At 44.5% G+C, this 267,375-nt stretch overlaps 21 protein-coding genes and 1 long non-coding RNA gene across 38 annotated transcripts; 8 read left to right on the forward strand and 14 right to left on the reverse strand.

Moving 5' to 3' along the window:
* The first annotated feature begins 780 nt into the window (after nt 1-780).
* On the forward strand, nt 781-5,724 carry cnih1 (cornichon family member 1). The gene is made up of 5 exons (XM_028395786.1): nt 781-929; nt 1,671-1,739; nt 3,732-3,844; nt 3,934-4,077; nt 4,445-5,724. The coding sequence occupies exons 1-5, from the start codon at nt 849-851 to the stop codon at nt 4,470-4,472; spliced, it is 435 nt and encodes a 144-aa protein (XP_028251587.1). The 5' UTR covers nt 781-848; the 3' UTR covers nt 4,473-5,724.
* A 90-nt stretch (nt 5,725-5,814) lies between these two features.
* On the reverse strand, nt 5,815-8,371 carry cdkn3 (cyclin dependent kinase inhibitor 3). The gene is made up of 8 exons (XM_028395780.1): nt 8,329-8,371; nt 7,825-7,906; nt 7,656-7,711; nt 7,530-7,574; nt 7,097-7,319; nt 6,290-6,321; nt 6,108-6,211; nt 5,815-6,025 (listed from the first exon to the last, which is right to left on the reverse strand). Exons 2-8 carry the CDS (start codon nt 7,902-7,904, stop codon nt 5,936-5,938), a joined length of 630 nt encoding a protein of 209 aa, XP_028251581.1. The 5' UTR covers nt 7,905-7,906; nt 8,329-8,371; the 3' UTR covers nt 5,815-5,935.
* Nucleotides 8,372-15,686: 7,315 nt separating this feature from the next.
* Nucleotides 15,687-39,917, reverse strand: sos2 (son of sevenless homolog 2 (Drosophila)). Its single transcript, XM_028395736.1, has 23 exons — nt 39,834-39,917; nt 30,253-30,378; nt 30,041-30,172; nt 29,737-29,901; nt 29,444-29,650; nt 27,503-27,646; nt 27,289-27,399; nt 22,563-22,661; nt 22,346-22,473; nt 21,503-22,158; nt 21,332-21,413; nt 21,128-21,250; nt 20,360-20,472; nt 19,980-20,202; nt 19,757-19,876; nt 19,511-19,673; nt 19,022-19,139; nt 18,726-18,898; nt 18,519-18,635; nt 18,171-18,435; nt 18,036-18,077; nt 17,833-17,933; nt 15,687-17,755 (listed from the first exon to the last, which is right to left on the reverse strand). Exons 1-23 carry the CDS (start codon nt 39,915-39,917, stop codon nt 17,249-17,251), a joined length of 3,999 nt encoding a protein of 1,332 aa, XP_028251537.1. The 3' UTR covers nt 15,687-17,248.
* Nucleotides 39,918-40,979: 1,062 nt separating this feature from the next.
* Nucleotides 40,980-45,006, reverse strand: l2hgdh (L-2-hydroxyglutarate dehydrogenase). Its single transcript, XM_028395764.1, has 10 exons — nt 44,915-45,006; nt 43,889-44,004; nt 43,353-43,504; nt 43,139-43,270; nt 42,893-43,055; nt 42,782-42,816; nt 42,535-42,702; nt 42,214-42,371; nt 42,006-42,137; nt 40,980-41,922 (listed from the first exon to the last, which is right to left on the reverse strand). Exons 1-10 carry the CDS (start codon nt 45,004-45,006, stop codon nt 41,727-41,729), a joined length of 1,344 nt encoding a protein of 447 aa, XP_028251565.1. The 3' UTR covers nt 40,980-41,726.
* Nucleotides 45,007-45,171: 165 nt separating this feature from the next.
* dmac2l (distal membrane arm assembly component 2 like) lies at nt 45,172-47,531 on the forward strand. Its single transcript, XM_028395782.1, has 5 exons — nt 45,172-45,273; nt 45,384-45,487; nt 45,995-46,203; nt 46,824-46,995; nt 47,072-47,531. Exons 2-5 carry the CDS (start codon nt 45,393-45,395, stop codon nt 47,184-47,186), a joined length of 591 nt encoding a protein of 196 aa, XP_028251583.1. The 5' UTR covers nt 45,172-45,273; nt 45,384-45,392; the 3' UTR covers nt 47,187-47,531.
* A 16-nt stretch (nt 47,532-47,547) lies between these two features.
* Nucleotides 47,548-53,118, reverse strand: cdkl1 (cyclin dependent kinase like 1 (CDC2 related kinase)). The gene is made up of 10 exons (XM_028395772.1): nt 53,020-53,118; nt 52,299-52,521; nt 51,379-51,500; nt 49,995-50,067; nt 49,665-49,755; nt 49,057-49,257; nt 48,750-48,832; nt 48,609-48,665; nt 48,334-48,495; nt 47,548-47,977 (listed from the first exon to the last, which is right to left on the reverse strand). The coding sequence occupies exons 2-10, from the start codon at nt 52,464-52,466 to the stop codon at nt 47,876-47,878; spliced, it is 1,059 nt and encodes a 352-aa protein (XP_028251573.1). The 5' UTR covers nt 52,467-52,521; nt 53,020-53,118; the 3' UTR covers nt 47,548-47,875.
* A 794-nt stretch (nt 53,119-53,912) lies between these two features.
* Nucleotides 53,913-75,121, reverse strand: map4k5 (mitogen-activated protein kinase kinase kinase kinase 5). 4 transcript variants are annotated; one of them, XM_028395742.1, is made up of 35 exons: nt 74,718-75,121; nt 74,139-74,375; nt 71,276-71,333; nt 68,626-68,716; nt 67,854-67,918; nt 67,711-67,766; nt 67,583-67,630; nt 66,954-66,996; nt 66,786-66,858; nt 66,306-66,437; nt 66,090-66,152; nt 65,927-66,008; nt 65,373-65,489; nt 64,788-64,866; nt 64,193-64,264; nt 63,199-63,257; nt 63,016-63,083; nt 62,164-62,208; nt 62,042-62,084; nt 61,755-61,965; nt 61,476-61,561; nt 61,144-61,185; nt 60,835-60,919; nt 60,675-60,754; nt 59,285-59,345; nt 58,805-58,807; nt 58,484-58,598; nt 58,273-58,331; nt 58,087-58,190; nt 57,831-58,008; nt 57,682-57,750; nt 57,470-57,562; nt 57,300-57,370; nt 55,719-55,774; nt 53,913-54,674 (listed from the first exon to the last, which is right to left on the reverse strand). In XM_028395742.1, exons 2-35 carry the CDS (start codon nt 74,244-74,246, stop codon nt 54,587-54,589), a joined length of 2,703 nt encoding a protein of 900 aa, XP_028251543.1. In that variant the 5' UTR covers nt 74,247-74,375; nt 74,718-75,121; the 3' UTR covers nt 53,913-54,586. The 4 variants fall into 4 exon arrangements, with proteins under 4 accessions (XP_028251543.1, XP_028251545.1, XP_028251544.1 ...); XM_028395744.1 differs by lacking the exon at nt 64,193-64,264; XM_028395743.1 differs by lacking the exon at nt 58,805-58,807.
* A 657-nt stretch (nt 75,122-75,778) lies between these two features.
* atl1 (atlastin GTPase 1) lies at nt 75,779-82,658 on the forward strand. Of its 4 annotated transcripts, none has more exons than XM_028395759.1 (14): nt 75,779-75,952; nt 77,776-78,026; nt 78,100-78,234; nt 78,436-78,540; nt 79,020-79,070; nt 79,146-79,202; nt 79,283-79,375; nt 79,450-79,588; nt 80,124-80,251; nt 80,328-80,384; nt 80,466-80,537; nt 80,615-81,046; nt 81,322-81,336; nt 81,531-82,658. In XM_028395759.1, the coding sequence occupies exons 1-14, from the start codon at nt 75,913-75,915 to the stop codon at nt 81,642-81,644; spliced, it is 1,689 nt and encodes a 562-aa protein (XP_028251560.1). In that variant the 5' UTR covers nt 75,779-75,912; the 3' UTR covers nt 81,645-82,658. The 4 variants fall into 4 exon arrangements, with proteins under 4 accessions (XP_028251560.1, XP_028251562.1, XP_028251563.1 ...); XM_028395761.1 differs by having other exon boundaries at nt 75,779-75,946; XM_028395762.1 differs by lacking the exon at nt 81,322-81,336.
* Nucleotides 82,214-89,416, reverse strand: sav1 (salvador family WW domain containing protein 1). Of its 3 annotated transcripts, none has more exons than XR_003669470.1 (6): nt 89,086-89,416; nt 87,881-88,369; nt 85,373-85,643; nt 85,123-85,278; nt 84,507-84,784; nt 82,214-82,233 (listed from the first exon to the last, which is right to left on the reverse strand). XR_003669470.1 is itself a non-coding variant. In XM_028395769.1 (6 exons), the coding sequence occupies exons 1-5, from the start codon at nt 89,177-89,179 to the stop codon at nt 84,571-84,573; spliced, it is 1,224 nt and encodes a 407-aa protein (XP_028251570.1). In that variant the 5' UTR covers nt 89,180-89,416; the 3' UTR covers nt 83,397-84,522; nt 84,563-84,570. The 3 variants fall into 3 exon arrangements, 2 of the variants coding, with proteins under 2 accessions (XP_028251570.1, XP_028251569.1); XM_028395769.1 differs by lacking the exon at nt 82,214-82,233 and having other exon boundaries at nt 83,397-84,522; nt 84,563-84,784; XM_028395768.1 differs by lacking the exon at nt 82,214-82,233 and having other exon boundaries at nt 83,397-84,784.
* A 312-nt stretch (nt 89,417-89,728) lies between these two features.
* Nucleotides 89,729-108,132, reverse strand: nin (ninein (GSK3B interacting protein)). Of its 3 annotated transcripts, XM_028395732.1 has the most exons (28): nt 107,842-108,132; nt 105,359-105,571; nt 104,592-104,685; nt 103,945-104,117; nt 102,173-102,218; nt 101,919-102,094; nt 101,687-101,833; nt 101,368-101,529; nt 101,141-101,277; nt 100,873-101,013; nt 100,511-100,685; nt 100,304-100,414; nt 100,107-100,196; nt 99,893-100,028; nt 99,676-99,797; nt 98,468-99,591; nt 95,623-95,718; nt 95,476-95,545; nt 95,248-95,394; nt 95,052-95,168; nt 94,789-94,902; nt 94,553-94,699; nt 94,291-94,470; nt 94,075-94,209; nt 93,892-93,993; nt 93,704-93,799; nt 91,232-91,345; nt 89,729-90,406 (listed from the first exon to the last, which is right to left on the reverse strand). In XM_028395732.1, the coding sequence occupies exons 2-28, from the start codon at nt 105,548-105,550 to the stop codon at nt 90,200-90,202; spliced, it is 4,551 nt and encodes a 1,516-aa protein (XP_028251533.1). In that variant the 5' UTR covers nt 105,551-105,571; nt 107,842-108,132; the 3' UTR covers nt 89,729-90,199. The 3 variants fall into 3 exon arrangements, with proteins under 3 accessions (XP_028251533.1, XP_028251534.1, XP_028251536.1); XM_028395733.1 differs by lacking the exon at nt 95,052-95,168; XM_028395735.1 differs by lacking the exons at nt 89,729-90,406; nt 91,232-91,345 and adding an exon at nt 92,081-92,405.
* Nucleotides 96,767-120,633, reverse strand: pygl (phosphorylase, glycogen, liver). 2 transcript variants are annotated; one of them, XM_028395754.1, is made up of 21 exons: nt 120,391-120,633; nt 119,985-120,086; nt 119,819-119,897; nt 119,559-119,662; nt 119,001-119,132; nt 118,816-118,927; nt 118,093-118,175; nt 117,870-118,007; nt 117,675-117,767; nt 117,415-117,561; nt 116,944-117,107; nt 116,509-116,623; nt 116,303-116,404; nt 115,925-116,072; nt 114,884-114,942; nt 114,665-114,806; nt 114,377-114,584; nt 114,172-114,306; nt 114,035-114,101; nt 113,736-113,945; nt 96,767-96,780 (listed from the first exon to the last, which is right to left on the reverse strand). In XM_028395754.1, the coding sequence occupies exons 1-20, from the start codon at nt 120,631-120,633 to the stop codon at nt 113,757-113,759; spliced, it is 2,562 nt and encodes an 853-aa protein (XP_028251555.1). In that variant the 3' UTR covers nt 96,767-96,780; nt 113,736-113,756. The 2 variants fall into 2 exon arrangements, with proteins under 2 accessions (XP_028251555.1, XP_028251554.1); XM_028395753.1 differs by lacking the exon at nt 96,767-96,780 and having other exon boundaries at nt 113,521-113,945.
* Nucleotides 110,218-113,530, forward strand: LOC114427607 (monoacylglycerol lipase ABHD12-like). Its single transcript, XM_028395773.1, has 13 exons — nt 110,218-110,271; nt 110,464-110,653; nt 111,392-111,494; nt 111,713-111,832; nt 112,017-112,047; nt 112,117-112,162; nt 112,243-112,372; nt 112,445-112,482; nt 112,614-112,693; nt 112,868-112,950; nt 113,021-113,099; nt 113,178-113,311; nt 113,403-113,530. Exons 2-13 carry the CDS (start codon nt 110,551-110,553, stop codon nt 113,428-113,430), a joined length of 975 nt encoding a protein of 324 aa, XP_028251574.1. The 5' UTR covers nt 110,218-110,271; nt 110,464-110,550; the 3' UTR covers nt 113,431-113,530.
* A 2,296-nt stretch (nt 120,634-122,929) lies between the features above and the next one.
* Nucleotides 122,930-148,941, reverse strand: trim9 (tripartite motif containing 9). Of its 3 annotated transcripts, XM_028395952.1 has the most exons (11): nt 147,998-148,941; nt 138,743-138,838; nt 138,177-138,299; nt 132,505-132,615; nt 131,386-131,539; nt 130,895-131,040; nt 128,767-128,905; nt 127,144-127,182; nt 125,807-126,110; nt 125,564-125,726; nt 122,930-124,162 (listed from the first exon to the last, which is right to left on the reverse strand). In XM_028395952.1, the coding sequence occupies exons 1-11, from the start codon at nt 148,838-148,840 to the stop codon at nt 124,085-124,087; spliced, it is 2,196 nt and encodes a 731-aa protein (XP_028251753.1). In that variant the 5' UTR covers nt 148,841-148,941; the 3' UTR covers nt 122,930-124,084. The 3 variants fall into 3 exon arrangements, with proteins under 3 accessions (XP_028251753.1, XP_028251754.1, XP_028251755.1); XM_028395953.1 differs by lacking the exon at nt 127,144-127,182; XM_028395954.1 differs by lacking the exon at nt 127,144-127,182 and having other exon boundaries at nt 130,895-131,126; nt 131,358-131,539.
* Nucleotides 148,942-163,377: 14,436 nt separating this feature from the next.
* tmx1 (thioredoxin-related transmembrane protein 1) lies at nt 163,378-166,461 on the forward strand. The gene is made up of 8 exons (XM_028395955.1): nt 163,378-163,583; nt 163,916-164,031; nt 164,365-164,410; nt 164,605-164,733; nt 164,987-165,032; nt 165,462-165,563; nt 165,668-165,734; nt 165,817-166,461. The coding sequence occupies exons 1-8, from the start codon at nt 163,387-163,389 to the stop codon at nt 166,038-166,040; spliced, it is 927 nt and encodes a 308-aa protein (XP_028251756.1). The 5' UTR covers nt 163,378-163,386; the 3' UTR covers nt 166,041-166,461.
* A 29,559-nt stretch (nt 166,462-196,020) lies between these two features.
* On the forward strand, nt 196,021-215,670 carry frmd6 (FERM domain containing 6). The gene is made up of 14 exons (XM_028395479.1): nt 196,021-196,170; nt 204,231-204,545; nt 204,761-204,851; nt 206,409-206,488; nt 206,812-206,888; nt 206,977-207,163; nt 208,589-208,744; nt 208,831-208,896; nt 209,014-209,082; nt 211,716-211,890; nt 211,971-212,276; nt 212,362-212,493; nt 212,581-212,672; nt 212,787-215,670. Exons 2-14 carry the CDS (start codon nt 204,447-204,449, stop codon nt 213,075-213,077), a joined length of 1,821 nt encoding a protein of 606 aa, XP_028251280.1. The 5' UTR covers nt 196,021-196,170; nt 204,231-204,446; the 3' UTR covers nt 213,078-215,670.
* Nucleotides 215,671-219,344: 3,674 nt separating this feature from the next.
* LOC114427262 (guanine nucleotide-binding protein G(I)/G(S)/G(O) subunit gamma-2) lies at nt 219,345-230,454 on the forward strand. 3 transcript variants are annotated; one of them, XM_028395187.1, is made up of 4 exons: nt 219,345-219,559; nt 225,841-225,917; nt 228,996-229,114; nt 229,564-230,454. In XM_028395187.1, exons 3-4 carry the CDS (start codon nt 229,028-229,030, stop codon nt 229,690-229,692), a joined length of 216 nt encoding a protein of 71 aa, XP_028250988.1. In that variant the 5' UTR covers nt 219,345-219,559; nt 225,841-225,917; nt 228,996-229,027; the 3' UTR covers nt 229,693-230,454. The 3 variants fall into 3 exon arrangements, with proteins under 3 accessions (XP_028250988.1, XP_028250989.1, XP_028250990.1); XM_028395188.1 differs by having other exon boundaries at nt 229,000-229,114; XM_028395189.1 differs by lacking the exon at nt 225,841-225,917 and having other exon boundaries at nt 229,000-229,114.
* On the reverse strand, nt 229,651-231,378 carry LOC114427264 (uncharacterized). The gene is made up of 3 exons (XR_003669451.1): nt 231,345-231,378; nt 231,118-231,191; nt 229,651-229,722 (listed from the first exon to the last, which is right to left on the reverse strand). It is a non-coding gene; the product is annotated as an uncharacterized LOC114427264 (long non-coding RNA).
* dusp23b (dual specificity phosphatase 23b) lies at nt 231,113-232,974 on the forward strand. 2 transcript variants are annotated; one of them, XM_028395186.1, is made up of 4 exons: nt 231,113-231,200; nt 231,286-231,326; nt 232,076-232,355; nt 232,668-232,974. In XM_028395186.1, the coding sequence occupies exons 3-4, from the start codon at nt 232,086-232,088 to the stop codon at nt 232,851-232,853; spliced, it is 456 nt and encodes a 151-aa protein (XP_028250987.1). In that variant the 5' UTR covers nt 231,113-231,200; nt 231,286-231,326; nt 232,076-232,085; the 3' UTR covers nt 232,854-232,974. The 2 variants fall into 2 exon arrangements, with proteins under 2 accessions (XP_028250987.1, XP_028250986.1); XM_028395185.1 differs by lacking the exons at nt 231,113-231,200; nt 231,286-231,326 and adding an exon at nt 231,370-231,608.
* A 157-nt stretch (nt 232,975-233,131) lies between these two features.
* Nucleotides 233,132-239,984, reverse strand: LOC114427826 (afadin). The gene is given in 24 exon segments (XM_075353391.1): nt 233,132-233,225; nt 233,453-233,504; nt 233,621-233,678; nt 233,761-234,639; nt 234,746-234,880; nt 235,180-235,268; nt 235,418-235,576; nt 235,654-235,772; nt 236,066-236,139; nt 236,229-236,294; nt 236,384-236,470; nt 236,550-236,641; nt 236,730-236,928; nt 237,239-237,382; nt 237,846-238,117; nt 238,194-238,288; nt 238,378-238,523; nt 238,611-238,807; nt 238,909-238,944; nt 239,021-239,109; nt 239,197-239,315; nt 239,402-239,508; nt 239,593-239,785; nt 239,913-239,984. Coding segments are annotated over 23 exon segments (3,480 nt in total). The 5' UTR covers nt 239,765-239,785; nt 239,913-239,984.
* A 4,049-nt stretch (nt 239,985-244,033) lies between these two features.
* On the reverse strand, nt 244,034-246,078 carry LOC114427827 (uncharacterized). The gene is made up of 9 exons (XM_028396032.1): nt 245,967-246,078; nt 245,693-245,786; nt 245,557-245,610; nt 245,340-245,385; nt 245,112-245,242; nt 244,917-245,031; nt 244,490-244,612; nt 244,273-244,410; nt 244,034-244,141 (listed from the first exon to the last, which is right to left on the reverse strand). Exons 1-9 carry the CDS (start codon nt 246,076-246,078, stop codon nt 244,034-244,036), a joined length of 921 nt encoding a protein of 306 aa, XP_028251833.1.
* A 323-nt stretch (nt 246,079-246,401) lies between these two features.
* On the reverse strand, nt 246,402-251,310 carry txlnbb (taxilin beta b). Its single transcript, XM_028395180.1, has 10 exons — nt 251,067-251,310; nt 249,832-250,073; nt 249,426-249,517; nt 249,147-249,317; nt 248,040-248,234; nt 247,642-247,761; nt 247,483-247,557; nt 247,300-247,392; nt 247,049-247,144; nt 246,402-246,972 (listed from the first exon to the last, which is right to left on the reverse strand). The coding sequence occupies exons 2-10, from the start codon at nt 250,064-250,066 to the stop codon at nt 246,490-246,492; spliced, it is 1,560 nt and encodes a 519-aa protein (XP_028250981.1). The 5' UTR covers nt 250,067-250,073; nt 251,067-251,310; the 3' UTR covers nt 246,402-246,489.
* A 1,191-nt stretch (nt 251,311-252,501) lies between these two features.
* hivep2b (HIVEP zinc finger 2b) lies at nt 252,502-263,518 on the reverse strand. Its single transcript, XM_028395178.1, has 7 exons — nt 263,337-263,518; nt 257,465-261,363; nt 256,816-256,973; nt 256,499-256,674; nt 256,316-256,414; nt 255,450-256,237; nt 252,502-255,000 (listed from the first exon to the last, which is right to left on the reverse strand). Exons 2-7 carry the CDS (start codon nt 261,257-261,259, stop codon nt 254,590-254,592), a joined length of 5,427 nt encoding a protein of 1,808 aa, XP_028250979.1. The 5' UTR covers nt 261,260-261,363; nt 263,337-263,518; the 3' UTR covers nt 252,502-254,589.
* Between the last annotated feature and the right edge of the window lie 3,857 nt (nt 263,519-267,375).

Here is a 267,375-nt window from a genome sequence, read left to right on the forward strand (position 1 = left end):
TGTGAAGTTCATCTACAAATGATGTAGACTTAGATTTTGGGCAACCCTCAGCCTAACAAATGACTTTTTTTAAATGCAAAACTAAGTTTATAACAGGCCTGATAGTTCAGAGGATCTGTAATAAGTTTGAACCTGCACAGAAGGAGGAGCCTTTGCTGAACAACTAATTCTGCATCATAAAGAACGAGAAAAGGGCATTTCCTGAAGAAAATGCAAGTTTGATTGCTGCAGCTGAAGCGTTGCTTTGAACGCTGATGTGAAGGATTGCTCTGACTTGCTGGAGAATCAGAGCAATTCAGAGCTCTGTATGCCTCTGTGTGTCAGCCTGTCACCATGGTAACAGCAGAGGAGACCTCAAAAACCACTCCAACTTCGAGAGCCTGGCGTGCGGAAACGATTCGGAATTAGAAAATTCTGAATACAAGTTTGATAGAGCAGCATCTGATGAGCGTTTTTAAGACTAAATGGAGTCTGTAGCTTTAAATTTGTAGGAGGAGATACATTTGGCAGATGACACCAAAATTGCTTAATATTTGAAAAACTATATTTTTTTTTAAAAAAACTTGCAGTGCAGTTTTCCCCACATCACTGTATCAAGTTGTTTCGTTATATTATTTAGACAGCAGAACCCTCAAAGTGCTCAAAAACAGTCAAGAAATGTTTGAACCTGGGATCACAACATACAGAAACAGCCCAGAAGATGGCGGTAATGCTCTAAAAGAGGATGTAACTTACCCGGGACTCACTGCAGAAGAAGACGCGCTGACAAATCTGCACTGGGTTGGGAAGCTGCCTGCATCATCCGCCGACCACCGAGCCAGGAACCGACCTGCAGAACCGGAGAAAAAATGGCGTTCACATTCGCGGCCTTTTGTTACATGCTAGCTCTGCTGCTCACGGCGGCGCTTATCTTCTTCGCTATCTGGCATGTAAGTACACATTTGGGGGGCACGGTCGGCAAACCTGCCCGACCGTGGCGGAAAAAAGTGGGTGAAAGAGCGGCGAAGGCTGGCTTAACCACACAGCTAACGCTAGGCCAGCCTGGCAGCCACAACCCCGGAACGCTTTCCGGGGCTAGCTCCATCGAAACTGTGCTAAGAATGAATGGCACACACCCTGCTGCTAGCTAGGACCAAAAGTGTCCCTGTAAACAACAACACTGGCACTGTTTATCCGCATTCTTATTGAACCCCTTCGTTATTTTACTCGTTTCATTTAAGATGTGATTATAGAAAATATATAGTCGTCAATACAGTGTTGCGCTAACAGCTAGCAAGCTAGTTAGCAGGCTAAGCTAACGGTTAGCTGTCATATGTTTGTCACACTTCTGCTTTTTACTGTGTAAATATTAGTTTAAGAGATTTGCTGTATGTAATATGTAGAATAAACTTTAACAGTATAACAGTTATTAAAATATAATGAGCCTTTTTGTTGCCAACACGAGATAAACAACAGAAAGTGTTAGGTAACATGCTGAAATGGCGAAGTATGAATCTGTAAATCCAGACTCAATGTACGATCTAATAATGATGAAAAGTAATAATTCAAAATTAATATTTGTTTAGTTTTTATCGTCAGTGGCACACGGGTTTTAATAAGAATAATAGTGGGTTGGTAACAGGCTCTGATGAACTGATGCAGATCTATAACCATTCATCTTGTTCCTCCAGATAATAGCATTTGATGAGCTGAAGACTGATTACAAGAATCCTATAGATCAGTGTAACACTTTAAATCCGGTAAGTGCCCCCTCCTCTCCCTGCCTCACATCAGTTCCTCGCCTCGGTGACTGCATGTAGATTTGCTCTGTTGAGAGATTCTTTATTTCAGTGTAACTTTTTTCCGCCTAGCGTCTTTTTCTCTTATCATTTGTCTGCACTGTTATGCTAAATATACCTGCCTGTTATGAATTCAGTGATCTTGTCAGCTGTCAAAAAACCTCTAACGCCCTTTTTTTGTTGTTTTTTTTCCTAATCTGCTTTTATTTTTGTTTACACCTTACTTTTTTTGTTAATGGCAAAAAGACAGTTGAAAAGGTCAAAAAGATAAAAAGAGTCAAAATTGCATTGAAGGTTTGTACCAATCTTTAAAAATGCCCGCTTAGTTCAACTCAGTCTGCAGTCTTGTCATTTTGCACGGGGAAGTGTTTGCAAATGTCTTTTCAGTTAACTAATCTGAGGGTTGATCTTGGGATTAGACCACCTGCCACCTGTGCTCCAGGGTCTTCTCTGCTGTGTTGTAGCCGTTTTTAATCCTATTTTTTTTGGGACCATTCTGAGGTGGAACATTGCAGTTATTCTCTCTTCTGTTGGTGCCGTTAGGGCTGTGTCAGAGCTGTGCTCCTCATTAGAAACATGAATACAACATGAAATGGTGGGACTTTAATATTCTCTTCTTATTGATTATAGAATCAAGTATAGCTGTTAACTGAAAAGACTTGCAAATGCTCAAAACATGCATGATCTTTATTACAACCTACCCTTTGTTTGCATATAATCTTACAGTGAAACTCAGTCAGGCCATTTGTCTTTCAGACACACTGTCTTGACGAGGCTTTCACATGTGTGTGGTGATAATCTGACAGGTAGATGATTGGTACAGGCTGCTTTCTGATTGATAATGTTACTTGTTTTATTTTTCGCGGACGTTGCAGTTTGAGTTAACATTTCTAGGCTTCTGTATATGAGCGCAGTGTTGGCTCTGATGTGCATCACCTGTGGTTCCTAACAGATGGCTGCAGAATCCCAACACTCTCCAGCTCAGCAATATTCCTGACCGCTGATTGGTTAACGATTTCACTAGTAGGAGGAGTTATTTTAGTCAGAACTCCAGTCCAGATCCTGATCTGCAGTTCTGAGCGTGGCCAGTCTTTATTTATCTTTCTGCTCAGCTGGCACCTGTTTTTGTGCTGTGATCCATTGTTTTGTATTTGGCAGCACAGTGCAGGACTTCAGCACATTATATATATATTTATATATAGTCCTCCCTGTCCCTGCACCTTCCTCCTCCCACACGCCCCTCACCTTTCCATCTGTGGGCTGTCGGTTGCCTCCCCCCCGCCCTTCCGGCCTCTGCTCTTTTTGAATGCATGGCTTCCATGTGGTGCCTCCATCTGCCCCTTCTGAACCTGAGGCAGGCTGCTGCATCAACACCGCTCACAGCATGGCCTCCTCTCCGGTGTTGTCCAGAATGTTTGTGGGGAAGTGGGATGGTCTGTGGTCTGCACACACAAAGAGTTGATGTTAAAGAAGCAAGCTGTCGATGGGGTTCCCCCCTTTTACTGCACCTGTGGTCTGACCCCATAATGCATGATGAAATAACCAGGGTGGGAAATTAACCCTTATCTGTCCACCTGCAACAACAGATTTGGCTGCATGCTCTTTGACTGTATCTGCTTCACGATATCTTATATTGATGCATACAACTTGTAAAGTTATGGCCTCACCTGCATTTTTTTCTGTGGAGCTGACGGCAGTTTATAGATGTCGGTCTCCTTTAACAGCTCAAAAAATGACGCTCTGCCTTTAAGGAGCTGTAGCGTCACAGTCCTGTGTCCCCCCGGCTAGCTCTCTTTAGCTTTTTAAGTCACTGCATCTGTTCCACTCCACACTGTAGTAAACAAACATGTGCGGACAGTTTAAACACTCATACAACATCTGATTATGAGAGAGGAGGAGAGAGATTAAACAGGTAAAATGCAAGCTGTTGATGTTTTCTTTACCTCCTTTCAGTTGGTCCTCCCGGAGTATCTCATCCATTTCTTCTTCTGCGTGATGTTCTTCTGTGCTGCTGAGTGGCTCACCCTCTGTCTCAACCTACCACTGCTGGCTTATCACGTCTGGAGGTCTGTATACGACACGTAGAGCTGTTGATAACCAAATACAACAAGTCCCTTTTGTATTAAATGACTTGTTTTTTTTGTTTGTGCTGCAGGTATATGAGCAGACCTGTGATGAGCTGTCCGGGACTCTACGACCCGACGACCATCATGAACGCAGACATCCTGGCGTACTGTCAAAAAGAGGGCTGGTGCAAATTGGCTTTTTACCTCCTGTCGTTCTTCTACTATCTCTACGGGTACGTTCTTACAAAACATCTTTTTACACATCTACACTCAAGTTCTTAACACACAACAGTTTATTTTGTTTAAATCTTTTGTCCACAAACGACATAACTAGTTCTGACATAGAAATGTACAGCCTGTAATCTCCAGAAACTACACACAACCTATAATTTTGTGATTATTATTCAGTATATTTCCTTTGGATGAGCGAGCCGTTTCCAGACTAACACCACCTACTGGTCTAGAGAGTGATTCTTTCCCATTTAAGTGCAGAAGTGACACTAGCTGGCTGTATTCTATGTCTAAATGCCACCTTTAAACAGGCTTGTGACATTTAATGTGTTAAATGACCCTTAACCCTGTCCCTCCTCCTCCTCACAGGATGATCTATGTGCTGGTGAGCTCTTAAACAGTGAAGGAGAAGGACCTGCATGTACAGTAGACGACCAGACACTATGACTTTAGTTCTGGAACACTGGGCCTGCTGGAGACCACCATGCAGCAGCAACAAGACGGCATTTTCAAGTGGACGAACTCTCGACCTCCAACACACACACAGTCATTTCAGACACATTTAGGCTCTGTTAAGATGATATCTCGGCCGCAGCGTTCCTTCCATAGCGCTATAGGAAAACATTTTATGAAATCATGGACAAACCTGAATGGATGAGTTTATTTTCGTCCTTTTTTATTTTTAATGGTGTGATTTTTGATGCTTGGGATTTAAATAAAAGATTTTTTCATCAAGGTTCCCAACTGTTGAGTGTTTACAGACTAGGTAGACACATGTATCTGTGAGAATCCTACGCTGCGTGCTGAACTGCATTAGCTTTTTTTTTTTGTGAATTAGATTCTGGGCTGTAACGGCTAGTTGACACCGGCCATGTGACTCATCACCATCCCTGGAACAAGTTAAAACCAGACTTCTGTTCTTGCCCATGGATGCTGAACACTTTGGGGACTTGAATGAACATTGAAGGCTCGAAGCGCAGGGGGCTATTATCACTTAGTGGAACATGTTGCACAAGGACAATCACAGTCTGGTTGTCAGGATGTGTGGACTCCATACTTCAGACGTATCTTACATGTTATCCCTGTTGAACCCTTCTGGCAATATTTGGTTTAAGTGTAGGCTGCCATGTGTGTGTGACCCGTGTTTCTGTTAGAACCACCCCCCCCCCCCGGCGTTACCTAAAAGGTAAACTCAACAGTACGTTAAGAAGCAACAACACTTCATCTGCTTTCTGCATTAGAGCTTGGATGGGGAACAGCTGATGTGCCATACTGTTGAATGTACCTTTTCTTTTTGTGTGTTAAATTTCAACACCAAATATTTCATGTTGTTAGAAAATCTCCACTGTTTGTTTTATTTATACGATGTTTTTAATTTGAGGAATTCTCCAGAATATCAAGCACTCCTTGCAGTGTCGCTCATTTCCAGGATCAGAACCTGGAAAGTGCTGTTTTATTTTCTCTAGAGGCCATTAGACAGAATTTCCCATTAGAGTATTTATTGCCATTTCCAACATGTAAATTTATCAGGGAAAAAGATTATCATTGTCGCTTAATAATAAATGCAGTTTTTATGTATTAGATCCCCATAATGTCACATCTAGGAAATGATTTATTTGAATCTAAATAAAGTTATCCCACTCTGTTAATATGGACCGCAGTGTTGTTTTGATGCAGAATTAACTAAATATCCTGTAGCAGTACTGCAAACATCAATAACACAGAAGCAGAATCTCCTCCAGTTTCCACTTTTTTTAATTTTTCGATTCTGAGGATGACAGCAAGCAATATATTACAGTATTCTTTTTAAAGTGCAGCTCTTGAAGAATACAATTTATCTCACACACAATCAGAAGAGCATCACCGAGACACTGAGCGCTCTGTGGAAGCTTCCCTGCTTTCTTGGTAAGCTGTGTACTTTTCCCGAAACTCATGCAGAAAGTTGTATTGCTATAGAAATATGTAAAACATGTTGATAAGTTAAAAAAAAATCAGCATTGAAACAAAGGGAAGGAGAAGAGTTCAGTCTTACCTTCACTGTTTGTATTGCTCCTCCTCCTCTGTGCTCCCGCAGGATTTCGATGGCTTTGTTGGGCGTCATCGTTAAAGAGAGATGAAGCAGGAGACAGGCGGCGACTGAATGGCGGAGAACAGCCGTGTGTTATAGCAATGGAAGAGGGGTTCCACATCAAGGTAAAAAGAGAATATTCTTACTTAGTCCAGATCGTCCCAGGCCTCCGTAGCAGCTGAAGAGGGGAGAAAAAAACCCATCAAATACAGAGCAAACTGTTCTGCTGTATAATGAGAGGTGTCCTATGGATAGCTGGAAGTAGATGTCTCTGTGGAGAGAGGCCACCTGCTTCAAAATCTAAAGACTTCAAATATTTAAAAAATATCATTTCTGGATCTATGTTTAACCTTTAATGGGCCTAGTGAAGTTTTGAATATAGCACTGCTTTTCTCATTTATATATTTATTACTGTAAAACTTTAAATAATAGCCGAGTCCCGAACTGAACATGGTCCCGTTTACAGGCCCAGTCCGGTTATGGATTTGGACATATAAAGGCCGGGCTCAATTATAAGCCGGGTCCGGTTTTCTCATAAGGTAAGGGGCAAATGGAGACACATAAACACTGCTAAAGAAATGTACGATGATCTTTAGCTTTTTCGCAAGAATAATTAAAGGCCTGTCCCAAATATAAGCAGTGACAATTTTGCGATTTAGGCAATCATTTGAAGTTTTTATGGTACACATGAGGCGAGTCCAGGACAACCAGTTTCTTCTTGTTTGTTGAGCAGCTTTATCAGCTTGCTTGGAGGTTTAAGAGCCTCTCAGGCGACATTCAGCAGCAGCAGCAAAATCTCTGCTGACGTATGATTTTATAGACCCAAACACTGTTTTATAAACCTTCTGTGTATCTGTGTTTACAGGGCGCCTCTTCAAAATAAAAGCTCATGAGATACAAATTGAAGACATGGTTTCATTTCTATGTAGACCTCATTCTGAAACTGTACTCACTGGATCACTGTCCTCCTGTTGTTCTCAAGGCTGACCTGCAGCTCCTCCAGAATCTGGCAGCACTGCTCCAGTTTAGGGACGTCCCCGTCTGGAAAAGGCGTGTGGTGAACCTTTAAGCCTCGCTGCTCGTAGACCTCCAGCAGGGAGGGGACTCTGTACTTGTTAAGTTCTCCTCTTGTGCAGAAAACAAACACGTCCTGCACGCCCTGGTTCTGGAGCTCTTCTGTGGACAAAAAGGAAAGTCAAGATCTTTAAAATGTTTTTAAAAGTGCAGCTTTTATCTTCACAATAGCTTCACTACATAGACCGTAGGTAGAAGCCCGCTACATGTACATGGTCTGAATGCTAAAACACAGGCAGCAAAATCAGATTCTGGAACCTAAACGTTTGTTACAATATTTCTTAGCTGAATGGATATTCACAGGTGTCTTACCGATGTCTCTTTGCAGATTCCTGCGGATATCTTTGTATTTGCAACCTAAAGGGAGGAGAAATAAAGATTAATTCAAAGAGATACTTTAAAACATAACAAAAAAAAGCAGATATACTGTGAGTTTACCTGGTAGTGCACAAATCCCAAGAAACTGTGAACACTCTACTATAGTCAGAGGCAACCTACACCGACAATCAACATAAGATATTAATATATTAGCACAACTCTGGATTGAAAACATAGTAATCTATATCCAAACATTTAGACGCCCAGAAGAAAAGAACAGAAAACTCACCAGGAGATGTGTAACGGAGTCGTCTGCTCCTCTCCAACACCCTCATCCTCAGATGAGGAATCAAACTCACTCGTCCTCATTTCTACAGCCGACAATGAAGCCTTAGTAAATTCAGTCCTTGGTGCCACAAACATGCATTTTTCCTCTCCATTATACACTTTCTAAGCAACATTATAGTCACATTAGAGGTCAGTAACTGACATTACATTACTGTGCCTGTAAATGTAAAGTTACAGAAAACTTCATCAGGTTAATAATAAACATGATTTAAGCCGAGTAAAAGCATTCATGTCCATACTAACTACAGCCCAGGCTAGCTAATGTTAGCTAGCAAGCTAATGACAAAACAAGAAAGAAAGGAGATGAGAATTAAACAGTTACCTAACCGTCACCTGAACAAAACAAACAAGTGTTTAGCTTTTTTTTTTTTTTTTTAAACGAAAAAAACATATACACGTTCTAAACACTCAGTATATTCGTGTGCTTCGGTTGTTTTTTCCTTACCAGCCACGCTCTCTGCTCCGGTCGTTTGTTTTGACAGCTCCGTCAGCGGCTGCGGCGATTTGAAAAATCCAGGAAGCCAGCAGCCAATCAGATTCAAGAACGTCAGAACGCGTAGCCCCGGCAATTTACAATATAAAACAGAAAACCGCTCGATTTACGCAGCGGGGTGATCAAGGCGGGCGGAGACAACCCGGTTTTCTGGGGTTACGTTACGTCCCTGGAAATAAAAAAAAATCCCCAAATAAGAATCCAACGTTTTTTCTCTAGCGCAATGACAGAAATTGTGTATTTAATGATCAATATGACGTTTAAAAGAATCATACATTAGCCGGATTGGACCTGCTGAAAAATGAAACACCCCAATACAATTAAATAAACACAGTAGATTGTCCATAAATAAATATATATACATAAATATGTGTCTGAAAACTGTATAATTATAAATACAGTATTGTGTAGTTTATTGCATTAATATGTTCCATTTAAAAGAATAAGATCTTTTACACACACACACACACACACCGCTCAATGCTTCCTTTAACACACTCAGCCTGATTCCCCTGTAAATCACAGGACTGCTCACAGAGCGTCACGCAGGACATCTGCTGTCAGCACAGAGCAGCACACACGAGCCCTCAGCGCGCACACACACACACACACACACACACACACACACACCGCAAATGACTCCAACCAAGTTCTGCCACAGCGGAGGAGAAGCTGTGCACTCTGATGCTTTTTTAAGGATTCACTGCGTCTTTTTAATGTTTGGAGAAGTTGTATTGAGGAGATTTAACTGAGGTGAGTTTGTTTTACATTAATTGCTTCAGCAGGCAGGTTAATGCAGGTTTATGCAGGTTTTATGTACGTTTTTAGTGTGTTGTGTGAGCGTCCATTTATATTTTAATGTACTATAAGATGCTTTTAAGTAGGAAGAATATAAATAAAGACTTGCAATAAAAACATATTCCATTAAATTATAATTAACATGAGAGTTGTGATAAATGATTATATTGATTTTATCGGGTTTATTTGTAGTGTAAAACATGATTTCTGTTTTCTGCTGATCTCTGCCTGTCCTTCTGTCAGCAGACTTATAAGGAGGGATCTTGGCTCCTGCAGCCATTTCCCCTGCAGGGCTGAGCTCTTTGGCTGGCTCGCTACTTCCTTAGCAGAGGGGCTGCTGGCAGGGGCAACATCTGAGCAGGTACTACAAACAAACAAGTGCATCCCTCAGGTTCAAAATGTTAATCAACGTCTTTGGAAAAACACTGATTATAGAATTTGTCTTATACTTGTGTTAATTTCTGCTGATGTTCTCTGGTTTGTCATCACTTTGGTCTTCTCTTCACAGTCTAGCAGCTCGCTGACTGCTGAAATGATCAGAGCGGCTTCATGGGCTGCACAGTTTGTGCACATTAATTGCCGAGTGTTTGCCAACAGGCTTGTTTGTGTCTCTCTTCGCACAGGTCATGAAGCCCCAAGAGGCAGAGATAGTCACTGAGATCTCAAAGGTACCTCCTCTCATTAGTCAGCCTTATTAAAGAGACAGATCACGTTAGATTCTGAGGTTCTTCTTCTGTATGTGTCTATCCCTTCAGCTACAATGCATGGTGTCGGAGCTGAAAACTGGCTTCACCAGTGCCCTGCTGGAACTCAGTCAGATCCAACATGGAGACACGTACCTGAGGGAGGAGATGGAGGAGAACAGGAGGAGCTGTCAGAAAAAGGCTCTGCGGCTGGAGGCTCTGGTGGAGGCGCTGAGGGTCAGACTGAAAAACAACACAACACAGCAACAGGTTTCTAAACAGCATTTCACAAACAACTAAACACGTTGTCAACCTACAGGAAGAACTGGGTGTGATGAGGTGTCAGGTTGTTCAGATGTACAGCAACAGAAACAGACCCCAACAAGATGGGAAGAGCTCCACGTCCAAAGAAAGAGAAAGGTAAACACATGTAGACATATGGCCCTATGATTTCCGCCATCACAGAATTGCGGAATTGGCCGATTAAAAGGGAATTTACATTTTAACGCGGAATTTGACATAATTTGACTGTAGTGCCATTTTCATGCATAAGAGGAACGTATGTCTGGGGAAAACTGCACAGAGGGAAGCTAATCCGGGTGGCACAAGAAGCCCCTCCCACAGACTGAGCCCCTCCCCTTTCGAAATACCATAACCATGGCGAAGTGGCTGCGTACAGCTCTGCCTTCGTCACCGAAAAAAACTGCGAAACTCTGCGCCCCTCAGTACAGAGCCGAGCATTGTTCTGTGAACTGTTGTTTTACAGATTCTGTCAACACTCCGTTGGAGTTTAAGATTAAGATTAAGATTTGTCCCACAGTGGGGAAATTACGTTACTGCAACCACAGACACAGTAGAATTAAAAGTAGGACAAGATAAAAAAATAATATACAGTATGAAGTAAAACTACCGATAAAGATACAGGAGAATTAAAATAAGAACATATAACATATTAACAGATGTTGCACAGATGAGGTGAGTAGGTAGGAAACCTGTAGAGAGGGCAGCTCACAGGGACTAACTACAGCTGGAATCACTTGTTTAAGTTCCCCTTGAAGAAGTTTCAAATGTTTGGCTGTTTTATAATAAGTCAACTAAAGTTTCATCGCCTGCTGCTTGTTTTTGATACTGTAAGTTACCATATTGAGGAAAACGTCACCTCAATAAATTTAAGTTCAATTCAATTTAGTCATTTACATTAAAAACGCTTCTGGTAGTGAAATAAGGTCAAAAAATGGGATTCCCAAAAACTATACTCTGAAAAACTGATGTCCCCAAAATTAAAAATGGAAAAAATGGAATTTGGGAAAAAAATAAAATGGATTTTATAGGGCCCTATAGACACCACAACACTCACACTGCCTTCTAGACACTTAAACTGCAAACTGTGCTTCCAATTACACCACAGGATGTACCTCGAGAAGTCCACTGTACAGATGTATATTTGGAGGTTAAAGTACAATAAACAGGTGGTAATAATACAGTAAAGAGACGTGTAGTTAACTGTGTGCTGTCCTGCAGCAGTGATCCAGCAGAGCCAGCCAGCGGCAGGAGTAAGTGTGACTGTTCATGTGCTCCACCTGCCTGTCTGTCCAGAGGGAAGCTGCTGCTTCACTGCTTCCTGCAGGGACTTAAAGCCGGGCTGAGCGAAGGCACAGGTCAGCGCTCGCATCACTGTGGGAAAATCACACACATCCGTCATAATTAGGACAGAAACAGTCAATTCAGCTCATTTTTACAGATGCACGGCATCAGGTGGCGATGCAGCTCCTGCATTCTGAATGGGAGTACGTGTCGACTTTGAACCAGCTCTACGACAAATACAGAACGCCGCCGGCACACCAGATGACCGTGGAGCCATAGTGAGTGCACTGACAAACTAGTAAACACAGAATCAGAGAAGTTTCTGCTGCTTTTAAATGATTATTTTCATTTTACAGTCAGACCTATGTGAAGTTTGTGGAGCAGCTGTTACAGCGACACCTGCTGTTCAGAAACACGCTGCAGGAGCGTCTCTCTGCTGAACACTGGAAGTCGCTGGTGGGTGACATCCTGGTGCAGCTCATTGGGCAAAATGACGTGAGTACTGTGCTCTTCTCATTTCACTTCATAATGCTGACGGGCTGCTGACATTTCTCCTGAACTGGGTCGTCCAGACGACTTTTTCAGATATGTATCTTGGATACACGACTACCCTGGCATCATTCATCTCACTTGAGTTCAACAGACTGAATCATCCTGAGAACAGTCAAAACATGCAGGTAAGTGATCCAGAATTACTCGGATAAATGTTCCTAAAACAGCAGATTTGCAGATGGAAGCTTTTTGTCTGGTTTACAGAGTGGACAGATGCAGAGGGAGGAAATGAAACTGCTCTCCTTCCTGTTGGCGCCTGTAGCTCGAATACACAGTTACCTGAGTCACATTCAGGTGAGTCCACAGATATTTAGAAACACTTTGCGTAAAAACAGACAACTTACAGATGGATTATGATTTCCATCTTTAGAATCTGCTGCAGTGGACGGGGAAAGAGCATCCTGACTGCAGCCTCTTGCTGGGCACTGAGCGAGCGCTGAGGAGCATCTTGTCTCGTTGTCATGTGATCCTGGAGGAGGACGTCAGATGGGAAGACAGAGAAGGAGTCGCTCAAAGGTCAGACCAAACTTCTTTCTCATTTTTCTCCACACTTCTGACACATTTTTGTGTTGTCTCAAACTCTTAGAGCCCAACATATAAGTGTATATTAACATGTATATTTCTTGCAAAAACAGCAGCGGCTCTGATGCTGCAGCATCTTCTGCAAACTGTTGCACAAAGAGCCAGCAGACCAGAGAGGAGGCAAACACTGCTGCTCAAAGGTGAGTGTCTCCCTCTGCTGGCTTTAAATAGCACAGCAGGAAAAAGTGACAGTCTTTTTACTCTTCTTCCAACAGAGATTGTCAGGCCAACCTCACCAACGGGGTGGACGGCTGCCACTCAATGCGTCTGGAGTGCTTGTCTTGCAGCCCAGTGAGAAGGAAGGGATGTATGAGAGACTGGACCGCCCAGAACCAAACAGCCCATGACTGCGGACACGCATATTGCTCCCTCCTCACCCCGGACACTGCGGGATGGGGAGAGAACAGTGACTCAGGCCAGGGAACCTACAGCCATCCAACAGGGAAGAGCACCAATGAGCTGGAGGTGCCTCACACAAACCACAACCTTGAGGACTGCGAGACAGACCCTGATGACACCTCTGCCTTCGACTACTCCTCCGTCACCTCTTGCAGTCCTGACGGCACCTTGCGCAGAGACACGATAGGCAGCAACAGCGGAGAGGATGAGGAAGAGGACAGCCAGGTGCCGGTGCTGTTAAAGCCATCATACAACCACCAGCAGCAGCAGCCCAAAGAGGCCAAAGAGAGGACAGTGTGTCTGAGGTGGCAGATTCCCAGACTGACCCCTCACCCTCCACTGAGGAAAGCTGCAGGGCCATACGTGGACGGGCCGACACCATGTCTCGTCAGCTCCTATGGGAAGAGGTTGGTCAGTGTCAGGAAAGGGTCCCCCCCTCTGCATCCGAAAAGTGCCTTCAGGCCCATCTGGGATGATCCATCCAAGCAGGTATTCATCACACACTGGGCGCCCACACAAAAGCCAAACAGCCCACAGTACAATCACATGTGGAGCAAAAACAAATCCACTGATGACAGTGTCACTTTCTCTTGATACCAAAAGCTGCTTGACCCCATGTTCCTCTCATTAATTACTCCACGTGCCAGGTGGATTCAGCTCCAGAGAAGGACAACAGACAAGGCTTCATACCGATTCAAGCTCCAGTGAGGCAGAACTTTCAGAATTTCAACCCAAGCAGAGAAAATCCGAGGTAAGAGCCAACTTTCAGACAGGATGATGTTCCAACATGCCCACAGATACTCGAATCTACATTAGATGTGATCAATGAGTTGACCTTTACCTCCGTGTCCTCAGGCAGGGCCTGGCTCAGCAGCGAGGGACCCACGCAGCCGTAAACGGCGGAGGATTGTGGGACGACAGCGAGGACAGCGAGGGGCCCTGCAGCACCGTCTGACCTCCGCTGTTACAGTCTGGATGGGTTTCCCCCAAAGGCCATGACACACATGAAGTGCATGAATCGCCAAAAGGGACTCAAAGGGGAAATGTTTTTCATTTCATGTGAAGCCAATCCTTGTAGAAGCACGGCAGCCATCTTTGTTTCAGGAAACACTTGGGAAAAGTTAAAGAAGAGGCGGCGGTCAAACCGAATACCGAAACTAATAAAAACATTAGTAGCATGAATCCGATTTTTTTGTAGGTTCAAATACATTTTAAACTAGAGCTTCGTTGGTATTTAATGAGATAAGACGCATAGCGAAACTTTCGCAATCACACTAATTAGCTAGGTATTTAGTCAAATATATAGCTACTACAGCTAACCGCCTATTAGCTTAGCAAAAAAAATAAAAAATAAATAGCTTACCTGGCTTTGTAAAATAATAACAAGTCACTTACCAGCCCCTGTAATGTTCACTACGCAAAATAATTCTTAGTTTTCGTTATTATTATTTTTTTTAAAGGTCAAGGACCAATTTGTCGTATTATTTTTAGACAGGCACTACCAACTTAACTTCCGGGATGGTCCGCTGGTTGCCTAGCAACTGATCAGAAACTCTTCTTAGCTCCTTTTGCTACCGCTGTCCAACGCCAGGCTACGTGTTTCTCACTTTTTCATATATTTATAATTTCCGCACACCACTTTTATGCTAACTTTGCCAGAAAGTGACTAAAACTTATTTTTTCATCCTATAGGTTCATTTCTGTCACCTGTAACGTAGAGAATAATGTGAATTTGTAGTAAAACAATAAAAAAAACAAGTAAAATGAGTAGTTCAGTACAAAATAAGACTGGGTGATTTATTAATCTCATCAAGACCATTAATACAAAGCAGTTAAAAGGCCACATACCATCAAATAAACTGACTGCTGGATCAAGCTGTTACAGTGCCACCAGGAGGAAAACCAATCTCTTACTGTTACTGTCAGACTTGGAGTTTAAAAATAACAACACAATATCTTAGCAAAAATTAACCCCACCAATACTGACATAGGAGGCTTGGGAAATGGACGGGGCATACATGAGCTAAGACACAGTGAAGTGCTGTCACTACAACTGCTGACACAAATCGCCAAAAAGCCCCTTTCATTACTAGTAGTTTGCTCCGTGTCATCAGAGCAAAACAAGGAGACAAAGGTTTGTTTACTCGTGGTGGACGAACATCCTCAGGCATTTGTGTCGTTTTACAAACATCAGACCCAGCAAAGCAAGAGGAGGGGATTAAAAAGCGAGGTGGTAGACTCGTGTTTTTTTTTCTGCCCTGATCCATGTAGAAAGTGAGTTTAACAGTTGCATAGGACCACTGCATTTACAAACATGACCTATAACAACTGTGGCTCTTCAACAGTACAGCCTAAAGTGCACAAAGTGTGTTTCTCAGAAAAAACAACATGTCCAATTCTTCACTATGCTCCAATGCAACTGAATATATGTCTGTATATATTCAACTGCAACTTTAATACAATTCCAACCTCTTGTTTAATGAGTGTAAGCATTAAAAAGTCTTTGAAAAGGCAATTAGTAGGATGTACAAAGTGAAGCACACATCTAAGTAAGTGCTTGGCATATTGAACTTGTATATTTCATTGCTTTAAAACACCTAAGGGGGCAGGGAAGAAAAAAATGGCTTTCCTCAGTTAATACTCCCAGTGTTTCAACTGGAGATTGTCTGTAAGTAAGTTAGTGACAGGGACCAGTTTTTTCTTGTTTTGTTATTTTTTTTTTTATCCGACTGTAGCAGCATTGGATTATTAGGCAATATTTGACTGAACAGATGCGGATGAGAGTACAATACAACAGGGAAAAAACTTGTCACTTTATACAAATTATTTAGTTAGTGTATACAAGTTATATATACACAGTATCCACAAACATGTACAATTTCATAGTGTATAGCTTTGTTCTAAACATTACATAGGCAACTTTATTTTTTAGCATTTTAGACACCGTTTGCTTATTTCTGTAAAGTAGAAAAAAACAAAATAAAAGGCACATCTGAGCATGATGCATGGATTATTTCAGTCTTTCCAAAGTGAAACAAAAAAAATGTTTCAAGCAGAAAACAAAAAGAAAGAACGAAGGGTTAAAAGTTCCTCTTTTTTTTTTCCTCGGTATTTGGAGCAGCCACTGGGGGGAGCTGACCCAGCTTTGGTGGGAGGATGCGTGCTTCCAGTGCTAACTTTTAATACCAACGAAGAAGAGTTTGAGAGGCAAGAATGAGGGTGGGTGGCTTTTAGAGAGGGGCACAGTGTCAGACAGCAGCGCACGTCCATAAGGGGGGGGGGGGGTTGGTTAAGACATCAGCTTTCATAGAGTAGTCCTTATCTTGGACCTGGATCCTGGTGCTCTTTGATACCGTGGCAGACCTTTTTTAATAGTCTAATCACAACCTGCTGACTTTTGCCCAAACGTCATGTGCAAATGGAGTGTTCCTGACTGGATCCTGGGGTCAGAGGTCACCACTTTTTTTTCCTTTTTTCTTTTTAAAGGCAACGTTTTGTGGCTGCGGAGAGGCCTGTCTTCAGACAAAAAAAAGGAAAAAAGGACAGTTTGTCTCACGTCAATACAGTCACAGTGTACAGTTGAGATACAAGGTGGGGGTGGTGGGTGGGGATTCAGTGTTGCCTCCGTTGTGTGTTTCTCTTACTGTCACTGTCACATTTGTTTTTGTTTTTAAAAAAGAAAATCCCTTATCCCCCTGCATAAAATAAGACTTTGGCAACTGTTTGTTTTTAGTTAGTAGGAAAAAAAAACAAGTCAGTGGAAATGTCTGCTGCTCACGCACACCGTGAAGGAGCTATGTTGATCGTTGAGGAGAAGATAAAAATCCATGAACTGCAGCAGGACTCCAGATGATGTCAATGCCCAAAAGAAACAAAGCATGACAGTTGAGGCTACAAAGTCCAAGCCCCCCCCCTCTCACATTCATCCCACCCTGAATGATGGAGGCGTGGGGCAAGTTAAGTGTGTGAGGGGTGAGAACTTTCATCAGGAGCAGATGCTCCTGCTTCTGAACAGACACAAACACTGGTTTGTGGTTTATTAGCTGGCACGCCGGTGTGTGGGTTTCTCATTGGCACAGAGGGTATGATGGAGGCGGAGCTACTGATCCCCTGAGAGGCACAGCGGGGGCGATTGATGCAGAGGAGGGTGGGTGGAGTTAAGAGTGTGGGAGCAGTTATTCTTTCAGATCAGTAGCTTTGAGTCATACTGTGTCGTAGTTTCAGGTGACAGTTTGAAGTTTGCATTCTCATAGGAAAGAAACAACAGCGCAGACTCACTGGCTGCTGTTGGTGTTCTCCACCAATGAGAGGCCTTGTAGTGGAGGCTGCAGCGGCTCCCTTTTGTATGTCTTTGGTGGGAGTTTTGGGAGTTGTGGGCTGGAGTTGTGGCGCGGAGGGACAGGCGGAGCGGTGATGGAAACAGGTAGAGGGCAGAGGCTGTTCTGACTGGCGCTGAGTGGGCAGCTACGCCGAGGGATACGCGGGGACGGCGTGCTAGGTGGCGTGTTGGGGGAACTCGGGGAGCTATTGAAGTCCCAGTGGTAACGGCCCACAGGGGAAGGCTGCAGGTTGAGGGGGTAGTTAATGAAGATCTCAGGGGGCCGGTGGGGCACCGGGGGAGGCGTGTCTGGCAGAGGGTCACGGGGTGGTGGAGGAGGAGGGCTGGGCAGGGGTCCATCGATGGGCGGGCCGTTGTAGACTAGTGGCCGAGGCTGGTTCCTGGGGAGAGGTGGAGGCAGCCGAGGAGGGATGGCCGGAGGGCTGTCAGACCTGGAGCTCAGCTAAGACACAGAGATCAGAGATGTGTCAGAATGTTTCCAGAATTTCTGCGTGTGATAATGGTGGGAACTGCTCTTACTTTAGCTTCAGACAGGGCGTCTTTCCTCCGAGGTGGCAGAGGAGGTGGCTTGAGCTCCTCTCCAAGCTGGTGGAGGCTGCCACAAGACACAGACTGGAACTCTGTGGAAAAACACAAGACAGTGGATGAAAAGTCAAAAATGTGCCTCATTGTAAAATTGCAGTAAAACGGACATCAACACAACACAGAGAAAAAACACTTACTTGAAGGTGGCAGCAGAACTGGAGCAAATATGGAGTTGCTTCCTGTAAAAAGTCAAAGATGCAAAAGATTACAACATCATTTCTCAACAAACAAATGTGGCTTTTGTAGGAAATAAATAAGATCCATTTACTCACCGCCGTAGGAGCTGCTGAGGTCGTGCTCCGTAAAGACTGAGCTGAGGTCGGAGGAAGCTGACTGCGGAGGGGTGGGTGTGTTTGGAGAGGTGGGCACAGAGGCTGACACCAGTGTTTCCGGCTCAGTCTCAGCAATACTCCGGAAGGTGATCTTATGCGGGGGCTCTCTCTCCAGGGGGACGGGGTGGGCCCTCAGGGTGCCAGAGGTAGACGTTCGCACAGGCCGGATCCCCGGTGATTTTAGAGTGTACATGGTCTTCCTGGGCTGCAGGGTGGTAAGAGGAAAGGAAGTGATTAGCATCATGGAGGCCTATTACCACACATTATCATGACCGTCTGAACACTTACGAATCGGGGGGGCTGCCTGCAGTTCCGTGGCTCGATGTCCAGAGACATTTTGAACAGGTAGTCAACAAACTCCTTCTCTGTCATGTTACCCATGGGGTTCAGGTTCTCGAAGAACTTCTGTGGAAGGAAAGTCACATTTTTAATGCAGGATTTGTGTCATGTATTTGAGACATTAAAAGAACAGGGACTGCAGGAAGGAGGCCTCACCCTGATGTCTTGCTCCACCTTCAGGCAGTAAGGCTGGTTCTGGTACTGCTGGATCTCTCCTGTGATTTCAGCCACTTTCCTCCTCTTGCTGAAGTTGATTAGCTCCTTGCCATGGCGTTTGAGGAAGTCAGGGTTTCCTTCCTCCGTCTTCAGGATGTTAGTTAAATAGATACCTGCCATGGGGAAAAGTTAGAAGACAATAAATAAAATCACTTTAGCGTTGTGTGACGGTGACTCACAAGAAGAAAGGATCAGTGTCCTTGTCTATTCCTACTCGTATACAGCAGAAGACTTACCAAAGAAAGGCACACAGGGTGGGTTTATTGACTTGAGTTTAGCCAAGTATTTCTTGAAATGGTCCTGGCTCAGCTCCACAGCTTCTTCCAGGATTCTCTTTTTCCTCTCTGGTATTGCCTGCAGAGGAGGAGGAACAGATTACAGTCTGATCATTTTTCAAATTTAAATGCTCAAAATGAGGAAAACACACAGGTAACAACAGTTCAAGGCAGCCAAAAACAAGTGTTTGACAACGTATATAAGTTCAATATCTATGTGAGAATTCTACCCTTACAATTAAATCAGAATTATGGCATTATACTATTAAAAAGCCCCTGGATTCAGAATAGTACCTGCCTACATTTCCCAAAATGCAGCTGGACCCAAATGATGATGAACAAGTATTTGTGTATGTAGTATGATTTTTTAGACCTTATAAACTTCAGTGATAGTACAGATGAAAACTCGACCCAACTTTTCCTAACAGTAGTCTCTGTAGCCTGACTCACCTCGAAGGTGTGGTCGAGCCTGTAGACTGGGACAGAGTTGATGGCACTGACCACCTCCAGCACGCCGTTGAAGTTATTGAGCTCCTGAAAAACCTGCAAGATCTCTATGACCCGAGATAACACAGCCACCCTCTCCTCCATGTTCATGGTCTCTACAATACACCTGAAACACAAACAAAGGTTGATTTTAATTTCACAGAAAGGAAGAAGAAAGATGGGCTTATTTCCTGGATGAAGGTGACTCACTTCTCAAACCACAGCGTGAGGTTGGTGGTGTGTCGGATCATGCGGAGCAGGTTTGGAGAGTTCTTCTCCTTGTCCTCTTTGGTCCAAACGCTGCCGACGAGCTCAGACGGTCGAACAGCTCTGAAGAAGACAATCTTATTATTTCACGTGAATGTATCAAGATCACTACACCTAGACTTCTGATTCTGACCCGCTCCTCTTCCTCGCTCTGTCACCAGCTTACCTGTAGAGCTCAGACTCAAGCAGCGTCAGCTGACGGGCGATCTCTATGGGGTGAAGGGTCATGAGGTCAAAGGCGTCTATTTGGCCAGCTCTGCAGATGTGCCACTCGATGGGAGGAGGCGAGCTCCCGAAGGTGATGTTGTGGCTGACACCATTTGACTGAGTTTGCAGCTTTCTCCTGATGATCTTATTGATGGACTCCACCCACTTACGCATGGACTTGCCTGAAGAGGAAACACACAATATGTCACGCAAAGACACACTTTTAACATCATTCTATGAAAGTTACTCAGGTATAAAGACACAGGGGAAGAACTGGAAGCTTCAGCTTAAGAAGGGATGAGAGGAAAACATCTATTATTTTATACATCAGCAACTGACCTCGTAGTTGAATTTTGCTGGTGATGTATTCCTCTAATCGACTCCTCAGCTCTGGATCATTCTCAAAGTCGTAGAAATGATGTTCGACCCACTGACGGAAAACATTGAGAACCCTGTGAAACAGAAACAGAGCTAGGATCAAATCTACAACCGTCACATTTTTTAGTGTTTGACGTTCAAAATATCAGATTATGCATATTAAAAACAACGAGTTCAGAGACATTTATGGTCAGGGATTTGGTTGGTAGATTGTGTGTAAAAATAGAAACAGCAGAAATACTTTGTCATGTCTGAAACGGTACGATCACCTACTCTAAGTGTCCTGGTTTCAAAATAAACAGCAGAAGTAACAACAACCCACTCATGATTTCTTAAAGGATTTTATTACTGCCACTCGTCACCCTGTCTGATACAAAGAAGGTCTCAGTTTTTAATGGCGCTTACAAGATTTGTCTCGACTCTGTTACTCCTTATAAGGACTCGGAGTGTAACACAAAAGTAATCATTTGGCTCAGTGAAAACATTCAGGCCTTAACAGGAGAGTGTAAAGAGCGATATCTGTTAAAAGGCCTTGTTAGGAAGCAAAAACAAAGAGGTTACAATGACTATTTCCCACAAACTTAGAGCCTGAGAAATATTTGTAGCTGTGTTTGAGTGTAAGGTGGATTTCTATCTTCACAGAGTTCAATATAAAAAGTTGCTCAGCTCAGTTTGAGATCCTAAAACGATGATACATGTATGTTCTTTGTCATTAAGAATACCTCATACCTGAGTTGGACCGGCTGCACGTACTCCTTTCGAAACCTCTGGAGCTCAGCCGCCAGTGGCTGATCGCCGTTCCAAAGAGCCTGCTGGTCCTCCTCAGTCGGTTCTGGCTCAGGAATCTCAATCCTGAGAAAATGAAAGATAAGCAATACATTTAAGAATCGCATAAACATAAACACAGCCTACAGCTGTTACAGTGATCAGTACCTGTCTATCAGCAGGGTGAGAAGCTCCTGTGGTTTGCAGAATGATCGGTATGTGGTGAGAAATGTGCGCACGAAGTTGGGGTCTGGAAGCCAAACAGATTAGATCGTGAACACAGAATGAAATAAACCTGAAATCCTTCTTTCCACGGGTGAACGTCTTGTAGCAGCTTACCAGCATACATATGGTAGGTGAGCCTCTCTATGAGCTTGACGACCGTGCCGGCCTTAATAATGGGGATGCCTGTTTTGCTCTGCACCTTGTCCTCAAACACTATGTTCTCCTCAGAGTCCTGCACGGCGAAACGATAAACCTCCGGGGAGGGCAGTCTTAATGGGTGTGCCTGTTCCTCGTGCTGCAGCACTGTGTCCAACATGCGGTCCAAAGTAGAGCGGTACTGCAGAGTCACCAGTCCTGCCATCCATGATGCCTTCTCCTCTGCTGTCCGTGCGCAGAAAACTGCACAGTTTTCATCCTTGCCTATCAGTTCAAAGGCGTGCCGCAGCTCTGCCGAGTCCTCGCGGTCCACGATGCGGATCTTCCTCAGCACAAACTTTTCCTTTAGGCGATACTCCGCCCCGCTGCCTGACCCTGGAAGCCGTGAACTCTGATTTGCCTTGCAGCTGATCATCAGGCCGTCAAACAGGAAGTTGTGTCTCTCATGTTTGGCGCCCGCTCGTAAAAGCGGCCCCTCTAGGATGAACTCGCTGCAGCACTGACCGATGTCTTTTCCCTCCCAGCCATCAATGCTCTTCTGGATCTCGTTCATACGCTTGATGGCTAATTGTTTGCTACGAACCTGCCTGCTGTACAGGCGGTACATGGGCTCACTGTGAAGGAGGAGCAGAGATTAACATGGACATATTAAACTAAAATATCACAGAATAGATTCATGTAGCGAGGAGGAGAGAAGAAGAAGGAGAAAAAGACAGGGAGAGGAGAAGAAGGAAAGGAAGGAGATGATGGTTGAGCGGGGGAAGATAGAGAACGAGGAAGAGGAAGGAAATGATGACGTACCCGGGTTTTCGGCGAGGCTGGTGCTTGGCATAGATGCGCTCCACGCTACTCTGAAGGTTCAGCAGAGCTGTGATGGCCTGTTTCAGACATTCTCTGTCATCCTCGTCTTCACTGCGCTCCTGAAGTTGCTGTCGAAGCAAATCCATCCTATTTTAGCCATGTTGCTGTACTACAGCTTTCATTTATTGCTGTCATGTTTCCATGTATAAGAGCATACCTGCAGCAGCTCAAAGTAGTGCATACAGTGGTACACTGGGACCATCATCAGCTGGGGGAGGACGTACTGAACGGCTTCTTTAAAGCCCTCTGCAACTGACTGGAAACACAAAGACACACAAGTGACAACTGTTAGTGATGAGGACATTATGAGTAAATATGGAGGCACCAAGCCGGGAAAAATGTGTCAAAGACACATTACAGTACTAAAAATACCCCACGTAATATACAAGATAAAAATAAACTTTCATTTTCATTTCCAAGTAAGTATTCTATTTTCCACTCATCTAAACTTCCAAGAAAGTTGTTACGGTGGATGCAGACGTGTTCAAACATGTTTACAGCCCTAGATTTATGGCTCTACTTGCAGCTATTGTACAACTATTTTTAGATATATTAACATGTGATTATAAATGACAACAAAAAAAGAACCAAACTCACAAGACCAAGACAGTTAAAATGTGCCTATTTTAGTCTATAACTAGATCAGACAAGAAAGAGGCCACAGAGTTGACGAGCAGACGAGAGAAAGAGGCAGTTCAGATCAAAGAAAGGCAACAGGGTAACCGGAGAGAGAAGGGGGCGTCATGGTATCCATTTAAATCTCCTGTTCCCCCGATAGACGACTCGGAATCAATATGCTAGTACTCAGACTCCACAGCAGTGGCCACACTGTCTGTGTGGAGGGAAGAAGCCCGAGAGGAGAGGAGAGGAGAGGAGAGGAGAGGAGAGGAGAGGAGAGGAGAGGAGAGGAGAGGAGAGGAGACGAGAGGAGGGGAGGAGAGGAGAGGAGAGGAGAGGAGAGGAGAGGAGGAGAGGAGAGGAGAGGAGAGGAGAGGAGAGGAGAGGAGGAGAGGAGAGGAGGAGAGGAGAGGAGAGGAGAGGAGAGGAGAGGAGAGGAGAGGAGAGGAGAGGAGAGGAGAGGAGAGGAGAGGAGAGGAGGAGAGGAGGTTTTTGGTTTTCAAAGTCCTTTTAATGACCACTTACCAAAACTAACAAAATTTCAACATGTGAGTAAAGAACAAATACAAAAATTTTCAGGGTACACAATCAATCCTGACCAACACAAATGAAACAACTCTCAAATCATAACTTAAAGGTTAACTCCCCGTTTTCTGCCACAGCACACAGTACCCCTCCCATAGTCCATACATGTACGAAGTCCTGCAGCTTGTCTAGTGTTTTGTGAAAGGTGTACTCCACCCGAAGGCGAGATTTTAGCAGTCCTTCAAAAACTGGCACTACATCCACACACCCAGAATCCTGGGTTTTGTTCCTGCGTGTCAGCCAGATAGCCAACTTTGCACACCCAGATACAAAATTCACCAATGTACACACAGATTTCAACAATGCCTGATATTTTGGGCCAAAAATAAATAAATCAAAAGAAAACCTCATCTCAAACCCCCGAAACAGCCTTTTCACCAACTCAAAGAGTGGTCCTAGCCTGGGACACTCTACAAACAAATGTGCGAGAGTTTCAGTTTGCATGCAAAAGACACACTCTAATCCCACCCCAGGGTCCATGTGCGCTCTGTATCTGTTCGTAGCTATTGCACCATGTATAACCCTCCATTGGAGATCTGCTGTTCGCTTCTCAATGGGCGGCTTATACAGGGACCGCCAGCTGCCCTTCGGGGAAGCATCTGGGCCAAAGAACTCAGTCCACCTCGACTCCCTGACTTCCGAGAGGGACTGGAGATGGAGAACTTTCACACAGGTTGTGTACAGATCCTTTTTCCCTGCATCCTTGAACTTGTCCAGGTGTGGTGTTTTAAAAGACAGCAACCGACCCCCCCTCCTCCCGCCACTCCCCCACTGCAGGAGAAACAGACAGAGCAGGGAAGCCATACTCACTGCCTTTGCTCCATTGCTCACACAGGGTAGAGTCTCTTACAAAAAGTCTTAAAGGGGGTGGAAAAGCCTCACAGACCTCCACCACCACCCTGTTGAACAGACGAACAGAGGTGAGTTTACTCCTCTCTCTCAGAACGTCCACCGGTAAAGCAGTCAGCTTCATTAAATGACCAACTTTAGTGCAACCGGCACTTCTGAGGTTAGCCCGCAGGCTAGCAGATTCCAGGGATAAAGTCTTTAAAAAAGCACTGCAAAACAGTGGCTCTTCAAAAACCCACATGCCCGGAGTCTCACTTCTTGCACGTTGAAATTTAAAAATCCTCCAGGACTGCAGTACAGAGCTGTAGAATGGTGTAAGTCCAGATAAGTCAAGAACCTCGCTCTGTATAAGGAAAAGTTGTTTATCGTAATCCAGCCGGCCAGCTCTTCTCATGAGGAGCCGAGCTGTGTCTAACCAGCTTGGACCACTGTTGTAGAGGATCTGTTGCGCTGTCTGTAGTCTGAAGGCAGCAATTTTGGACTGAATGTCAATTAGACCTTGCCCACCCTCGGCTACAGGTAGGTATAAAACTGCTGCCCGAATCCAGTGCTTTCCAGACCAGAAAAAGTCCAGGATTATCCTCTGGATGTCCTCTATGAAGCCCCTCGGCGGTGTCAGAGGGATGAGTTTGTGCCAGAGAGTCGAGGCAACCAAGGACCAAGGAGGAGAGGAGGAGAGGAGAGGAGAGGAGAGGAGAGGAGAGGAGAGGAGAGGCAGCGGGCCGTGTGCACTGAAGAGAAAGACATTAGCTGCCTGATGCACACTGATGGACAGCAAGGAAACAATGACCTAAGTTTAGATCATGTTATTGATACGTCAGCATCCTGCAGGTTTACAAACTGAAAGAACCTAATTTAGATGGACTGAGAGCATGATGTGCGTAACAACACAGGCACACTTTGTAAACTTGTGTGAATCATACACAGAATTCTAGTGAACCTCTCTAATGCACATTTGATTTGAGCATCTTCACATAAAAAAACCAAACCCTGTTTGGTTGAAATGTCAAATGAATGCGAGCACAATCATTTAAACTTTCTTCCCTCCTGAGATTTTTCACCATCCTGCATCACTGTGGCAGCAGCCTAAATATAACCACACAGCGACACGGTGCACGCCAGCTATGAGAACAACATGTTCCCATTTCACCGAGGCACAGGGGCTGCTTAAACTAATGTCACCATCTTCTGCAGTCTTAATTCTGACGTGAAATGTGCCCTAAGCCGCCTCCCCCTCCTCCTCCCACAACTGCCCCCACCCCCCCCCCAGGAGAAAAATGGCCTGCAGTGTGGCTGCCTGTTCTATTTTTAAAAGGCAATGTAATTTACACACAATACCAGGCGCTGCAGAGTGCAGGGGCTGAGTGCTCGACGGACACATCTATCTGACAGGGGAGGGAGGGGGTCAAGAAGGAGAAGGATGGAGCAATGAGACAAAAGGGAGCAGCCACAGGTTTGACACCAGGTGCTGGTAACCCAACGGCTTGTGTTGCACAGAGAAGAAGGTGGTGAGATGATGGGATGGGGTGTCAGATGGTGAAGAAATGGCATTACACCATCCACCCCAGGGACCACTGACAACCAGCACACACACACACACACTGCTGCGCTTTCATTCTCAGGCAAAATGGATCAGTAAAATATCCCCCGCTGACAGAAGGCGGCGCTGATGATTATCAATTAATTAATTGGTCCCGTGGTTCTCTCTCTCTTCAAAAGCCCGTTGGACAAAACAAGGTGTCAGTGACACATTTGAAGTGAAGAATCTTTAAATTTCCTATTAGAGACACTCCAAAAACAATCACTGTCTGTCTCAACAAATCTTAACTACCATCTCAAATTCTAGCTCTGATAATAAATATATAGAAATATATAGTATGAGCACACATTTCTGGAACCAAAGGTGATGTCATCCAACCTCTGGTTTTAAAGGTGATACTGATATATTCACACCTGTGCCTACAACATGGCACAGATATATATATATATATATATATATATATATATATATGCATGCTTGCACCAGTGTAAAACCTCTGTTTACATTCACAGAAAACAAAAGGTGGCAGCTCTCCGTGCCAGAGAAGCTAACAGCTAAAGGTTCACAAAACAAAACAAGGTGTACCGATGCAGTATTTTTGACCCCTGCGCCCCTCCTCTCACTCTCACAATAATTATATCAAAATAAACCCTGGGTGTGGATAACCAGAGGACAGTGCCAGTAGTGTTGATCTAACTGGGGTTAGACTGGTGGTTCGTGGGTAAACACAGCAAGGCCTCAACCTGAGGTCGAGTTAAGCTGCAGGATGGTCAGTCAGGAGGTGGATGATCTAAAAAATCAAAATGTTTAAAGAAAATGAGCAGAAAATTGCAGTCAATACTTGTGCATTGAGCACTGAGGTCCATGTGAACAGCCGGCCTCGTTGGTCTTTGGCCTGAGAAAACACCAGCAAATATTTCATCTTCAAAGGCTGCCAAGCTGCACCCCACCGAGCATAATTCAATGCTATTCTTGTGAGGAATGTCCAAATAAAACAATGCGGCAGCAGTGAATAAACTGTACACAGGACGCAGAGTATGTCATGACATGCCCTCAAACGATATTGGGAGGAATTCCACCCGGCGCTCAGGTTTACTTCAAAGTAAAACAGGAACAAACAGTGAGACGCTGTTTGCCAGGTGTAAACGCATAAATGACCTACATGTACCTTCATATTAAAAACAAGCATCTCTAATGGTCATGGCTGCTTAAGCAGCTGGAATCAGCAGCTTGGGTTACATATTGACTGAGAATGAAAACCTTTTTTTTTTTTTTTTTTAATACATCTTACCTGGAAGTAGAGGCCGACTGTCGGTCGTGCCATCAGGTTGTTGAAGTGCTCGTGAAAATCTTTGTTGAGGATAACCTGAGACAGGGTCTCATACGGGTCAAACGCCTGCTCCTAAATTACACACAGAACAATAAATAGTTAATACAAACTGTGATGTGATGATGTGGTGCTTTATGCTATGACTCCATTTTTAAACTGCTCGGTGACTCTGTACCTCTGCCAGATCTTCAAAGCAGCTGCCCACCAGTGGATGAGGGCTGCCCTCGGCCGTCATCTCCACGGCGTCCTCGATCAATCCGAGCAGTTTCACCGTCAGCTCGTGGATATCCAGGATGTTACTGAAGATCACCTCCACATCCTGAGACGAGGAGACCATGTCAGTGACAGAAACTGATACAATTAAGGACACTGCAGTGTTGTTCCTGCACATATATGACTGTAAACATCCCCATTAGGGTCGCATGGCTAAACCATTATGTTCCTGTGTCCATATAGTATATGGTAAAAGGTACAGGTGTGTGCCAGTGTTAGATTATTACAGTTTGGCTTGCTGATTGAGCCCACTTATCAAAGCAGGTCCATAATCAATCTAGAAAATACATACCGTATTTTCCGGACTATAGGTCGCACCGGAGTATACGTCGCACCAGCCAAAAAATGTGTAATGAATAAGACGAAACCATAGATAAGTCGCACCGGACTATTAGTCGCATCAGCGGGCCAGGGTGAACCACTACGTTTTTAGCTTAAGGTTGCCTCCAGAATTCCTCTTACCTTAAGTGGTGCGGCTGCAGGGCATTGAGACTGAGACACACACATTTCAACAAGTCCTCAGGTGGAAAAACGATCAGCTTCACCACAAAGAAATTCCTATAAACATCCCGTAAATGAGTAAAAAGCAGACTACTGTGCGCTCATATAGCTGTCTGGAATTAGCGACTATCGACCACACGCGTCACCTATGTTTGGAATGCAAAGTGTGGACAAGCTGGAGGTGGAAGAGAACAGCTGCCATTATATTTGTAATGGGACATCAGGACGCAAGGCTAACTAGTTGTATATTTTTTCATATATAAATCGCACCTGAGTATAAGTCACATACCCAGCCAAAGGATGAAAAGAAATTGCAACTTATAGTCCGGAAAATACGGTAAATTCTGGAATGAATACACCTGTTTATACATGCACTGCAAACAGGAAGTAATGTTTCTGCAAATATTTATCAAGTCATCTTGCCAAAGAAAAGTGGCAACAACCAGGTAACTTAAATGTAAACACCCTGAAGGTGCTGAAAGAGCTCCCACTCCCAAGCCAGCTTCCAAAAACACAAAGTGAGAACAACAACAACAAACAGGCTAAATCTGCCCGAGGAAATAATTAGTCAAGCAGATGAGAAGTCCTAAAATAGCAGTGGAGTGATTACTGTCTGCTCAAGTCTGAATAGAAGTGGAGCTCTGTCATTATTTGACCGTAACACTTTCCTGACATCTCTCCGCAGTAATTTCGGATTATGCTGCGTTTCGACAGACATAATTGAGGTTATTCTGGCGGGGGCTGCAGATGTTGTTGCTGTCTCAACATAATTACATGTTCTGCATTCCACTGGGCCTCACAAAGGTTTATCCTCCTCACCCAAATGATACCACAAATTACCCAACCCAAAATATGCAAAACCACAGCGACCCATTAAACTCAACTTTCCACTGAGTTCTCCTCAACCCAGATACGCTGTTCAGTTCACGTACCTTTATTATTTTTCCTCCATTTCTGGGGATTTTGGAGCACTTAATTGCCATATTAGATGTGGTGAAATCAGCACTATGTCTATTTGGTGGGGGTGAGAAGGTAGCTCTAACTCCATTATTACCCTTTGGGTGTTCAAATACACAAGAAATTCTGCTTGTAGGGAGATGGGACCATCAGAAAAGACTGAAACAGGAGAGAGGCAAATACACAGAGAAGCAAAAGAGCCCTGTAAAATCTGGTTTTTCCACACTGCTTCATGACTCTGATTAGCCGATTACAGTTGTAATCTTTAAATGATCTTAGCTTAATCTAGATTAAACTTGACTGTTTTGCTAATAAGCTGGCTTTTCAGCAAAGCCGTCTACAGCTGCTAAAACAACACAAGAGTTGGAGTTAAAGCTTTACTCACCTGAGCTGTGAAGATTTTTGGGTTGGACAGGAAGTGACGGCGAAACACTTTGATGATGAGGTCGAGCTCTCGCAGGTACTGCCGCTCCTCTGCGATTTCAAGCCTCACCAGGTCGTCGTAAGTGAGCTCCCCGGAGGACGACGGCTCCTCTGTGCACTGCGACATCAAGCCAATGTCCTCCTCCTGGTCGAACATGTCCATCAACACCTGAAGGAAACGACAAACAATCAAGTCAGAGCCGTAGAAAAACATAAATCCACCCTTCCCTTGTGACGTCTAAATGACTTTCTCACCTTGTCGGCACACATAGACACCTTGATGTCTTGCTGGCTGATTTCATAGTGGCGAATGTTGCCGACGTAGTTGCCCGCCAGTTTCAGGATATCTGCCGATATGTATTCCAGCACTGCCACGATGTACAGAGAAACATTGTACTCCACTTTGTAGCCCAAAACCTCCTGCAGAAGAAGTAAAAGAGATAAAAACATATTGATTAATCCACGGCGGTAATTCTTTTAGTCAGAGCAAAGCTGGTGAAACTGAATTAAAGATGATTGACTTTGCCTGACGCTGCCAAGGATGTTCACAAGTCTTTACCTTTAGCAGTGGGTGTATCTTATCCACAGGGAGAAGCAAGGGGTTCCTCCTCTTGCGTTTCTCGATAGCTGACTGGGCATCTGCAATGGCCCACTTATCTATCGGGTGAGGGAACGTTTTCTGGACACGCTCCTGAGTGTGGAAGAAGGTAAGTTATTTGTTTCTCCATAATTTAAGAATCAGTTCTTAGAGAAGATATACTTTTCCCTCACCTCCACATCCTGCACCGAGCGAGGCTGGGCCACACACAGCATGTTGAGCAGCTGCAGGATCAGCTCCTCGATGTGCTGCAGGGCCTCCTCCTCCGCCATCAGGTTTGGGTGGACCTGCTTCTGTACCTGGGACAAAAAAAAAGGACGAGGACCAGTCAAAAACAACAAAAACAGTAGCAGTGAAACTGCTTTGTTATGGTTTCCAGAGAAATGCACTGCTGACGTGACGTAAACACATGAAACTGGTGATTATTACACCTGGTATGACGCACCTCAGTTCTACCTAGAACACATTTAATGACATCAGCACCACAGACATTAACTAAACATTTGCACTTTTCTTGGTCTTAAAAACATTTTGATGTTTTTTTTTACATCACATTTTTTAAAGTATATCACCCAAAACAAGCCTTTACATTATCAGAAACTGGTGATTCACTTGTGAAGCATTTAAGTGATTCATTCTTTGTGCTGCCTTCAAGGAAGCTCAGAGATCTGTGAGTCAAAACTAAAACTATATAGATTGAAGCCCAGGCTACCATGTCTGAATGCCCCATCAACACAAAGTTTAAAGCAGTATCAACTCAAAAAACTACAAATTACATGAATTAATCAGGTTAACTACATACACACCACATTAAAAATCATTTCTTAAGAAAGCTTGTTCAGTCTTAATGCACTGAAATGCCCACGCAAAGATGATAAAGCTACACCACGCAAATCAACAAGCATTATCCTATAATCTGGCAGCTCATAACAGATAAAGTTCCTCTCTATGCAGGAGATAATTCAGCATCCACTGAAGCTGCCATAAACTGCTCAACAATAAAACAAATATAATCTCATAAACCAAAGGATTTAACGCTTTCCTGTGAAGGTTTGTTTGACAGTGGGACGCCTGACGGTGGAGGCAGCCTGACAGGAGGTGTGGTTTTTAGGTGCACAAAAAGGTGTGGCTTCATCAGGTCTGCAAGTGGAAAGAGAAGAACACCCCCTAACAACAACCCTGCAGCCTCCCAAAAGTAGTCGTCATTCGGGCCGTGCCCTCTCACAGGAATGCTGTTAGTTGAGATACTATCATAGCACCCAAAGCAGACCTGAAGGGGGAGGAAAAAAAGCTGTAGGAGGGAGAGAGGGAGAGGAGAGAGGAGAGGTGGATCGAAAAGACTCTTCTCCCTACAAACGCCTGTTCACATGCTGGTGATGGAATTACCCTGGCATATAGTAAAGTGGGGCGTAATGATGACAAAACATTGCCCTCGGATTAAGGAATGTGAGGAGAATTCAAAGGTCAGCTCAGAACGGGCTCCGTGCATTCTTGCTCTCTGACTTAACAGAGATGAAGCGTCAAGCAGGATGTCCCCTCTGTGTCCAAGTCTGTCTCTGTTTGTGTGAGAAAGAATAATAAATCAGGGTGACACTGACGTCTTTTGTGGGATTATAAGAGACGCAGTTCCTCGGTCTGCTTCATATTCTGATTCATTAACTGCATTCAGATTCCACTTAAAACAAGAGGAAAAACTGAACCGCAGCCTGACCTCGTTTATGTTTCTGTACGTCATTTCTGTTTTGATGCATGCTCACAAGACTTGAGAGTTATAAATAAGTCACGAGTATAAACTTTACTCTGGAAAAAAAACAACATATCAAAGCAGAAGTAGGTTATGAGATGGATCCTTTTAACCGCAAATAGGCATTTGACCAAATTCCACAGGACACCAGGAGCTGTGAGTCACCATGCTGAAACTACGGGGGTTTCCCCTGACTCCATTCACAGAATAGTTGGCCCGTTTCTAAGAGGCCCACATCCAACAAGTGTCGTCTATCTCCAACAATGTCAGGATGGGAGACGGAGGAAGAAAAATACACTAAACTCAACCTCATTCGAAATAATACAATCAACTGTGATACAGCTAAAAACCAGAAAGTCCTGTGTAAAAAATCTATTTCTTGAAGAAAATAGAAAATAATCCATCAAATAACAGCACATTAGTGATAAATTAGGACATTTGTCTTTCACTGTGAACCTCTGGGATGAAATGACACATGAAAACATCCAGCGAGTGAGCTCATCTCAGTGAATCTGTCAGCTCTGTTTGAGAGTGAAAGCAGAGCAGGGCCCTGTGTGTTGTGCAGGTATGGCTGCGGCTCGGTGTATTTACAGTGCGCCTGCAACTTGATCCTAATGGGTGAAGCGCGTAACGTGGTCTAATATAGTTGGCGGCGCACTCTGAAGTATGCAAAGAGCCAAGCGAAAGCAATCGAGTGGAAAAATAGCAGGGGAACTCCTGAATCTGAAAGGTCAGGTGAGTTTCTCGAGGTCGGAAAAAAAAAAAAAAAAACTTTTCACCTTGTAGAAACACTGCAGCACTGAAAGACTGTCCACAGGATGTAATGAGAAAATATGTCTATATGATTCTTTGAGGCAATAAACTGAGCATCTAATAGCCAATACAGTAATCTATTATTCGTATGCATCAATTATTAACCACCAAATACTGATCTGAAATGTGGGGCTTTGCAACTCTTCTATTAGCTGTTTCAGCTGCGACCTGAAATGTATGTGATATATTTAAACTGAGAAGCTGTGACTACATCAATGAATAATGACAACATAATGATTTTGTTTTTATAAGCATGTTAGAAAAAAAGGAGTGAATGAATGGCAGTAACCATTTAAAGCTAAATAATTAGCAGTTATTCTCATGTGTTTCTGTTCAATGGGTATTGATCATTTTAGGTATTTGAACTGTTGATGAGACAAAATACATATTAGGTATTATTAACTGCCATACAGCTACATGTAGGCAGAGATATTAAAATGTAACCTATCCTGATTATACGCAAGCTTTCATGCACATCCTCCTGTGCCGTGTTAAGGTGTTCAGTTTCATGGGTCAGCTCCATTAAGAAGAGAAAGGCTAGTGTACAGGAAGTCCCAGCGCTCGTGCTCACTCTCACTTTCCCTCCTCCACCCCTCTCTCTGCTGTGTTCTCTATCCACACACAGCAAAGCCCCCTGGGAGAGCAGATCATAGCAGCAGACTGAGAGGTATTGATGTGCGTGTATGAGGAGGAGAAGGCGGCAGCAGCAGCAGCAGCCGGCTCACGCTACACACAGACTGGAGCTGCGCCAAAACCAGGATTCACACACAAGACAAAAACCAGCAGGAAAAAATATGGTTTATCCACAGAGCCCTGAGGTAGCATAGGAGGATCTGTGTCTGGCAAAGGAGGAGACCACACACACAGAGCAGAGAGCTTCAGAAACAATCCACATTCAAAGGTCACACACCTTTCATGATGGTGGAGGCCTTATTTCTGAAAGAATGAGCAGTTCTTCCATTCACTTTAAACTGACAAATATCATGTGTAATTTAGAGTTTAGCAGATAGAACATGCACTAGGATATGCATGCACCACATTTGATGCCCCTTTTGGCTACAGTTGGATTTGTTCTTCAACTTCAGGTAGACAAAATATTTAACAAAACATCCGGCTGTTGTATTTAAAAGTAGGGTAGGAGATTTCATTCTGATGCACTTTTTGTTAAATCTCTTTACAATCCGATAGCAACCGATTAGTTCGGCAGTTTCGCTTTAAAATGAAGAATATGAATCATCTGTGGAAGCTATAAAACACTAAAAACATCAGCCAATCCTCCGGGTGGACCCTGCACGGAGTATTGGCTGGTTGTCACTCTCTTCCTGCTCTGCGCGCACCAGAGAGGTACGTGCATGATGGCCGAAGTCACAGACTGCAGCTCGTCTTCAGGTAATGCGCGCCCATGTGATTGGGAGGCGTGGCTTCGGGGTGAGCTAGGAGAGAAAGGGGCGTGTGACATCTGGCTGACTCTCACTGAGTTTTCAAAACCTCCTACCCTACCTTTAACACTGGCAAATCCTACCAGTAAAAACAGCTCTGTGAGTACAATACAATGCTGTAACGGCCAACGTGCTAAAAATACCTGCAATTCCTCAAGTGACCACCTAAGGGGGGGGCTTCAAAATTTGAGTCACGCTCCATGGACCTTCATATAAAAATGCACAACACTACAGCAAAGATGGAACATGCCTGACATATTTATTGTGGTGACAACAACACTATCACTATTTCAACACCAGAAAAATTACATAAAAGATCCTATTGACCACAAAACATGAATGAAAGAAGGACTCAAATATTCTATTGTGCTACTTAGCTTATTAATCTAAATCCTGGCTGGGTGTTTTAAATTGTAATTTGTTCCTAGAGTTAGTCCATAGGCAATAAAACTTCATTTTGAACAGTCTTCATAACTATTCTTTAAATTCTGTTAACAGCTGAGTTGTGTATTAGAATATTATCACAATATTTTAAAACACAAAACTGTCACAGTCGGCCTCAAACTACAAAGAAAATCTAGATCTGTCCGACGCCGTCTATAAAACAGAAAGCTGAGGCTAGTGGAAAAGCACACGCAGCATTTTCTTCAAATATTCAGACCACACAGACGTTTTTACCTCTTTGTACCCCAAAAAAATGCAGCGTCATTAAAAAAGCATCAGACAGAGATATGAGGAACTATTAAGTAGCTGCCTTAATAATTCAAAATGTGGAGACAGAGAGATGCAGGTCACAGTACACAGCTGCTTTTCATCAGCTTGCATCTTGTTTCATCATCTCAACAGCAACACACAGTGTGATCAGGTGTGTGTGTGTGTGTGGACAGAAGGAGAACAGAGAGGCTGGAGGTAATAATAGAGGCAGGACAGTGTTAATACAGGGTTAACATTTCTAATTTGATTGATTATTCTCCCTGCTGTGTATATGGGGTTGCATCAGGCTCAGGTTGCAGGTAATATGGGTGTGTGTGTGTGTGTGGTGGAGAGGTGGGGGTGGGGGCTTGTTATTATACCCAAGCATGTGTCACTGTTTGTGATTCATGCTATGACATCATCTGCCATTACAACCAGACTGTCTGGGGAACCATAGGGCAGAGATCAGCTCAGAGACAACAGGCACACGCACACACAGAAAGATGCATGGAGCACACAAAGCAAAGGGGCATAAACACATTCTCAACCTGCTCACAGTCCCATTATAATCACAATAGCTGGCGGATGTACAGCCAACAGCACGTGGCCTCGCCTTGACCCCGCTCTTCAGTGACCCACAGACCCCTACCTGTCCCACCCACTCACCTATCCTCTGTCTGAACCCCCTCTGAGGACAAGCTGATGTCCAAAGACCTGATTCAATATTACAGGAAGGGTGTGGAACCTGTGTGTGTGTGTGTGTGTGTGTGTGTTTTAATAAGCCCAATTTATTCTTTATGGACACAAAGGAACTTACCACCTGTTACCAGAGATGTCCCGTCATCAACACACATGCTCATCCTGGACATGAAGCCAGCCACTACCCACTGCTGCATGAGATCAGCAGGTGGACATTATGTCACTTTTACTACTATTTGTGTGCAATCCTGTAAAACCTTAGCATGTCTGCAAGTTCATACAGGCAGGAAATGACTTAAACTGACTTTGAACTTAATAAAGAGAACAAATTTGTTACAGCTGATCCATCACTATTAATAGGCTATTGATTTTGTCTAGCAAAACGTATCTTCTGAAAGAATGAATAGAAGACAAAAGACACTGCACACAGAAACCCACTACTTAGGGGTTCTTGTTATTTAATATTTAATAGTTATGATTTGTCTCTAAAAACCCGCTAACATCTGGCTGTTGTCCTCAGTGAGAAAGAGCGTAATCTACATGCAATCCTGGGTCAAGTCACTGTAGAAGTTGTGAGTATAATTCTGCTGCGATGTCAACATGACGGCTGGGCGGACAACCTCATTTTGGGCCCATTTTCTCTCTAATGGCTCTACACATTAAAATGCACGCACAGCAGAAAATAAACATAAGAGAATTGTGTGTATCTGCATTTCAAAAACTATACAGACATAGGTCTGGTAAAGAAAGTAAAGAGACATCCTAAATTACCCAACTTAGAGCAGCTGAGTCTGATTAGTTTACTTTCACATTTGTGAAGTGAAAGTTCCTCAAATCAGTGTGATGACAGATGTTAACATGAGACAAATAAAAGGTGGAGTTAGGGTGATAAAAATAAGCAGACACAAAATCATGTGATATGAAATGATTGGTTTCTGACAGTAGGAGGTTCTTACGGTCTCATATTGAACATCACTGTCGCGATAATCAGTTAATTGCACGATAACTTTAAATGGACTCAGTACGTTTTCCCGCCGCGATAAATTACATTTGCATGCTCGTTTGTTTTCCTCTCTCTCTCCGTCTTCATGCCAAAGAGACTGGATGACAAAAGGCGTCACTCCGGTGCGTCGCAGGTGTGCAAAGTCCGGCCGTCGCAGTTAATATGGCCCGTGGCTTCTGTCTTTAAATGTGTCAAATCAACAGGTAGTTCTTATTTTTTAACTCACTGTGTAACATGCAGACACATGTGCGCTCTATACAGGTGAGCCCACTCCCACCAGCAGGTAGAGAGTGTGTGTTGTTCGGCTCTCTGTTGCTCATGACATGCTGGTTGGTTTGACTTAACTCCATTGACTATGCTAAAATAAGCCATGGTAATAGGCCACTACTCATAATAGCCGGTGGTAACGACTAAATGTTCTTTAGAAATTAAAGTTTATTGATTTTTGAAAGTGTGCATTTGTGCACTTGCATTATTATGTCGTTATCATATTAGTTGAACGTGGTCTCAAACCGACAATAATATCGCTTATCGCAATAATTTCTTGCCCAGCAAAATTTGTTAACGTGACAGTCCCAGTCATACTTATCTCTATATCTTCTAGATCTATGACAGCGCCACAATAACAAAATGGTTAGAATAAAAAAAGCTGTGGGAAACCTTCAGAGGAGACGTGTTCACAGAAATTGTGTTTTCATGTCTCACTTCCTGCTTCTTTGTCACTTTCATTTACCACTCAAGTGTTTTCTTCAGCAGGTCTAACCCTGCTGTGTAGACTCCAACACACAGATACAGTGAGTTCATGAGGCTTCCAATAAATCACGGTCTGATACTGAAGTGACAACAGCTCTGTCTGTTCCAAAGAAGCAACCAAACCATCTGACTAAAATAATGCAGCCATGTCAGCTTTGGCCCAGAAGTGAAGTCACCCTGTCAGAATGTAACCCACCGCTCAGGTTAGGAGGATTACAGAGGCAACAACACACAAACTGAAAGCCGGCTTGTAATCTGACCAATCTCAGCTTCAAACGTTGGCCTGACTGTTCCTCATGGAGCGAAGCCTCGTGAACTGAGCAGCAACACACGCCGCTCTAACTCAACATGGCAATGGAATGAAACCGTACCCAGCTACAGCTCAGGCCGTCTCTCACTGCCAGCAACACAGCAGAGCCGGGGAATGCACAGTTATTATTAACATCAGCATGTTGGTGGCAAAATGACGCTGCTGCATGGCACCAGGCACGAGACGCATGGGTCGAGAACAGCCCGGGACGCACAAGCAGCAGGGAGGCTGCACTCCTGTCCACGGTGAGACATCACAGTGTGAACATCACCATGCTTCACCGTGAACTGTCAGAGGTGTCGTCCATCATGTGACTACCTTCACTGAAGGATTATGCCCATCAGAAGCTGACAAACAAACTTGCTGCAAACTTAAGGGCTTTACCAAGCTCCTCACAGATGCAGAGAGGCTTTGTTTTCAACCCCAGAAGATTACAGAATCCAGGCCTTTATAATAATAACAATATTGTAAATAGAGGCTGCAGCTTTTACCTCGTTCATGAGGTGCTTCTAGCAGTGAGCAAACACCATCTGTAGGTGACACTTCTTAAAATGACCTCCCTCTGTGACCACACAGTTTCCTGCTCCGGTTCAACAGGTTTCCTTCAATTTTTACTTCTTAATAATCATTCACTAAAAATGGAGTCATCCACCGGTGATACGTTCTGACAAGGAAACCCCCCGTCATTGGACAGCTGTGAAAAACAGCGAGTCACAGTCTGTCAGAACCATAACAAACCATACCTACGTCAATGTCTTGATAGGCTTTCCCTCCGGCAGTTGGGAGGCAAGTTGAGACAATGAAACTGTGGCACCGTGGCCCACCACCTGCTTTCTCAGTTTCACCCGATTCATCACACACACACACTACTGTAATGTGGATAACTGACAATAGTAGGGCGGCGTTATTTATACACACAATGTTGCTACATGACAAAATCCACAACAGGTTACCTCTAAAGGGCGCTAAACCTCAGGTAGGTTTAAAAGGTAAATGTCATAACAATGTTTGATTAAATCACAGTCAATGTCTCACACACACACACACACACTTAAAAATAACTAATTCACTAAAAAAAGCCCAGCAGAGGACATGATGACTGGTCATACATACTTCATGCTGTGAGAATAAACTTGTTCTGCAATACTTTCATCTATTTTAGGAACACAAATATGTCAGTGTTTCCAGAAACTTTCCAAAGAAGTCCACATGCTGTTAAGCTTCTACTGCAGCACTGGGTATTATAAAAGCATGCATACACATGTAGTATTGAGCTCAACCACAACAACCAACAGAGGAGTGCTAGTAAAATAAACAAGGGGACGTCAAACTGCTTACAGAAATATAAACAGTTACCTACACTATTCTAATGCATTATGCCCTGATAATATAATGCCAGTATGGAGACTGGGAAGCTCTGTTTTGAACAGCAACACTGCTTCAATGAGTGACTCTTTTAAGCTTTCACCACATCAAAGCACTCAAATTCATGAGAAGGTTTACATACACAGCATCATTTCAAAGGAAAAGTGGCACGCAGAGCTTCACGCACCTTCTAAACAACCTGCCTTTGCATGTAACCTTGAAGCCAACAGCAGGACAAAAAAAAGAAAAGTACTGTTAACTTTTCAATTAGCAGTCAGCGCCGGTGGACTGTCATGACTGAGCAGAAAGAGGGGAGGAGGGGTGGTGAGAAAAGAGAAAATAAACTCTGTGATGACGGGGGAGAAGCCAAGATGGTGCAAGAAGAGGGAAAGAGAGGAGCAGTCAAAAAGGAACCGATACAGGTCAGTCCTGCTGACCAAGGACATTAAAAACATTTCCCATGTAAAAGTTTCAATAAAATGCATGAGACCAAAGCTGCATTTCTCAGGAAAGAGTTGACATGCAGCGACGAGACATCTCTGCTGATAAATGAGGAACAGAGAAAGAAGCTCTGAAGTGATGTTGCACAGCTTTTCTGGCACAAAATCAGAATTATGAAGAACACAGCTGATAAATCTACTGCAGAAACTGGTCACATCTGAACATCTTCCCTAAAATCAAAAGTCATTTAAGGAACTTGTAAGAGAAACTTTTTGTGGACACTGAAGTCAACAAATCAAGAAACATTCAGCTTTTCTCCTAACTCATACTCCAGTTAAGCATCTTATGTTATATGTAAATATAAAGTACTGGCTGCTGACTGACCTGCCAACCTGTCAACAAAACCTTATCTCCTTGGTTTCCATGCAGAGGACACGGCACTCTGATGGGCGCTCGGAGACATTCGGGGATAAACAGTGTTGTAATTGTGATACCTTTCGTAAAGCTTGCACGAAGAGGCCTCTCCATTTGTGACTGTTCTCGTCACTTGAAAAGTCGTATATCTGTTGGGGCTGCATTGCTGTAGCGGCTCCTGGCGTTGCCGTGATCCGGGCTGAACTGTCAGCATCGGCCCCGGATAGATAGTCCTTATGGGTGGGTCAGTCCGGGGCAGGCACGGTGGAGTGGGGGGGGGAAGTCACACTGGCTCGCTTGCAAATGTGAAGATACTAAAACCACACTGTGGGTCCAAGTCTGAGTCTGATTAAACAGCAACAAAATGAGCTACAAAAGGAAATAAGCACATGTAGCGATAAAGTTAACTCGCTAGCTTCGTGGCTAAAGTCGCCTGTCCGCTGCTGCTGCTGCTGTAAACACTGGGCAGCGGCTAGCTGAAAAGCTAACGGCTAATAACAATGTTGCTAAGTGTTATACTTGCTACTTGGCGTTTGCTAAAAAGCTTAAAATAGGCACGTTTAGTTCAATGTTAAGTCAAGACGTGGGAGCACAGCTTGTTGCCAGCTAGCTACAGCTACAAGTTACGTTTGGTTATTCGCTCTCTAAACACCTGTAACGTTAGCAGGCTAGCGCTAGCCGACTAGCTAACTGCTGCTACAGGCTGCTGCTGCTGCTGCTGGCCTTGATGCGCTCCGACTTCTACGTTGTGGCACACGACCCGTCGAGCTCCAAACAAGGCACACTTTCTCCCTGCGCTGCTGGCTTCACATCCAGGCATCTTCTCCGCAGCGATCACACGCTAAATCCAGCTCCCCTCGGAAGCAGCGCGCAGTCCGGGGCATGTCTGTGAGCAGAGCAGCTGAGGAGCTCCGAGGTGTTTTTGGTTCGCTCTGAGAAGTCGAAGATGTTCGAACCAACTCCGCTGCTGCTGCTGCTCCGTGCGCTGCGTGTCCTGTCAGGCACGCACGCTGCGTAATTTCACATTTTATTGGACAGAAGAAAAACGAGGCTGGACTTCTTGTTTAAATACAAACATCACATCAACTACTGAATATAAACCACCTTTACTCAATGATCATCCTGATAAATATGTGTACATAATTTTACTAGATGCATTTATTGACGTTAAGAAATAAAACCCACATTTATGCAAAAAAAATCACCTTTATTTCAATGCTATCACACAGGCATGACATTCAAAACATTAAGAACACACGGTTTTCACACACAGCGTCTAATTTTGGCATATTTTTGTGCTTTTACATACATTTTTCTTCTTCTGTGATTCTGCCTCCTTGTGGACAAAATCCACAGATGCTTCAGCTCTCTCTCTCACACCAGACATGATGAGCTGCACCTAAATAAATGTGCACAAACCGCAGACTTTGTTGCATTTTAATCCCAAAATACATATTTATATGAAAAAAATAACATTCATTTGTCTACAAAAGAGCAAATTGTGGCATAATTCTATAAAACTCACCAGCCAGACACAACACAGACCTCTGCTTTAGTGTGAATATAAAATAAGACGACACCTTTCGTTTTGTAAAAAACACACAGCACCCAAACGACAAGAAGAAAATCAGTACCAATTTAACCATTTAAATCCCTCATTTAAAATATCAAGTAGATATTTCAGTACACATAATTTAAAGTTATGATAATGTTATTGCAGCTAAAAGAAAAAAACTTTAAATCATGCTGCACTTAGTAGTTAGTAGTGCATAAAGATCACGTTTTCCTGTGAAATGAGGTGGAGTAAACATCTTACACAACCCGAAGAAGCACCACTGCAGTAAAAACAGCTTTAAAAATATCATTAGTCAAAGACACATAAGGCTTGACCTGGTATAAAAAGTGATGTCAGTGATGCTGAGGTAGTACGAGCTCGACTCAGTGACTGAAGCTGGATTCCCGACCCCCCTCCACTATAGTGAGAAGCGGCTCTCCACCTCATCCGCAATCATTTCAGCTATAGCGAGGGAAGAGGTGGCCGCCGGTGACGGAGCGTTACGCACATGAAGCACCCGGCTCCCCACGTCTCCCACCCCGCCGTCAAACACAAAGTCGTCCACCAGGTTTCCGTCGCGGTCGAGGGCCTGAGCTCGAACTCCTGAAGGGCCCCTGGAGAGAAGAGGAGAGGAGACATTCAGGGTTACAGAAAATGACTGTGAATCGTAGCATCTGTGCAACAAACATCTGGTCACCTGAGCACGTCACTCAGGGAGAGCTCTGGGATGTACTTCTGCAGGTTCTTAACCTGCGCACCGATGAAAACTCCTCTATACATTTCTCCAATTCCATACGTTATGTTCCTCATAATCAGCTTCTGAAGGCCACTGCAGCACAAAGAGACAACGATTACACACACAGCATGCAGCTGCACCGTTACCCTCACAGTCCTCCACGCTGTACCTGAATGACAGAGCGTCTGCTAAGTCCCGAGCGTTGAAGTCGTACACTTTGTAACCCTCTCTTTTGAAGGCGAGGACGGCGTTGGGGCCGAGCCAAATGCTTCCGTCCATCCTAGGGGTGAAGTGGACTCCGAGGAACGGGAAACGAGGGTCAGGAACCTACAAAGTATTTTAGAAAATACACCTAACATCAGCTGAGACACAGGGATCAGACAGAAAAACGAGGTGCAGCTCACTACAAATCAGACGTAATTCATCCTTCTGTCACTTGAGGGCCTCAAAAGTTTGAGGTTGTGAAGAACAAACTCTTTTTTTTTCTTACAGGATAAATGTTCCCTTTGACCAGATAGTTTTTCTCAGGCTTCAGGATCAGGTAGTCTCCTCTGAAGGGGACGATCCGCGGCTCCCGGCTGCATCCAGAAATCTGTGACAGCCGGTCTGAGTACAGGCCTCCACAGGTCAGCACGTAGCGGCACCGCACCTCGTTACCCTGGTGAAGATCACAGGAAACGACACAGGTCATACACAAAAAAATCAACATGCGCTGCTTCTCTCTGCACGTGTCTCACCTTTCTGTCTCTGAGTGCCATCGGATATTTCATCCCTGCAAACAGAACGAACAGAAAGACTCAGCTCTGTTTCAGTGATGGCTGCGGACACGTCTGTGCACGGTCTGTTACCTTCAGTGCTGCCAGCTGGGCTCTCTTTCACCATGGAAATGTCTGTGACCTCATAGTCGGTTACCACCGCGCCGCCTGCCTCCTCAAAGTCTGCGCCGTACCTCAGCGCCACCATCCTCCAGTCTACAATGCCAGTGTAGGGCGAGTCCAAGGCCATGATCCCCTGGAGAGAAGAAACGGTATTTTTTAGGCTTTTAACTGACAGGTTGACTTCGTCCGAACACAGGAAGACAAAGCGTGTCCTACCCTGCAGTATGGCTCTCGCTCTCTGATTCCTTTGGCATCAACGACGCTGAGGTCTCGTACATTGTTCTTCAAGCCTCGCTCGTACAGAGCTTTGAGTCTGGGTATCTCCTCCTGCTCCACGGCGACAATCAGCTGCCACAAACACAATGTTCAGATGTCAGTGGCCATTATGGATCAGACTGTTAGCATCTGGCTTTAAAACACTGGGGCACACCTTCCCACATCTCTTGTAAGGGAGTCTTTTTTTCTCGCAGTACTCGTAGGCTAAAGTGGCTCCTCGCACACACAGGCGGGCCTTCAGCGAGCCCGGCGTGTAGTAGATCCCGCTGTGAATGACTCCACTGTTGTGCCCACTCTGGTGTAAAGCTGGTGAGACGGAGAGGAAGACGTTTCTTTTTTTATATAAATGAAAATGTGGCCTTTGAGGCTTTTGGACAAACACACTTTTTTAAATTCTTGCTGGGAGTTTGGAAATGGGGTTTATATGACTCCTGGGACTGTATGGTAAATATGAAGCTGCTTAGTTTAGCACAGAGACGGGAAATGGTGGGAAATCACCTACTGGCACAGCAATTAGCATTTTATAGCTTGTGAAGTAAAACTGAAGCAGCAACTTGAACAGAATGATTAAGTTTAAATCTTCAGATTCGTTATGAACACAGACCAAATGTGAGGACGTTCTAATGTTCCAATCTTCAGTCTTTTGGTTTGGTAGATAAATAAGCTTCAAAATGTCAAAGTTCTACCCACAGAGCTCTTTTTCCTTCTCCAGCAGAATGAAGCTGAGCGACGGGTGCCTCAGGATGAGCTCTCTGGCTGTGGCCAGGCCCACGATGCCTGCGCCGACCACGGCCACATCATAAGTGCTGAAAAACAGATGGTTACAGGTGGTTACTGAGAATCGAGCAGACAGAGGAGGCGAATATTTAGGTCACTGGTTCAATGTCCAGCTGCGTGTGACTTAATGAGTAATAGACTTTTGAAACTTATGAGCAGGATAAGAGCAGTATCCTGCATGTTAGTGTTGCTTCCTGAGTAACAAACGTGTTCACACTTCACCGCAGGGTTTCACAGACTCAAGACTTGATTTATATCCTGTGCCCCTCTGAATGAACAACAAACAGCGAACACCAGGTTTTATTTGTGTAAATTAGAACCAGGATCTGTCCCATAAAGGGGAGAAACTCTGCTTCAGGCTGCCTTAGTCTGTATTTAGATACCTTGTAAAACAAAACAGCACAGCAGGGTGTAGTTAAACTTTGAGATCACTTAATCATAATCATATCACTTAATCACATAATCAGTGGACTTATCTCTGACGCAACGGGTCTGATGGTCATGTAAGGATGTGGTCAGGTTACCTAGCTGCAAGTCATCATTAACTTTAAACTACTAAACTGTCACTATTTACATAAAGCGGACAGGAAATGGCTTCAGTGCATGGGACACTGCTTTTTGTTGCAGCCCTTGTGAATGTTGCAGGACTAATAATAAAGCTTCACAAACCCACAGTATACAGTCAATGCATCCAGATGTAGGAGCTCTGTGGATGCTGCAGGCATGGCTGTGGAGGCCAGTCAATGTTGTGTGTGGACAAACAATGTGGTGCAGGATCAGGTTATACAGAGACATATTATGCAATGTGGTTCCTGGTGTTGAGTGTTCTGGGCGATAAGTGAAATTAGTCGATACTTGTTTCTTAAGTTAATAATGCCTGACTTCTGGAATGTTGCAGAACTGCAGCCCTGCCTGTAGCAGGCTCCTCTGCTGTGTTACCTGTGCAGCTGTCTGACTGGTATGTCCTTTAGCAGTGTGGGCTTCGCAGCTCCCGCCGCTTTAAAACAAGCTCCGCTTAGTATCCGGATCATCGTCACAGACTCTGAACGCGCCTCAGAGAACCGTCTCCACTGATAAAACCCTCCTGGACTGACTTCTCCTCTGCTTTCTGTCCCGTGTTCCCTCCAGCGTTGCTACTAGCTTCCTATCCTGTTGCCAAACATGTGACCACGCCCCCTGTCATACAAAGGCGCGTCCGGCCAATGAGATCGCACGTTTCTCTTACATCATCAGTTCAAAGGTCAGAGTGATGGCTGCGCCGCAAATGTAAACAAACAGGCTTGTCTGCTGGAGGTCAGGTGAGGATTTTATTTTAAATCTTCTGCTCGCCTGTCACAGTTAAATTTAACTGTTATTATTTCACATTCGAATCCAAAATGGCGGCTGATTATTACTGTTATATTTTCAGCTCGTTAGCATGAAGCTGTTGTCGCAGCTTGTGCAGCCTGCACTCAGTCACAGGGACTGGAGCCGCAGACACTTCTGGGGTTGGCTTAATGCTGTTTTCAACAAGTGAGACGCCATTAATTTACCAACCTACACGTTAATAACAAGCCCTAAAAGACAAAACACTTTTTATTATGTACACCTGCACATGCTAAAGCTTCTCCTCTGTCACACCACAATGTCACAGAGCTGATAAATTATGTAAGGTGAAGAGAAAATAAATAAATAAAAATAAAAACTGAGTTACTGAAATCATATTATGTGCTAACAACGCTAAAAAAATACATACAACTGCTAAACATTTCTCATTTTATTATACTAAACCTTTATGTAATTATATAAAAGCATGATAACTCAATGTCAACAAAAAGTAGACCTGTAGTAGTAGTACACCTGCTGTACATATCTACATTTATTTGTGTGTACTGTTTAGACAGTTGTCTGTTTTATAGTAATATATAATTGTGTGGAGAGCTGTCTATATGAGTGTTTGTGTATTGTGTGTTTGTTTTATTTAACCTCTAGTCTATATTAAGATGTAACATTGTTGCAACAACGTTGATTGTCACACAGAGTGGACTACGAGAGGATCAAGGCCGTGGGTCCAGACCGAGCTGCGGCAGAGTGGCTGCTGAGATGTGGAGCTAAAGTCAGGTTCCAAGGTTTCGATCGCTGGCAACACGACTACAACGGCATGCCAACTGGACCGCTAGGCAGATACAAGATCCAGGCGATCGACGCCACCGAGTCCTGCATCATGTTCAAAGGGTTCGACTACCTGGGTCAGTATTACAGCGTGGAGAATATGACGTTCTCCTTCTTGTCTCTGGTCCCAGACTCATTAACATTTTCCCCAAAATGATAGTGGGTAATTTAACCAGAGGGGATACAGACACACACACACACACAGAGAGGCTGTGAGCTTGTCACAGTGTCTGATGGAAACATTAGTCTATAACCTGAAAGTCTGTCATACGCAGATGTGCTTTGTTTGACTTGTCTGCACATTAGGGTCAACTTGACAGTATCAAAGTGATACCCCAAAATCAAGTGGAGGAGTCAGTCAAAATGCAATGCGTCCCACACATGTTTAATTCTGACCTCATGCTGGGTTAACAGATTAAAGTGTCTGTTTAAATCAAATATTAAACGCCATGTTCAGAAAGTGTAAATTTTGCAGTAACTAGCTGGAGCTTGACCTGGACTGTTGACCTGAAAGTGACTCCCCTCTGTGTTAACACAAAAGGAAAGGGGGGGGGGGGTGAAAGTGCATCTCACTTACTGATTATCCAAAAGTGACGCAAGTGGCCGGGATGTTTTACACTGAGCAGGCACGGGTACACCGTCTCTGACCCCTGACACACTTACACATGTTTTGTGACTGGTGTTTTTGTTTTTCAAGATGGTTTGAAGCACGTGGAGGAAATAAGATTCAATAAGTGCATCTACATTGAAGACGCCTGCCTGGAGCGGCTGAGCTCCATCGAGAACCTGCAGGAGAGTCTGTACATGATGGAGGTGGTGTCATGTGGTAACGTGACTGATAAGGGCGTCGTTGCTCTGCATAAACTCAGGTCAGCGTTCATTAATGATGCCATTTCATCTGTTTAACATTATTTCATGCATTAATCATGTAAGAATTCCTCTCAGGAATCTGGAGTATCTGTTTCTCAGCGACCTTCCTGGAATCAAAGACAAACAGACGACAGTTCAGAGACTGCAGACGGCTCTTCCACGTCTGGACCTTTCTCTGGACCTGGAATGAATGAGAGACAGCTTCCTGTTTCCTTATTGTAAAACATGCAGGACGTTAATCGTCTGACACGCAGCACTTCAATTCATTGACAGCACTTATCTTTGATGTTGTGTACTTTATTAAAGGTTACTCCATATGTATGTACATTAGAGAACACATTTCAATCTCGTCTTTATAGAGTAATTTGGCATTTTGTCATAAAACATCAGACAGATGGCTGAAAACATCCTTAGCACCAAAAGTTCTGGAGATGATAATGAGCGTGATGATGTGAGCGGTACTGCTACTGATGAATGCTTGGAAACAAGGTGAATGTTTACACTCCTGACGTCAATAAATATTATTTTTCAGAAATGATTGTTAAATTTGCATTATAACACTACTACAAAAAAAAAACAGCATGTCACTCTGACACAGTCCATCATTCTATATATAAAAAAATACATTTGGCAAACCAGAAAAAGGCAACACGTCATAGTTTCACCTTCAGTCTACTCAGCGGCAACCAGCAGAGCGGCGCGCCGCTCCTTGTCTGTACACAGCTACACAAAGAGGCAACATACATGAACCAACACGTCAACACGAGGGGACGGCGCTGGGAATAGTGCATAGATGAAGACACCCAACACCTCGAGATCATAAAGAGTGGTTGAATCCTTTTCAAAAATAAAGAAAAAGCAGCTGACGGTGTTGTGTGCTTAGATGTTCGGCAGGTGATAGTTGAACTTGCGCAGGTTGTTGTAGTACTTCTTATTGTCCAGAGCTGGAAAGATGCTGCTGCTGGTCAGCTGTGGCAAATACTGCAGAGCGAAAACAAAGGAACAGTTCTGAGAGTCAGTCGTCGTTGTTCCTGGATTTCTTTATGAAAAGACTTCAGTAAAAAATAATTTTCTAGAATTTATTAATACAAGCAGCAGCTGTGTGTCACTGCAGCTAATGATCGCTCCCAGGTGTTAAATTTACTCTGACATCAGACAGGTGAGGAAAGAAGAAACACACCAGCACAAACCAGTTTTTTTCCTGAAAAATTTGTGGCATGCCAGAAAGAAAAATTACTTTTTCCCTAACCTTTAAGGGTCTTTACTCATACTGGCTGATAGAAGCCTGCAGCTGCAGCAGGATCTCTGTATTATTATTGATTAGGTTGTCTCCTCACCCCTGGGGGAAGGTGTCTGCGAGGTAACCGTGTCCTCTTGCTCCCAGAGCGGTCCTGCTCCCGAGAGGTGCTCTCGCTCTTTTCTCTGAGACAGTCGAAGTACGGATGCTGCAGGAGCTGTTCACAGGTCAGCCGCTCCGACGGGTCCATCCTCAGACAACCCTGAGAGGGGGACGTCAGATTTCTGATCAGCATTCATCCATGTGATTAAATATCTACTTAATTATAGCAAGAATGAAACTAAACTCATGAGATACACATCAAAACATCCGTACCTTCATGAGACTCAGAGCTTGGTGGGAGAGGTTTGGAAATTTCTGCTCCAGAGGTTCCTGCAGAACACAGATTCATTCCGTTCATGCTGAGTAAAGAGCAGCAAAGCTCCATGAATACAAACAGTGGCCTGTGTGTCTCACCATCTCCTGAGGCTCTGGGATAGAAACTCCACAGAAGAACTGGTTGTTGCTGAAGACCTGCTGGTGTCGAGGGATCAGATCTCCTGCAAGGAACCAACCAGAGTTCAGTCATTCTGTAAGATATTGTACTAATAATAACTATATATAATAATAACTCATAATAATGTACTCCCAGGAACATCTCTATGGAGAGTGTTGGCCTTTATTCGAATTGATTCTCACCCACATTCCTCACCAATACCATGATACTCCTAATATACTCGAGGCTTTTTAAATGTAGGTATTTATTGCTGATACATGTCCTCACCCAGAGTCTTTCTGATCAGGTACAGTTGGTCCATGTCAGACTTCCCGGGCCACAGAGGAATCCCCGACAGCAGCTCCGCAAACACACAGCCGACGGCCCAGACGTCCACCGGAGCGCTGTACTGAGTGTCACCCACCAGCAGCTCGGGGGCCCGGTACCAGCGAGTCGCCACATAATCTGTGTAGTAGTCACATGGACCAGCTGGAGGAGCGGAAAGCACAAACACAGCAGGTATGGGCAGTGTGTTTTTATACCGACATGAATTACTAAGTTGCTCGTCTCAAACTGAGTATCTTCACCGGTTGTTTGGACAAAATGAGTCATTTAAAGACATCCACTGACGTTTTGCACATAATTGTTTTCATTAATTGATTATCTGAAAGGCTAACAGATGTATCAGAAAAACCATCTGTTCCCTGATTAAGATTAAGATTAAGAATAAGAATACCTTAGTCCCACAATGGGTAAACTGTATAGTTGAAAGTTCTGGGACTGAATTTTGTGTTTTTATCTAATCTATACACATGCATTAGTGAAGGTGGCCTGTAATGACAGCTCTGACCACTAGGTGGCAGCGTTAACACCCACACAGCTGCTGGTACACTCACTGAGGATCCTGGCGAAGCCAAAGTCGCAGAGTTTGATGACTTGGTGTTTGGTGATGAGAATGTTCTCCGGCTTCACGTCTCTGTGGATGCACTGCAGACACAGACACTGAAGGAGTTAACACGCTGTGTGAAAACACACTGAAGAAAACAAACAACGGGTCTGTGTGAGAAACACACGGCTGTAAACGGAGGCCCTCGCTTGTTTTGTCTAGGTGACACATTAACTGCTGGTTGGCCAAGAGGAAGGAATTCTTGTTAAAAAAAAGAGTCATAAAACAGGGCTGGAGGAGGGAGCAGAGGAATTCAAAAACAGGCTGTGCAGACACTCACATTCTGTTTGTGGCAGAAGTTGACAGCTTGGAGCGTCTGCCAGGTTATACTCTTTACAAGATGCTCTGGGACGCTGTAAACAAGGAGGACATGAACACAGATTAACCATCAAACAAGAAATAATCTCACTTTGAGATTAACAGCTGACAGTCGAGAGAAGAAGGGGAGAGAAAAGAGACGTTTGGGGGAAAACTCATAAAACAGGCAGACAATACAGTGCTCTAACACTTAGTGTGTTCATGTTAGCAGCTCTGTGAGTTGTGCATTGAGCTAAGTTGCTAACGCTGTTAAAAGCCAATGTAGGTTAGCATCTGTGAATGCTAGCATTCATCAAGCACCACAAAAAAAAACACAGATGCATCTAAGCTACATGCGACACTAATGATGTGAACCATAAACACTTCCTGTCTCCTTTGTGGGCGGGTCAAAGGTTTTATGTCACATATTAGAAAATGTAAAGGTTTTAACATTTCATATTAACACAGCTGGAAAAGGAGCTAGCTGAGGCGTTCTTTCTTCTCATTTCTCCTGATTTGCTGCAAAACAAAGTTTGAAAACTTGTGACTTTGGGATGAACGGGATGCTGGACCTGCAGCTCGTCTCTTGAAGGGGTGGAGCAGAGAAAACAAGGACCTTCAAGTGGCAAAAGGTCACCAGAGCCAGTAATATTGATCCACGGGGGACCGATGTCCAAACGTTCATGGTGATTCATCCATTGGTTGTGAAGACATGGAGCAACAAGGTGGATCAAACAGCAGACAGACACAAGGCTCACCGCTTCTTTTTTTTTTTGTCCAGCTGTGGTTTTCAGACATTTGCCTTGCTGCTTCCATTGTGAGCCCTGATGTTCAACACTGAGGCTTTGTTGGTTCAGGGGCCGCCATCTATCAGCGTTGCTAGGGAAATGGCTAATTCGAGCCTTGTGACTGGCAATTAATAACAATCCACGCCCCTTTCTTCTCACTTTGTGCTTTTTTTTCCTCCTTCTTTTGAACCCTCTGTAACTGAAAGAGGCGGAGGGAGGGGGGGGGCAGGCGGCGGGACTAGACAGCCCAAAACAGTCCCCATAAAATGTGGCTCCCAGCCAGCCAAGCATTCTGGGGGGGCATCACTGTAAGCATGCCGCAGAGAGCCGGGCAGCCTCCTGGGAGACGAGCACTGGACAAAACCCACTGTGTGTATGATGTGTAATGAGGAGGCAACAAAGCTTACAGCGCATTTCAGAATAAAAGCATCTAAGGACTCCTGATGTTTATAAAGCTTCACACTGTATGTGTATCTTATTTTAGAGCCTCTATTGGTCACCAGGTAGAGCTGAGAGAGCCTGAAAATGTGTGGCCTATGTCACCCAGGGATAGACTTTCTTTGAGGGGGATGCACCCACCCTTTGGGATGGCGGTCCAGCTCGTTGAGGACGGTGTGGTCGCAGTACTCGAACACCAGGTGAAGCTTCCGCTTACGCCGGAACACTTCGATCAGGTTGACCAGGTTGGCATGTTTCAGTTGCTGCGCAGGAAGACCAATGTCAGAGGTTAGATCGGCGCCATCAAACAGAACACACTGTTAACAGCAGGTAATAAAGATGCTGTCGCCCCTGACAACCTGTCCTATTCATGAGCTGCTGGTGTCCAGCGGGGCACCGACAACACGCCCACCGCATGACTAATTAAACCGCCAACAATTGTGATAATTATGATCCAACATTAAAGGCAGCAGACACAGGCTGAAGCCTTTTTAGTCGCAGTTTCTTACTTCCTGTGATTAAGACTCAAGCTTCTTCTCTGTCTGCAGAATTTATTCAAGTGTTCGTCCAGCTGGCTGCACAAAGGAGGAGCACGTTGTAATTCATTCAGAGCAAGATGGTCACCCTTTATATATTACATGTTGTTTAAATGTTTGACTTTTAACTTGGTAAATCCACCATCAGACTATTTCTCTCCCACATTTGACTGTAGATTTAAACTTACAAGTAGTGTCAGTTTCTTCTTTCTTATAAGCCAAGATGGTATCTGACATTTACTCTTTTTAAATTAACACAACCCAAAAATGAGACCTTTCCTCTTTTAAAGATCATTTTGAAGCCAAATTTCAACAAGTTTTGAACTTTTATCTTATAATTATGAAATAAATAGCAACAGTTACATGTATTTGTCCATAATTCTGGTGTATTCTGTCTTTACTTTGACATTTTTCTGCGTGCCATGGTACAATGTTGCTCTGATAAACCACGTTTCGATCACCTGACCGGAGCTCCACAGCTGCACTTCCATCAGAGAACAGGATCACAGTGAGGAGATGCCTCACCTTCAGCATCCTGATCTCCCTCAGTGCGATCTTCTTGATGATGGGATCGTCCTCCGACTCCACAAACTTCTTGATGGCGACGATCTGGCCCGTGTCTCTGTTCCTGCACTTAAAGACGACGCCGTAGGAGCCTTCTCCGATCTTTCCAATCTTCTCGTACTTCTCCATCCTCAGAGAGGACCAGCACTCGTCTTATCTCAGGCAGCGATCAGAGATGATAGACCTGAAAAACAAACACAGGAGGAGCTCTCAGCAGGGAACCGGGGAGGTGGCTCCTCATTAAGGAACCATCATGCGCCTCTTAAGTAAACCACAGCAGAGTGCATACGGGGATCAAAATGTTGAGATAACCTCTTAAACTGACGAGGGAACGGTACACCTGTCTCCCAACAGTTAGATTACGTAACAAAAACATTTGCAATGCAAAGTATATTAGGTCATTTCCCTGAGGGGACACTGAGGGAAAACAAACAACACTCAAAGTCAAACAGCCAGGCGGAGGAAATCAGAGTGCTGCACTTATAGACAACATAATATCATTTCAAAATAAAAGGAGTTAAAGCTGAAATCAGCAGCATGTTCATAACTAACACTGTCAGTCTGTTTCTGAAGGATTCATAACAGGTATAACCAGAGTCTGAGCGAAGTTGCCTCCTGATGCACACAGAAACATTTCAGGAACAGCAGCCTGCCTGTCATCAAACTAAAATGATTCACTTACTTCCTGTGAAAAATGTTACAGATGTTTGTCGGGCTCCTCTTCCTCCTCCTCCTCGTCTTCCAAACAGCGACCTGTGAGCTGGACGGTCACAGCTCGACTGTCCCTGCAGCTACAGCAAGCCCCTGTTTTAAGGGGTCAAGTCAGACAGGGTGAAGACTCACATCCAGCTGAGCCCTTCAAAATAAAACACAACAAGTAGTCATCAGGCTTTAGAAGAGCAAATGTATGCATTAAGCACATTTTAAAGTCACATTTCTTTGCCCATTCTAAGTATTCCCTTGTTGTAAACGCCTCATTTCTTGCAGTACATAATATTTCTGTATTTTTTTTATTTATTGCATTACGCACCATTCAGTCACTTGCTCTTCTGACTTTATTTTGAAAGTAAGTGTTACCTGCCTTCCTCTTCTATCCACTGACTCTCCAGCTGAGCAGCTTCACACACATTACTTTCCTTTCCACCCTGGTCCCCATAGGAACAGCAGACTTACACCTCCAGGGACAAAGAGCAGGACTCCTGAAGGATTTCACACCTGAGAGACACTTCAGAAATCATGGAGATAAATAAACGGCCAGGTAAAAGTCCTGAATGACACAATGAGCTAAAAACAGAGAACTCAGAGTGCCTGGTCGCTCTGAGACCAATTAGAGCTGGCTTGTCAAGTCAGAGGAACGGCAGCCTAAAGAGGGGAATAATGGAAAATAACACTCACTCATCTTCTGTTATTCCCTCCAAGAGACTCATCTCCTGCCACGTCACTTAAGTCTCACAACACACACAAACATTTTCCATTCATGTCATCATGTTAACAACAGATTTTTTTATTACAAAAAAAGAGTTTACATTAAAACATTTTGCAAAGGGAACGCAGAGATGTTAATAAAACCCAGCATTGTCCCTCATTTTGTCATTTTATTTTAAATAAAAAAAAATGTACAAAAGTGCTTACATGGTGCAAATAATAAGAAGTAAAAGATCTATAAAAGAGGAGGGTAATGAAAGAAAAACATGTACATTATATCCAAGGTCTACAAATGCAGCAGAGCAGGAGATGCAACTATATTACATAGCAGTAAAAATAAACCCCAAGCTGCTCAGGAACTAGGTAGTTAATCCTCACACAGCGGACTCTGTCAAAATTACTGAAGATGAGGTTAATAAATATTGCTTTAAATAACCCACACAGGGTTAATCTGATCTATTAGTTAAATCTCTGTTTGCCACTGGCAGCGATTATGAGTGACAGACAGTAACAACACCACCAATCTCCCATTGTGTCCTAATACAATCACAATTCTTGTGAATTAATGGCACTTTTTTTTGTCAATAATACCTCTAGATAACGTATTTGTAACTCACAGTACAGAGAAGTAAGAAAAACACTATGTAACAACCTCCTGCTGGTTAACAGTCTCCTCTTTATACCACGCACAGCTACAGTCGACATCCTGCTGGTGTAAAGGCTACACATTAATCCACACTGACCTGCAGACACGCTCCCAATAACTGTTTCAAACCTTTCTCCCAAAAAAAAAATGAGACGTCTCATCCGGTTCTTTAAAAGGATCAGTAACTGTTCTCGTGACCTGCTAAAATGTACAGGTTGCTCTGGGCTGTGGGGTTGTCGGTCGGCCGGCTTTCCAGAACCACCACCCTGAGAGATAAAACACAGGAGCAGCAATCAGAACGGAGGCCTGATGGAACTGATGAGACAAACAGTTGCTTCAACTGTAGAGAGACGCCACAGACGCCCTGTAAGACGGCATATATACGATTGTATATCCCACACTGACACACAGTGAGTGGTTTGATTGACAAGGACATTAACACTGAGCCTAGTTTAGGCAGATGTGACATGTGACGTCTTATTTAAATTAAAATCATAAATCAAACAGAAACTTCTTCACTTTTTTCAGCTTTTATGCTAAGCTACGCTAACTGTCTCCTGCTTCTAGCCCCACATGCGACCTGTAGATAGTGGTATTGTATAATGTTTTATAATAAACAACATAACATGTATCAGACCGGCTGGTCAGTTTCTGTCATCAGCATTGTGTAGCTGAGTCGTTTCACTACACTCAGCGTACCGACTCGTGCATGTTAAATGTCAGGTAAATGACAGATCAGGATGGCAGCGTGTGCATTTTCTGATCTCGTGGCAGTGACAGGAGAACAGGGGAGCTGAGCCTACGCTGTCCGTTCCATCAGATGAAATTACAGAGGTGCAGAGACACTCAAACCAGGCTGGCAGTGCCCAGGCGGCGGTGAATAAAACATGGAGGGGGGGGGCTGGGCAGCGAGAGGACTGGCTCCTGTGCCACGGACAGATAGTGGCACTGCGGGCTTGGAAGATTGCCCTGCACCGAGCACACTCTGTTCTGTTTCTGTGCGTGAGTCGTACTGCTGTCTCAGTACCTGAAAAGGTGCAAGAGCTGAGAGCTGTGGACTGAAAACACAGCAGGCGAGCAGGTTAGCTGCTGCTTTCCAGGTAAGAGGAAAAACACAGAGGCCTGAGGGAGGACCGTTATCATCTTTAGGGGCAGCTTTCATGGAAATCACAAGGTGAATAAATTTGAATTAGAACCAAGAGCAGTGATGGTGAAAAGAGAGAGGGGAGAGGGAAATCCTTTGAGACAGTTGTGTCCCTGATCACTCATGTGCACGAATGTAGCTGAAGTGTAAACATCTCTGCACCAACCTGTCAGATCCGAGGAGGCGGAAGACTCTGCTCGGATCAGAAATCTCCTGGGTCACCTAGAAATAAAAGAACAAGTGTTTTTACCTACAAAGATGAGAAGAAAAGCACCAAAACCTTCACATGGACATGTATGAAAAACTTGGATTCAAGCTACTTTAACTGCTTATCTTTCTGCACACTGTGCCAATCAAGCAGTGTACATACATAAAAACGTATAATAATTAACATGAAATAAGATAAAAATAAGATAAATAAGATAAAATAAGGTCAAGTAAACAAGGTAAATAATGTAATCTAAGAGTAAGGCTATAAATTGACATGACATTACAGACATACAATGAACAGAACAGGACATGAGTGGTGGTTGTAAGGCAAACTAGACCCTGATATGAAAGTGTAACAGGATCGGTGAGGTGGTACTGGTGGTAATAAAGTGTCAATAAAGTCTATTCAAAGAAGACAACTTAGTGAGGAAAATATGTTCAGTTGTCTTTATATTGCAGCAGTTTCAGACAACAGCACAGTGACAGTAAGTAAAAATTAAATTTCTATCAAACAAATAATTGATCAGAATTTCTGAATTATGGGCTAAATTCAGGCTGCACATTAACTCAAGGTATCGGAATGAACGGCACGTTTACACTTGCATTGGTTCTCAGTGCTGTCTCCAGGGGACACGTTGTGTTACCGTGTACCTGGACGTCCAGCTCTCCTGCTCTTCTCACAAGATGTAGCCTGACACTCTCCAGTGTCAAAGACAAGGCCCTCCCTACATCCACAAACACACACATCACGTGTTGACGTGTCATGAAAAACTTGTCGACAGATGTGAGATAGTCGGTGGGTGACACCTGCTAGGTGTAAGTCCTTGGCCTCAGGAGAGATCCGATCTGTTTAAGCCTAAACGAGAACACGCTCTCGGGTGTTCGGAGGAGCACCCACCGGGGCGAGCACGGATCAACAGCCTCGCCCCCCTTGAATGCCTTCGCTTTTCAGAGGAATCATAACGAGACAAAGGCTGAATTATTTAGAGCTGCTCCCTGTTGTGTGACGGGGTTCGCTTATGATTGAGCATGAATTTTGCATGGCCGCTGCCATTTCAAAAATCCTTGCTATGGTCGAACGGTCAAGCCGGGCTGGGCGCAGACTTTGCAAACAGACCTTCGGTTTCATCCGAGTGCCGCGGGACAACGTCTGACACGGCTGTCTTTTGAAAAGGGAGGCCCCTCTCGCTGTATCACTTTTCATAAAACAGAACGCTTCACCTCCCGGCGATCTCTTGAACTTTTATTGTACTGCTGCGTGCGACTCGTGATCGGCTATACATGGAATCCCTGCGTGAAAGGTGGACAAATTCATTACCTCGGCCGGAGCACAAAGACACTTTGTCTGGCTTCACCTGAGGGTTAATCTCCTCGGATCATCGACAGCATGTAGCTACACGTATGAAAAGGCCAGGACTTAAGGTCTTTGTTGACAAGAGACGGAGGTGTTTGTTCATGTGTACGGCAAACAAGACTGCATTCAGTCATCATGTCAAAAACTGAATACATGCAGCTTTTCTTAGCGGTGATATTTTACCTCGTTGGACTTGAAGCTCTTTCCCTGCATGCCATGTTTCCAGAAGGCCAGCACGCTGTCCTGAAGGCACACTGTGACAGAGGTCATATGTGTGATTTTTTGAGGAACTGCTTGATTAATCCCAAATTTACCATTTTACCACATGAGGAGAAGAGTGTCTGAAAGCGTACCAACAGATTCGATGCAGAAGTCAAAGCTGAGCTCAGAAGCCAGCTTCTTGTTGGACTTGAGTCGGCCCTGGAGATTCACAATCTTCAAATTTTCTGTGGAGAAGATTTGATATGAACTGATTTATGCTGCACATATATATATACTATACTATACTATATATATATTATATATATATAAAAAACAAACACATGATCCATCTTGCTGTACTTACGGTCCAAACACACCAACACTGTGTCTCTCTCCAGCTGGGTGACATGGATCGCATCCACCTGCTGATTACCTGTTCGGAGGATCAAAAGTTCAATTCTCCCCCTCCTCCTCATAATGGACCAGAGAGTCCAGTTTTCACATTTGACTCACTTGTTCCCATTTCTGTGAACCAGGAGGAGCAGGAGTTGAGGTTGATCGTCTCAAAGCGGACCACCTGGCCCGGCTCGGTGCCCTGGCTGATGGCCACACACACCAGAGGATACTCCTGCTCGGGGACCACCAGCATCTCAAACACCTTGAGCGGACTGGGAAGAGGGAAGTCAAAGTGCTGCAAGAGACAGATGATGATGATTAATACAAGCAGAAAAACATAAGCAGTAAAAGTATAAGGAAATAACAGCCTCACCTTGATGAGCATAAACCTCTGCATAGGCTCATACCACTGCAACAGGACGATCCCAGACTGAAGAGCTCCACACAGGTACTTGTGGCCTGTGTATGGGTTTCTCACTAGGAAACAGACAACAGTACAAAAAGGATGTGATATGATAAAAGACCAGAGTGTGGTTGTGAGGGGGAAGAACACACTCACCGATGCAGCACTTGTGACAGCCCTTTGTGTCGGGAATCTTCGTCGTCAAGGCAAATCTCCTGTGGAGAGAAACAGTCAAGTCTTTAAAGAGGCTGTGACGTCAAGAAACAGGGAAGCTGGCCAGCAGGTCTCCAACAAAAAGAGGCAACACGTTCAAAGCTAGAACCGTACCACGAAGGGAGCAGTTAAACTCCAGGCCAGCTGATCTCACCTGGGCAAAATTTTATCCGGGAACCGGTGAGTCTGGAACTGAGCGGCCAGGCCGGGCTTCTTCAGCTGCTCAAACAGGCCGATGAGATTGTGGGAGTACAGCTGGAAGGTTTTCCCTACAGCAGAAAAACAATTCACTCATCACCATTAAGAACAAAGGAGTGTCATAAATGGGTGAGCTTATTTAAACATGACTAAATCCTGGAAGCCATTTTCACATGTAGAAAGGTTAGATGTGAACAGGAGTTTAAAAAAAAAAAAAAAAACGAAGTGCGATGACGATGATGATGATGATGGTGGTGGTGATGTGACGCATGATTACCTTCTGATGAAGCCAGTTAGTAGAATATCAAATCAAGCCAGGCGAGAGGAGGGTGGACAGTGTCCAAGGGAAGAGGAGAAGAGAACAGAGGTTAAGTATACCAGGAGGCAAACAGCTGAAGGTAAAACCGAAAGTAGACCTCGGACTTTGTAATCCCATCCTCAACCGTTAAGCCGAGAAAGGGATAGGGCTCTGGAATGGCCAAATGAATACAGTTTGGCTTCACATAGTGTATTTGTCTTAAATAATCTACATCTGCTTTTGAAAGCTAAATATATATATATGTCTCTCTGTGAATTCAGATGCGTCTCGGTGCTACAAGGTTGCAGCTCTTGACAAAAACACAACGGTTATTTCAGGTCTGAAGACGTGGTGTGATTGTGATGCCTTCAGGGGCAGCCAGATAACGCGGGACAAAGAAGCAGCAGGTAATGACAGTAGCCGGTGAAGCAAGGAGGTAGTGATAAGTCCAGGACTTACCAGATAAAGACATCAGGTTGTTGTTGATAACGTACAGCCACGTGCACTTCCTGGGGAAGAGCTAAACAGGGAATAAAACAAAAGCAAAGAAATGAAGTTCACAGGTCAACTTTAGGTAAGAACAGCAGGTCCGCCAAGTTTGCTGCCCACCACAAGTAATCCCAAAGAATTTAAGCTAATGTTCTCTAGGTAGTCCCTGTATTTAGGTTGTTAGAATCCAACTACATTTACCAAACGCACTTCCTTAACCTTAAATAAGAAACATGGTGAGTGAAAGTATAAACACATATGAAGAGGCGTGTAGTCTGAAGCTGGATCCATACTCCACAAGAACAAAGAACTTTCTTCTCACTCCCTGAGAAGCGTGTGTGCAGAACTCCTCATACGGCCCTCCCACACAGCGCACGTCACACACAAAAGGTTGACAATGCAATTGTAATGAAATTGTGAGCACAGTCGTGGTTACCTGGCCTAACGAGCTGATAATGTTCAGGGAAGAGGGCGCACAGCATGACAATAGATAGAAGATCAGTGTAGCTGACTGTAGCAGACCTCTGCTCTGTTAATTCTGTGAACGTGTGGATGACTGTCTGCAATAATACATCCCGTCTCCCGGTGTTTAATGTGCGCGAGCCGCTGTAACGCCGTGATCAATACTGGGATTCGTTTTTATCGCCACCTTTTGGACAGACGCTCTCCTCTGTGCGCCGTGTTTCTCCTTCCAGGAGCTGTTTGACAGCAGCTCATCTAAACTGTCCAACTGTGCTTCCTCCTTCTGTCTGTGTGTTCTGCACCTGAAGAAGCTCGTGCACTTCACCACATTCATCACGCCAACTACATTCCGACCAATCACACAATTGTCCTCGCACACCACTGAGAGAAAAAGTTCTGCCTGGGTGTGTGTCTGCAAGAGCTGCAGAACAGGCGCTCCGAGAAGAAAGGTCTTTGTTCTCGTGGAGTATGGATCCAGCTTTAGTCTAAAACGCAGTGTCGGGTCAGTATTTACATGCAGAAAACCCTCCTAGAGAGCATTTTTGAGCTGTGGCTGGCATGAACGTGACCCTATCAGACACTTACAGGGGAGAATATCAACAATCATCTGTGTCATTCTGCAGCAGGGACACCAATGGGTTAACATTTAGTCACACACAGTGAGATTTGTGCATGCAGAACAGAGGTAGTAGCTGTGAAGAGCACACTGGCCTGTGCAGTCATATCACAAGCATGTGCCTGGACCAGTTTCACGGTTATGAAATGTGTCATGTGGACTTAAAAAGCTAACTGAAGACAGCAGGTCTCCAGAAACTCAAGCAGCTAAAATTAGCACACTGCCTACAGCTGCTAACATCTGTTCATGATAGACGTCGAACTGATAGTTGTGGGCTGATACCTGCTCCATCGTGGCTTCATGCAGCTCGTTAAGGTTCAGCGTGTAGATGCCATCCTCCGTGCCAAAGATGAGGTACTGATCTAGAAGGAGAACAATCGAATCAATTTCAAGTTCTGGCTCTTTTTAGTCATGTGCCTGGTGCTTTCTGCACCGTTTGTACCTTTGGTGTCCGGATGAATCCACGATGTGGCACAGTTGATCTTCAATGGACAGCCATCAAACACTTTAGAGAAACAGGCTCCCATCTGCAACAACAAAAAGAGGCAGGCAGCCTCTGGCTCAGTGAAAGAGCTAAAATGTCAGCCAAGGTTTAATGAGCTGGAGCAGAGCTGAGCCGCAGAGCAGAAAGCTCCCTGGACCCCAAATGTCTACAGAATGTACAGCAACAGCTCAGACGAGAGTTTAATAACAGTGTCCATGAAACCGGGTCAGCTTGGACTGTGAGGGGCAATGAAAATGATTCACTCACCAGCACTTTGGGAGTGGGTGGCAGGCCATTGATAGCTGGTTTCTGAGGGGGAGCAGAGGAAGCGAAAACCATAAGACACCATAGATGTGAGACGACACAGGAACCACAATTATTTTAAATTGAGCTCCCTAATTTAGCTCAACAATAAGCCAAACAATAAACAACACAGGCTGGTATTTGTGTGTTTCCTTTCACTGAATCTCCCTCTCAGCACTTGGATACAGCAAAGGAAAAACATCATATTTGTGGTTTTAGTGCGAGGTTGGCCAGAGCCGCAGCACAAATCAAATATATTTTATCCTACAACACAATGAAATGTGTAATGAGCTCACAGGGAATTCCTTCTTCTCCTTCCGGTGTGGCCGGTTGGGCAGTGGTTTGGGACTGCCGCCATTTACGCTGCCTTCTGAATCATTATCTGTCAGAAAAAAACCCCGCCATTAATTAACAAAAATGATCAACACGTCGTTTTCATCAGGCTCTCTTACCTTTACATTCAGATTTAACGAGAGCTTGCAAAAATGAAATAAGTGACCCGATTATTTCAAGGGGGCACTAACAAACAGACACACACAGAAAAACAAACAAAACAACAAAATGCTGAGACGCACCAGGATCAGAGGCGTGCGACAAAAGGCCGGGACTGCTGACACTGGCTGAGAGGAAATCTGGAGAGGAGTGATCCAGCTTGTTGCCCTGCTCGGGTGTGCTCTGTCTGCGGGACGCCTGGCTGGGTCCGTTCTCAGAGTTAGGGAACCTCCGTACTGTCAGAGACTTTTCATCATTAAGGCCGATTTCCTCTGACGAGCTGTTCAGTCGTGGCTGTGAGGAAAAGAAATGACAACAGTTTAATGAGCTATGAATAAAGTGCAAAATATTTTCTATTATCCAGTCTTACCTTTGGAGGCAGAGGAGGAGGAACACCTGGCTTAAGAGTTGACCTGAAAAAGAAACAACATGCAAATTACAGCAATGACTGCCTTTGATTTGTTGGAGGAATCTGAATTTACAGACACTCACAGCTCTACTTCTTCAAAGGCATCTTCCAGATGAGTGATGTGTCCCCTGCAGGACACAAACATAGAGATATAAGATAAGATTTATCATGGTGAACATGTTTATGTACAATCCCACTTTATAATTACTGAGATGAGCTGAAATAAGACCAGTAAACTACATTCAGAATGATAAATGTAGCCTCAATAAAGCCAATGAGACATCTATCAGTGGTTCACTTAACATTACAGCATAGAGGGGTATCATTCAAGTGAATGGGGTGTCAGGGGAGGTGATATGTGAAGCTGACTGCAGGAAGGGTGGTGGCCAGGAGTGAGAGGTGGATTGGATGAGTACTACAGCACACACACACAGTGTTAGTGTTACCGTTGGAACAATTCATCCTCAACGCTTTTGAGAAGGCTCCTTTGAGAGGGACAAGAGACCGACAGCCAAAAGAGGACAGGAAAAGAAAAACAGTCAAAGCATACGGACAAGTGTGAAGGGAGATTAACCCCCTGAACCCCTCCAAAAATGAGAATAATAACTGAATTTAGCCATGATAGTGAGGTGAAAAGTGAGCCTGCTGTGACTATAAACAGGATGTGACAGAAACACCTTGAGGTTCAGAGGGTTAAAAAAAACAAAGTGACATTTCAGTCTGCTGAAGGAGGAGAGTGAGTTTGCGTACAGGCACAGATTAGGAACAGTAAATCAGGTGGTTAATGCCAGACACAGTGAGACATGTTTCTACAGAACAGGTTAAAAAATATACAGCGACTTGATTTCATCTAATATAGACCAGGTAAAGGGTGACAGAAAGAGCGAGTGGGGAAAATAGAAGCAGTTCCCATGACAACAGTTTCCATGGACTACCTGGTGGTTATCCCTCCCTCTGCAAAGGGACTCCAGGGGGACGGGAAGTCATTATCTTTGCTGACATCCTGTGGAAAGGTGGACATAAATAGATGTTTAAACATCTGCATTTTTTTCCAGACTTTTATTTTTGCCGTCCACATAAATAAAAAGTTAAAAGTGATTAAACTGAGTGATAATCACCATCTCAGAGTGAGCCTCAGTTTCCTTCCAGAGCGGTGGTTCAAACTGGAGCTTGTCGACTGCAGAGAACACACATTGGATGTTGATTTGTGATCTTGCACACACCTTTGACACTAGAGGGCATCAGCACCCAACACGTGAAGACACACAACCTTTGGGGAGTCTAAGTGCATTAGTAGCAGGAATCTTGGAAAAAACACACACACACACACTTCTGAGTTACCATAAAACCCCGAATAGGAATGAATCAACTGTTTCTCCAATACCTGCCAAAACACCACAGAGATCTGCTGATTTATGAGGCTGCTCTTTAAATGTTTGGTCTGGAGCCTGAAGACGAGCTGGTCATCAATAAGAAAAACACAGATTGCACTTGACACTGACCAGAGCTGCTCACTTTTCTTTTTTTTGGGGGGGGGGGGGGGGGGGGGGGGTACACAGAAGGATGACAAATACATCATGGAAGAGATTTCACTCCGTTTAGATTTTGAGGTCACATTCTGTCAAACGCTTGATCCAATACAGAAGACTGGTTCGGTGTCCAGCATAAACACGACACGATCCTGCTGCTAATCAGGAAGGTGGAACGAATCAGCCGACCTGCCAATAAATACCTCCGCATAATCAGCTTCTCATTAACAAAGAATCTTTGTACTAAAGAATTCAGAGCACATTTTTATTCCCGAAGAAAAGGTATGCTGATAATGCAGAGGTGGGATTTATGGAACCGGAGTTTGAGAATATTTGACATGTTAGGCTCTGATTAGTTAAAAGTCAGTCCAAAAATCTCACGACGCCTGGATGATTCAGCCCTAAATCAAGTTAAAGCACAGTTAAGTATCCACCTGATGCAGACAGACACACCTTATTAGTGCCACTTAAATCTCAAACTCAATGTTCTGTAGCGCTGCAATGTTAACCTGTTTCTCAGGTCAGTGTTTTAGTAGTGAGCGCAGGAATTAGACACACACCGTCTCACTACGCTGTCACTAACCTGCATCCCCCCTGTGTCCCTCAGTGAAGCTAGGACTTGAGAGTTCCCCTCCTTGGTCTGTTCCATTGTTTGCTTCATGTAGAAGGGAAGGTCAGATAATGGTGAGAATTTTTTTTTTGTAGATAAAAACCAAACAGGAAACACAAACAAGCACAATGAAGCACATCACTAGAGACGACACAGATCTAAAAATGCTTCTGACACAAAAGCCACAACGCAGCTCCGTCTACAACAACACAAAAACAGCTTCCCTGAAGGGTTGCAAAATATGAAATTTACACAACTGTGTCCTCAGGAAACCTCAATGACCCTTCAGACAAGCCTTTTCACATTTATGCTACACAGAAGCTTTATGGACGTTACTACATCCACATTCTCATGGATTCAGTGAATCCCCGGGCTATTATTACGCACACTACCACAAGCTGTGGTCTGGAAAAGTGCCCGGAATTAGCGGGATGACCCTCAGACAAGCCCGCAGGACCTCTATCAACCTAAACAGCCAGGTGGACCGACACAGCGACCAATGACAGGACAGATGCAGAGGACAGGGGTGGGTGTAGTGACTGGGGGTTTGGGCTTTTTGTTCACTTACAGTCAATCTCTGAGCGCGTCCTCTCCGATCTGCCGTGTTTGTTGGTGGAGCGGATGGTGTGTCTGACGGCAGAGAGGGGCTGAAATAAACAGACGCAGATTTATTGTGTTATATTTGAGTTATCTACAGAAACACGTGCTTATGCTTGCAAGTAAAGTTTAAGGGGAGCTGAGAGCTGCTTTTCTTGTGCATCGTCACATTATCATGCATCCCAGAGGCTGTTTGTTTGCAACAAGCTCTATTGCTCGTAGTCAATAGCCTTCAGGGTTTTTTTTTTTCCTTCTCTCACTCTTCGTGGCCAAGACAGAGCTACTGCTGTCAGGCGGGGGGAAGAAAAGCACAATGGTCTTTAAAAAAACAAGGCAGTGGTACCACCTCTTTGGCTGCCACATAGATGTGATGTTGATTCCAGTTGGAATAATAATGTCAATGGAGAGAATCAAGAAGAGGGGGGAGGAGGAGGAAGATTTAGTGGGGAGCACTAAAAGAGTGGGAGTCAAACAACCACAAACAGTCAGTCCATCTATATTCTTGATCGTGGCATGTACATTTTCCACCACTGTGTGAGCTGGAATCAGGCTTTACCTCAAGGTCATCGTCGTCCACTTCGCTGTAATGCTGGTGGTTGTCCGGGTTGTTCATCTTATCTAGAAGGTCGACAGCGAGCCTCCTCGTCAAACCCGTCTGGGACACAAACACATGCTGGAAGGAAATTAAAAAAATGTGATTACAAGGGTCATAGGAGTCTTAAAAACTGTGTGTATTCATCTTCATGGTACAGGAACACTGAGTGTGAAAGAGTGAATTGTGTTTATAGTTTGATCGGGATCTAAAAATCAAAAACAGGTGCGAACCAAACGAGCTCAAGCGCCCTTAGGAAGGTTTAATAAATATGTAATCACTGAACACTGAGTGGTTCAAGGCCAGAAACTGACTGTAAGCCAAGTGAGCTAGACGTCCAGCCAAACCACACAGGAGCTCAGAATGCCAAAGGAGGTCAGCTGTATTTGGACACAATGACAGCTTCTGGTTGTTTGTCAGGCCTTTTTTCAGATAGCGATACTATTCTTTATTTAAAAAAAAAAAATTTTTATTATTATTATTATTATTTAAAATTATTATTTAAAAAGATTTATTACCGACAGAAGTTTTTCCGCTGTGGGCCGCTTCTTTGGATTCTTTGTTAGAGACACTTTGACAAAGTTATGGAAGGCAGCAGACCTGGAAGACAAAATAAGACCAAGCTTTAAAGCATCATTTCACAACCCTACAACAGCAGACTGATCACTCTGAGGTACTCACCATTTGTTTTTGTCTTTTAGCTTCGGAGGCTGGAAGCTACTCTTTGACATCAGAAACAGGGCCCTAGGGAAGAGGGAAAAAGACAAATACTAAAGAAATATACTGAAGAAATGAAGAAGCCCTCCAATGTGTATAAGACAGGACGGCCATTTAAGAAATCAAAAGACGTGAAGCAAGATTAACAACCATACACTGCACAACGGTGTAAAAACATGCCTCATTGGATGCAGGTCAAACATCGGAGGCTGAAGCTCAGCCAGCTCGATGGACGTGATGCCAACAGCCCAGATATCACACAGCTGGTTGTACCCGCCGTTCTTCTCCACCGCTGCGACTTCTGGAGCCATCCTAAAAGACGTCAGGACAACGAATCAGTGGCAGTTCAAACATAAGGAAGAAAGGATGGTTAGCTGCAATCTGACAGTGTGTTTAAGAGGTGAGAGACAGAAGAAAGAGGCCAAACTTTTATAAGTGTGTAAGTTGGGAAAGTTTATTTAAGGTCTAATAAACTACAACTTTGAGCTTGCTCTCTACTCCTGTCTCCATGGAGACACAGGACTTCATGCTGCTGTTAAAAATGAGTCCATGTGACTAAAAATGTGACAGTTCATAGGGTTAATCCACCCTGCCTTGCATAAGACAAAATAAACCTGTCAGAGGAACTGATGGCTTGTTCTCTGAGGGTGCCACACTCACCAATAAGGTGTTCCAATGAAGGACTTTCTCTTGGCAATGGTGGCTGTTATTTTGGCTGCCACTCCGAAGTCAGCTGTAACGAGGATTGACGGAGCTTTTCAGGTTATGTAACGAACATACGACTAAAAGTGACCCAAGGAGTTCACGTCCTTAGGAAGAGGAACTTACCTAACTTCACATCACCGTTGTCTGTTAGGAGGATGTTGGCACCCTGTTAATGAAGCCCAAACATATTTATTTTACTTTCAGAAACTGAATACTAGTGGACATCATGTTGTGCTGAGCCCGGTAACATCTGGTTTGGCTGAAGCGTTAACCCCTGGTCTGTAAGTGATTTAACTCTGTGTAAACTCTTTGACAGTTGCACTGACAGTGTTTCTGTTGGCTGTGACTGACAGTTTCTCTAGTGGCATCCTGCGGTGAGAGCAGAGGAAACAGGAAGTGCTCGCTGCGTAGAGCTGAGAAAAGATAATCGGTCCAGCCCTGACCTTTATGATAACACACAAAAAGGAGGCTCCAGCCTCTTTTGTGTGTGTGTGTGTGTGTGCCTCAAGCACAATGCAACAACTTTACACAGAAACTGCAACAAGTGGCACCAGCGGTCACATAAGTGAGAACATCTGACGCTGCTCTTTTTTTTTTTTGTCTCACTTCAGTTCACACCTCTGCCACATCAGAGAAGTCAGGACTGCATGAGGGCCTCAGGCTGCTGCAGCAGCATTAAGTCATACTTCTGCTTGTCTTTACTGCTTCTGTGTTTGGCTAAAGCAAACATAAGAGAAAATAAAACACGACACCTTAATGTCACGATGCATCTTGCCCTTGGTGTGAAGATATCCCAAACCCTGGAAAGGAAACGGATGTGTTTATGAAACCTGCAGCTGAAGCGACACGCTCTTTAAGATTGATTGAAAAGTAAAATCACCTGTATGGTCTCTCTGCAGACATACGCAATCTGAAGCTCTGACAGAGGTCCGGTCACTGTAGCGACACAATTCAATTGATGATTATAGGATAAGGGAGGCAGACAAGTAGCGGTATGTCTAAAGCGAGAAAAAACAATCTCACCATGATAGATGTCCTGCAGAGATCCTCCCCCACAGTACTCCATACATATCCAAAGTTTCTCCCGACTATACAAAGCAGACAAAACAACCACATTAGAAACAGTTGTGCAAGGTAACTATAAAGCATGCAGCTATGTAACCAGATATGTCATTGATCAACAAAAGCTTTCCGATGTCTACGTGGCTACAGGAGTCCCAGCTTGTGCAGCAGAGCAGCAATGACAGCAGTGATTTGTAACGACAGAGATAAGACAGGACAGCATGCTTCAAATCTATTTTAGGTATAAAGAAGAAATAACCCTGTGATTCTACCAGCACCATTAAATCCAGTTTATAATGATTGGTGGGACAGTGGGTTGCAAGATGCCTGCTGTGATAAGACAGCCTTTTAAAACAGTTCAGAGGCTCATATTCCAGTTAAACCTGCTGGAAGTCGGAGGCATGTGTGGGAGGGTCGGGCCGACTTCCTCTAAGATACCAGCCACACAGGACACAAACTCCATTAAAACACAAGAGCAGCATCCTGAAGGGCCTCGTCAGCACCAGCTGAAGCGTTTGAGTCATACTTTCACACACCGGTGTGTGACTCACTCATTAAATACATTGTGTGAGTTTCGGGCAGCGGCCTGCTAGATCGCTTTAACAGCTGCATACGAATTCCATGAAAGTTAATACCTATAGTAGAACTGGCTGAGAAGAGAAGAGAAGAGACGAGAAGGAGAAAACATCGAGTGCGAGAAGACAAAGCCAGAGTATTTTGAGCTGGCTCTTACCAGAGGTAGCTCCCAAAGTAGGCCACAATATTGTGGTGCATGCATTCCTTCACCATGAAGATTTCCTGCTGAATGATGGAAAAGTCATCCCCTGGAAACACAGAGAGAGAAATCGCACATGGACAAAAAATTATTTTCTGCAAAGGGAGTTGCTTTGAGAAATGTGTGCAGGCATAAGATTGAAATGATCTGAAATAATTTGTTGGTCTTCAACTTTAAGGAAATCTTTCCCTTTGGTTTACCACTGAAACAGTTGCCCCATAAATACAGTAGACTATAGAACAGCCAATAAGATCAAAAGGAACATTTTGTACTTTTAATATTTGTGTGGTAGGTATAGGCCGATTTCCAGACTGCTTTCCAGTTCAGCGTGCACTCTTAACACATCCAACCAGTAGGAAGTTAAAAGAGAAAAATATGCAAGCCCAGCTGCTCCCAATTGTGCAAAGACACACAGCCCTGGAATACATTAAGGGAGGAGGTTAAAATCTACCAGACTCTGCCAGCTCCAGCGCTCTATCAACAGACTGTCATCAGAGGCAACGGTCCAGATTAAAGCTCATTTAATGGAGCCACTGTGTGCCAAGAAGCATTAAGATCCAAACAGCAGGCTGCACATTAGTGTTGGTGGAAATTACCGACAGGAAACCAATTTCTTCTTCTGTGTCAAGGTGGCACAATAAACACAGGCCTTTTTTTTTTTCGTGGTATAATTCATAGTATAAAGAGGTATTTGTTTCACTTTCTAGACCACGAAGGCTCTTTATCAAGCATAAACTGTTTATACTAAACTCCTGTACTGTTTCTCCTGTTTCTGCCTCACGTGAATTAAAACCTGGACTGGAATGCTAAGACCTATGCAACCCACAAAGAGAACACCAGTAAATCTCCATATGCTTAGGAGGAAAACGTATCACTGTATCAGGTGGCATCACAAGACTCCTGAAGAGTAACGATCAGATGATTTATCCTATCTGAAATAACAGGCTGACGTGGTTATTTATCAATTTAACACAACACTTCCTTTCATCCTGACATGTGGGATCCTCAATACATTCAGGTTACGTCACTGGTTTCATTTAGTCAGGAGTGAGGCAGCTACACACAGACAGACAGAGGCAAGCTGCCATGTTGTTTAAGTGCGTCTCTATCGTATACAGGTGGGTGGGTTTATCGACCTAGGGAGAACTAACACTGATCACAGAACAGATTCACACAGCCACACAGAGTACAGTGTCAGTAACTCTGAGCTTGGTATGGGGACAAACTAAATACAAGTCTCCCCACAACCTTCTCCTTTTGGTGTGCTGAGGCCTAAGAGCGTAGCCACTTCCTCTCAGACTGAGCGCTTCCCTGTGCTGCTCTGAACATACACATTCTCCCTCCTCACGTCAAGTCTTGACCGACGCCACACCACGATGATTTCAGGTTTTTGTATATGTTCTGTCACAACAGCTTTAAAAAAAACTAAATGAAAACCCTTGTACATGGGAAAGAAACCTTCTAATGAGAGCCGGCAGGAGTTTGGCACAAACAAAAATCAGAACCTTAAAAGGAACAGAGGATCACAAGGTGTTAAAAAGCCCTCAGAAAACATGGTCAGTAAAACCAACACTAGTTTGGCTCATAGATTATCTGATAAACAAGCTTCCTAACCACAGTCAGAGGCCGTCAGCCCTCCTCTGTCCTTTCTCTCTCTTCATACTATCGTCACTCTTTCTGGTCAAACCTGTTTGATTGCATGGTCCACCCTAAAGCTGTTTACCTCAAGCACAGAGAGGAGTGACTCATGCAAAAGCTGGGGTTAAAATAAAGTCCTCCTTAAACAGGATGGTAGGGGCTGGGTGGTTAAAAAATAAAAAAAGGGATAAAGCAATATGATCAGTGTTTAGAGCTGTGCACTGTTGTCGTACATGTAAAGAAACATGGGATTATTTTTGACTGGATAATCTTTCTGGTTCAGCTGCTCCAAACCATTTAACTTGGCTGCACATACTTGACCCAACTGCACAGCACATCGGAGAGCCTGCATTTACAAATTTTATTCTTAAGAGTCGTGACAGCGAGCAAAGCTATCCCCCCCTCTGATCTTCTAACACTGTAATCCTCCCTCCTCCAATACTCCTGCAGAATATGTCTGTCTTATATTTAAGCTCAAGACCTCTACGGCCACAGCATATCTTAATCCAATCCTTCTGAGCTTGCACATTAAAGACTGGAACAGGTTGATTGTTGAGGGGTGTAAACTTTGGACAATCACTGGTCCCACAGGCAGCATGTAGCACTGAGGGCGATGAATGAAAGAGAAAACAAACACATGTGAATCTCTTCCTTCACTGGCTGGTAATCAGCTGAACTCTGTCTGGTTGCTGGTGGTACAAAGCCCTAATCCCACTAATCTGGATCGCACCTACTCCGTCACTAGGTCAGCGTTAACACAGACCACGAGCAGAAACAACGTCTCCACACACACACACACAACCTCAGGTCAGAATACGAGACTTTTTTAGCTAATTTGTGGCCACGAATAAAGCTCGTCATTTCACATTAGGACATATGAAACTATGTAAATATAAACAGGGTGTATTGTCTATGGTATATTAAGTTTTTTTTGTTTTTGCATGTCTTGTTTTTTTCCTACCACTCTCACCTGGTTCCAACTTTATGATCTTCACAGCAGCAAGCTCTCCTGTTTGAATGTTTCGAGCCTGAAAGACAACAACACAGCTGTTAGCAAAGCTAAAACATGTTTATTAAAAGAAGAAGAAGGCACACTTTTCACTGGGATAGTGAGTCAAACACAGGAGGAGTTGCTGGCATTATTATTATTACTACTATTATTAGTAGAAGTAGAAGTATTATATTGACACATCTAGAAATAGATAAAGTCAGCACAGACTCACCGTCTTTACTGTATGCTGATCACTCATGCTTAGTGTGAAGTCTCAACCTCCATTAAAGGAAATCCTGACTCACAATGTTACATCTGTAGTTACAACTGATTTCTTTACTATTATTACTATACTAAATTTAAGTTAAAAAAGACAACAGAAAAATAATAATGAAAATATTAGGGCTATGAGCATTAAACTAATGAATGTCATCAGGATGATGGTGCCTCTTTTGAGTGCAATGTAGTGAAAATAATCACTCGTTAAAAGTCTGAATCGGTGCTTTTCTCCATTATATTTTCACACTACAACCTAAATTCCTTTTAAAGAAGAATGAGAGGTTATATATATATATATTTGAGAATTTCCAGAGACAAAGTAGGTTGAACACTGACTTCCAAATCCAGGTCAAGATGGGATGCTCTCTAATCCGTGGGAGTGAAGTGACGGGACAAGAAGCTAAATCAGCCGTAAACCATAAAACCCTCCAGCGTGGGCTACCTTTCAGCAGTGGTGAATTGCACATATAAACACTGAGCCACACAGAGCCTAAAATGTCTGCAGCTGATACCATACACAACAAGAAAGAAATAACGAATTTCAGACAGCAGGACAGCTGATCTACCGTTACACTCTCGACAGTTCAGCTTTGAGATATTTGTGCCCTTGCGCGTGTCGTTTACACTTCCTGAAGTAGCAAAAACCAACCTGAGAGTTGAAGCAGGAAAGGGGAAGTTATGAACACTGTTCACCTATGTGATGCAGCAGACAAGACGCCTGTAACAACAGTAGGCAACCTTTCACTGCATGAGTTTCAAAGAGACGAGATCAAACATCAGATCAACCACTAACATCAGGCAGAAAGAGAGGAAAACAGGTGTGTGTGATGTCTGCGCAGATCTAAGGTGAAGAGGAGAGGTAGGATGGAGGCCCACTTTCTAACGCTTTATCACAATCACTTGACCAATCATTGTTAATGAGTGTTCACCAGAATGCAGGACTGCTCAGTTCCTTGTTTGACATCCAAAGCAAACAGTAACCGAGGTATGAATAGTCTGTTGTAGTGCTATATTAACGCCTTAGCCACCTTTTGTCCACCACAGCAAACTCATGAGACACCATATCAAGGAATATAACAAGAAAATATCCCACTCTGCTGCATGCTCTATTTCAATTTTCTCTCTATTTTCAAAGCAATTTTTTAACACATTTCAAAAACCCTGGCGTTTAAAAGAAGGTATTTTCTGCTTCTGACCAGAAATGGTGGCCTGCATCTCTGCCCCACCACTACCTGCCGCTGTTGACGATTTGGTTTGTGTACACTACACAAAGTTGACCACAAACAGGTGCAGTGAAACCCCCAACGAGACACAGTGGTGTATACACGTGCAATGAATGCCCCTAAAACTGCCACATCCCCGAGTGCCCACAGTAGAATTTGAAGCTTGCACAAGCAGCTTATAATTCAGAATATTAGTGTTCACAGAAAGAATAGGTTATTATCAATATAATCAAATAATAAATCATTAAAGGTGAAGAATTCTGTGCATTTCACTAATTTGAGGTGTTTCCGCTGTCAGTGCGGTGCAGGACACACCCATAGTGAAACGCATGTTTAGACAGGGGCCTGATCGTATTTCAGCCCGCTGCAGCCAGCAGCCCTGTGAACTCTGGGAGAATACCAGGCGCAGCATTCCACCGGTGGCTTGTCTGGGGGGTGGGGGCTTGGCCACAGAGGCTTTGTACGGCCTGTGAGAGGCCATGACAGACCGGCTGCACTGTGGCGTCTAGATGAAATGGGTCATCTGTTTGTGTGTACGATACATGGATAAATAAGAAGAACGTCCTGGTTCAACTCTTTTGAGTAATAATGATAATGCAGAAAGTTTGAGGTTAATCTCATTTGTGGTATAAAACTGCAAGTCAACACTGTCAGACGAAATGGAGCAAATCAGCTTTTTGTGCAGTTAATCTACGAGACTTCAATGGTTGTAGGGACATTAAACATGATCTTGCCAAACGTGGAGAGTCCGAGCTTGGTAAAGGTGATGTTTAAGACAACAGCTGTCACCAGACGCTGAAAGCAAGTTAAGGTGGGGTTAATTTGTAAAGATTATCATTTTGTAGGCCGGCCTACAAAATGATAATCTATGTGTTTTCCTCGGCACTCTGTTCAGCAGTTCTACCTCTTCATCAACATCAAGAAAAAAGGTCCAAGAAGGGATCCATACCCTCCATGACTGCTGGACTTAGTGTGTAAGGGAACTGTATTGGAAACTAAATGTGCAAGATTTAGGTCATCTATGATCATTTAGAAAGGGAATGGTTCCTCTCTAGTTCTGCAGATGCATAACTTGAATACTAACACTGAGTTTCTGCTAATGCAGCCTGCACAACCAGGAAGCAATTCCAGCATCAAATGATGCAACTAAACAGCATGGTAAACCATCCACGTCCAATTAAATACAGAATTTGGCCAGCAATCAAAACCTGCTGTCAGATGTGTTTCCCACATGCTATGATCTCCCTTAAATTACACCGAGCAGCCATTGGGGATGAGGGTGAGTCGTGGTTATCTCCGGCTCTAATGACAGCCTGTGGGAACCAATAACTTCACTGTACCTTGTACACGTCTCCATATGTACCGCTTCCCACCCTCTGAATGAGCTCGAAGTCATGCTGAGGGTTCCTCCTCTGGATTTCACCGCTTGGCCGGGGGAAGATGTCCATGGTGGCTTGATCCAAAGGGGGGTCCTTTTACATTTAGTTAGATGGCTTGATCAAATCTGAAGTGGGGTGGTGGTGTGATGAAGAGCAAGTCAAGTGCTATTCAGACAGCCCTTCTCCGTGCTCCATGTCCTGATATGAAAGAAAAACAAAGTTTGTGGAAAGGAAAAGGGGAAGCATTTAATCTTTAAAGTCATTAACAGCAGTAATAAAGCAGGGGTGGTTACGGCTTTTATGATGACATCTGTCATGTCCGCAACAACAACTGTAAATGTTTATCTGACCTTCTATAAACTGCTACCGACAAGCCACTTTAAACTACAGTAGCTAAATATACATTAGCATGACCACTGTGGTCATTCCAGCAAATAGCCAGAGCCACTTAGAAGCTTAGCATCCAGGCGAGTCGGCTAATGCTAGCTAACTAGCAAACTTAGCTTCGGGTCTGGTTTGTAACTTCCAACTTCTGCGTACCTTTCACAACACAAACATCACGGAGGAGCACGGCTTGCATTTTAAGTCTTGTCCGGACCTTCGAGTGTGTTGCTGGCGTCGAATAATCGCGCAGAAAAAGAGAAGCAGAGCTCCTTTGTTATCGAGGAAACTGTAGTAAACTTCAGTCGCTGCTGTTCACTGCGTCTCCGTCAGTGTAGCAGCGAGAACAGACGTTAGTCCACTTCAGTCCCAGCAAAAATGACTGCACTAACTTCTGTCCTTGACGTGTCATTTCCTCCTGCTGACAGTTTTACACACGCGTCCGATTCATGTGCAGAAAATGTTACGTTAAAGTACATAAATGATGTAATAATCCAGAATTTATTAGAGGAAAAAGCTCCCGTGAAAGCAACAGTGTGCAGCTAATCTCTGTGTGTGTGGAGTCAGGCAGGACTCTGGTGCTGCGTTCAGGAGCGTCGCGGAACATCTAAACGCAAAACAGGAAAAACAATCCAACCCCCGAAAAATGTACGAAATATAGAATTATGACCACAAAGTATTTGACTTAAGATTTAAATACATGATTGTTGCTTTTGTTGTGTGAAATTTGTCATTGTTTCATGTTGTGTTTATTAATAATAACGTAAATTTTAATTAGGCACACTTCTATAGAAAACACCAGACATAAATAAAGCCAAACAAGTTGTTGTTTTTTGTAAATGAGTATATTTTATACTGTGGTAATTAATTATCTAATTTTATTTTTTAATCTCTGGCACCGCTTCAATTTAGCAAATAAACGATAGTCAGTAAATGCAGCATACACTACAATTTCTGTGTAATCGCCGCCACCTACTGGACACAAGCTGATATTGCATGTATCTTCATAGCAGGCGTTAAAAACAGGCTCCAGGCACAGAGCAGCAGCCCTGCTTGTTTCTACACATTGCTCAATGAGTCACATTTATTTATCAGTTTCATTAAACTGCAGCTAAAAAACAAAACAAAACAAAAGACAAACAGCGGGCTGGATGACGCACCTCAGCGCCCCCTAGCTACGCGCAGGACGACACTCCCGCATCCTGCTGGGAATAAAAAGCTCCATCATCCTTCTGCGAAGCATCGAGCACCGTGTTGGTGGAGCTCGGGCATCCTCCCAGCCCCGCGACACTCATGCCTACCGAGTAGGGCTCGGCTCACTGCGGCTCAAACGGAGGGATAACCGGACAGCATCATGTCGAAACACCGTCCAGAAAGAGACAGCTGGGGTGAGTGTACGTACAGCACATTTCATGCTTCTCTTGACGCATATGCATTTTTTTGTTCCTGTCGATGAGAGGGTGCAGCCAATTAGATATTTTTTTTGTAATTATTAGTATTTTAAACGGCTTGTTTTGTTTATTGGGACAAAGGTCTGCTGATTTCTGATGCAATAAGATGCTGTTAGGAGAAGATACACCGTGTTTTTCTGCAGGAATATCGGCCAATCAGGCGTAAGCAAGCACATATTTACATAAATATGTGTTTCATCAATAATCACTCTGAGTGTTTTCAGTGATCGTGTCCTGTTGGAACTCCTATAAATGCCTGAAAATCACATTGTTTGTATCTGGAGGATTGTCTGTTGGATACAATTATGTAATGTTGCATCAGTAAACAGCCTGTCATCCTCCTATAAGGACCAGTATCTCCACCCTAACCATCCCCATCACCTCCATCATCATGGTAATGATAGTAACCAGGATCCTCTGACATCACACCGACATCTATTTCAAACCCTGGCCTGGAAGCAGGGGGTGGGGGGGTAGCAGGACTGTGTGAGCAGTGAGAGGAAAGGGGGAAAAGAAATGGTGAAATGCTGCTGTTTGTCAGTTTATCTGCTCTGACCCACTTTAAGCTTCTGACGTCTTCGCCTGTTTTAAGGGCAGAGGCAACATGATCAGGTTAACCAGGCAGGCGGGCAGCATGCTCATGCCGGGCCTGGTCGGGGTGAGGCCTTTTGCAGGAGATGAAGAAGCCAGACTGACACTTCTCTTCAGGCCTGATTCCTACTTAAATTATTCACTGTGCATTCTTGGCACGCTGCATAAATCTTTTAGCTCCCCCCCCCCCAAAAAAAAATTTTGCCTGTTTAAATCTGTGACAGAAGCTTTGGAGTGAAGTGAAGCAAAACTTCCATTGAAGAGTGGGATTTAGGAGCTGAAATGCCTCCGATCTCTGCATCAGGACGGCAGCAGAGCCTGGAAACACACTGAGTCACTGCACTGTGAAGAAGCAGCTCTGAGTGATCTCACTGGATACACACAGATGGGGGGGCTAGCATGCCCTGATCATTATGATTATTATTAACAGATGATGCTATTGATCGGGATGGCTAACAGGAAGGAATAATGCACTCAACTTCCCTGTTTCCTCGTCTAATGGACCACTAAATTCATGGTCGCCGTGGAGACAGCCTCATCCGGCTGCTCATATGATAACATCTCAGGCCTCTCTTCACCGTAAAGCTCTAAGTATGTGAATTTTACATACAAGTGCATTAAATCTGGTGTCTGTGGAGACAAGGATCATTAGTATCAGCTAACAATTGCTAGAAGTGAAGTGAGGAGCAGCTTTATGCCAAAGTTGTTGGAGTAACACTAGGTTAGCCACACCAATGCTAATCCATGCTATCAAGCCTGATAGTGTAACCTCAAGATTGTCTCTCAGATTATTCAAAAACCAGCCCTGGGTTCAGACTTGACAGTCAGACTGGACACTTTTGGTCCAAGCTAGCTTAGCTTAGCTCATCCAGTCCCCATGTGTTAGCATGTAGCTTAAGAAAACACACACGGCAAGTTTTAAACCGAAATCAAACCGTTAAACACTGACAATGCTAACATGCTTTCATTTGCCCCTTAGCTTCCAGCTAGCTAAGCTAGCTCAGGGGTTGGACCATGATTTGTGAGCCATCAGGAGCTAGTTTATGAACTGACAGTGTAATTAATCTCACAGCCAGAAGGGGGAGACGAAACCTTCTGCGATGTAGCTTTAAATGAAGAAATTTACGATCTGTTATCAAAAGTGAAACCATTTCCGTCTCTGGTTCGTCCTCCAGGGTCCCTCAGCGACAAAAACGTCTACGACTGGAGCTCAGAGGAGGAGGAGCCAGACGGACGAGCCCGGCCCGTCCAGGTGCTGCTGGTCAAAGACGACCACACATTCGAGCTGGACGAGGCGGCGTTGAACCGCATCCTGCTGTCTGAGGAGGTCAGGGACCGAGAGGTGGTGGCCATCTCTGTGGCTGGAGCTTTCCGCAAGGGCAAATCCTTCCTCATGGACTTCATGCTGCGCTACATGTACAACCACGTGAGTCCCTGTGACCACAGAGCAGCTGATGTTTGGGTGTTTGAGTTTAAACTCAGAGTCTTTTCCCGCTCAGGCTCGAGAGGACTGGCTCGGAGACTCAGACGAGCCTCTGACGGGGTTCTCCTGGAGGGGCGGCTCTGAGAGGGAGACCACCGGGATCCAGATCTGGAGTGAGGTCTTTCTGGTGGACAAACCAGATGGAAGAAAGGTGAAGTCTGGAGGGAGAGATCAGAAGCGTGCATTACACTTCATAATTAAATCTGACACAGATATTTCATTAAGGTTCCCATTGATGGTGACCGCAGGTCGACTCTCCGGTGCTTCCCACCTTCTCCTATTTTAAAATCAGAACTCGGTTGTGCTTAACGCTGCTTCAGGTCTCAGCGTCCTTCTCTGCTTCATCACACAGGTCGCTGTCCTGCTGATGGACACACAGGGCACATTCGACAGCCAGTCCACGCTGAGGGATTCAGCCACCGTGTTCGCTCTGAGCACCATGATAAGCTCCATGCAGGTACAATGACCTTGACTGATCTGACCCAGCTTCACTCCAGAGAGGTCCATGCATAGTTTATGTCGCTGCAGGAATATATGTTTTTATTTTTAGCTGAGCTAGAAGTTCAGGGGATGACAGCTCCTTCACAAAAATGACATTCAGGTCATGGTCCCCAGAGGCTGTAGCCTGTTGACTTTAGCTTTCAGTGTTCACACCAACACAAGGTCAACAATATCTCCAGGCTATAGAGATTAGCTGCTTTATGTCTGCTAGACAAATACAACACTTTACTAGCATTTCATGTTAGCATTTAGCTTAAATAACACAAACATTTAAGCTAACGTGTTAGCATGTTGTGTTAATGTGCATCATGCTAGCATTTAGCTTAAAACAAACAATTTGAAGCTAACAGTTAGCATTTAGCATAAATACATAAACATGAGCTTTTCGTAAATGTTGTTTTCTTTATCTGTAAACGTTCGTAAATCGTCCTTCAGGTTTACAACATCTCACAAAACGTACAGGAGGACGACCTTCAGCACTTACAGGTAAACACTGCTCCTCTGACACAGCTCTGACAGAACTTTGTAGTTTTTAATCTCTGACTGTTCGTTTTATTTTAGCTTTTTACCGAGTATGGCAGACTAGCAATGGAGGAGACCTTCCTCAAACCCTTCCAGGTACTGGATGTTGTGTATTTATATACTTTACAGTATTACTTTATGTCAGCAGAGTCACACGGTGCATTATTATCTCCTAGTCCATGATTTTCCTCGTTCGAGATTGGAGCTTCCCGTACGAGTTTCCCTATGGACAGGAAGGAGGCATGAAGTTCCTGGAGAAGAGGCTGAAGGTCAGACGTCGGTGAGGCTGAAGACGTTTTGTTCCCAGGCTGTAGCTTCACTGATTCATGTTTTTTCACTGCAGATCTCAGAGAACCAGCACGAAGAGCTGCAGAATGTGCGGAAACACATCCACTCCTGCTTCACCAACATCTCCTGCTTCCTGATGCCTCACCCGGGGCTCAAAGTGGCCACCAACCCGCACTTTGATGGAAGAATTAAAGGTCAGTCAGTTCATTATGTGGTTTAAGGCTACGTTCAGGCTAAAGTGACCCAAATCCGATTTTTTTGCACGAATGTGATCTGTATCTGATCATGACAGTGTGAACAGCTCAATTCTGATTTTTTTTATATCCGATCCAGGCCACTTTCATATGTGGTCCTAAATCAGATACATATCAGATACGATTTTTTGCAATGCGACCTCAGGCTGAGCGGCTATGCGGCAGCGGCATATATCCGACTTTTGCGTCAGTGAAAGGTGTCAGCTACTGCTCTCTTCCTTCTCAGCGTTCTTCTTAATATTATTTGGTTGTAATTATGTTGGCTACGATCGGACATTAACATAAACAAAACCACACAAGCACACAGTGTGTGACTTCGTGTTCACACAGGAGAGTGGTAGCAGTTGGATTGTTTTGTAAACACCAAAAAATTGAGCATTAAGACCTGCAGTCTGAACGTAGCCTAAGTTAAAATGGAGGCGTCTGGACTGTGTGCAGTCATACATGCTGACGAGTCGTTTCCCTCCTTGTCCAGAGATTGATGGTGAGTTCATAAACAACCTGAAGATCCTGGTTCCTTGGCTCCTCAGTCCTCGGAACATCGACGTGAAGGAGATCAACGGCAGCAAAATCACCTGCAGAGGCCTGGTGGAGTATTTCAAGGTCCGGACGGGTCAGCACTGTTGTGTATCGTTACAGTCAGTCTCCTGCACTTGTGTTGATTTTTGTCGTATTTCAGGCGTACATTAAGATTTACCAAGGCGAGGAGCTGCCACATCCGAAGTCAATGCTGCAGGTACATTTTATATTTGTCTCTTAAACGTGAACATTCTAAGACTAACACAGACAGACCCTGGACTTCCTGTGCTTCCTCCAGGCCACAGCAGAGGCCAATAACTTAGCTGCAGTTGCAGCTGCGAAGGACCTGTACAACAAAAAGATGGAGGAGGTTGGTGAAAGCAGGATGTGGATCTATGACTGCGCTAACGTTTGTGCACTGACTGAGCTCCTCCTCCCCGCCCTCAGGTCTGTGGAGGCGACCGGCCCTTCCTGGCCCCCAGCGAGCTGCAGGCCCGGCACGGCGTCATCAGAGAGGAGGCCCTGCAGGTGTTCCGTGGCGTGAAGAAGATGGGCGGCGAGGAGTTCAGCCGGCGCTACCTGCAGCAGCTGGAGGGGGAGGTCGACGAGGTGTTCGTCCAATACATCAAGCACAATGACTCCAAGAACATTTTCCACGCCGCCCGCACGCCGGCCACACTCTTCGTGGTCATCTTCGTCATGTACGTGGCTGCGGGCATCACAGGCTTTGTGGGCGTGGACATCATTGCCAGCTTGTGTAACATGATCCTGGGCCTGGCCTTGATCACCCTCTGCACCTGGGCGTACATCCGTTACTCCGGGGAATACAGAGAGCTGGGCGCCGTCATCGACCAGGTGGCGGGGGCGCTGTGGGATCAGGTAAGTCCAGAAAAACACATCGAACAAAAACAACAAATATTCACATTTTCTGTTTTGCAAGTTTTTTCTGTTATTTGACTGAAAAAATGAACCAGCTCAGTCAGTCAGCTCACTACTAAGATGAGATGCATCCTTTTTACCACTAGGGGGCAGCAACCTCCTTAGAACCAGTGACAGGAAATCCACTCAAGTTGAGAATAAACAGCACTTTTAGTGAAAAATCTGTCTGTATGTGCTCACATTGTATATGTTTACTTCCTTTAATGCCTCTGCAGGGGAGCACCAATGAGGTAAGTCGGGCTTTCTCTATGAATTTGTGGTGATGTCACCAAGAAGACGGCTGGAAGATTTCTGATTCTCACAATGTTACTGTAGCATTAATGTTCTCACTGTCCATACTTTTGCACCTAACGGTCAAAGTTCAGGTCGTATTCTGCTCGAGAAGCTCCAGAAACCTCCAGATAATCTGACCTTTCCATTGCAGGCTCTCTACAAGCTGTATAATGTAGCAGCCAATCACAGGCACCTGTACCACCACGCCTTCCCTGGGCCTCAGGTGGACAGCGTGGCCGAGGAGCAGGACAAGAAGAGGGACTGACAGAGCCTAAGAGGGACTTCCTCGTGATGAAGAGGAGCTCGTCAGGCACTCTTTTATCCTGGTATCGTGCTGGTGCTGCTCACCAGTACATCGGCTACTTCACATCCCTTATAAACAGACCGTGTCATGTCCGCTCAGTGGCGCCCTGCCGCTAGGCGCCTCGCCCCCTCACATCCTCTCACACCTGTACAGACTCTGTGGACACTCTGCTGGAGGAGACCTCTGCACATCCAGCCTCCAGTCAGCACTGCATCCCAGACCTTTTACTTTACTATGTTGTCAGCCATGATTTTTAAAGTATACCCCCCCCCCCAATCATCATCATCATCATCATCATCTGTGCCGGTCGTTCTGTTCTTTGAAGTTTAGTGCCGTCTATAAGGAACAATATCTACTGTGTGACCTGCGATGTTAATGAAGAGCATCATCAGCATGATAATCGTCATCCTTAAGCTCTAAAAGCAGGTATTTAAAAAAAAAAGAAGAGTTTTGTGATAAAGTGGTGTCGTGCCATAAAACAAAAAACAAAAACACAAAAAAAAGGTTTTCTGCTGCAGCCTGGCTCCACAACACACACACACACACACCCCTCTGCGCTGGAGGTGGGTGTTCAAACAGCACGCTTACGGCTGACGTGATCTCCCACTTGGCAGTTTGTTGTTTTTTTTTTTGCAGTGATCCTCCGTGCGTGTTGTTGGGAGGAAACAGAGTGCGCCGTGTTTCCATTGTGCGGCGGCTGAAGCCATTGTTGTGCTTCTCACTGAATGTTCCAGCAGATCAGAGGAATGCAGCCGTGCGGCTGCGGCGGCCTGCCGAGGAGTCAGAGCGGGATGTTATGAGGCGTGCCGACGGGCCCGCTCTGGAGAAGGATCCTCATTCCACGTCTCTGTCATCATCCTCACACACTGCAGCTGAACCATCTGTGCACAGCTGCTGCTGCACGGCGGAAGAAGCCAGGCGCTGACTGGATTTATTTATTTGTGTTGCATTTATAAACAAAATGCTTGTATTGGTGGCGGCTCCTTTTCAGTGTTTTTTTGGCTTAGTAGACTGTTACTGTACGTTTTGTATGAATGTTTTTTTTTTTTTTGCCCCATGTCGCTGCAGAGCTGCAGCATGGGAACACACCAGTAACAGCACAGGAACCCTGTCATGCATATTTAGCGAGTTTACAGTGAGGTTTGACCTCAGGAGTTGGAAATTTGAAGGCCCGGCAGCAGAGCGGCTTCTCCAGTCTTCCACAGTGTATAATCAGCATCAGTGAGGCCTTCACACACACACACAGCCGTCCCCGGCAGAGAATCCCATTTCTACATGATGAATGTTTTGTGTCCGTTCACGAGTCAGAGAAGTGTTGATGGTTTTGTTGTCTGTTGGAGAAGGAGGGGAGAACATACTTTTCTCATTCCTCATTGAACAGACATGGTGGGAGCTGCAGAATCCTGAGAGGTGGAACCTCTGCTGAGCTCGGCTCCGCTTAGTTTCAGCACCGCAAACATTTCAGTTAAGAAATAATTAATAAAGTTGGACCAAATCAACATGGAGTCTGGAGTTATTCTTTGAGGGGTCACGCTCAGGTGAAAACACACACGAACACACATTTAGGCAACACTGCTCCCCTACTAACAAAATGTGCACCTGTTTGGACATTAACTTTAGTAGTATTTCACCTAAAAGTTGAGACTGTGCTGTGCTCACAAAGGTTTGTTTCTCCTCCACTTCTGAGGCTTAAACCGAAACAGGAAGCATGAGTGTATGTTGTTTCTTCACTGCAGACTTTATTGCTTATGTCCTGTATTTGCAATCCACAAAATTAGATAAGTACAGAGTGATGACACCATTCTGAGTGTGAATGTGATCCAGACCTTTTGTTGCATAATAAAGGACCGATCACGAAGAAGCCAGAGGTTCTCATCCCACATATTCTGCTGGGAGCTAATCAAGCTGCCTCTAAATCTATCACTAGTACAAGAGAACCTGATTGATTAGTGATCAACAGAATATGCTTCAAGAACCTTCACTTCCTTCAGAATCAGAGACAACACATGGCAGTCCGAGAATATAAGGCAATAAAAAATAATAATCCATGAATTGCACTTGTTTGGCAAACTCAACGCGTCTCCGGAAGTGTTTTTTTTTAAGTTCCAGTAGCTTATTTATGTTCAATTATACACACAAACACAAGAATATTCCTGACTTACAGTAATGCCAAGAGCTGAGAGACGCTCCAACCGCTGCACCAAAAAATGTGATGCTTCATCCGTCAACCGGTCTTTAAATAAAAGACGTGTTTCATATGAAAACTATTAAATATCTGCTCAGGTTTTGGTGGATTGTCTTATAAAGTACACATAAAAAAGAACGACGTGGCTTCGGTTTATGAGGGTAACAAAGCAAAAAGAAAAAAAGAAGTGTTTCAAATCGGAAGAAGCTGCCGGCCGCTTTCTCCCGCAGGAAAAACTGACAGAGTAGCTGGTGAATACATGATGTGAGCAGACGCCGTTAAATGGCTGCATGTCGTTTTATTGAAGGCACAATCACAGGATGTTGTTTCAACATGTATCCAGACGCTGTGCTCCTCAGTCTTTAAAAAACATCAACTCAAACAGTCCTCAGGTCAGCGGCTGTAAACGGCACTACAAACAAATGCAGCACATCGTTTCTTCATTTGAGTGTTTTCTTAGTTTTCAGGGGGGGGGGAGACGGGGGCCCCCTGCCGATGTGACTTCCTGGTTGATATTTTTGGATCAAGCGAAGGCACAGATGTGTTTGGTAAAGAGGCAATTAAGAGTCAATCATGATTTCAAAGGAAACTCTGACCGCTCCCAAACTGTGGAAACCTCAGAGAGGTGTGGCAGCGACACACACACACACACACACACACACACACACACACCACATACACCACACACACGCACGCATCACATCACATATTCCCCATGAAGTTTTTATTGGGCTGCTGAGCGTACCACTGCTGCCGCTGTTTGCGGGCCTCCACCTCGGACAGCAGCGCCTGCCGATACGCCTCGTAGGACTTGACGATGTGTTCCAGCTCCTTCATGAAGAGCAGCTTCAGCATCCCCTGATACGTGTCCAGGTCTGCCAGCTGGAACAGCTCCCACTTCAAGATGTGGTCGTACCTGAAGGGACAGGGAGGACGCAGAACTTTAGATCAAATTAGCACGCTAACTACTCTATTGTGGGCATAGACAACTCATTCATCAATACAAACATGGCTGATAAATCCGCTAGCTAATAACCAAGCTAGCTTGCCATGCTACGTCAATAACTAATATAAACATGATACAAATAAATGTGGCGTTGGCGGCGTCATAATGTTCAATGAACCTTACTGTACCAGACACACAACAGCCCACAACAACAGGAAATGATCGCAGCACCCTTAAAAGCCAGCGGTGTCATCATCAATACCAACTGTTATTAGATTAGATTGAGGTGCCACATGCACAGTGCTTACTTGAGTGGTGCGCGGGCGTACACCTGCAGCCAGTCTGGGATCTCGGCTGTGTGGTATGGGTTGGCTGGCACCAGCACTGGCTGGTTCCTCTCTGCAGGCCGAGGCTGATAGGTGACAGGAGGAGGTAGAGGAGGGGGCTGATCGTAGCGAGGCACGCTGCACCAGAGAGACACCGGTTAACTCTTCCTCTTAAACTTAAAGGATGTCGAGGATCAAACAATGCAGTGATTTTCCCTTCCTACTGACATACCTTGGAGCACATGGATGGCGGTACTGTGCCCTCTTGTTGATGTGATCCACATAGTAGACCCCGAACTCAGCGGACTCCACCTTCTCCCAGCCTGGAGGGAGCCCTTCCCTCTCCAGAGGGTGGCTCCAGTGTGTCGTGTTAGTGTTGTGGTCGATGTAGTACTTCCTGCCACGGATAGTCCAGTCGACGGTCCAACCGACCGGAAGGGGGAGGTCCTCCCCTGTCAGGCTGGAGAGGTTCCCCAGAGACTTGGCCTGTATTCGACCTATGCCTGAAGAAAACAAACATGTCTTTTTAGAAACTTAGAGAGGGAAAGATGTCCGACCAAACATCCAGGAGCAGCTGCCAGTTAACAGCGCCTTTGGGGGAAAAAAAATGTTTAGAGAAACTTCTGAAAAAGCAGCATGTGTGGGAAAATGTCATTTAAAGTGGAGGAATGTGAAGCGTTTAAAAGGTCACTGTGATGTGGCAACTGAACATACAGCAGGATAAGGAAGGAATGCAGTGAATCACCACTCAGAGCATGACTCCAAGCAATGCTGTGATTCTGTGTAAAGTTGTTTAATCCCTTCGTCTCTGAGACGGAGCATCTTATTCTGATGAATGGTAGGAAATGGGAGTGTTGTTGTTTTTGGAGCAGAAGCAGAGATCTCTGCATGGCCAAGCACACACACAGGCGCTTTCACTGCGAGAGAACAAACAGCCGAACTCCCAAACACTCCGAGAGAAGACGGCAGAGCGGCTTCATTCAGCAGCTTCTGTACTTCTTTTATTGGCGACTAGCGTCAGCGAGGAATGTCGAGCCAGCAGCTGTGTGGATGAGCCGGGCTGAGTGAGAAATATCATGACTCAAAAAACAACAATGAACGAGCCTGCAGGGACAGAGGACGGCCTGAAGACACAACAGAACGCGCAGGGAACAGAGTATCTCAGTAAAATGGCGGCTACAATCTGTTAAATTCTGCGCGAGAGTGACAGCACCAGAGCTGGAGCTCTTTGCCAGCTGCTGAGTGAAGGGATGGAATGTGCGAGCCCTCCACAGAAATGCACTCATCCTCCTCCTCCTCCTCCTCATCATCATCATCTTTGCCCTTTTCTCCAGGAAAATCCTCACTACAGACTGAAACCTCCATGCATCACAGGAATTTCAACACACCTTCACATCTGACCTGGACGCCTCTTCATCAACACCTTTCTGGTACACAGTAACTGTACCGAAAACAAACAACAGTCACAAAACCATCAACGACACTTAACACATTGTATTTGAATGATTACAAGAGATTATGAGAGGCAACGCCAGTGAGCTTGAAACTGTGTGCCATGAATCGTCTTTGACGATTGAAGAAAAACAACTATTTCCATTTCTACAACTATTAACAGCCACTCGGGGGTGGCAACAAAAGCAAGTCAATCCCCATAAACCTCTGTGTTAAAATGCCTCAGCTTCCAGCCAAAATGAACAAATTTCTGTGTTTATGACAAGTGAGCGAGACATATTTAAGGTTAAGGCTGCTCTGGGTGGGGTCAAAGGTCAATCAGCTCCACATATTTGCCTGTTATCCTGATGATGCTGAAAATATGGGTCTGTTTTTGTACGTGTACATAAAAAATGTGATAATTCTGTGTCCTTGGTAGAAATCTCAGCCTGGGTGGACACATGCTGGTATTATAAGTAGTTGCTGATAATAAAAAGGAGCAATCCGCCCACATTAGACTGGCGACTCCTGTAAAAACAACCTCATCAGCCCTGCCTGTCGGACGTACCTACACAGAGTGTGGTGCACATACGTTCACTGATGATTCATGGAAACGGTCTGAGGCTGAGACATTTGACTGGAGGCGGTCTGCCAGCAGACACGCAGCAGAAAGAGAGGTGAAAAACGCACCAACCTTAATGCTTGGTGAACTTCACTCCAAAACAAGACTCCATGATCTGTGATAGGCGGGTCTGACTGTATACATGTTGTTGACAGTCGGCCACATAATACAGGGTTCTCTGTTGTTTGGGGAGTGCTGGAAAAATTCCTGCGACCCCCCCCCCCCATACATTTAAAATTACATGCTTACATCACACTTGTGTTTATAGTGCAGGATAGTGAGAATAAAACTTTTTATTTTTCAGAACTAAAGTGATTTCTTGTTTTTTTTTAAGCTTGAAAACCCGAAGCTTGCATTCCTCTCAGAGCGGCCTATGTGTGGTCCAAAACCCATTCATAATACTCTGGACCACAATCATACATTAGTTTTCTCTGGACCCCAGAGTTGGCAGTGTCTTCTCCATAATTCCAAACCCTCAGGATTATACTGAAAGAGTTGTAGACTTGCCCCACTTTAAAACTGCTAAACCTGCTGATGAAAGCCATAAAAGATCGATTTAAGTCGCTCAGGAGAAACTGCTGGCCGAACACATTTCAAAACCAGCTGAAGCCAGCAGCTCCTGTCACATATTTTTACCTTTCTTGCACCTAAACTATTGTTAAGAAGTGAAACACAAACTGTGTTTACCTGAAGGGGGTCTGCTTGGAGCTGGCGGGGTGTGTTGTCGCGGAAGTCTTTGGAAGTTGTGTTCATAGTATCTATAGTCCTCAGGAAAGCGGTCTGGGACTCTCCTGGGCTGCCTTTGCTGCTGCTGCTGCTGCTGGTGTTGCTGGTTGTCATAGTAAGATTCAGAGGGGTAATAATACCGGGCAGCATCCCCGTTCTCAGACATGGGGCTCACGTCTGTGAGGAAGGACTGCGACGAGCCTCCGTACTCGTGGGAAAGGTCTCCCAGGCTGCGTGGCAGGTACGGAGGCGCTGACATGCGGTGGCTCTCCCGGCGGGCCACCTCATGGGGAGGCCTCTGCACGGGGGGACGGAGGATGCTCTTGTTACGGGACACCACGGGCTCCCGGTTTGGAGCCACAGGGTAGGAGGAGGGCCCCATCTCTGGCAGAGGGACCTCCGGGCGTCTGGGAATAGTAGGTCCATGACGGATGAACGAGGGCATAAGATCTACAGCCAGGTGAACACACAGAACACAAAAGTCATGAAAACAAGTCCAGCAGCAGTTTGAAGTCACAACTTCAGGCAGATTTAAAGATTTAACTACCTACAAAGATACACTCCAGTAAATGATGCCAATTATCAAAACATTACGTCACATGGGCTATTTATTTACATTAGTACTTCGACTTTTAAATTACTGCAGGTAGTTTTCTGAAAAATACTTCATCTAATATACAGAACAATGGTATCATATAATTAGAGGTCACTTAATGGACACACACACCATCCATAAACATTGACAACAAACACTGACAGACGTTTGTCGGCTAACTTAACTTTTTAGATAACTAAACCACTAAAAACACCTGTAAGTTTCTGTATTATAAAGTCCAACATATATTAATATAATAAGCTTTCAGCGGCAGCTCATACTTTTAATTTAAAGTCATCAGTTTCATGTGCAACCGCGTTCTGTCAACTTTCACGTATGTAGCATTTAGCTAGCGCTGGACCACAGAGTTAGCATCCCGTTTGGTCACACTGTACGGTTAAAAAACATTGTTCACGCGTAAAAAAGCCACAATAATGTGGCAACGTATTCCCACACAGTCACTTTAGCTTGTTGGGTAATGTTAACAAGCTACGCTTCGAAAATGATTCACTTTTAAGCTAGCGCGCTAGCAGATGCTAAGCCGAGCTAGCTGGCTACTTGTTGCGCTTACTTCTCAGGAGCGGCGACGTTTCCTTCTTCACATATTTCCCGTGTACCTCGGCTGGTTTCGACGCTTCGTTTTTACTTTTCTTTCGTGAGAGCATAACTCAAAGCTCGGACACATCAACAACGCGGTGCTGTAAAGTCATGGCACGGTCCTTCCCGGTCGGTTAGCAAAGCACAGACAGCAAACATTGTTTTCTAAGTTGTTTTTTTCTGTATTAGCTAGCAGCAGTTAGCCAGCTAACTGGGAGCCACTGGGAGCGCCTGTGCTGCTGCTGCGCTGCTGCTGCTGTAGCGGTCCATTCCCACCGCTGGTCCTCTCTCACTGGGAATGGTTACTGCACGGTCCTCCCATCCGTTCCCTCGCCCTCTGCAGGAGGACACATGAGCACTGCTGACAGCTGACAGAAACAAAACACTGTTTGCAGAAACAAGTAACAGAGTTGAATAAAATGTGTTAAAAATGTGCTCAAAAGTGCATAAACATTGTTTTATACATGAGCCTGGGCAGCACCTCAATGGTGTAAATGGTTGTTATTCATATATCATGTGATTGATTGAACACAGCTTAGTAGAAAATACATTAAAAAAAACAATAAGGTGGAGTAAGATGTGCAATGTTTACTTCTGAATGCAGCCGATACAAGCAAACATAACATTATAGAGATATGATTGCATTACCTGCAACACAGATATTACCCTGTTTTTAATGCTCTGCAGCATTTACAAAGAGCTCCATCATTCCAACCCACAACATTCATCACGTACGTCAAAGTATCGAAACTGGAGACAGACTTTTAAAAGTCATCACGTAGTGTTTGATAAAAGCAAACACCTTTTAAAGGTCAACACACAGACTCACTTCTGCCTTCACATGATTTCACCACCGACAGATGGATGTAAGCGCCAAAGGAGGAAACCAAAGATCAAAAGTACAATGCTGTTCATCTCTTTGGTCAGAACATTTATAAATTACTGTTAAAATCTGACATTACAATACAAACACTGCATAATCCATATAACACAGTACAGTCAGTGTGACCGTAATATTGTGCATTAAGCATTAAGCTGCATGATGAAGCATCAGTGCAGTGAACACGTCTTTTCTTAGTGTTTCCACGTTATGAGCATGTGTAGTGATACTGCAGTGATGCCGGGTTCAGATCACACACGATCCTGTTGAGACTGGAGATCTTCTCCTCTAACAGGTAGTTCTTCTTCTCTGCGATCTTCTGCCGTTGCTCCGTTACCTCCAGAGCCTTCAGCAGCTGGGAGTTCTCCGTGTACAGGTCTTTGATCAGCACATCTGCTTTGCCATTTTTGTGCAGCTAGAAAACACAGAGTGGAAAATAAAGTTTCCTGAATCTAAGCAGTGCTAAGCCCTAATGTACGGATCTACTTTAATACATTTGTCCCCCAAAAAAACAGAGGAGCCCGGGATTAATCAGCAACTATATGCTGGTTTTTAAATATACAATCCTGTTTAATATGTAGTGAGGCAGAGTAGAAAGTCAGATATATAAGAATCAACTTGACAAGTCAAATTATATCTTTTTATAATCAGTGGTGGAATGTAACTAAGTATTTGTACTTTGTTACTGTAGTTAAGTACATTTTTATGTATTTATACTTAAGTAAAAAAAATTATACTTTTACTCCATTACATTTTGCAGCTAATATCTGTACTTTCTACTCCACTACAAATTTAAAAATGTCTGTAGTTACATTTATGAATACAGTTGTGTTCATACAGCTGTGCTGGACTGATGTGAGGTCAGACTCTGCATGGAGGTGGTGTCACGCTGCCAGCTGTGTTTCTATAATGAGCCTCAGTCATGATGCTGGTGCTCTGGCTCAGTTAGCTAACTAGTTAGCTGCTGTCTGCTAACACAGGTCCATCCATTAATGTCGGAAATCAAATATATGTATTCAGTACATGAGTACTTTTACTTTTAATACTTTAAGTACATTTTAAAGTACTTAAGACTTTTACTTAAGTAGGATTGTTGATGTAGCACTTCTACTTTTACCTGAGTATATATTTTGCTGGGTATTTGTACTTTTACTTAAGTACCAAGCTTCAGTACTTCCTCCACCACTGCTAATAAGTGACTTTAAGTTCATACTTAATGGAGTCAACTTCAATCTCTGACCTGGTCTTTCAGCTGAGCCACCTTCTGTTTGAGGAGCAGCTTGACGTTACGCAGCGACAGCTCGATTTCCATCATGCGCTCCTCCATGTTCTTCATCTTCCGCTCTCTGTCATCCTGCAGAGAGGACAGTCAGACATAGTAAAACTGTGGCAGCGCCAATAACTATACTATATATATATATAAAACTATACTACTAAACAATGAATAATGTGAACGGACTCGCCTTTGAGAGCAGAGACACAAACGACATACAGACCACGTGTCTTGTAAGCTAGCAGCTTTATTTTTAATCTTGATTTCTAAAAAAACAGGAGAGGGCAATGCACTAAAAAAAATAAATAAAATAATATAAATAAATATAAAATGATGACATACCTCTACAAAAATAATAATTTAACGCATAAATAAAATAAACCCTAACATGACAAAATAAATAAATAAAATATATTTGGATCTATAGATAGTGGAGGGAAAAAAAACTAAACACACACAAGACAATTAAAAACATAATGACACACTAACTGGGACAAACAATGATTTTCTTACAATAGTTGTTACATCAGTTGTGTGACGTGATCTTTTGCTTAAGAAAAACAGAAGTGTGTGATTCACTTTGGTTGTGCAGCAGCAACGAAAACATTCAGTAACAGTGTGTAGTGTCAAACGGTGAAAACCTTCATTCAGACATGAACCTCGACTGCTGATTGTTAGAAAAAAAACAGACAGAGGGCTGCTAGGCACTGACCTCGCCTCTTCCATGATCATAAGGCAAAGCAAGATCGACCCTCTGAGGGTGATACTGTACACATAACCCTGTCACAAACCAGTATAAAAAGGTACATTCCCTGCGTTAAAAAGATACCCTGTACTCAGATAAACACGTCTGTACAGCAGATATTCGTCTCATTACTGTATTCAAAATCCCATTGGGAAAATCCTGTGCTGTGTGTCCTCCTGCTACCCAACAGCAGCAAGCTACAACCACACCTTCACGCCTTTTTTCAACCTGGCGCCAACATTTGTTTACACAAGTCTCCTATAAGGAAATGCAGATTTTTCCAAAGATAAAGCAGAGGAAGAGCAGAGAGCATGAGGAAAGACGCCGCGGCATTTACAGTCCGCCGATCCGCCGGTAGCTGTCTGCGTGAGCCGTCCGCTGCTCCGGCATCGGCCCCTGCAGACAAAAAAAAGGCAGGCACACTTCACCAGAGCTCCACCCTGTCGTCTCCACTACACACACACACACAGCTACAGAGGCCGGTCACACAACAGCTGATTCTACTCTGTCAAATGAATAGTTTAATAAACAGGAGCAGACATGTAGCAATCATGAAATTGTGACATTATTTTTTATGTTTTTTTGTTTGTGCATCCTCACCTAGGATAGGATAAGATGTGAGCAGAGGAGGAGAGAAAAGGAGTAACAGGTGTGTGGTCTATTCTGCATGGATGCTAAATGGGCTTCTGCAAAGGATACACCTGTACATCCTCACACATCGCCCCTCTACAGGCTTCTGTGTTATAGCACAATGATTGACAGTTGAAAAATAAATCAATAAATTAAAACGTGTATTTCATGTCAAATATTCTTTAATAACTGATTTCCTAGATATTGGTTAAGACCAATTATTTCAGTGTTTTGAGTCAACAGGTGACAAGAGCCAATCAACTCAACTGCTGTCACAATTTCATGATTATATTACAGACTGTCACGATCATCTTACACACTGTTATTGTGAATAAACACCACAGATACTACTATCAAAATGGAGCTAGAGTGAGTGACACCACTCAGAGATGAACCATCCATCTCTGTTTGTGGAACATGAGTCAGACCAACAGGTGACAAATGGAAATACAGCACGCGGGAACCACACCCAGAGGATCACACCACTGCAGCTACCTTCAGTCCCGAGGTGGAACATTAAATAAAAAGAGCAGAGACACACCACAAACTAAACACCAAACCCAAAATGTAAACACAACACATGTGACACGAAGAGATGAAGACACACAGATGGATCTGTGAGCAAGCAGCAAAACAAGGAGCACAGCAAACCAGAAGGAACGGAAATCAAAATAAAAATAAGGAGACCAAGTGCATGCCGCTCAGTTCAGGAGGCTGGAGATCTATACTTTTTAAAGAAGGTTTTTTTTTTTAAAGAAAATCTACTGCTGCTCTCTGAAACCAAATAATAAAAAACAAAACTGTACAACACCAGAATTGAGCGATTTATGAGTGAATGACACACAACGGGTGCTCCCATTATATCCCAATATAAACAGAGACCAGCAGTGCACAGTTCCCTCCATGATGACCGTGATAAGATGCATGATGATGTATGATCACTGTGTGATGATAGTGTTCTTATTATCTCTAGGTGCATGCAGACCTTCCTGTAGCTTTTATAATTTAAGGTGCAGTTGCATACTTGGCTGCTTCTGCTGGTTAAAGGATGGTTAAAGCCGTACCTGCATGTTGTCTGGATCTTCAGCACCACGATGCGGTCCCCTGGGAATCCTGTGAGGGGACGGAGGCAGAAGTGCACCAAAGTGACCCTGAAATGTCTGAAAGGTTTGACAGATTCAAGTCAAATGTGAGCACAAAGTTTGCAGCGATGTTACTGTAAAAGAACGAGGTTGGTGACATCACGCTGTACCTCTATCAGCTGTGTGGACAGTCGAGCCATTTGGGCCTTGAGTGCCTCATTCTCTTGCTGAAGGCTCTCCATCCCTGTGTGTCTTTGTCCGGCCTCACAGCTCTGAAACCACAGATAATATGTAATACAATGCATAATAATCATAAGAGGGGGACTCCCTGGTTAGAGAAATGTGGTTCATACCTTGGTCAGCTCTCTTTGTGCTTCAAGCTCCTGTTTCAAAGAGGCGTTCTCCTGCTCCAAGGTTTTCACCAGGGAGGACTGACTCTGATGTGCGTGTTGCTTCAGGGCCAGGATGTTAGCATCGAGCTGAAGAACCTGCAGAATGGAAACGGCTCACAGATTAAAAACGAGGAGAGAAAACGTAACAGCTGAGACCAGCTGGCTGCTCCGGCTCACCTTCTCTCTGGACAGGACGAGGTCGCCGTTGATGCTGTGCACTTCTGCCTGGAGCCTCTCGTTCTCCTGCCTCAGCAGCTGCTGCTCCTGCTCCCTCAGCCGAGACATCTCGTCTCTGTACAGCTTCTTGCTGTGATTCTGCAGACCACTGGAGTGCAAAGCCATCTCCAAGACATGGTTCTGAGAGTAACAATGGAAAAGATGTTGATGTTTTTTCCTCGGTGTGTTTATGTACTCTGCTGAGCCAATGACAACATCTTACTTTATCGTTGGCGTTCTGCAGTTGTTTGTGCAGCTTGGTAACTTCGTGCTTGAAGGAATCCCTCTCCTGCTGCAGAGCATGAAAGTCTGACTTCAGGCGAACGCTTTGACAGTTGACAGCCTGAAGAGTTTCATCAGCCGCCTTGACCTGGGTGGGAAAATAATATAAAACATTAGAGCTTCCTTTGTTTCAAATCCATGTTAAAAAAATTGCTTGTTTCTGCAGCAGACACTCACCCTGTCTTGGGCTTTGGCGAGCTGCTTACGGAGGCCTACAGTCCCTTTGTCTGCACTCTTACACTCCTCGATGAAGTGGCTGAGCTGGCTCTCCATAGCGTCCACCCTGACTGCCTAAAAACATAAAGACAAATTATGTCAAATGTTAGATTACATCATTCTCTCAGCAGTTGCCTCAAAGGAAAACTAGAAAAAGATATGTTGTGAACAGGCTGCAAACCTGGTGTGAGATACATTAAAGCACCGGTAATCTTGATGCTCACCTTCTCCCTGAGGACAGAGAGCTGCTGTGACAGCTGGATATTCTCTTCCTCCAGCTGTGCAGTGTACTCCAGAGCTTTGGTCAACTCTGCCTCCAGAGCAGACACACAAGCTTCCAGCTAACACAAAACAGCCACCAATTAACTACCCACTACGACACCATGACGACGAGTAGACTGTCATAAAACGCCATCTTACCTTGTTCTTCTCTTCAGCGGGGAAAACCTCCTTCCTCTCGTTTTCCTCCATCAGATCAGCCAGCTGCTGCCGTAGAGTCTCCATGTCAGCAAAGTTTTGGGCATTTTTCTCAGACAGCTTCCCGTTCTCAGCTTCTAGCTGCTGGCTCTGCAAAAGGGAGAAAAATGTAAATCCCAGCAGCAGTCTCTGAACGGTAAACAGAGAAAACCTTTTGCTCCATTTCCTCACCTGTTTCTTGAAATTCACAGCTGCCTTTTGAGCAGCAAACATCTCCTGTTTCAGTTGCTCCAATGTTTGTCTATAAAACAATGTTAGAAGATAATGTAGAAAAAAATTCCATGGTGGTGATGAGATGCAAAGAAAGGCAAATCTTACTTCAACTCTTCCGGTGTCTCTTTGTCCTCCTCCTTCAGTGCAGCGATCTTCTGCCTCAGGACGATATTTTCTTCGGCCAGACGGCTGGCTTCAGATCTACAGAGGCATAAAAATGCATTACGAAAAATGGAATTAACAAAACAAAGCGAATCCATCTTGCTACATCTTAACACACACACAGAATCTGCAATGTCACACTGCTGGGCTAAAGGGATCGAAGCAGCTACACCACAACAACACCGCACAAAGGATTGTTATGAGGAGGTTCTTGTAACACCAAAGCACAGAGGAACGGTTTAAAGAGGGCCACTGGAGACACGGAGGGTCGGGATCCTAGCATTCTCCACGTTACCTATGAGCTTGCGTTGTTTCGTTTAGTATCTGCGACTTGTCTTGCAGCTCTGTGATGGCTCTGCGCAGTTTGCTGTTCTGCTTCTCAAACTCCCTGCAGCAGTCCTCCAGCTCAGTCACTGCCTGCACCTTCTCATCCAGCTGGCCGTCCACATCCAGATCAGCAGGACCCTCTGACATTTCAGCATCCAAGTGCAACAGTGACAGAACCTCGTCCTCCTTCTCCAGCTCACTGAACAGCTCGGACAGCTTAGCGTTTTCCTCTCTCAACCTGCTGATCTCATCCACGAGTGACATCTGCTGATCGTGGAAATCGTGGATAATATTCATCCTGCCTTCCAGGTACCACACCCTCTTTTCAAGTTCACTGTTCTGGTCCTTCAGTTTGGTGTTTTCACACACACAGTCCTCATATTTAATCTGCATATCTGTTATCTTTATGGCTTGTATCTCCAGCTCTTTGATGTGCTCCATTAACAGCAGCATTTTGACTTTCAGGCTGTAGTTCTCCTCTAAAACCTGCTGACCTGTTTTGAGCTTCTCGCTGTTATGAGCCAGCAGATTCTCTAGTATTTCTGTCTTCTGCTGAAGCAAAGAAATCTTCTCGTGTAGGAGAAGGTTCTCCTCAGCGGCGGTGTTATACAAAGCCTGTAGGTTTTCCCGGTCACACTCTTCATCTAAAGTATTCACACAATCATGTGCACAGTCCTGCTTTTCATTTTTTATTTCTGCGGTTAAATGTTCCCGGTTTGAGTCTAAGCTAAGTTCCTGTATAGACTTGTGAGGGATTTTTGGTAAACAGCTAACCTCAGCATCCTCCAGGGACAGTTCATCACGGTCACCTGTTTCCTCCAGCACTGAGGGCACAACCACAGTCTCATGAGCCTGCTCTTCTTCATGGGAAACACTACCACAGTCCACAGCTGGTGCGTCGTGAGCTTTGGGCTCCTCACAGCTCAGTTCAGGAACTAATTTGTTCTCACCATCAGTAAATGCCTCGAGTGATGGGACGGGTTCACGCTGCATCTCTGCCTCATGTTTGTCTTCTGAATGATGGTCAGGTGAATAGGGGTTGTGATTATCAGAGGGTTCACAGCCCTTGTGACAAAGCTCAGCTTGCTCAGGGCTTGAACCTTCAAGCTCGCACACACCAGCCTGATCATCACCTATTGACTCATTTTCTCCATGAGGATCATTAGAAGTAGGGGCATCTTCATGATCTTGAATTTCTATATTTATAGCCGTTTCAACTAAAGCATACGGGTTCTCTGCAGCACCATCTTCCTCAGTCAGAATGTGAGGTGTATCTTCCCCTGCCACCTCCTCCATTACCATCATTTTATCCATTTCATTCGCTTCTTTTTCTTCAGAGGCCGAACACTGGTCGAGTTCCATCTCCAGCTCTTTTATTCTGACTTTAAGTACGTCCCTCTCTTCTTCCACACTCTTTAGATTGTCTTTTAACGTCTTTTCAAGCATGGACAGATTTTCCTGCTGCTCCTTCCTGTTGAGCTCAAAGTCCGCTGCCGTCTGTTTCAGAAGCATTTCCAACTTTTCAATTTTAATCTTTAAATCATCGCGCTCGGTCAGCAGCTCAATTCTCTCTGCAATCTGCTGCTCAGACATGGAAAGCATCTCTTTGTATTTTGCCTCAAGTTCGGCACTGTTCCTCAGAAGTTCAGCCCTCTCCTGTTTAAAATCCTCAAGTGTTTTACTCAGCAGCAGCTTAGTCTGAAGAGCTTTGTCCTCACTCTGAACAAGAAGCTCATGTCTGGTATTCATGCTTTCCTGAAGCCTATTGTGGAGGTCATTCAGCTGCTTACTCAGCTCTATTTCTTTAGTCTGGGCCTTACTAATTAAGTCATCAAGCTCATTTTGCAGCTGCACGTTCACCGTCATCAGTGCTTCCATTTCTTTGTTGTGTAAACTTTCTAACTCCTGTCGTTCTTTTGTCCACTCCTGACTCAGTCTCTCTCGTTCCTGCTCCACGGCCGCCTCCATCATCCCTCTTTGTTCCTCAGTGCTCTCAAGAGCCTTCTGTATCTGTTCTTCCCAGTGGTGTTTCTGCTTGATGTGGCTGTCAGACAGATCCTTCAGCTCACTTTGGTAGTGCTGTTCAAGTTTAAATATGTCAGCCTGAAAGCGCTCAGCGACAGACTCCTGATCACCTGAGAAACGGGCTTCCACTTCTTTGATTCTCTGGGTGAAGCTGATCTCGATTTCTTTCCTGTACATGGTTATTCAAGTATTGTTACAGCAAGAAATGTCATTAACAACAAACCATTGTAAGCCTTTAAATGTTATGTCCTGTAATTATGCACACTTAAGGATGACACTTCTGTTTTTGAACACAGGAACCAATGTGTGGCCCACGCTCTTAGGGCCTTTTTTAAATATAAAAAGACACCAGCTGCAGCTCATGCCAACATTAAACTCCTGGGGCTAAAAGAATACCTCATATTATAATAAAACTCTCAAAGACCACATGTCTCACCTCTCCTGAGCGATGTCCTCTCGCAGCTTGTCCAACATGGCACTGAGTGCATCCCTCTCCTCGCCGTGCTTCACGCTCAGCTCCTGCATGGCCGCTCGGTGGCTCTCCTCTAAACGTGCCCTCTCCTCTGTCATTAATTTTCCTACTTTCCTCTCCGCCTCCTCTTTCTCACTCTCCAGCTTCTCCCTCTCCTCATTCAGCCTGTCCTGGATCATCCCCTCATAATCCTCCTCCAGCTGCAGTCTCTCCATCTCCCACTCCTCCTTTAGCTTTTTCTCCCTTTTCTCAAACTCCTCCTGTAACTGCAACCTTTCTTCAAGTATTCTATCATGCAGAGACTTCTCGTGACGCTCCTGAAGCTGAGCTCGCTCCATCTCCCACTGCTCCCTCAGCCTGCTCTCCTTCCCTTCTTGCTCCTTGACAAGTCTCATCATCTCTTCCTCCAGCAGCACCTGCAGAGTGTCGTTATTCTGTTCATCAAGCTGAGCCTTCTCCTTCTGCCACTGCTCCGTCAGTGTCTTTACAATTTCATCACGCTCCTCCTCAAATCTTAACTTTTCCTCTTCTAGTTTAGCCTTTAGTTTGTCCTCATGGCTTTCTTGCAACAGTTTCTTCTCACTTTCCCACTCAGCTAACAATCTCTTCTCCACCTCAGCCTTCTCCTCCTGCAGTTTCTCCCTCTCCTCTGCCAATTTAGCTTCAAACAGCTCTTCATGCTCCTCCTGAAGTTTACTAATCTCACTGGCATGTTGATTCCTCTGCTCCTCCATCTCAGCGAGATGGTTTTCATCCGTCTCTGCCTGCTGGGCTTCGAGGGTCTTCAGTTGTTCCTCAAGGTCTGCAGTGAAGGTGTGGGCCTCTAACAGTTGTTGTCTCAGGCTGCCCACTTCCTCCTCTTGCAGGGTCTCCAGCTCGTCCCTCTCCTCAGCCTGCTTCTGCTCCAGACACGTCCGCTCCAGCTCCGCTTGCTCTAGCTGGCTCTGGAGCTCCTGTGCGTAGCTCTGAACTCTGACTATCTCCACCTTTAAAGCCTGAAGCTCCTGTTGGTACTTGTGGGCCATGCCAGCTTTCTGGTCCTCATGGGACGCCCTCTGCTTCTCTACCATCTTGTCAAATTCATTGATCTGTAGAGAAACACCAAATTTTAAAAACTTCTTAACCAAACCTTTTCGGCCTCATGCCCACAGAACTGAGAACAGCAGACTTACCTTGCTTTCTAGCTGGTTTCGCAGATCTTCCATTTCTTGAAGGTGCTGCTCCTTCAGCTGCTCCAGCATCATCTCTGCTTCCAGGCTCATGCTGAAGGGCTGAACTTCCTCTGAACCGATACCTGCAAAAAGTGAGAAGCTGGTCAACATTTGACACATGGGTTTCCTTTTTAAAGATGTACACTGTGTATGTTTTTCATGTCCTCATTACACCTACCTGGGTCAGACTCCATGCCGGGGCTTTTACTCTCCAGCTCCTCAGATAGAGGTTTGTGGCAAGACTGATTGGCACGACCAAGAGTGTGGAACTCCTGTAACTCAGACTGCAGCTCGTCAATACGATCCTGAAGTTCCTACCAAACAAAAACATTAAGAATTAAACCTGTGCAAATATTAAAAACAATAACACGTGAATTTTTAGCTGCCGGTACCCTGCACTGTGCTTCATAGCCGCTGCGTAGCTGTTTAATACGTTCCTCTTGGAGTAGGAAGTCTGCACTGCTGGGGTCCAGGTCCCCGAACTAAAGGAAATAAGATTAAACACATGTTAGTAGTTTTTTTTTTTTTTCAGACACAACACACAATCAGGGCTGCAGAAAATGCTTAGAAATTCACAATGTCTAAGCACCTTGTCCTTCATAATGTTGTCCAAACTCGTCTGCAGCTTCGTCATTTGGTTTTGAGCCTCCACTAGTTTTTCATTGCTGTCCAGTAACTCCACTTCAAGACGCCTGTTCTCCTAAAATGTACACAATTCAACAACATTTTTAACAATTTAATTCTTTTAGGATTTACAGCTCTATAATAATATACAGAGAGAATAAAACATTCTTGCCTTCACTGAAATGGAGAGGTGGTCCCTGAGAAAGGATTCGTCCTCCCTGATCTTCTCGATCTCCGCCTCCAGTTCCTCGCGCTGCAGGCCCGCCTGCTGCTGGATCTGGTCCACCTCCTTCATCAGCTCAGAGCGAAGTGTTGCCAGCTTCTCTTTGTGATCCTGCTCAAGCTTCCTGTAGACATACACACACACAGAAAGGTCACATGTAAATGTTTTATTTAACTACATCTAGCTGACCACTTGGGGACAGCAACATATAATCCCTGACTGTCTAAATCCATATCAGTGATGACACAGACAGGAGTAGACAGGTTGAGGCAGCACAAAACAAACATTTTAAGGATACTGTGATGAATTACCTGATATTGAGGTTATTCATGTGCTCAATGGCAGCGTGATGTTCATCCACCTCAGCAGCAAGCTGAGTTTTTAGTTTCTCTGCTTTCTCCAGGTCTGATCTGATTTTCTCTTTCTCCCTGATTTCCTGGTCTACACGCTCGCTGAAAAGAGTAAAACAGTAAAAATTTGAAAAATAATTTGAAAAAGACAAAAGAATCAAAGCATTTCAACCAGACAAAATGATGAACAATGGGAATACTCTGTGTTGTAGTAATGACTCCTACTCACAGGAGATATCTGATCTCAGCTTTGAAGCTCACCAGTGCTGCTTGGTGAATCCCATTCTTACCAACAAGCAGCTCATTTTCAAGTGCCATGGTGAGATTACTGAGACTCAGTTTTCCATCAAGGTTGAAATTTAAAGCCTGAAAATAAAAAAAGCCACAGAGAATTCAGAAAGCACGTATTGATTGTTGTTCAGCGGATGTGAGCCACGGTCAAAAGTTCTTCAGTACCTCCAAGATCTCAGGGCTGTTCTCTATCCCCTCTTCGATCCAGGCATCCAAAACATATTCAGCTGGAGTATAACCGCTGCCATCATCAAGGCTGGAGAAGAGACCGATGGTGCCGGTCAAAGCGGACGGAGTGGCGATCCTGCGTCCTCCCTCGTCAAAGGGCTGTCAGGAGAAGAAACTTGCATCTATATATTTTGTAGCACTCCAACCCTTTTTTAATTACTTAGTGGTATGCGTGTGCGTATTTTAAATTAATGAAAAAGCATTAAGGGAGTTATCCTTAGATCTTGTAATCTGGTGGAGCAAACAAATGACGCACCTGAGTGGAGTGAAGTCGTTTAAGCTGTCTGTAGGGAGTGGAGGCGGATGGTGTCGGGGGTTTGTTGTGGCTTACAACCCTGGAAACAAACTCCTGAACATTCACCACTTCATTAGCCGTGAGACTCAGGAGGACATCCGCATTCATCTGAAAAACAGTCATTTATTTTTGCCATCAGACTGCCTCGCTCATATTTTCAGAGTAAAATATTTCAGTGTTAACTGCTGCAAACCTCCAGGCCTAAATGATCACAGAGAGCGAGCAGTTCAGTCTGACTGGCACATCCTTCCCATGCTATCGCCATTTCCTCACAGGCTTCCCGCAGTCTCTCCTCAAAACGAGCAGACAGAGGAGTGAGGGATCCCCGGGGTGTGCTCGGCTCATCGGGGTTCCACAGATGCATCTGACCTGAAAAGAGGAGGAGCATTTACAGACAAACCATCTTAAGTGTGAAGTGCATTTAAACATAATGAGAGTCTGACGTACCTTCTGCTTCATACTCCTCTGGGCACATTTCATGAGCATTCCAGCGCTGTTAGAGAGACAGAAACAAATAACATCACACAGGCTGTAATAAACGATCGGCTCCACTTGTAAACAATCAAAACAAGTGCACCTCATGTGACAATCAGCTGAGTATATGTTTTTAAATTAGAGTATAATGCAAGCGGGGCTAAAGAGTGTCATAAAAACACAAGGAGGCTTTTGTGATGTGGAGATAACACATGTCAACACATTTATATTTTTAAGGAGCGATAACATATAAAGTATAAAAACTTAACTTAAACTTCGCAAGTTCTCTTGCAAAGATCTCTTAAGAGAATTATTTAAAGAGAGTTCAGCTGGGTGCAACCCAAAGTGTTGCAACGCAATTCCAGCACGGCCATCTATTGTTCGGGAAGCCAGCAGTGAGGGAATAAAGAGCAGATGGGATTCCGAAAATGGGGTTTTGATACATGGAGTGTCGGCATCTAGGAGGGATGGGGGGTAGCGGGACTCATTGTCCCTCTGTCACAGCCCTACAACCCTTCTCTGGTCTGCAAAGACCCCCCCACCCCCGTGCCCCAGCCCCATCTGCTGGTCCCCCCTAGGCCGGACATGGAAGCATTGTTGCAATCTAGATTAGTCAATACCAGGACACGCTTCAGCTCAGTGTCTCAAATAGTGGCTGTGTTGGGGCTGTGTAGGCATCTGGGGTGGAGACGAGTCTCTCACACACACAGACACACACACATGATACACAGAATATAAACACATCCATCCCAGTGCAAGCTGAACCAGCCATCATTAATTTCACTGAATGGTTAGAGGCTTTCTTTGTTGCAGCTGATGATTGTTCTGCAATATTTCGAGGCCTGAGGCTAGTTTCAACCTAACAAAGGTCTGCATCAGGTTTAGAAAAGATCACAGCAAAACACAGATTTAACAAAAACAACATCCTACTGACTCGTTCTGAATGTTTTGTTTATAAAACTATTAGCTGTCCTCAGATTCCCACAGGTCAGATTTGATTTTGTTCATACATGAGTATCTTTGTGTTTTGGAGTTACGTCATGATGGTGACTTTTTGTCGCCAAGTAAGTAATCGAGACAAGCAGATCAACAAAATGTTCAATATAGTTTTCTCTTAATGTAACGGCAGCTTTTGTGCTGATGTTACACTCCATTAACTGATGTACTTTCTGATGCAGGTCAGGGATGCACAGACAGAGTGAGAGCTCAGGCCGCCATGCATACACTCTGTGTCGGAACAGCGAGCAGGATAATCCACGCAAAGGATGTGGAAGATCAGCCAGAGGAACCATGCTGAGTGCTCAGCTGTGCATGGCCATGACACAACTAATGCTAAACAACTCAAAGTCACTTTGGTTGTTACAAGCTGACACACTCCCTTTCACCAACATATACTGTGAAAGCAAAGTTTAACATATCCTGTAACATTTCACCAGCCATACTATGTGACACTACACAAACACTGTGGTTACGTATTCATCCAGGTCATTATGTCCACAATGTTATTTACAGTCTACACTGTGTTATGTAATTAAAAGAACCCTTGTGCATCCTGCGTTGGAGCATTTATTTATTACATTTCAGGACCTGCCCTGCATGACGATAAGCTGATTAGCCAAGAATAACGCCTCATCGAACCTGGTCTGTGGTTGCCGAGAAACAAAGTACATGTGAGGACAGGACATGATAAGGGTGGCATCCGAGTGTCTGAAGGTGCAGAGTGACAAAGACTCTTAGCCCTTTACCTCACGCTTCCTGGGAACAGCTGAGTCATCGTTGTCCCCCAAATCCTCCCTGTCAGCCGGGTTTATGTTTGGAACTTCAGACAAATCTGAAATAGGCTCGATGGACTCTGGCGTGGAGCGGCGGCCGTAACGTTTACTGCCCTTCACAAACTTTGGTTGGACTTCTGGAGACTCTGCAGAGACAAAAAGGCAAGGAGTCATATTTATTTGGACTTGGAAATTAGAAACCACTCCAAAGGCAGTAAGAAATTCACTGGAACTTAACAGTTTCAATATTATTGTTAAACAAAACTATGGAGACAGTGGAGTATTTGACTTCATCGGCTTGTGACAAAGATCTTTCCACGATGTTGTAATGAGACGTACAAAAAGAATTGTGCAATTGTGTGAAATTCAATGAACCCACACTTTGTGTCAAACAACAAGCCAAGCCAGACGTCTAACCATGACGGTGTAAACTGTCACGTAACTGGCTTTGGGCCCGTGCCGCTGTATGTAGATTTAGAGCTGAATCAGCACAGGGGCTGTTCCTCTTACTCAGTATACACAGTCATGGTAAATGTCAAACGGCTGGATGCCTTGACAAATAGAGAACTTCTACCTAAACACTAAACTTGAAACTTCCTGAAACAACACCCGGACTTTACCTGGTTCTGACACAGCTTCTTGTTCCGTCTGAGATGCCTCAATTGTCGAGGACAAAACCAGAATAAGTGCATTTTTGAACTGGTCGAAGTCAACCTGCAACGAGAATCAAGAGAGATATTTTTCCTTGAATGCAATCCAAGAAATGCATGATAAGTGAGGGGGGGGGGGGGATTCCTCAGACTGGGTGTAATTCCCTGTGTGCCGGGTGGAGGCTGGGTGTCCCTGGGTGTCTGGGTGGAGGAGCGAGGTCACACTTCAAGAATCAACAGCTGCTAACCCTGAATATGGTGATTTTCTTTGTGCCGTGTAGGCTGGCGGCTTTAGGTGGAGGTGGTGGGGGATTTTATTGTTGCATTGCTATGGGTAGCAATCAGTTCACTGACCCCTCTGCTAACATTTACCCCGCCCACAGAGGCAGGAGACAATAGCCACCCGTCTGTCCACACGCTTATATACAAACACATCTTCATGCAGAAGTGTGGAGCTAAGGACGTTGGACATATGTTGTCTTAACTTAAAACGCAGAAACACGGCCTGAATTTACACACTCAGATGTACAGGTGTGGTCTGTGTCCTCCCTGATTCATACATGGAGCACCCTCAAAGAAAATTGTGTGTGAATGTTGATTAGCTGGCTTGGTTGTCTTGACGACAGACACCTGGGATGAGGGCTGAGGTGGGGGACGCCAAACAAAGACACAAGGACTCCTGAAACCTGGAGTGGCTCAAATGCAGACACACAGAGGAAGCATCAGGGGAAGCTTACCCTGGCAGTGAGGTGGTCCTGGTTTTGCAGCAGTGCATGGAGAAGAGCTGGCGCGGCATCCTCCAGGTGCAGGGACTGGCAGAGGTCGGAAAGCTCCTCCGGGCACAGAGAGCCGCAGCCGCTGGTGTCAAAGCTGTTAAAAACGTCTTTTAGGCGCTCCTCATAGTGGTCCTGCTCTTGGCCGTCATCCATCCCACAGGACAGCACCCTGCCCTGAGAGAGGAGGAGTGAAAATCCGGGCTTTGTCACACCTTCCATCACATTTCAGCTAGTGACAGGAGGTCAAAACATCCCACTGCACACACAGGATACACAAAAACAGGGTGAAAGCCTCTATCTGACCTGCATGCCTCCCTAAAGTTACCTTCGTCTGACAGTGTGGCTCAGCGAATGAGCTTTCAACACTGCTCACTCCGGCGTCATTTGTGGCGGAGGATTTGGTTAATCCAATTACAGTGATTAGACAGTCAGGCAAAGTGATCGAAGAGGCCACGGCTGACACTGACCATGACTCTCTGCTCACTGGAATCTTAAACAGTTTGGTGTAGTTTAAATACAATTTAACAGGTTATTTTGTTCATGCTGACGACAGAAAAATCATTAAATTCTTTTCAAACTAGTGATATGGACCAAGGGCAAATACAGCCAAGTGACACTGACTGAAGTAGAACAGGCAGCCAGGGGATAATTGAGAAGGTTAAACCAGAGCTCTGTGCCAACATGTACCAGCTACTGGCAGCACCAGCTACAAACACATGGATCAGGTTTGTGTTTGTAGTCAATTAGAAATCACTGAAACGTAGCAAAAAGCAATAGGAATGGATAAAGCCAAACAGGTAATTCCAGTCTTTTATCTAATGTTTTATTTGAACACTGAGGAGAGAGACGGGCTAAATTAAGCAATGACATAACTTATAGATGCAACCGTCCAGGTCAGCCATCTGAAGCTTAAGGCAGGTAAATGGCAGCGGACATGGCTGGAAATAGAAGCAGAGAGCCGGACTGGAGGACACACAAACATGACACTATTTTTACTTACAACTACTGTCCACAATTTGTGGCAAATGCATGGCTGTTGCATCGTTAAGGGGTTAACAGCATGCTGTTTTGCTTTCTTGATTTGTCAACCATTTTCTTTCCAGTGTCCTCCTTGAATGCTTTCGCATTTTTTAGCCTATTTCTTCACTTTGTGTTGATAAAAGTCATAGATAATATATAAACAACAAATCTGAGATCATACATTTTACACATTTCATCATTTTAATGAGCTTAAACTCCCCAGTTCGGGCTTATGCATCCATACAATAACCCTGACCTTCTGCTTTTCCAGCTGCTCTCAGTCAGATCATCAAGAGCCCAGCCAGGTGTCCCCCCCTGACACACACACACTCCAGACTTGGGGTACCCATTCATTCACCACAGACAATGGGCTTTTCACAAAAACCCAGATCTGCATCTGCACATCTGAGCAATGCAGGGAAATAATGGTGCTATACGGCAGCTTATCTGAAGGTGAAATGTTTTGTTGGAAAGTTTTTTCCCCATAATAACCATATTTAAAATGAACCCAGCTTCTAACACACTTGTTGCACTTAAACTACAACTTCTGAGCCCTTGTAGCCGTCCTGCTCAGGGTGTCTGCAGCTGCCGCCCAGTTGCAAGAAGAAGGATAATCCTCACACCATCCCAGTGTTCACTGGTACTGCTGTTAAAGCTGCTAAAATATCATGTTAGTATAAAGATTGCACTGATGGGTGGATGCTATTTTTCCAGGAGAGTGCTGCATGTCTCCATAAAACACATGTTTTTTTAATGTATTTGACATTTAGTAGAATATTTAAAGTACACTAATTTTACATTTAGTGCTCTAATTAAACCTTTATTGGCAACTCTGTTCTATAGTTCCGCTTATTTTCTGTGATATTGCTTCAACAGAACTTAACATAAACAAGATTTTAACCAGCAAATCCATAAAGTCCACTTAGAAGTAGACCCTGCAAATCTCTGCAGCCACTTTCAAACAATTTACACACACATATATACATATATATAAGAAGCTAAGGAGGAACACCACAGCTTTAATAAGCTGCTAATCAATCAATCTTAATAGCATCATTTGCATCACAAACTTTTGCTTAAACCTGTGAATTTTATTGATAAATAAACTCAAAAAAGAAGTCAACAATAGGACAATGCCTTCCAAGACACCTTCAGTAATATGAAGACACTATAAAAAGTTGCCTCCATGCTGTTTGCTCCACTGACTTTGTGCTTAAAGATCAGTTCTTTAGCATTAAAGCAGATGAGCTAGCTTAACTTGTCATAACATCCATAGAAAGTGATGAGCTATGCTAACCCGGCTAATTAATTAGCCGGTATGTTTGAGGGAAACGAGAAGCTGACTTGTACTTAAAAAACACGAAGTTAAAACACCTGTTAGAGTAAAAACTCGGTTACTATTGTTAGCTGAAAAATAAACTCACCGAAGTTTGCAAACTTAGCCGACAGCTGCCTCCTCCTCCTCCGACCGAAACTTAGTGATTAAAACGCGGTTCTGACACAAACTTTCACATCAACACGTCTTCGCTGTCCTCGCAGATAAACTGTCCTCCACAGACCCGGACCTGCAGCTACTTTACCGGAGCAGACGCGGAGTGGCTCTCATGGGGGGTTCGGTGTCTGCTTTGTGTCCTCGGCTCTCTCTCATCCTCCTCCTCTGGGCTGTAGCGGATTTTGAAAAGCGGTTATTGGAGGAAGGGGCGGCGACCGGGAGCCTGAAGCTGGATCCATACTCCGCGAGACAAAGACATTTTCCCCCCCTGCAGACGTTACGCCCACAAAATGACGTCATTTTTTGTCTCTGACCGCCCGCTGATCCGCACTCCTGTGCACAGGGTCCGGGCCGAACTTTGTCTTTCAAGGCTGTGCGGCAACCATGCTGTGATTGGTCGGAATTTATTGTGGGCGTGATGAAAGTGGAGAAGCGCAAGAGCCTCTCCAGGTATATAGGTAGGTGTATAAAGAGCGCTGATTCAACAGATTTAGATAAGACCATACCGGTTTTGCATGATGAGCAATAAAAGAAAGAAAGAAAGGCAAGTCAGGGTGATTTGTCACCAATAACTCCAGACAGCCGTTCACACATACCAGATGGTGACTGTTATTACCATTCTATATACTCCTACATACCCGGGCATAATAGGCTCGTTAACAATGTCTGTATATCTTTGCTATTGTTACTTTTAATGTCGCATCTTCACAGCTCATCACCGGACAGTTTGAAGTATCGCAGGCACATTGGAACACAGTAGATGTGCAAATGTGGTCATAAAGGCACAAACACTGAATCTTTGCTATTGTTACTTTTAATGTCGCATTTTCACAACTCATCGCCGGACATCTCACGCTGTTGCAGGCACCCTCTCTGTATAATGCCCTCTTGCCATGGCACACGTCCTTGTGGTGTGTTAAAAAACTCAGTAAAGTCTTTCCTTATAGTTTAGTGGGCGGGCCGTATGAGGAGTTCTGCACACACGCGTCTCGCGGAGTATGGTACCTCAGTGCGGAAAAGACCTTTTTTTTGTATCTCTTACCACCCGTGGAGCGCGTTCTCCGCTCTTTGTCTCGCGGAGTATGGATCCAGCTTGACTGGCCGCAGTCCGGCCCCCCCTGTGTGGACTAAAAGCCAAACTACCGGGAAACGAACACAACAGCTGTCTTTGTGATGTATTTCTGCTGGATCACATCTGGATAAAATAACTTCTCTGTTTATGTTGTGAAAAGAAAAAACCCCAAACATAATCAAACACTGCATTTAAGTGGGTCAGTGCAATATATATAAATCCAGAGGCGTAGCTACCATTATATCAGAGGGGGACGTGCCCGACGTGACCCCCCCCCCCCTCACACACACACACACACACACACATTTTAAAATGACCCATTTGGATCCCCCACATTTACTAAGTAAGAAAATTCCACCTAACCTCGTAAAAATGTCTGTTCCACTTGATTCATAAGAGAATAACCTCACCGCTGAAATCCACTCCACTTTTCCTGGTTACCACAGGGCTACAATACCGTTACTATAGTAACGGACCTAACAAGGCCAGTGGCTTTCTTCGAGCGAGCGTGAAGCACTGCAAGGAGAACCGCCAGTGCTGGTCGACGCTGGACGAGGTAACGTCAGTGTCATCACATCACAAAGTCCAGCTCATGCTAAAGCCTGACTGCTTTGTTACATGGACCCAGGTGATGTTAGGTTGATGATAAATCAACTTAGGAAATGTGGGAGGAAGCTGCTGTTTACTTTCTATGGAGCCCCTCTGATGACATAGTAAAAAATAAATAAATCGTGGCCACGAAATATGTTTAACATTCGCATGAAATACTACTTCAGGGACCCCCCCCCCTCCACACGCACACACATTTTAATGCTTCCTACACCACTGTATAAATCTCTTATATTTCTCCTAAATTTGCCCTCCTGACCTGATCCTGGGGTAAATCAGTGAACTGGCTGACCTGTAGAGGGCAGTACAGGAACACTGGGTCCATTTAAACACTACTTCAGTTTTCAGCTTCACAAAAATATATAATACAGCAATTAAACTCATAAATAAGCATATTTTGTGTTTTCAAGGTTTTAAATGGGCTTTCTTTAAATTGAGTTTTTTTTAATTTGACAGTTTTAAAAGTATTGGACAGTAAACAAACTTAATTTTAAATATTTGCTCACACAGGGATCCTTCATTGATCTAATCTACAGACTCTACCCCTCCAATTATATTTAATCTAAACATCTTGGCTTCTAAGGCCAAAAACTTCAATTCCCAGGATGCCTTGCTGTCAGCTGGGCTGGCACACAGTCAGCTGGGTTTGTCTCTGTTGTTGATTGCAATGGAACAATAGTGGTAAGGCTTTGTCCTCCTGTGTAGTGTTCTGACATTCACCGCTTCATTTGTCAGCATTCACTTGTATGAAATAACTCTTTCTCACTTCCTTGTCTGACACATATTTGTCTTGCTGTGAACCAATAGCAGCAGAGGATGTGGTTAGGCTGAACGTTGACCTCTTGTATTTCACAATGCTTGTGTTGTCTGCAGGGTTTTCCTTCAGCTCAGAGCGGACTTTGAGGGAAAAGAAGAACACTGACTCGTGTTGTTGCAGAGCGGAGAAGTCATTGTTCAGATATGAAGAGAGCTGTGTGGTTTCTGATAAGTGCCTACGCCTCGGTGCCAGTCATTCTCTATCTGTTCCCTTGGATACTGGGCCATGCCATATTTGCTCACCTGTGTAAGTAATGTGTCTCCAGTCCAGAGTGATTATTCAAAGTGTAGCTGTTACATGCTGGAGTGCTAGAAATCAATATTTGTGTCATTTCAACGTTTTGGTCTGTTCCATGATCAATGATTTCATGGTAAATATTTATGCAGAAATAAAAAGTGTAAACTCAAAATTAATACAAGAAAAACACAGAACCGTTCCGATTTTACCTCCAATTTCACAGAATTTGAACAAAACACGGAACTAATTATTATATTTATGACTTCAATAAAGTATGATAGCATACCAGGGCAAAGGTTCAAAGAGTCATTGATTTGATCATGTAAAACAGTTTATATCACATACCGGTGTATTAAAAAGTGATAGGTCACGATATGACGTCACACAATACAAGGCCGGGCCACAGGTCATGACACAACACAATGTATTATATGATACTATGTGAAACAGCATGATGCCATATGCATACGTATATAAAGATTCAACACATATTGCAATATATGATATATGACGTAATATGATATGATATGATGCTATATTGTGTCATGTAACGTCGTGATAGAGCACAATATGTCACAATATGTTACATTACGATACAATGCATGGATTGATATCCAAACATATTGATGTGTTGTGTTATATTACTTAACGTAATGATGCGGTGATGACAATACACTATATGAAATTTAAATATCAACACTTGACATAAAACCATAAACTGACCTTGTGTGCTCTCGCCTCCTGCAGTGAGGTTTCCATTCTTCGTGGATCTTAGCAAACCTGAGGACGTGCTGAACCACACATGCAACTTCTACCTCAACACAGACCAGGGCGTCTCAGTGGGAGTGTGGTAGGGCTGAGTCCTGTCATGTTCATTGAAGTGCCTCACTACTTGAAGACACCACATGCACATTCGGTACAGGCGGCTCCTGTCTGAATAAAGCCACAGTGTCTTCATTTAGTTAGACAAGACCCACTCAGCTCACAAATCTGCTGTATACCTTCAAACAGGAGTGTGTTTGTGTTTGTGCTGTTCACTCTCTCCTTCTCTGCCTTTGTGTCTCCCAGGCATACACTTCCAGCCAGCCAATGGGAGAAGGCCGCCGGGAAAAGCCCTGAGTGGTACCGGGAGACTCTGGGAGATGGCCGCCCTGTTATTATCTATCTCCACGGCAACGTAGGGACCAGGTGGGATGAGAGGAGCAGTATAGAGATACTTCAATTGATCCTAATAGAGTCTAGTGGGCATTACATGACCTCTGAGGCCCGTGGCTTTATCCAGAAGAACAATGCACACAGGGGTTTGGGGGTCAGAATAAATAAGACTGAAAGCCACTTGTTTTGCATTCATTGCTCTCTTTCATCTGTGCAGGGCAATCAATCACAGAGTGGGACTGGTAAAGGTGAGCTTTATGTTTTTTGTTAGTCTTTTTTGGTGAACTAGTTTGACCTCAAACTCTTTTGTGATGTAGGTCTTGAGTACTGTGGGGTATCATGTTTTATCCTTAGACTACAGAGGTAAGATTCTTAGAACAACACAGACAACATTTCCTGGATCAAATCATGCCTTTAAGGTTGTGAATATGCATATAAAACAGGATTCGGAGATTCAACCGGAGAGCCCAGTGAAGCTGGACTGACCAGTGACGCCCTCTACCTGTACCACTGGGCCAAGAAACACAGCAAAGGGAGTCTGGTCTGTGTGTGGGGACACTCACTGGGCTCTGGGTCAGTTTATCTTTTTAGTAAACAGATCTGTCTGCGATTCATGACAACATAATCCTAATCTATTGTTTCTAGGGTGGCAACTAATGCTGCAGTGAAAATACAAGAGCAAGGTGGGTTAAAGATTACTTGGAACATAGTCCGGCATGTAAACAGCTGCTGATAAACTGTTCAAAGTTATTAGCTAACTGTACTTTTCTATCATAATTCTTACAAATGACTAAGATTCCACTTTGAATTTCAGGCTCTGCTGTTGATGCTTTAATCCTCGAAGCTCCTTACACCAGGATTGGAGAAGTCGTAGCCAAACATCCGCTCGCTAAGGTGAGTGTCTGTCTGAGTTTTCTACACATGCCTAAATGCATCATTACAGTACACTCTTTATTGCTGAACAGCTGTCCAGTATGATCAATAGGAAAGCATAGCATAATCTGCCAGTGGCCATGTGTTAGTGCAGGATATTGCAGCATATTTCTGCTTCATCCTTTGTTGCTCCAGATGTACATCTTCCTGCCAGGATTTGAGAGCCTACTCTGGAACATCCTGGAAAGGATCAACATATCATTTGATAACAATAAAAAGTAAGAGTGATTTTTTTGAATATGATGCATAAATACGTGCTTCTCTGACGTGTTTTTCTGTAATCTGTAGTTTACAGGTGTTGACCAGCCCACTTCTTATTCTGCATTCAGAGGATGATAATGTTGTTCCTTATCACATGGGCCAGAAGGTGCCGCAGCAGCTACATATGCATCATTTCTATGTGGATGTTGCCGCTTCTCCTGCTGAACTGCTTTATCTTCTCCAGCTGTACCAGACTTCACTCCAGGCGAAGAAGAAACTCAGCACACATGCTCAGGTTGAAATGATTTCCTTCAATGCAGACCTGGGGTTCTCCCACAGCCACATCTACTTGGCTCCTGATTTGTCAGCAGTGGTTAGGTGAGTACTGGATTTATTTATTCTAATAAATCTACATTTTCTTGGAAACTGCACATAAACCAAATTAAATTTGATGCTTTGTTTTTTCCAGAAAATTCATAGAAAACCTGACCGGGTAGAGCGGCTTCCCCCCTCTGACAGCAACTGATCTTTGTTCATCTTGTAAAATAACAGATGAAGAGAATTTGTGCATTAAAGGCTCTTTATGCTTTGTTTTCATTTTCGTTTATTTCATTTGTTTGAAGTACAGATGAGAATCTAAAAATATTTGAACTTCTCTACACAGCGACGTGTTTAACGTATGTGTTGGTCCTAAAGATGTGTAACAGTGCTTCCACTCAGATGCTGTGAGAACAAAAAGAACATTTGTGCAGACGTACGATTCAAAAACCTTGAAAAACAACTGAAAGAAATTAGCAGTGACGGGAATCGTTTTTTTACGGCCTCACATTTTCTTCAGAGCTCTGGCCGTCTCCTCTATAGCCTCTCTGGGCTCGTTGGGTGGTGGGATCTTCAGGTCGGTTGGCTCGACGCCCCACACCTTGGTTGCGTACTCTGCGATGGTTCTGTCGCTGGAGAACTTTCCGGTCGCAGCGATGTTCTTGATCACCATCTTTGTCCACTCCATTGGATTCTTTGACAACAGAAAAGAAGTGTTTTATTTTGGGTTTGATATATATTCTGTGATTAATCTGAGCGTTGTCTGCCTGAGGCGGATGTTACCTGGTAGAGCTTGCTGACTTTTTCTTGGCATTTTAAGTAATCTTCAAAGTCTGCAAACACTTTGAAACTGAAAGGATAAAGAGGGATGAAGAATTTATCCGAAACATTAATGAAACTCAAAAAAAGCTTAGACTCACCGGTCATATTTAAAGAGCATGTTAGTGAGGTCTTTGAACAGATTTGGGTTTTTGGGGCTGAAGAATCCACTGGTGATCTGATCCATCACTTGCTTCAGTTCAGGAAGCTTCTTGTAGTACGACATGGCATCATAGCTGAGCGAAGACAACGTTTCTTTAACATAAAATCACTCGTATCTAAAATCTATGGAAGCGACTTCTTCACCCTTTTTTGTCCAGTTCAGCAACATCCTCCACCCGCATGCCGAAGATGAAGAGGTTCTCCTCGCCAGCCTCCTCGGCCATCTCCACATTAGCCCCGTCCATGGTGCCGATGGTCAGGGCGCCGTTCAGCATGAACTTCATGTTGCCTGTTCCTGAAGCTTCTGTGCCAGCGGTGGAGATCTGCTCCGACAGATCTGTGGCAGGTATCACTGAGAAGGGCAGATACATTTATTAGTAAAAAAAAAAAAAAATCTGACGTATTCAAGTTGATTTGTGGAATAACTCCTACCTTTCTCTGCTAGAGACACTCGGTAGTTTTCCAGGAAAATGACCTTCAGCTTGTCTCCCACCACGGGGTCGTTATTCACCACGTCAGCCACTGAGGTGATCAGCTTGATGATCATCTTTGCCATGTGATACCCCGGAGCAGCCTGCAGAGGGGGACAATGCATGACTAACAAACACACAGTACAACCTTCCTTCCAGCCTGTTTAGCTCTGGCTGCTACCTTTCCCCCGATGATCACTGTTCGTGGCACAAAAGGTGCGCTGGGGTTCTTCCTGATGCCTTTGAAACAAAAACAGAACAACATTAAAACTTTCACAATAAAATAATCAAACTTTCTGCTTGCAGAATTTTTTCTTTTACTATTTAATATTTAGAATTTGCTGTAATGTTTCTGTGATACACCTGCTGTCGTTAGAGAGTAAATGTTGCAGCCAGATAGCTTAGCTTAGCATAGAGAGTACAACCAAGCGGAAAACAATTAGGTCGTTTCAAAAAGCCTAAAATGGGTAAATTCACTATTTAACATCATCCTGACAACAAGAAATAAAATAAATAGAAAAAAATGCATAAATTCTCCCTGAACTGTTGATATGTTGCCTGACGTCATCCAAATATACGACATACATAACATTCAGTCTGAGGTTTGTTTTCACCTGTAGTTACATTAGAATTTTACTGACAGCTGGATTTGACATTAAAATAACTGGTGATGATGCACTGGGATCGTATATGAACGTCTATGAGATGCAGTAATATGATTTACAGGGAAAGCTTATGTCATGGACTAATGGTATTTTTCCACTGCAGGAACTTTCAGGCCATGTTAGAGGGCAGGGTTGTAAATTTGTGCATGCTCTGGTCTCCAGAACGTCTCCTGTGAAATCTGTTTTCAGAGGAGAAAACGGAACCTAATGTGAGGTGGGTGCTTTTAATAAGACATCTTGGTTCCCTTCTGGTTAAACATGGAGAACAACCAAAAGGCAACAAGCTGCATATTTGTCCTAAAAGTCTGATAATCTAGCTGGTTGTTTTCAAACGTTCTGCAGCCACTGCAAGCTGTGCAGAATATGTTGCACAGCGTATTCTGTCCTGTTTGTTGCTACATGGAAACTTCCCACAGCTGATTCAGGCAGCTCTCGTCTTCATGTTTGTTTTAACTTGCTCTGAGCACAGTTCGGGTGAGGTGAGTCTTTCCCATCAGGAAGTGTCAGACCGTATCTTATCACTCAGAGAATCAGACCGTTTGTAATCACACACATACTGTTGTACATGGCGACGATGTGCAGGCAGTTGAGGAGTTGCCGCTTATACTCGTGGATTCTCTTCACGTGGACGTCAAACATGGAGGACGGGTTGATTTTCACTTTGTACTCTTTCTCCAGATACTGAGCGAATTTCACCTTGTTGTCCTGTGTGGAGAATATAGAAATATGTGACTTGGCAACCAAGGTGGACCAACTGCTGAATCACCAGTAAGTCCTGTCCGGACGTGTCTGACAGGGTTTGATGGTGCAAAAAGTGACTGTAACATCACTTCCTGTTGCAGGAGAGGTAGACGTGTCACTTTGCAGGTTTCATGTACACATTAAATATCTCAGAATTACAGAAGACTTCATGTTCTTTTTGCTCTGCAGGCTACCTGTTTCACTTTGGAGACGTCTCGGATGAAAGCAGCGTCATCAACAAAGTCATTCAGCTTCTGCAGTTGACTGAGCTCCTTCACATAATCCTCCCCAATGACCTGAAGGACAAGGACACAATCAAATGTATGCACAAAAAAACATGCTGTGCCAACATTGTGCCAGCTGGGAAGATTTCAGGGTCTTCACTGCAGCTCACACAGACCTCAGCTATAAGCTCAGCCAGGCCGGGGTTGCAGAGGAGCAGCCAGCGTCTGGGAGTAATGCCGTTGGTTTTGTTCTGGAACTTGTCTGGTTCAAGTTCACTGAAATCACGAAATCTGGAGGAGAAAAGAGGAAAATGTAGAAGAACAGGAAACGTAGCAGTGTTTACTTCCCTACAACCAGGAAGCATCCCATGAGCTTCAGGTTCAGATTGTAGATTGCAATCAGTGATGCTCACTCAAACACCTAAAACAGTGTGCACAGCCACGGCCACACCTGGGTCGGTCGCCGGTCGCCAGCGCTGGAGGGAATGCTTGAGCGAAACGACCCAAACATGGCCGCCAGCGCCGGCTCCCTCCGTGACTGCAGGTGTACATGCTGCACTTCAGGCTGCTTGTACTTTACTTCATCACTTCTCTCTCAGCTAAAGACTCACACTTCAGTCTTGATGATGTTGGAGTGTATCTCAGCGACTCCATTGACAGCATGAGATCCCACGATGCACAGGTGCGCCATGTTCACCCTCTTACATCCGTCCTCTTCAATCAGAGACATTTTCCTCAGCTTGTCCATGTCTTTTGGAAAGAGAGCAGCTATTTTCTGCAGAAAGCAAACACATAGTAATGTGACTTCCTCTGGATGACTGACTCAAGCCGGATTTACACCGCACGCGAAAGCGTAGCGTTTATATGGCAAGCCAAGAATGACAGAAAAGTGGCACTTTCTAACGCTTCTGTCTTAAAATACGCTGGTTTTTACGCAGTTTTGTTCATCATTACGGCATGTTTTACACCGCAATAAGAGGCAACGCCATTAAATCCATTTAACAGCGCTTGACGGTGGCTGTCGCTATGCTGCAGTTATGCTGCAGCTTCGCATGAGGTGAGAAACAGTAAACTGTACATACATCGAGGTGGGCCTGGTTGATCTGGTAGATGATCTGCAGGTGTCTGGGCAGGAGGTTCTGCAGCAGCTCCACAGGCCAGCGCTCCAGCGCCTCAGGGAGGACGGTGTGGTTGGTGTAAGCGAAGGTGCGCCTGGTGAGGTCCCAGGCCTGCAGAGGAGAACTTACTTTTTTTAACTTGGCAGACAGTTTTCCTTGTTGCACATGAACATTATGCAACGATGTATGTGATTAAGTTGAATTTTGTGTGGTCTTGCACTGACCGTGTCCCAGTCGAGTCTTTCAATGTCCACAAAGATTCTCATCAGCTCTGGGATGGCCATGGCGGGATGTGTGTCATTCAGCTGGATGGCGACCTAGAAAACATTTCTTTATTCGTCTATTTGTCAACTTCTATAATACTGGGCAGCGATCAGAGTTACAGAGTGGGGTAAACCTGTCAACATCAGAAGACTTACTTTGTCTGGGAAGCTCTCAAAGGAGGTGCGACCAGGACTGCCCTTCTTAGTGGTCTTGAAACGACGGATGATGTCTTGGAGTGTGGCTGCGACGACAAAGTACTCCTGCTTCAGGCGAAGTTCTTTTCCTTCAAAGAACTACAAACCGACACATGGAGAAAAGAAATGATGCACGACAAAAAAATAGAGGCTCAACGCAGACAGAGTCCAGGAGTGGACTTACGTTGTCATTAGGATAGAGCACACGGGAGATGTTCTCTGCCAGGTTTCTGTCCAGGACCGCCTGGATATAATCTCCAACGTTAACTAGGGACAAGAAGTAAATCAAATATTTGGTGTTAGAAGACTCAAAATCTAAAAACAATTTGCCCCGGCTTTGTGCAAAACTATGACTAGCTAACTGTTGAGTCTAAGGCCCTGTTCACACTGGAGAAAGACAATCCAGCTACAGTGGGATTGAATCCGGATAGCCCTGAAGCTGGATACTTTCAGCCTTATTTTAAAATCTGCGTGTCCGTGCTCAATCCTTTTGTACGCGACTCGGACACTGTCCCTGTGAACCAGAAGTATCACGTCGCTAGCCAGATTTGCGTTCAGACCTGAGCTACATTTGAGCCAATCCGGCTCAAATCTGGAGTCGATAACTCATCCTGCACCAGGAGGTCCACACTAATGTTGGGTACAACCTGCCATACGTGACACTCCTTAACCAGCAGGTGCAGAAGGATGGGCAGAGCCCACTGCAGCTGACCAATCAGAGCAGAGTGAGCATTTCGTGTAGCTCTATGGCTCAAAATATGTGTAAACAAACTGGCTATTTTGTGAGCATGAGAGGAAGTAGCTGCTAAACCTTTGCAACACATCTTGTTGCATGTTTACCAGAGTTGCAGCAGTTTCCTTTAGTGATGAAAAGTAGGTAGTGAAATCAGGCTGTCTCAGCACTCACAGTCTCTCAGGTTGAAGTCATTGGGGGCGCGGGCGGACCACAACCTCATGGTATTCACAGTGTTGTTCATGTAGCCGGGAATGGGCGTGTCGTAGGGCATCGCCAGCACCACCTGTACAGAAAGAAGTGTATGTGAAATGTACAGTTTATGACTTTATTACAGATCAATCATTCAGTGTCAGCACCTGAGTATCCACCCATTTGGAGCCATCTCTGGTCGCCTCCACTCGTCCGTAGAAGTGAACGGGCAGCATGTACTCAGGACGAGCTTTCTCCCAGGGGTTCCCATGCCTCAGCCAGTCGTCGGCCTCCTCCACCTATAGCAGTAAGACAGCACATCTCTGACCTCCTTGTACAACAGAAAACAGGCACTTCTTTCAACCTGAGTCCGTGTTGAGTAACTTTCACTAGCAGCAGGGATTAGATGTGCAGGTTCATCCACCCTATCAGTGTTCAGAAGTGCATGTTTACACTGAGGGTCAGAGCTGCTGCACACGAAAGGGCAAAAGCCTTTAGTTTTGAGGGTCTCTTATCACAAGGTGTGCAATGTTTATTTTGTTTTTTCATCTTGCACCACTGCAGTGCAGCTCAAGGGGGCTGAGCACACGCTACTGTTGCTAATGATTAACCTCTGATGCATTGTGACCTATTTCACCTATTCACACTTTGACCTACAGTTAGAAAAGAATCCTCAAAAATAAGACAAAGGCCTCATCGTTCTCATCAGCATTTGCTGCAGTTACCTGCCAGCCGTCTCTGATCTTCTGGTTGAAGATCCCATATTCGTAACGAATGCCGTAACCGTACGCTGCCAGACCCAAGGTGGCCATGGAGTCCAAGAAACATGCTGTGTGCAGAGAAAACAGATTCAGACATAACTTGGTGTGGTTACACAGTCCGTCGTAGCAGGTACACTGAGGTGTTTGATGGAGACCTGCCAGGATGGCTGCTCTTTTTACATGTTTTCTGTGTTTTTGTGTAACTCTCAAATCAGCCTGTTTACCTGCCAGCCTCCCCAGGCCTCCATTCCCTAGCCCTGCATCCTCCTCCATCTCCTCCAGCTCCTCCATGTCCAGGCCGAGCTGCAGTGGAGCATTCATAAAATGACACCCGTCATTATTTCTGTCCGACTTATGCAAGTGTTGTCCTTTACAAACCAAAGGTCTGACCTGGTAGATGGCCTCGTCACAGGCGTTCTGCAGCCCCAGGTTGATCATGGTGTTTTGAAGCGTCCTGCCCATGTAGAACTCCAGAGACAAATAATACACCCTCTGAGGAGGAAAAACAATCCAGGATTACACTCACCGATGACATTCCTTCAGATGTGGGATTGCAGATGCAGAGATGCAGAGTGAACCTGCAGGAAGTGTGAGGCTCCATGCATCAGATGGTTTGCTGTGTAAACATGATAGGAAGCACAGAGCGTCTCTGTGTGCAGCAGTAAACTACTTCCTCATCCTGCATTTAAGACAAAATATGGGCGCTTCTCTAAAAACTAACACAGCACAGTGTGAGAGAAGGCTTTGTATGATGAGCATGTGTGTGTGTGTGGGTGTGTGTTTGCAAGGAAATTACCTTTGGGTCTGCTTCATAGTAAAACTGTTGTGTTCTGATCCACCTTCCCACCAGGTGGTCTCTCACCGTGTGTGCCAGGGCGAAGTAATAATCCCTGGGTGTCGCAATGTTTCTGTCTTTCACCAGAGTGAAGTGCAGGTGACGGTTGAAGCCCTTCTTCAGCTCCGCCACATTCTCCACTCCCACGATCCCCCTGATGCTGATCTGCTTGCGCTTCTCCTGGTCAGTGAGAGGCGTCGCCATGCTTAGGCAGATTTGGGTTTTTGTGACTTGACTGTTTCTTGCTCCAGCTAGGGAGTGAGATGGAAAAGTAACATGGTGGCAGTTTTCTTTCAGAAGTCTCCTCCTTGTGCTGCTTTTCATTGGTGAGAGCAGGGGGGAGGGTGTTTCCCTGTCCGGCCCCGGCTGGGCTGAGCAGCAGGAAACAAACAGAAACAGCACACATACAGCATGACGGCTTCACACAGCTGAGACAGACAGGACTTCACCTGATAAACACAAAATTAAGCTTTCTTTTTGTGACTTTTGAAACTTTTCTGCCTCAAATCATTTTGTAAAAGTTTAGGGACAGACAGACAGACGGATATATTCAGACATCCTCACCTTGTTGACACCTATTTATTGAGTATTCACACATACAGAAAACACAGAGGCTCATATTATATTTCAAATCATCATAATAATAGCAGTAATGTTGTAATGATAGACATATAATAATAACAATCATACTGTAGTGTGTTAAAATCATAGATATAACCATGTTCTTCTCATGTCCATAACATTTTTCCATGAACGGGATCACTTTGGAGTTAAAATGAGGTTAAAATGCAGGTCACACACACACATGTATTTATATATGTGTATATTTGGAGATTTTACACCCAGTGTCGCCCAGCGACTTTTTAATCTGTGAGAAGTTTAAGCTTTTGACTTCATCCCCGGCTTCTATACATTATTAAATATTACAATCACACACCTCCATGTGTCCAGCTCAGACACACACACACACACACACACTCACATGTGTGTGTGTGTGTGTGTGTGTGTGTGTGTCATCTCATGCTGGACAGTTGGAGAATTCCTTTAATGAAGCTGCTCATTCATCCTGGGATCTGAGGTTGCGTAACGCTCTGATAATGGCTGCACTCGTCAGGCGAAGCTCTCGCTGCTGAATGGGCTCTTTTTTCTGTTTTATAATTACAGCTGAACAAAAGGTTCACCTTGATAAACAGCCAGTTAAATGCTGCATGAACCCGAACTCGAAGGCCGTGCAGCTCGCTGAAAGCTGCACATGCGCGTACAGCATCAGCCTGGTTCACCGTGTGCAGCCATTTGATTTGGGGAGCTAAAAAACAATATGAGACCTGACTGTGATTTTCCCTTCAATACTGTGGCTTTTAAACCCATAACAAACATGAGTATTAGTGAATTTTGCCCTTTTTTAACCATAGAAAAATACGTAGCAGCAGGTGAAGTCAGGCATCACAGATGTTACAGTCGACTCTGCTGAAGCAATGAATCTATTTCATAGCAAAGATCAGGGTGCTGAGGAGGCGGAAGGCACGCCCATGAAGCTCGAACACAGGATAGCACCTTATGTGTACGCTAAAGACATGAAGAGTGTGTCTCAGGATGAGGCAACAGTTCCCTCACATGAAGCAGTCGACACACTGACTTCAGCCAGAAGCACGGTGGCAGCGGCCTCTGTTCCGGACTGCAATGAAAATGTGCTGCAGGCAGTAATAAAATAAGGTGTACAGTAAACCTGAAGGAGGAAGGGTTCATTTTCTTTGTTCTTAAAGGGCCCTCCACAGTGAGTATTACACTGTCCTTTTCAACTACTACACCTCTAAACCTCTGGTTCACTCACTGGGGAAGCTGGTAAAATCCAAGATGGCTGCTCTGTGCATCAGCACTGCAGCCATCTTGGTTATTAGCATGTCTTTCCGCATGCCGCTACAGTGCTTATATGCTTAAAAACATTGTGTAGTGAGGTGATGCTATTGCTAACGCGTTTAACTCAGAGGTAAGGATCTGCTGCTGGCAAATAAGCTCTGCTTTTCATCTATATTTAAGGGTAATTAGCACCAAATATTAGCATGCTAATGAAGCTACAGAGTATTTTTGGTGTTAATTAGCGCCAAATATTAGCATGCTAATGAAGCTAAAGAGTATTTTTGGTGCTAATTAGCGCCAAATATTAGCATGCTAATGAAGCTAAAGAGTATTTTTGTGCTAATTAGCACCAAATATTAGCATGCTAATGAAGCTAAAGAGTATTTTTGTTGCTAATTAGCATGCTAATGAAGCTAGAGTATTTTTGTGCTAATTAGCACCAAATATTAGCATGCTAATGAAGCTAATGAGTATTTTTGTTGCTAAGCATTAGCACCATGATGTCATACTAAATGTTAGCATTGTCTGTCCGTTGGGGGAACTGTTGCCACAAAGAGCCTCCCAGTGTCTCCTCTTTTGTTGCTTTTGTAGGAAAAAACAAACAAACAAACAAACAGACAGAAAAGCCTCCGCAGCTCCACCACAAACATTTCATATCATTTCTAAAGCAACAAAAAGTTCTTCTTTCTGTCATAGAACTATACATCAACTGAAGGAACAATGATGAACTCTCCTTGAAAAACATCAATAACTTATGTAGCTATACACCTCTTTGTAATAGATCATTTCAATAACAATATTACAAAACTACCAGTATTCAGTCACCTACAATTAAAAAAAAAGAAAAGAGCTAAGCGAGCTGCTGTAGCACCTTATTCAAACATCTTTACCTGACTATACATGAAACCAGCGCCCCTCCTGTTTTGAGAGCTGCTCTGCAGAGAGAGGCTGCACGGAGGCCTCGCTGCCGTAGCGTATAATACACTGATGCTGTGTTTTTATTTCATTTTTACAAACGATACAGAAGGTTCACACGAGCTAAGCCACTAAAAAAAAGCGTCTGAATTACACACAGGGGCTGAGAGTCGGCCATATTGCTCTTCTCAACTTGGGATCATTCCACTCTCAGCCTCACACGCTTTCACGCCAACAGACGCACGAAATGACCCCTCTTTCCCCCCCGCTAGGGTTGTAATAATGATGATGATGTTTGTGAAAAAGAGCTGGGTGAGTAGTGGTTGGAACGACAGGGGGCGCCGTTTCTAATGACCAAAATACCCTCCTTTCTAGCTTAGATTAGCTTAGCTTAGCATAACAACTGGAAAGGTATAATCATTTTTTTTACATACATGCTGTTGTGCTCATAAAACCCTAACATGTATTTGTAAATGCTTTTTAATGATGCAACGTCAGACATGCTATCTTTTCCACCTTGTCTCCAGGCTTTATGCTAAGCTAAGCTAACAGAGTGTTAGCTGGGCATTGATAATCAGCGTCAGTCTTCTCATATAAGTCTTGCAGGCAGGAAAACTGAAAGCTGAAATACTCCATTATTGTGTTTTAATATAACATTCTGAGTCCATCAGCTGGAGACTGTTTTCCAGAATTCAAGGTACAGATGGCCAAGCACCGTCCGTGTTGCCCTGCATGTGGACAGAGGTTAGGCATGGTAAAGGCATGGCTCAGCACTGGATGGGGTCAGTCGGCGGGGAGGCGGGGAGCGGGGTGAACCCTGGGAATTCCAGGACAGATTTCCCCACACTGTGTTGTAGATGTGGTTGTTGATGTCGGTGAGTCTTTAGCACACTGAGCCGGTCGGATCTGCCTCCCCAGGAGTGTAGAAATCAGGAATGGGTAGACCGGTGTGCAGTGTGACCTGAAACAAATCAACCTGTTAATACAGTTTATCTCTCCTCCTGAAGGTGGAGCTGTTGAGCCGTTTGGTCTTGGAGGCACTTTGCTTCCCAGAGACGGCACTCAGAGAATCAAAGCTCCCAACTGTTGCCGACTCTTTGAAGCTTCCTCTTTCAAAGTTGAATCCCTGATGCCCCCGTGGAAGCAGTTTCATATTTACCCTGATGTTACTCTGATTTAAGTTTGGTGGATTGTTCTGTAGTTACACATTGTTCTGAGTGTGAGGAGGAACAGCATGCAGGAGCAGGAGTTCTTTGTGTTATTGTTCAGTCAGAATAGGATGAAGTACGGAGTGACTTATGAAACAGGCACAGGGATTTTTTTCATCGATTTAGACGTAAAAAATCTCATTTGGTGTTGTGCAAATGAGTAAATGAAACACGCACCCTGTGGCGCTGCTAAGGACCCACTGCCATCAGCCAGTAGTGCTGAGCAGTTTAGTGTGACTGGAGGGCGAAATGTGTGCAGGGTTCCTTTAGGACTGTAAGCCACATAAAACACTATACACTGCATTTGTTTTATTATTTTTTAGTTTACATGAACATTTTGATTTAAAACTAAGACAACCTAGACACTGTGAAGACTTTCATGCCCCCCATGGGTGGGTGTGGTTAGGGTGACCAAGCTAAGGCACGTCTGGGGAGGATAAAGGCTGTGATTCACTAAAGGAGGATGTCCAATGACTTTTTTATAGTCAATAATGTCAGTACATGAGGTGTCGCCTCGTTCAATTTGATTTGATCTTAATCATATTTTTGAGCTATATTAGTGAGGTTTAAGGTAATTAGCATTTAGGTAATAGCATCTAGCATCTTTTTATGGGCAGCAGTGGCTCAGTGGTAGAGCAGGGTTGTCCAATAACCGGAAGGTTGGTGGTTCGAATTTCCCCTCTGTGGGATTAATAAAGTCTCTGTTTTAATTTTAAATTCAAAAATAATAATAATAAAAAAAGTTTAAGTGAGAAAAGAAAAGAATAGAAATACTTTATTCATCCCAAGCTGGGAAATGCTGCTATTGCAGCAGCAAAATACAGGCAATGGTAAAAATGTTCAGTATAGACATTATTTAAAATATAAAATATAAGTACAAAAAATGTTGTAAAATCAACATTTTATGTAACATTTATTGATTTATTGAGTCTGAGCTGTACTGTATTATTATAGCTAATGTAACCACTTGTCAGGGTTAAATCTGCAGCATATTATAGGTTAGGAAGTGTTTATGTAGCCATGCGCCCTCCTGTGGTTGAGTGAATAACTGCATGTGCATCCTTCCAGTCTGGACCTGTCACCTGGGTCATGTTATCCTGACCCTGCCTGGGTGGTGAGCAGCATCGTCAGCAGTGTGCTGTCTTGTTTCCTACCTGGACGTTGCGGTTGAGGCTGATAGCCGGGTAATAGGTGCCCTCCAGGCTTTCAAACGCCACCGGACCCTGCTGCTCATCGTTGATGAGGAAGATGAGGATCCCACGTGTGAAGTCCAGCAGCACTCCTATCGTGGAGCCTTTAGCGATGCCGCCGTCCGTCCTGCAGGGTCACACACAGCAAGATTAACCAAGAGAAACGGCGTCTGCATGAACACACACACAGTCCTCTGTCGTTGTCACCTGTTGGTGTGCGAGTTGTTGTGCATGAACCAGGAGCGGTTGTTGTCCACGTACATAGCCCAGGCCTTGTCATCCTTCCCCAGCATCACGTCCTTCAGGACGTCGCCCCGAGCGATGCCAAAAGCCGGATCGGGGTGGTTGTCATAGCGATCGACAGTCATCTCCCAGTAGTGGACGCCGCGGGAGAAAGCGGAGTTGGACATGACCACCCGGTCATCGTAGCTGTTGCACGACACGGTCAGGTTGTCGTTGGAGAAGACGATGTCCGGGTGGGCGGAGGCCGGATCAAAGGTGAACCAGGCGACTGCACACACACACACACACACACACACGTCTGTTCAGCCTTAAATTCAGATCAGTGAGTGAGAGATGGATGCAGTGATGGTGATGTCACAAACGGAGGTTAAAGGTTAATGAGGTGAGGTTACACTGGAAAAATATCTAGATGGAAGATGAGAGGAAAATTCACCTTATGATTACTTTAAGCTTAGCAATCCTTAGAACCATACTATAAGTTAAGATGTTACCATATCATGACTTAGCTTAATTACTTAACTTACTTACTTACTTATATCAGGATATACGTCTTAACTGGTGCCAGCTTGGAGTAGCAGATTATATCAAACAGTTCTGAATGAATGGCTTCTTCTACCATCTCTCCTTCTGTTGCCATGCAACTGATGAAACTCCACTCAACTAATGAGGGGAAAGCTCTGCAGAGAGCAACAAACTGGACCCTGACTTTTCTTAAAACTCAACTTTTCATAAAGATAAAGCTGCTTTAATTCAGAATGAAAGGTTCACTGATAAACTCACTGTAAGGTGCAGTTAGCTGCTGAGCATATCGGTGTGTTAAGACGCTAAATCGGAAGATATTTTGCTGGTGGAGCCCAAAACAAGAGCATTCTCAGCAAATAAACCCAAAAATATCAGCTTGTTGACTTTAGGGGGTTTGATGGAAAATGGTTCTTCACTGTAATTGAGTGAACTGTTCCTTTACTCTGCTGCTCTCCAAGCTGGTTAAATCAAATGCTAACAACACTGTTTGACTGAAACATGTGGCGCTACATCTCTACAGGCTCTACAGAGACACATGGGAGTGTAGCAGGCGGGCAGTTCTATTCAGCCTTTTATTGGCGTCACTGTGTGTGAGAGAAGTTTCATTACAAAGCCTCATTTCCCAAAGGAAATAAAGACATTTATTAAAGGCCTGTATCGAAGGCCTAATAATAAGAGCAACAAACTGCCCACCTGCTGGTTCTGAGTGTGAAAATTCACTGATGAAACAAGCAATGGCCGCGAGAGGGGAAAGAGTCAGCAACGAGAGCCGTCCATACCTGTGCCTATAGACTGAATATCACATGGAGGGAGTCCAGCTGAAATGTGAAATGAAAAGAGGAGGGAGCAAAGAGGAGAAAAGAACGGGGAGAAGGAGGAGGAGGAGGAGGGGAGCAAAGCGAAGCAGTGAAGCAGAGGGTGGGGACAGGGCAGAAAAGCAGAATCGATCAGGGAAGCTGGTTCAGAGGAAATCCCCCAAAAACAGAAAGAAGAGCTGCTGTGACGGAGGAAGTGTACAAAGAGGACAAAATCACAGCAGAGCTGCAAAGACGGCTGCAAAGAAAGAATCTGAGTGGTTAGCTGGGTGCTGAGCGCTCCCTCTGCAGGCAGGGAGGCTGTGCAGGTCTTCCAGGTCCACATTTAACTAATGAGAGACGGGCACGTGGTGGATTACACATAAAACCCACATCCTGCCGGTGGACTGAAAGCTCCTCACAGAGGTTTAGGAAGCTTTTACTGTGATTATTTGTTGTGTTACATGAAATATGAAATCAACTGAAGGTGTCTGAAATCCCTTTGAAACACTTAATTAACTCAAACTGTGTCAAAAAAAGTGGATCTAGATTTCTAAGAAGACTTTAGGCTGGCAGCATCCATTTAATATTCTTCAGATCTCCTAGAGTTCAGTTCAGATTTATTTGCTGTAAGACGAACACGATGCCCCCAAAACAGATGAAAGAAAGCCGAGCAGAGACTCCAGTCTGCGCCCACACGGATGGTGATAAATAAGCTGCATCTAATGATAAAACACCTGCCAGCTGTTTGCCAAAGCACACAGTCACAGACAGCACATGTTAGATCGGCTAGTTCAGTCATACTTCATCATCATGCATTAACAAAGACTTGGAACAACAGCTGGAAACAAAGACTTAAAGGCAAACATGTGGCAGGTAGAAGCCCTGATAACAGTCTCCATTTATCCTCTACAAAGCGCCGCTATCAGCGTCACCATGGTAACAGAGAAAATGGAGGAGAAGCTTGTTCAGGCAGAAAAAAGAACGAATTTGTGGGAGCAGACTGGCCTTATATTGAAGGGAGTTTTTAATGATGCTGTTGCCATAGAAACAACATTTATTTTTTTGCTTTTCTGCTGGATAAATGTCCTAAAATGTGCATAAAGATGGGACATATCTCAGAAATGGCCTTTTCTTTTTAGGTTTCTGAAGTTTCCGCGCAGATGCTCTGACCGTCGCCATGTTGGCAGCGGTCCACCTGAACTCCAAATACAGGCAAAGAGGTGGAGAAAGGGGTCGCACACCATGATGTCTTAGATTAAATTTAGTCTACGATCTGACCGACCTATCACCCTCTGATGGACAAACATTTTCGTATCATTTATTGGTCGCTCTACTTTGAAAATGAAGCTATCTGGCTCAGTAACAAACACATGGGGGCAGCTGGTGAGTCCAGCCGAGCTCGGGCCTGTCTGTGAAGAAGCTCTAATGACTTTATGTTGGTGCCAGCACAGACTGGAGTCTTGGCTCTTTTCTGCAATCAAACTTTATGAGCAACTTTAACCCCAAACTCTGACAGACAGAGGAATACATGGATGAATAGTCAGAAGGATTAGGAGGAGCAGAGGAAGGAGGAAGAGGAAGAGGAAGAGGAGGAGCGCCACGTACCCTCAGAGGTCTGCATGATCAGCGTCTTGCTGTACTGGCCCACTCCACTGGCATTAAAAGCCTTCACTCTGGACTTGTAAGTGCTGTTGAAGTGGAGCCCGTCCACTGTGCAGATGGTCTCTGTCCCCACGTACACTTCCTGCACACACACACACACACACAGTGCATCCTGTTAAACTGGCAAGTGCGTAGTAATGTCTGAACAGAACCCTGTTGCAGCTTCTGCAGGAGAGTCCCATGTGGATTTTGGCCGTGAGGGGTGGGGATAATAAGTGAGAGTTTGTACAACTGAGCGTGGGCGCCGCAGCCCACACCTGAGTATTAATAGACACGGGGACACAACTCGCCAAGCTCAGCATGGCGCTGCGTTGGCGAGACTCAATGAGTCAGAGAGTAGAGGAGGAAGAATAAAACGACGAACTTCCTTCACAACTTTTTTAAAATGAAATTTTGTTTTTTTGGCATCAGGTAGGAGATTAAACACGGCTCAAGTGAAGACACTGAAACACTGTTTGACTTTTTACCAATTAGCCGTTAGCGGATACAGATGAGGAATCAGCTGGCTGTATGATCACCCTCACATTGAACACTTGTAATTAAGACAGGAAGACATGATTACAGATAAAGGCTGACGACCAGCAGAGAGAGAGAGAGAGAGAGAGAGAGAGACACACACACACAGCAGAGAGAGAGAGAGAGAGAGAGAACGACCAGCAGAGGGAGAGAGAGAGAGAGAGAGAGAGAGAACGACCAGCAGAGAGAGAGAGGGAGAGAGAGAGCAGAGCAAAGTGACTGGAGGTCACTGCCGGCTTTTTTCTAAATTAAAACACGGGATGCCTCCAGAAACAGGTGCTGGATCTGTCACACTACACAGGCAGTGACTGTCTGCTTTGTCACACTGAGGTTTGCAAAGAAACATTCAAGCAAACCTTCAAGGAGTCCAATGTTTTGACCTCTATTCCAAGTTGTTGTGTGGTCAGTTCTTCTACCTTTAAAAACCAAACCCAAAAATCTTATATCAATGAATTAGTGTTAAACTGACAAAATGAACACTTAATGGGGTTTGAAGCTATGATTTGTCTGAAGTTTGTCTGAGTTCTACATGTAATTTTGGTCCATTTTCTATTTTTGTCCAGTCACACTGTATAGTTGTAGGGTAGATTTCTACATTCTGAGAACTCACAACATTTGTGTTTCGAGTTAAAACTGACTCAGACTTTATCCCCTTAGTATGGAGACACACATGTTTGATTCTGAAAGTGCTGAGTAAAAGCTGGATGTTATACACATGGAAACCAAGTAAACATAGTAAAAACCAATCATGGAACCAGTGACTGGTGACTTTTGATGGCAAAGAGGATCCTTCAGTGAATGCAGCTTGTGCCCTTTCACACTGAAGAAAAAGCCACATTTTGCAGGTTTTTGTGCTGACTCAGTCTCAGTCTTGAGGGTGTGTAAAGTAAAAAACACACAGCTCATTTGTTTCCTGCACAAATAAAGCATGATTCAGAGCAGTTAGCTGGGGGCTACATCCTAAACGCTAACAACGCTTTCAGAACGCCTCCCAGATTGATTGTTCTGAGAGTCAACAGGCGCTCTGTGCGCAGGTTTAGAGTTCAGACACAGATATCCTGCGCCTTTGTGCTGAGGGAATTGTTCGGGACGTATAAGTTGCTGCTGTAACAAAGCAGCCAGCTCAGTGTATGGAGACCTGGGGAGGGGTCTTACAGGGATGGATTACATGCTGAACCTCTGCGAGGGTCCGAAGGCCTCTTTGATCCTGGATCATACTTCCTGCAGGATCATCCCAGCTGACAGCTGTGTTTCCCAATCACGCTCTCAGGAGTTGAGGTGTACGGCGGTCAGACTTGACTTGAGGGATTTCAACTACAAAATGTTGCCTTCACATTCACCTGGTGGCGCCGCCGTCTTGCCCGGCATGAACTGAACAAGCCTTTGTTAAGGTGGAGGGGGTGGGGGGGTGGGGAGCACTTTCTAAAGGTGAGTTACGCCTCTAGCTGGTCCTGTTTTCTGCTTTTTGTCTCGTAAATCTAACAAAAGTTCACATTAAAAGCAAAAGTGATGTTGTCATGTGTGAATAAATCAGGAGCTGCAGAGGGAAACCTACCCTGAACGGCCCTCCACTTCCATCGTCCAGCTCCAGGATGTACCCGTCCACGGCGATGTTGGAGAGCGGTGGCTGTTTCCATGACAACGTGGCGCTGTTGTTCTGAGTGCAGCATTCCTCCAGCTGGAGCATGGGAGCAGCTGGGACTGAGGAGGAGGAGGTGGAGGGGGGGGGGGAACCAGGCCAGATTACAACCCACTGAGACACAAAAAGACACACACACACTCCTCGGCTGGATGTGGCATCATATTCAATAGTCCTCATGAATGCAACACACACCAAACTTCTCTTGACTAATTCACAGAATGTTACACGCCCCCCGTGTTAAGCTAAAGAGGTCGCACACAAGAACAAGTCTTTAAATTGCAACTGCAAACTCAGGGGACTGCTGTCACAGAAAAAGAAGGCCGCCCCCCCTCACAGAAAAGAACACTCGTTTCCACAGCACAAACATCCCAGCGACGCTGGCAGCAGGGCGGACTGTGTGTTACCTTTCATCTGCACAAAGTCCAGCTGGTGGATGGTCTGCAGGAGCGGCCCGCTGTCCAGAGTGAGGTCAAAGTCACTGGTCATCCTCGGGGTGAGAGTTCCCTTCCCCCACTGACCCTCTGTCATGTGGACCCTCCGGATCAAAGCATCGGAGATCTGAGGGATCGTATGAGTTGATAAAGAAAGGCAGGTCAGACGGTCAGCTTCTTCCTGACTATGATCAACCTCCAAAGTGTTCATAAATGTGTTAAGAGCCAGTGTCCCTGAAGTCTGACTGCAATGGCTGAACAAACAAAGAAAAGACGAAGGTGATGAAGGTGAAGATGATGGTGTAGCCCAGGTGGAAACCATGAGACCATACATCTGACACTTTGACTGCTTCCCACTTCTTGATGAATTTGTTAATCTAACCATCACTTTGTGCCTGTTTCATTTCTTCAAAAACACCCCATGCAGTGCCACTTATCACCACAGGTGTCGCCAGAGAGACTATGACTTATGGACCATATCACCAAGTCATTTTGAAAAGGTCAACATTTCATTTTTACTGCTTGTATCCTCCTCTAGATGCTTTAAAGGTAGGAGATTTCACTCTGATGCACTTTTTGTTAAATTAGTGTAATGTCTCTTTACAATCCGATAGCAACCGATTAGTTCGGCAGTTTAAAACGAAGAATATGAATCATCTGTGGAATCTATAAAACGCTAAAAACATCAGCCAATCCTCCGGGTGGACCCTGCGCGGAGTATTGGCTGGTTGTCACTCTCTTCCTGCTCTGTGCGCACCAGAGAGGTACGTGCATGATGGCCGAAGTCACAGACCGCAGCTCGTCTTCAGGTGATGCGTGCCCATGTGATTGGGAGGCGTGGCTTCAGGGTGAGCTCCGAGAGAAAGGGGCGTGTGTTTATTTTCCAAATCTGGCTGACTCTCACTGAGTTTTCTAAATCTCCTCCCCTACCTTTGATATCGAGTCTAGAATTGTTTCACCATGTCTCTGTAACTTTACACACTTCTTAGTTGTTTGGTGAACTCTTGAGTTTTACAGCAACGGTTTCACTCAATCATGAGCTCAGGAGAAGTCTGAAGATCGATCTGAGATGAGCCCTGCTGTGCCTCTTACCTGCAGGAATCCACTGGGGTCGTTCTCCTTGATGACCTCCAGGCAGTACTCCATCAACCCGGTGGTCTGACGCAGCTTCACCGTGCAGTGGGAGATCTGATCCCGCACCACCTGCAGGGACAACATGAAGAGGAAAAACCACAAGATACAAGTTTTCAAAGTATAATAACACAAAACAAGCATACAGAAGATAATCATATGTACATTATTATTTTTAATAAAGTGTGAAGACTATAGCGGCAATTATAGGGGAGAAAACGTGCAGACATGTTGATAAATGAGGGGAAGAGGAGACAAAGAGGAGAAAGAAAGGCAAAGAAAAGAAGTGAGGATGTAATGAATCCTATGAGAGAGGGATGACAGAAAAGGGCAGAAGAAGAGGAGAGAGATTAAACAAAGCTGTTAATGGATGAGAAGAAGCTGAATGAGACGACCAGGAGGAATACCAATAACAAGATTAGCGGCAGGATTGTCAAACTGATTGATCGAGTAATTTTTTTCCCTCAGGAGACACAGATTGGAGGAGGAGGAGAAGGAGGAGAAGGAGGAGAAGGAGGAGGAGGAAGAGGAGGGAGGGATCCTGTTATTGACGTGAATGGGATGAAAGTGACATTTAGCCTTCACACATAGTCATCACTGGTTACATCAGAGACGTGACGGAGTGAAAATGTCTCTCAGAGTGATGACATGTGAATTTCTTTCATTTTAATGGAATAACTTTTAACCCATTAATCACAATTTATATATGCAAGCAGGTCAATAACAGCTCCCCTCCTCTGCTCAGGCACTATAATATTTGACTGACTGGACAGGGAGACCCCACCCCCCCTTCTCTCCTCCCCCCTCTGTCTCCCCCTTTTACTGTCTGATGTCCACAGCCTTTCTTTGCAACACTGTGAAATAAGCGGAGGTGCTGGACTGAGGGTTGCTAGGAAACAGAAACTTCACTGCTGCTCTCTGAGGGGCTCCGATGCTGAATGGAGAGGAAAATCCTTCCCGCAGCCGCTCGGAGACCGACAGTAAACACACACACACACACACACGGTGTGCTGGTGACTGCAGTCGCAGCACATCGATATGAAAGTGTACAGTCGCAGCAAAGACTGATTGCATTGGAGATATTCCTACATATGCAGTCCTGTGTTATTAACACGATGCAGCTCATAGTACATATAGATGCTTTAATCGTTTCTCGGTAGCTTCAGGAAGAGCCTGACGATTTAGAAAAACCATGCACCTTCATCGCTCCTCCTGATGCAACAGCCTTGTAAGCCGAAGATGCCACTGAATTTGAAGACAGATTTTTAAGAGAACATAAAGACAGAAGTCTGAGAGGCTGAATAAATCACCCAGATATAAAAAATGCAGCAGGTCTGACTGCAGTTTAAGTAAACTCATACTTTCATCTAATCGTATTGTAATCACTCCCCTTGAATGCATCGGCCAGCGGGCCGTGTTTAACCTCTGGCTTGATCCATATTTCTGTGGCTGAAGGCCAAAGTGTCCCTGCTGAGTGGAGCCTGGAACATCCACACACCCCTGCAGTGGCCTGGGAGAGCTCCAGGAGGACTTTCTCACCACTGTCACTGCCTGTTTAACAGTCGCCTCGCTGTCCCGCCTCTGCACGCACATGCTCCTGCAAAAGCCAGGAACTGCTTTCCTCTCAGCTGCTTCCTGAACAGCTTCTCTTCAGTCATCTCTCCTGAAATCTGCTTTAAATCAGCTCTCCAATAAGATAGAAACGCCGCCGCCGGCGCCACCGCTCTGCCAGATGAACACTGGATAATCAGTGCAGGGGAACATCCATTCATCTGAATTTAGCAGAGACAGAAGGGGCTGCAGCAGCTTCAGGTGGGACGACAGCGGAGGAAATTTAGCATCTTGATGAGAGCTGTGAGAAATTAACTGAGAGACATGGAGGGAGGAAAGATGAGCTCACAGTAAAAGCTCCTTCTGTTGTTGATTACCAGGTCACTGCGGCACTGCTGGCCCTGCAGGAGCGTCAACCTGTCCCCTTACAGCAGCATGAGGAGGAGACTGAGAGGAAGCAGGTTTGGAGATGGGGAATACGTCTCGCAGTGCAGTGATGGTCAGAGGAAGTGACAAGTGCCACCTCCAGTGATGCCAGTGATGCACAGATCCTCTCATTAAAGCTCTTTGCATGAAAGTGGTGTCACTGTTCCTTTAAAGTATACTGTGTGACAGCAGAGATGAAACACTGACTAATTAGATTTCCTGTGATTGATACAAAAAAACACCAGCGTGGCTCTTTAATGTAACATATGAAATATGATCAAACTGAGGCTCTGCTCTGCACCGTCTGGAAGATGCGAGCGCACAGACTCGGCGGTGCCACGATGAAGATGAGAGCGACACAAAGTGAATCAGAAACAGAAGTCAGTCTGCATCATCGTCTTCATGCTGTAAAGTTCACCGCCGGATGCTTTGGACATCCAGCTCGGGCCGGTTAATGAGTGCAGCCGCTCTGAGGCTGTTTCTGTTTCCACTGTTGACTCTTCATCATCTGACTTAAGCGGTTTGCTCCAGGGGGAACTCTGCTCCCTGGAGTCTTCCTCACTTTATGTCAAGAAGGAGGAAGAGTTTGCAGATTTTTTTAATGCACTTGACTACTAGAGAGTGCACACTTAACCCACTGTTGTTTTTCAGCAGCGATAGGGCTCGAGTGTTAGCTTAGCTTAGCACAAACAGATTCAGAGATCAAACTGAGGAGAGGTGATCCATGTGATGCTGTCAGCCAATCAGCCGTGCTTCCAGGAAGTTAACTTCCTCAGCATCACATATCCTCCCCTAAAACCACAACTTGGTGCTAAAAGTGAGTTTTGCAGGAGGTAGAAGATGGATGCTAAGCTAACCCCTAACTGCCATCTTTCATAAAGAAAGCTTATATTAGCAACCCCTCTTTGACACACACAGGCGGCTAATGGATTGTTTGGATAGTTTAGGGGATCTACGGCTGATCTGTAGTCGACTCAAGAAGGAGAGAACTCTGTGATGGATTATCAATTAAGCCAGTTTAAAGGATTTGTAAGGAGGATTCTCATATCTTTCTGACAGAAACTGAGAAAAATGGCTGCCTGGAGGAGGGAGCATCAGTCCACAGTCTCTGAAAATTGCTTCCACTGTAAGATTAAGCATGTAAGTTTCAGTTAGAGCCTGAAACACAACCCTTTTAGCTATAAAAACGTGTGCATGTGTCAACACTTTCAGTGGCGTATCCTCTGAGCATGTGTACTTGACGTCAGTATTTATAGAATGGCGGCCACACGGGCCTCCGTCGTCTTTCTCTCTCAGACAAACATGCGGTCAGTCCTCCCGATGTGCTGGAGGGAAGAAGAAAACTGAACCTGACTCATGCCACGAAGGTCTACTTCTCGCCTCCACAGCTTCCAACAATGGGCACAACATGTCCCCGTCACCATGGCGACTAGGCTCCGTTGTCAGTACCACAGGACAGCAGCAGCAGGAAACTCTGTCGGCTGCTGTTTTAGCTTTAAATTAATCAGATTTTTATGGCTTTTATTATGAGCAGTCAGGGTACTTCATTAGTTTCCTAATTGGACATCTATAAAATGCAGAGCTGGTATTTCATCTCACATTAGAATCTGCTAATAAATCTGCTAAGCAAATACACAGAGGACTGCATCATCATTATCAGGAGTGCAGAGGGACTGAAATGTGTCTCATCCAATCACAGCTGCAGGATGACCCTCGCCACTGACTTGCTAATGAAGCAGAGAGCATCCCATTGACGGCTCACACGAGAGAGGCTCCAATTACTGGAGATCCACTCCAGAAAACCAGCTACGTCTCCACTCAGCATCCTCTCCCTCCTCCCTTAGAGTGAGCTGCTCTCTTGCATCAGCGACTCTGTGGGAATCTCACCTTATTCACATGTGAGATCGACACTGAAAGCACATACAGATCATCAGATGTGTCGTGTTGAAACGTGTTTCTGCTGCATTAAGATTCAGTGGACGACACACGGAGGCACCGAGCTGACAGGCAGGGTTTAAATATGCATTAAAATTCTACTGTGTTGGAGGTGTGAATGTGTCCAGGACATATTTTAAAAACCAAATCAGCATCTATACACTGTATAATACTATGTACACTGCAGAGCACCTCCTACAGGCAAATAGAACTACTGCAGTCTCTGATCTAAGTTGAACTTAGGCCCCGTTCACACTGGAGAAAGTAATTCCAGCTAGAGTAGGATTGAGCCCAGACAGCCTTTAAGCTGGATGCGTTCAGACTTATTTCCAAATATGGCTAGCACACACTTGTGTCCGCACTCAAATCCGGCTTCATCCAGCGTGTTTGCTGTCCTCCAAACCACTAGGTGGCGCCTCGTAATATACAGAGTCCATTCAGGCCGCGGTAGGACCGCGTGTGTGCATGCATCGTGCAGTTTTTTGTCCCGTGTCACGCCCCGTTAACCGGAAGTAGCATGTCGCTAGCCAGATTCGCTAGCCACATTTGCGTTCACATCTGAGCCACATTTGAGCCGATTGAAATCAAACTGGATACTGCCGGATTCGAGGTGTTCACACTCAGGATAGGCCCGAATCCTGCTTTAGCCAGATTTTTTTCCCCAGTGTGAACGGGGTATTAAACTCACCACAAAGACTAAGGCCTGTACATTCTGCATGAAATGACTCTCCACACCAGCAGGGGGCAGTGTTTTGAAAAGGAAACTGCAATGAGAGAACACCTGGCTGATGATTGGAGGAACCATCTGTCAGTCGGGGTCTATTACAAGGCGATTACCACCAAATATAGATATCACCAATCTGCCAAAGAGGAAACACGACAAGCTGCAGAAGCCGGCACGTAGTAAGTAGCATCTTAGTTAGCATGTCCGTAGAACATATGCTCAAAGTTGTTCTGTTGTCACAGTAAAACACACACCCAAAACCACCAATACCTCCTCATGAGATGCTGATTTAATCTGAATCACCACTGGTTCGGCTGCAGGCATGTAGCTTGGAGCCTGGATAGATCTGTTTAAAAAGGTTTGTTTTGCCAAATCTTAGTGAGAGTGATCACTCTCAGTGGAAAATCTGGGGCCACACATGATCACATCACCATCTTCTGACTCCTTGACTTCACACCGAATATTTGGTGAATATTCAGCTCAGCATGCGATCCTACAAAAACCCTCGAAAGCTACCAGTTTAAATCCACAACCTGAAGTGCACAACCTATTATTTATTATCCACTCAATCTGAGCGTTACACAATGACCCCCTGTGTTTTTTGGGAAGTAGCCGACCCTTAATTCAGAGGAGGTAAGAAGGTAACAACACAGGAAAAAGGAGAGCAGGCTGGTGGGTGTAGAAAATCCGCTCCAAGCTAGTTATTTATAAACCACTTCCATGAAGAGCTTCACATCTAAAGAATGTATCATACAAGCAGGATAAAAAGTGCGTGTGTGTGTCAGTGCTCACATGTTGCCATGCACAGGCTGTGTTCCTCCAACCTCCTACACGTGTGAAAACCTTGATTCTACAGAGCGTCCAAGCGTGAAATTGGATGCTGTACAGCACAAATGTATCTCTCCTCCCTCCTCTGCTCTTATATCCCCTCTTCAGCGCTCTGAAGATGGTTTAAAGACAGAATGCGGAGCCGAGACTTCCAGGGACGCTGGCTCACCTTCAGCTTGTGCTCGTGCTCCTTGTTGACCTGAGCCAGCAGCTGGGCCCTGCGTCGGTTCAAGGCTTCGATGAGGGCGTCGCACTGTGCCACCAAACAGGCTTCAAACTCCACGCCGTTCTCCTGCGGGACAGAGACATGGACACTGATTCCACACTTAAAGGATGGAAGGATGGTTTAATCATTGTGAATCAGGCATCAGCACACAATTACACCTAATGCCATCCATGTTCACACAGTTTTGTCCCTCCTCTTCCTCCTCCCCCCCTTCCTCCTCCTACCTGCTGTTTTCCTCCCTCGTGTCTCAGGGTCTCACTGTGTGACGACTATTAGAAAGAGCATTTAATCCCACCTCCCTCCTCTAATCACCCTCTTAAGCTCAGCACAGCTTTGTCTCCACACGAGCATCTAAATTTAGTTCTGCTCACCATGTCAGATGTAACTTCCATCATGTGATATGTCGCACTGGACACAGAGGATTATAATAATGTGAACACCTCAGATAGCTCTCCAGGATTCTGCAGATGAACGTGTGTTTGCGTCTGCATGTGTGTGTTTTTAAGTACCTGGATGTGCTGCACCATGTTCCTCAGCTGAACCAGGAACTCCTTGGCTTCGGTGGCTCGGTCCGACAGGCCGTTTAGAGCCTGGGACAGCTGAGTCTGTGGAGGAGGAGGCAGGATATCAGTGTGCAACATCAACATATCAAGGCAGCATACAGAGAAGTGCAGTTCTCCCTGCAGCCTCTAGGGGGGCACAAAATCCTAAAATAACACATAATTATGGGTGTTATGATGGCTTTGAGGGAGCATGAATTGTCCGTCCACCTCAGCTCCACTCGTGCTTCACCTCTTGCCTGTACTTGGACTGTTGCAGACATATGAATGTGTGCGAATGTCAACTTGTTGGTCAGTTCCTGCAGACGACCCTCGCCAATATAAGAGCAGATGATTTCTGCCCCACTTCCTGCTGTCCTCAGTCCTCGGTGTCATTACAGTTATTGTAGCTTCTCTCTCTGTGTGGATAGTTAACGACTGCTTGTGCATTATTGATGACAGCAGATATAAGTGATGAATAATACACCAGTCGCTTAGGTTCTGCCTGTGGAAGAAGGTTTCATGTAAGATCTTGTTAAACATGGCGGAGAATCACAATCCGGCCCAACGCGTAACATCTTAATTCTTTAACAACAGAAACGGTTCCCAAGACGGCGAGCGGCAGCATCCGATCGCTCGCTTAATATTTCAGGCTGTTTCCTCTGAGGACGGCAGCAGCTCGTGTAAACAACCACAGTCTTTTCATGTTGTGGATGCTGATTCTGCAGGGAGAGACACACAATCAGCAATCAAGCTGTGTAACATTTCGTTAATTTTCACTTCCTTTCATCTGAAGGCTGCTGGGCTGGGGAGAGGCTTCTTTCTGCTTCTTTAACCAGAGGTTGACCTTAGCGTCAGCTTATGTCTGTTTACAGCTTCTAACCAAATGACAGTGTGTCACACACAGGATTAAAGCAGGAGGAGGAACCCTGAACCCAAAAAAAAATCATCCTTTTTTGGAAAATAGGTTACTCAAAAGCATCTTCAGTCATCTCTCAGCGTTTGACTTAAAGCGTTTTAATTAGCTCAGAGGAGCTCTTACACTGGTCTGCTTGTGTGCTGTTAGGAGCTTTAGCAGGGGTATCATACCTGCCCCCTCATCCCTGTTAGTGATGTGTTGCTCGTGAACGATTCGTTCGATATGAACGAATCTTTTATATGAATCGGGGTAACGAGTCCCCTCAGTGAGTGATTCGTTCTTTCGCTACATGGCAGGCAGCCGCATAAAGCTCAGTTGGCAGGACAGGAAACAGATATGATTCGTTCCTGAGTCGCGGTAGCCCCCGGATCTTCGTTCTGTTGTCACGTGACGGCCAAGCCACTCAGGCTGTGTGCCAATTGGCCAGCAGCAAATGATCAGCAAAGGAACTTGCGACTCGTTCACAGATCGTTCATACGAATCGTTCATACGAATCGTTCATACGAATCGTTCCGGATTGCTCATTTGTCACGCGAGAGCTGAAGCTCAGCTGCGGGGCTGTGGAAACAAACAAGGAAATGAATGTCTGATATCTGACGCTCCTCAATTTGTCACGTGACACCAGGCAAACGCTATGTATTCATGAAATTATAATTAATGGTCTTTGCTTGTTGTTGATGTGTAGTGTTATTGTGTATAGTAGTAGTATGTAAAGTGCGTTTGTAAATAAATGCTTTCTAAAATGACATCATGTTTTGTGTTATACTCTGCCATTAAATAATAAATATAATAGTACATTATCCAGTCATGAAATCATATGTAACCAAGGCTGCTCAGGCTGCACGGATCAGAGCTGTAGATTCGTTCTCCTCCTCGTTCTCGCTCATCGTTCATTTGTCACGTGATAGGCTGCTCAGGCTGCACGGATCAGAGCTGTAGATTCGTTCTCCTCCTCGTTCTCGTTCATCGTTCATTTGTCACGTGACAAGCTCCACAGGCTGCACAGATTCGTTCTCGTTCACAGCTCATGTGTGTGTGAAGCAGTACACTCTCGTTCATTTGTCACGTGACAGCTACCTAGTCACTGTGGCACTGTTAAACAACACTGGCAGGGAGGATGCAGGACAGAAGTCACTGTACCGTGGTGTGTATTTGCCCTCTTATGTTTTCACATGCTTTGAATTGCTTGTGGTAGTTATACTTATTATACTTTGTCCCATATCAATGCGCGGCACTATACTACAGAGGGACACGGCGCCACCGGCTGTAAAAATGAACGAAATGAACGAAATGACTCACAATAAGATTCGTTCACGTGAGGGTTCGAGAGTAACTGATTTGAGTCAGTAAGAAGAGTCGAACCTCCCAACACTAATCCCTGTCCCTGCACTTCCTGGTGGGGGCTTTAATCCAAATTGGCTCTGACGTCTCTTTGACACTTTCTTCTGACAGATTGGCTAGTTCGCCGAGGCCGTGGAGAGAAAATGAAACACGCAGAATGCCCCTGGAGCTGCTGCTGAATTATTCATGCCGTGCACGTGCTCCCACTCGGCTTAATTACGGAGATGATTAGCGCTTCCAAATAGCAGGGACATCCTAAGCTTCCCAACCCACCGCGCTACCTCCACAAACCCCTCCAAAGCTCATGCAGCATATTCTTCTCCTCCTCCTCCACGATGCTTTTAATTCCCTAAACAACATGTCTTTGGTTCCCGGGGCCAGACTGTAAAAACAGGAAACTTTTAAAACATGCCTCTCTCTCTGAGCTGGAGCATAAATCATGACATGAAATCTAGTCCCCACGCTTGCAAGAAATGAAAATGCAAATTCAATGTAAATATCATGCATGAAGAGTTATCGTTAAGTGTTCTCATCAGTCATTCTGGAAATGATGCAAATCTCATCATGTTGCACACCATTTTTCAAATAAAGCCTCCAGCCTCAGCCTTCAGAGCTCTGTGTTCAGGCAAAGACCTCCGTGTGATGTCCAACATGGAACCCATCCAACTCTGGGGCCACTTCTCAAACTTTACACACATCTGCTGGACAAACATTCGTTTAATGACGTCTAATTCCTCTGATCAGTGCTCTTTAGTAGCAATAGGCTTGGGAACCAGTGAGCCCAGTGCATCCTGGGTATTGAAGTTTCACCACTTTTAAGCATTGGCTATATTTTCTCACTTTTTTCTGGTGAAGTTCATAAATCACCTGCTCTGATTGTTTTCACAGACTAAAACATATAACTAGGTCCCTTTACCCTCCTCATCCTCACCCCCCCATACGCTGACCTGCCGTCCTGAGCACAGCGCAGGAAGTTACAGCCCTGAGCTGTTCAGAAATGAAAGAGCCTCCTCTTCCTCGGCATGTTTTGACCTGCTTTTTCAGGACGGAGCTCTGCGGGCTCCACACGCCTCGAGTGCTTTTCATTTCATCTGCTCTGTCACCCAACGCAAGCTGACTGTTAACTGGCCAAAGCAGAGCAGGAGCTGCCTCGCTGGCATCAGAGAGCAAAATGAGAGAGAAAGCCAATTTAAGACAGATGAAATGGTGTGAGTGACCTGCTCGGTCTGTGATGAAACCAGCGGAGCGTGGCTGAGGGTCTCATGTGAGTGTGGGTGTGTGGCGGGATCTTGAGACGAAGGAAGCAGCTTAGTGATCCAGGCAGAGTGAAGCTGATGGATTTCAGAGACCCAGAAGGAGCCAGAATGAGCATTTTACTTTTGGTTTGACTCCAAATGTCCTTGGTCAGATTTTCATGTCCTTCATGTGGATCTCCTGGGCTTTGAAACTCGAGTCCCTGGTTAACAAAGAGGACGTTTCACACACAGAAAGTTTACATTTCGGGCTTTGCTCAGCTGTTACCGCCTCGTACTGTCCCCCCTGCCCCGCTGCTGTGGACTCATGTTAGCGGCAGCTGTCATGGTTTCCCAAACGCTCAGGTCAAAGGTCGGCTGACGGTCCTCCCTTGGACTGAGTCCCACTTGGCTGGGTTAGCGTCAGATTCCAGGAGCTGACCCCGTGTGATGTGTTTTCACAGCGTTTTCCACTGTATCAGCTCGTCGCTCGTTTTATTGCTCTCTTCCGGAGCTGCAGCCATTTTTTTTTCTTTCGAACCCTCTTTTACTCCCAGAAGACAATACCCATCCTCCCCCGTCAAACGTGGCGGTTGTTCACTCGACCAAAACGAGGTTCCCACAGGGTCATGTCACGTCCCACCCTGTCCCCCCTCTCGGTCTCTCTGTTTCACATACATGAACCACCAGGCTCCTCTCCAAACAGGAGGCCTTCTGTGTCATCGCACACAACAATGTCATTTCCCATCACATGCACTCAGCTCCCCAGCAGCAATAATCCAATAATAATAACAATGCAGCAGTTAAGTGCTGTCGGTTTGAGCTGGAAATGACATTTTGGGTGTGAGTGCGTTTCTTTCTCGGGGGTGAAAACTTTGACACTTTGAAATGTCAGATTCTCAGCAGCGACCAAAAAGCAGCTTTGTTTGTGCGCTCAGGATAAAAATGTGGATTCAGTGAATATTCACAGAGCGCTTGGTGAGCTGCTGCAGGCTGGGTTAACTCACGCTGAGCCGTCTTCATGTGACCTTCCTGTCCGGGTTATAGGTCTCACGAAAACATCTATAGTTCCTGCATGAAACAGGATGCTGGTGTGAGAAGCATTAAGTTAAAAAGTGACAGCAAACAACAGCGGTTGTGATTTTCTGAACAAAAACAGAACAGCTCACGTTGTTAGGGGGGCACAAACCTCAGACTCCTGGGTGAAAGTTCACCACTGCATCTGTACTCCCGCCGTCCGAAACTGCTTCTAAGGAAACCTTTGGGTGACATCAAGGTGGACTCCGGAATGCTGATGATAAAAAAGGGTCAGTGCTGCTATAACCTGTCCTGCACAGATTTCAGGTTGAGCTCACCCTCTTATGTAACTGCTGTCCTCATTTAAAGTGGGCTGACTGAGTCAGAGCAGCCAGACGTAGCAGCGGAAATTCAAACATTTGACTATGACCGGGATTCATTTGTGCACAGAGAAGCAAAACTTTCCTTTTTCCTCTGTTGGGACACAGAGGAGAACTGGCACGAGGATTTTTGAGGGATTTATGCTGCTCCCGTTTCACGACTGGAGCCGGTCTGTGTCCCATAACAGAGAGAAATACATCGAAACAAAAACATCTTCACTCTGTAATGCAGTGTTTCCTGTGAGGACCCAGGAAGCAGCACTCTGCTTCTCCTCCTCTGCTTCGCTTCCTCTCTTCAGGCGTTCGAGGTCAACCCGTCGCTCTCATTTTCCTGTTCTTTATCTCCCTCTTTCATTAACATTTACACAGCTAATCTCTTTACAAGGCGGCTCCAGGGGTAAATATCACTGCCTGTAATGGAGCAGCATCAACCTAAATGGCTCTGAGACATCCGAGCTCACGCCCACTGTGAAAATTCATTCTCTACAGGCCTCAGTCGCAACTTTGTCTCGTCACATAAACGAGCTTTTAACGCTCTTTATCTGCACAAAATCACAAATAGCAGAGATGACATACTTAAAGAATCAGACCGCAGGCTGCTGAGCCCCCACTCACTGTGTCACCGGTCCTACATTAACACTGAGAGCTGGACGAAGATTCACATTTAGTTAAACTGAAGACAGATACAACCAGCTAACTTGAGGTCTGACTGACCAACAAGCTCACAGTCCAGTACGGAAGTCTGGAAACCTCAAACAAGGTACTTTGTATGATTTCTGACATTAACAAACGCGCTGTGACCTACTTGATCCAGACTTGTTTTTAGGGGCTGGACTCTGCTCCCTTTTGTGGACTGAAGGCGTTGGAGGAGATCGGCTCCAATGTCTGCTTCCTGGACAATAACTAGGACTACAGGGCAGACGTGGCTCAGCGACAGACTTCCAGACGCTGTCAGTCAAGCTAGAGGTCGTTTAAATGAAGCTTAATGGTTGCATGGACTCAGTGTGAGTTTCTACTGATGGTGGTGAAGTCGACTGGCTCCACAGTTCATGTCATCGTGCTTCTACCGAGTTAATCAGCCTTCGAGTCAATAAAGACAAATGTGTCCATCATAGCAACGCAGACATGTGGGTTCAGTATCTTGGAGCTTTTTAGGAGAAACAAGTGAAACGCCCTAAATCTTGGATTTCAGTCCATTTCCAGTCTGTTTCCACCTTTCTTCATCAAACACCATCAGCTTTACTAATGACCTTCATATATCTTCAGGACTGGACGGTCCTTTGAGTGGATGTCCTGAGCAGACTCACAGTGGATCCGGACTAACAGCCGCCCTCATTACTACCAGCAGACTGTGGTAAAGAGTAGTAGGGAAATAGACGGGGATCCTGCCACTGTCAGGGCTTCTCCTCCACTCCCACTGAGTTCACAGAGGCTGCAGGTCTCAGACATGAATCAAGACACGCTCCCTGACAACATCAGCCTCCAGACTGAGACGACACTTTAAAGATTGGACCCAGCACCTGCTCTGTCTGTCCTCATTAACCTGCCTGCTTTTTGTGGGAGGGCATCACAGATGCAGATTGTCCCCCTGGGTTGACTTTGCTTCTTTTAGAGGATCAAACACATAAAAGGAGGCACATGTGCGTGCCAGAAAGGAAACATTCCTTAAATCATTCAGAAATGACCCCGCTTCTCCAAAGACGCTGCTTAAAATGTCTGATTTATGTCTCCTCCTGCAGCATGACGAAAAAACTCATTTTCTGCTGGAATCCGCTCTTTCTTTCTTTCTTTCTGCTCACCCCTCACATCTTCTTCTGCTTAAGCTTCCATCTGATTAATCACCGTTAATTGCCAATGAACACAGTGAGGGCGTGACCCAGATTGAAGCCGGGGTCCTGCGTGACCTTTGGTGACACCCATGAAGAGTCTGACGGCGCCCCTTTTAATGTGATTTACAGAGATTAACACAGACGTCCCGACACAAATCTGACGCTGCTCCAAAGCTTCTGCTCATTTTGTGTGTGTGTGTTTGACTTTGCCGACATGAAATTGATTGTGGTTTAGACACGGTCACACAGCTCAAAAGGAGGAAGAGGAGGGGGGCTCAGAGATAAATCATGGTGGGTTGTGTTGCTTGTGAGACGAGGAGAGAAGTCAGAATGTGGGCAAGCGAACGGCAGAAAAGGAGCATGAAGAGCGGCAGCGATGATCTGAAGCAGCATTCATTTAAGTGCAGACACACGAAGAAGGAGGAGGAGAAGACGACGCAGTAAAACATCTGGGATGGATTCCTCGTGGGGTCCAGTATCTTAGCGACCTCTGCGCAGCATCCACAGGGATTTGGTTGCCATGGTGGCAGATGGTTCAAGGTTCTCCCAACAAAGATGTCACGTGAGCGAGACGATGATGGTGCATGATTAGAAACCCAAAGATGAGATCTCATTAAATGATGAAGAAATGCTGCAGGTGAGGATTCCAGATCAATCACTCCTGACTGCGGTGCCTTCCTGCATGACAAACGCAGTCACAAGAGCACAAAGATCAAACGAGCCGACGCTTTAATCTGTTTAAGGATGACGGGGGAAAATGATCATGTGCATTTGAATAAAAGACGGAGAAACCTGAAAGCTTGCAGACTGAGCAGTCACTAAAAGTTTTGGTTTCACACAGTAAACCACCTGTTGATCCATTACAGAGGCTGATGTTTGCAAGACCAAAACATGACTCAGCAAATGAACAATCAAAACGGGTGCAGCTCTAGTAACAATAATCCCACTTCCAGACCTTCCAGACTAGCAAAGTGATCCAGTTCTTTGGAACAGTCCAGCCCTGTCTACAGTGATAGGACGATGGGATACAAGACAATAACAGCACTGTATTGCCTTCTGGCCTTTATCAGTGGATGTGTTTTGCAGTAAACTGACCTTTTCCAGAATTCCAATAATGAGCCTTCAAACTTATAAATTGATTCATCTTAAGAAGTTTCACTAAATCTGATTGTTTATCCATAACTTGCTGGCCGGGGAATCTTAAAGTGCCGCAGCTGGACTCCACACAATATGATATGAGGCACACACGTGACCACATGAATCTACAGCGTGTCCTCAGGGTAGGAAACAGCCTCCTTTTTCCCCCCGCTTTGTGAGGAGCACCCCGCAGCAACCAAAACATGTCCGTCCTCCTCTCTGCCAGCTACCAGCCTTCAGCCATCTGTCACAGCTCGGTGGGCAGCAGCTTCACATGACAGGTCTGAAACAAGCAGGTGCCATGACGGAGGCCAAAAAAAACAAAAAAAAAACAGGCGCACCGGCGGCACGTTGGCACCGAGATCCCTGTGAGCATTGATTAGTTTCTAAAAATACATACCCCCTGTTTTCCATTCTAGATCCAATAAAGATTCAACAGAGGAGGGCTGGCGACTTTAAAATGATAGAAATCTGATGGGAGGCCCCCTCTGATTTTTCCATCACATCAGAGCTGACACTCCATCTCAGCATCATCTAGAAGAGATGATTGGAGACATATCAGACCAGCTATGAGTAAATGATGAGGACAGCTTATCAGGGAGGTGTGTGAGTGGAGGCTACATGGGAGACACCACACACCACTCTTCCTATGTGTGTGTGTGTGTGTGTGTGTGTGTGTGTGTGTGGGTGGGTGAGCTATAACTAGCTTCCTCTTCACTGGAAGCTGGATGAGTGTGGAGGTGAGAGGTTGCCTCTCCTGCCCACAACAACTCAGCTTCCAAAATAGCGTCTCAGTCCACACCGCAGGCCTGAGCATCTGAGCCGGGCTGCTGGCTCCAGCATTAGCCCCTGACTGTAAGGATCTCCGGGGGCGCCTGTGAGCCGTCAAAGCAGAAAAGGGAGTGGAACATATATAGAGCACAGGAATCTGCTGTATGGAAGCTCTGGGGACAGCTGGTCAGAAGCCTGAATCACAGATGTGATGGAGACAGCTTCCTGTTGATGAAGCAGGCCTGCGCCTGGCTGTCCACTCGTGAACTGAATTTCAATCACAGCTGCCTCCTCCTGACAGGCTTGTGAACCAAGTTCCTCATTTGGAGGCAACACGTTGTTCATATTTGCCTCATAAAGCTCACTTGACCTGAGGAGGAGAATTCACTCTCACAGCGCACATTGTTGCGCACTCCTTTAAATCCAGAGTGACAGAGTGAACATTCCCACAGCTGGAGGATAAGCAGAGCTGACAGTAAATTATTTTCAACGCGGACTTGTTGCTCCGCTCAGAGGATGGTGAATCACACACACACACAAACACACAGAAAGAAAAGACGCACAGAGATTTTGCAGCCTGGTGATTTTTACGCACGTACCTTGTGCAGTTTCCACATTGCGCCTAAAGCTTTGACTTCGTGCGTGCCGTGTTTTCCTTCCTCCAGACACTGATAACACACGGGCGTCTTACACTGTACACAGTACATGCTCAGATTCTCCAGTTCGTGTTCTGTGCAGGTGGAGATTTTGCGCGGACTGGCGCGCCGACTTATCCGCCCCTGCGCTGGCGGCACCAGGCGATGCTTGGCGAGGGGACCGCGCGGTGGATGGCAGCGCAGGCGGCACGGGTCGCAGTAGAAGACGTCGCACTGCTCGCACATCACAGTGGCCTCCTTTGGACTCTTCTCGCAAAGCTGACATTTGAGAGCGGCCGCTTTGCTCTGCTGATACCTGTCCACGACCCCCTCCAGCACCCGGTTCTTGGGGAATCCGCGGAGTCCCCGCTCGTCCAGGATCAGGCTGCGGTGACACTGCGGACAGGTGATGCAGGAGTTGCGGGGAATCGGGGGTAACGAGCTTGGATGCGGGAGAAGGTGCTGCTGCTGCTGCGGTGGAGGCTGGGGGACAGTCGGGGGGAAAACCCGAACCCCGTTTGGTGATTTTTGGCAAGGGGTGGTGGGAGCGCTGACGAATCCTCCGTAAGAACCGTAACCACTGTCCGCCTCACTGTACAAACTCATTTTATCCAGGTCCAGGTAATCATAATCAGAGACGCCGGATCCGGAGGCTCGGCTGCTCTGTGGAGACTCCGCGTCAGGGGTCTGCACGAGAATATTCCGAGCACAAGCCAAGCAAATGTTGTGAGAGCACGGCAGGATGATGGGCTCCCGGAAAAACGAGCCGCACACGGGGCATTTTAACTCTTCCTCCATTTCGTCCATGGCTGCCTGCCTCGGTGAGGAGCGAGATTCCAAACACGGGCCGTGGAAGTTTGAGCTGCGCCTGGTCTGACTCTCTGAGCTCCAGACGCGTCTTCCTCCTCCTGCTGCTACAACTGCAAGTGCAACCTTGACCAGAGGAAACTGAGGCATCAGCGCCGAGGAGGCAGGCTGGCGCTCTCCACCAATCAGCGCGCAGCATCCGCTCAGGCTGGCGATTCTATTGGACGACCAGCGGACTCTCAACAACCATTGGACCTCTGAGCTGTCAGTGTGAAGGCCTGTTAATGAGCTTTTCAGCGAGAAACGCAGCAGATACACGAGTCTGTAGAAGACTAATTACAGGCTAATTGATGAGGGGATTAAAGGAAAAGACAACAATAAACAACAATGAATCAATTAATCAAATCTGATCAATGATACAGATGTAAAATGATGTTATATTAGATGAACTTCATATGTTTGGAGGATAAAAGGGTGGAAAAAAAATGCTTTTTAAAGCCGATTAGTCTGGTGGAGGAATAACTATCCTGATTATAAACTAAAACATACATTAAAAGCAACATATGTTTAATTATTATGATGATTTGATATTATAATGTTGGATAATCGATATTTTGCAGCACATACTTCATCATGTTTGTATGCAAAATCCCACAAACAGCATGTAACTAAAGATTCCATTGTCTGCTTTAAATAATCACAAATTCACTGTTTTGCATATAAATTGACAAAAACACTGAGAAAAAAAGCCGATCGCAGCCGTCCAGAGCTCAGCAGTGACAGCTGGAAAATGACTTGGTCCAACTAATAACCAATAATAAAATCACACACACACATTGGAGAAGCAGAATGTTCCAATGTTTTCCTCAGATATGACTAAATTAAGCTGTGCAGTGAAGAGGTGCATTGTGGGAAAATTGTGGTCAAATACAAGTTCTGGCCACCGCTTCCTCCTTCAGTCCTTACAATCATTAGCCGATGCTAATGTTAGCTACATGTTGCATACATATAGCATACTACAAACACGGTGAGTGGATGGTTGGAACTGCATGCTAATACAGAAAGTCTCTGTGTCTATGTAGCTGCACGCCCTCTTGTGGTGGAATGAATAAGTGCATGTCATCTCCATGGTAGCCACGCATGTGGAGAAAAGCAACCTCCGGGGATGAGAAATAACACCCAATGCCAAAGTGTCAAAAAACAAACAAATAAAAAAACACTGCAGTTCACCTTGCAGCCTCTAGGGGTCGGCTCCAAAAGTCAGTCAATCTCCATTGACTGCCATGTTTAACTGTCCAAGTTTACAGTGGAAATAAACATGTTCACAGCCTAGTACTAAGTCTGCAGGGGTGAACGTTTATTAATTATGCAAGGACCTAAAATGATATATAATTAGGGGGCGTGGTCTCATTGAGTGACAGGTGAGGACTCCACCTGTGCTCCACCTCTTTGCCTGTATGTGAAGCTAACATGGTGACAGTCTGAACATTCCACAGAGACTTGAAACAACTCAAAACTTCAAAAACCAGGGATGAGACACCCAGCTCGTGGAGGATTCTCTATGTGCTTCACACGCTGTTGTCTAGGAACCACGTTTGCAGCCAGCCATCACCAGCAAGCCATAAGAGTTGGGAGGGCTTCCACGAATCACGAGCATGTATCTTCAAACATGGGTCATCGTGGATAATTCGGATGATTCTTTTCTCTGCGTAGACTATGATCTTAACCAGATAGTAGTAAAGCAGAAACTGGACAACGGACTGCATAGAAATGAAGTCATCAAGTTTTCAGCCTCTGGATCTTCATATAAAGTTCTGCAGCTTCCTGTAGCTGCTGTATGAACCTGCAGGATTTGGGCTGTTGATTTGAAAAGCTTCTCCTTTCAGCTGCCAGGGGAGCAAAGATCACTCCTGAAGCAGATTGAAAACATGGAAAGTGACACCTTGTGAGATAAGATAAAGCTGCAGCAGCAGCTCTCTGCTTTGAGAGCCTCTTCATTTCTATGGCCAAATACCTCATTCGTTCTGAGACATCCATGGCAACGTGAGCTCGTCTTCAGCAAGGCCGTTGATGGGGAAAAGAAATGGAATAATCCTGTTTAAAAGAATGCTTGTTCCTGGGAGCCGTGGAGGGCAGCGTGAGGCCTCTCACTGTGATTGCATTTGCATATTTTCTAAAGTTTAAGAACAAGGAGAGCGTTAGTATGAACGTTTCTGTCTGATGACGATATGCAGTGCTGCGTCCTGGATTAATAATCTCAAATATTGCTCTTGAACGCCTCTCTTGTGACAGTAGTTGTTTAATTTCTTCTCCTGCTAATGTTTCCGCTCATCATCCTCTAAGAGCTGTGAAAACACACAACAAATGGCGAGCTCATCCCTGTAAATACATCTCTGGATTAACACAAAGGCAATGTTGATTCTAACCAAATGTTTGTAACAAGTCCATCAGCTATTTCTGGCGCCGCGCTTTGTGACGCCTCCAGCGTGATGACATTGTTCTGTGTGTAATCTGCTCAGTTCGGGGCCACACTGCAGCTTCCTGTGTGCTGGTACATCTCCATCTCATCTCTTTCCTTCTTTGTTTTGTTGTTGTTGTTTTTGTTGTTCAGTGCCAACACACACACACACACTCCCTCTCTCTCTCTCTCTTGGAGAGTTCATCATCGTGACATATTTTATCCTTTAAATCAAAAACAGCTGAAGCGTTCAGCTCACCGTTCAGTCGTCCTGCTTGCAGTCTGAACCTTCATCGATGAGGCATAAAGTCTCCTTGGTGTGTTACTCCTGAGTCTATTAACCCTTTCTTACCACAAACTCCCTCAGACTGCAGGCGGCTCGGGACAGAGAGGAGTCTGCGGTGGAGATATTGTCATGATATGAATAGAAGTGGTTTTTGTTAGCTACTGAGCTGCAGCTCAAGAAGAGTTGTGGTTTTGTAACTCTTTAAAGGATGTAGTTACTGCAGTTTGGGGAAATGGATGGTTGCAAAAGTTCTTTTAACAGTATTTAAAAGAGTTAAAGACAAAGAATCAAAGTGGAGGATGCATGACTGGACAGTAAGAAGGTTCCACGTCTGAGTCTTTGGGGGGTCATTCTGTCTGCAGACAGACCCCCAAAGATGTGCATATGACATTTATGTTTGTTAGTGATGGACTGGGATAGGCTCCACCCCCTCTGACCTCGTACTCCAGGACAGAATGGGTTAAGAAGATGGATGGATGCACTTGGTTACCAACAGACAGCAGCTGCTGTAAAATCTAAAGCTCTATGGAGAAAAATGATGCATGTCTCACCTCGGCTTCAGCCTCCTCTCCCTCCTTCCCTGCTCTGTGTGTTGATTGGTTAGAGCTGGACATCACAGCGCTCAGGTTTTCTACAGTTTCTTCGGTGCACAGACTCTGCTCAGGTTTTCCATGGATGGCTCTGCCGTTGCTCAGCTTCGCTCAGCTGCAGAGCCTGACTTCCAGTCCAGCTGTTTCTAGAGTTCACTTCGCCCTCGAGGTCCGTGTCAGTTCAGATGTCACCACAGCGGTCTGCAGAGACGACAGTGATTGATATTAACTGCAGCATGATGAAGCCAGTTTATTTAAGGTGCCGGACCTTTACAGTCATAGCCTGCGTCTGTCTGATTCTGTGATGCCTGAACTGAGACACACTGATTGTTTGTGAAGTAAACATCGACCTCTGTATCCGTTTGATCCGTAACCTTCAAAGTCTACAGCGCCCACCTGAAAGAAAACTCTGCTCCGAATCTTTACTTTCCTTCATCACCATCTGCTGATGTGCTGCTCTGCAGCAGGAAGGGCACCCTGGCTGACAAAAGTCCACCATGCCTCCTGAAACCTTGAATGAACTCATGTTTATGGATTCAGAGCCATCTGTGCCCTTCACTGTGACCTGAAAAATGCATTTCCTGATGCAATATTTGTAAATTAGGCCCTCAGGGAGAAACTAGGAATGAAGCATCACTTTTGTAATTTTAACCCTATATGCTTCAGACATTATGAGAGTAAACACAAAGTTGAGATGCTTATTTTCTGAGGGTAACGTCTGTGTGTGGCGTGAACTCTGAAAGAAGAAGCAAAGACAGGAAACTGATGGATAGGAACGTACTGTAGTCATGTGGGAGCTGCAAAGTGATACAGGTCACGTGCCCCTTTGACCTTATTTCAGAGGGTTGGACTGAGATTAGCACAGATGTAGCTCAGAAGAATGAAGAAACCCACAAGACAGCCCTGGGAAATGAATCAAATTCAGCTAATATAAAGTGCATCAAGTGACTGAATCTGGACGAGTACTTTGTGTTGTTGTGTTTTTTTAAAGGTACAGTGTGAAATGTCCCCCTAGTGGCATTGAGAGAAATTACACAAACACTGTCAACAGATGCTTTTTTTATGTCCACACATCAACCCTCAACAGAATAGGAACACACTATGGCTACACCTGTGGATTATAAGCTAAGCTAACCTAGCATAGCATAGCCTGACCTAGGACAGCAATGTGTGAGATTGCATTAGTTTCATTGTGATTCAACAGCATCCTATGATTGTGTTTTTTAAGGTGCTAGCTTGCTAACATATGTTAGCATGAATGTAGCTTTTCCTTGACAGTTTTTGTTAAACCTCCACCATACCCCCAGTTCTGTAGCCTACACTGACTGCTGCTCTTAGAGCAAACCAGATAATCCTGGTTGAGGATTTTTGCATTTTTTTCTGCAGAGAATGAGACAACAGGAATGCAATAATAATGTGTTTCTGCGCTCTTGCTTTGGTTTGGCTCTCTGTGCTGTGCTGTGGCTGTGCTGTGGCTGGATGGATGTTTCTCTGCTGCTGCTGCTGGAGCTGCACACGTATAAGAGGAGGCCAAGGTCAGAGTTGTTGTGAATCTCCACATTGAGAATGCATCGCTAATAGCAAGAGAAAGAGCAGCCGTCATTTAGCAGAATGTGTGGGCCGCCTGAAGAGACATGTGAGCAGGCAAAGGTCTGCACGTGCACCGCCGCTTCCCACTTTACTCACAGAGCTCTGCAGGGAATCAGTGCTGCAATTAATAGCTTAATGATTTTTTTCTTATTCAAAGTGGGTTGGCAGATTTGCTACTAAAGCCAGCTCTCCTGTTGCACGGGGACTCACATGATGTTCTCCTAACCCAGAGCAGCCTGAGGAGGAAACACTGATTCTTTAAACATGAAATAACTCAAACGTGAGCGCCGCTATGGGCTGAGAGCGATACACATTATGTAGAGTATGAGTTCAGGCTAGGCTGAAGCATGGAGCCCTGCTATGTACCAGCTACACCTTCACCTCCAGGATGCCTGACTAAATGCTCCCAATAACCCAGAAATGTCAGGAAAATGAAGAGTTATGGAGGTGCCTGACGTAGAAATGGATCCCCAGATGGACTCACGCCTGCATGAGAGCCTGTTCGGCTCTCATGCAGGCGAGCGACCCTCAGCATCACAGCTGCATTGTGCCTCTGAAGCCTCAATTTAATCTCTTTCCTCCCAACCCCCCACCCAGCATCCAGCATCCAGCTTCCAGCGGGGACCCTCCTAATGGAGCCAGCTCTTGTTACCGACCTGAGGACTCCTTTGTTTACCTCCCATTTAGTGAAAACAGAACAGGTGCAGGAAAGTGGAGCACCACGTCGATATCATGTGCACCGTCAGCTGGAGGAGCTGCATGTTAACAAAATACACAGAGAAGGGAAGAAAAATGAAAGTTTGATGGTGATATCCATCAGAGGAAATAAAGAGAGAGCACACTCTATCAGAGGCTGAATTATAACCTCGTCCACACACTGTAAACAGAGCTCACAAAACTCAGTACGAAAGTTTAACACATAAGAGGGCCAAGATGGGTGCTGCCATCTTGTGCTGGTGGCAGCTGACAGTTGAGGAACATAACAGATGGCGGTCGTTCTTGTAAAGCTGTCAAAACACAGTAAGATGGAGAAGGCTGTGCTCCATCTTACTGTGAAAAGCCCAGGAGGTGGACATGTCCGATGTAGTGGGTGGTATGGATTCAGACACAGAGGGGGACGAAAATAAAAGTCCTGGACTTAAAGGGACCTCACCTCACCTCAGCTAACCTCAGCAGTCCATTGTTCTTTCATTCACAGCCATGCGTTGGCCTCTCACCGGCATCAGATGAGAACAGAGGAGGTTGGCTTGGTGACCATTGATCTACTTGGCTGCTCAATGATGCCCCCCCCCCCCCACCCGACTACAGGAAGCAATAAAAATGCTAAGCGGCACACCCTTTGAGCATTGACCTTGACTGAGGATCAGGACTGATCTATTTGTGTGGAAAGCAGCAGATCCTACATCAGAATAATGTAAACACATATAAACTTTATAAGCTTCATGTCCAGAAGCTTCTTAGCAAACACCGAGTCCTCATTCTGTGAAGAACTCCTTTCAAACGCTTTTGCTGTGAACTCATGGTTTATTTAGCCGCTTTGCTCTTTTCAAAGCATTCTGAACTTTAATTTGGGCCATAGAGAAAAACACATGTGCACATTTTCCACAAAACACCAGCTGGGTGAAGCTAGCTTCAAAATAATTTAACAGAAATCACATTTTTGTTTCTTGAATACAAAAATCAGTCATTCCTCTGTGAAGTCTGACCTGATTAACTAAATAATGTCCAACCTAATAATCTGACCACTGAAAGACTGAATACTTTATTCGCCTGTGGACATCACCATGGTATCACTGTGAAATGAGAGTTAGCATATGAGCTAGCATGTAGCTCCATGTAGCTTTCTGATGAAGTTATTGTTTACATCAACAACATTAAATAAGGGGCTATACTGTCTGTAATTTAATTACATTTAAACAAGATATAAATTATCTATTAGCTTGATTGGCTGGCTAGTTAATGTTAGCTACAGCTGCTAGGACGCTGTTCTCTGTAATGAAATCGTATGAGAGGTATTTAAAAAGCTTCAATGTTACTTTAATGATTTGTTTTCAGCACAAAAAAAATATTGTGTATTAAGGTTGTGATTTTTCTCCACAATTAAAAGCAAAACTTGATCAGGAGGCGATAATGAAACTTAACACTGAGTGAAAACACAACAGCTGGCAGTGTCAGGGGTACTGGAAGCCCGGACTCCTGAGTGAAGGTCAGTCAAACTGCATAGATCCACAGCCTGCACCTGTATTGCTGTAAATGTGTCTTATCTAACCAAATGCTGTGTTTTCATGAGGATCCGTCAAATTTTTAACCCCTTCCTCCTCACCACAAAGCCACTTCAGGGCTCTGACATGTTTCTTAGGAATAGGAAACCCACAACACAGAGACTCAGCCTGCAGGTCTAATATAACTCACACCTCACACTGTACTACAGTCATATTATCTGAGCTGTTTTTCCAGTCATCTGTCTTCTCATTACAATATTACTGCTGGTTAGAGATCAATGACAGCCTTCAGAAACAGCCTTTGAGCACAGACACTGTAAATACAGTTGGATTGCAGCAGATTGCAGCACAGAGGAAAAACAGAATGACGCCTCGTCCTCGTGCTAGTTTTGGCTCAGACAGTCATGGATTGTATGAAGAAGAGGATGGTGGTCTTGTGTGCGGCCTCGGTGAAGGTTCTGTTTGTATTGTGGAGATGTGATATTTGTTGGTCTGTGAGCTGTGTTTTCAGGGTTCAGACCAGTTAAAAACACTCCATCCTATTGATGCTGGAAATGTTTGTTTTTAATAATGATTTCTGAATTATTTAAAATAATCAGACTAAAGTCTGTGAGGAGAGCGGCCGACATGTTGGAAGCAGAGGAAGAGCTCCAAACATCTTCCTCTGTTTTCCACAGAGGCGTTAGCATTGACCGATGAATTGCTTCAAATCAACGCCTGCACAAAACATTTGGCATCTCGAGGGAGAGAGAGAGGTACGACCAAAGAAATGTTTTACGTCACGTCCAAAAGAGGGCCCCTGCTTCAGGTCTATTTCTGTCGGATTTACCCACATTGCTCCGGGCAAGAAGGTCGTTATATAAATGTATGTATTTTAGGAGTTGTGTTGGATGTGAGGGGCTGCGTGGGCGTCTGTCTGTGAATGAGACGCCATTGTGAGCCGCCCACCTCGTGCTATTTGGGCCGGCTCCTCGCGCCCGCCCGTCCTGTCCTCCCACTGCTTCCGACAATCCTTCCTGCCTCTCAGACGGCAGCAGAGGCCTGTGAGAGCATCATCCGTCACTGAGTCATGAATGATGGGACATAAATGGGCATCTTAGAAATAAGGAAATCCACCTTATGTAAGGTTTCTTTCTGTTTCTGTGCAGGCCTCCTGGGAGCGTAAACACTGTAAGCTGCGTCTGTGTTTGCCAAATACTGACAGGCTTTATTTATTCACAATGAATGGGAGGAGGAAGAGAGCCATCGCTTGGAGATTATGGTCCAACGCTTGGACTTGTATTATTTTCAACCACAGATATTAACTCCTCCATGCTCTGCTCCACCTTTCTGACTCCAGCTTAATCATGTAAGTATTATTTATTCCCTCGACCACTCGCCCCTGCTCTCAAACTCAATCCTGCACCGAGACCTGTAAATCTTACAGACTCTTTACTTGCAACAATGCCCCCTCCAGCAGGTGGAAACCACCTGTGGCGCCTATGCCAAGATCCAAGCACTGAACTTTTTCAGAGCTTGGATCAGTCAGTCTCTTGCTAACCTTCAAAAATATGTTGCCTAAACACCTCGGAGTGCCTCTCAGCGGCTTCTTCCTGTATCCAGCCTTTATGCTAAGCTAAGCTAACTCCTTCCTGGCTACTCACTGAGATTAAACAGCCACACTCGTTCAGCCAAATCAGCTCAAGTACTCCATAGAGCCGAGGTGGACACAGGTCTCCACAGTTAGTCGCCACACATGGTCCAGCTGTCAGTTGGCAGGCCACACACACACACACACACACACACACACACACACAGAGTGGCTGCTTATTCTATCCATCCAGATGCTTTCTTAAATAATAATGGCACTGGTGTAGTACTATAGATACGGACGAAGACGTTGAACATTTCATCTTAAATTAAAACTCTGATATGTTATAACTGGCTGTAAAAAACTGTGGAGGAGACAATAAACTGGCACATTCATACAACTATTGATTACCGTGTGTCATCTATTAATCAAGAAAATGAGGTTTGAAAAACCAAATTACTTTGTGTCATTGATTACTGCTGATAAATGAACATCTGAAGTCTGAGTCACTGCAGCATCTGGACGACATTTTCCTAAAATTCAATTTCAGTCCAGGAAAACAGACTCAGATATGAAAGCAGACAACACAAAAAAAACTAAACGTTATTCTGAAGGAGCTTTAAAACGACTCCTCACAGATGAACACTCGGATGTCTGGTGATTAGCAGCAGATGAGATACAACAGGATGCCATTTGTTTCACTGTTTTTAACATCACACATGTTCAACACTTCTCATCCTCACCTTCAGAGCTGTGGAGCGTTAATGTGCGAGTGTTAATGGCCTCCTCAGAGCTCTCAGCGTTAATGCCTTTGAATTTAACTTTGGATGACGGCAGGAAGATGCTCCTGCTCCTCAATATCTGGACGAGGCTGAATCATCCGCACTGAGTCACAAATAAAACAAACAGAGACGGACGGACGTAACCGCCGCAGCTTCTAAAATAAACGCTGTGATTGCACTCAGGTACACAGTGAGTGGAGTGGAGGGCTATTGTGTAACCTGGAGGGATCACACACAGTAAACAGGCTTTTATGATCACATTAAAGGTAAAAATCAACAACCCACAGACTGACATTCACCTCCCTGGAGGCACCAATCAGTGCTCACAGAGCCAAACGAATGCACACTTCAATCAATCAGGTGGGCTGCAGGGTATGACATCATAAGGGAAGAAGGAAGGAAAGAAGGTAGGTTGCATCACAGCAGATATATGCTCAGGAATCTAAGGTTAAAGTCCCTGACACCACGAGCTGTTTTGTTTTCACCTGGTGTTAACCTGCAGGTTTAGGAGTTTAAATCAGGGTAAGGGGTTAGGACTGACTGACTTCATGCCATGTTTTCCAGGTGAGGGCGGGCTGAACCTGTCACACTAAGCGCTTCTTAGCTCCCCTCTTCTTCTCCACTGTGTTATCCAGGTACGGTAATTGAAAACGCTGAACAGCAGCATGGACCATGCAGGACGAGCGGAGTGAAAGCTTTTGTTCCAGATGAATCCAGGCCTCCTTCCACACGTGTAAATCCAATTAGAGGAACCAGAGGAGTTTGCTTTCCCCCTGCTGCTGCTGCCTGACACATTTACAGAGCCTCATAAAGAGGCATCCCAGGCTGCACGCTATTAACCACGGACGCTTCCAGGCTAATCTACTGCCTACAGAATCCCGGAAAGAAAAACAAAATTGAATATGCAAACAGCTGTTTGTTCTTCATCAAATGAAGAGATCTTTCTCACTAAGCACAGACAAGGTCAGTCTCATCTGAATCACTGAACACACCTTGTTATTTCACTGTGCATTTTCTATAGAGGAGAGAACATCTAATGTCAAAGGCAGTCATCTGTTATCTTCCCCGTTTGCAGTCCATCAACAACAAGTCGTAAGCTGAGCTCAGCAGAATCCGTGGTGCTGCCCGGCCCACTGACCCACTGTCCGACTGCACCACTTTTAATAGCACCTCCTCCTCCTCCTCCTCTTCCTCTTATGTCACTCAATGCATCACTTGTTCCGCTCGCACGCCACACTGCGACACGGCCGGCTCGCAGACTGCAGTGAAACGCTGGGAGAATCGCTCACTGCAGAGCCACACACTCACACAACTCTGATCGATAATAAAATCATCACAACAGACTTATTCACACCACGATAGAGATGCATCTACTGAGGAGGCTCATATTCAGATTAAACCTGTTAACAGGATCACATCAAACACTGACCCGTGCTCGGCTGTGTCTCTGACCTACAGGCTAACTGAACATCATGTTTCTGAGTGAGGAGCCACACTGTGGGTGATAAAATCTTCCACTTCTCTGTCTCTGCCCGGTTGGTTGGCAGTGTAATATAAATGTATTCCTCAGGAAGTCACATACTGCACAGGAGCATTCACCATGTTGTACGGTTCCTTAGCTCCAGAAATCATGGTCGTGCATCACATTTAGTGTCAGCTCGGGGGTCAGCTGAGCGTGTTGGTTGCAGCAATTTAAAAATCACTGAGTTTCTAACTTCTAGCTCCTTTAACTACTTTCATTACATCTTTTACTTGGACAGTGTCCATAGCAACGGTCTGTTCTGCATAGCAACAGTCTTCAGAAAGCACAGAAGGCAGAATGCGATGACCAATCCATCAGACGTATCAAGTATTTAACATGTTACAACTGCCTGTCAACTCTGATTGATCAGCTGGGGCAATCTGGGGTATGTTATTTGTGAAGAGCAGGCTGTTGCCATGTGTAACACGCCGTTGCTATGGTTGCAGTCAGAGAGGAGAATCACTCCACCACATATTGGATCAGTATATATATAATTAAAGCACTTCAGAGCGATGGTGTTATTCCAATCATAACTACGTTCTCTATAATGACCAGCTTGCAGCTCATTTTTATTTGCATTTGAATATTTAATTGCCCCAGTGATTAGCAAAGTAATTGAGAAAATGATCAGTTTAATTGATGATGAGAAAACTCATTAGTATATGAGTAAACTAATTTCTAGATTGTGGAGCTGCAGAAACAGGCTTATTGAACTGATTATCAGAAACACATCACTGGCAGGGGATGGGGGGGGGGCATCGTGCTGGACAGCCCCTTATTCGCTGTGGAGTGAGAGGCGGCGTTGTTTCTATTAGAAAGTCATTTACAGTGGTTTGAAGGTAATAAAGCTGATCTAAGAGCATATTAAAAATGCACCAGTCGACGCCTGCACTGTCACATAATTACTCGGAAATGTAGATGTCTGCAGTAAACTGTCGTCGTAATGTGGCCTGAAGCTTGAAGCAGTGAATTCTCTTGAGAGCCTGAGTTGCAGGAGGTCCTCATTGTTAAAAACGAGAAAGACGTATGAGAGGACATGGGGCCAAACAGGGATCCTCGCAGGTAATTAGAAGCGCTCCGGTGGCTCCACATGTTGGTGGGGATGTGAGAACAGCTGGTATTTAGCTGTAATTGCCACGCTATGCTCCTCAGCGCTCAGGTATGTCTGAAGTGTTTTTGTTGTCCATCTGCTGGGAAACAGCTTGTCCCCCTGTTTCTGCTGACGCTACATCATTTTAGATGGAGAAAAAGAAGAAGAGGAGGCATTCCCCCTGAAATTACAACCAGGATTAATCATCTCCAGGGTCCTCACAAGCTGCACAAACACCTGCTTATCCTCTTGTATTAGTCCACATCTGGAAGCTACACCACAGATATCCTGATGGATGACACCCCCCCTTCCCAAGAGCCATGCCACCAGGCTGCCATGACTCTGATTGGCTAGGCAAACCAGTCTGTGAGACGACTGTGAAAGAATCAAGCTAACTGTGATGATGTGGTCAAAATGATGAACAATGTGAGTGAACAATAAGTATTTCACTGTAGCCTCACGTCAGTGTTAAATGTAGGTACAGATAAACATGTAGCGTGGGGACAGGAAGAACACCCATACTGGGTCACTGGTTGTAAAGCGTTGTGTTGTGCAGCCTCTCTTTGAGAGGCTGTGTTGTGATGCTGTACCTCCTCACTCCCACGCTGTGCCACTTCTCACTCATCACTCTTGAAACCTTGAAATTACTGGAATCCATTAGCTGTCACGTTGACAGTGGCTGTGAGAGCTGTGTGACAGTGTGGTGGCTCATCCACACAGATACAGCTGCAGGTCGACTGTAGGTATATAAAAAAAAACATATAAATAAGCACCTGCACCTGTTTGTGTTGCAGTTAACAGTTCAATTTCACACCAATAAGTTCAATTTGATGGTGAATTGTAGCATCGTTTAGGTTTAGATTGACAGTTTTGCTTTAACCAGAGAAATTTTAATCAAATATTGAATATTTTCTACCGGTGACATCACCACATTCATCCGTGTTGTTTGTTTTCTGCACACAAAAATCAGCAAAGGCAGCTTAAATGATTAATAAACTTTAAAGTCTCTCATTGATTAGCTCTGCCCATGTAAACACGCTCAGCAGATACAACAAGCTGTTGGACATCGTCCCTGTGAGTCCTTTGTTAGGATTATAAGGCAGAAATCAATAATTCAGCACCCAGTGAATCTATCAGCTCTTCTGTAGTTTGTCTTGTTTAAAACACAAAAACAACTTTAGATTAATTTAAGTTCTGCGGCTCAAGGAGCTGAGAGACCCTAAAACAGAACTGCACATCGTCTCTGGGTTCATCAGAACTACTTTTTTTTAATTAACCCTATATTTCATAGAGTTTTTAAAGTTATTATAGAAAAAAACATGTTCAGAGGGAAAAAAAACAGTGAAATAGTTCAAGGACGGCAGCCACAGAAACGTCTGTGGGCTGCAGAGCAGTTACCATGGCAACAATCATCCTCTGGGCAGCTATCAACAGTTTAATCAAAAGCAAATTAAATGTAAAATTAGAAAACATTTTCCGCAGCCAAGTGTGTATGTTTATTTTCCCCATTTCCAATTCAGGTACATTTATCAGAATGTTGTTCTCAGAGTGAACAACACAACACAACATCACAACACAACTTTTCACCCCCCTCAATGCCACGATAGGAGCAGAGAGGAGATTCATTCTGTGCCGTAAGTGGAGCAGAGCTGATGGCTGGAGAAAGGGGCCGATGGTAGGGGCACAAAAGGATGTCATCTGCAGGGTATTTTTAGAGCGTGAGGTGCACTGATAACCGGCTGCTGTTGCAATCTGCCTGCAGGTTCTCCTCAGCAATAATAACTGCTCTCATTCTGCAGATTCACTCCGAGTGGCATCCTCTGAGGCAGAGAAACATGGTTCTCTTACACTCACAGGCACGTACTGGTGAGCTATGGAAGCCTATGAGTGACAAATACTTTTAAGATTTCCAGAGCTACAATGTTGTGGCTACATGCAGGCTGTGTTGGATAGGGAGAAAATAATAATACTAATCCCATTGATGTTATATTTTGACATGAATGTGTTTCCATATATTATCTTATTCTGCACATTATGTTGGTCAATTACAGGATTAATCAATAAATGACTATTTATTTTTTAATTAAAAATAACATATTAATTGCAATCCCTATTTAACTGATAATAATCTATTTTGTATGTCATAGGCAGCTGTTAATAAATCTGAGTAACAGATGGGTTATTTTTTTGGTCAATAGCACCACCTGCTGGACGTAAGTGATTATAACAGTGATGATTTAGCAGCAAATGTCTTCATGTTTATGTGAAAAAAGCAAATACCTGCTTGAATATTTCTTTAAACAAAGCAATAATTTGTAAAAGTAATAAGTAAAGTTTATTTTATGGACTTTTTTGTAATAAAAACTACATAGACTGAAACATGTAACCAGCTGACTCGGAGGCTGAAGGCGCACACCGGAAGTGAGCTGATCAGACATGGCGTGTTTGCTACCTAGCAGCAGCGCCACAATGTTTTCCTTACAGCGGCAAATAAAACACCGCTCGTGGATATGTTTTTTCTTTATGGGGGCATTTCTAACATCATTACCAGTTACGGCAAAGCCCGACAGCCTCAAAGAAGTAACCGACAGCAACTGGGAGGAAATCCTGACAGGAGAATGGATGATTGAATTGTCAGTGTCCTGCTAGCATCCAGTGCTAACTGCTAACCGGCTAGCTAGCTTGTTTAGTTTTATATTGATTCCCGTGTAAACTTTAGCCTCAAATGTTTAGGTTTATTGCCTCCATTTAGTCTTGGCAAGCTGCGACAATTTAAAACGGCCGCCGCCATTAAATGAGCAGTTTGCCGGAGTAATTTGCTAGCCACTTTGCTAACTGACATGCTAATTAATTCCATTAGTAGCTATAGACGTTCCATCTTGTCTCTTAGTGATTATCTACACAGTCATCAGCGCGGTGGTGCACTTCATGTGATCGTTTACCTGTCATGCTCTGTGTCCCGCAGCTACGCGCCGTGGTGTCCCGCATGCCAGCAGCTCCAGCCGGTGTGGAAAGAGTTTGCGGACTGGGGGGACGATATGGGGGTCAATATAGCCAAGGTGGATGTGACGGAACAGCCCGGTAGGCCTGGACGACCTTCCCTAGCTGGATAGTACACTGACTGTAACCTACATTACTACACAAAGCTTTCAGGGAGCACAGTCATAAGAGCAGTTGTCTGTGTTTTTGTCCACGTTATTCTTCCTGATGGAATCCTTAAGATCATGCAGGGCTCTGCTTAAAATGGCATTTTTGCAGATTTTTCTAATGATCCGAGTTATTTTATGAGAAAATATGCTCAGTTAATCAGGTGTTAGGTGCCATTTTGTATAACGTTTTAAAGGAAACCTGATTAATTTAAGTCAACATGTCTCTTCCTGCTTACTGACTGCTCTCGTCTCCTCCCTCTTTAAGGTCTGAGTGGACGATTCATCATCACTTCACTTCCTACTATTTATCAGTAAGTTATTTTGTGGTTTACGCTGCTTCCTCTTTGCTTTGTGAGTCAGTGTGCTTTAGATTCACATCTATTCTTGGGTCAGTGATCGACACACAGACTGCTCCTGTTTGTAATGCAGCTGTAGCACTACACACTTTTTTCTGTCATTGGCATTATCCCAAAACAAGCATAAGTGTGTGTTGTTGTGTTTCCAGCTGTAAGGATGGTGTCTTCCGGAAGTACCAGGGCGCCCGAAATAAAGAGGACTTCCTCAGCTTTGTGGACGAGCAGAAATGGAGAGCGGTGGAGCCCATCTCTGCTTGGTTTGGGCCATCTTCATTTTTGTAAGCGTCTTCCCTCAGTGATTATGATGATTTACAGACCTCAGTGTTCTTAATGTGTTGTGTGAAAGTAGAACAAAAGATTGAAGTGTCACCACAGAAAATAGCATCAGCTGTGTGTTCTATTCTTAGTGTCTCTCTGTTGGTATAAAGTGACACACACACACACTCTTCAGTCCTGGCCTTGATACGTGTGTTTTTAGTGATGTTACATGTCTGTTAAATGACATGTTGTTGTCTCCTCTTACTTTGGCAGAATGAATTCAATGTCTGCTCTGTTCAAGCTCTCCATGTTTATCCGGGTAAGTGTAAGAATTTCACACATATTTTTATAGTCATGTATTGTTTTTGAATGTGTTGCCCAAAGCTTAAGAGAGCTGCCACCTAACTGGAACTCACATGGAGTAGAGACAATGCATATTGTTAGACAGAAGGATATACTTACACAAGGAAAGACCAACAACAATGCATCAGTTTATCTCTTTGACCTCCATAAACCTGTCTGTGTAACTCAAGCACCTTTAATAGAGGCTGAGTAGACTGGGTCAGTGACTGAATCATATTAAAATGTGTAAAAATGTAACTTTATTTTTGTTATAATCAATCACAGCAGAGGTTTGTGTTGGTAAAATGTGTATAAACATTTGCTCGTGTTCACCTGAGTGAGTCTGTAGTGAGACAAAAACTGCAAACAAACACACAGGTAAATGTGTGTCTTATGTTTTTTGTAGCATTGTCATAACTACATGACGGAGCAGCTGGGGATTCCCGTCTGGGGTTCATATGTGATCTTTGGCTTGGCCACTCTGTTCTCTGGGCTCGCACTAGGACTGGTGAGTAACTTAACTTCACTTTAATGAGCTCAGCAAAAATGTTCATTAAATAAAAATGTGCTTTAGCAGAAACTTCATGGTTGCAGTGATCCTTTTCTTTGCAGTTGCTGGTGTTTATCGCAGATTTCGTCTTCCCATCACGCCGATTTTCTTCCTCCGAGTACTACCAGAGTGAGTAGTAGTAGTAGTAGTAACATCACTACAAACAGAACACGGATGTTTGTTCATAACCAGATTGTTGCTGTTTCTGCAGAGAAGCAGACGATGGAGCAGGCGAGGTTAATCCAAGAAGATGACCACGAGGCTGATGGTGAGGAAGATGACGATGAAGAGGAAGAGGAGGAGGACCAGGATGAGGTCTGGAGAAGGCGGAGGGGGTCACCTGAGGGTCGCCCCGAACCAAAGGGACAGGGTTTCTCTGACGAAGCTCTGAGGAAGAGGGTGGTGGGACACCGCGAGGAAGAAGAGGACCCCTAAAGAACTGGCGTGGAGCATCACGTGGGCCCTCTTTGTTTCGATCGTGGCGGTTTGGAGGAGCGGTCCTGAGCAGCAGTGTTTTAGAGCAGGGAGTCCAACATTTCCTCTCCTTCCCAACTTCCCAAAACCCACCTGGCTTCTTTTATCCCCCCCCCCTCCCTTGTTTTGTAATGAGAGCGCTTCAGACTCTCACCGCCGCGCTCTCTGCCTGAGCAGCAAGCTCCACCTGGAAAAACAAAGAACACTCCTGACACCTGTTTTCACTCGTGGAGGCAAACGGCCTGGCTGAGGTTTTTGTTATGAAGGGCAGTCCAGCTGGATTTTTTGCAATGCGGTTTATGCTATGCATTATTTTTTAAAAATAAGTGTGTTATTATATTTTTATCTCTGAATAATAAGTATACCAGGCTTTGTGTTTGAATTTTACTCTCGTTATTTGATGTGTTCATAGATTTTATGACAACCTAACACACACACACACACACACCACTCCAGTTTTCGGTGTCGCAAAAAAATTAAACAATCCACTGACAAAAAAAGCTTTTACATTGAATTTTTCTGTGGCTGCCTCATTTTCTCCCTTGAATCTATTTAATGGGGAAATTTAGCAAAGCAAGTAGTGACGTTAATTATCAGAAAATCAAGCCACGTGGATGCACAAACCAACGTGATTAGAAACTGGATTTAGGTGGAGGAAAATCTGGAGGATTAACTCCTCGCAGGTACGGACGGGGCAGGAACCCTTTGCCGAGTAGATGCTACTTAAATTAAATGGACTGTATCCACTCCCAATGAGAGGCCTGGTGAATGTCGTCGATCTCGTGTGTCCCCTTAATGTGTCTCCAATCAGACGGTGTAATGTTTGATTTGATTTGCTGATGTTTACCTTGAGTGTGATTAAGGTCGTTTACTTAGAGACCCCCGCGGTGCTGTCGGTGGGTTGCACAGTACATGCATGCAAAGAGAGGAGCAGTGTGGGAACGTGTATCTGTGTGGCATATCCGTCCTGATTCAAGACTTCAATGGTTCAGCCTACTGTAAAAACTAATGTTGGTTAAATCATCCAAACAGTACAGCTTGTTTTTGTACGCTGAGAGCGTATGAACACTGGCACTTTTTCTTTTTTGTAAGACTAAGCTGTGTCTGATGCACATTTGACTGAACTTGATTTAATTTTATAATAAGTGTATTATCCTCCTTCGATCGGTCCCATCAGTGACGGATCAAACGGTTTTTTACCCATTATTTATGGCTTGTAGCATTCTCTCTCTACCCTGAGCCACCCTGTGCTCCTTCTTGTCTCTTTGAATAAAGGGTTAACTCTGAACACTGGCTTTACTCCTCCTACCTTTTGTCTGGTCTCCAGATACAAATGAAAAGCTGTATTATATTTTGTCAGTGACGCACAAAGGATAGAGAGAGCAGCTGGAAGACATTAAAGCCGCCGATGAGTCCAGGAACATCCCGACAACACGGTAACACATCGTGAAGGTCAGTGGAAAAATCAAGTCCTCAGAGTAATAAGGTCTTTAGATGTAAATCCTCACCAGCAGATGGCGCTCCTGCACTCCTTTCAATCCTCTGAGGCTGCTTGTATGTGGCTTCAGAGAACAGTGACAGGAAATCCACAGTGGCACTCCATGTGTGTGTTGCAGCAGATGCAAAGCTACAGTTCACATTTCCCTTCATTTGCTCCTTTGGGGCTCTTCCCATGTCCTCTGAGGAGCCTCCTCCGCCTTCTTCACTGCTCCCTGGATTAAACAGGCAGCACTGATCTCTAATCACTGCTGTAATTGCAGCGTGAGTAGCCTTCTGCACACGCTCTGTTTAGCAGGGGTTAATATGTTGAAAGAGGAGAGAGATGGGATTCCCCTGCTGTAGTGCAGCTAAAGAGTGAGTGAGAGAGAGAGAGAGGTCTGAGTGTGATCAAATGTGCCCACCAGCTTTATCAGGCACACACACATTCCTCTGCACTGGACGGGCAGTTTTACTGTTCTGCAGTGTAAAGTGGAGGCAGATGGCACCGCTGCTGGCTCCTGTTCCTCTTCACTTAGCTCGCTTTGGTCCATATGGCTTTCGATTGTCCTTGTTTTCACTTTACCAGCAGAGTTCTCCTCAAGTCCTGGAGGACAGAAGAAGGCACAGTCACCGGCCGTCCCTGCTGCAGCCTCAAACGTCCCTGATGTTCATGTTTACGAGTCAGAGGAAATACAACAAAACACATCACTTTTCATCATAACACGGGGTGGGAGGTCAGTCATATCTTGTGGTAGTTTGTATTTGTGTGTCATCACAGAAGTAATGAGTTTCTCCTGTAGTGTGTTTTGCATCAGTTGATGTCACTTTGTGTGTCTGTAGCTGTGTAATACCGTCATTACAGCCTGGTTTTCTTGTCAGTGTGGTACAATATGTTCTTGTTGTTTTGAGTCATTTTGTAGCTAATTTACATCTTTGTGTAGTTGATTCCGGGCTCTTGGTAGCTGGTTTGTGTATCCTTGTAGATTTAATTCATTTCGTAGCCAACTTTAATATTTTTGTGGTTGAGTTTGTGAAGCTTTGTAATTATTTTAAGTGTATTTATAGCCAGTTTGAGTTGTTTTGTGCTCCTGTAGTTCACTTGTGTACAGTAGTTGCTTTGAGAATATTTGTTGTTGTCATCTTTGTGGTTGTTTTGTGTGTTTTTTTTATCACATTTTTAGTCGTTTCGAGCCTAGTTATTTGTTATCTTTTTGTGTTTGTGTCTGTTGTTTTTAATCCTCTCTGTAGTAACTTGTGTCCACATCCAGCTGGTAGATAGCTGGTGGTTTCCCCAGCATGTGTGGAGGAGACGGCCGATCAGACGGTCTGTGTGTCATGGAGGCTCCTTATCTGTCAGTGAGGATGTACATGTTCACTGAGTCACTCTTTCCACCTCAGTGGTGATCACTTGGTGATCAGCTGACCACAGACACACACAGAAACCTCCGAGGACTTTCCCACACTCATCCTCTCCATAATTCATCTGATTCTCTGGATAAATCAATCCAATTTCCATGATTTTCTGTTCTGATCTCATAAAGATAATGGGAACTTACTCCAGCAGATAATGAATTATATAAAGTTTATTGGCACAAGCACCTCTCCTCCTCAGGACTGAGCATTTCAGACAGAAGCATTTGTTGGATTGCTCTTTTTTTCTGAATTAAATCTGGGACAGTATCCAGAAGAGTTTTTTTGCTCAAACCACAAAAATCTATGAGAAAAACAGGACAGCGTTATACGATCCTCCTCTCTCGCCGGGTTACTGGATGCCAGTGAGTATGAGCGTTCAACAAGGCAGCACTTGTTCCGAGCTGCTGTGTCCCCTCAGTGTCCTCCATGTGGTTAGACCATTAAAACCCACAGGCAAGATAGAGAGATTCCTCTGTTTGGGCTTGGAAATGATGATTTACTCATCAAGAAGATTATCAGAAGGCTGAAACAATGAGACCTGAAGAGTGGAGTCTGTGCTCACGTTTTTAAAATAAAGCCAACATCATGTGTAGTACCTCTGTCTTTGTTCAGCCCACATACAGTCGACCCCTTATGCTGTTACACACTCATGACAAAGCCCTGACTGTGTTAGTGACTAATTGTTTCTCCACTGTGATTACGTTTGACCGAAAAGATTTTTTTCTTCCACAAACACGCCCCGCCGGTATTTACCTCTACAAGCTGTGTGTCACTTCCTTTCAGGTTCAAATAATTACATGCTGGTTTAAAAAAGAAACACAAAGGTTTGTTGTGTGGCCTTCAGGTATATACAGAGAGGAAAACCCCGCCCTCCTTCATCCCAGCCAGGATGCAAAGGTCTGTCTTTGATTGGATGCAGGGTACCAAAAATAACAGCAGTATAAACACAGGAAAATATCCTGAGCGTGCTGCTGGCCAGTTCAGAGTCAGAGTAAAGCATGAAAAAAACCACTGAGGTCCATTTAAAGAAATAATAAACGCTCACAGTCTGACTCATGCACGAAGGAAAGTCCACTGAACTGATCTTTAACAAAAACAAACAATGCAACAATTTATAAACAATGCGCTTGATCTCTGCATCTGGTTGTTACTGTGCAGCATGTAAGTTCAATATGAACTCTGTTTGAGCTCCATCTTTGGTCTCCACCACCAAATTTCTGACGTAGGGAATGGGAAATGTATCAGTGTAGTCACTGTATAGAGAACACATGGACGTATCCCTACATTCATATGAACAGAGCATATGACTGTAATGCCCACTGTCATCTGATCATGGGATCGATTCAGTCGCAGAAGTAACGAGGTAGTAATGAGTAAGACCCTGTTCTTTCTTTGCACATGCATCATGCCGTTTCTTTTGTTTCGTTCCTTCTTTCGTTTTGTTTTTTTCGGGCCAAAACCCAGTTGATTACTTTGTAGCCGTGTCGAAAATAAACTCCGGGCAACGCTTTTGTACTTTGATGGATGTTTACACATGGCTTTTGTACACGAGCCGGATACCGTCCATGTTAACCTGGAAGTATGACGTTGCTAGCCGGATTAGCTAGCCGCATTTACATTAAGGCCCCTTTCACACTGGAGAAAGTCATTCCAGCTAGAGTAGGATTGAGCCCAGACAGCCTTTAAGCTGGATGTGTTCAGACCTATTTTCAAATCTGGCTAGCACACAGTTGTGTCCGAGCTCAATCCGGCTTCATCCAGCGTGCTTGCTGTTCTCCAAACCACTAGGTGGCGCCTCGTAATATGGCTAATAATGTGGCTAGCCGGATTCGCTAGCCACATTTGCGTTCACACCTGAGCCACATTTGAGCCAATCCTGCTAGATCCCCCTCTCGAGGGTGGATCTAGCCGGCTTGAAATCAAACTGGATTCAGCTGGATTGGAGGTGTTCACACTCGGAAAAAAACACATCTGGATTGATCTGGATGCGGCCAAATCCTGCTTAAGCCACATTTTTCCCCAGTGTGAACGGGGCCTTAGACCTCAGCCAGATTTCAGTGAATCCAGCTAGCCGGATTAAAATAATCTGGCTTTAACTGGATTTACACTGTTCTATGTACTGAAAAAATCAATCATCAGAAGATCGGATTGATTACACAGGTCTGAACAGTGACTAATAACTAACAACAAATAATGTGGCTGACTTTCATTCAGGAGTCTGAGGTCCAAGTCCTCCTGACACCACAAGTTGTTTTGTTTTCACCAGATGTGAGTTTCTTTTTTCGCGTACAGTTAAATTGTGTTTTTAATCGCAGCTCAATTAGCATAAAAAACTACCGGTACTGGTTAAGGTTAGGTATTAAAAACAGGCTTAGGTACAGATCATCTACAAAAACCCAATATCATAACATTCATAACACATTTTACAAAGAAAACCACTCCTGCCGTGCGGTTGCCAGGTTCAGCTGCCATTGAGGGCGAGTCCTCCTGCTGCCATGGGCATGTAAAGATTTACAGTAAGATGTGTCCAACATTTTGCCTTTTTAGAAACATCTGCTCAAAGATAAGGAAAAATAAGCACAGTAAAAATGAGATCCTGCAGATCCTGTACGTCACAATGTGTGACAAACTGTTATTGTTAAGGTTTTGGTTTTAGCAGCTTTAATCACAAACAGAGCCCAGTTCCATCCTGTAGGACTTCAGTGCAGTCAGTGTAAATGTTTATCAGTGCTGAGGTGTTGATGGACTGCTTCACGTGTCTGGTGGTTTGTGTTGGGATGTCCTCTCTGTGAGCAGGACAGACTGAGGTTTACTCAAATCCCCACACTTTAAAACCAAAGTTACCGAGCAGTGCAGCTGTTCCCATGGATATTAGGGTTTGTTGTGGAGCACATCACCTGAAGTGAGGCACACATCTGGATCGGCAAAAGAAACGTTTACACAACCCCCACTCCAGTTTAAATAATATCACAGGTCTGGCTGGGTGCGTGTTTAGATGTCTGCATTCCTCTGTGCGGAGGGAAAATACGAGGTTTTTATGTCTTAAATCTCTTAACATCGGCCGAACAAAAGGGAAAGGGAAAGGCCTGGAGCTGCGATGAGTCACGACACAGCACATTTCTATGTAATCCCCGTACAGCAGTTTATCTTTGTGTACATCCTTTGTAAATCCTCAGTTCGTCAGCTGTGCCGTGACAGCCAGAGGTACAGATGTAACTGTGTCTGTGTGTGTTTCACTGCAGGTGAATGTCCTGTGTTCAACATCTTACTGAAGGAAATGGCAAAACATGTTACATCCAGCCCTCAATAAAACTGGAAATGAGGAGGAAGAGGCAAAGATTTGATCGTTTTTACAAATTTGTATGTATTCTTTTTTTCTGGGTGGAACTTTGGACTAATTTTGGGGCCAAGTAGTCAGCCCCTCCTCACCAGGAAAACATAACATGAGGTCAATGTTTCAGTCCTTGAAAGCGAATGTGTGCAGTAGCTGAAAATGGCTACCGCATGTTTTTTTATGACAAATCCAGCCATTAACTGTGGGTGAAAACAAAACAGCTTACAGTGTCAGTGTCACTGTGTGAAAGTCCACCAGCCTGCCTCCTTACTTGGACTTTTAAAGGCTGAATCAGCTCAATGATTGCATCACTTTGGTCAATATATCCATATGTTGTGTTCAATTCAAAGATGGACCTAAACACAGACTGAGAAAGACAAGCTTTGGTCAAATAAAGCTGAGAAAACCCAAACATCCCCAAAACTAATGAGATGCTGTGAAAACACAGGACAAAGGGTGGAGCACAAGGGTTAATAAGACACAGGTGAAATCATCAGGGCAGGACAGGTGATCCACAAGGAGAAAGCACAAGAGGAAGTAAAACAGACACACAGGGAAAACCAGTAAAAGAGGAAATACCGGTAAAATAAGACACAACATAGAAATGTAAGGATGAAGAACAGCAGTCCTTTCTTATCGCTGGTGGTCCTCTCAGACCTCTGCGTGTCTCACACACTGATTTAGAGGCTGACATGGTGTCAGTTTTGTAGTCGTGTGCTTCAACAGAAGCTGCCGCTCTGGCCCATAAAAGCTCATATCTGAGGCTGCTGAGGAAAAGCAGCTCCGTACAAAGAGCCAGATAAGAGGCGGGTCAGAGCCCGGAGCGACTAGCCTGGCATGTTTCTGTCAAGGTTAAGTCTCTGCTGTAGGTCAGGGTTAATATGTTTTCCCTTTCAGCTGAAGTTTATGTGCTTAAGGCCGAGTGGAGCTAACAGAAACAATGTTCATTTCACTGCATACATTTTGCTTTGAAGCAGCAGTAATGACAGGTTGTTTTGACCCTTAGCTGCTAACATTAAATTTAGCAACTGGAGCAACACAACCTTAAAGTCCAAGGACCAACAAACACACAACAATAGTGGGAAAACACCTGAATGATTTTACACCTGCCAGAAACTCTCACAGTGGAAGGTGGTTTATTATTAAGCAACAAAAACAAACTGAGACCAGCAGGCTGAGACATGTCAGACATGCAGCTAGTATTAACATTAACAGAACAAAAATGCATGGCTTAGAGCAAACCATTTGTTTTATGCAGCTAATGTAAAGAGTAACAGAAGAGAGAGACTCACCCCTTTAAAAAGTATGTCCAGCCGGGTGGAGGCCCCTGAGGGCTGGTCTGGGAGCAGGAGAAGACGTCACGTGGAGGTGTGGACGTCTGTCTCTACCGCGACTCTGAAATATGGATGGATGGAACAAGGTTAATGACAGATGACCGAGATTTAGAGTAGGAGTGCATATTAGCAGGCATGAGACATTAGCATGCATGTCTGGAGCCTCAAAACGCTCTTTATTGTAATTGTAGACATTCAAGGAAACAAGCAGTCACTCAAAATGGTGCCTAAAATATAGCTCCCATTCTCTGTCTGACTGAAGGAAATTCGCTCGTCCATGCAAACTGACTGATTGGCTACAAAACTGAACCTTGAAGCCTAAAATTAGCCGGTAGTTCCTTAGCAGGAGCTAATTGGTTCAAAGTAAGCATGCCAGGCACATAACCTGAAGCCTGGCAAGATAGGTTTGTCTTACAAGAGTCACATGGAGCGGCCATTTTGATGACTTCATCACATGCAGGACGAGCTCAAAACACCTCTCAGAAGCCGAGGAAGTCTGTAAGGAAGCTGCTCTATCCTCAGGTTTGCAGAGAATGCTGCAGGATTAAGAGAACCCAACACGACCACAGGGTGCTGACTGTCATGGACGTTCCTCCACCTGACCTCAAACGTCAGTGACGCCTTTATGGAGACACTGGAAAACCTGTGGACTACACACAGCTCCATCTAACAAAAGACCATAAACACGTCTCTACAGGCTACTTATCCAGCATGTAGAGCAGCCTGTCCTCTGATCCCGACATCATCAAGGTGGCCCCGAACGCTTCCTGCCGTAGTTTCTGCCATACAGCTCTCACTTCCTGTTTATGTTTGAAACAAAGAGGCAGGAAGGCGCTTAGCATGACTCTGGAGTCTCTCCAGCTGCTGGGGAGGAGAGACGGACTATTTCTGAACAGAAGATGCCTCGATCACAGCGAGGTAATTACATGGTTAATGCGGCAGGGGAACAATCATTGAACCTCAGCGCTGCGTCTCAGAGGCCCTTTTAATTGCAGAGTTCTGCTGTTTGTCAACATGTATTTTAAGAAGGAGGCACAGGAATAATGGAAGGGTTGGTGTGAGGCTAACATGCCACATTAGAAAACAGTGTGTGTCCTCTTTATGTCTTTACAGTAAAGATGTGGACGAGAGTCAGCAGATGTGAGCTCTGATCATGTGATTAACTCTTCGTGATCAGGGTGAATTCATGATCAAATGTGACATATCAGCTGAGGAGCCAGACACATCAGAGTCTGACTTTGTGCACGGGCTGGCGTCCACAGAGGAGGAAGAAGAGACATCAGGAATCACTCATCCTATCTCTGACCGTGAGGGAGGACAGATTTTATGACCTGCTAATTAGAATCCAAAGGAAGAACACAGGCCCTGATTCACTCCTGTGATGAAGTTATCAGAGGCAGGTTTTACTTTGTCAGACTGCTCCTACTGCTGCTAGCTCCAGTCTCTGTTCAGCTTCTATCTTTTGGCTTAATAATATGCTAAATTTGACTTGTTCTACCTTAACTAAGGCCCTGTTCACACTGGGGCCGTATCTGGATATATCCGGATAGATTTCAATCCACCTCTCGGAGGTGGATCTAGACGGATTGGCTTAGGATCTGGCTCAGGTCTGAACGAAAATGCGGCTAGCGAATCCTGTTAGCAATGTGATTCTGCCGCTTCACGGGGACAGTGTCCGGGTCGCGTACAAAAGCCGTATGTAAACAACAGGGCTACAAAGTAATAAACTGCTTTTTAAACCGAAAAAAAACGAAGGAACAGGCGACACAGGACAAAAAACACGCAGGACGCACACGCGGTCCTACCACGGCCTGAACGGACTCTGTATATTACGAGGCGCCACCTAGCGGTTTGGAGGACAACAAACAAGCCGGATTAAGCCGGATTGAGCGTGGACACGCGTGTGTGATAGCCAGATTTGAAAATAGGTCTGAACGTGTCCAGCTTAAAGGCTATCTGGATTCAGCCCTACTCTAGCTGGGTCGACTTTCTCCAGTGTGAACGGGGATTAAGATTCAGCGTCTGAGCTTCTGCAGAGGACCCCCCCCCCCCCCCTCCCCTCTGTGTTGTCATTCATAAAGCACTGCCACACTGCTTCAAAGGTTGTGCCCATAGAGATGATAAAATGTGACACCAGTACATTGTCTGAAGCTGCAGGCACCGTTGACACTCACTCGACTGTGCAGCACTTCAAAAGGGTCCGGTTTTTGTCATCCTGTGAACTTCACAGACTTCTCTGTTTTAAATGCAAGCCAGCACTGGGGAAAGAAAAAAGAGAAAGAGAAAGGTTGGAGGGTGATCAGTGGTGAGGAGGCTTCTCACACCAACAGACACCCAGCTTTCTGCGACGTTTCCTTGTGACGCTTACATCCACTTTAACAGTGAATAGTCCAGATCTTCTTTAACAGACTGAGGAGAATTTCACAGGTGCCTGGAATCCTGAACTCCCGCAGGGGAAACTCCAGGCCGTCTGGACAGTGACATTCTTCCTGCAGCATGTGGACGATCCATTTCCTCCGACTCCACAGCGGCAGGCCGGGGTCGGTCAGCAGGTGAGAGGTTGAGGCTCAGGCAGCTGAGGTCATGGAGGTTTCACAAGAGAGTGACTGCAGTCTGTCTCCTGGAAGAATGTCCTCCTGTTTGAAGGAAAGAGACACTCAGGGGTGATTTCTGCTTTGTGTGTTGATTTATCTGTTATCTGAATGGGCCACCAGGCCATTGCTCCAAATATTTTTAATTTTATATTTTCATCTTGAAATAGTACAACATCTGGATCTTTGAGAAAGGATCTCCTCCGATCCTCTAGTTTCATCTCCTCAGTCCTAAAATACGTTTTGTGTGTGTGTGTGTGTGTGTGTGTGTGTTTGGGTCATCACCCTGAGCTCTAGGAGCAGATTGCATAGCCCAGATTTCACGCTCTGTGTGCAGACACATTCCTTCATGTCAGCTTAGATCCAGCCTGTAAATGCAGGACAGGCCGTAACCTGTTCACAGCTCCCCTGACATCCTGCTCTCCCCCCCCCACGCTGTAACACAATCACTCACCTGTGTGAGCTCTTTTACCGGTCACACTAAACTGGCTTTGTTCCACACAGAAATCAATTGTGACCTGCCTGCAAACCCTTGTTTCCAGCTGACATTAGTTTATCTGGACTCGTACAGTTTTCTGTTTACTTGAAACATGTGTAAACACCGATGTTATTTACAGGAGCTACACTTGGATAAATCCCAGACCTCAGCAGATTACAAAGCAGAGGAACGCCACACAAACGACTGCTTTGTGGGCTCATCAAGGCGTCTGTGTTGCACTCAATATGTCACCTGCAGGTAGAGACACGCTGAGCCCGCTCTCAGTTAGACATTTAAAAGATACACCTGACAATAGCAGCATATTTGTGTGGTAAAGAAAAGAAAGCTGTCCTTTTTGCTCCGTGTCTGCATCCTGCACATGTGTGAGCTGCATCAAATGTAAACACTTAACACAAAACCCAGCCCTGTCAGCTGACTTTGAGGCATTTATAGTCTTGTAGTTAAATATGCTCAACGTCAGCTTTGCTCAGGGCTTCGTTTTGAGTGAAAGCAGACTAGATAAAAGAGACCCAGTCACGTGACTTAACTTGTTACATACTCCACTAGAACAGAGAAATATATTGGTGCTTCTGAGGTGGCAAGAACAAAAACAAAGTTCGTTTCGGCCCGAACTTTTCATAATTCACAAGAAATGTGTACAGACCTCCTCATTCAGTCCTCCCACTGCAGCACACACACACAGGTTTTGACGTTACGCTGCTGAACGGCAGAAGCAGCAGTTTAGGTGAACATGTTTAGCGAAGGAGGAGCGAGATGTTGCTACTATTTGGGATTTCTTGGTTTTGCTTGTTTCCCAAATATCTCCGCTTCAAACATTCACCTAAACTGCTGCTTCTGCCGATGTTCAGCAGCATCAAACCCTGTGTGCACGCATGATATGTGCTGCACGCTGCAGTGGGATAGCCGTATGAGGACTGCACACACTTTTCTTGTGAAAAGTGTGTTAAGTTTGTTATTGTTCTTGCCACCTCTGGAACACGAACAGTTTTCTCTGTTCTCTGGATATGTAACAAGCTCTACGAAGCACTTTTATTTTATTTTTAATCGTCAAGAGTAAAATTACGTTGGTTAGAGTGTCTAAATGTCGGTTTCGATACATTTTCGGTTAATTGCCCAGCCCTAATCATATAGATAAAATGGATCATTTGACATACAGTACTGACGTCAACATGCCAGTGACAGATGTTTAAACATCCATAACTAGCATCTCTTTTTACAGCACACAGTCAGTTTCTATGATGTGTGAACAGATTTTAAGGTTGTCTTTTAATGAGCAATCATAAAATAAAAAAAAGCCCAATTCACAACTATCTGTAGTAAAACGCCTGTTAGAGAGCAGCGAAAACATCCTCCTGTCACTGAAAAGAAAGTACTCAGACTGTGTTTTTCCCCGTTTGCTGCTCTGACATATGTTTATGCATCCCTACACTCCCACATTAAATGACAGGGGGGAAATTCCCTCCCCTGCATCTCCTCCAAAGAGAGTAAATTTAAACACATCATCTACTTTAACAGCCAGCTATTCTGAGCAGAGGAATCTGGTTCGCTCTGTGGGCGATCCAGGAACTATCAAAGCCTCAGCATGCACGACAGATGCATGAGATGTTTGGGTGCCAAATGACTCTTGTTATTTTTGTTGTTGTGTGGTTTGTGCCAGTGCCGTGGAATGATAATAGAGGGTTATTTGAAGACGCACACGCCAGCCGGTTTTTAGCGTTTGGCTGAGCCCTATCAGAGTGCAGTGGGATTTGTAAATGGCTAATTACTTTGGCCTCGCATTTGCATTTTGGCTATTTAGCTGAATAGCTGCTGACAGACATATTGGCTGTGGTGGGGAACAAACTTATGACCCCGTCTTGATGTGGGATGATGTACAGAATCAGCCCAGCCGCAGCCATAAGAACGAGGATCTAAGGACGAACATGACGAGGACAAATGGAGGGAAGTAAAGCAGGCTCATATTCCGTTTCTGGGCTCACATATGTGACACATCAAAAGCTTGTTTCCCACAGTGACCTTAACCACACTTTTTCCCCTTTCCCTTCATTTCTCTGGTGTCAAACTTCTAACAAATTTCACACTTCCTGTGAACTTTTACAGCTTCTGAACAGTCACATGTTCTCCAGACTGTTCTTTTTATTACTGTAATACAACTCTTTATGTTGTATAAAAGTTTAGATGAAAATAAAAAAAATTAAAGCAAATGACCATGAAGCTAACGAGTGTATAGAACTGAAACTTCACCTACCGTGTTTCATTTAGGTTTATCTTGATGTTTGTGTAAGAGTATTGTCCTATTAGAGTGGTGAGCAAATTAAAAGTCTTTATTTGGGACCGGTCAGCCTAACCTAACACTAGCATGACACAATCCAGGCTGTTAGCCTCACACTAGCAAAATTTTAACCACATAATTGCAAGTAAACATTAACCAAAGCGCTAACAACTGCTAATGTTGTTAGCCAGTTTTAGTTGCCAGTGTAGGAGAGATTTGTGGAGACGATGTGTGTTTGTTATAACCTGTTAGCATAACATAACTTTATTAGCATAACTCAGGTTTTACAACATAATTAAGGGTGAATATTACATATAAGTATAACATTATTAGCTAAGTTTAGCTCCCACCAGTGATTATAAACAAGTGTTATCACAGAATTAGGTGATGCAATTTCATGCAAACTATACATCAGTAGACATTAAAAGTATATATTTGTTATAGCATGTTAGCATAAAATAAATCAAGTGCAGAGATTGTTAGCATGACTTAGTTTCACAACATAGTAACAAGCTAACTCTGACTACGTGTTAGCAATTGTGAGGTAATTTTAGCTAACAGTTGGTACGGTTGTTAGCTAATAAAAATAACAATATGCTAAAACCACAAAGCGTTGTACATCATGTAGACTGTTATCATTGATACCATGAACATGACAAATGTCCAGAACACTGATTTCCTGTATAACCACATGTATGTCATAAGTCTCAGCATGACAGTATATGAGTCATGAGATTTTTTTACTGAGAAGTGGTTCTTTACTGTACCATGACAAAGCTGAAGGCTTTTACTGTAACACAACGAATCTGTACCACAAGCACAAATGAACAGCCCCACTTTGGGTCTAATAGATAGTCTGTGGGTTTGGAGGCTGGGGTTTGACCGTGGAAAGTGCTGCGTATGTAGTTACCATTAGCATGTGAGAGGGCCGTGCTCCAACCCACCGGTTGTGTAACAGCAGGCTCGCAGCGGCGGCGAGTCTGAATTTGGTGGGAATGGAAGTGGTTTCCTTCCGAGGAACGAGGGTGGAACCAGTCAAGTCTACAAGTTGGATATTTGCTGTATTTCAAAACTTTGTCCTGGGAACGAGAAAAAATACACAGAAAAAAAAAAAACAAAAAAACAAAGCCAAATTCCACCCCGGAAGGAAAATGTTTTGCATCATCTAATAACGCGAGCCTGAAACGCTGCTGTAACGCTTGTCAGATGAATAAATGATGCTGCGGAATGTGAAAATCTGTTGTTTTCAGTGAAAATATACATGGACCATGGAGACTAATCCCACAAAGCTGTTGCTTCTCCAAACTTCCCCAGCCCACGTTTTGAGTTACAACAAAAGCATGTTCCTCCTGCCAAGAAAGCCATCAAGGTTTTCAACTCCAAATTTATGGACTGTCATTAGTGCCTCAGGTTCATGAAGTATCAAGGGCCCTCTTATCTTATTGTGCATTTAATTTGAGAGCAGCTGCCTTTCTCTCACCGAAGTCACTTTTGTATACTGCTCTGTTTGTGCTGATCACATTCTAGAGGAAACATAATTGTTGCTTAGATTGTGTTTACTGGTAAAGTTTGTTTTCTAAGTCCAAAAGTAATTCCACCGCACGGAAGCTGTAGGAAGTGGTTAGTGTTGGCGGTGCGTGCATGACATGACTTCGACACTGGAGAGAGTTCATGTCCTGTGTGTGGTTTCGGTTAAGGTTTAGGACGCATTTGAAACATAAAACCTGGTAGCAAACAAATGTACACATTCAGCAGATACGCATGAACATTATCAATCATTTTGAGCCGTTCTGTGGCCACCAGATGAGTGACTCCAATGTTCAAACTGTTATTTAAAGCTATATGAGGAAAGTGTTAGAAACTGTAGCCAACCGTGCTTTGATTGGACGCTTCCTTGAAAAACGTTTCCACCACCCTCATACAAGACAAGCACAACAGAGTTGGTGACACAAAGCATCAGCTGATGTTGGTAGCTATTGCTAGGATGTATTTAGATTATGTCCAGATTATGCTAATTTTCCAATGCTAACAACCAAGATTGAGAGTGGCACAGTAGCATACTAGCATTATCATTGTGCACACACACACAGCTCCAAGTATTGAACTTTCACTGTGGATGAAGGTTCGGCCTGATTACGCACATCTACTAAAAGAACAGACGTCCTCAGACACCTCGAAGACGTCATTTGAGTTAATATTCTTTAAATGAAATGCATACATTGCTGAATAAAAGGTCTCAGAACAGGAATAGCTGCTCCTGAGAGGCACAGGAAGAGAGCTGTTTTGCTAAGGCCTAAACCTGGAGCTGGTTTGCCTCGGTGACGCTGGGGATCAGCCCAACCCAGAGCGAGATCACAGCGCTCCATGCTTCATGGCTGCAGGAACATCTGGTTCTGTTTAGGCACAGTGTTTATTCCATGCGTCGTTCCAGAGGCTGTTTGTAATGCATTTCTGCGTCTGCAGAGTCAAAGAGGTCCCAAAGACGAGAGTTCAGCCATGAGATAGAAAAGTTAATACTCTCCTCCTCATCCTCAGGACGGTCCCTGAGCTGGGGCTGAAATGGATTTAATCTTCTGTTTCCTCGTCCGTGAGATAAGATCTGGTCCTCAGTCTGCGGTGTTTTATTATAATGATCTGTTGCAAATGCAGGTGGTTTAGTTCTGCATTTAGTCAGGGACTTTCTTAAGGACCACTAGCCCATAAAGTGACCATTTAAAAGCAGCTTTTGTTTGAGAAAATTGCACTGTTAAGAATCTGAAATAGAAAAGTGGAGGCCATGACACAAACCGAATAAAGAAAGCCCAGCGTGTAAAGTTTATTTTAAGACGAGTGTTTTGACTGAAATGTGGACATGGCCTTGCTCCCACTGCCATTATCACTTCCAGCTTTAACCATAATCCTGGACCTGATGTGCCTTCAGCTCCATTCAACACCCTCAGTTTACCAGTTTCCTGGCTCACTTTATCACAGCCACCACACTGATCTCCCTGACAATCAGCAGGAAGTAGATGACCTCAGCCAGCTTCTGATCAGGCACTGTGACCTGCAGGAGCAGCAGGGACACAATGCACTGTGGGCCGTAAACATATCTGCAGGCGAGGACTGTTTACAGAGCTAAGTGGCCTTCAGAATTTTGTTCCAGACAAACAGGCAGACTGAAGCTAATCTGTAGCCCGAGACCATCAAACAATACCAAATACTGAGCGCTGGTGATGGATACAACTGACGATGTCACAGTGTTGTTCCTAATATGCTCTTTTTTAGCCACAAATTGCATTTGTGCTGTTTTTCTGACATCAAACGCTTTAATGACCCATACTGCACAGAGACAGAAAGCTGATGTATGGAGGGAGGAGTTGGAGGAGGAGGAGGAGTTGGTCTGCAGGTGCTTTGAAGCTAACTTGCAGCCTTTGGGGTTTGATCACTGAAGTATTACGTCGGTGGTGTTAAAGCAGGAGGAAAGGAGGACGAAACAAGACACCATTTGATCACTGCTTCATCAGAATCAGAATAAGAGATACTTATTAATCCCAGGGGGAAAGTGCCCAAACAACTTCATAAATGTATTCCACAAAAGTAAAAAATGAATCAAAGTAAATTGCTTGGAAAGGTGACTGTCACCATGTTAGCTAATAAAATGGTGGGGAAGTTTGTTGCAGACGAAAGACGTTAGGTCTAAGTAGGTTTGATGCCTATGTCTTAGCAAAATAAAGTCATGAAAAGCAGCAAAAAAGTGAACAAAAGGAATCATCTTGGTGTTAGGTTCTTTTTAGGTTGCTGCAGCTGCTGCTAGTTAACATGAATCCACCCATTTCTACCAGGACCGCTATTTTCTTCTAAATTCTTCAAACACATCGCTTTGCAAACCCAGCAAGGTTTGTTGCACGTCATAAACATGGGAGAAAAAAAAGCCTTCTTTGAATCTACAGCAGGTATGTTTTGCTGTGGGGAGCACACAAGGCGGGTGGCGCTCCCACGGATTATTGTTCTCCTTAATTGGCCCATTAGTGGATGACAGGGAAACCTGGCCGACCTGCAGGGGATTAATAGCTCACAAAAATTCCCTTTGTTGATGTTTGTATCCCACCTATTAACCATTCTGCCAGATACTGTTTATGAGGGAGGAGAAAGCTGTAAAAACTCAAATAAACAGGTACCAGGCTGTAATTATGGCCTGTCACACTTTTATATGGCAGTCTGTAGTATGTGACTGCAGAGTAGGTACATACAGTACATGTGAAGAATCAGCAGGTAGCAAGCAGCAGGCAGGTAAAATAGGTGAATCCTAATCATAACTTCCAGAAGAATCCGGTTACTACAAAGTGTGTCGACTCCTCATGTCTTGTCATGTAGGTATAACTCAGCATGAGGACACTCACCGCTGCGTCCCAGAGATTTAAAAAAAAAAAAAAGGAGCCAATCAGAAGCCAGGACTTTGTTTGATCAGGCACAGGGAATGTGCCTTCAGGTGTGTTTTTCTATTTTGAAACAGGAGCCTTTCTTCCTCCGTTGTGCTTTGTTGTTGAGTTGTGTGCCCTTAATGGAAAATGCTGAAGAACTATGTTTACAACTAAAAGGCTTCATTAAAAGGTAAAAACGCTGCAGCAGCAGAAACCACAGTTTCTGTCTTATGGTTTTACGTCCTCCCCCCCAAAGGTGCAGTAAATACTTAACACTTTAAGTCAAGTTCAGCAGGTTTGGACAGACATAGAGCCACACAGACCCTAATCGCTGACCTTCTGGATGAAGCATCTGTGATGTCATCCGTAGGTTTTTGAAGAGCTGTTTTGAGTCCTTGTGGGGAGCTTAATCGGTCACCATATTGGCTGTGTCATAATCTTCACCACCAAGTTATCAAGACAGACCAAACTTGTTTGTTGTTACCTGGGTGTAATCAGGTAGGGACATAACATATGAGTCTATAGGGATTGTCTCCCACCTGGAGCTACTCCCTGAGAGGACACATCCGGATTGATTTCAATCCACCTCTCAGAGGTGGATCTAGATGGATTGGCTTACATCTGGCTCAGGTCTGGCTCAGGACATGGGACAAAAAAAACGCACGGCGCATGCCCACATGAGGTCCTATGAATGGACTCTGTATATTACGAGGCGCCACCTAGCAGTTTGGACAACAACAAAGAAGCCGGGTTAAACTGGATTGAGTGTGGACACACGTGTATGATAGCCATATTTGAAAATAGGTCTGAACTTATCCAGCTTAAAGGCTATCCGGATTCAACCCTACTCTAGCAGGTTTGACTTTACAGTTATCATGACCTTTGACCCCTGACCAACACATTCTCATTCATGTCACCTGTCTAGCCACATTTGTTCCTGTAGCTTGTTAAAAGTTTATTCTGCAGGATTATTAATAATGAGCAGGCTGTGGATGGCATACAGTGGGTGTTGTGTTTACACAGAGGGACAAGCTGCTGCTGTGCTGGTTGAGCCTCCTGCACAGCATGAGTCACACAAAGCTCATTTCATTCACTGCAACAATCATAATTCTTCAATTTTGTCATTATGTCTGACAGGCAGCCAGGAAACTTCCACTCATGAGTTTGGTAATTGCACTCTGTTGTCACAGATCTGGTCTTCCTAAGCCTGCAGTTCATTTGTATGAGGCGCAGAACGTCTCAGATCAAGCGATCAATGCGGAGGTAGCTCAAATGGGGCGATGACTTCTGGGAAATTTAAGTTAAAACGGGGTAAAAACGAGGGTAAGGTCTGAGGCGGTGACACAGACAATGAAGTCCGGTCAGAGCCGGATTTATTTCTCAGGCTCTTTAAACAAACATCAAAAAGGGTTTGACAAAAAGAACAAAGGCCCTGAACGAAGATCAAAACCAGCAATAAAACCACAAGACAGAGCAGGCACATCACGGCCGCTGGAGCACGAAGAGTCAGCCTGCCTGTGTGAGTCTCTAAATGAATGAAAAGTCAATCTTCTCCCATCATTAGCTTCAGAGTTTTTGTACTAATAGAGATTCCAAGTGATAGAAACGCAGATTAAACAGGGAGGGTAATGACAGGTGAAATTACTGACGGCAGCTTCAGCCCACAAATAAACCACCCAGAGTCCATCTGGAACAAAGAGAAGTGAGCTGACAGAGCTCATTGTTACACAGCATTTACTGAACACAGTTATCTGCCCACACTGAACTGCATTCAAACTAATTAAACTCAGAAATACAGGATGATGAATGGCTGAAAAATGTCAAAGGAAAAAGTTCAACACACACACTTGTGGTCTCCACAGTGTATGTTGTCTATTTCCAGCCATGTATTAATACAAATTGGCTGCATTAGTATTGCAGCAGGACATTAAGCTAATATACAGTTAATGGCAATGAATGATTTATGTGTTTATTGCAGTCAGGGTAGCAAAGTCAGCCTGTAAGCTGGCTGCTTCACCACTTTGGTCAAGTAATATTTCATCGTCTATCTACCGAGGATGAATTATGTCATGTCACAGGATATCACACTGTATTCTTGTTTCAATATAAGCCATAAAAAACAACTGAAATGCTGATGAATGCGTGAAAAATGTATTTTTCTGTGCCATAGCATACATTTTGGTTTTGAGGGAACAACAATTAGAATGAATTAAATAGCTTTGATAACAAAATCTAAGGTCTGTAATGATGGAAATAGTCAAATAGCTGCCAAAATAACATTTTCATTTAAATTAGCTATGATTGTTTTGGTGCTATTTAGCAACTGTGAGCATGACACTCAGATTAACAGAAGAGACATCTTAGTGTGTGACATTTTAGTGTATTTAAAGTGATACTGTATAGTTTTTGATAACAAAATCACTTTGATTGATTGATCTTAGCTCATAAGATAGCCCAAGGGCAAATTTTTTACACTGAACTCCATCAGAGTTCCTTCAGAAAAAGACAACAACAAGAGTGTCTCTTAGATAATTATGCAGTATCAAAGAAAAAACAGATGTTATAACCTTGTGTCATTTACTTTACTCCATTAAAACCATCGAATACCTGAGTATTAGCATGGTGTGGGTCTTTTTCTTCTTTTTAACAATATTTGGTTTGACTACAAGCTGAAACTTGCTATAATAAAATAATACATAATAAATACATACACATTCAAATATAAAACAGCACAAGAAGACCTGTGCGTCTCTGTTGCTCATATAACAGCCCACTTGAGTGAGTGAATTCTACCTGAAGGGTAAAACAAGCTCAAAATGATGTGAGACACACGATCAAAGCCAAGCTGCGCTGGCCACACTTGTGTTTTATTGCCGGAGTCAATCTTGTGATTACTGTCTGCTTTCAAAGGCGGGGCAGGCAGCCACAGAAGAGCCACTCCGTTAACTCTGACTGAACTCTCTCTGCAGTTATGTTGAAATATAACTGGCTGTGGATGCACACAGAGAGGCAAGCAGCTGAGGATGAGATCTTTGTTTTTTTTCACAATGCCTCCACAGTACACATTTTACCTCACAGCATCTTGGGCTGTGGTGCAGCCACTGCAGAAGGCCCAATCACGAGGAGACGCTCAGTCCCAGTGGGAGATGATGTAATCAAATGGTGATGTAATTGACGGGCACGCCGCTCCCTGATGTTAGACATGACCCTGTGTTCTGTCAGCATCAGGCCTACCTACAATTACTGACTGCAACAAACCATCCACTCCAAGTGTCTGAAACAGTTGTGTGTCTTTGCACAGTACCACATCCCTGGACCTAAACTCAACAGCAGCACATTACCAGCTACACCTGCCCTTATGTTTTTTTGCTAAATGCCTGGAAAGTTACTTTAAATATCTCTCTCACACATGACATAAGTGTCCAAGCTCACAATTACACAAATTAAAGTTTATTTTCTACAACATAAATAGTCATGTTGTTCTTTACCAAACCGTAAAAACTAGAATAAAAAGAGTGAGGGCACACCAGGAACAAAGACCCTCTCTCTCACACCACCCGGAGGGCCTCAAAACTTTTTCATCCAGGCGTCTATTTTTAGCCGCTCTCTTGGCAGTACCGGCCATTCAGAGGGATGCAGAAGATGCAAACATGGAGCCTTTGTGTATAAGCACATGATGCTCCTCGCTCTGGAGAGCAGACAGAAAAGGACAGTCCCTTCACTCAATATGTCCCTCTGAGAGCTGACCTCTCAGCTCCCGTCCCCCCAGCGTTAAATCAATGTCTCCACAGAGCACATGCACATAGTGTTTGTGTTTCACGTGAACTGATGGGACAAGAGTGAGATGGACTGAAGGCAGGATTATCGCAAATGACAGCGCTTCTGTTCTTAAAAGTTCATCTTTGGTGAAAAAAGCAACTGACGATTTAGTGAGCAATACATGTTATTAAAGCTTTCAGAGAGTGTTTTATGATTGTTGTACATTTCAAACAACAAAAACACACAACAAAAGTGCTCCTCTGCTGAAAGGTTAGCTGCAACCATTAGCATGTCCATCTAACTAGCTTATGATCTACTAGCCAAGCTTCAAAGACCAAGGCTGTGTTATATACTTCCACCACTACACACACTGTGTATAGCTCACTATGTGCATACTAAGTGAGCTACTTTCTACAGACTGTTGCTATTTCCAGTCAAACACATCAGGTTGTGCAAACAAAACAATGACAAACAAAATCTAGCAAGCTAATGCTAGCAGCCACATCTCACAGCAGCTACACATTTAAATGTAAAGGCTAATGGCTGTACACACAGTAAAGGCTAATGTAGATACAGAAGAACACAGGCAACCTTTATACCACTAGCATGATTAGCTCCCTAACCTACTAGCTAGCTACTAGCTTGTAGTTATAAACGGGTCAAAGGCTGCCTACTGTGCGCTCCGATCGACCAATCAGAAAATAGAATTTCTTGTTGCCGGGTTAGGTCTGAGTTTCAGTTTCATGAACGAGAAGCGGACGTAACCTGTGAAGGAGCACCGTCAGGAGAGGGACAGGACAGGTGTCGCTACCATAATGGGACGCCAGGACGCAAGGGGGCGCTATACTAACAGGGAAACACTGTAGACAGGGCAATAAGAACATAAACATGACTAAAGTGTTCTGTTTTACTGTTACAAGGTTGTGATCCTGTCGTCATCTTTTTTGTCAGCTGATGGTTTAATTGGGAAAAAAATCGTTTTAATCAGTTGTTTCAAAAAGCTGCCACAAAATGAGAGAAGATGGAGCTCAGCAGGCACAGGCACAGTATTACAGTGTTATGGTTAAGAGGACTATAAAATCACTGATACTTTATACATGTAATGCATAATAAACTGCAGCGTTCATGTAAGACAGCCATGAATCCAGCATATCCAGGAATAGCTCCGAGTAGGAGGATTAAAAGTACACATATTTCCACTTTAGTTGTCACATAAACATGAGGAGTGGAGCTGTTACATAAAAACGGCCTGCTGGTATTAACATCAGGACTTATAGGAGCTTTCTCTTATCAGTAATTCTGCTGATTCAACGTCTAATCCATGAAAACTTCACACGCCCACCGTCTTCCAGCAAATTTAATCCAGCGTCCTCCTCCAATCTCTGGCACTGGCGCTATCTCTGCCTGTGGAGACACAACATGCAGGGAGTTAAACATGTGGGAGGAAGTGTGTGAGTTCACCCGTGTGTGTGTGTGTTTTCTGACATAGCTTTCCCAGCCTTGACGACATGCGTCAACAGGATATATAATCCCTCTTGCATCATGTCTTTCTTCATCCTGGTAACAAAAATGACACGCATGTAGAAAACCTGCAGGTCAAACAGTGACCTGACTGACTGTGTGTTTGCACGTTCGCTTTCAAAGGTCAGAGTGCAGGGAAGTGTAGAAAAGTGCCCAGAGCAATTTTAGCTTCTGGACTTTGGACTTCTGGTGCCTGAAACCCAAACACCCTATAGTGAGAGCAAACATTTGCTCTCTGAGCCTGTCTAAACACAACACAGTACTTTCTCTGTAGCAGCTTTGTCCTTGATTTCATCCTGTTTTGTCTTTCAATAAATGTGCTTCAGTTTACAGGATACAGCCAAGGACTCAGATTTAGACTCAGCACAGATAATACATGCAAGGTTACTTAAGGATAAATTGTACCTTCATATATACCGTCCATGACCCTTCCCTCCCTGCATGGCTTAAAGATCTGAAGTTTGTCTTTTGCTACTGTTAGACGTCCGAGTGTGGAAAACAGCAGGACAGATGGAAGCAGACAGAAACAGATTCACAAGTGTCACATCTGATCTGATGCTTGTAATTTAAAATGAACAGTGTTTGCTCTCCACACTCACATGTGCATCTGTCATCGGATCTTTGAGTGATTGTGCAGAAGGTTTTATCATCCAGCGGCCCACAGGGACATGGAAGGGTACTCTTTATTTCTTCCAGCATGGTGGAGGGAAGGAGTGGTCTCAAGTGTGGCAGAGAAACCCTGGAGAGAGGGGCTAGTCTCCAACCAGTGGTGGAGGAAGTGCTAAAGCTTGGTACTTAAGTAAAGTAAGTACAAATAACCAGCAAAAAATATAGGCAAGTAAAAGTAGAAGTGCTACATCAACTCAAGTAAAAGTCTTAAGTACTTTAAGTACTTTAAATGTACTTAAAGTACTTAAAGTACTATATTATATTATATTTTCATTGCAAAGGATATATGAACAGGTGTTCCTGCTGTAGATTCATGTTAATAGATTCATGTTATGATTCATGTTAATCAGACATAATGGATGGACCTGTGTTAGCAGACAGCAGCTAACTAGTTAGCTAACTGAGCCAGAGCACTGGCATCATGACTGAGGCTCATTATAGAAACACAGCTGGCAGCGTGACACCACCTCCATGCAGAGTCTGACCTCACATCAGTCCAGCACAGCTGTATGAACACAGCTGTATTCATAAATGTACTTGTAACTACAGACATTTTAAAATTTGTAGTGGAGTAGAAAGTACAGATAATAGCTGCAAAAAGTAATGGAGTAAATGTATAAAGTATGCACATTATTTTTACTTAAGTAAAGTATATATACATAAACATTTACTTAAGTACAGTAACAAAGTACAAATACTTAGTTACTTTCCACCACTGTCTCCAACACATGGCATTATCCTGACATACAAATCACACTGACACATATCTGTCCAAGGTGTCATCGTCCTGTGATATTTGTCATGTATTTCTAGCTTTTGCAGTATATATAAAACACTCACACAGCTGAAGCTTGATTCGTTCAATGTTGCGAAGTGGACTGTGATCGGTCCATTCATAGGTCTGCTTATGGCACTTCGTCCTTCACATTTTCAGCTGCTGAACCGAGCAGATTACAGCCTGAAGAAGGTGACAAATGTTCCTGTAAACATGCAAACATGTTTGAAGAAGTTTCTCATTTAATTAGCTTCTTTCAACCTTCCCCTTATCTGCAGTACAGTACTACGTAGTGAGTGTGTTCTGTCAATACAAGTATGAATGATCGCTTAGGTTATGATGATGGCTCCATAAAACGAGTTTAAACCAAACCATTTAAAAGAAGTTATCTATTGGCCAAAACAGTTTGTCTGTCCCTGTCACAACCCCCGACTCATGCAGTCAGAGACTGTTTTTATGAAAGGAGGAGGGAGTCGTCATGCTCCAGTGTTCAGCAAATATAATATGATGACTTACCCATGTTTAGAAACCAGTGTCCATAACACCACCCTGAGTGCATTGACATTTATACTGTGGTAATGATAGATTAGTGCAACATTGCAGCATAGACGCTGAGAGCAAGAGCTAACAAACAGGCACATTCCATGCAGGGGGGGTGGAGAGGAGGCGAGAGGGAGGCAGGGGTGGGGGGGGGGGGGGTTCCAGGCACTCTATGGCCTCCAGCAACCAGGACCAGCGATTACAATCAGCACTAATCCCAACAACAGGTATTCTTATCCCTGCTGTGACAATCCCCCGTAAAGCTGGAGCGAGAGGTGTTGGACAAGGTGAGCTCAGGTGATTTATGACTCAGGAACAGCCAGTGACCTGTGGAGTGGGACAGACAATAAGGTGCTGACTGAGACTTCACCCAAAGGTAAACAACTTTAATTCATGTTAATGGGGGGCGGATGTGCCTGCTCGGTTTAGGAAGTAACAATAACCTCTCGTCTTTCAGGGAAACGGAGGCTGATTGGGAGCAGAGGAGGTTTTCAAGGTGTCCTGTGTGTGTGTGCACACAACCAGACATCTGCTTGCTCAGGAGCTTTTCACTGACACACGTTAACCTTGACGACCAGACAGCACAATATGAATACGTAAATGTTATTAATAGCACAAGTGGCGAGCTCCTATAAGCCAGCTATCTGCTGTTGGTACTAAATTCTACGGAGCATATTTACAAGCTGCAAGGACTCACAGGTTTATTGTGTGTAGCTATGACAGTAAAGGACACCACCTCTGTTGGATATGAGGTCAGCCAAGCATCCATCCTTCCTCTCCGTCATTCCCCAAAGACACAGAAAACAGCTGTGACTGAGCAGCATCCTCCATCTTTGGCAAGAGTTGAACCAGCACCGTCAGTCAGAGAAAATCAATAATTGTTTACGATCGTTATAAAAGGGTCCATTAGCCATTTATCTCAATCGTCTGTTCGATACAGTCCTGTCCACATCTGGTCAGAGAGGCCACACATGGGCAAAGAAACACAAATAAATACTCCATCATGCAGGACAAGAATTACATCCAATACCCAGCTCCAGTCCATGTCTGGTTGTTTTAACGTATGATGAGGTCAAATGTAATTTTAGGTAAATGGTTTCAACAACTTTAGAAAACTGGAAATAACAGGTTTCATTGTAACATGTTTGTAAACCTTTCATTTCAGTTTAAATATAAATGAGCTGCTGCTGCTGGTCACGCCCATTTCCTGAAAAATGGCTGCACATTTCCTCATATCCCGACCTGCTGTACGATCCCATTGAACCTAAACTTGGAACGCCGAGCTGACAAAGTGCCAGCTGTCTGTGTGAATGGGGACCAGGCCAGGTATGACAGCTGGTGTTTAGATCTGGCCTGTATTGACCAAACTAGCATGACCCCAGGTTGCTACATGAGCCACAAAGAGACAAAACAAAACGCACACACTGTACATACTGACTGGCTCCTATTTCTGGAGAACACACTGTGACATGAAATATTTAGATGATGAAAAATAAAAGTTTAAGGGCGAGGTACTGTGACTCACCTAGATTACTCAAAGAAAGAAAAAAGGCAGAGATGCACAGATAACGGTATCTGTACCAGACAAAGGTCTGCATCAGAGTGTCTACATCCCATGTTCTGCTGTAGATAGAGGGTCCAGTAGTTGCACGTTTGGATCCTTATCCTGACAGAGACTTTTCTAGGTTAACACATCCAGATATGTAGACTACAACATAAGCTACAAGCTATGCAAACAACAACAAAACCTTATTTTAAAGTCTTCTTTAAACAGAAAGATCTTTATCTGACAGTGAGTCAGTAAACACACAACATCTGACTGCATGCATTTGCAGAGATTGTTGTCTTTTCTCCACAAATATAATCATCAGTGACAGCACTCACTTAAACTGATGCTGATGCTGTGTAGGTTTACATAAACGCCCTGCCCTGAATGAAGCCAGTGTAGTGTTACCATTGTGTATTCTTTTCACTGTACCAGCTGGTGACTTCACCTCTCCATTGCGCTCTTTGTTTATGTTTTCCTCTCTCGCTTTCCCTCCCGCTCTCTGGGCTGCATCTCGCCCATCGTCCAGTAAGAAGTGTGACTTTACACGGTGAAGACTTAACAATACTGTCATAATTTGGTAATTTGTGGTTTGGTTCTTCTCTTGTTTTTTGAGTTTATTCTTCGTTTTCAGGTTATTGTAGGTTTCTTAGTGTTCCCTGTGTTGTCTTGTTTCTGGCAGTCTTTGTGAAGTTACTTGGGTTCTGTCCTGTTTCCTGTTTTATTTTGAAAGTCTTGTCGCCCTTGTGTTTGTCTGTGTGTTTTACTTCCCTTGTGTTCCTGCCTTTTGGTGATTGTTTGCCCCGCCCTAATGTGTTTCGCCTGTGTCTTGTTCATTGTCTATTTAAGTCCTGTGCTCCCCTTTGTCTGCACCAGATCGTCTCGTCACCTTAGTTTCTCCTGCGTTGCTGTAAGTTCTTGGATCGTTTCTTTCTTGTTTTTTTTTCTTGGTTTGGTTTTGTCATTGTTCTGTTTGCAATAAAACCTCATCTTGGCATGCTTATTCTGCCTGCGCCTGAGTCCTGCTTCCACCGCACCCGACAAATACAGCTCTGGTGAATCAACAAATGTTAGGCAATTAGTGTGTTTTGCTATAAAAAGCAGTTTTTTTCTGTGTATAATAATTAGACTTTATAATAAACTGCTTAATTTCGGCACCATTATCCCTCCTCACAACGCCATTACTAGTGCCATAGAGAAATTAATGGATTCTCTCAGAGAGCATCTCAGGAGCAGCTTGGCACAATAACTCAGATCAATGCCTTCATCGCTCAGCTGTAGGTTGTAGGGATGTCATGAGTTTCTACAGCTCTAACTTTACAGTGCATCAGGGCTTTAGGATTACAGCCACGCGTTCCCTCCAATACTGCAGGACGGCGGAAGTTTAATCTTAAAACTTTCAGCAGTCTGTTTCAATATCGCACTCCAATAAAATTACAGTACACCGGAGTGCATCTCCAATCCTTCTTCTCCCCATAACACTTCATCTTCCTAACAGATACCCCCCCCCCCACTCACAATTTCCCTGATATTTCCCAGGGGAGTGAGAATATTGAATCAAGGATCTCGTGTAACTGACCAGCCATCTGCCTCGCAGCCTGAGAGCAGATCTACATCCTAACCTGTTTAAAAAAAGTACATAAAATAAACATGAGCAGAAATATTTGATCTGGCACTGAGAAGTTTTCACCTCTCTCTCTCTCTCTCTCTCTCTCTCACCTCCTTCCAGCCTGCTTCAGTAACATTCGTACGCCTTCTTACGTAACAGAGCGGCAAATGAGCACAATTAGACAGCATCTGCTGAGCTATGACTGACTGCACGGGCCTCTTAGATTTCAGGTCCAAGCTCAGAGGAGTTGCTACAACACATGCTTGTTGTCAGACCTGAATTGTAGCTGTTTATGAGCATTCTTTCAAAGGCAAAGAGGGGAAAATAAAAAGCTCAGCTCAAACGTGCATGTGTCTCTCAAAATACCCCTACAAAAACTTTGAGGATGCCCCTGTTTACATGCGTTTGTAGCTGGTTTTCTTTCAATACATCAATGCTGATGTCTCACGTTTGTGTGTTTGTCTTTTCCCAAGAATGTGCCATGAGCCAGCTCCACAAAGTGGCTTTCTAAAACACCCCAGGCTAAAAAAACGTGTTTATTTTCGCTGCATAGTTTTTATCCTGGAGATGGCGCCTATCCCAGAGAGTCCCCAATTAACCTTAAATGCACAGGGACCCGGAGGAACCTCCCCTGAAGGCATGGATTCTAAGAGGGCCCATTTCACAAAATGTGCAAGATGTATGCTGCAGTTGCAATGGATTAGTCCCCATGGATTAGGAGAGTATAAAGAGCAGTGTGTGATGATTTCATGATGTATGTGTTGCTTTTACCTTGCTTCAGGGAGCAGAGAGTTGCTGCATGTGTCACATCATCAAGCCAAGGGAAGGGCTGGTGGCAAGGACTCTCCAGGATGACTGAAGTGTGGTGGTGGTGGTGGTGGTTGGGGGGGGGAGACACTCATTTTCCCCTGGGAGACAGAAAAGCAGAGGGGAGTTATTTCAATTAGCCAGATACTGCCACAACAAAGAGCCCAACCTGCTCCCCACTGCACCTCCAGCCCGGCCAGAGCCAGCTAATCAAATCACGACCGGCACGTTTGCAGACAAAGGCTGGAAGCACTCTGCGGTTTAAGAGGGAGGTTGAGGGGGGGGTATAAGCCATGTAATATGGCGGGTATGTCACAGTTGGAATGTTGGAACTGTTGCAGGGGTTTTTGCATTTGGTAAACAGAGAGAGAATTCCTGAGATGTTGTGTTACTGATGCATCAATGCATCACCCACTCCCACTCATCCACTCATCTCCAACCATGACAGCAACCGGATCAGTTTAGTGTCTGTCCCAGGGATGTGTTTTTGAAGATAATGGTCTCCGGGCAGCTTTGTTGTTCACAGGTCTCTTTCTGATGTCACTTCAAAGCTCTGTGCAGACTGGGCCAGAGAGAGTTTAGCCTGGCTTGACCGGGCCCCCTTTTCATGTTTGACACTCATTCCTCTCTCTCTGACAAGCAGTTGAAGGAGAGTCAGGACCCCCGTGCACTAATCACAGGTCACCATGTCAGCTAAGAGGGGCTCTCCCCACTTTTAAACCCGCTGGAGGAAGCTTTAGGATGCAGTACACAATAAATACGTCTTAATAAACATGGAGATGAAGCATGTGGACATTTATCATTATGCACTGTGCACAGCTGGTGTCCTCTCAGCTGTGATGACTGCCCTTCTCCTTTTAATTCAATTACTGTTTATTTGTGATCATGTTTATAGTGCATGTGGAAACATTCATTACTCTGTTACTTCATTTCTATACTAGGCATTAAAGCTTTTAAAAGAAAACCAGCTGCAGATCCAGGCTCAAAAATAAACTGTCCTACATCTCTAAACTTTTCTGAGGCCGCTTTTAATACATACAGGCGACGCCGTTACTATTTCTCCACATGTACTGCGGCAGAGCTCCGGTCCCGCACAGTCTGGAGGAATGGAATGAGAGGCAGCCGTGGGCGATACCAAAGCAGGTGTCCTTTAGGGGGGAGTTCGTTGGGAAGGATCAGGCCACTTCTTCATTTTAAAAGAAATAAACGCACACAGACTATACCATTAGGTGCATTTGTGTTAAATAAAGTGTTTATCTATAACATGTACTGCTTAGGTTCTGCTATTCCCAGGTATAAACTGTCCCTCGTCCTCCTCGTCCCCTGTTTCAGTCTCTTCCAGCCGCCGCACATGTATCCCTATGTACGGCTCCAGCAGCGGGCTCAGTGTGGTTATCGTCGAAGGCGGCCGACCCTCCGACCGGCTACTCTTCTCTCAAACTTACCGAAGTCTCCATAAACTGTGGATTTCTTTCCTTCCGCCATTGGAAGACACACGTTTGGATTAACTCATACAGGGAATAAACTGTTTTGCCGTTGAAAGGTGAGTTTTGCTCCTCTCGAGATGCTTTGAATGCCGTGTTTTTAAAAATACTTCGCACGGAGTATTTTAGGGTTTGCTAGCTGGGCTACGTCGATTCGAGTAGCGCTAATCTATTAAAGGGTTTAAATAAAGTGTTTGTTATTTAACACGACTCATTTGAAGAGTGTTAATCCATTAAGGAGGCAAAGTCACGGCGGGATAAGTTGTGTTGTTGCTTCATCAGCGGTGATGCTGCCAGGATATCTGACTGGGAATGTTGCCCCAAAACATGAATAGCCACGGCGGCGGTACTTTTTACTAAGTTTAACTTATATATTACTTATATATATACTTATATATTAACTTATATATTACAGATTTATTCAATAGAGTAAAATAGACAATCCATTTTGAGGCTTGAAAGATTTTCTCTCTCTCTCATATCTTTACACCACCCTGGTGCCTTCAAGGATCTCACTGCATAACATTATTATAACGTTTACTATAATTTATTGTTGAGTAATTACCACACACCACACCCACAGAACAAGCATGGATGTCATAACTTGACTGGCAGATAACTGTGTGTACCTCATGCCAATCACCCCATGCTCGGTGCTGTGGTCAGCCCCCCAGTCCCCCCTTTGTTTTCTTTTGGGTAAACCAGAGCTGTTTTCTTAGTACTTAAGAATGCCAACAATGTCCCCTCTGTTTAATAGTAGACTACACTGCAATCAGAAACACAAACAGGATGGCTTTCTGTTAGGTTGTAGCTTGTTCTAGGTTGTAAACAATGTTTGGGTCCAGCAGGTTTGGTCCCTGAAGCTTATTGGTGTTGCTCAAGGGAACATGTGGTCAGGTAGTTGAGCTCAGGTGATGTGATTTGGTGTTTTTCACTAAATTGTGAGACTCTTGAATAATTCATCATATTAATGATCACGTATCACACATCTGTTAGAAGCAGAAATAGAATCAAGGCTTCAGTCAAGGGATCCCCCTGTTCACACTTGAAACTCATCCAGTACATATGGCAGGTTCATCAGCTACCTTCTGTGGCACATTCCCCGACCACAGTGCAAACTTGCTCCGCTCCAGCTGTAGGGGAAATCGGAAAAAAAAAACATGCAGTTTTTTTTTTAAATTGTGACATTGTCTTGGCTGGGTTGGTGTAACAGAGGGAGAGATCGTGCAGGTGCTGTCTGCACAGGAAGAGCTGTGTAGGAAACATACAGGAAACGTGTGGAAGTGAGATGATTGGTGTGTGTGTGTGAGTGTTGGTGACTCATTCAAATGAGTCTGTGAAGGAATGTGTAATGGGATGGTCCATAATTGCACAAGGCAATCCCCCAAACTGCGCTACAACTTCCTGTCTTTTTCAGGAAGTTTTCAACCTTCGTTTTACCTCTGTGTCATGAAACCAGAGCTGACTTCAGTGATGTTGTTTTTTTGAGTATTTTTCAGTATTAAAATCAGCATCAGAAGCTCAACTGAATCCTTTGCCTCAGGGCAGGCTTTCTCTGATGCTATAACTCTGCTGTGAATACAAAACTGCTTGATATAGTAACTGAGCTGAAGAAGAAAGCCTCCGTGCTGCTATACATAGGTAACTGGAGATAACCTGTTTTACACATTTTACATAATCGTCTCCTCGTAATGCAAATTCACCAAGGGAAGACTGATACACGCTTGGAGTGGGAATGTCATACCATTCCAGAAGCTTGTTTATAAAACGCCCCTTGCTGAATGTATCTCCTAATCTGCCCTCTGCCATAGAAGATAAAGTAAAAGAGAAGCTGTGTTGTGAGTCTCAGGACAATGTGATGGAGGAATAAGCATGCTACAGGTCTTTGAGAAAGGATGAGATTACTGTTATGCCATAAAGTATGAGAAACTCTATCTCTCACCATCCTATCGCATGTCTTATCTCCACAGTGTCCACAGTATGAGGGTGTGTATGCAGTCACATCCATGTAGTAAGATATACAGGTGCCCTGGGCTTTCCACTGATATCACTCTGCATTTATCTAGTCCATGAAGCTGCTTTTGGAATCAAAGCTTATATCTGAGGAAAGTGTTTTAGAATAAACCTTGTGTTTTGACTGGCTTTATATTGTCCTGTGAGTCCCTAAAAGTGCTCCCCAAGAAGCAGCCGTGATGTTAAGGTGAAACAGCAGGGTGGTATGTCCTCACAGCGACTGTGGGGATGTTGCATGACACCTTATATCCATGTCTCAAGTACACTACGGAGAAAAAAATGGGTCAGTTCTTCCTGCATTTGTCTCCCTTCCTTAGATTGTGTTTTCCCTCATCTTACTTTGCCTTCCTCGTGAAGCTCAAGTCTTTTCAAGGAAGTAGACTACAGGGATTTAACCTGCCGGCATCCCGTGAGGATATTATCAGCTTATTTCACATGCTTCTCACTGGAGCTTAGTGTTTCCTGTGGGATAGTTAGATCATTTTGGTTGGACTGAAAACAATTTATGAAATGATGCAACTCTACATAAAGTATAGAGCATTTAACTTCCTGTAAGATGTTTTCCAAAGAAAACCGTTCCACATTTCAGTGTTGTGACTCTCAGGTGTGACGTTATAAACAATAGGAGAAAATCCTGTTACAAAAGCTGCACACAGTAAACAGATCACACCTGCACAAACATTTTTGTGCCGTCAAAGCGAAGGGTCTTTGATTGAAACAAAACAACAGGGTTTGGTTGGGGTTTGTTATAATTGCAGCTCATTTTTAACCCTCTCCTTTAAGGTTGCCTGTGCTATTTCAAGCATACGTAATGGTTGGGTTGACGTCTCTGCGGTGTGTTGCACTGCGATTGCTAGTTTTCTGGGGTTACTCATGCAGAGTTCAAGCCTGAATACAGGGTGGGGAGGGAAGGGAGCGACTGCTGACTCTGTTCTAACATGTCTGCCAGTGCCGGCAGTTTGAGGTGTGTGTGTGTGTTGGAAGGAGAGGGAGAGAGTTCAGTCCTTGCTTGAAGCCACATGGAGGCCAGATGCTATGAATGTTGAAGTAATTTTTCCATAATGGACGCTAAACTTGAAGTTGTACCACTGGGAACTCAGAATTCCTGCTCTCATTTTTTACTTGGAAAGAAGCATGTGTATAGTAAAGGATGCACTGTCCCAGGATGTGCAGGCTTTGTTGGCTTATTATGTTTGTGAGTGATTAATTGTTTGACAAGGGTAATTTATAATTGGTTGTCTTAACATACATCTTCTTGCCATTGACATTCCATTTACCTGCCCAGTGCTTTAAATAATGCACGCTAAGCATTGAAATCGTTTGGCCTGAGGACCCCTTGCTCTTTTTCTTCCTCTTTTTGAATTATATAACTGACTGACAGTATCATGCTGTCTGCTGGCCTGACCTTCAGAAGATAATGAGTGTGACATTTCATCAAGGAGGACACCCACGTATGAACCTCTCACATATGATGGATTTATATGGGAAAACATGTAGTGTGGAAGAATAAAATGTTTACTAGAGCTAGATCTGTTATTGTTATGGATAATGATTATTAACTTCCATCTGACATTTCATCACCTTTTAATAAGTCATTCAAATTTGGTTGTAGTTGTCAGATACTTTTTCTCAGTCTGAAATGGATTGTTTATCCTCCCTGCAAGCTGGGTGGAGATAGACAAGGAATTCTAACGGTCAACATACAAATATCTCCTCGATGATCCTGTGGACAGCAGGATCGTGGGAATCAAGGTCTTAAAAAGTGTAGTGTCTCCTGCCTGAGATTAGGCCCAAAGACCAAAAACACACACAGGTGTTAATACCAGCAAGAACCACCATTATTTGTTTACAGCTACAGAGGAGAAAGATGAAAGATTAAATGAAAAAAAAATGAGTAGGTGGTGACAGCCATTTTACAAGCCAGCCAGAATCTTGCAACAAAGACAGAGTAGAAGTGGTGGTTTGTTTTTGTTTTTGTTTTAAATCAGCCCATTAACCACCCAGTTAAATGGAGAAAATGTTTTCTGAATTATGTAGCCTAATGCCATCTTGTGACCAGTCTGATTAACAGGTGCTGGTCAGCTCAGCAACATTTCCCATTAGCTGAATAAACTGATCTCTTGGCAGGAAAGACTGGTCTCCGGTTAGATCAAGTCGGTGGCACTATTTTTAAAAGTTGTGCCCTTTGAAACTGAATCCTTTTAAATATTTCAACAACAGAAGTGTGTGTCAATATCTAAAGTTCATGAAACTAATACTAACTATTATTGTTTTTGTTGCTTACATGTAGAGTGTTTTAGTTAAAGCAAACTAATCTGCCATATTGCCAATATTGTTATGGTGATGAGGATATTACCTAAGACACTTTGTTCTCTCTTACTATAAAGTCAAAAGAAAGAGATTTTTAGTTTAATAACAGGGTTCTTCAAAAAGGGGCTGATTGTATTTCTGTTAACTAATTGATTGAAAGTTTTATCAAAACTTTTACTTTATGTACTGAATCACATTGCCTTTTCTGTTTTTCCTGTCAGTCTTCCACATCTGGGATTTTCGCACACATGTGCTGCTTCAGGTTTTAGGAAGCTGTCAGAGGATTGCAGCACATGGAGTTGGTGGCAGTGTTGCTCGTTGTGTGCATCAGGAATCAAAGACCGCCATTGTTGGAATGAGAAGCAGATGTTAGTGAGGAATTCTCCTGACTGCAGCAGTTTTTTCTTTTTTCATGCCTATGCTCTGAGCTCTGCCTCCCTCCATCTCCTCCTGCTCTCTCTCTTTCTCTTTGCGTATATATATATATATATATATATATATATATATATATATATATATATATATATATATATATATATATATATATGTATGCACCATCTTCTTCTCTCCTCTTTCTTTAGCTTTGACACTCACTGTACCTGAAGCTATTGTTATTATCAGCATGGTGACAGCCTCCTTTCCAGGGGAAGTTTTTTCCTCTGCCTTCCCCTTCCTCTGCTCCTGCTACTCTGCAACAGTTGGACACAGTCTCTGTCCACTCCTCTAATGTCAGAGGAGGGAAAGAATGAGAAAGCGAGAGGTGTAGTTGTGACAGAGGCCCTCTCTCTTTTAACCCAATGTGGGATTTGGTGTCATGCCTGACTCTGAGGTTTGCCACGTTGACAGAATCCCTGTTTTGGACTGAAAGGCAGTAGGAAGCTCTATTGGGAGCTCTTTGTGCGGGTGTTGCTTTAGATGGACACTAGCATTGCATCACACTTTGCACTCCAATGAAAGGGGGTAATTTCATTATCCAGCTCTCTCTTCCCTTGCACAGTGTGTGTGAGTGTGTGTGTGTAAGAGAATCCACCCTTTCATTTCACGGTGGACATCCCCTCTGCAGTGGTATCCCATGTGTAAACTAGACATGACACAATAGACCTCTAAACCCATCAATAATGCCTATACACAGTTACTGTCTCTAACATAAGCATCTGCTTTCACCTTCAACAATCCAACAGTGTAATTCTGTGGTAACTGTGGGAGTCAGGAGTCATATTTCTGGTTGGAAATGAAATATGATATGACTTTAACAGAGCCAACTTGAGGGCCATTAACTTTTATTTAGGTAGACATGCCAGGCCTCAATGTGTTAATATATCTACTTTATATACAGATGAAAAATCAATAACATTTCTATCAAAAATCTAAAAAAATATCTGTATTTGAGCAAGGGCAAACATCTGTACATGTGATGGACTGTCCCTTTAAACACACTGTCTGAATTGTCTTCTGTTCAGAACAACGAACAAAGCAATTCTTCCCACCAATGCCCTGTGATGAATGCTGGCATATTTAGTATGGAGAATATAGAAATAAAACCCGATACACATGATGCAGTGGTGCTATCAGTGAGTATAATGCACTGTAAACCTCACGTATTTACAGTAAAAGTGTATAAATCCAGCTGATGTTAAGACATGATTTCACTTTTTATTGTTGTCTCATCACTATTGTGGTTCACTTGTGTTTCTCTGGCTCCCTGGAGAGAAAACGAGTGAAGGTGGAACGTGATCCAATTAGTGTGGTCTCACTTCTAATTAACCCTCCTGCCATCACACAGCTCAGCTGCTCTGTAGTATCACCTGACATATGGTCATGGCAAGAGCAGAAACATACCCAGTGTGAGTGTTTGTGGATGCTTTTAATGTCCACGAGGCTGTTTTTCCCTGCATGCACGTACGTTCAGCATGTGTATGCAGTGCAGCAGTGGTGTGTTTAGTCAAGGTCAGCAGCAGCTCCTCAGTCATGGCTCATCAGCAGACTTTGCTGAGTGGCCGCTTGCATTGCCTGCCACACTGCACTTCCAATGACCAGCTTTAATGCAAACTGATCCTGTATGTCAACAGCATGTGTATTTATGGCCACATTCCCCACAATGCTCCATGTCCCTGCAGAAACAAAGCAGTGTTATATGTCGACAGCACAGATACTAAATAGGTCCAGAATGCATTATGTGACTTTGCAGCAGGAGTCCAGTCCTGCAGTTAAGGATGTTTTTTACTTCTCAGTCAATGATTTTAGGCTTCTTTTCACAGCTGGTTGTACAATCCTGGGAAGCTGTTCTAAAGAATTGTGGCATTGAGCTGCATTTTTTTTAATCCTTTAGGAGCACTCACACTGTAGTGAGATGTGGTTTGTAGCATGTAATGCCTCATCGGACCCCCCTGTGGATAAACTTTAAATTCTTTGAGAACATCTTTTTAAATGCTAATTGTTCCTATCCTGTAAAGTGATCCTTTCTGTCCTATCTGCTTTCAATGACAACACGGCTTCAAGGTGAGCGACTATCAACAGGAAGAAGTGATAATCTGGGCTGATTGTTCTTTAACATTCTTTTGTCTGGTCTGAGACTTTTCACACCCTGTGAAGGTCTCACACACCCGCAGGCGTAGGTCAAGCTGTGAGCTACTTTCTGCTCACAGGTCAGCTGTTAAAAGTTTGAGGTGTATCTATACTCTCTCTACTGTGTATGTGTGTGAAAGACAGAGAAAACACTGCTGTCAAAGAATAGCAGCACAAGTGTGAACTTATATTCTGGGTTCAGGTACAGGTAAGCCACAGTCCCTTGTCAAAACACTGCAACTCAAAATTTGACATTCAGAATTTTTTATTTCTTAATAACAGACGGCCCTAAATATTGCATGTAGCTGGCATTTCTACAGAAGCACATGGCAGATGAGTGTGAAAAGTACACTGACGGCATCTTCATGCATCTTACAGATGTTTACAAGACCTAGCAGGGTCACAGGTCATAAATGATCAAATCTTTGTGACTATGCAGTTGGTATTTATTGACAGAAGAACCTAATCTCCCAGTCTCTGTCCCGTCATTTTCATTGTTGTATATTTTCATTGATATCTGTGTCCTCCTTCTTCTCCTCGCTTGATGTTTGTATTCGTCCGGTTTTTTATTCTTCCATGATAGAAATGTCATCAACAAACCCACTCGCTGTGATTTTTCCAGACAATGACACGCTGTAGAGCTAAATTCCAGTCCCACGTATTTGGACATTGTTGCACAGCTCTTCCTGGTGGTGTCTTAGCTAGCGCACAGTGCACTGCTGCATGTGTGAAAACAGTTCAAGTTAAACAGCCTGAAAGCATGTCAACAGAACTCTAGGAGTTGACAAAAACAGTGCCAGAAGGAATATGTGGAGCCAACCGAGTCGGCATCACCCCTGTGCACAAGTTTTTTAACAGCTGTTCAAGTCAAGTGAGGTTGCAAAATGTTTTTGTCACTACTCAGGCTTCAGAACTGTTTCTGTTAAGTTTGACATAAGAAATTGGCTCACAGAGGTGAGGGCTATGTGTATGAGTCAGTGTTTCCTTCATGCTGTTGTTACCTTTCATCAGTTCCTCTCCAGACATTTGTTCACATGTTCCTCAGCTGTCTTTGACATTCTCCTGAAATGATGTCACATATTCATAGACATAAACAGGAATGCTGCCCTCCTTTCCTGACTTCTCTTTCTTCTTTCCTACCTGACAGTTTTAGAGCTTTGTAAGCTCTTAACCCTAATTTTTTTTAATGTCCTTAAAATGCACTAACATCAAGTCGTTTTTGTCCCTACAGAGGCAGACTGCAGTTCAAGTCCCCATGCCCTGTCTCGTGCGTACTGCTTTGCCCGCTGAGCCTGAAGGTGCTGGTGTGTCTGTATTGGACTGCAGCTGAAGCAGGAACACAGAAACTAGGTAGCTGGATTGTTGGAGCCTGTGGAGGTGGGTCGTTGAAGGGCCCAAACCCCCCGATAGCAGGCAAAAAAGCCTGTCCTGTCCCAGCCACTCAAAGATGAACAAACTGACCTTTCACAACAACAAAACCATGCAGGACCGCCGCTGTGTCTGTGTCTTTTTGCCCAATGATGACACTCTCAATGTCATAGTCAATGTAAGTTGACATTTTGTACACTTTCGAGAAAAAATGTGCACCTTTACACAATTAAGTGAATATGTTTTTGGGAAATATTGTGCAAATATTTACCTGTTTGATGAAAAGATTCACAGATTTTAGATCAGTTGAGTGTAAACACTTGAGACTTGATGCTCTTGGAGCATTTGTGTGATTATTTACATGATTGTGAACTCCTTTTGTCTCCCCTGCAGGTGAAGACTTTGTGCCAGGAATTGTTGGTCCAGGTGTGTGACCTTCTGAGACTGAAGGACTGTCACCTTTTTGGACTCAGCGTCATTCAGAGTAAGACATCTCTTCACAGTCTTTCATCCTGCTGCCACATAAAACCAGTGTAGCCAGGAAGTTACCATCCTCAGACTAGTAACTTGGCTGAGACAGGATTCAGCCCTAAACATAGCATCTCTCACCTATCTGTCATGACGCTCTCCAGGAACCAGGGCCCCTCTTGTACTCACTGGCTCCCATTGTGTAGCAAGCCTAGAGTTGTTTTTATGGTGACGAGGCTCGGCTGGGGTCGCACGTTTGGAATGAGTCACCGTGTCAGTACCATGGCAGGGGCAGACAGTGGGTGACAGTTGTAGGCAGCTGCAAAGGGAGAGTAAATTGCAAAAGCAGTGTTTTCAGACAGCTGGCCTCCAGATGAGCCAATGGTGGCCCAGCAGGTCAGTTGAGCAGGAGCCAATGGGTCTGATTGTGGGACATTCCTGAAGTGCTTGTCTGAATAGCGTGAAATCCCCAATGCAAACAGGGGCCACCCACTCCGTGTGTGTCACCCACTGTCCTCCAGACCATCACTTAAAAGTACTTTTCTCTTATACTTTATCTGAGAGGAAGTCTAATGTAGGGGCAATTAACAACTGAGCATTGAGTGTGTTTTTTTAAGCCAATTAAAAATATCTTATAGGGTCCACCCTCTCTAATGTGAAGAGTTGCAGCTTTCTGAGGCGTCTTCATGACTGTAAAGTGAGAATCCTTCAGTTACTGATACTTTAAATGCTTAAAACGTATGTTCCTTTTTCTGTGAATCGAGGTGTAGGCCACAAACAACACGTCTGAGGGTCTTACAAAATATCAAAAAGTATGCTCTCCCACTTATCCTGGATTCATTTCCACTTTGAAAAAATAGGTCTGTGGATTAGCCCTAGTAAGAGGAATTGTTGTTTCTGGAAACACAAACTCTTATTGAGTATTTCAAACGTATTTTTTGGATTCATTGAGCACCACAAACCAAACATAAGTGACCTCAGCTGTAATAAGATGGCGACAGAAGTCTCAGCTGCAGAGATCTCACACTGTCACCAAATAAAACCACCGCTTTCTTGGTAAATGTTTTACCTTTAACAATATGAAAACAAGGTATTTACGTGGACCTTTATGTGCCTCTGCTGTATATGTAAGCATGAGTTACATAGATAAACACTCAAACTCTGGTCATCTTTTCAAAGTTGATAAATTGGCATTGGCGTTCTGTCAGAGGCCCTGCCCCTGCTCTTTATGAGCATTCTACTTGTCAGCAGGCTCTCATTGTATAGAAACTCAGAGTTGTCAGATCAGCAGGCTACGGCTCATGAAAAGCGTCACTTCGGGAGCAGATTAAGACATGACAGGGCAAGGGGAAGAAATGAGAAGGAACACCAGAGGCTCAGAGCACAAAGAGAAGTGCAGAGGCTGTCTGATGTGATTCCACTGAGGCGGTCTTTGTAAGAGCCTCATTCAGAGGGGGGGGTTTTCTTTGCATATATACACCTACGTATATACACAGGTGTAGACACACACACACACACTGATGGCACAGGGAATAAATGTCTGACTTAAACCTCTGTGCATCTCCTCCTACAGATAATGAACATATCTATATGGAGCTGGATCAGAAACTGTCCAAGTACTGCCCCAAAGAGTGGAAAAGAGAAGCCAGCAAGGTAAACAATCACAGAGCAATACTTACACTACTCATGGGTTCAATGGTAATAATATTACTAAGCTCTAGAGGTTATGTGAAGCATGCTTTTAAACAGTGAAGATGTTTTGTTGACATTTCTTTTACAACATCATGAGATGCTTTGCTAATGACAGATCAGCCTTGTAGCTAAACGCAGGTGTTTGCTTATATTACATCACTCCCTTTACAGCTGGAGACTCAGTCATAGCTAAGCTGCTCCTATTGTCACACCTTTGACTCTCTTAAATCATTTGTGTAGTTGAATGTAGTGTAAATGAAAGCGCACTGTTTTCGTGTTTCCAGGGCATCGATCAGTTTGGCCCTCCAATGATCATTCACTTCAGAGCTCAATATTATGTTGAAAATGGGAGGTTGATCAGGTGAGTAAAGCTCCTCAGCCTAACATCCCTTAGGATTGCTCCGGTTATCCTTAAACCTTGTTGAATCTGCTCTCTGTGTGCCCTGCAGTGACCGGGCTGCCAGGTACTACTACTACTGGCACTTGAGGAAACAGGTGCTGCTCTCGCAGTGTATCCAACGGGAGGAGGCCTACTTCCTCCTGGCAGCCTTTGCCTTGCAGGCGGACCTCGGCAACTTCAAACGCAACAAGCACTTTGGGAAGTACTTTGAACCTGAAGCCTACTTCCCCCCATGGGTGAGTCTATCAAACACACACCTTATGTGGGCTGAAACCTGGTATACAGTAATGGTTGAGTACAGGGTTCTTGCAGGCTCTTCAAAAGTCTGAAATTTCAAATGTTAAATTTAAGGCCTTAAAAAGTCTTAAAACCACCAGATTTTTACCCAAAGGTCTTAAATATAATCTTGTCAAGTTTTGCTGTTGTTCATTCCTGAGAAGTGTTGGCATGTCTCTCTATCTGAGGGGGTTGGATAGCTACTGTTGTTGGAACGTGGCACTACAAACCCTGTGATAACTGCTGGTCAGTTTGCCGCCATGTTTGAGATGTCTGCGTGTTCAGTCACTTCGCCTTCTCGTCGTAGAAAACATGGGGAGGTGTGTTTTCAACGAGGCTTAGCTTGATAACAGTGATTTTGTAAACCTTGCAAGAGGACCATGCAGTTAGGGACCTTGGGTGTGAAAGCGCTTGAGTCTCACTCCAAGGCGGACAAACACCAGCTTGCTGTAAAAAGCCTTCAGCGGGCTCAAGCTATCACCCTGCCGCCCTTACCTTTGTCGGCCCTCACTCAATAACAAAGCATCTGTCATATAACAGTTGTACTGATATTTGAAGCATCTTGTTTCACGTAATGCGTCGTGTTGGCCTAAAATTTCATTCACAATGGTCTTGAAAGGTCTTAAAAAGGTCTTAAATTTAACTTACTAACACCTGCAAGAACCCTGTGAGTATGAGTAACCTTCATCCTGCTTCACCTCAAGTGATGCACTAAAATCTGGTGATGAATAAAAATATACCAGGATGCCATCATGAGAAAAAAAGAATTCTGATCCCTGCTGTTACAGTTTAAACCAGTGAGTCACTGTAAACGTCCTTGTATAATGTCAGTGACCTCAGCTGAAGAAGACCAAAAATAAATTGCTGTATCACTGACTGTGAAGGTTGTGGTACGATGTGTACAGTGTGTGGGTCTGTAGCCACCTTCCATTAATCACGCTGACCAAACACTTAGCGACAGCTCCACATCTGAGCGTGTGGGATAATGAGAACTGGGACAGCAAGTTTATTTTTGTCCCTGGAAGTGGCACACACACTGTTTTGTTTTTTTAATCCTGAGAAATGCTGGCCAATACCACCACCTCCCCTCTGACAGCCACACCCGCCTGATTGCCCTCCACTTCCTGTGATTAGCCTCCTGCCTTCTTATCACCACTTAAACACAGGAAATCGTTAGAAGTGTATGCGTCTTTACAGTAAGCTTAGCGGGAGTGTTTCCGGTTGCTGCCTCTGGCGCTCATTCAGTCTCCATGTTGACATCTGTTTGCCCTGCGGCAGCTTCATTACTCTCATTGGCAACCTGCGCTACCAATGTGCTGTAATGAGTCTGAACAACGACGGGGCGGCAAAGTCTGATGGCTCTCTCTCTCTCTCTCCCTGCCCAGGTGATAGCCAAGCGTGGCCGTGAATACATCCTGAGGCATATCCCTAATATGCACAAAGACCAGTTCGCTCTCACAGCTTCAGAGGCTCACCTCAAGTACATCAAGGAGTGTGCCCAGCTTGATGATGTCACAGTTCACTACTACAGACTCTACAAGGTGAGTAGTAGTAGTACTATTTTACCAAAGAGCACAACTAAGTGCTAACTTATTATTCATTGTTTAATTCCATCTCCTTATAACAGGATAAAAAAGAAGTTGAAGCGTCTCTTACGTTGGGACTGACTTTACGTGGTATCCAAATATTCCAGGTACAGATTTTTACCCACAGCCTTTAACCACCTTAACGACACCTGCCTAGCTCTTACTGCTTTTTCTTTGTGGAGTGATCATTGAAAACCTTCCACCCCACTGCTCCTGTGTTGCAGAATGTCGGCTCTGTGAGGCAACTGTTGTACGACTTCCCCTGGACCAATGTGGGAAAGCTGGTGTTCGTGGTAAGTCAGATGTAACGTCACAACACGTAGCCCAGAGAGATGTTTGTCATAGGTACTGTAGGTTTTATCCACCCCCCCTCTCATCACTGACCTGAACATCTCCCGGCCTGCGGCTGTGTTTGTGAAAGCCTAGTTCCTGTCCTAGGACGTGGAATTTTTTATGCAAGGCTTCTTTTCGCCACACTGCTGTTTTATCTTAGCCCTGCAAGTCCTCTGGAACTAATCAGGGATTTAGAAAGACTCACACACACACACATTCACACAGTGATAGACGGTATAGTACTTACATATTTTCATGTAATCAGCGGTGGGATTTTCTTTCTCATGATATGCATGTCTCTCTCTTTTTCATCCGTTTTATCAATTATGACTGATGTCCTTAAAGAAAATCCTGTTAAATCTTCTCATCTCTGCTCTGAGTCAGCTTGGCGTTAAGCTGAGTGCAGTCACTTAATTTACTTCCAGGGTTTCTGTTATCGCAGGAAGGCAGAAAAGCTTACAATATATCTGTTTCACTCTGACGACTCCACATTTTCTGCCAGTTGGCTATTCATCACAGTCCAGGGGGGTCATTATTGCTTATCACCGCTGTTGCATGAGTAAAGAGCACTTCTTCTATTTTTTTCTAAAATGGAGTTTACAGACGTTAAGGTCTCATAGAAATTAGTCTTGTGGAAAGGTCTTGATTTAAGAGGGAGTTTTGGTTTGGTCTGCCACGCAGCTCACAGTTGAGACAGCTTGTTTTCCTCATTTTTGTTTTTTCCGGCGGTTTCTCTGCGTCTGCTGTCTGCAGCGTCGTGAGAGTGCACCAGCAGTGGTGTGGCTGTGGTTTCTCTGTGGACTCAGAAGGCCTCTCGTGGCCCCGTCCCACCCTTCTCCTGAATAACAGGCTTTCTCCTGCACCCCACCCTCGAGTCACGTCATCCAGCACCGCTGCCACCACCACTGCAGAGAGTGGAGCAAGGGACGCGTGGGTCAATAAATACCAGATGTTGTCATGGTTTTGGGGGGATTTTTCTTGTCGGCTTTTGGCCTTTGGAATGATTTAAGTTCATCTTTGCGATCAAGATTTAAAGAAGGGGGGGGGGGCATGTTTGCTGCTGAGTTACAACAGGGTGGAAGCCAGTGTTTCTGAGGCAATAAGTCATCCTCTTGTGTGGTGGTGTTGGATCATCGGCCTGCTTCTTGCTTGCCAGAGCTCTGGTTGATGACGGTCTTGTTGCAGAATAATTGGATCACATTCACTTGGTGTTGCCAGAATTTGTTCGATGTGTGCGGCCTGTTAGGGAGGTCATATTCTAATGTGGAAGAAAGTTGTCCACCAACTTTAGTTGAAAGAAAAGGAAACCTTTCAAGAGTAGCTTCTCAAAACCTTTTAATAACCTGCCACTCGACACCAGTCTGTTGCTGCTGTGTGCATTTGGTCATGGGTAAAGTTACCACTAGCTGGAACCTGGTGGAACCAGCAAGTCTGTTCCTGGTTTTTGGATTATTTTGTCTATTTCTAACTGTCAGAGCTGATCAAGATCTTAAAAAATGATGCTTGATGTTGTTTCTGTCCCTTGTTTCCTGTCACCTCTCTACTCTACAAACTGGCCTTTCTTACTCTGAAATGAACAATTTACTGCACATTATGTAAACCTATAATTTGTGTGAGAACACCAAATAAAACAACCGGCGTTTTAACCTAAATGAGCGTCCCCTTTACTAATGTTCACTAAGGAGAGATCTAATGTAGCAGTAGCCTGCCTGGGCTCTCTGGTTTGTCTCATTCACACCGGGCTGCTGCCCAGTACGATTTCAGTGTTTTATCGGTGGCCTCTTGGAGCTACAGAGCAGCAGTTTGAGGTTAAGGATAAATACTCAATACTTGAGGGCTAGAAGAAGAGAATTTCTCCTGCTGTTTCCCACCCAGAGTTTTTCCCTCAGTGCAGGGATCTGAACAGGAAATCTTGCTGCCTCTGCTCATATAAAGTGAGCTTTTACAGGAAAGCCGCTGTCAAAGAACTGTCAGTTGGGTTTTATTAACTCATTTCCCTATTGTAAAGTTGTATACCTAATATGTGCTTCCCTACCTATATGCGTAGGCCTTGGGTACTTGGATTCAACTGGTCCTGGATAAATAAAGGGAAGCTCACTCCTGCAGACAGGAATGTGCATCTGTGTGCAATTTCTTAAGGTTTTAAACCCACCCGTCATCCCTGAAAGTCCGAACCCGTGCAGAAATGTTTATAGGTCTGCATTGAAAACAACCCCAGTGACACTAAAGACAGCTGCTATTGGGTCGAGCTTGTGCCAAAAGGCACGGGAGAAAGCTCAAACCCACCATTTTAGTTTTTCCGTGCATCCAGCCAACTTGTCCTCTCCCTGGAAAATCTTCAGATCTGCTCAAAAATGCTTGCATGAGGAAATGAAGAACAGACACACTAGCTGATTGTTGCTTTGTGTTTGGCTACAAAATAGTTTTCAAGAGCAGACTGCTTGCCTTCAGGCCTTCCCGACACTTCATCATAATTTCAAATCTACATTCCAATTTCACAATTCTGTATTATTGAATGCTGTAAATCACTGTGTCCTGTAATCCACATTCATGTGCTGTATTGTTTTTTTTTATCCGCCCTCTATTCTCTCAGGGGAAAAAATTTGAAATCCTCCCGGACGGCCTGCCCTCAGCTCGTAAACTTATCTACTACACAGGTTGTCCGATGCGCTCCCGCCACCTCCTGCAGCTGCTCAGCAACAGCCACCGGCTCTACATGAACCTGCAGCCTGTTCTCAAACAGGTCCGGCGTCTGGAAGAAAACGAAGGTATGAAAAAGTCCCCAGACTGTGGCCTTATGCTTCATCCAGTCTGTTAAATGTTAAACTCTGTCTCCGTCTGACCTCAGAGAAGAAGCAGTACAGGGAGTCGTACATCAGCGATGCTCTGGAGCTGGACATGGACCTCGACAAGCGTTCCCGCGCCAGCGGCAGCAGCGCAGGCAGCATGTCTCATCACAAACGTCTGTCTCGCCACTCCACGACCAGCCACGGCAGCTCCCACACCTCAGGCATCGAGACGGACAGCTTCCGGGCCCCGGGCCAAGCCCCGCACCGGCCCCTGCGGACTTGTAGTTCATCCACAACCAGCCACGGGAGCTCGCACACGTCCGGGATTGAGAGCAGCGGCAAAGAACGCATCCTGGACGATGATGGTGAGAGAGGATAGCTGATGGAAGTGGATTTTGGTAGAGCTGTAAGTTTGAGGTGTAATGATACAGAAAACATTCGATCCTACAGAGATTGAGATGCTCGTGGATGACCCCAAAGACTACGAGGAGCTTCATGAGATGGTTCTGGATCAGGAGCTGTGTATCCACATCACTGAGGACATGCTGACCATGTCGCCCGATCAGTCAAATGGATACTCAGGTATGATTTCTCACCACTGATGCCATTCCTTTGTGTTGTAGTCTCTGTAGAGTGCTTCTGAAACTTTAGCTTTTTTGTTTTGCCCAGGACTGATTGTGAAAGACGTCAGCTCCTCGACTTCCAGCTCCTCTGAGACTGTTGTCAAGATGAGGGGGCAGAGCATCGAGTCCCTGCCACAGGTGACTCATTTAATTCATGCGTTCATGTTAAAATATTCACACCCACATCTATATAAGGCAAAAGCCTTTATTGGTTTGCTTCATACCGTTTGATGTGTTTCTCTCCTCTCACAGACTTCTGTGTGTAGGAAGCCTCCGTCCTCAACCGACCGCCACAGCCAGTCCCTTGACGACATCCGGCTCTACCAGAAGGACTGCCTGCAGTGGGCGGAGCTCTGTCAGGACACGGCGCACAGCTACACATTTGGCTGCGCTCAGGAGTTGAGTGACGGCGGCTGCTACCAGGGCCTGGCTGACCAGCGGGCAGGCATGCTTGGGGAGCAGCACCCATTTCCCATCAAGAGAACCAACAAGTACTTTTCCCTGGACCTGACCAGCGACGAGGTCCCAGAGTTTGTGGTGTGATGGAGGAGCACGAAACGAGGCGAGCTCAGGGTGACCGTTCTGCTCCTCCGTGCCAGGTGTGAAGACGTTTCAGGCCTCAGGGAATGAGACAGGACAGAAGTATTGCAAAGTGGGTTTTCGTTCTCGCCAGCAAACAGCAGCGATGAGCAGGCTGTCCCTTCACATGCTACTTAAGACACACTACAAACGGACAGACGGATGATTCTGGCTAAAATTAGAATTTAAGGAAGGAACAGTGAGCTCAGGAGAAACTGTAACCTGGACAGTGTCAAAGGAAACAAAAGGGATCTTCTGTAAAATATTGTTATTCAAATCTATCTCCACTAACTGGTTTGAAGTCTTCTGCACGCAGACAGACATGACGAGCACATCAAAGGTTTTCTTTGGAGAACGCAAAAGTACGAATTCACTCTGAGCTATAAACCAAAGAAAAGAGATGGAAGCCGACTGACATCTATTTCTATGTCCACGTTATTCCTGCAGCGTGACGGAACATTTCAAAGTCATGTTGAGAGAGAAGACGGACCCTTAAATCCACAGCTCCTTTTTCTACTCCACTTCATTTTACCTCAACAGGAAGTGCAGTGTGCCAGCACCCCCCCCGCTTCTCAGACTGGACTCTTGTCTCATGTGAACACACACACACACACACACACACACAATGTGCCTTCATCACGCTATGCAGGTGTCAGACTCTCGCCTTGACAATCACACACTCACACCTTAGTCAATTTCAAAGATCCAAGCCATCAGATTTCAAGGCTTGCTGATGTTTCGCGCACACGTTCAGATCAAGCTTACTCTAAACATCAGAAAAGATTAAGATTTTATTCTGTAAAATCCAGCCAAACATCCTGGGAGGAATGAGGTCGACCGACTTCCTACGTGTCCTGACTTGCGTCGAGTTTGTGGCCACAAAAGTTTCCCTGTAATCCAGACACAAAATGGAGACCGGCTGGCCGCCAGCCAAAACAAAGCGCACACGTCGATGCACATGTGTAAACGTTCCTTCTGCTTCTTCTTCTGTTACACCTATTGTTTTAAACTGGAATGTGTTTTTTATTTCTCTCTGTTTGTCATACATGAATCCGTATTTTTCTATGAAGTGTGTATGTTGAACAGTCATTCAGTATTACAGTCAGATGTAAGCAACAGTATTAACGACTGAACGAGAAAGACTGGTTTTAATCTCGCACTAAGATTTGAGAGAACCGAGGTCTGTTAGCTGACAGGACGTTTTACAAGCTGGTACTGAGTCATCACCCATCAAAGAGGATGGTAAAACAAGCGCCACGCTTCCACATGTTCCAGTTTTTAAAACTTATTTTAAAATAATTCTAATTTCTTATGCTAAAATGGATTTAAAACACTGTTTGAATTATGTAGAAAAAATACTCAACATGGAGGTAGTATATTTATGTTCTGCAAACAACAAACCTGGTGGTTGTAGTGATGGCTGAAGATACTTTAAAAACATGAATTTTTCATTAAAGGGACATTTCTATCAATTCACTGTCTAGCCATGTTAGAGGAGAAAATCAGAACCACTTGTATGTCAGGTGTATATAGAGCAAAGCTTAGCATAGAGGCTAACTGTCCACTGGTAACGTCATCATCTGCCTGCCAGCTTCTATAACGCTCCTTTCACATTGGTCAAAACCCACTAAGATCTGCAGTCACCCCCTGCAGTAACCATACTTTGTATCAGCAGATGCTGTCCTGTAACACCAGAGTATTCTTTTGTTGTTTACCACTGTGTAAAAAGATAAGTGCTAATGTGTGAAACTGGTATCATTAACATGCCGAAGCTTCTTTCATGCCTTCACAGCCTTGAAGTACCTGCTTAACACGAATGACCACAGCACACGACACACTTTTTAAGTCAATAAGATGTAAATTCATGAGCTTAGGATGTTATGTTTTGGTGGCTGGTTTTGCCACATTAGCTGTCTTTATGCTAAGCTAACAAACCAATGATTAAGAAAGTGTATTTTCCGTAAGTTTACACATCACCTGCAGATGGGAGGGAATGATTTTAGTGGTTTCTTTGGCTGACACCTGTGAGGTTGACTTATCTGTAAGTGATAAACCTCAGCGTGAGCCGTATGACATGTCATTTTATTTCAATTAGTTGATTCAAAACTCAACTTTAGGGGAGTTTTCAATATTTTAAGCAGCCAGGCAGGGTAGCATCAGCTTTTCTCCTACAGTTTCTTTCTTTCTGTCTTATGAGCTTATTCATACTCATTATTGCCTAAAGTCATATTTTTTGACAGTGATGTTTCATATATTAAATCAGTATGTATTGAGGTACATAGCCATACAGTCATAACATGTGTCCTTAAAGTGTTCATGATTTGTTCTAACTCACTTTTCTGGCTTCAATATATGGTCAAACTTACACCGTGTAAGAGTCTGTATGTCTGCGTCCATAATCCTTTCTGTGAAAGGATCTCCCTGCGAGAAAGAATGGAAAGATTTTTTTGTGTGTCGCCCTGTTGTTAAAACAATACTTTGTTATAATGAAGTCTGGTCCGTGCCTTCTTGGTACTAATGCCGTCAATATCCAATAAATAGGTACATTTATCTATCACAGTTCTACTCCTGTCTGGTCATTTCACAGTTTGTTTATGGTCATGGATGTTCCATGTTGTTGTCTGATACTCAGAATGTTTGTTAAAGCACTGCTGCCCTCTGGTGGATCATATTTGTCATCTTGTAAGTATCACTCTGGCCTGAAGATGACAGTGTTGTATGATGTATGAGGCTCCAGCTGAGCTGCACTTGTCCTCAGGTCTCTCTGTGCCGCCAACCTTAATCGATCTATATTGTGTCACAGCTAAGAAAATGTGACATAAATATATTGACAACTTTAGGACTAGAATGATGAGAGAAAGTGTGAACGTAGTGCCTATGCTGGCCTCGGTTTAACTCCTCCTCCATCTGTGCCCTCATAGATCCTGGTGACACAACAGTATTGACCACAACATGTGAAGTGATGAATGCATTCCTGTCACCTAATATGTTTGTTTCCCCTGACTTAGCAAAACACAAGGTCTGATGTGACTGATCAAATCCTCTCTCTCTCTCCTCCCTCTGAGCTACTTCACAGATGTACAGGAAGTCAGTCGTGCATCATCTGCTGCCGTTACCATGGCAACGCAGAAAATGTGAAGGGTTGGGTTTGGGGGGACCCCAACAGTTAACCCCCCCAATGTCACCTGACAAACTCCTTCCCTGGACACTTGGGTCCCATATGATATGATCAGATGAAGCTATATATTCAAATGTCAGGTATTTTGATTGGCGTAAAGTCATATCGGCCTCAAAGGTTGAAAATCAGACCTAGGTTTCAGCAGTGTTCCTACATTTGAAAGGCCACATGTGTAATTATATATTATAATCAACAAGAATGAAGAGCCTGACGTACAGCTGAAGAGAAAACATGGATGCTTTCCTCCTTCTCTCTCTCTCTCTCTCTCTCTCTCTCTCTCTCTCTCCCCTCCGAGCGCCACAGCTGTACAGGAAATCAGTCATCCACCATCCACTGCTGTCGCCATGGCAACACAGAGGGGGAAATCCATTCTCTCTGTCTCTGTCACAACCAACACCCCCCTCCACCTCCTCCTCCTCCTCCCACCTTTTCTCCCTCTGCTTTCTTTTGTCTTGTTGAATTAGGTGCAGTTCAGTCTTTTTCTTTTTTCCTTTTTCTATTTTTTTAATTTAACAAATACCGAGCTGATGCTCATAATGCTTCTGCTGACTCTGCTCCTATATGTCTGCGAGTGTGTGTGTGATCATTTGATTGTTTGAGAGTATTAGGTGACAGCGTGCCTCCAGCAGCAGAGCGCTGACCTCTCCGTAAATCCCATGGGGCATTGGGACAGGACAGGCGGGGCGAGGCTCTGCTCGGGCTCGGGGCCGGCAGCTGCCTGGAGGAGGCAGATGGTCTCAAATCAGAAATGAAATCCAGCCATCACCACTCCCCTCCCTCCTCCGCCTGCATGATAGCCCCACCCCTGGTGCTGCACACACATACAGGACTGCTCCAACATCCTCCACCAATTCACCCAGACTGACACTGTCAGTGAGTGTGAGGATTACAGGCAACTTTTCAGGAACCTGTGCATGATGCTGAAAACATTTTATCATTAACATTATTATTAACCTGCAGTAAATAAAAAGCCGTGTTGGTGAAATAACGTCACCACATCTGCCGCTGTCCCCTCACAGATGGATTAACAGCACTTCTTAAACCAGCCTATTAACCTAAACAGCTTCACTGACACCAAAAGGTTCAGCGATGATCCTCCAGAGCCGATAATAAAACATAGTAATCAGATTACACATAAACAACTCTCAGGATTTATCTCCCCTCCAGTGATGGAGGGAGCAGAGTCACTGTTACTGATGCTCAACAAGCTCATGAGCACAAAGCTAAGCTAAGCTAATAGATGAAAACAGATGGAGCTAAAGGTACAGCTCCTGAGTCTGAATAAAGATTAAAAGTCACTGTCACTCCTGTTAGAGTACTGCCAGCAACATGAGAGCAGCAGAAGACTGGAAGACGCTATCTAACGCTAAAACACCTGGTGGGACATCTCACAGCTAATTAGGTTAATTAGCAGCAGGTCACTAACATGACAGGATGCAGAGCGTCCCAGAGAGGCCGACCGTGCAAACACTTCAGCAATGTGAGTAAAATAAGAAAGATGACAGATCATTTGTGGATGTGTCTCATTCACAGCCCCCCATCCTGGAGCCTATCCCAGTTATCTATGTGTAAGAGGTGGGGTACACCCTGGACAGGGCGCCGGCCCATCACAGGGCATCACCCTAACCCTAACCCTAACCCTAACCCATCACAGGGCACCACACACAGACAAGCAACCATTCACTCTCACACTCACACCTGTCACCAGTTAACCTAACAACAAGAATGTGGGAGGAGGCCTGAGTACCTGGAGAATTAATGAATGCTAAATTATTAGATTAGGGCAGCAGTGGCTCAGTGGTAGAGCAGGGTTGTCCAATAACCGGAAGGTCATCGGTTCGACCCCAGCTCCTCCCTGGTCATTGTTGTGTGTCCTTGGGCAAGGCACTTTACCCGCATTGCCTCCAGTGTACTCACTGGTGTATGAATGCGTATGAATGGATCGGCGGTGGTCGGAGAGGCCGTAGGCGCACCTTGGCAGCCACGTCTCCGTCAGTCTCCCCCTGGGGAGCTGTGGCTACCACTGGTAGCTTACCACTGCCGCTGTGTGAATGTGGTGTGAAAGAATAATGCATCTCAATGTAAGCGCTTTGAGTGCCTGCCCAACAGAGCAGAAAATATAAGACCAATGCATTATTATTATTAAATTAATGGGCAAAAAGTTGATCTCAACGCAACATAATTAACTTGATTATTAACTCTTATTTGACTTTAAATTAAATCAGATTAACATGGGTGGGACGGGCTTTCCCTGTGATCACCCGGATCCTGGTTGGCAGAGACTTCCTTCTTCTGCCTTCACAGGAACTGTGACTCACTAATTCTCCATCTTCCTCCTCCTCCTCCTCCTCTTCCTCTTGGACGTGCACTGCTACTGTAAGCTTCACAGAGAATACTGTCTGCATGAATGGAGCAGAGGAAAAAGTGACTCACAGAGAACGTGGCGTTCAGACAGTAGGGAGAAGTTGGAGTTAACCTGCAGGCGTTATCATGTGTGAGAGCAGACGCATCATAACAGTTCTCACAACCGGAAAAGTTTTTTGTTTTTTTGAGGTACCCCCCCCCCCTCCTCTAACACACATACATCGTACGTTATCACACTGATCTGGTCCTCATTAAGTGCATCCTGTGTGTGCAGCAGACTCCCTGTTCAGATGCTGCTCAGCACTGTGTTTGTTTGTTGTTGCAGCAGCTCTGTTGAAAAGCTGCTGCAGGAATCTTTCTGTTTTTCTGTTTTAATCTTCGACGGCTTCACTGAAGATTAAAAGCTTCCTCTCTGGGCGGGCACGTGTGAGTAATACAGGACGTAGTTGTTGACTTGTTTCTTTTTGTGCACGGAGCAGCAGCATGTGTACTCATCCAGACTGTCAGCTGTCCTGGTATGCATTTGTTTACTGTCCTGCTGTTTAGGGAGACAGTGAAAGCTCTTCCTGTGGAGCTCTGGGAGGCTGAGGAAGTGTGTGTCCTAACAGCAGAAATGAAGAGACGCACAAAAGAGGGAGGGAGGGTCGTTTCTTGCAGCCTGAGCATTCGGCTGAAGGGTGGAGACTCAGAGCAGCAGCAGCGAGTAGGGAGGCAGGGAGGATCTCAGCTGGAGTAGAGAGAGAGAGAGAGAGAGAGAGAGAGGAGTGTGTGTTGTGAGCGTGGATGTAATCGGCTGCCCGACGGTGTGTGTGTGACAGAGAGAGAGAGAGAGGGATCAGGGAGAACGAGTGGATACTACTCCACAGGACTGGATGTGTTTGGCATCACAGAGGAAGCAACCACGGTAGGATCTGTGTTTCTGGGCTTGTTGATTTTAATGTTTGGTGACATCTGGGTTAATCACATCCAAAACAGGGTGTGGAACAGGAGGGAGGAAGGGGGGGGGGGGGTCTTCATATCCACGCTGTGGTTCTGTCAGCGTTCTAGGGGTGAGAGTGATGCTGGTTTATTTCTTTATGGAATCCCCTCCTCCCTCTAAAAAGAATCACTAAAAAGCTGCTCGCTCTGGGGGAGCTGCTTGATATCCTCCACATCTATTGCCTCCTTTCATACATGTGTGAGGAGGAGGAGGAGGAGGAGGGGGGGTTGACTCCCCTTCCTCCCTTTTCTTCTTCCTCCCTCCCACAGATCTTAACAAATATGGAGCCAGAGGAATTAAGGGCGGATATTCAGAGCGGCAGAAAGCAGAGAGAGAGGAATCCCACAAGCTTCCCGTGAGGTTTTCCGGCCACTCTCAACCCTTTCACCCTCCATAACTGTGAGGAGAACGCAGTCGACCACACACAAGCTCCATGTAGTGGTTGTATCAGGCAGATGGCCGGGAGAGGAGGTGGATGAGGAGGAGCGGGGGTGGGTGTTTTTATGTTTCACAGACTGATAGCAGCGTGTATTCACAGGGAAACCAAGAAAACGTTTTTCCCTCTCATCACACACAGGCGTCGTCACGTACAGCTCACATTTAGTCATCCAGCCGAGTGTGTGTGTGTGTTACAAACACAGTACAAGTCAGAATTACGCAAGAACTCCCATCCAGGCGGCTCGTACTGTATCTCAAGCTGCTGCGAGGACAGATGCTCGACCAGAAGAGCGGCTCACAGAAGTGTCCAACCAAACCTTCAGAGCTCCTTCCAGAGGAGTGTTGGAAAGATCAGTGTTCGACATCAGAAGCTGAGGGAGTCATGGGAGGAGAAATGAGCAGCCATCCACGCCTGGCGGACCACACTTGACCCCTCCACTCCTTTAAACCAAAACAGTCCTTCCACTTCAGGCGCAGCGAGTCTCTAAAATACTGTGTGTGATCATCTTATTCTAACTATGAGCCAGACTAACCTGTCTCTCAGAGATGTAAACACACATGGGGGGGGTGGAGGGATGTGGCTGATGGCTCTGACCTTTGTACTTGCTGCACCTGTTTGCCGATAACAGTGTTGATTTTGGTTTCTAAGCTCATCCGAGCATGCTGTGGTACATCAGACAGACCTCAGTCCTCAGTTTATAATGTGACAGTCAAGACCCTGGACCAAATGTACCAGGTCCTAACTCACATACGGTCTTTAGGGATGTTTGTGTGTCCACGTCTGAAGCCTCACATGTTCCAGAACTGCCGATATCCTCAAGGTCTGCACAAACAAGTCCTTGTGGGTAAAACATGAGACAGCGGGTTGTTTTCGTGGTTTTTGGGCAAAAGATGGGCCAACCTTGATGTAAATCCTCAAGTCTGAGGTCTACAAAGGCTGTTTTGAGTCTCTTAGAGGAGGTCTAACCACATGAAGCTATGCAGCACACAAGTCTGGGAAGTCGTCCTTAGAAGCAGATGGTTGAGTAATGACATAATCTCACAAATCTCACAGGGGTTCTACCTGCAAAGTAGTCAGAGGGAAACATATCAGTCCGTCTGTAGAAATGAGTTATATTAGTCAAAAAGAGGCTGGTTGGGCTTGAGTTGTTTTTAGGACTTCTGACTCAGGTCCTTGGAGGCAAGTCAATCATTCAGTGCTGTGAATGTGAATGAGGAGCCATATTTATCTGTTCGTGACAGTTTTGGATGAGATCCTTAACATGTAGATACACACCGGTCCAAGCCGCCGACTCCTCGGAGAGTCTAAACACAAGCCTGGATGTTTGTAATATTATTAGCAGCCCTGGAGTCTGGCTGCGTTATTGGCTGATTGATTCCAGGGGAAAAGTGTGCTTACACATCCTGCTCACTCTGCACCTTTAAAGAACAGGAGAGCGTGCCATACTGTAACTGGTAACACCTGAAAGCTCTTCCAGTCTGCGCTCACGCTTCTACACATGATTCATAGAACAGGAAGAAGCTCCGCACCACGGCTGCTCTCCTTCCACAGCAGGCTGAGGAATTTTAAACAACCCTCCTCACTCACAGCCAGAAACATCCAAAGAGCATTATTTGGCTGGTGTCTGGTGTTCATTTTCCGTCCTGGTCACACTAGAAACACATGCAGTCTGCTGTTTGTTGTGTTTTGTAGTGACAGCCAGTGTCAGGCTTTGTTTCTACGCCACTGCTGTTACATAACAGGCCCATCAAAAGCCTTTAAATGCCTTAAATGTCTGAGGGAAAAGGAAACCGCTTGCTTGCTGCTGTTACAAAGGAGAAACACACCAGGCCCTCATCGTTTGATTTAATAAACATAATAGAGCACATTTGCGCTCCCTGGAGCAATAAGCCTCCTCCCTGCTGCCTCCTTGACTCCCGGGGGATACATCATTTCCTGGGCCACTGCCTTCTCTCCCCCCTCCCACCCTTCTGGGACCTAGATTAACCCCAACCACACATGTGTATTGTACACACACACACACACACACATAATGATAAGACGGTAGGATGGGCAGGGCATGCTGGGGGTGGCACAGATGTCCGGGCTAATCGAGTGATCATGGGTGGTGGTGCTCTGACCGAGAGGCAGCGATCTGGGGACGGAGGAAGAGGAAGTGTCAGAGCTGACGCCTAATTCAATAAAGGGCCAAACATTAAGACACAACTTATGTCCAATAGTTCAGCAACATTGAATAATAACGGAGCAGACGCTTGCATGTACAACTGAGGGAAGGAGGCGCTGTTTGTTTGTGGCTTTCAGGCCACATGTAAGATAAGTTAGGAGATGCTGATTTTTATACAGCTGTGCCCTGAAGCATGCTGATTAATGGTCAGTTCCTGTAAATGGCTGTTTACAGCCTAGAGTTCATTTGCTAATGAGGACGCTACCCGACCAATCAGCACTGCAAGGCACACACCACAAAAGCTGTTTTTTTTTTACTTTTGACCAATAAAACTTTCACAAGAACTAAAGTTAGTCTTTGCAGTGATTTCCTTTGAAGGTTCCTGGTGGAGTTCCTGCAGTGGACATGTGCCTATTGTTTGCTTGTTTGTGGTGCAGCAGTTCTATCGCTGGATTATTTATTGTATCTTAGATTGTGTTTAGCTCATTGGAGGGATTTTAGTGGCATCAGTCAAAGACAGAAAAGGACGCTCAGCTGTCATCTCACTGTGTGTCCCGTCACTTTGTCTTTGTGTGCAGAGTGTCCTTTCTCCTGTTCAAGGGCAGCGTTCTGTGCTTTGTTACATTCAATAGTCAATATGGTCTTGATTGTGTTCATTAATAACTCCGGAGGTCAGGTTTATGTTTCTTCTCCTTGCTGGAAGAAGGTATCACCTCTTCTCTTTTATCTTCCTGATAAACTTTATTTCCAGGTTTCTTTACCTCCTTCTCCTTCTCCTCTTCCTCCTCCTCCTCCTCTCTTTTTCTGCTCCTCCTCCTCCTCCTCTTCCTCCTCCTCCTCTTCTTCTCCTCCTCCTCTTCCTCCTCTCTCCTCCTCCTCTCTTCTTCTCTCTCCTCCTCCTCCTCCTCCTCTTCCTCCTCCTCTCTCCTCCTCCTCTCTCCTCCTCCTCCTCCTCTTCCTCCTCCTCTCTCCTCCTCCTCTCTCCTCCTCCTCCTCTCTTCTTCTCTCTCCTCCTCCTCCTCTCTTCTTCTCTCTCCTCCTCCTCCTCTTCCTCCTCCTCTCTCCTCCTCCTCTCTCCTCCTCCTCCTCTCTTCTTCTCTCTCCTCCTCCTCTCTTCTTCTCTCTCCTCCTCCTCCTCTCTTCTTCTCTCTCCTCCTCCTCCTCTTCCTCCTCCTCTCTCCTCCTCCTCCTCCTCTCTCCTGTGTATCCTCTCCTATCAGTTTACGGCTCTGTAAATCTTTCTTTAGCTGCCCTCTGCTGCCTCTTGTTTCACAGTGACATCGCAGAGTGCAGCTCATTGTCCTCTGACACAGTCACTCAGTCACAACCTTCCTCTCATGCTGCTGCTGTTATGTCTTTAAATAACAGCAGTGCATTCTGGGTAGTCTGCAGCAGGATTGTGTTTGTGGTTGTTTTACAATAACACAATAAGTGTCATAAACAATGTAGCATCCCAGTTTTTATCATTAAACCTTAGGTTAAAGGGCCAGTGCACCCAAATATCAGGAATTGACCCGATGACCATGTAGACCATGCAGCTAGAGAAATACGTGTCATGTGTGCCTATTGACATAAGAGTGAAAGTGATGCTGAGTGCCACTTCGATTCTTCTGATTGTCAACAACAGCAACAAGTGACAGACACGTTTGTTGACAGCACCATCTTCACCGTGTTAAAGTATCCTAATGCTCACGTTCTAAAGCGAGCACTACTTCCTGCGTCCCTGCAGACCCTCACAGGTTAATCACTGGCTCTCCAGGGTCCAGATGGCTGAGCCAGGGACACATTTTTAATTACCACGCTCTGATTTCACACCCTGGGCATCACAGAGGACAGAATACTCCCTGCATGGCCGCCTTCACTTCTCTCTTTGGATGGCGTAAAGAAAAAGAGACATGATAATAAGGTGTGCACTACAGAAAGAGAAAGCGGGAGAGAGAGAGAGAGTCAGCATGTGTGGGAGTACGTCGAGAGCTCGTCACTCTCGACAGGCCAGGAATTATATTTTCCTCGCCAGGATGTTTCCTGTGGAGCTTAATCACCCTTTAAGTCAGCGGCACCCAGAGTGGAGCAGCAGCTATAATCACATCTATGGAGGGCCTGGTCACGAACACAGACCCCCTGAACACCCAGAGGAAGGGCTTCAAAAACGCTCCAAATGGCAGGGGAAGGATGACAGAGGGGGTCAGATTGATTCTCTGGTGTTAGCATGCTGGGAGGTGTTTCAGTCCTGCCGCCGAACACCTGTCAGTCACAGAGGGAGGGATGGGAAGCAGAAGGCTGGGACGCAGGAGAGAAATGGATCACCGCACCCCCCCCACCTCTTTTTTTCCTCCCTCAGGATGATTTACTGGCACAGAAGCCGAGAACAATATTTCCAAAGAATTAAGATGGAGAAAAAGTTGCTTGCGCTCACTGTTTTAACGCTTTCTGTCTCCTCCTGCTTGCTGCTGACACTAACAGTTCACAGGGAGATCGCATTCAGCACCTTTTTTGCAGCATAAAAGGAGGAAATTAATGCACTTTACTGGCCAGAGGTTTGCAGATTTAACTACATTTTGCACGAGTGGTGTGATTCTAGAGGCTTTAAAGTTTAAAGCTGGGCACAGAGATTCTTCCTGGTGTGTTCATGCTGCTGTTCAGACACAATCAACAGGAGACAGTGGTGCAGTTTTCCTGGGAAACTCCCAGTGTGAATGGCAAGGCGGATGTTTCCTCATGCAAGCACATGCTCTGAACAAATAAAACTTTTACTGACACGATCACAAGTTGCAGGTCAAGTGTCAGGGAAGGGAAACTTTCCATACTTGCTGTCTATGCTGTGAGACCTACAGGCTCCTTCTGCTCAGCTTCACACAGTGCAACAGTGTAGATTCATGGCTCCAGTGACTCCTGAGTGTTGACACTGGGTCTACTCCATCCCTCTTTTTTTTGTTATTTAAACCCTTTCAGCGTTTTTTTAGAAAGACTCAGGGTTCCTGCTGAGGATTTGTTAATGGACGCCTCACTGTACGGCCGCTTTAATGTCGTGTGCGCCGTGATTTACGATGGCTGGAATTCCCTTCCTCTGCAGATCTGCTCATGCAGGGTAATTGGCCCATTTATCAAAGGCAGCAGAGGACCGAGAGATGCAGAGTCACAGATGCATTAAGAATGAATCCGGAGGACAAGAAGAAGAAAAAAAAAGAAACCAAAGCGGAGAAAGTCAGGCTCAGCAGAGACAGACGAGCAACGTAAAGCAATAGGTCGACATCGTAGAAGCATTGCAAGAGTTGACTGAAGAGACTCTCATGTAGCTTAGCTGAGCCTGAACTAAGCCGAAGACCTGAACTTAAACACGACTGTTGTGGTTTGAAGTTGAAATCTAATACAATTATGTGTGCTCGTAACGTTCAGCATGTAACCATGTCTTTATGCTAAGCTAGGCTAACCAGTGCCCCCCACCCCATGACTGTCAGGTGTTTCTCCATCAGCTGTTCTTCGTTGAGTGGAGCTGTGACTCTCAGCCTGATTTATCTGGACTGTGGGAATGGAACTGTGCAGCACATTCTGGTTCCGGCCCTCCTCGACCTCTCAGTTTTATCTCTTCCTCCCTGTTTGCAGAGAGTGTGGCCGACACAAACTGCTGACTGAAGTGCAGGCGGACGACCTGGCAGCGAGCGGAGGAGTAAGCAGACGAGGTAAGAAGAAGCACCAAGGCACACAGCAGCCACTGTCTCTGCATCACAGCACCAGGAGCCACTGATGCCACGGCACCTCATTCTGATCCTGACAGCTCCCATAACGCTGTCAACAGCTGACACGGTTAAGGTGTGCGTCCATCTGAGTGCATTATTTATCAGTGGATGTCACTGTGATCAGCACGTTGACACCACGGGTGGAGCATGGAGGATGGTATTTTTAGAGCGGATGATACAAGAGAAAACAAACCGGTAAATGTGCTCTGAGACAGAAGCCAACGCTTCCAAACGGACCTCAGACATGACTCTGTTCATTGTTGGTTCTGTTGCCTTTGAGGTACGAGCCGTTCCGGCATGGACATCTGCTACATGTCAGCGGCTCCTCTCCCCTCCCTCTGCAGATACCAAAATGTCAGGGTGGCATTTTCACACACTCCAATGATAATAAGCAGGAAAGCGACTTTAGTGGCTCTGCTGAACATGCTGGGCACCTTTTTGTAGTTTTTAGGCAGCCATATTTGACCTTTGTGTCATTTGTATTGTCCTCCTTTTACAGTTTTATCCCTGCAGTATGGTCAAAGTTCTGTATTATATACTAGTGTGCTAAAGTCAGTAGTTGCACGTGTTAGCATCTATGTCACACTTAAACACATTCGATGATAGTCACATTTGACTAGCTAATGCTACATGCTTTATTTGGACAAGTATGCTAATTTGCAATACAATAAATAAGCCTCACGGGGCAATAATTAGCATCAAACATGCTATCAGTACCAACACATGATGCTATCGACTAGCATCATTAATGTCCAGGTCGAGCAGCACAGCTATGCTAACCCGGCAAGAAAAACAAGCGGCAGTCTCTGCGGCTCACATATGAAGCTCAGGCACAAGTGTTTAAATTTGCAGTTCACCCTGCAACCACTTGGGGCTGGCTCCAAAAGTGAGTCAATCCCCGTACACTCCCATGTTAAAATGTCCAGATTTACAGCAGAAGCCTGCTTCAAACAAGTGTTTCGACCTGATTTGACAAGTCCCCCCCTTGTGATAACTGTAGTGGATGGATTTTGTTATAACTTAAATTATTATGGCCGAGACGAGGTGGGTGTCGACTCACAGACCGAGCTTCCTGCTTCCATGACCCTGTGTGGTAGCGAGTAAGACAAATAGTTTGAGTCCTGGATAAACCTTAAACCTTAAAACATAACAACAGTTGAATCCTTCCTTCACGCTGACAGAATTTTCCGTCCGTTTTAACGGAACCATCACTTCTCCCTGTCAGCTTTGTTTAAACTAGGCTATTGTAATACGTCAGTATTTCATGTAAAAACGGCAGACCTACTTTTCTACAGACATCCCAGAAACCTTAAAGGGTGCCATCTAATCCCTATCAATAGTCTGATGGCACGCTGGCCTGTTTTGACGTCTCCCCTGAGCGTTGAAACAATATTATGGCCTTGATATGAAAGACACCAAAGTCTAATCAAGCCTTCGTAGTAACTCTCTGCCCTATTTTTATTTTTTGCATCTATACCTCACTCCTTCCCATTTTAACCCCACCCTGGGCTGCTCCACTGACACCTTAACACATGATGTATTTTGACACACAAAGACCCTACAAGGTGACGCTCTCCTCTGGCTGAGAGCAGCCAGGATCCCTCTGTTGCAGGGACAGTAAAACATCCTGTTTATGTCCCGCTGTTAGGACTGTGCGGTGAGCTGCAGGCTGAGCTCCTAAATCCTCTTCAGACTGTCACTTGGTTTGTGCCGACGTTGTTCAGAGATGTTCCAGCTGGGGTCAGAGGAAATGTTTCAGTCCCTGCCTGTTAACATCCTGGTTTGTAGGTAGAAGCAGTCAAATACTGTACGTGTCAGTTTTCTTATTTTCGAATGCATAAACTAACTTAAATGGACCTTTGACCGTCGATTGATTAAATAAGTCACAATTACTAAAATTGTCAAATGTCACTGCTGCATTTGTTCACAAGCACCTTTGACACCAACAACCTGTGACCTGGAGCTTTTAATTGTTGCAGCAGTGGCTTTAATATTCATGCTTTACAGGGAGCGATTGATCACGCTCCAAGGACGGTGCTGTTCAGTCGAAGAGGTTACAGCAGACAGGGTACTCAGTGTGGACAAACATCAGGATGGAGGGAGGGAAAGGCTGGAGGCGGCCTTTAAGACTGATTTATGAGTTCATTTTGGCCTTCAATAGACGGCATGTTCATGTACATACTAAGAAATATGAGACATATTTTTCTTTCATTTTATCAATAAGACTCTATCTTTAAAGTTTCACCTGTGTTCCTTGTTTTAAGTGTAGGTTAACACCACTTTAGGCCTAAAATAAACAACAGTAACTTTAATAATTTTTTATTCTCATGAATTTCCTAGAGAAAATAAGACGGCATAATGGGAAAGGTTTGTTTGAAGCTAAGAGAGGCTTTTAATCTGCAGTGTGAGGATAACTGAGCTTCACTTTAGTCTTTATTTTAATCTTTTTGCATCAATTTATTGATTGATCGTCCTTCACAGCAGACTGAGACAGACACAGTGTCTTCATGTGTCTGAGAAGTGTCAGTGATGTCCATCATCACTCCCTGATCAGTGCGTGTGTGCGTCTGAAACCTGTAATGTCTCTTATCCATTTATCTATTTTAAACATAGGGCCGGACAGAGTGCCGCCCCCTCGCTCTCCTCCCACCGCTCAGCCTCCCCCTCACTGTCAGGGCCTGCCTAGCAACTGCCACCATAAATAATATGCCTGTATGCTGTGTGTGTGTGTCTGTGCTGTGTGTGTGTGCGTCTGTGCTGTGTGTCTGTGCTGTGTGTGTGTCTGTGCTGTGTGTGTGTGCGTCTGTGCTGTGTGTGTGTGTGTGTGTGTGTCTGTGCTGTGTGTGTGTGTGTGTGTGTGTCTGTTGTGTGTGTGTCTGTGTGTGTGTCCACAGGCATGTGATAATAAACAGTGTATCTGTTACAGCCCTCCTCCTCCTCCCTGCCTGTTACAGTGTGTTACAGTGCTCTGAGCTGAAGGCTCTGACATGTTTGAATCTCTCTCTCTCCTCCTCTGTGCAAACAGAACACACGAGACCTGACCGACAGCGCCCATGGCGAGCAATAACACAGCCAGCATCGCACAAGCCAGGAAGCTGGTGGAGCAGCTGAAGATGGAGGCCAACATCGACAGGATAAAGGTGGGCTGGAGGCCGGACCAAGAGTCCTGTTCTGAAGCTTTCTGAGACATCAGGGCAGGAAAACTACACAAGCATAATGGCAATATATGAAAACAGAATTTTATTACATTTACAAATTCAAAAATGCTGAAATAATATAACATATTTACAGTGTTTATTATGTTTAGTAGCTTTCTGCTCCCCTCAACTACTTTTTATTGCAAGCAGTGCTGTGTGCTTTTAATCTTTATGCTAAGCTAGGCTAACCCCTCATACACCTATAGATCCATAACATAAATGAACTAATAAAATAATCAAATAAAGATCTGAAGCTACAAAGCTCCTACTAAACACTTAGAACCTATAAAAGCACAGGTTTCTCCAGTCTTTCACATTTAGCCTGGCTAAGCTAACTGGTTTCCAGCTGCAGCATGTCCAGCACTGATGAATGTGTGTCTGTGTAACTGCAGGTGTCTAAAGCAGCAGCAGACTTAATGTCATACTGTGAAGCTCATGCCAAAGAGGACCCTCTGCTGTCGCCGGTGCCGGCGTCGGAGAACCCGTTCAGGGAGAAGAAGTTCTTCTGTGCCATCCTGTAAACCCGGCATGGCCCCTCAGCAGTCTGCTCCCTGTGGGGAACGAGGACGTTCAAAATACGTAGAAATCTTCTAGTAGGAGGGCGCGGCGGTCGTTGCCCCACCTCCTTTTCTTGAACGGCACCTGATGAGTGCACACATTTTAAACTAACATGTAACCACTGAGCGGGGGTGTGATTGCTTTGTTTGCGGGGGTCTGAGCTTTTAGATGACACATAAGGGATGACGGCACTGCGGAGTGTGACCACCCAGAGACCGGATGGACCACCTAGGTCAGCCTACCAGGTCTTCAGGTTGTGATGTGTACAAAAAAAATGATATATATAAAAAAAGTGAATAAAATATTCTGTGGTTCTTTTTGGGACTTCTGTTAACGGGCTGGTGGGTGGGTGGAGGTTTGAGGACAGCAGAACTACGCCCGCCACTAGACGCCACCTGATTATTGGAATGTTTTCTTTTTTTAGTTGATGTTTATTTTGTGTTTACTTTCACTTCACCTAGATATCTTTCTATAACTGTACGTGATTTATCAAGTCTCTCTCTCTCTCTTGCTCTTTTTTTTTTTTACACCTAAAGGTTAGTGAGAGCTTTTTTTAATGGGATGTTTGAAACATTTGACTCTGTGACTATTTACCTTTCTGAGAATCAGTCTCTGTGTATCAACATCTATCTGGAACATGTGATGCAGTTTGTCTCCTTCAGATATGAACCCTCTTTCTACTATTTGTATAAAATGATTAGCAAGTAAACTGTGCTGTGCTGTGAGTCCCGGATGTTCGTGTGTTTGTATCATTAACTACTGCATGAAATGGACAAACTTTCATGTGTGTGAAGCAGAGGCAGCCTCAGTAAGAAATATTAAAACAACAATAACACAGACTCAACAAGGACAAATGTAAATATGTCAACAGTGGCTTTGGTTGGAGAAATGTTCTGTTAATTAATTATAAAAAAAAAACATTATTAGTTTAATTTATAAATATCAAATTCGAATTCATCTTTAGAAATACAAAATAATTCTGTATACAACAGTTTTTTCTAGTTTAATCTGATTATCCTGACATGAAAGTTCACTTTTGAAAATATTTATTTGTATATCCTTTCTTATAAACATTAAGATCTCCTCTAGTGTATAAAATAAAGCTTTACATGTGCATTTTAAGTTTTGTAAAAATGGTTCCAGGAGTTTGTGTAAAAAAAAAAATTTATAGGAAAAGATCATTTATTGTCTGTATTGCAAGTGCTACTTAATATTTAAGTCAAATTAAAATGACAGGGTTATTCATTAACATTCATAAACATATTAATAAATTAATAACTATATAATAAAATGGTAGGGGGGAAAAAAGAACAGAAAAACACACGGAGCCCTGAGCTGTGAAGTGTAAACATTTCAGTCCCAAGTGGGATTCGAACTCACGACCTCACCGGAAGCTGCGATTCCAACACATCTGGGGACTTCCTGGCTGCAGTGTGTCATTGCTCCCAGGTTATCACGGCCGCTTTAATGAGTGAGATTAATATGTTTAATATGATTAATATGTATGTAAAATATCTACAATATACAGAGTTGAAATGTGATTCGTCCTTAATTAGGCTACTGTCGTGAAACTTGGAGCAACTTCCCAGCACGTTGAGTAAGTTCGCTGACTTACCTTCTCAGAACTGATGTATTGTGACAGCTGTGGTGGTTTGACTGCTGCTGCCGCACCTTAGCATTGCAACAGACTTAATCCCACCTCAGTTATATAACGTTTCAGCGCTGTTAGTGCTGCACATAACTAGGAAGAGAATCAAAGGAGCTGCTAGCTAGCAGTTAATGTAGAAATTAGCCATTAGCTTAGCTAGCTAGGTGTACAAGCTAGCAGCAGCAGCAGGTTGACAAGTGGCGGAACGTTCATTCCACTTCGTGTAAAACTGTAAGTAATGAAATGTTGAATAATGACATGCAATGAATGAGTTTACCGAAGCTAATAGCTATCGTTAGCTGTGTTGGCAACAAACTTTATTGATACATTAGCTAACGTTAAGCTACATGCTACCATGTTAGTTTATTTTTCCTAAAAGCAGTCCAGGTGGAGTCTGGTGAGGCTTGTAGTCCACTTTACAGACCGCGCCTCTGACTTCATGATGTTGAAACATTTGCTGTCATTAACATAATCACTCAGTGAACTAAACAATCCAGCCCAGCCAGTACAGTGTGCTAGTTAGCTCGGTAAATAGCCTCTCCTGGTTTACTTTCAGTATTTTCTCACGGATCTTAGCCACACACTTTAAACTTACTTATGCATATTTATGTATGTGTATGTGTTTTTGCCACAGAAACAACAGTTTATGAATGTTGGTGTGTAAAGTAGTTTCCTCTCTCCTTGCCTCCTCTCCTCAGTTTCCCTCTCATGGCCTCCTTACCTCCAAACAACTTCTCCTGGGTGGAGCCGGGCAAACTGGCTGGACTGGCACTGCCCAGGATGACCTGTGAGTACCAGTATCTGCTGGACAACGGCATCAAGCACCTGGTGTGTCTATGTGAAAGGAAGCCGCCCTATCATGACTCATGCCCGGAGTTACAGCTTCACCACATCAAGATAACCGACTTCACTCCTCCGTCTCCGAGTCAGATTGATAGATTTCTCTCCATAGTGGAAGAGGCCAACTCGAAGGGGGAGGTGAGATACTCACTCGGATGCTGACAGGCTGTGTGTGATGGATGGTTTTGGTTTTGTGTGCTGGCTCACAAATCCACAGAACTGTAACCTAAAACGTTTGGCTTGACATTCATGAAAAACAAATTTATTATATAACCTCAGAACGTTCACAAAAGGTTCAATAACAACGGTGCATTAATAGTTTCTGTCGTTTCTTTGATGTGTGTTTGCACAGACAGTAAACGCCTGCCTGATGACAGGCGCTGCAGCAGGATGTGGGTTGTTGTGTTACAGACGACTGAAGCTAATTGATACTGTGCTGTTTGCCGTCAGGGTGTGGCGGTTCACTGCATGCACGGTCATGGAAGAACAGGCACCATGCTGGCCTGCTACCTGGTGAAGGCCCGGAAGATGTCTGGGATCGAGGCCATCAACGAGATCCGCAGGCTGCGTAGAGGTTCGATCGAAACTCAGGATCAAGAGAAGGCTGTGGTGCAGTTTTATCAGCGCACAAAGTAACTTAAGGTAGAAGGTGTATAACTGTCAGAGGCAGCAAAGAGTTTCACATCTACACAAAGTGCCTAAATCATTTCTAAATCTGTTCTTTATTTTCTGGGACAATGCATAAAAAAGCTTACAATACTGAGCTAATAATCAGCGTAATAACCGTGGGGACGTCTAACTAAGGCAAACGTTTCCTCAGTGAATGCATCCACAGACTCTCGGACATCTTAGTACTGTTTAGAGTCAGGTTTCATTGTTGGACGTTTCTGTGTTATGAGGCTTCAAACCTTCACTCATGCACTGGACACCAGAGAGAAGAGACGCTGGCGCTCTTTGAACGAGAGCTTCTCGGGAGCCGACGCCCTTCTCAGTGTCTCCTCCTGGTTTCTGCAAACATACAAACATAACAGAACCATTACTTGAATTTTATGGGAGCACAAAGCCTGTGTGAGGTTTTTTAAAATATATTTATGGTCAGCATGTTTTAATTTTTTTTCTCAGGGATGTTCTTTCAAACACTTTGTTTGGAAGAATGAATTTGCTCGCTTGGTGTGGACATGAGTAGCTTGGTGTTAATCTGGATTAAATTTGAATGTTAAAAACTGTAAACTCACTTCTTTGATGCAATGTCGTGAACATCTTGACTCAATCCATGGAATCTTTGATCTGCCAAAAAAAAAAACATGGAGAATTAAGTGAGATGTCTGAAAAGCTGTTGAATAAATTACACTGACGGCAAAATGTTTGGTTTTCTCAGATGTGTTAATGAGGATTTTTATTACTTGTCTTTGAGGGAGGAGTTCCCGCCTGCTTTTCCAAATCATCCCCTCCAGAGCGACTCTGGTTCCAAACAGAACGATACATACAGGAGTTTTTTAAGTTTGTATTTTCAATGTTTCAACTAATTCTGTCTTGAACTGACCTGCGTCCTTTTCTCCAGCTGCTCCATCGTCACCATCGTGTCCCATTCCTCGTCTTCCTCCTCCTCCTCATCTTCTCCTCTCTGCTGAATTTCCCGCAGCCTTTTCTGAAACTGCCACTCCAGGTTGAGCTTCCGGAGTCGGTCGTTCTCCTCTGCTGTGCGCTGGCCTTTGGCCTGGAGCTCTTGCACCTCCTGCTGCAGGAGCTCCACCACCTGAAGCCTCTGCTGCTTCTCCCGGTTCTCCTGGGCCTCTCTCCTCCAGGGGTCAGACAGCTCCACAGGGTCTTTCTGCTTCGCGGGGCCTGTGCTGCTCTTCTTGTGTTGAGAGGGAGGCTCTTGGAAGGAAACATGTTTGGTTGGAGTGATGCTCACTTGAGGCTTAGCTGCTTGATCTCTCTGTGTGCTGGATCTCTGCTGCTGCACTGAAAGGCAGGGCTGACTTATCTTCTTAGCTGCGGAGGTTGGACATGCATAAATATTACTGGCTTGGCTTTGAGGATTGACTTTAAGAATTTGACTCTTCTTCACTGCCAGCAAAGAGGAGCTCTGCTGGAAGGTGGTGAGTGGCGGGTTCAGCTGTCTGTTCCCTCCTCTGGTTACGGGGATGTCGATGCGTATCGGCTGGTTTGAAGGAGTGGGTACTGAGTGTTGTGAAAAAGGGGTTCTCCACACACCAGCAAGACTTGTGCGGCTGACCTGCTGCTGCTTCACAGAGGAGCAGTTTTCAGAGAGGATGTCATGGGTGGAAACACTCGAGCGAATGGGGAAAGATGAATAGTGGCTCCCTGTTTGTTCCTTCAGAATCCATGTGTTCTGCCTTCTGTCCAGCAGAGGGCCTCCACTGTCCATGCACAGGCTCTCCTGAGAGAGGGCTTGCCGCTTTAAAAGGCAGGAAAAAAGTGATTTTTATGGCATTTACCTTGACGTGATGTACAGTTGTCCTTTATTTAGTGACAAGCAAATAGAACAAAGGATACAGACATACCATGAAGGTCTTGTTATTGGAGCTCTGCCCGTCTCTCAAAGACACTTTGAATGTTTGCTGTGGTCGACTAGATTGAAATGTGCTCCTTTCTTGGGACTTTGGAGTCGGCAGCGTCAGGTATTCCCTGTGAAATGTCTGAAAATGGACACAAATAGAATGAAAAAGTCCAAAATAAGTACATTTTTAAAAATTTGTCCTATATGGAAACACAAATCAATACAAAAATATATTTTTTTATTAGAAAATTAGTCAAATAATGGAATAATTATGAGTTTTTAAATGAAAATTATTAGAATTTGCTAGACTATTAAAAAAATGTAAGATTTTTCCAAGTGATGTGGTTTTGATTCATAATTATTGGTCTACAGGGCGAGTGTGCCATCGCCAGACATCATTTTAGATTGAATTAAAAAAAAAAAAAAAATGAGTCTCACATCAGTGCAGAGGTTGATACTGGAAACAGAAGCAACATTTCCTCCTGCAACAAGGTCAGCGGCTGCATCTCCATCCTCCAGGCACGTGTCTGTTGGAATAAGGAGAAAATATAAAAACACTGGAGCTTGTCTCGTGACTCGCCCTCCAGCCAGTAAATGTATTTCATATGAATCGGTATGTATATGTGCTATATGTGCCTTGCAGCCATATGCGTGCTCACAGCAGGCGTGCACTCACTGCTCATGTTGGGGTTGGAGCGATAGAGCTGTCTGTTTCTCTGCAGTATTTGTTGTTTCTTTCTCCCGCTGCCTCTGTGGAGCTGCTCTGAAGGACCGGGATCCAGGTCACTGTACGACATAAAGGCTGTACCGTTCTGCTGAGCGTGGCCTCTGTCTCCTAATGAGGCAGGAAAAAGACTTAATTACACACTAAAGGGCAGAAACTGAACAACAAATGTTGTACAAGGAGCCTGCCTGTGGGCCGTTCTGGAGCTGGTTCACTCAGCAGAGCGCTCAGGCCGTGATAGCTCGCTCCAAACTTTGCAACCTGTAACGTCACAACGGGGCCGGTTTGCATCATGATGGCTGCTGCCCTGAAAAAGTTCAAAAGCAGTTGGATTAGTACTGCATATGTATCTTATTTTTTAAGTTTACCATAATCATCAGCTATCTTAGCATGCTAACATTAGCTAATAAACCCACAGGCATTAAAGTTCTGGGCATATTTTGATGTGTTAATGGTGCTAGTAATTAAAATTCTTCTTAAATGAAACAAAAACAAAACTGTTGGAATTCCATCCTCAATAATTCCAACAATTATTGAGGTGATAAAATAGTAAAAGTCAGGGATCACCAACAGGTTTAATGGGCTCTTTTCTGTCGCTACCTTTCTTGGCTGACTCCAACCAGGCTGTGACCATCCACACTGAGCAGCTGATCTCCAGCGGTTAACCTGCCGTTCTGCACACAGGAGAGAACACACAGCGTGTAGTTTGTGTCTTGTCATGAGGTTTATTCTCTGTATTTTCACTGGATCAACCACAGCTCACCATTTCCGCTGGTCCTCCTGTAACAATGGATTTAATATAGATGCCAAGGTTACCCTGCCCTGCTCCCTGCAGCAGCAGAACAACAAGAATCATTCAGTGGAATATTCTGCAAATTGTTTTCAATAGATACAATCATGAAAAAAACATTTATTTACCTTGGCAGCCACAATGCTGACCCCCATCCCGCTGTTCAGAGGTTTGTTCAGAGTGATGGTCACAATTTGTGGCTGCCTGTTCGCTGCCTGTTGAGAACATTTAATTAATAAAATGTTTAAATTCATTTTAATATTAGCTAATGTGTAGAAGATAATCTGTGTTTACCAAGCGTGTCGTCTCCTCAGATGGTGCAGCTTCACTGAAGTACACGGTCCAGTCCCCCTTGGAGTTTGGTTGGGATGTCAAAGAGCAGACACCTGTGAGGGAGTGAGGGTAGGTAAGAAAATATATTATAACACATTTTTAGGGTTAAACACAATTCAAATGTTCTGAAGTGTGAGGTACCTTTCTGGCAAATGGGCTCCAAAAACTCTATAAGGCCTGGAGGGATGCCTCTGACAGTGTCACAGGAGTACCCCCCCTCTGGGAGCAGGAAGGGCAGGTGGAGGTCGAGGCTCTCCTCCAGCTGGATGTCCCGTCCTTCGCTGCGAATCAGGTTATCAGCCGAGGCTTCGGCGGCCGTCACTACGGCATCGATCAAATCCTGCAGGGAGGGTGACAGGTCAGGAAGAGGTGGACAGATCAGACAGACGTGTCATTGTGTGACCCGATGGTCGGCTTTGAGTGATAATAATTAGAACTTTATAATCTTAGGTGCTGCTCGAAGCATTCACTGGATACTTTCCCTGTTTGTCTTCTGTGGGATTCTAGTTACTTCACTGTCCTTCATACATCATTCACTCTCGTTTTCATCATCGTTAATAATTCAGACTATTTAATGTATACACCTCCTGCTACACTACAAACCTCAACCCTGTTATGAGCACCACATACCCCTAACATGAAGTACTCACTGGGGGGATGTGCGGCTCCTTTGTTGCGTACAGGTAGCCGCCAAGCAACAGCCGCAGCTGCAGTGAGTTCAACTTGAAACAGGTACTCTGGATGTCCTTCGCGTCCTGCATTGAGTACTTATTCATGGTCAGGAGCATGGTTGCCTAGAAACAGCAAAACGAGACATGTGCTCTGATGCTCAAAATGAAACCTGCGAGTTCAGAAATCCATCATTCATGTGAGAATAACAATAGCTGATTCAGCTTTAACACTCCGAGATGAAAGATTCTGAGGTGGCTTGATTGATAAGTTTGTGGCCCAGGTCCATTCTGTGTGAAAGCTGGCATCTTAAGCTCTTTATTTTTAATCTTGGGGAAGTCTAAGGACGACAGCTATCTGCGGGTTTAAATCCACATTTCTGGATAGCAGCCATCACCAACCTTTTCCTGGTGGAAGAGCACTCCTCCTGTCAGCTTTCCACTCTTAATCTGGTGGATTTTCTCCTGTAGCTGTCTCAGTTTGAAACTGAGGTAGAGCATGACTGCACAAAGACTTAACTTCCCCTCAAGGCTACAAAGTGCTCATACATTCGTGACTAAAATCAAATGCCCACAGATCGTATCCGACCTGTATGATGTGTCCCAGGTGGCAGTCAGCAGCCAGCTCCAGACCCTGCCTCTCAGCCCAGGCCTCGATGGCGGTGAGCCTCTGTCAAAGAGACGCTCCCCAGTAGTGGGACCGCAGGCCCGGAGCGCTGGCCTCGGGGCTCATGAGCTGGTTAAAGAGCCAGGCGCTGATGAAATGGAAAAGCTGGGAGAAGAGCTGGATGGTGAGGGCGGGGTTGACGCGGCAGCGGCGCAGCAGAGACATGGCGTTCATCAAGGTGTTCAGCACCATCTCTGTAACGGCCAAGCGGACATTTACATCTTCATAGTTTAAAATAATAACATCTGCAGTGAATCATCAGACATTTACCGATACCGGCCGGCAGTGGGCCGTGCTGCTCAGGGTCAATCAGGAAAGTTGGGAGATGTTTTCTGAACTCATTGTGCAGACACTTCAGCAGGGAGCTTTAAGGAGAATGAAACGGACAGTTGGACAGAAATAGCATGGTGAGGCCGGAGGTGCTCCGGGATCTGCTCGGGTTTGTCATGTGTACCTGTAGGCTTTGTGCACCAGGTGTGACAGCTCCAGCTGACTCTGCTGTGTCAGTGGGCTCAGGTCTTTGTCATGCTTCAGGAAATTCAGCAGCTCAGAGGAGTTTGCCATCCAGAAGGCGAGAGCCCCGGCGATGGCCTGCTGCCTCTGGGAGACACACACAGAAGTGTCCTGTAAGCTGCCGATCTGACGCAGTGATATGTCAGAATATGTCACTTGACTTGCCTGGATCACCTTCCGTGTCATGGCCACCATTTTGTTTGTGATCATGGTGACGTGGTGAGCGTGTCCTGAGGGTGAGGAGCTTCGCTTGCACTGGCGCTGCAGGGCGAAACGGGCCACGGCGTAGAGGATGTACGCAGGGGAGAGCTTGAAATGAACTGTGGAGCTGTTGGTGTAATTTATGACCGCAGACAGGAAGTGCTCCTCAGCTGAAACGTTGAAACAGACGCCAGCAGGGGGCAGGAGGACGTTATGAGATGGAGAGGCAGTGAGATAGCAGCCAGGATAGGAGGTGTTATAACATACTCACAGTTGTCACAGAGTTTAATTCCAATTGGTAATCCATCTGAAAAGGCAGGATGTTCTTTGTTATTGAATTCATTGTAAAGCACACGATTTGTCTCATGTTGAAGTCCACTCACCCGCTGCAGCCGGCCTCTGCTGCTGCTTCTTTTCCACGCCGTGTCCAGACACACAAACGCTGCTGTTGTTTGGCAGCTTTTCAGTTGACCTATATATTTAATTTAACAGGAGATCACGTTGTGTTTCTGGCCTGTGCTCAATCGACTTGAAAGCACTCAACAATAGGATATTTCACCTGTTCTCCTCCTCTGTAGCTGTGTCAGATCCGTTCTTCTCTTTCTTCTTTCCCTTTCTTGACAGCGTCCTCTTGAAGTTCTGGATCACGCCTCCTTTTTCCTTCTCATGACAGTTTTCCTTTTCATTGTTCCGCACACAAACAGACATGTTATTTGAAAGAAGGTGTGACTGTGGTTATTGTACTGTCGGGTGTTCGGAGTTACCTCTGAGCTGTCCTTGTCCTTCTTGAGCACAAAACGTCCCTCTCTGTTGTCTGAGTTCCAGTTTAATTGGACGACTAAAGGTTTCTCATCCAGATCCAGTTTGCGTCCTTATTCCAGGAACAAAAACATATTAAGATCATATGCTGCTGGGAAAAAAAAACACAGTTCTTTGGGCATTATACAGTCCTTACCTTTACTGGTGTGTATCTCATACAGGGAATAACTGTTTGTCAGCATTTTCATATCAGGCCTGAATTTCTCTGCAAGTGTTTCGATGACCTCACGAGTCGGAGAGTTGCTGCAAATACGCAGACACTTTGTAGCCACATTGCCTTCGACGTGATCTTCAAAGTAGAAGCGCATGACACCGTGAAACTCCAGATTCTGCCAGAAAAACAGGGAAATCTACTCTTAAAAAAATATAATCTGAGCAAATGTAACTGCACACAATCAACCAATCACCTTTAAATGTGAACTTCAGTGAGAGAGGACAAACGGGCGACAGACTCACCTCATCAGGTTGGCTGATTTCAAACAGGTCCAGTCTGTTGTTGTTCCACTGTCTGATGACTTTGGCTAGTTTCTCACGTTCTTCCTCCTCGGGCATTTTTCATTAATATTTAACCCTGTTTGGCTCCTGTTAACTCCCCGCAGTGGGAACTGTTCAATGGCAGGAAAGTTGCTCTGTGTCCATCTATTATTATTTTTATGACCCCACCCCTTCTTTGGTCTGTTATAATCACTTTGTCCTCTGCTGTGGGTTCTTAAACATAATTGCCTGCTTTATCCCCACATCCTCATCCCCTCTTCAAGCCCCCCCCCCCCCCCACCCCCCCCTCCGCTGCCCTCATTTAACAGGTCAGTGCGTCTTTGTTATGTGAGGCAAACAGTTTCCTGATCATACATGAGACAAATTATCCACATCTTTCTTTTCATTGTTTTGTGACAAAAAGTGCTCAGTTTGACTCTTAATGATACATCATGATGCTGTCAGCGTACAGAAACATCTTCTCAGACTCCCTGAGAGAGCTCTATCCTCCTTTTCGCAGCGACGCGGCTATTTACGCTTGAGGGAATCCCACTTCTCATGCATACCAGTGATTTTCAGCACAATTTATGGTTACATGTCTTCCCATTCAGTCAGCAGTATGTATGTGGGGCAGCCTTTGTTGGCTGCTCCCAAGCTTTCTGGGTACAACCTACAATGGAACAAAAGCCTTAACAAAAAACAACCCGCAGTTCAAATATACAGTATAGACAAGCTGGACAATCAATGGTATTGTTGTCTGGATGCAGGGGAGACCGTGTAGTAGTAGAAATATAATTTCTGTCCTGATGAATAATATGAGAAAAAGATACAAAATTTAGAATAACTCATCAATAATTTACTTGCACAACATTATATAATCATACATGTTTTTCCACTTTATGTACAAGAAAAACAGACATCCAGAGGTGGCCTGACTCTTCTTCACAGAGTTTATATAACAGGCCGCATTAATCAGAGAAAACCAATCATATTCTGTTCAATCACACTGTAAAAATCGGAGATGGAGTAGAAAAAAGTCTAAAGTTTTGCAGTCGTGTTTAGGTTATGTGTCCTCCATGCATGTAAAATCTCTGTTGCCTCTATATTACTTATGTCCTTGACCAATTGGACACATGTTATTAGGAATTTATTGGCAGTTGAATTGTTGTTGTTCCGTTTCTGGTTTTCCTGGTGAGCATTTTTTGCTGGTAACAGGTGGATTTTTGCCTCAATCCCAGGGTAAATCTGCTGTTAATCTATACTGACCTGAGACTTTAAATCATGAATCATTTTGTAATCCAGCTGAGCGAAGCTAACAGAAAATGATTGGTGCATTTGTTTTGGGGCTATTTTTAGCTGCAGATAGTAGGGAGTAGTAGTGCAGCGGGACGGTGCTCACTGGAGTGTTTTTTAAAAACACAGTTTTGTGACGCTGAGGGGAAAGAAAACATGGATCCTTTCACCACATGGTGGAGAAAGTGAGGTGTATCTGCTCATCTACTTCCATTTTCAGATAATCCTGCCAAGTAACAGACAAAAATATAAACATGAGCCTTTAAAAACACTCTCCCCCCCGGTGGCCATCAGCTCATCAGTCTGGATATAAATATATTTCACTGCTGACGATTAACATCGTGAGGTGTGAGGCTATAAAGACACGCACCCTTTGTTCATTTAAATTCATTTAAATTCACTAACACCTTTAGTGCAAATCTCTAGTTAGCACCTTTACACACCTCATGATAATGTAACACAAAGTCTGCAGCAGTGGCTGCTGCGGTTCTTTTTACTGCAGAAGGCTGTAAACAGAGTGTAATCTGTAGGAAGCTCTTCAGTCTTTTGTCAGATAATCAGGCCGCTTTCCTCTGCGTCCTTTCATTTTTCTGTCCTCCTGTCAGAAAACACAAAGACACAATAAAAGGCTGCGCATTAATCTGCCATCACACATCAGGTGCACCTTTCCTCCCTCTCCCAGTTTTATCATCTTTTTCATGCATTTGTCTTTAAAACAAAACCACCGGCCTCCTCTCCTCGCTTTGCACTGGTTTTTTGTCATATTGCCAACCCATGAATTTTGGGTTTCTGGTTAATCTAATAATGTGATTAAATAAAATCCATTTACCTCTTCAGATTCTCCACATCCTCCATGGTCTCAGGCAGCATTGTCTCCAGTGAGCTGTACCACACCGACGTTTGTACACTTTGTAAATTGTAGATAGTTAAATAGTGGCTACTTTAAAATGTACCATAGAGATAAAGAGGCAGCTCCTGCCAGATACTGGCCTGTCTGTAGAGCAGGAACATCAGGACCGCCGACACAGACGTGCCCAGATTTCTGTGGAATTAGACGCAACTGCACAAGTCTCAGGAAAAAGCCACATTAGCTTGTGTCCTAATACAGTGTCAGTGCTAACATCCAGCAGGGAACATCATGTTCTCCCATATTAATCAATGTGAATGATCAACATTTGAAATGCTGATAAAGACGCCCTGGAAACTTGCCCTGACCTGGATGGGTGACAATCCCCACAGAAACATCATGTGTTGTGTTTAATGTGCATCTTTCACACTGAACTGTACCTGTGGACACAGAGGGGACAACAAGGCAGGCGATGGCAGCAGTGAAGTTGGCGGTGGCCATGAGGGAGTGCCGACTCACTGGCGACCAGGAGTTGAGGTTGATAGATGACAGTGATTTGTGTTCAGCAAGATGCTAAATACAACAAAAATAACCTCTGATACAATAGTGCTGCGACTTTCATCAAACACCAACCTGGTCAGTCAAGTTCATGACATTTGTTTTGGCTTTGGCTCCGGTCCACTGCAAATCTCACAGTGCCTCAAACCGTGGAGTAGTCGCCTCATTCTCCTCCATCTCAGTCCAGCCACATTGGTTCAGATCCAGCACTCCAGCCCCAGTGATTTGGAATGAGCCCTAAGAAAACTACTCCAATAAGCACAAAGGCAAAAAGTATCAATGATAATGTGACAATCTTCCTCTGGAAAGGCCCAGAGTCTTCCTATATGCTCGATGAGTTCGTCATCTCTGATGATTATCTGAAGTCTGCAGCGTCTGAAGTCGAGACAAAGTGTTCCAGAGTGGGGATCAAAGTCCCTCCTGGGTTCAGTGGTCATCTTTTTAAGAAATGCAGCAGGCTTATCATGTCATTACATGTGTGCTGTCTGTGAGACTCCAGAGGCCCTGTTTCCTCTTTAAGTCTGCACACGCTCTTTTTCCAATTAGCAAGATATTAACTTTTTTCTCAGAGGCCATTTTTACCCCCACACACCTCCTTTCTGATTTTATTAATGAACTGAATTTATCAAACTTGGGAAAGAATTTTTACTTGACGTCATGAATGTTTTACGTAATGTCTTATAACTACAGGAGAGATAGCAGTGACATCCTGTAAGGTCCTCCAGAGGAGGAATCCTGAGTTGTCCTCTTTTGGCCTATGGGCTAGTTGCGATATTAAATGAGGGAGAGTTCACTCACTATTTTGAAAAGCTATGTTGTTCTGGTGCCTAACTTCCTGTCTGCTCGATCTGGTTGGTGCAAACAGATGCATCTTGGGCGGGACATGGCTCCAAAACAGAACCGCCGTGTATCTCTCATGTAGCTGCTACACAGCTGGTGTAAATACTCTCATTAACTAAAATCTTAAGCGTTTGACAACAGCTGTCGCTACGCATACGTTATGCTTCTGTTACATGGCCGGTGTAAATCTGGGGTTATCCAGTGCCAAACATGCTCCAGAGAACTGAGATATTCTGTAAGCCAAGTGTACTGTAATGAAGAGTGATGCAGTCTTTTCCTGTGACCTAACTGATTAGACAACCATCCTGTGATCTGATCTGTGAAGATTCTGTGGAGATTATTTGCCGTCCGGTCACTGTACATTGACCCATACGCAGAACAGTGTTTCACAGATCTGAAGGGTTTATGTTCAGTCGCTGTTTAATGTTACATTGCTCTTTTTCACATTTCACTTGGCACAAAAACTCTTTTAATGAGGTCACTCATATCCTAATCAATCAGCTGCTCCTGTGTTGCGTTTGTTTGCCTTTAATTAATGTACGTTTTGCATGAAAGAGTTTAATATTCACAGAGAGCACAAAACGTCGTTCACCGAGGGCCTGTCTATGGGACTCTGGCAGCAGTGAGAGAACAGCACCCTCCCATGTTTGTCCAAAACAAAGTCGCCTCCCAGCTGCAAAACAAAGAGTTATTCATGAATGCGACCTCTCTTCACAAGAGATAATATGTACAGCAATGTGAATGACATGTTGACATTCATCAACACTCTGAGTCATGTAATTCTCTTGTTTTTGGCTTGTTAACCTGAAACATGTCGTCTTGAATCGTTGGAAGCCCGCGCGGAAACTCCATGTTGTTGGCTACGTATTCTGCGTAGAGCAGCATGTTGCTGAAGTTCAACACTTTCCTCAGAGACGCTCCCAGCCCGAACGCAGCGTACAGCTGTAACACAGAGTTTACTCAGGCGCCATCAAACCAAAGAATCACTTTTGTGTTCTGCTGCCTAGTGTCGACCTCTGACCTTTCTCTCAGGGTCCAGCAGCATATCGTAATGACAGCCTGTGTCCTGCAGCCAGTGTGAAGCTCCCTCTTCACAGCCAAATGAAACAACCACCACTTGCAAAGAGTGTGCATCCAGGGACTTCTGCAAAGGTCGGACATTTTAACTCGATTGTTGAGACTCGATGACTCGTTTTTTTGAGCCGGCCTCAAGTGGCTACTTGAGGAACTGTGGTTTTTGTCACTTCCATGTTCAGACTTGGTCAAAAACAGAGCCTTCCATGTGGATTTTCCTCCATTTTATTGGTTACCATGGTAACAAATCCTAACCTGACAGAGAGATTTTGCATGCAAAGCTCCATAGACATATTTTTTAATGTTAAAAATTTCACCCCCTGCTGTCCTGGTGAGTACAGGCTGATTGAGATGTTAATAATTGATTGATTTACCTGGTTCCTCTCCAGATCTTTGAGGTGTAGACGGCACATCAGACAGGAGAACTGACGAATTAACACCAGAAAAGTCTTCTTACCTCTCCCAAGATACTTCTCTAATGTCACTGTTCTGCAAAACACAAAGAAAATAGCGAAGTTCTAAACGAGATATCATGTTTCCTGATAATCTTGAGGTCATATCAAACTCACTGTCCTGTTCTGGCATCGACGAGAGGCGTATCTGGTGGAATACGTTTTTTTGACGGATGGTCCCCGTCCAGTGTTTTAGCGCTCAGCTGTAATTCATCGTCCAAACGCTGCAGGAAGGCGTCCCACTGCACCTGTGTTCCATCGGCTGCCCTCAGTAAATATCAGAAGGCTCAGGCAGCGACCTGACTGCTGCTGTTGAGATTTATTTATTCCATTTCAATAACTCACCTGGAGCTGCTGAAAGTCCTGAATAGCTTCCTGCAAAGCAGCGCAGCTGGAAACATCACACAGCATCAGGCTGTTTCAGTTTATCACAGCTCTGAATAAAAGGGATGTTTACAGTACTCATGCAGAATCTGCAGTGCCGCTTACAGTCAGTGTGGTGGCCTAAAGAAGCATAGTTTATAGTCTAATGTGATTGTTTTTACATAGAATTCACTCTTACTGATCATTTTTTCGCCAAAGATCTTCTGCATCCTTTTTCCTTTTGACAGACAGGCTGTGAAATTAAAAACATGAAAGTGTAAGGCTCATTAGTCTCTGCACTTTTATATCTTATGTTTTAAAAGTAATCTGAGGACCTGCTGTACAAAGCTGCACCAGATTCAATCAGACCCAGCAGCGACTCTTTTCGCTCGATGCGGATTTTCTGCCTGATGAATTCCTGGCAAGAACCTGTGTTGACTCAGAGCACATGTAGTTAGTGTGTAACAGTCAGCATGTGTTTATTCTTTATGTGTAATGATTGACAGGCCTCCTGCTGCTCCCCGCTTCTTTGGTGCGAACCATAAACCGCCTGCCAACTGCAGAACACGCCGTCTGCAGGTCTATTTTTAAGTGCACTTGTCTGCCTACCTTCCCTGCTCTCCTTCTCAGCGAGGTCCAGCAGAGCTTTTCCATTTTCAACAAAAGCGGCGAGAGCTCTCGCGCAGGAAGCTGCAGACTGCTCTGCTCCTGCTTCGGCCATTTTGTCTATTTGAATGTGCACCAGTAATAGTTTCATGAGCATTTCTTTCAAAGTCCACTCAGGGTTTAAAGGAACATTTCACTGATTTTACCACAAGGAGCCCTGGTGTACTAGATATTATTCCCAAAGTGGGTTTTGGTTCTGTAAAATATTGTAATTGTGATATTCTTCATTTTATGTAAACATAGAAAAAAGTGATTTGTGCTTTTATTATATCTAAAAATCCAACAATTCCTGCAAACGTCATTGAGCTCATTTAGGTTAAAAATGCATTAAAGGGGTAAAAAACAGGCATTTTCTAAACAACAATAAACAACAAAAAGTGTTTGGCCTTCTGTATGAGGATCAGAACCAGGCTTTCTGTTTTTATTGCTAGAAGCAGGTTTCTTTTCACATTGGTTTTCACAAGCTTTAATCAACCGACTCCATTTCCAAATCTCTCTGGTCTTGGTATGCGTTCTCATGGACTTCCTGGGGTTCCTCTCTGTGGATGCCCTCCTCCGGCTCCGGGACATCCTCAGAGTGTCCGTTTGATTGGCTAGCACCCGTTTCTGTGGGTATGACATGAGATATTGTGAAAGAACCAGCGACCTCCTTCAGCAGGGCCTGCTCAGCCTTCAGTTTGGCCAGTTTCTCCTGCAGCGGAGTTGTGAGCGTCTCGGCGGGAGAAGGATCTGTGGTGTTTTGGACAGGGTGATCCAGTTTTGGGATTTTGGGGGCCTCCTGCTCCTCGGGGACTTCCTGCTCTGCCAGCTCAGCTGAGTACGGTTGACTGCCGGCCTGCTGCACCTTATCGTAGAGATTCTTCCTCTCTTCTTGCAAAGCCCTGCACAGACTCTCCAGCTTCTGGTTCTTGATGCTGAGAAGCTCGAACTCTTTTTCCTTGATTGCTTTCTGTAAAACATATTGAACATATCTGTTATTGAACCGATTTAAACAACAAACCCTCGTAGAAAAAGATGTTTCTTACATCTGCCACCATGTCAATGAGACTCTTGTTGCAGCCGTCAAAGCGAGTCTTCCACGACTGGCATTCTTTCTCCAGCTTTTTCATTTTCTTGGCCATCTACACCACAAAAAAAATCATGTTACACTTCACACAACCAAAGCCTCTTCTAAAAATAGTCACTCAAATATAGGCTCATACAGATTTTGAAGTGTTAGTTTTGTTTTGTTTTTCGTGTAGATGAACCATCATGCCTTCAGATGCTCCTCACTTACTTTATCCATGTCCTGTTTGAAGCCGCTGTAGACACTGTTACTCTTTGATACCGTGCCTTGGATCTCATCAAACTTCTTGGAGTACATATCAAGCTGAGGAGAAATGGTTACAGAAATATTATGCATGTCTCATGAGAAGCAAAAAAACAATCTAATTTTACCCATGAAGCTTTGCTACTCTACCTGAGACCTCATATCGTTTTCTTGCTCCTTCAACATCTTCAGTTGTGTTTTATACTCCGCCACCTGTTTTAGCATCTGTGTGAATAATAATAATATTTAGTTCCATTAAAATGAGCTTTAGGTAACTTGCATCTATAAATGTGTTGCACTCAAACACACATGCTCTTTTTCCAACTTGTGCTTCTCCTCTGCCTCCTTCATCATCAGCTGCGCCTGCGTGAGTTTGGTTTCCAGCAGCTTTTCTTTCAGGTCTCTGTGCTTGAAGACCTTTTCCAGGTTCTGGAAGAAATTCAGGTGAATTTATGAGTCATTTTCACACACAAAGCTAATTTCATTTCTCGCTCTGGGAGCTTTTTGGCTGCATAAAACTGAAATACTGTAACTAATAAATGTAAGACCTGGGTGGAATCTGGAAATAATTCATGGGCACAGATGAGTGGGGGTTTATATAATATAAGTGCAGTTCATCCAGTGTCAAGCCTGCATGTAGAAGAATATAAATGGGCTGGCCTAATGTTATGTGACTCTCAGCTCAGAGTGTGTCTCAGGATCCATACCGCCTCTCGCTGGTCGTATTGTGAAATGAGTCCCTTCAGCTTCTCTGCCAGCGCGCTGTTCTCCTGACACAGCTTGGTGTTGCGGGTGCTGTGTTCCTCGATTTGAGCCTGAATCTCGCTGAGCGTGCCCTGAAAGTGGGTGGTGATCTCCTTTCTCTTCAGGTCGTCCTCTCTGCACCTCTGCAGGGTCTCCTCCTGCAAGTCAGGGATGCATGTGAGTGCTAAAGCCACACTGCACTGCAAGATGCATTTGCATCTTTTTACAACATATGAATACTCTGACAGACTCTGGCAGCCGAGCACAAGCCTGATTACTCCTCCACAAAGTCTGGAGACAAGAAAGGATTCAATCATTATTCATTCATAGCCGGAAGAACAGTGTAAAACTGTGGCTGCGGCTGATAGTTTCAGCTTATCGAATGAGAAGGTTAGCGTGTGTTTGTGGAGATACTACACCTTAAACATCCACATCGGAAGGAAAACCTGTTTGTTAATGCATCTCACAATGTCTGATAGAAGTGTACAGCAAAATACAGCAAGATGTTTAGAAGGTGCTTTAACTAATGGCAAAATCATATGAGAAAAGTCTTTATGTATGAATGGTGTTTCAGCCTAGCATGATAGATTTTGGTATTAATTAGAATGAAGTCATTTTATTGGTTAATTTAGCTTTCTGTACTCATTTTGTAGACAGCAGTTACAGCCTGGTAGATCAGTCGGGCAGGCAGTTGGCATTAAAGCATCTATTTCCCAAAACTACACATGCACAGTGTGCACAGTAGGCCACCATCTGATGAGAAGGACCGTGCCATACTTTAACTGACAGAACTTTATATGATTGTGAGGATTTCCCCAGATATCCACCGGAGATGTAAAGCAAACTGTAAACAACGCTTCACACCGGGAGCTTTGGGTGTAGCCGTGTAAGAGGGTCAAATCCTGAGTGTTGACATAAAGGGCTGATTTTTTGGTGCCAGCTGATGTCGTCTCCTGTAGAGCACGACATATGGTGACACCACCTGGCCCTGCAGCTCAGCTCACAGCAAATGGCTCACACCAGAAACTGTTTAGTCACGTGTGGAGCAGGAACATCAGGAGCTGAAGTACCTTCAGAGTCTTGTTGTGTCTCTGCAGCTCTCTGCACAGGCCCTCCAGTTTACTGCGAGCCAGCACGGCCCGGCTGTGCTCGCTCTGCAGCTGGTCCTTCTCCTTCATCACTTGGAGCAGCTTCTTCTGTAGAACCTTCGTCTGCTTCTGATCACTTCGATGCTCCTCCAGCTGCAAACACACAAACGCAAAAATGTCCTATTTTGCCCACATGGTGGGGGGGGGAGAATATATCTTTCCCTTGGAAGCAGCTCTGCTCCTCATTCATCATCCACTCACCAGCTCGGCATGCTTTTTGATGATGGCCTCCAGTTTCTGTTCTGGAGTGTCGAGTTTGTTCAGACTTTGCATCAGCAGCATGGCTTCTTTCCCTGAGCAGCCACAGAGAATCACAAGTCAAACACCATCCTACCAGGGATCACACAGAGCTTTGGAAAAATCATCTGAGATTACAAGAAGTCTGTCGGCCCACACTGTGAGGAATCATCTTAGCATCCAGCTATAAAAGGCATGTTGAAATACTACTTTACCTGCAGATGGATACGCTTACACACCCTATGGCTCTGCTTACACACCTATCACTTTCAGTACAACTTGGACTTTTGCTGACGGAGCTGAATCAAAACAACCTCAGCTAAAATCGATAATACATTTTGAAAAAAAAGAAAGAAAGAAAGAAACACACCTAGATTTTTGAGCATCTTCTTCTCCAGTTTCTGGTCCTTGCGGGTGTCTGCCTCTTTCACGGCTGCGACCTCCTCTGTGTCCTCTGGCTCAGCTGGAACCTCAGCAGCCTGGTAGGTGCTAATGATGTCCTCCAGCTGTTGGTCCAGGTCTTCTGTCAGGTCAATGTGGCGATCCTCGGCTGGCGACGCCTCAGGACCTGTGTGTGCACTGCAGCTCTCCTGACAGGCCTCCATGTTTTAGCTGTAGGTGCAGGAAAATCATTTTATGATAAACTCTGACATGTCTGTTTCGGAGCCATTTTGTTTTTTGTTTTTAAAAGTGCATTAAGGACAACAATCAATGCGTCTGTCATGTTGGCCATTTGTCATTTTCCACTTTAGCTATCTGTCTACGTGATATTACAGCAAACTACATCACATTAGTGGTTTAGCAGGCTAACTAGCGCCCCGTGGGCTAAAACACAGTCAGCACATTGTACTCTCATGTTATATTTTACTATTATGCTTCAGAAATTTGGAAAACTGTCGCCTATTGTGGCAAAAATCTGATCAAACCCACACAATCATCACGCCTCATTGCCTGCTCGTGTCGATCTTGTGTTGTACAGGCTCACAGCAAGAGCCTGTTTACGCACATAAAATTAGTGCAGCCTTCACACTGCCTGTGCTTTCACAAGCAGAGCACATGGCACCTGTTCCAGACCCACGGGCTATTTTAAGAACTTCTTAATATGGGCACGTTATTTATTTATTTCTAATCCTCTCTTATTGATGTCAGTGTCAGTGGTTGTGTGCACAAAGGATGCATTTTTTGTTCAACTATTGATATTCAGTTTAAAAAACACAGTACTGTTACATAAGAAGCATCTGTGGTATTTTTTTTTAAAGAAGGCAGATATTCAATGGAAATTACGTAATTAAATATAAGGCTGTAGGGACATTATTTTAGAAAACAATACTTGATTATAAATAAGAAGTTCTTCTTTCCATTTTGTTAACAAATAAGGCAGGCAAGGCTCTGCTATTAACACCTTCTCATCTTTAACACACTTGGCAAACTTCAACAGCCGTCAACAGAGAAGAGAGATCTTATTAGTATGGTTAAGAGGAAGAGGCTTTAAAGTCATCTTAAACACATGATTTAAGGTTATTTTTATGCCATTGAAGTGTTAAATGTGTCTGAAAGAAGAAGAAGAAGAAGAAGAAGCAGGCTAAGGAACAAACAGGGTCTTACCAGGACCAAGGGCCAGAGGGGGAAAAGGAAGAGAGTGTCGAGGGGCTCGGACAGGCTGCCACCACAGATACAACAGCTGTGATAAGACCACCTCAAAATAAACCAGAGGAGCACAGCTCACTCAGAGCAGAGAGAGGGAGGACAGAGACACCTCCACTTTAAAAAAACAACTTGTATTGTGGCAGGACTGGTTCACACAGTGGCTGCAGAAGATCCAGAGCGGCCATTTTATGTGATGCCTTCGCCGCTTTAAACCAGCGCAGTGCTCATTTTATTTTAAGCTGGGTTGCTGTTAACAGCCATATAATTATTCTAACAAATGGGCCTGACAAGCCTGGTGACTGAGCAGCACAAAGAGAGAGAGAGAGATCTCTGATTGGCCAGAATTAGAGCAGACTTCCTCCCCAACCCAGAGAACAGCACAAAGCTTTGTTAGATCCTCAAGTAATACATGTTTAACAAATGTTCAGGTAGACACATAAAAATGTTTAATGTTGTTGGTGATCCTCTAAAAGAGATCCTCTAAAGCCTGCAGTGTCTGAGACACCTCATTTCACCGCAACTTAAGAAAAATGCATATAAACAGACAAAACACATGAAAATAAAGAAAACAAATTTCAAAGAAAACTGTGCAGCGGACAACAGGAGTGTTTTCAGGGGACCCAAAAAGTGACAGACATCTGTGCTTTGTTACTCTGAGAGTCTGCTAGGCTGTTGAAACGACTAGTGTGGGTGTATCTGGTGCCCCTTGTGGTTGTTTGGACATACTGCACGTTCAATGTGTTGGTAAAAGCCCTCCTCTTCCTCTTCCTCTTCCTCATTTCTTAACCTGGCGATAAAACAGTTGTGCACATTTACATTGTCATTTGCACAACCTGCATTTCGTAATTTGCTCTTGTTGTATTTGCAGCTTGTGTGTCATCACATCAGGGAAGCTTTTGTTTGTGGATTTGACCATGTGGGCGATCTAGACAAGTATAAAGGCTCCTGAAAGAGGCGGAGGGGTGGGTGATGGGTACACCTCTACAGGAGGCTGGGATTCTTCTTCATTTATTAACATCCTCATTGGTGGTTTAGTTTCATTTTTAAGGTTTGGCTACTACTTGCTTAGGTTTAGGCATGTTTGGGTTTAAAGCAGACCTCTTGACGACATTAAACAAGGCAAATCTTTACTGTTTCTCTTTACCAATTTTTCAGATGTTCACCCCAAACAACACGTCCCACATCACCACAGGAGGGCACCAGATACACACACACCAGCAGTTTTAAAGGTCTGGAAATACTTTTTTACACTCACAATGAGAACGGTCGGGTTTTGTCTGTTAGCATGTGTGTTTTCTTAAGTTGCGATGCATTCATGGACATATATATATATATAAAAGAGATCTTTCCCATTTTAATTATGCAGCTGTGAAATAATCAGCAACACACATCCTTGGGTTAGAAGTATATTCTTTTAAAACAATTTTGAATTTAATCTGAAAAAGTAGAGCACCAAACAATAAATTCCTCATAGCATAAAAGAGGCACTCCGACCTGACTATAACCAGTTTTGATGCAAATAGCTAAACAAACGGATTGGCTACCGAGGATTTCTTCCCTCAAGAAAAATCTTAGCTGAGAGGTAAAACGATTTGTCCTCTGTGTGTTTTACAGGGAATTTCCATAGACATGAGAGGCACAATGCAGTTCAGTAAATGTGAATACACAATAGAAAACAAAAAAAGAAAAACAACAATCTGAATATGCAAAAGCAAAATAAAAGGCTTCACTTTCCCTTCACATTTTATCAGCATTCTGCACCACCACAAATAAAGGTACACAACCATCAAATCAAAGCTACATAGTACACCTTCAGAGAGGGAAACACAAAATTAAAGCAGTGCACCTTTAAAAATTGTTTATATGTAAACATGAGTGAACAATATTATTTTTTTTTCCATTCTCAAACTGAAGTTTTTTTTTTAAAAGATGAGACACACTGTTAGCGATCAACACTGTGCTATTTTCACCCTCGTTAAACCATCGACTGCAGACATTTTACCTCTTAAAGAGATATAAACAATCCACATAAAAAGTTTTCAACACTGCAAAAATAGTTTAAATCATAAAAATACACATATATGTACAGAGAAGAAGAAGTAATGCGTTTGGTGAGTGATTACTTACATTTTGAGCTGAAGCACAGTAATAGTCAATCAACTCATGCTGATAACATCATTAGCATTACTTACAGTAAATGATATTGATTTTTTTTTCCAGTTACACTTGAAATGTTCTATTGACTGATCAGCATAGCCCCTTGGATTTGTGTGTTTCACACAATGAGAAGAACAAAAAAAACAACTGGAATGTTTCAAAGCCACGACATGTTTTACTCTTCCATTTCCCACTGACCGAGTCAGTAAAAACACCAAAGATGAAAGGATGAAAGTGCATCTTTAAAACCAAAAAAAAAAAACTAAAAAAAAATGCTTATGGTCATCTGTATAAGCGAGAAAAAAGCTGTTTAGTCAAAGATCAAAAAGCAATGCCAGCGTGGCTCACTGCATAACTGCATCACTGCTGCATAAGTACAGATATACCATATAAATAGTAGTCAAATGTTTACCAGTATCAATAAGTGCTTACGTTCTAATATATAAATACATCTTACAGTATTCATAATTACATAATTACTTCCTCTATTTTTGTGCAATAGCAAATCCCATGCATTTTTACCGAGATAAAAACCACAACATTAAGAAAAAAATGCAACATTTTTTTTAAGATTCTTTCACATAAAATCAAGCTGCATCCGTCTGTCAGCAGAACAACAAAAAAAAACAAGATAAAGGTTTCTCCTTTGAGCGCAGACACTCCTGAATACTGTCAACCTTCGGATAAAAGACGAAAAGCAAAATAAAGGCACGGACCCTTGCTGCTTGTTCAGAAGCACCAAACTGCACAAGAAGCGTCTACTTATAATTTGGTCAGACTGTTTCATAATACACATACTTTCCCCTTATAAATAGTCTTTATTTACTGCACTACTGCATCACACCTTGATATGATTACATAAACAACAGTCTATTTTCAAAGTACACACAGTAAAATACACTGTTTGTATGCATCTAAGAAGGAGTATATGTTAAGGACATTTGTACAGAATCCATAAATATAATTTATGTGCAATTGTACGCAGACTACTATGTCAGACAAAGGCATATTAGCATAATATCTTTCCATATTGCACCTGCACCCAATAAATGATTCTTCACCTCGCTAAAAAAACTTCCTGCACATTGTTTCAAAGAGCTTCCGAAGAGAGGAGCACATCAGACGGTCTTCTTCACCGTGAAGGTTTCCTGTTTAGAAGAAACTGTCTGTTGCATGTGCAAGATCAGAGGAAGTGTTATTATATTGCCTCTAATGGGATAAACATGAGGTTATGTGCCTAAAGGGCCGAGGATTAAAAAGGTCGCAGGTGTAGCAGAGGGGCGTCTGTTCCTGGATTGAATCACAGAGACAAAAAAATGGGGCTTTAATGAGGGTCCTCTGTGGTGATCTTCAGCGAGGCGATGGCTTTCAAGCATGTCTGGACGCTCTCCTCCTGTCTGCTGTCCATGACGCCAGGTTCGAGGCTTTTCTCCTGATGGAAGGACAGCTGGCTCTGGCCTCTGATGTCCTCTCCGCCTGTGTCAGGTCCGTGGACAGAACCCTCCCTGCTGCTGCATCGCTGGCCCTCACTGCTCTGGGGGCTCGGCACTGAAGAAGGGCTGACATCAGTGCTGGAGGAAGGCGGCGAGTGCAACATCTGGAGCCCTCCGACAGGAACGACGGGGAGCAAACTGTGGGCCTGCTGCTGGGAGTGAAGAGGGAGGTGGCTTAGGATGTTCTGGTGATGAGAACTGGCAGCGGCAGTCAGAGTGGAAGCCGAGCTGCTCCTTTGATCCTGAAGCGACAGATTGGCAGCGTTAGCAACACACTCAACACCGCCAACTTTTCATGTGAAGATATATTGAGAAATGTTAGCATCATTAACTAAAAAGAAAAAGAACCTCTCCAAGTACAGAATATTCCTTTAAATCTGGAACACCTCCTCAGAATTGGCTGCAATAAGACCATGATCATCTCCTGACTCACCATAACCCTTTTTTACTCACTTTCTTTTCAGGCAATGCATAGTTACCTTTAGCCACTACTTACTAAGGATCAAGCAAAAGTTAAAGGGACTATTTCACAATGTATTGAGGCAAACGTCATCTTAAACAGGGGCTTGTGTGCTTGGTAACCCCCACCTATGCTTTAATTGTATTTCATGTCATTTTGCCACTGGCCTTACTTCAAAAGGACACAAACACACACAAACAGAAGTAAAGAGCAGAACTGGAAACTTCGTACCATTTCCATTTCAAAGGCTCCTTGCTGTTGAGCCATCTCCATCTTTGCTTGGTGTCTGGTTTTATCACCGCTGCCTTTATGTTGGTGCGAGCCTCTGCGTGGTGAAACAGCCCTCAGCACAACCCTCTGCCTGCCTCTGACTGAAGACTCTCGCTTCCCAGGTAGCTCTGTTCCAGGAGACATGGGTCGTTCGATGGAGACTGGAGAAGGGTGTTGAATAGGCGTGAAGCCGGGTGATCCAGGCCTCAGTGGAGAGGTATCCCACCTGGGAGAAGAGCGACCTCGCGGGGAGAGTTCTCGCCTCGGGGACGGGTAACGCAGGCGTGAAGGGGAGGGCTCCCGGATAGGAGACTCCCAGCCAGGAGAAAGCAGACATGAGGAATATGGGTCAAACAGGAAGCTGGACTGGTCTGGAGAGAGCATTGTTAGTGAGTCTTCATCCACAGACTTCTCCCTCTGCTCAGTTGTGAAGACAGGTCGATGATCTGAGCCCCCACGCCTGCTGGATGACTGCTGACGGACATCCACTCCAGGCAGAGAGGCGAGCGAGCAGCCGTGGATGGCAGCCGTGGCTGTAACCGACAAAGAGGTAACTCCACACGTTTGAGGACTCGTGCTCCTTGAACGCAGCTTTGGGGTGGAGTCACCCTCATATTCATCATCCTCATCCTCATCTTCATCAATTTCGTCAACTTCTTCATCCATACCATCAGAATCTTCAGCATCTGAGAACTGATGTTTGGTTGTCACGGCTACCTCTGCCTTGGACTCCGGTTGGATGTCGTCCACTTTGAAAGACAAACACATCAGTTCAGATTTATTGCTCTGTGGCAGCCTGGCAAGATTAATACATGTCATCATCCTACCGTGTTCCTGTATCTCTGTGTCATCCATTGACACTGACACTCCCAGCTCAAGACATTTCTTCATGTGTGCCTTTGACTTCATATGTTTAGTCAGGTTTCCTGTTTAAAAAAAAAAAAGGTCACAAAGCTCATTCCTATACCTCAGACTGGAACTGGAGAAAAAAATGTTTTTTTAATGCTCACCTTTAGTTTTAAAAGCAAAGTTGCACACCCTGCAGATGTACGGTCGCACGTCTGTATGAGTCCGGATGTGTTTTTTCAGCATGCTTGGCTTCTTACAGCGGATACCACACTCTTCACAGATGTATTTCCCCCGGCCTCGACCCCTCACATACACATAGTCTTCATTGGACTTGTACCTAAAAAAGAAATAGAATATTTTCCAATAAATCACACACGTCCTAAATAGGGAAGAAGAGCACACCAGCAGCTTAAAATAACTTCTGTATTTCCAGTCAGCAGAAATGACAAGTGTTACGATAAGTAATATCTTGACTGACCCTCCCTCGAAGATCTTAATTCGTGTTGGCACTGTTTGGGTCGTGGAAGCCTCCCTCTCTTTCCACTCCTCCTTGGCAGTCTTCACTCTGCAGCTGATGTCTTTCACCTTCTTCCCGTAGGTGATGTCCACCTCTTTGGGCTCCGGTTTCCTTTGCAGCTGAATCAGATGAACAAACATTGTGTTAACATCCATTCTAAGTGGACACCGTATCGATGGTGTAACACGATGCGTCCGATATTGTGTGTCACACATGGCATTACACAGCATGTTTTGCAAACATGAATTATTCTGCTGCTGCTGCAGAGAGGGAAGACCATAATGCACATAACTCTGTGGTAATATATCCTTTTTATCCAGAGATAAGCATCCTGCTAAGACCACTTTCATTTTTTGTATCATTTTATTAAAATCATAATCATCAGCAGGCAAATGCTTTTTTCAGACACTTGCCAAGGGAACTTTCTGCCAAATTAAGCGTGTGTTTTGCCAAATTCTGGGTAATAAGGCCCTTGAAACTTTCTCTTAACTCATGCAAACATTTATTAGTTACAGCACCAAGGTGAAATACTACCCCGTTCAAGGATGTATTTAGTAATTTATACGTGATATTAGCAATCTGTCGTAACTAGGCTCAATACTTTTCTCACCTGCTCCACGGTCTGCCTCCACAGGATGAGGGATGACACCAGCTTCCCTGTGCCAGGTTGACACATGGCAGCCACAGTGTATATAACCTTGTCTCCCCTTTGCTTGGATTGCAGCTGGGCCAGAGCGGCGCTGGTGCTCAATTCAAGAGGGTTGGGGTTGTGGGAACTCACACACCAGGTGGCGTACACGGAGGAGAAAGGGGCGCTGTTGTGAGAGCAGCTCGGCTTGGTGTAGTTGAGATAACACCAGCTTACACCTGTCGTTGTGCGAAGACTTGGAAACTGAGATAACAGCCTCGAATGCTCGGTGTCTGAGATCAGGATGTCTGGACTGGTAACCAGCTGTGCCACCATGTCCATCTGCACTCGTTTCTCCATGCCAGCTTCTTTCACGTCACTGGCTGGTATGACGGTGTAAGGAGGGGAGCTTGTATCCAAGGAGCTGCTTTCCATAGCTGTCTCAATGCCATGGTCAGTGGCCTCGGTCACTTTTTGCTGAAGTGTGATAAATTTATTCCTGCGTGAGTCATCCTGAGCATGAGGTGTTGATGCACCCTGCACCTCTGACCTGTGCCCCTTCTCCTCACTCAAATTACATTTTCCCAACTCCACAGCACTCAGCTCCTCCACAATCTGCCCAAACATTCTCTCCTCCTTCACACGTTTCTGTTGTTTGACCTCCATGAACAGATCCATGCTGCTGGCAGGAGACAGCATCCGCTTGTTTGCACCACCACTGGAGGCATTAGTGGTGGAGATAGTTCTGGAGGTCAGAGAGAGAGGGATGCCTGTCTTGAGCTTAGCTGATGACAAATCAAGGGCTTCGATGTTAAGGGTGTGCGATGAAGGTGGTTTTGGATATTTAGCATTTCCAGCCAGTCGGGACGTTTGATTCTGAAAGACGGACGTAGCAGAGCTAATGCTATCATACTGATTGTCAAATATCTGTGACACTGAGGTGTATGTGATACTGCCATAGGACGGCACATGAGTTTGGATTCTTACAGGAACCAAAAGGCTCGGATGTGACAGCTGAGGAAATGTATTTCCAGTGGAAAATATCGGCTGCGGCAGAAGGGTAGCCGCAGTGAAAGGAGGGGAAGTGCAGCTGAGGTACTGTGGAAACACTTGTGATGTGACTTGTGTTGCCTCAGTATCCATATTCAGTGACTCCTGTCGCACTAAGTTCCCCCTCCTCCTCTCCTTCACAGCAATGATGTCCACGTGTCTAACTTTAGATGTTGGAGAAAGGCTCCCATAGTCAAATGATATGCTGCGTAACTCTGGGAACTCCTTGCGCAAGTTACACGGCGCCTGCTCAGAGGAGGAGCGTCTCATTTCATGTTGTTGACGCTGGTTGAGCATGGAGAGGGAGTGCCCACTCCCTGGCACAGCTAAGAGCTCAAGTGGTTTGCCAAATTCATCCTGCCTGGCTGGGGAGACTGACTTTAAACTCTCTTCTCTGTCAAAGGAGAAGGTGGAGCTATAAGATAAGTTGCTGTCTTGGCTCGGGCTGCGGGAGAGACTGGTGCAGGCAGACTCAAAGCTAGATTCACCGGAGGAGTGCTCGATATCAGCCAGGCGTAGCCTTTTCTTCTTTGGAGGGAGCTTCTCTGGAGGGAATTGTGCTAAAGTTTCACTCCTCTGAGGCCACTGAAACTCCTCCACGTGCTTCTCTGGCTCCTTCACCTGCACCTCTGGAGCTTTTTCTGGACTGTCAGGCTCTACCGTTACCCTAATTTCAGGGACTTGTATATTGGGTTGCCGCACAAGTTTAGGCCCTATTTGAACCGACTGCCTCAATCTGCTGTCACTCCGCTCCAGATCATATGATTCACTCACCTCCATAGCTTGATATGAAGAGACACTGTCCTGCCTCTGCCCATATTTGTAAGACTCAGTCTGATCAGAGTGAGGCCTGTTCAGTGAGTTTGTGTGCTGGATAACTGAAATTACATTCCCTAAAGTTTTTCGACCAGACATTTCAGGGCTTATTGATATGTCCATGTCACACCTGTCCATCTGTCCTCTCCCTAAAGCCATCATGCCCGCTGCAGCTTGTTTTAAATCATAATCTTTGCCTGAATCAAACATCTCTTCACACTGTTCATGATGGCCCTCATAGTGCCCTGCCAAATCCTCCTCTTCCCTCTTCTCTTTCCGACGCTTCCGCGTTGCCAGTTCCATCGCATGCTTCTGATGGCTCATACTCGGCACCACAGAGGGGTAATTTTCCATTTCCAATCCTGAGGGTGAAACGCTGCTCTCGCTCATCTTTCCATGACTGTCACTGTCTGTGTGGCCATCATGCGCCGATAGTTCAAAAGCAGCTTGCCGCCTGAGTCTCCTCATGCCCCCGGTGCTCGCTCTCTCATCAAACGAGTGGCTGCCTCTGAGAGCTTGAGGCATAGTCAGGCAGACCACCGAGGACGTTGGCATTGAGTTGCTTCGGATCAGAGGCCCCATGTCAGCGTCTAACTGCGGCTCTTTCAACTCTTCCCTTGTGAACGACTTTGTGTTTATTTTAATCGACTCAACAGTGTCCTTTTCTTGTGTGAAAACACGGGACACACCTTTCTCTGAGTGTCTCCCAGTGTGTTCACTCGAGTCTGTGCTACAAGCTACAAAGGCTGTTGACTGTTTAGGGCTTGGTCGATAACACTTTCCAAACATGATTTCCTGATAGGACTTTGCATTGGTGTTTGGGGGGCCAGTCTGGTGCTCAGCGCTCTCAGAGCGCGAGAAGTAGCCAGAGTCCGTGCTGCCCTTGCTGGACTGGCTTGGGAGTGACAGATTGTGGTCAGAGTCACTGCTTCTTTTTTCAGACAGCCGGAGTGCGAGCCTCTGTTTGATAGTGCAAGATTGAATTGCACGACTAGCCTCGGCAGCAGCAGGAGGTGCATTGATTTCTTGGGGCTGGGATGAACCATCCTGAGCTGACATTGACGTGGCTCCCTTTTTCTGAGCAATGAGATTTAGTACTTTTACAGCAGTGTTATCTGATCCCTCCATTGGAGAGTCCAGCAGTAGCAGCGGGTCATTAAGATTGTCCTCGTCCGTGTCCGTGCTTTGCTCAGCATCAGAGAATAACTCTCCTTCTCCTTCAAAGGACCCCTGTTCTGTGTTGGCATTGTAAGAACCAAGTTCTGAGAATGGCACCGTTCCAGCTTTGAGCGAGTGAGCATGGGACTTTCTGTGTTTGTATAAATTGCTCTTGGTTTTGAATGAGAATCCACAGGGGACACAGGGATAGGGCCGTTCCCCGGTGTGTGAGCGAATATGTTTCTTGAGCACGCTGGGTTTGGCACACGCCCTTCCACAATAATCACAAACATACTTCCCAGGCTTTTGCGGTTTCTGTTCCACCTTGCACTCTGACAACTGATCCATCCCTGACTGGGAACCCTGTTGGTGGACTTCAGGTGAACTGGGGGACTTCCGGTGAGATGCAGGTCCCGGGGACTGTGCGGAAACTTTCTGCCTGCCGACAGAAAGCGTCTTTGTGGACTGCAGCGGATATGAAGACACCTCATAGTCTTGATGGCTTGTGGACTTGGTTTGGGAGTGCTGATCTTCTAATTGCAGTGATTTCCCTGAGTCTGACATTTCTTTGAAACCACACGTGTCTCTACTCTGAGCTTCCTCTAGCTGTTGGTGCCACCCTTTGCCTTCCAATTCGACCGACGGCCTCCTCCTAGTCTGTGCAGCGTCTGATGTGCATTTTTTCTGTGTGACATTTCTGTCTTGACCCTCGACAGAGCTTTTCACCCCTGCAGTAGTTTCAAGTGACTCCATGAATCCAATGTCACTTCCTTTGCGATCGATTGACTTTCAAGGACAAAATGAGTTATGTGACTGAAGTGATATTAACATACATGTGAGTTGCAGGGAAGGGTCATCTGAAAGAAATGAGAGAGAAAGGGAAATTAGATAACTTTAATAAATAAAGACTGAGTTAAAACACGCTGCTCGAGCTATCCGCAGCTCCAAATAAAACAGGGAAATAAAAGTCATAATGAGCTCCATCACAGCAGGAATGGAAAAAAATTACATTTACAATGGTACCTCATGTCAACTCTGGCAGATACCCCAAATTTCCTGAAGCGCTTTGAGCGTGTAGAGGTATTTAAAGTGCATGCCAGCACTGTGGTATGTGTGTCATGAATGGTTGACCATGTGTTTATTTTGAGTGTGTGTAAGTGTGCTGAATAGAAAACAAAAAAGTTCAAAATTAGCTTTTAGTGAGAGTGTGTGTATTGAAAAAGCCAGAAATCAACATGTATTTTTGCACATGGCAGTAACAGCAACATGACATTTGCATGGCAGAAAATATAAAGATGTTATGTTAATGCACTTGTAGTCCTGTCAGGTTGTGATGGAGTATCATGCACCTTTCTCATGCCTTTAAAAGGATGGAAAATTTCATCCAATCCTGTCTGAGTTACTATCATCTCCGCTCTGGACCACATACTGTGGGTAAACAGTCTCATGCCTGTCGTTGAAGTAACCTGATTTCGTCGCTACACTTGCTTTGCTTCATACCGTGGGGATGGGTATCTGAGGGCACGTCGTTTCCATCTTCTCAGTATCAAATGCTGTGTCCTCCCTAACGAGGTTATGTAAGATTATCTGGTTCAAACCCTCTGAGTTCCCCTTAATTAGGACATCCTCCGACTCTCACTCTCTTTCTCTCACTCCCCTTCCTTTCTTTCTTTGTTAGCGCACCGCTCGCTGCTCAGGCACAAACCAGAGGGTATGAATCCAAGGTGACTCTCGAGATGCCGAGAGATGCTTGAAAGCAGCTGTGTGAATGATAATCTCCCCTTCTTTTCTTTCTTTTTTTTTTTAAACATTCTTTTGCAAATGCACTGTCCCTCTTTTTATGGTTCAGCAGCTCTGCTTTCAAGACAAAATAGAAGGGCTTCTTCCAGAAAAAAAATAATAATGAAAGCATATGAAGGATGGTGAAGGAGGAGAGAGAGAGAGAGAGAGAGAGAGAGAAGGGAAGGGGGAACCAGGGGGTGGGCTCAGATTGGAATGATCCATGTTTCAACGGGGAGGTTTACAGAGGTAAACTAAGCGGGGTGCCTGGGGGTAACAAAAATTCAGAGGCCTGGTAGGGAGCTCCCTTTCAAGGTCGATCTGACCTCATTGCTTAGTTTCCATCCTCTGTGAGCCACAGGAGGAGGGAAGGGGAATGTGGGTGCAGAGTGACAATGAGATAAGACCCTCAGTAACAATGCATACCTTTGAACTGAGCATGACAGAGAGGCAGCAGTCTTATTGACAAGTCCCTCAACAGATTCAGAGTTTTTTTTTGTATGGTTTCGTCTCACTCTTGGCAACAAGCACTAACCTATAGGAAAATATATGACACAGCAGCCATGACGTGTAACAACAGCAGGCAGGTGGGCGGCAGTAGGTGTGTTTCAGGCTGATTGTGGGCTGACTGGTACAGTATGTCCGCATGGATGGAAACTTTATGGAGGCATCTTATCTGAACGGAAGACACATCCCTAACACTGCTTTCCACACACACACATAGATAGAGAGAGGACAATGAGCAAACAAATGCTTGACCATGGAGAGCATCGTTATGCCACTGCATTACATCATTAGAGGCTAAGTTGGCCATTAAAGGGAACAGGCATGAAGTCTCACGCTGACAACAAATCCATAAATATCATAAGGAGATGGCTGGATGGCTCTGTGGTGCTCTAACAGCAACATAGCATGCAGAATGAATCAACAGCTCACGGTGTGATCAGAATGACATGAAGCACACACGGTGTGATGGGAGGGAGGAAAAAAAAAAAACCTTGGCTCGTACAGCAGTTGACATTCAGATATCAAATATAATCCTCATACAAACCTGACATTTTAATAGTCCCCTGTCCCATATCGACAGTCACATGTGACATTCCTCATGCTGCACAGTCCTTCTCTCCATTCTCCTCATGCCTGGGCAACAATAATGATTGAAATTAGCAAGGTAGAGTCCCATCAGTCATGAAGCTGCTGGCCGACTGGGTGTACATTAGAAGATCTATTGATGCGAGCTAGTCACCAGAGAAAATACCCAACCGTGACGTGCGGACCCAGGCACAAAAATAGCAAAGGGGCCCTGGGAGGGATTACACAACAGCCCACGTTTAAGGACGCTTTTCCTCCCTCCCTCTCTCTCTCTCTCTCTCTCTCTCTCTCTCTCTCCTTCTTTCCCTCTTCCTCACTCTCTCACTGTGTTTCATCAAAGCACAGAGGCAGCTGCCTCAATCCACACACACAAAGTGGGGAGCCGGCTGTCATGATCAGCCTCAGATTTAACCTGAACTTCATTCAGGTTGGATCCTAAATTTAAAAAAAAAAATAAAAATGTTGGACAGAGCGTAAGGGGAAAGCGACAAGCGCCCTGAAAGGATGTAATCACATGGTGAGGCTGCTCTGAATGTACATTTCCTACACATTCAGAGAGCAGCTCAATGAAAGGCAGCATGTGGCTGGATGCTGCAAAAAAAACAGAAAAAGAAAAAAGAGAGAGAGATGAATTCTGAAGTGAGACACCCACAGCCTGTTCAGAGCCAGTTCTTCCCATCACGACAGGATTTGCTTTGTGAATGGAGAGAGTCGTGATGAGGGTGTCATTAGCATGGCAAGAAAAAAAAACCTGGGACAATGCTGCAGATTATTTGCAGCTGTGAGCCTCATCCTGTGAATCAGATGTAGCATGGTGCTGTTACAGCCAGGGAAATCTAAAGACTTCCTCTGAAAAATTAGATAAGATAGGAACATAAAGCTGCAGACTGTATTGTCATATTATGTAGGTTAACATGGTAATTCATCTGGTGGTTTGATTTAATTTATATTAGGGTTAGGTGATATTGGCAAAAAAATGAATCACGATTAATTGTGGCATTTAGCCGATAACGATTAATTTGACGATTAATTGATGACATGTTTTTGACTCAATCGCCACATTGTTCTAAAATGATACTGACAAATCATCAGGCAAGTTAACTCCTTCATTCTAACAGGTTAAGCTGGTAAGTAGTGATTAGGCACCAACCAGCCATGTTTGAAATATGTATTGATAACAGATGCACAAACTGCTTCAAAATAATAATGAAGCAAACATTTAAAGTAACTTTGTCCTTCAAATGTTCTTATCTTCAGGTCACAGAGCATATCAACGTTAAAATTAAACAGGACAAATAAGTTCAGAAAAGTCACATCAGTGATTATTTCAAGTTAAAAAAAAATGTGTTTGTGCAAATTAACCTGTGACTGGAATATGTCCCACAGCAGAAAAAAACATTACAAACAAGCCGGACAGTTCCATATTTAAATGTATGTCTGTGCAAATTAACCTGTTACATTCTTCCAGCACTTAGTTCGGTCGTAAGGAGCACAAAGACTAAACGTATCGTTGATTCTCGGCTGAGTGGAATTCTTTCCAATATCTGCTGGAGACTTCACCGTTGTAATGTTTTTTCTATGTTGTTGTGGAGTCAATAAATAAATATCAGGAGGCAGCTTCTCCAGTCGGAGTTTATTCTGTTGATACGAGCAAACCATCGGTTACTATGGCAACAACTAACACTCCACGCGTCACACCTAATGCATGTCGCGTACGCATGCGCGGCACTATTATACTACAGCTGTAACCGGCGTTGTGGCCTCGTTGCGCTTTGTTCGGCTTTCTTCATGCTCCGGCTTATGGTGACAGACGTTGAACCTCTGTTAGGAACGTGCTGCTCGGCATCATTTAACTGAACACCACTTCCTTCCGCCATTATTGTTACTGTGGGCTCACATGTGCGTGCTTGCGGGTGATGGTGAGAGTACGTCGCACACAAAAATGCGTCATCATTTCGAGGCACTAATCGCAGTAATCGATAAGTGGCAAATATTAATCGGTGAGAGTTTTTCTGACGATTAATTGCACACGATACGATTTTACGCGAGCCTAATTCATATGGCATTGTTTTTGTGTTTCGTATTACTCTGGCTGCATCTCTTCATGTTCAGAGGGGTGTGGACTCAACCTGAAGGTAACCTAAAATGTTCCCGTCTGCTCAACGGGACCAGTTGTCCTTGTAAAATGTATTTAATGTGATGAATTTGTACGTTTTAAGAAGATCTTTACTTAAAACCCCTTACCCTGTTTTTACTGTCGCTTAACCATGGGCAAAACCAAAACAGCCCGTGGTGTCAGGGGGAGTGAACGTCTGCTATGTCCACTGTTCTGAACCAACCCCCTCAGTCTTTGCTTAGACTTTTGTGGCTGTATCAGTCCAATGTTAAGATGACGAACGATACGATCAATCTGTGTTTTCCTCTTGTGGTCACATGATAGGAAATGGTGTAGAAGCTTGTTGAAGATGTTATAAATGTGATTAAAAGGTTTGTTTTAACACAAAATCCTAATATTTTCTTAATCCCGTAATTTGACATGTGTCTCCACTTACTCCCTGCACTTTTCTTAGGAAATATTGTTTAGTCTATTTTAGTTTCACCTGGAATCTTTTGATCACTCTACAAGTTGCAGCTACATCAAGATGTCTCATATGAGTTCCTTTTAATGACTTATTGATAGTGATTAATTATCATTGGATTAATCAGTCATTTGTGTGAAACTTTGGCCTTTCAATACAATATAATTTACACAACTATAAATACTTTGACCCGCTCTGACCATCCTCCTCGGTTTCACCCTGTGCCACTGGGTGAGAACAACTGGGCGCCTCTATGAATAGGAGTCCTTGGCTTTGGGCTTGCACCAACTGTGCCTACTGTGGCTGAGACACATTTAACAGAGGTCCCACTCTTAGCACCGGGCTTACACAGCAGAACACGGCCTTTAAACTTATGCAATGACTTACAGCTGAACTTCACCTCAGAGTTCCAAATCCTACCCAGGCTTGTGTTTCCTGTGCAGAGAACTGTAATTTCACAGTACATTTCTTCTTCGAGCCCGCTGTGTGCCAGAGAAACAGTGAATGCAGAGATTGTGTATTGACAGAGTTGCTCCACAGTATGGAATTGCAGAGAGCTATTATTAGATATCGCCTCTAACAAGCCAAAGATGAAGTTGAAGCTAACTAACTGCACTGCAGCTGAGATCCATTATGCTGTATTCAGTATCTGGAGGAGCGGCACTAAAATGGCTGATACTCAATGTGCAGTGAAGGTCAAGTCGCCCGCCTCTATAAATATAATGGTCTGTCCCCCAGGATGTTCCACACTGCTTTGGCATTTCCACTACCTAAAGCTACGCCGCAGTTCTGCTGACCAGCTCGAATCCGCCATACATTTGCATGTGATTGAATGCCGCACATGTACCTGGACCTCAAACAATGATATCAGATGAGAGGAGAGAGAGGGAGAGAGAGAGAGTGTGAGTGAATGAGGTGGAAGGAGGGAATGAGGTTTTCCTCCCTAGTGGCCATCATATGTCTGACTGAGTCGGGGGTGTCGATGGTGGGGTGGGGGTGGGGGTTCATTCATTCAGAAAAACTTCACTTTCCTGACTGATGGCTTCATTTATCTGTCAGCCTCTGCAGCTCGTACTTTTATATGCCATTATCACAGCAGTACCTAAAAAAAAAGAAAGAATCTGGCATGATTGTGCGTTTCCATGGCAACCACACCAACGTCTGTAACATTTTCACCGTTTCCTGTCTACATATGTAATTACTGCCTCACATTACAGCACAAAGACTGCAGAAGAAATGAGCTGAGAAATGAAACTGATTCAGGGGTTTTTCACACTAAAGCTGGATAATTTGGCTGGATATTATTTTCTTCTGTATTTATCACATTTATCTAAATTAAATAGATGCTTTAAGCAATAAGATTAAATCTAAGATTTTGAGATCATTTTTTTTCAATTTGATTGTTTTTTTTAACAATTT

The sequence above is a fragment of the Parambassis ranga genome, chromosome 22 (genome assembly GCF_900634625.1).
Source record: "Parambassis ranga chromosome 22, fParRan2.1, whole genome shotgun sequence".
Taxonomy (NCBI): Eukaryota; Metazoa; Chordata; class Actinopteri; family Ambassidae; genus Parambassis; species Parambassis ranga.

Excerpts from the sequence above, each read along its gene's own strand:
- cnih1 (XM_028395786.1), top strand. The coding sequence starts at position 849 with ATGGCGTTCACATTCGCGGCCTTTTGTTACATGCTAGCTCTGCTGCTC. Across the intron at positions 1,740-3,731 it reads AGTGTAACACTTTAAATCCG|TTGGTCCTCCCGGAGTATCT; the intron begins GTAAGTGCCCCC and ends ACCTCCTTTCAG. Across the intron at positions 3,845-3,933 it reads CTGGCTTATCACGTCTGGAG|GTATATGAGCAGACCTGTGA; the intron begins GTCTGTATACGA and ends TTTGTGCTGCAG.
- cdkn3 (XM_028395780.1), bottom strand. The coding sequence starts at position 7,904 with ATGAGGACGAGTGAGTTTGATTCCTCATCTGAGGATGAGGGTGTTGGA. Across the intron at positions 7,712-7,824 it reads ACTCCGTTACACATCTCCTG|GTTGCCTCTGACTATAGTAG; the intron begins GTGAGTTTTCTG and ends TTGTCGGTGTAG. Across the intron at positions 7,320-7,529 it reads GAATCTGCAAAGAGACATCG|AAGAGCTCCAGAACCAGGGC; the intron begins GTAAGACACCTG and ends TTTTGTCCACAG.
- sos2 (XM_028395736.1), bottom strand. The coding sequence starts at position 39,917 with ATGCAGCCCCAACAGATATACGACTTTTCAAGTGACGAGAACAGTCAC. Across the intron at positions 19,877-19,979 it reads CTTGAGTCTGAGCTCTACAG|AGCTGTTCGACCGTCTGAGC; the intron begins GTAAGCTGGTGA and ends TGTCTTCTTCAG. Across the intron at positions 17,756-17,832 it reads ACGCCCTGTCTGAAGCTAAA|CTGAGCTCCAGGTCTGACAG; the intron begins GTAAGAGCAGTT and ends TCTGTGTCTTAG.
- l2hgdh (XM_028395764.1), bottom strand. The coding sequence starts at position 45,006 with ATGATCCGGATACTAAGCGGAGCTTGTTTTAAAGCGGCGGGAGCTGCG. Across the intron at positions 42,817-42,892 it reads CCCAGCTGGCAGCACTGAAG|GGATGAAATATCCGATGGCA; the intron begins GTAACAGACCGT and ends TTCTGTTTGCAG. Across the intron at positions 42,138-42,213 it reads GCAGACGCTCTGTCATTCAG|TGGCCTTCAGAAGCTGATTA; the intron begins GTACAGCGTGGA and ends TTTGTGCTGCAG.
- dmac2l (XM_028395782.1), top strand. The coding sequence starts at position 45,393 with ATGAAGCTGTTGTCGCAGCTTGTGCAGCCTGCACTCAGTCACAGGGAC. Across the intron at positions 45,488-45,994 it reads CTTAATGCTGTTTTCAACAA|AGTGGACTACGAGAGGATCA; the intron begins GTGAGACGCCAT and ends ATTGTCACACAG. Across the intron at positions 46,996-47,071 it reads GTTGCTCTGCATAAACTCAG|GAATCTGGAGTATCTGTTTC; the intron begins GTCAGCGTTCAT and ends AATTCCTCTCAG.
- cdkl1 (XM_028395772.1), bottom strand. The coding sequence starts at position 52,466 with ATGGAGAAGTACGAGAAGATTGGAAAGATCGGAGAAGGCTCCTACGGC. Across the intron at positions 49,258-49,664 it reads TGGCTTCGCCAGGATCCTCA|CTGGTCCATGTGACTACTAC; the intron begins GTGAGTGTACCA and ends CCGCTCCTCCAG. Across the intron at positions 48,496-48,608 it reads AAGCTCTGAGTCTCATGAAG|GGTTGTCTGAGGATGGACCC; the intron begins GTACGGATGTTT and ends TCCCCCTCTCAG.
- map4k5 (XM_028395742.1), bottom strand. The coding sequence starts at position 74,246 with ATGGACATCTTCCCCCGGCCAAGCGGTGAAATCCAGAGGAGGAACCCT. Across the intron at positions 67,919-68,625 it reads TACTTTGGGAGCTACCTCTG|TCGGGAGAAACTTTGGATAT; the intron begins GTAAGAGCCAGC and ends TGCTTTGTATAG. Across the intron at positions 63,084-63,198 it reads CTGAGGCTCACTCTGAGATG|GATGTCAGCAAAGATAATGA; the intron begins GTGATTATCACT and ends ACCTTTCCACAG.
- atl1 (XM_028395759.1), top strand. The coding sequence starts at position 75,913 with ATGTCGAAACACCGTCCAGAAAGAGACAGCTGGGGTGAGT. Across the intron at positions 79,203-79,282 it reads CCTTCCTCAAACCCTTCCAG|TCCATGATTTTCCTCGTTCG; the intron begins GTACTGGATGTT and ends ATTATCTCCTAG. Across the intron at positions 80,538-80,614 it reads ACAACAAAAAGATGGAGGAG|GTCTGTGGAGGCGACCGGCC; the intron begins GTTGGTGAAAGC and ends CCCCGCCCTCAG.
- sav1 (XM_028395769.1), bottom strand. The coding sequence starts at position 89,179 with ATGCTCTCACGAAAGAAAAGTAAAAACGAAGCGTCGAAACCAGCCGAG. Across the intron at positions 85,279-85,372 it reads CGCCATCCATGTGCTCCAAG|CGTGCCTCGCTACGATCAGC; the intron begins GTATGTCAGTAG and ends TCTCTGGTGCAG. Across the intron at positions 84,785-85,122 it reads TACGCCCGCGCACCACTCAA|GTACGACCACATCTTGAAGT; the intron begins GTAAGCACTGTG and ends CTGTCCCTTCAG.
- nin (XM_028395732.1), bottom strand. The coding sequence starts at position 105,550 with ATGGATGACGGCCAAGAGCAGGACCACTATGAGGAGCGCCTAAAAGAC. Across the intron at positions 102,095-102,172 it reads AGAGGAGTATGAAGCAGAAG|GTCAGATGCATCTGTGGAAC; the intron begins GTACGTCAGACT and ends TCCTCTTTTCAG. Across the intron at positions 95,719-98,467 it reads GAGGACATCGCTCAGGAGAG|ATCTGAAGCCAGCCGTCTGG; the intron begins GTGAGACATGTG and ends ATGCCTCTGTAG.
- LOC114427607 (XM_028395773.1), top strand. The coding sequence starts at position 110,551 with ATGAAGAGAGCTGTGTGGTTTCTGATAAGTGCCTACGCCTCGGTGCCA. Across the intron at positions 112,048-112,116 it reads ACAGAGTGGGACTGGTAAAG|GTCTTGAGTACTGTGGGGTA; the intron begins GTGAGCTTTATG and ends TTTGTGATGTAG. Across the intron at positions 112,483-112,613 it reads AGTGAAAATACAAGAGCAAG|GCTCTGCTGTTGATGCTTTA; the intron begins GTGGGTTAAAGA and ends TTTGAATTTCAG.
- pygl (XM_028395754.1), bottom strand. The coding sequence starts at position 120,633 with ATGGCGACGCCTCTCACTGACCAGGAGAAGCGCAAGCAGATCAGCATC. Across the intron at positions 119,133-119,558 it reads AGATCAGAGACGGCTGGCAG|GTGGAGGAGGCCGACGACTG; the intron begins GTAACTGCAGCA and ends TTACTGCTATAG. Across the intron at positions 114,943-115,924 it reads CATCGTCGCCATGTACAACA|GCATCAGGAAGAACCCCAGC; the intron begins GTATGTGTGTGA and ends TTTGTTTCAAAG.
- trim9 (XM_028395954.1), bottom strand. The coding sequence starts at position 148,840 with ATGGACGAAATGGAGGAAGAGTTAAAATGCCCCGTGTGCGGCTCGTTT. Across the intron at positions 138,300-138,742 it reads ACATGGTGCAGCACATCCAG|GAGAACGGCGTGGAGTTTGA; the intron begins GTACTTAAAAAC and ends TCTGTCCCGCAG. Across the intron at positions 128,906-130,894 it reads GAAGTGGAGGGCCGTTCAGG|GAAGTGTACGTGGGGACAGA; the intron begins GTAGGTTTCCCT and ends GTGTGTGTGCAG.
- tmx1 (XM_028395955.1), top strand. The coding sequence starts at position 163,387 with ATGGCGTGTTTGCTACCTAGCAGCAGCGCCACAATGTTTTCCTTACAG. Across the intron at positions 164,734-164,986 it reads TTTGGGCCATCTTCATTTTT|AATGAATTCAATGTCTGCTC; the intron begins GTAAGCGTCTTC and ends TTACTTTGGCAG. Across the intron at positions 165,735-165,816 it reads TTCCTCCGAGTACTACCAGA|AGAAGCAGACGATGGAGCAG; the intron begins GTGAGTAGTAGT and ends CTGTTTCTGCAG.
- frmd6 (XM_028395479.1), top strand. The coding sequence starts at position 204,447 with ATGAACAAACTGACCTTTCACAACAACAAAACCATGCAGGACCGCCGC. Across the intron at positions 206,489-206,811 it reads GGAAAAGAGAAGCCAGCAAG|GGCATCGATCAGTTTGGCCC; the intron begins GTAAACAATCAC and ends TCGTGTTTCCAG. Across the intron at positions 207,164-208,588 it reads AAGCCTACTTCCCCCCATGG|GTGATAGCCAAGCGTGGCCG; the intron begins GTGAGTCTATCA and ends CTCCCTGCCCAG.
- LOC114427262 (XM_028395187.1), top strand. The coding sequence starts at position 229,028 with ATGGCGAGCAATAACACAGCCAGCATCGCACAAGCCAGGAAGCTGGTG. Across the intron at positions 229,115-229,563 it reads CCAACATCGACAGGATAAAG|GTGTCTAAAGCAGCAGCAGA; the intron begins GTGGGCTGGAGG and ends GTGTAACTGCAG.
- dusp23b (XM_028395186.1), top strand. The coding sequence starts at position 232,086 with ATGGCCTCCTTACCTCCAAACAACTTCTCCTGGGTGGAGCCGGGCAAA. Across the intron at positions 232,356-232,667 it reads AGGCCAACTCGAAGGGGGAG|GGTGTGGCGGTTCACTGCAT; the intron begins GTGAGATACTCA and ends GTTTGCCGTCAG.
- LOC114427827 (XM_028396032.1), bottom strand. The coding sequence starts at position 246,078 with ATGGCCGAAGCAGGAGCAGAGCAGTCTGCAGCTTCCTGCGCGAGAGCT. Across the intron at positions 245,611-245,692 it reads GGTGCAGCTTTGTACAGCAG|CCTGTCTGTCAAAAGGAAAA; the intron begins GTCCTCAGATTA and ends TTAATTTCACAG. Across the intron at positions 245,243-245,339 it reads AGGACTTTCAGCAGCTCCAG|GTGCAGTGGGACGCCTTCCT; the intron begins GTGAGTTATTGA and ends GATGGAACACAG.
- txlnbb (XM_028395180.1), bottom strand. The coding sequence starts at position 250,066 with ATGGAGGCCTGTCAGGAGAGCTGCAGTGCACACACAGGTCCTGAGGCG. Across the intron at positions 248,235-249,146 it reads GACACAACAAGACTCTGAAG|GAGGAGACCCTGCAGAGGTG; the intron begins GTACTTCAGCTC and ends CCTGACTTGCAG. Across the intron at positions 247,145-247,299 it reads TCAAACAGGACATGGATAAA|ATGGCCAAGAAAATGAAAAA; the intron begins GTAAGTGAGGAG and ends TTTGTGGTGTAG.
- hivep2b (XM_028395178.1), bottom strand. The coding sequence starts at position 261,259 with ATGGAGTCACTTGAAACTACTGCAGGGGTGAAAAGCTCTGTCGAGGGT. Across the intron at positions 256,415-256,498 it reads CTTTGCTTTTAAAACTAAAG|GAAACCTGACTAAACATATG; the intron begins GTGAGCATTAAA and ends TTTTTTAAACAG. Across the intron at positions 255,001-255,449 it reads GAGCCTTTGAAATGGAAATG|GATCAAAGGAGCAGCTCGGC; the intron begins GTACGAAGTTTC and ends CTGTCGCTTCAG.